Here is a 288,358-nt window from a genome sequence, read left to right as displayed (position 1 = left end):
TTCTAAAACATACTGCTGTACCACCAGACCTGTAAGTGGAAAGTGTTTTCCTGTGGTTAGGGAAGCAATCAAAATCAATACCTGGGAAAATGTCCCTCAATGTCTCCGTATCAACCTCATCTCTCTTTGTTTCCTGGAATGCTAAAACGTCAAAGTTTTTGATATATTCAACGAAGTCGTCATGTTGCAGCCGATTTTTCAGTCCGCACACATTTATACTCAATATTTTAACACACTGTCCACCCTCGGCATCCTATTTGTTCGCCTCCATTTCTACTCCTTGTCGGTTTGGAGCATCACGCAGGCCAACACCCGTTGCCTGAATACCATCGGCTGGTTCATCCGTCTTCGCTATCTTAACGCCACAGTTTTGTACGTTATCAAACGTGAATTTCCTGCCGTCGACATACAACACGTCTCCATTAAGGGACGCCCGCCTCCCATCCGCTTTAGCCTTTTTCAAGTATGGGAAAAGTATTTTGTATGTGCGTATGTATGTATGTATATACCATTTTTAAATTTAAGCGCCCTTTTCAGATTTAATCCGTTCAAAGGCGCTTTTACAATATTTATAACAAAATTACAATCGAAAAAAGATTGGTCTTGAGCATCGTCCGCCTGTCATTTACGATTTTAGGGAATTGTTCGTGAACTTGGTACCTCGTGTCCTTCAGTTTTCTGGTATTGCTCTTTACTTTGGACTTGTCCTTTCGAGAGCAGAACTTCACCGCAATATTTATTGTAAGAATGGAAATAGATGAACGTCTGACTGGTTAAATATGAAGATAAGAAGAGAAATAAATGAATTGCGTCATAGAACGCACATGCGTTGCTACCTTAAGAATTACGGAACTTGAGTGATTTAGAGGAGACACCGTTTGAGGAACCGTTCACTGAACGCCCGAAAAGACCCAATAAACAGTGCAAACTACGTAGTTGTAACATAAAATAATGGGCAAAAGGACCGGACAAAAATTTCCAACTTGCCGTGCTGTGGGATAAGTTTAGTTGTAGCGCCTGCATGGCGCCTTGGGTACACATGTGATTAAATCAGGTTTACATGTTTTACGTATGAGAAATATGTGATGTTCTGGCTCCCTCAGAATATTGATGGAATGATACTGTTACGAGCATTGTTTCGAGCATGCAATTTACAATCTTTTTTCTAAAAAGATATATACAAAATGTATAGTTGACGTACATGTATGTCACAACCCCTAAATAGCAGTCTAAGCTATGGTAGTGCGATCTATGTGGCAAATCATATGGAAGTAGGCAAGGAATTCATCACCGGGTGTCTACAAAACTAAGACCTAAGACCTACAAAACTAAGACCTACAAAACTAGAATCTCCACCTACAAAACTAAGACCTACAAAAATATTATGGTTCCGAGGGTAGGCAATCCTTTTACTAGACTTGTGTGCACGCAGTCGGTCTGTCATCATAGGTTAATATAGAGTGTAAGTTTTGTAGGTGGAGGGTCGTAGTTTTGTAGACACCCCTTCATCACCACATCATCGCGGCACCATGGCAAGAAGGTCGAGAATATGTCACAAAATGCCACAGAGGATCAGGGCGAAGAAACCCAAATAATGAGGATTATGTTGATGGTCACATCTACATCCAGCGCCACAAGTGCCCGGTCTGTGACAGATCGTTTACCAACAAGACAAACATGGATTCCCAAATACTACGAAACAGCGGGTGAGTTATTTTATTTCATATTGATATAAAAATGCTGCTCTAAAGGAAGACGTATCAGGAATTAGATATTTCATCATTCAGACGTGGTATTAAATTCATATCACCGCAACTCCCCTAGGTCAGCCTAAAACTACTTGCTAAATATCAATTGCTTGATCACTGTCTGTTTCTTCTTTTGTAGGACATCCGATGCCAGTAGGAGCAATGAGTATGTGTGCAATGTCTGCGGAAACGAGCTCATCTCTAAACGTAATTAATCTGAGTGACCAATAAATGAGCATGGCCTTCATCAGGACCGTTTGTACTCGTGTAAAGGTTGCCAAAATACATTTAAATGAGAAGCAGCCTGATAAACTACCACAAGAGGATATGTTCCCAGTATGTTGGATTCTGTACCCATTTCCATGTCTTTCATAAAACATGATTTGGATATTCTGCCTTGATCTTTTGTATGAAACCTACCAAATTTTCTGGCAAATACCTCGTAGAGAGCCGTTGCCCGTTTGCCAAAATTTAAGGGTTATTTAGAGTGTTTACAATAAAGATACGTTTCACACAATTCCGGCAAACAGCACTTCAAGGAATTTGATATTTCTGCACGCAATAAAATCGGCAACCATCCATAAAGTTCTGCATGATCAATGATAATGCATTCTTCGTTACTTTTCAAAAGCGACAATTTTGCTCATACGTTGGTTGACAGGGGATGGTAGTGTCAATGTAATCATTTATTGCATCAGCCTGGGAAAACCAAAAGCCTCCCTGCGCGATTTCGAGATATTTTAGTGGTCGATCGATCCGGTCAACGTATTGAAAACGTAGCTACAACCCAACCTTGCGTCAGGAATTGGCGGAGGCGCAATGAATTAGGATGAGGCTGTTGTTGCATATCATTGTCCTTGGATTACATAGATCTTAGATCCCGAGACATTTGTGCGCTGGTATTTGAGATTCATTGATGCGATAACGGATTTTAAGTAAAGGCTGTGCTCCTCTGGCTGCAGCATTAGGTATAGATCGAGAAGCCTTCCCTTCTTTTCTGTTGGCCTCGACCTCATTCCTTTCAATCATAGATGTGATTTCTTTACATAAAACAAATAGCAATTTCAAAAAAATAATCCGTCTTTGCTCTGTAAACATGTTACCCCGATCAGAAAAAAAACTGCATGGACATCACTTGAAAGAACCTGTTAACTGTTTTAGGCATTTACTCGGAGAATAAATGCAAAAGATTCACAGGTTGCCTGATCATACCTCGGATATCATTGTTCTTGTCTGAAGTGGACCATGCAAGATATTCGTGCAGTTTACTAGATTGTTCCTAGTTGTGTCGACATGACCGGCCTCCATCACTTCGTGCTCAAGTCTTTTCTTTGTCGTGCAAATATAGAACGACCTGGAACATTGGAACTAAATGAATATCAACTTGCCTTATAAATCTTAATTGAAATCTTCTTGACTGAAACAATTTTAAACAACATCCTTTCTAATATTGTTTACCATATGGAACTATAGATATGAGAGCAGTACTGTGGTGGAAAGCTGGCAAAGTACGTGAAATGCTTCTTTTTTTTCTTCCTTTCTATATTGTAATTGATAATGCATCCAATAATTATGGTTAAATTTGGACTTTAAAAATCTGGCATTACCTGTCTGGCCTTAATTACAAAAAAGTGAAAACAGATCATATCATATTCCTTGGCATAAATTAAAATAGGAGTGCGGGAACAGGGTTTTTTTAGCAGGAGGAAAGCGAGAACATTTTGCGCCGTCGTATTCCGATTTGGCTGGTTAGTGGTGAAATCTGCTTTTAATTTTGCAAATTTTAAAACAGCCGTACCCCAAAACTGTGGGGTTATTTTCGAAACCAATCCACCAGCCTTCATAGTACCCTAGGACAGGTCTGTGGTAGAAATTACAACTAGATCTGTTGACCCCCCACCTTGCCACCATTTGCATGATTCTGCATGGTGGTATCATGGACTGACACTTAATCTCGTGTGGATCTGCGTCTGGTTGCTTATGGCAAAAAGGATATCCCTTGGTGCTACGCATTGTCCTCGTGGGTCGTAAAAGAGGTTTTCAGCATCCAGGTGACACTAAGCGTATATTGTATATAGCAACCGTGTTCAACAAATGAATATAACTTCGTCTAATTCGTTCGGCGACGGGAACGGGATGGCTCCTCCTTAGCGTCATACCAATTACGAAACTTACAGTTCGCACTTTTGTTTATCGCAGAAGTCCTCTACCAAAGTTAGTTTGAGATGAGACTGAGGCACACGAACAAAACTTTCGCGATAAACCCAAGATTGCGGCATGCCAGCGCTATAGTATTTTGTACGCATATTGACCAGCATGGTGATTCTGTACCGTACAAGCTATTCGCCTCTTTGATGACATCGTTCCATAGTGTCCTGTCGTAGCTAACTCTTGAGCGGTGGTACTTTCTTTCGGGTAGCTTATATACAGCAGTGATTTCGTCCCGAGGGCAGTCATTTCTTCTAATAGTTGAACGACGTAATACCACGGAAGGGAGTCGTTAACGTCTGTTTGGAATTTCTTTCCAGGGAAAAGACACTTGATCGATCTCGAACGCTGTTAAAGCTGGGGAGTCAGTTGTTCTTCTCCCACTACCATCTATCTGCGCTCACAAAATTCTTGTGATTATCATATTGTATATCTAAACATCAAGTCGAGTTTTACAACTGGAAGGATCTTGCCTACTATTGTCCCAACGGCATGTATTTCATTTCACCATGTTCTATCCATCTCTTTAATTCATCGCTCTTATCCGACGTGTGTTTTTTCCAAGCACAACTTTTTCAAAGTGCTTTATTAGGGCCTTGTTACTCTAACATTCAAAAGCCCTACGGAATTATGTCAAGTTACCTGTGATGTAGACTTTTTTCTAACGGCAAAAACCATGCTTGGGAGCTTTGTTTAGTCAAAGGCTGTGTTGCATCCTGTTAACATGAAGACAGATGAAATTTTCTGCTGTTCCGAGCTCTATTCCGGTGTCCGACACTTGAATGAAGAAGTGAGATCCTTACACTTCAGAATCTACCTTTACACTGAATACTTCAAATCGAGATTCCTATTTGATGCGAAGCGTGGGCGTGAGTGGGCGAGATTCGGAGAGACCAGGCCCTCTTCCGTTCAGGACCACCAAGGGGTTACAATCGTACAATTGCTCATCGGTAAAGATTACAGCAAATTACTTATTACTTAGAACGGAAGTTATCCGCCTACACAAGAGGCAGCAGAAGGAAAGTCCAAAGCATTCTTTACGATGTGCCGCCAAGCCTAGCAACACAATTGATAGAATATGTCTTTCATTGCTATGGCAATATACAATTTCTCTCCACCCACGAACCATAATAACTTAAATTCCTCAATCCAACACAAACTTCCTTGATCTGACCGATCCAATTGGGCTCTATTTACAATGTATTAAACTCAAGCGTAATGCCCGGAAAATCTTATTCTCAAGGATCCCGGAAGTAAATGCTTTACTGTTCATTTATAAAACACAGACTTGATACCAATTAATCAAATATCGAAATTTCAAACTGAATCTAAAACTAATATCATAAAGTCCAAATCGTCAGCCACAGGCAGACTGTCCAATTTGCAATTGTGTTTGGCTAAATGTCTTTCCCCCGACGCTCCACATACGGAATTATTAACAAAACTAAATCATTGACAACTATATTTTCCTTTATTTTGTATTTCGGTCATTCCATCCACGTAACACGTTCGCATGCACCGATTGCTATTTCAGTCACTCTACATTCAAAGATGTAATCAGCCACAGGGTTGGGCAACATCCTCATCCAGACACTTATCCACTTTGTGAGAAAACTGGGCTACCATGCCGGAAACAACATCGTTTCAGTAGATTTTCAATAGAGGGTGACGAAATAGACTGCTGCCTTCTTTTGATTCCGAACGATGTCGAGGAGTTGTCTGATCAGATGTTGCAGTTTTCAGCAAGAAAATGTGCATATATCATCAATGGGAGATCAGTGTAATTTCTTGCTTGAACAAGCCCTTAAAGCGATGACCTGGTCTACTTTGAAAAGACTTGACCGCAGGGGGGGGGGGAAATCAGCCTATTTGTCCATAACGACCTTTTTTCATCATAGAGCAACAAAAGTTGTTTTCCTCCCTTTTAGGTTCCATTCGTCAAAGCCACTCCTCCCGTTTTAACTTGAATTCATTTCCTCGTGTTCGACCTGTTTTTTATTCAACTGTAGTTCTCTTTCCCTAAGTCATTGTCTCGGTTTTCTGCATGAAATCAATAGTCTGCCCAAGACTACTGATTGTCTTTCGGCGTTTTGCTGGCTCCGGTGGTTTAGGCTCCTCATCGACATCACTTTCTCATGCAAAGAATGGGAGGATTGCTACATGTATGAATCACTTCATGCAATAGAGATAACCCTTTCCAGAGTGCATCACCTGTCTGCAAAATGAAAGTAATTAGTTGTATACACGGACTATCCTTTCACTTTAGTATGTGGCAATGGCCAGCTTTAATGCATCAGCGAAAAGGACGATTTTGACTCCAAGTATACATGTAGTGCAAAATAAGAAAAAAACTACATGCCTACACAAACATTACATACTATCCTTTCACTTTTTAGTATTGTTGGCCATCCACAGCTCGTGCTTCAGCGAGTAGAGGAAGATTTTGACTTTAATTAGTTTTGCTGCCTGTCATGCCTGTATATTCATGTAGTGTCGTCAAGTTTCAATTCTGACGTTTGCTATAACTTAGCCATAACACTTGTTTCACTCACCTTAGTGTTTTGCTGGGGTTTCCATAGCTTTCGTCCTTATTTTCTTTTCCCTCGCCCCGTCGTCTGTTTTTTTCGCTTTGTTCATTTGTTGTCTGTGTTGCCTCTTAGTAAACGCAATTTCGCTTGAGTAGAGTTTTTTGTTGTATTATTTTGTCGATCTTATATGAAATGAGGAGGATGGTTATTGTATAATTGATCTTTAATAATACACACACTAAGAGTTGACTACATTGGGTGATTTCTAAGTCAGTTTTAAGATGTAGTTTAAACACCACATCTTACACTCAAAAACCATTGATTAAACCATGAAATCATGCTTAGTGTGAGTGTTACAATAGGTGTTAGTCTTAATCCCGTTTCAAAATAGGTTTTAAACTAATTAAGGACAGGTGTAATCTCTGGTAAAACTAACATAAAACTAAAACCAAGATAAAAACACTGATAATAAGAAACATGTGCTTTTTTAGTGTTTTGCTAAGAGATTTAAGGTTCGTTGTGGTTGTTGCCTTTTTCGATGTTGCCTCGTGCAGAATTTCCTCGGTTGACGCCGCTGCCCGTCATACATGGGTAGGTCTCCTCCGCTGTCGATTACCATCATCATTCAAAACTCCAGCTCCAACTTCTTGGAAGGGAACCAGGCAGACATGAACTACTGAAAAGAAAGAAACGAGAGGGCAAAAGGCGCAAGGCCATTACTGGCAGTGGAAAATTCCATGACAAATTAAAGGCTGGACCGGAACCAGCACGGGACGCTTTTGTCTATAGGATAAACAAGGGAACTCTCGAAGCAGACATAGAGGAATACATGTCAGAACTGAATATCGAAGTACGCGCGGTCAAAAAGCTTTCGCACGGTGATGCAGCCTTTTGCTCGTTCCGAGTGACGGTTGGGAAGTCAGACTTTCCAAAACTAATAAATGTGGACACGTGGCCGGAAGGAGTGATGGTAAGAAAATATATCGTCCCGTCTCGAGATCGCGCCAGGAAAGAACCTGTTGAATGAATAAGAGCCCACTAGCGAACTACCTCATCCTTACCGGTTTCCTTTTCCTAATCGTGGCACAGTCATTTGGCAATAGACTTCCACTTTCCATTACCAGCTACAATTCGCAGGGTCTGGGTACTGGGAGAGTTGAATACTTGACACTCCTTTCGGACAAATACGATTTCATATTTGTGCAAGAACACTGGCTACATGAGTGCGATCTTTTGGATGTGTTGTCCAGTAGATTTCCCAAATGCAATGTCCATGCGGTAGCTGGCATGGAGCCAGGCGTTTCAACGAGAGGCAGGCCTTATGGTGGCACTGCCATCCTCTGGAAAACAAGTATCAGGCATGTAATTTCGCCAGTTACCTTCAAAACTAACCGTTAAATTACAATGCTCAATGCATATTTTTAAAAAAGGTTTAGTTGTGACATGATATTATCATCTCAATGATAACATAATCGTCGTCTTGAATTTCTGACTTCACTGTAAGTGAAGTTACCTGAGCGATTTGACTGTAAACTGTCCATTTATTTGTCACAGTGTTCTGGCGGCAAGTTGAGCTTTTACCAGGATGTTCTTGGAGTTCATGAGTTCATCAACGCAGTTTTGAATTTTTTATATGCCTCTAAGACTAATTAAACATAAGCAAAGAAAATACAGGGAGAGGGGACCAGCACGTCACCTGACATAATCGTTTATCCAGTTTGGAAATCGTCGATCCAATTTGGAGGTCGCCTTTCACGTTTCGATCGGCGGGTTTTGTTGGTTCTTGCGCATTGTTTCCTGCTGCTGCAGGAAATGGCACGTTCTTTTCTGGGCTGGCAGGTGTTTGAGGTACGACCACACCCAACTCAGGTACGTTAGGCCTGCTCTGCTCTGTCTTGTTGTGGGAGTGCATATTAGGTTCGTATGCATCGAATCTGTTGTTGTCTGCTGGAAGATCGAAGGTTACATGGCTTGGCCTTGGAAGGCTCCCGTTCCGGCGTAATCTACCATTGATGCTGCAGGTGATGGCATAATTATGACCTAGGTTTTGGGCCAATACCAACAATGACCAACCTGGTGACCAAGTGCGCTTGGCCTCGTCGGGATAGAAAATCGGCTGTTGCAGGGACAGTTCTGGTAGCTCCTTACCGTCCTGATTGTACCAAGCTGTGGTTTCTGTTTTGTGACTGCTGCCTACTTTTGATTTCGGCCTCTGTTTCTTTTGATCGGATATGAGTTGGCAGACTGTTGGATATTTTCCTTTTGAACATCACCACGGCTGCCGAAGGCAATTTCGGGCCTTAGAGCGTTGTGTGGTGCGCCAGTAGTGATGTTTTCAAATTCGCAATTTTCTCAATCATTTTCTCAGCGAAATTTATCTTGTTTTCAATGAAGCCATGCGACTTGGATTGTTTGGGGAGCTGGTCTCGTGGTTTATGCCGAGTTTGATGACCATTGTTTGGTAACGTCCGCCAATGACGGGTCCACCGTTGTCTGAGATTATGGTGTTTGGGATACCAAACGTTGCAAACATTTTCTCATTCACGATTATTGTTGCTTTGCTTGAAGTGTCTTTCATTTCCTCGACAAATGGAAACTTGGAGTAATAATCGGATATTACTGGGTAAGCCTTGTTAGCGTAATGTACGTAGTCCGTCCCAATCGTGTGCATTGGTATATTCGGGACATTTGGTATAATCGGATCAAGCGGTTCCTTTGATTGTGCCGCCTGATGTGTTTAACACGGAATGCAGTATTTTGCAATGTTCTCAATGTCACGATGTATTCCTGGCCAGTACTTGGCGCTTCGAGCTCGTTGTTGGCCTATGGTGATGCCTTGGTGGCTTTAATGGATTGCTTTGAGATAGTTTGATCGAAGTGCGTCGGGGATTACGATTTGTGGTCCCTTTAGGATTAGGCTATCCTCTGTCGCGTCTTAAGGTTCGGCGCTATATCCTTTTGCCAGGCGGGGAATCCACGGACGATAAGTGGTCAAAGCGGCACTCATTTTTCATCTTTTTCGGTTTCCTTTTTGAGGGTGATCAGTTTAGATTCACTAAACTGTACCAGGCAGACTTTCACGTTTAAAATTATCTCTGGATCTGGTTTCGTTTTCGGAAGGCGAGACAAGCTGTCAGGTAGTATCATTTCGCACCCTGGTACGTATGTTATGTCGTAATCGTGTCTCTGCAGGCGCAATAGCATCTTTTTTATCGTGCGTGTGCAGCTGTCTGATTTTTTTAGCAGATCATTTCAAGCGGGCGGTGATCTGATACAATCATGAATTATTTTCCGGACACGTAGAGGCCTGCGTCGACCTGAATGACTGTCTGTAATTTTGGGTTAAAATAACTGAGTGCCCGGTTGCAGTTTTGCAGATCTGATGATGCGGATTGCTGTTCGTGATTCCATTGGAAATCAACGTCATTTTGCAATTGTATTCTGAGTGGTGCGGTTAACTCACTGAGTTTTGGTAGCTATGTATGTTACCATACCAAGGAAAGACTAGTGTCTTGACACTGATTGGGGTCGCTAGCTCGTTAATTGCTTGTACCTTTCCAGGGCCTACACCATCTCGGCCGTATAAGTTTCCGCAAAACGGCGTGATTTCGGGTTGATTTTACGTAATTGAAAATTAGTCTTTTTTTTCACGCGCACGTAGCATCAGCTTGTGAAGGTTCCTATCGTGTTCCTCCTCAGTCGTCCCATATATGATAATATCATCAGCGATAGATACTACTCCTTCTAATCCCTCCAGGATCTCATCCATCCTACGCTGGAACAGGTACTGCGAGATGCTTCGACCGAATGGCAGACGGCGAAAACAGTGGCGCCCAAAGGGCTATTGAACGTTGTTAACGCCGCTTGGCTTTCCTCATCCAGTTCAGTTGACCAATATCCTGATTTTGCGTAGAGTTTGCTGAAGAATTTCGCGCCGGCGAAATGATATGTACAGTTCTTCGAGGGTCGACGTTTGATGCATGCGTCGCTTCGATCAGATGTCTGTTTAAATCTTTGGGGTCGAGACATATCCTGAGCGATCCTCTGGCTTGTAAGCGATACTGGATCTCCAATCTGTGGCTTCATTGATGGGCTTGATGACTTCCATTTGAATCATACGCTTTAATTCGGCAAGAGGTTCACGTAGCGTGAATGACTGACTAGCAGTCCTTTTTTTGACGTAATCTTGTGTTTACCTGATTTTTCCCAGGTCCACGAAGCAGTCGGGGTATAGTTCACGGAGTACTTTCGAAGAGTGAATTTTCGGATATGCTGTGTCCTGGGCACTAACTTTACTTCACAGTTGAGTTGAACTAATCCGTGTGAGACGCATGTTGGTAGACCGATCTCGAAAATAACGAGACCACTGGTGTCCGCTATTAAAAAGGTTGTGTCCTTTCTGTGCCTTGATATCGGCATGGCATTGTGATAGTGCCATACTGGGGAATTTCGGTACTATTGTATGCAATTAGCTTAATGTTCGATGGCGTAGTGTTAATAGGTTTTCCCTCGCGATTAACTTTCTCTGGGTACATATTATTCTATGTCCTCAGCGGCATCACGTTTCCTTGCGCGTCGGTGATGGCTTTTCCGCGAAGTTTTACATGTTTTCCGGGATGTGGTTGAATGACCATCAATATCGGCCATTGAAAAGATCACTACTTTTCCATCCGAAATAAAGTTGTTCATGTAACTTTGACTGTTCATATAATCCTGCCATGACTTCTGATGACACCATGTTGTATTCCTTGGTCGATCTTATACTAACTAAGGAGGCTGATTATTGTATTAGTTTATCTTGGATTCATGTAGTACACACACTCAGAGTTTACTACTTTGTATATTATTAGCTGGATCTGAACTCGAGATGGCTGATTAATGCCAAGTGATGCTTAAAGTTCATTGTGCTTATAGCAGATGGCGCTGCGTATGCTTGATAACACAAGATTGTTCTCGCTCATTTAGCTCGAGTTCTGGTAGAATGGGGTATTTGTAGCCCCGGTTTATTTGTAGCCCCTGCATTGTTTGATGCATGGGGATATCAGTCAAAATCATAGGCAGGGGCTACAATTAAACCGGGGCTACTATTACCCCATTCTACCTTATTTAAATCTAGGCAACGGATAGGATTTTTTAAAAGGGGAACACATGGTATTATTAATACGGTCCCTGTTAAATGTGTTATTTCATCACGTGCTAACTTAAAAGTGCTCCGTGAATTAAGATTATGTTGAAGGTGACAGGACTTTTTATTGAATAAACATGTACCCATTACCCCAGTGTACAACGCGAAAGCGAGACATTCTCTACTGACACCATATGATGCATTTGGAGTCAGAGCGCCCAGAGATCAGTAATAAAATATTGGGACGAAATCATTGGCCTCCGCACTGTATCGGTTAGGCTTTCACTTAAAATACAGTAATGCAAATATAATTGACAAACTATTGGTAGTTGTATCTGTAAAAATTATTAACACCAACTCTAATTTCTTTGGCTTTATATATCGTCAAGTTGGTCTCTAAATACATTTGAAGGACCATTGGCATAATCAAGGGCATGCAATATTACCCAGCTGTCGGCTGCCAAGTCACCTCCTATTCAACATTAAGTACTTTAGTAGTTTCCATCAACAAGTTGCACAAAAAAGTGAAAATTCAAAATCTGGCTGAATTATCGCTCTTTCCGAAGTTGACTCCGATATGACCTGAGTTAGCTCTCCATGCATTTCCATGTGGAACGATAAAGTGTGGATAATCCGCCAGTCATTTTATTTCGCCAGTCACCAGTCGTTTCTTAAAAACTTATAAATTCGGCACAAAAGTGCCAAATCCTGTATGATTGAAGGTAAAATCAAATACTTTTATAACTTAACCATGTTTAATAGTGATTGTGACGTATTTGGCAGCATAACATGTATGATTGGTGAATATACTGATAATGCGAGGTAAAACCGAAAGGAATTTCGGAGTTGAGAAGTTTGCTATGTAAGGAACACATATATATAGAGGTGTCCGCTAAGAGAGGTTCTACGGTACCAAGTTTATTACCTATACTTACCAAAAACTTTAACATTCTTCGAATATGCTTTATGCAATATGCCTAATAGACTACCGCATAATTTAAAAAAATTACTGGTGACTGACGAAATAAAATGACTGGCGGAATATTCCCAATCGGAACGATGCACTAGTAAGGCGTTTCCTGAGTTAGGATCTACCCTTTTACGTCCTGGCGCTGATATAGATTTTTCCGAAGTCATGCTGATGGCGCTTGATTACCTCGCAACTGCGACGATAAATGGAAATGACGTTGCGTCTTTATAGCGGGGTGACACGAACTCGGATCTCAGCGTGCACTCACGCGTTTTTCTACTATCTAGGAGCTAAAATTGGAAAATAATCAAACACGTTTAGAAAAATAGCCTGCTGATGAACCAGAGGAAGAAAAAACATATTGCAATAAAAAACCGCCTACTACTTTAAACGTATTTAGTTTGTCAATTTTCGATGCTTTGACTTAATACTTATTCAAATTTGATATTCCACCATCAATATCTATAGAATTTTATATTCGAGATCACTGTGGCGACCGGAACTCGCACATCCCATGATTGAAAGCTACTTAGATTCCTACTTTACGATCACTATTAGCCAATCAGGCTTCTTTATCCTTTAATAACCTGTGAACCTTTCTGCCTGTTTTCTAAGTGATAAATATATTTTAGTTGACTTTATGGAACCACGGCGTTTGCATCATTCTATACTTTACAACTCATTTGTGACACTGCGCACAATCACAAATTAAAGGCATTTTGAGAAATTCAAGCTGGTATTATAAAATCTACCTGATGATAAACCGTTAGCATCCAACAGCGGATGAAAGTACTTGACTACTTCAACGGCTAAGGGCACATGAGGGGTTCTTCCTCCCACTGGCCAGCTAACACCTATCAAGGACGTGAGCTGCCCGCCCTGGCTACACGTGAGAAGCAGCGGTACCTTGTAGATCGGGATATAACTGCCCCTAATGGCCGTCTCGGGGGTGGGCCATGCTCAGGGTATGACAGTTGGAGGGGTCTTTACCCCGTGGGAAATACCGCCCGCTTTAGATTGGCAGCCCCAGGCCAGTTAGGTTTTCCCCGGCCCATCTCGAGCAGTGACTGAGCCATCACTGTTCACATGGACGTAAAACCACCGGCTTGCGACATAAAGCGCAACGAAAAGAGTGCAGCCTCCGACCTCATGATGCAACATTTCATCAACTGGACAGACTACAGAGGCAACAACCTCAGCGTGATGAAGATTGGTGACAGGAGTTGGCGCGACAGTACTGGTGACTGCAACCACAGTCTTGTCAGGGCATGGCTAGAGGAGGAAGGCTTCACGACCATCATTGCCACAGACGGCTCCGTGAGGGGCACTACCACTGCCTGGGCTGGATCTGTCTGGAGGGACAATAAGCTACACTTCGAGTGGTCCACTGCCAGGGCGGGACGTTCCAGCAGCTATCGATCGGAGTGTGAGGCATTCGGTGACGCTCTCGTATGGCTGAAGCGCAACTCTACTCCTGGTGAGAAGGTTGCGACCCTCACTGACTCCCTGAGCCTGGTCAGCCGCGTGGAAAAGGGCCAAGTACAAGTCGAATGGAAGGACTGCCTGGATAACATCTCTGCTGCGATTACGGTAACCTACATTCCAGGTCACGCTGGAATTAAGTATAACGAGAGGACCGACAAGCTCGCAGGGATGGCAGAAACCTTCGGCGAACTAACGCGGACACCGGCGGACGTCATCGCCACCGTGGAATCGCTCCTCATTGAGGAAGAGATAGCTGAAGCCACCACCTACTGGTCGACGGAGCGACTCGTCGAGAGAGGATTGACGTATGGAGACGGACGGAGGAGACACGAAAGAGGACGGGACAAGTGGTTATTTAACCAACGTGAGCTAGGCGTCCTAACCGCAGGAACTTTGAGAGGCATCATAGAGGGAGGAGGGCCCGAGCAGCAGCCAGCGCCGTTACTCCTCTGTTTGCGGAAACAGAAACAGAAACAGAAACAGATAAACCGAAGAAATTAGAGTACTATGTTGGCGTTGGTATACAGTGCGCTGCGGAGGTCAGTGGCTCATGAATCGTGTTCAGACTTTTTCGTCCGGATATTTTATATGCTGATCTAACTGAACGCTTTCACATGACGTGCAACCCACGTTTTCTGCAGAGAATTCCACGCTTTCGATTCGTACACTGTGGGTAATGGGTATAATTCAGTAGAAGATCCAAATGCACATCACGAACATTCCTGAAAGCTCGGCTTCGGCCGTATTTGGGAATGTATATTTGACCCGTCAGCTTTAAATAAAGCTGATACACGTGCTGTTGCAAATCTAGATAGTTTGAAACGTTATCCATGAGACATCGTCCGGCCAGTTCAAATTTGAATCGTTTCTATTCACAACATACTGATTTTGTATTGATTAAGGACATACACTGTTCCTAATCATTGTGATCCTTATTTTTGCCTTTCGATTTTCCCCTTGAAATCTATCACTACAGGTCTTATTATTTTTCATAGCCTGGCTAAATTTGTATGCAGTTCTTCTGTTTCCCGTCAGGTTTATTTGGTATAAATCGCTAGTTATTTTGAGAAAAGGTATTTTGTCCGTTTGTCCGTTTATTTCGTGGATATTTTGGATGATGTCCGTTTACTCGATAACTGCTTTTAAAATCAAATAAAAAGGTTTTCAAGGTATTTGACATGAATAAATATTACCATTTGTCGAGTAGGATTGTCGTTGGACGTTGACTGTTGAACAGTTATGCGGGAATGACGAAAATATGCTCACATTGTTGAGAGTATATTCACTTCATGGATTAGAACCTTCCCTTTGAGAATATCGAATTGTAAAATAGAACGTGATTGACAAACCTAGTTTTTTTCGCCAAAATTCATGTGTGAGCGTTTTATGTGTTTATTGCAATTTATTTCTTATTTTTGAGGATTATTTCGACGTGGTCTTATAGAGTATTGCGTCATTGATTTCCATGAGTGCGGTACCGCCTTCTAAGTTTTCAGGCGGTAAATTTGAATCGAAGGGCTGAAAGTTGAACATTGAAACTACGGTAGCATTTTGGTCCGTAAGATTGCTTTTATTTTTAATGACAACTATACCTTCGTCATCCCCATGTGTTAGATTATGTATCCAATCTTTTGCAAGAGAAGATCAAGTTCGTAACTAAAGGTGTTTTTGTTGACAATTTTCATGTTGAAATCTCGCTGTCTACATTTTTCTGGTTCGTCCACCATTTTGTATCTCATGTGACTTCGAGCTTTTTCATGGGTTAGTTCAATACCTGGCAAGTGGCAATTGGCATTGGCAATGTGCCAAAAGAATATCAAGCTATACAACAGTACCTAAGTTTCAGTGGCCTGTGGTCTAACCAATCTAATTGTGAACCTGAGGCCGATAGCCTTGTGAATTATATTATTGGCAACTCAGCACCGTCCCTAACATTGTGACTATATCAGTGTCATCGCAACACTCTCCTTGACTTTGTAACTCTGTCAATAACGATGAAACACCACCCTGATATTGTGACTCTGACAATGCCGCTTTACCACGACTGTCACCAATGACTTTCTGTCGCTATATACCGTCTCAACACTTTCCCAAATATTGTGATTACAAATGTAATCCGGCCCTATCAATGATGTATCAACACTTTCCCTAATTACTGCCTCTTAATGACGAAGAGTAATATTCTACCAGACTGCCCCTATACATGTATATATTTATTACAGCAGCGCCATCTCTCATCTCCAGCCCGGGTCTATCACTGATCACTGGCAACACAATTATGCACTGTCCAAATCTTGACACTCTGTCACTGGCATTTTCGGAAAGTTTCCTGCTATCTAACTCTACTGGTACCACTGGCACTTCCACAGATATCCGAGTTACAGGCCCAATCATTGTGACCCTTTTCTTCACTCGCATCTCAAAACCTGTTCGGATTTGGCTGTCCTAATGGCATATTTTACTTCTACAGTATCAAAATACTGTACAAGCTATCGCGCTGTGTACAAACCTTTGGAGTCCTGTTGTCGAGATTACTGCCCATAAGTCCGAAGGTCCATAAGTCCGAAGGTTCACAAGTCCGAAGGTTCACAAGTCCGAAGGTCCCCATTCCGAAGGTCCACTAGTCCGAAGGTGCCCAATTCCGAAGGTCCATAAGTCCGAAGGTCCATAAGTCCGAAAACAAAATTTGAAATTGATGATTTTTGGCCTATTAAACCAAAAATCTTCTATGTATTAACACTTTCAGCACCAAGGCTTTTTCAGGGTTTTCCGTGGGGGGGGGGGGGGGGGGGGCAGCGTTCTCCCGATTTTACCCCTTAATGAAAATAATCCAGCATCGCCAGTATATCTTTTCCGTGGCATTCTTGTTACGATGGTAGCGGAAGTCATTGAAAATTAAAACTTTTGAGTCCTTCTTCAGCCCTCTTGTCACGTCCGCCATTGTAAAAAATGACTACCTGCACAGAAAATCGCGTGATGCTGGCATGGGTCAGGGTGATTCGCAGAATCGGGTTTCCACGTAGGCTCTATTTGATGATTTCGCCTATTATTGATGCTACATAGACTAAGAATAACATACACGCGCTTTAAAATGGGATTTCGGACTTATGGACCTTCGGACTTGGGAACCTTCGGACTTGTGGACCATTTTACATTACTTTCGGACTTATGGTCTTTCGGACTTACGGACCTTCGGAACCGTGGACCTTCGGAATTTTTGGTCGTTTTCAAAATGGGATTTTTCCTTTGTGGTCTTATGGACCTTCGGACTTATGGACCTTCGGACTTGTGAACCTTCGGACTTGTGGACCATTTTACATTACTTTCGGACTTATGGTCTTTCGGACCTACGGACCTTCGGAACTGTGGACCTTCGAAATTTTGGGTCGTTTTCAAAATGGGATGTTTCCTTTGTGGTCTTATGGACCTTCGGACTTGTGAACCTTCGGACTTGTGAACCTTCGGACTTATGGGCAGTCACCGTTGTCGAAGAGTCTGAATTGTCTTGTTGTCAAAGTTTTTGATGTACCAGTGTCAAGGCTATCAATGTTGACTCGATATCTAGTACTGTCCATGTTGTCATAATGTCTAGGCTAAAAATGGCCTGGTGTCGGCATGCAGGGCTGTCAACAGCGTGTCACTGCATCCTCTATATTCAGGAGTCAATGCGCTCCCCACTTCTGGTGGACCTCTTATACCCCTGGACGCATCTTAACATAAAAGCTCTGTGATTAATTAATGACAATTCACATAAATATCGACGACGCCTCTCGCTATCCCATGTCATTTTATCATTAGCATATGATGATGAAAACATAAAATTTCAATTTTGCTTCTGTGGTAATCATATGAACAGCAATCCAAGCCACCTCCTGTGGGTTGAATTCTCGCTCTTGACCTTTGGTTATAATTACTGTGTTGGTTTCCCCAATACGACAATTGCACTAACATACATGTATTTCAAAACACATTACCACATTTCTTACCAAATATTTACCATTTGCTGCATGACTATTGTGAACTAACTTCAACAAAAACTTTTCATCAGGATTAAATGACAGCCACGTGGATTTGTGTATATAGAGGTACTATTTTAAGCAGGTGGCAAAATACAATTAGCGACAAAGAATTCATTTTTATATTTTCGTGTCAGGTATCTTTATTTCTATCTACCAGAAGACCTGTTCTCAATCTAAAACTTATTTGATAGGTCACAAAAATGTTTTTGTCATGTAGAAACAGTAGTGACACGTAACGGCCAGCTAGACAGGTCAGGCATACTACGTCAGCCCAGATTCTGGCAGTGACGCGGCATGTGACATAGGGGTGTGTACAGGGTGTATGGTGCAGCCATTTGAATTGCTAATCACGTAGATCCCGGATGTAGAGGTTTGTGCCACTGTTTATTATGTATTAAAAGCGCTGCTGTGTGAGGTTTTGATAACCTAGGTGTGCAGGCTGTTGATGGTGTCTCGATGTCTGTCATGTTGAAGTTGTCATGATCAATCCGGGACCGGGTCGTTCTACATACACTCTATACGCAGTGAACCAGTGATGGTAGAAGATTTTTCCCTGAACAAATTGTCAGTCCCTTTATATTCTGACGGATTATGGTGTATTTTTCTGTAGCGGCCATGACCGTCAATAGCTAAGAGATTTAAAGCGTATGACAGAATTTAGCGATATTCTATTCTGGGTCATTTCAACCTTCTAGACCGGCTTCATTCTGTTGCCCATGCGTACCACTCCCATGTCTGAGACAATACGTCTATTTTAATAGACGTCTTGTCTCAGTTATTATTGCACTAATAGGTCCCAACAACTACAACGTTATTTTGAAGGATGCATGCCAATTATAAGGTCAATCCAGAAGTATTAAGGTAGCAGGAAGGGTTGGGCGTTTGTGGTTTCTGAGTCTGAGGGGGTTGGTGTCTGTTGACTGTGCTTTAAGAGAGACTAGGCATGGCGCCAGTCTCTCTTAAAGCACAGTCAACAGGCATTTGGTCTCAGTATTTGGGTTTTGATTGCCATGACTGTACCCCTGTAAAAGTCAGAGGAGGAGAAGTTTGGAATGATGAAAGCATTGAAGAAGAAGAAATGTTATTATTGAGGAAAGCAAAATTTATTATGAGACTAGAAGGCAGTGTCCTGACTTGATTATTTTGAAAATGGCGGTCTGAACACATTAAAAGGTGGAACATGACATTTTATCGACTTTGAAGTGTTCCGCAGTTAAAGGGAGACTATAGGCAGCAGCTAGGTAGGCAAGATAAAGTCATACAAATTTGCCAATAGGGGTCAGTCATATCTCTAGGCATGGCGCCAGTCTCTCTTAAAGCACAGTCAAGAGGCATTTGGTCTTAGTATTTGGGTAAGTACAGAATCAAGGCAGCTCAGAGAGCAATGATTGAACGATGCTGTGGACAAGTCCAAGGATACTGCATCAGTCACGACCAACTTCTCATCAGAAAGCGTCACCACCAGCATATTCAATGTTCAGTTCCAACCTGTACCAGTCCAATGCACGCCTGTCATGGTCAGCAGTGGTCAGCTTAGCGCGATATGGAACATTCTTCCGAAACTCAAGCGAGGGAAGTCTGCTCATTAGCCTATCTCGCGCACTGCTCCTTCTTGTCAAACATCGTAGTGAAATCGTGGTACAGTGGGGCGTCCTCGAGGATTGCAGCTGGTCGGACAGACGTGAGGTGGAATGTGGGCGGCTGCACTTCTTCGTTGATGTGCGATGGCAGATAGCACAGTTGTTGCGTTGCATGACAGCTGAAAGTGAATGTGATATCATAGAACTGAGGCGTTTGCAATGAGACTATAGGTGAAGTAGAAGCAAGGAGTGAAATGGGCCATCTTCCAGTGACTAATATACAGAGTAAGGGCACTGGGTGTTGTTAGATTCAGCATTGAATTTATTCCTCATACAAGCGTGAATAGTGTGGACATACAGTGAGAGGTGAGAGACCCCTATTGACTACTTCTTGTAACTTTATCTTGGATATTATATTAGTATTGAACTTCTAGCCATGGAATATGAAGAAATTGAAGTTGTAGGCATGGAATATGAAAAATTATTCAACGGTGAAAGACATTATTCCATGAGGCTTTGCCGTGATCGCAAAGGACGCGACGCGATTGGTTCACATGCTAATGAGGTATGAATGATAATGATAATTACCTCTATAATGCTACTTGGATAGCGACTGTGTCGTTGATTGCAACAGTGGTCTATGTCAATGTGTGCCTGTAATGTCAATGAAGAATGATGAGATGATGACGATAGTGCAATTATTAAATATTGGCAAGAGATCATACTACAACATAGGTCTTGTTTTTGACAGATGACTGTGCGACATTCCCATTGGGTCTTGTTAGAGTCAGCGCTGCATGTATTCCTTGCACAAGCTTGAATAGTTGTGACGGACTTTGAGGGGTGAGAGACCCCTATCGGCTACTTCGGCTAACTTTATCTTGCCTACCTAGCTGCTAGCAATAGTGCCCCTTTATCAAGACTGAAACCCACTGTGCGGGGCTAAGAAATTACCTTTATAATCCTAGTTGGATAACCACTGTGTAGATGATTTGAAGAGTGCTCTGTGGATGTGTGCCTGTAATGTCAATGAAAGTATGATGAGGTGATGACGATAGTGGAATGACGAAATATTGGAAAGAGATCTATTCCTAGAAGAACATATGTCCTGTTTTGACTAGGTGGCGCATTTTAGAATCAGCAGTGAGCACTGTGTGTAACATGGTGGAGGCAGCGGAGATAATAACTGTGTCGAAAGTATTGTTATAGGGCCTTCCCTAGGCCCATGGGGTTAAATTTACAATCCACGATTGAAAAGACGTAGTTTGATCGCATTCAACTATAAATCCATTGAACAGTTGTGTTCCTTTAGTCAACCGATGACCTTTTGTTGGGCCATGATCGGGGATTGTAAACTGTAAATGTATTATGGACTGGGAGACGGGGGAAACACAAGTGAAATAGACCAAAACAAGTGATTTTGGGGCTTGGTTTAGACGCATGCCCCACATGCGCCATGCGGGATTATACGGTTCATGTGAACTTGTTGACATCTACATGATCTAGTGCTGTTATTGGTCATGGTACATGGTAGGCCTAATCATCATGGCTATATGTTTCAGGAAAAGCTCGGAGTAAAATGAACTGCCGATGAATAATGATGTTGTTCATGTTTACCATGTTTACTAGTACATAGCCATAGGGTATGCACTGGCCAGTGCAATTTCTGCACGTCGTCATGGTCATGTACGTGATACCGTAACCTTGCATATTTTGTTTTTTGAATGCGCATGCTTTTTGGGCAAAATCACTTGTACCAACACTAATGAATAATGTCTTCTTATCCCTATGACTCCATACACAGTGAGGGCATTGTCCCATTCCCATCAAATGGTAACTTATTGTACCGTATTAGGGTGGAAGTTGGGGAGCAGATACCTACCGTTGCACGCCTGTCATAATCAGTAGTGATGAGCTTTGCGCGATATGGAACATTCTTCAGAAACTCAAGCGAGGGAAGTCTGCTCATTAGCATATCTCGCGCACTGCTCCTTCTTGTCAAACATCGTAGTGAAATCGTAATGGAAAACGTCTGGCTTTGCGCCAGACGTTGAGACTAATAAGTGAAGAACTAATAGGTAAAGAACTTCTACTTGCGCGAGACTGCTCTGATAAAATTATCATTGCAGAGACTACGGTGACGTACACATATATTTTTTACAATCAAAAATGCCCTCAAAAGACGACATGGAATGATTATTTTATTGATATTTCCTACTATATACCTTCCAATTATCACTTTATACAAATAGATCGGCGTTAGGTCGCATGCTTTTCTTTCCTGGTGACACTATAAAGCAAAATAGTTGCAACCCCGTAAATGCGCTATAAGTCCAATAATAAGTGACGGTGACCCGTTATAAATGTTTCGCCAGCTTCGCTTTTTTTGCCGCTACGCGGCGCGTTGGGCCCTTGCGTCAAGAAGTAGTGTGGTATGCACGCCTAGGGAAAGGGCGCTACTTCAACACATTTTGACATCGGTTGCAAACTGTACCTGTGTGGTAATTTTGCTATAGATTGATATTGACAATTCCCTGTCAAAGCTTCGTTTGCAATGTACATGTAGTAATTTATAATATAGATCTACATGTAACAGGTAACAAGAAAAGAAAAGAAAAGTAAATGATTCGGGTGCATGCGATAGTCGAGCACGCATCTCTTAAATGATATCACCGTTCGTAAAAAAAGAAATTTGTTACTGCCTCAACCAGTTGACGGCCATTTCCTTCAGTTCATATAATGGTTGTAAGAAATCACGTGCGTTGTATCTGATAGTCATGACCTGTTGACCTCGGTCATTTGAAGAGTTTTGATTCGGTGACAGAAAGCCATCGGAGAGTTTGGTTTCCACCACGCCCATTGGCTTATCATCCTGCTATTAAACAATGGTTCCCGCAATTTCAGACAGGTAGTGCTATTTGACCGACGGACGATGAGGTGCGGGAATTTTCGATGATTGCCGAACCTCTTGATCTATGAGAGACTATGCTTTTGTTTATAACGAGCACGATGGTAAAAGAAAGTGTTGGCGGGGACGTTTTTTTAATCACAGTTATTATCCTTGAAGCGGAAACAAACCAATACGCATGTTGTACCCGACCCCTATTATAAGCATTTACCAAAATTGTGATTTAAGTGAGATCCGAGATAGAAATAAAAGTTTCAGTTATTTGCACTACAAGGACACCAATACTGAGACAGTCATTTAAGCAACAATAATGGGATAACAGATCAGTAATTATATAGGACCATAGAATCCCGAGCCCTAACTATTGGGGCAAACTTGACTCTCGTGTTCATTACCAAATCGTGTGCAGTACAAAACATTCTCTCCCCAAAAAAATCTGGAACAGCAGCCCTAGTTGCCTCAGCACCGATAGTGGCGCTCCTCAATTCCGAAGTTGAATTATGATAATGAGCCTTTCCCAATTCGTACAGTTCAAAATGAAAGGAGGATGACGAAGTGGCAGCCCTGGGAATCTACATATCTACCTGCACTCAAGTTGTCAAAGTGTTGTTTCTAGGCTGGCAATTAAGTTGTCTCGAAATGGAAAAGTAGTTCGATCATGTATCCTTGCAGATTGCTATTATTATGAGTAATCATTTGGGGGATTATTATTATTTGATAGGGGGGATCGGTGGCAGAGTGTTTAGAGCGCCGGGCTTACGACTAGAATGTCGTATAGGCTCGATACTCGGAAGTATCAACACTGTTTCATCTTTTTGTTTTTGCGCAAGGCACTTTAACCCTGCTTGCTTCTCTCCACCCCGAAGTAAATGGGTACAAGGAGTAAATGTGTACCAGGCTTGCCTAGGAAGTTAACCTGCGATCGACCAGCATCCTATCAAGTGGGAGTAATACTATTAGTCGCTTGATGCCACGGAAACTGGCACATGAGCCGTTCGCGGCTCGGGCAATAGCCAAGCCGACTTTAATTTGTCATTTGATTTGCAAATCACCATAAAATTGAAACCTCTAGTCGACTAGAAGATCGAATTCATTCAAAATACTTTACCGCGAAAAACTTTTCTCGAGCAGCTCCGCTAGTTGCGAAGTTGCATTATGATTTATATGATGAGCCGGTTAAATAGTCTGTGTGCGGACGACCCTGCTATACTTGTGACGCGCACAATGGGCTACAGTATATAGTACAAGAGAATTTTAGAATACAACAATAGAAATATGAAAGCTTTATCCCGCGCATCTCGACATATGGGCTTACTGGACTTTGCGCAATATTTCGCCAAAAAAGTATTCTACGCAACGGTCCCTAGGTGACTTTTCCTATTCATAATACACAGCCTGTCCATCCTAGATCGTGGTTACATGGGGAGTAATCGTTGTAAAATCAGGCCAAACGCAAAGACAGTTAACCCGGGTACCACTATGTTTACGATGCGAACAAGCCGTGTAAGTCATTATCAGCATTTTGTTCATTGAACATTTGCGGGTACAGCGTCACAGGGAGCAGCATTGAACGGTAAACAGGTTCACATCATATTCAGACAACGGCTTGTAACGGCCATACAGGAAATGATTCGTATCAAAAACCGACGATCAAAACTATTCGCTTGCTGAGAGTATACATTACGCGCATACATTACATTCAGACATTTGAGCTTCCAAGCTTTGAGAAATAACAGGTCATGTGCGAATTCGGCATGTAATTTTGGTGATTTACGTGAGTACATTTTCAACCCCGAAAAGTGTGAAGTGAAGTTATGCTTTTATTTAGTAAAAATTGGTAGGCATGTCCAACAAGACATGTGTCTCAGCTGCCTGGGTGGATGTGGGTCATCACTCACTGGTGACTGACACCATGTATCGAACTTGACGTAGGCCTACCGGGGTAAAACATAATGGTCGCTCCCCCATTTCGCTCGTTTCGTTTCGTTGCGCAAAGTCCAGTAAGCCCGACATATGTGCCATACCCAACTCTGTGGCATTGCTATATCTGTGGTCATATTTCTGCCAGTTTCCACAACAGTTCCAGCAACAGCGCATGTCTGTCACTCTGTCTTTCCTATTATAATAAACCAGGCATATAAAAGCCATCTTGCAAAGTTTAGCTCAGAATAAGGACCCATATGAATCTAACAACCTTGTTGATGGGCACGCAATTGATTTTCATTGATGACCGTGATGACAAATGTCATGTATGTGAAAAAGATTTTAGGGACATGAGGACAAAATACCCCCCCACACACACACACACGCGCACGCACACCCGCACCCACACAACTCAGTTCCGATTCTAGATGCGGGCCCCACGGTTAGAAGGCATGAAATGTTACCACTTGGCCATCGTACGTCTAAAACAAGAATTTGGGCATTTCATACTGACTGGGTGTCCCAAAATGGAATTCACAGAGCGGTGCAACAGAACGAAATGTGTCTTTTTCAATATATCCGGTGATTAAAAGCTAGTCTGGCGAGGTGGCGCGTGATCATTAACCGACTCTACGATTATTCCGTCAATGCGTGATTGTTTGGTCGCATCCTATATGTATATGGGTGCGCGACATTCTTTAATTGAGTGTTTCCGTTTTTGAGAATTTCCACTCAGTGTTGGGGAAGGTTGAAAGATATATTGACGTCATGAGTTTCAACTCCTATTGAAGAGTCATGGTCTCTTTAACCGTCTATTGAATAGAAAAGGTGAAATATGGGAAACAACCACAGAGGTTGATTAACGCGAATCGATTCAAGTACAAAAACTAAGGAGGGGGAATGCGCTGATACTTTGATTAGATATGTAAGTCAATAATTACCGCCTTCATGGGGCCCCAGAAAGTAAAACCTTTGTGATGCTAAATACGTCAACAAAAATCTTATACAATTTTATACTTTGATATCAAGGAGTTCATAACTGCGAGGTTGCACGATAGTGCCTATCATTATCCATGATTTGTGATTAACGGGTCGTCGGTTTCATTCCATGCCGAAGGCTTCCTGTCAGGGAAACTGTTAATCCTAACGTTGTGACTTACTCTCCTCTTTGGAAATAAATTACCACGCAATAAGCGAATCATTCGAGTAAATGCTGCATTCGTCGCTCTCCGCTTGGAGCTCACATCAGCGAAAAAGGAGGTGGAATCACTCATGACCCGTTCAAACTCAACCTATTATAGGCAGAGCCTTTTGAATATTTATTTGAATAATACTCTGATTAGGCGTGTCAGCATTAGAATTACGTACGAAAATGGCGAACTCAACTTTTCTCCATGGGTAAACTTGGATATACGCCAGGAATAAATAAAGGAAATTTTCCATGCTGTGATTAATCAGAATACATGTATTTCAATAAATCTATTGAAAGACTCTGGATTTATCAAGTATATGCGGTAATTACCGATAAACAGTTGGAATTATCTTCTGGCATCGGATGAGTTATTTGTATTTCAAATGAGGGTAAAAAAGTGCGATAAAGATAAAGTCATCGATTTATGCATTTGTTTCCTTCCCATTGGTTCGCGACAAAAGTTATATCCCCTGCCTTTACTCTTTCAGATTTGCGAGGTAAGCAGTCGCCATGAAAGACCTTGATGAAGACCTCATCGTTACTTTTCGATCACTAGAAGTCGATTGTCTTTGTGGTGGAAGGCGGTATATAGCCATGAACATCCTCTGAGTAATGAGAACCAGTGACAAATATGGATAAGCTCACTAGAAAGATATGTAAAACTTTGCAAATAACAATCGTTATCCGATTGAAAATTGAATTTCATCAAGTATCAGTTTTTCATCAAATATAATCAGTAAGAAGTATATTGTGGCATCTGCTTGTTGTATAAGCATGATATTGTTGTGGTCATTTAATGAATAGACCAACACAGCAAATCTTGATATAAACATTTGATTCATCCAATCAGTCGACTAATAAAACTTACACTCTCTGAATCACCTATTTCAGGGAAAAAAGGTAAGCAATCGCAATGAAGACCCCGTAGTTACTTTTTGATAGCAGTAGGATGATTGTCATTGTGGTGGAAAGCAGTTACCAAAACCATCATCGAAGGGATACGAACAAAACTGACGGAATATGGATATGCTCACTAGAAGATCACTCAAACCTGTATATCACAGATACACCCAGCAAGGGTTATTCGATTGAAAAATAACATTCATCAAGTAAATCCAGTATTCAGCAATGATCAGTAGGAAAAACTTCTGGCATCAGAATAGTTTCATAAGCATGATTTGGAAGTGGGCACTCAAATGCGAGTAATATTTTGCTCTTAAGTCACTGATTAATCCATTTCTTTCATTCCAACTAGTTGGTGGCAAAGCTTTATATTCCTTGCATTTATTCTTTCAGGATGAAGTGGTAAGCAATGGCCATGAATGAACTTGATGAAGACCTTGTCGTTACCTCTCGATAGCAGTCTGTCAATTGTCATTGTGGAAGGCTGACCATCATCAAAGTCATGAGAACAACTGCAGAATATACATACGGGAAACTCCCACTTACATATTCTTCGTCGTTAATCAGGCCCGAAATTTTCCAGAGCCAGGAGTATGCGTTTTATAATAGAATAGCAAAACTTTACGCAGCAGCAACCGGTATTGACAAAATACTGGTTACTGTCGTGTTAGTTCTGAATTACTAAATGCTGATGTTATGTTTAATGGGTTTTATGCAGACCACAACATTTCAAACCAAGTGGATATCAAAAGTGTTCTTTTTGTTTTGCTCGTCGATCGCCTGCCAATGTGCGCTTAAATGTAGGCCTATATGTGTTGTAGGGATGGATTTATTCCGACCATGACGATCATGAGCCCAAAGACGCAGGCGTATTCTTTGGAACAGAACGTTAGTTATTTAGGTGAATACTGGCTAGCGCAACTCGAATTGCTTAGGTCTCACTAGCCAGTGGGTACGATGTCCGTTTTGTCCTCCCTTCCCAAAAAATATAGTTCTTCAGACGCATAAGGTTTCCATGGATAGGTATGGGCCAGTCCTGATCGAAATAATATGTACTTTAACGTCAAGATCATAGTTTCCGTGTACAGAGGATGCTCCGGTGATTTTATGAGGCCATTCTGTGAGTTTGGGACCAAGTCACCGCCTTCTGTTGGGCCTCATACGCGATGATGCGTCCAAGCCTCAGGGCGCAGAGGTTTGTCATCATATAGCCTAGCAAGAAAAAGCTGTGATGGGGTACACCTTTTGCAATGAACCTCCAAAGTATATATAATTGGCTATCGTATGGAGGTCAGCTCATGTGCCCGAAAAATCTCCTTTGCATAGTATTATGAGCCCGCTTTATGGTCCCTAGTATCGGGCAAATTTAGTGACCGTTTGTGGGAACTGTGTGGCGCCCACTATTAGCCACAAAACCAATTACTAGCCTCGAATGTGCATAGAAACCTACCCAAAAATGTGTAGGTTCTTGAATCTAATGTCAACAATTTGTTCTCCGGGTCGATCTGGGAAATGCCATGCGTCTCGTGGCAGGGGCAGGTCTGACGTCACGCCCGGAGGGGTCCACCGCACGGACCAGTCCTTGCTGGCGGTTTTAGCAGGCCAACTGCTCAAGTCAATGCACTAGACAAAACCGTGTCTCCGTGTTCCTACATTGGGCATAATCTACGAAAGCTTACCACGTCAAGTCACAATAGGTATGATGTAAAACGTCGTCGGTTTTCGGGAGGAGAAGGAGTCACAGGCGAAGTTTATGTCATAGACCGGATATCCCGCATAGGCCAAAATACCCTATCACACACCTCGCTATTCTACTAACGTTACCTACTCCTGCCTCATGGCCAAAAAAACTTAGAAAATTTCACGCCTTGAAAACAACGAGGTGAAAAGGACGAGGTAAGTGGGAGTTCCCTGTATGCTCATGGGAAATATCTGCAATAAACAATGAAGATAGCAATGGTTATTCGATTGAAAACTGTACGAAGAATATCTTTTGACACCCGAATGTGTATCAGCGTGATATGGAAGTTGACTTCAAATAAGAGTAACATTTTGCAGTTAAAAAAGTCTTCGATATATGCATTAATTGTTTCCTTTCAATTAGATCGATACATACATTACAGCTCCTGCATTTACACTTTCAGGACAAAATGGTAAGCAATCGCTATGATCACCTTGATGGACACCTTGATCATTGTTCCTTCTCGATAACAGTTGGTCAAGTGACAATGAGGTGGAAGGTCTTCACCATGATTATTATCAACGTGATGAGATCAGATGGAATAGGGACGTGCTGACTAAAAAACCAACAGTGGCATCCTGTAAAACAAGGTTTAGTGATTAATAAAAACAACCCAACACAGTGATCGAGGTAGGAGATATAAATCATCTTCTGAAAACCGATATATCGGATGCTCATGAATTAACCAGTTGAAATTTATTGAGGACCAATTACTCGCAACTCCTGATCTTTTATACTATAACTTGGCCTGCCTTTTAACATAAGATTACTGGTATCAGCAAATATGGATATATACTTGGTATTAAGCGTAGATTAATCTATGCTTGCTATTATCATTGAAAATTGGAAAGTTCCCTCATAATAATTTTGGTATTGTCTGTATGTGTGATGATAAAGTTTCAAGATTCAACACCTTACCTTTTGGCTCAAGGTAGGGGAGTCTATATAACACCGCAGCTTCCGTCGGCCGTCGTCCGTCGTCAGTCGTCAGTCGTCGTCGTCTGTATCCTGTATCAAAAACAGTGGCACGTTTTTTAACCACTAGGGCTATGAACTTGAAACTTTGTGCACATAACCCTCAATGTCAGGTGACCTCCGACAGTGAATTTCGGTCCGATTTGAGTCTTGACTTGGCACCAGAGGGCCAGAAGTGGAAACCTGAAAAGTGTGATATCTCTCTTATGAGTGACTTGTTTTCGATAAAAATGGTAGGTTCTCCTAGCAAGGAGACATCACATATCGTACAGGTTTTTGATTTGACCTTATTTTCAAGGTCATGGAGGTCAAACGGTAAAAATTGGCTGTTTGAGTGTAACTATGGCACGTTTCTTAACAACTAAAGCTATTAACTTGAAATTTGGTGCACATGTCTCCCTCACACGTAACCTCCCACACGGAATTTTGATCCTATCTTATTTTCGACTTGGCCACCAGGAGGCCAAAACCAAAAAAGGTAAAAAGTGTAATATCTCGCTTATTAGTGACATGTTTTCGATGATTTTTTTATGGTAGGTACTCCGAGCAATGATACATAACATGTCATACCGACTTTGTTTTGACCTATATACTATACTTGTATCATGTTTCTAAACCAGGATGAATTCCTAACCGCCAAATATCTTTACGGTGAGCACAATGGCCCCTGGTTGTTTTTACTAAAGTACACAATGCATCCGAGGTAAAACATTAATACATGTTGTTTTTTAATGCATTTTCGGGAGAAAAAAATTATTTGTTTCTTCTTTTCACAATACGTCCTGAAATATCAGGCCACTAATTGTTAGACATGGCCTTAGATTTACAGTAACGAATCAATACATTTTTTACCAAAAATTGTCTATTTTGAAGTAGAGCTCTTATTGGCGCTTTTGTGTGGCCTGTCTATGGAGAGACTTTGGAATACTCAAATCCACTATTAACATGTCTGAATGTGTCAAGTATTGATTAGGCCATTCAAAATGAATTTTTAGATTTACGTTACCGCCCGCCCCGGTTTTTACCTCCGTCCCAATATTTTTTTGTTTTTTGCTAAATTAAAAAAAAACACGTTTTTTTGTATTAGTTCGGTCTTGAAGCCCATTGGAAACCTTTTTTATGGCCCTACATAGGGATAGCTTCGGTACAGTGCTTATATGACCATTTACTAGCCAAAATATCCAACTCCCGTTAGATGTAGTACGCAATAGTATACCGACGCCGCATTGCGGGAATAGACTAGAGTGGAAGGTTCTTTCATCTTTTTCGAACTGAGGAGGACACGGATGCCGCGAATTTGCGTTTCAGTCAATTAGTATAGTCCTAAGCTTCAAAATGATATCTTTGACAAAGAGATTAGAACAATATGAACTGAGTTATGAACTTGGAAAGATAGCGTACTGGGACCAACGATCGGGTAGAGTTGCCGCGTACACACGTGGCAGACGACTGAGCGGCCTCGTTTTTGGCGGGAAAACTATTGTAGGCAACCTTCAACAATTTCATGCGGTCACTGCGATAATTCCTGTCTACAGGGATGCTTTGAATATTTAATAAAGTTGCCAGCCTCTGAACACACGTACGGCGCGCACGTTCAATAAAAAAATCAACGGTCTTTGAAGTTATTATTAATATTGCAAGCAAGCGCCACCTGTCAGACGCTAGAGTCATTAAATGTTGAAAACTCACATAAATTATAGCATCTGTGGTTAGTGATGCAAGCGGGACCATGGCATTGTGTTGAAGTAGACTAGTTTCGATTTCGATTTGTGACATTTGTGTACCGGAGCAGTATTCCTGGACAACATGGGATTCATTGTTGTTCAGGTAACGAGTGGCGTAACTACAGTGAAGGCCTGGTTTGGGATAAACGTTCCGGGCAAAATAACTTTTAGTTGACACTGCCATAGCAGTCAGCTTTAAACTCAAAATGACAGCTATGTAATTTCTCGTGTTTGTAGTTGCCATCATCATTGGCTCATAGTTCAAATTAATAATAAAGATAGTCTGTTTAGCATATCTTTATTTTGTCCATTTTATACATGTACATGAAATTTCAAAATTTCAAAATGTCAAAAAGTAAAAAACAAATTCCCCTCCCCACCAAATTTTTCAGATCTGACTGACGTAAATCTAAAAATTAATTTTGAATGGCCTTATTAGCATATAGCATACGAGATATTAGGCAATAATTGGGTGGATGTCATTCAAGACGTGTATACATGCTTCCCGAAATTGGTGGCTTGCATTGGAACTAACTTTTTTCCCCTTGTCCGTCATTAAAGGCATTCAAGTGTGTTGGTCAACCATGACTATCTCCTTTTTCCCTCCACCATAAGACCTAGTTTCCCCTTATGACATCACTATTTCGGACACTCAGCGCCCCATTTCTGGAAAGGTGTATAATTTGTGTTTGTTAGGTGTAATAATTATCCATGCAAATTGCGCATGGTATTATACTAGTACCAGAGTCTTTCTATACAATATATAAAAAGACTCTGCTAGTACTCAGGGTCTCTTTTAATCACCTCTTCGTATGATTTGCTAAGCGGAGAACTACATAGGGCCTCACTAGATGCATTGCCTTTGTAAAAAAAAGCAGAGAAACAATGCCATGAACGAATCTAGCTAAAAGCAAGAGATAATCGCACCAGAATATTTTGGCGAGCATGACCTATTCGCTATATTTGCACGCAATTTTCTTTCTGCTACACAATAATTTTTTTATGGTCAATATTACTAGATAGATTTTTTTACAAAGTGTCCAGCTGAAGGTCTAGTACATTGTATCATAACAATGGGCCTACATTTGACGATGGCTTGTGCTTTTACTTCAATTTTGTACAGAAAGACCTAGTTTAGATAAAGTCATTTGCTAGTCTTTTATTCATATCACCCAATAATTTTGCAGATAAAACCCGCAGGTTGCAAAACAAGATGAACTGATCAGTTTACAGGATTTCCGTTTTTGCTTACTATGTCGGGGGGGGGGGGGGGGGGGGGGATAATGCCCGAAGGGATGGATCAGAGTTTTAAGTAGGAATATATTTGAGGGTATGCCGAGGGTATAGGCTGCAGGGTAGATTGATCAAATTTTGAATCTCATCGTCAGAAAGAATGTGTCCGTTGAGCAAAATGTTTGAAATTAACACTAGTCAATTAAAACGAGTAAAATTTACAAAAATGCCTCTTTCACCAAGTTTGAACCATCTCTGTCAACATTTCACTGACTTTTTTCGAGAATAATTCCGACTTTTGTCCCATGTTTGGTAGCCATTGATAGCTTGAGCCAACACCAAATAAAACACTCAACATGCTCAATGCCTCATCACACTGAGAAGAGACTTGCATGTTCAAATCAGCAGAGTCCTTTGTATTTCATGCTCTTTTGACCATCATTGGCTTTAATTGGGTACATCCATTTAATTGGGTTCATCCATTTTCAAAGCACTTGGGTCAACATGTACCAACGACCCTGCTGTGATCTGCTATAATCCACTTCCGCGAATTAAAGAGTATTTTAGCTCCTGCGCTGTGGCCGGAGTTGCGGATTCTGGAGGTCTCGGACTGGAAGTCTGTGAGGTAATTGATGGATATCCTGCGTCAGTCTGATGAGCTTTTGGAGTTTATAGTGGCACGGATGGCAATGACTGCGTGATGCTGCAGAAAATTGCTATCTTTATTGTTACCAAAACCTGGCACTTTCAAGAGATGTTTGCGGTTCCTCTGGTACTGGAATCCTCCTGGTTTAGATCGGACATAATAAGATCCGGATTAGTCCGCTCTCCTTGTGAATCTCTCACCCTTGTCATATCCTTGTTGTCGCTCTGAATGCAGACATTATTACCTTGGACCAAATGTGTCAAAAGTTTGGACGATTTGTCCACCGATATCCTTGAATTTTGACGGAGTTCTCAGATAGGCATTTCTGAACTATCTTGATGTCTAGTACTTGTGGCTCAAGCAGGGCCTTCAGATGTGGGAAGCGTTGAGCGCGTGCACTTAAACAAATTTTGCTGCGCTTAACAGCCGAGCACAGAGTCCATAGGAGTATTCCACCAATTTAATAAGTTCATGTAAAAGTCAGTATGATCCCTGTGAGATGTTCTTAACAGATGCTTTGAACGCTTCGCCTGGCCATTGCTAGAATGGAAGTAAGGGCTGCTCGTAGTGTTTAAAGTTCCAAGCACTACAGAAATCCTTGAATTATTTAGACCGGGGTGGCGGTCCGGGATCGGTTACTACCACATGGTTGGTGTACCAAATCTGGCTAAGCGAGATTCACCTTCTTCACAGTTGTCTTACCGGACGTATTGTCCAGTCTATAAAGATATTTTCGAAGTACTCAGCCCGCACCTATTGCTGAAATCAGCAGAGTAATAGTAAGTTGTATCATCGAATCACTTTGGCGGAGGTGCCGATGGCGGAGGACGCCGATGCCTTTCCACCAGTTTCCAAAATAGGCCGTGGTCAAGTTCAACAGCAGAGCTCAGACTGTTGTAAAATTCATTCTCAACAATATATTCTTCATTAAATTTCTAAGTTCTGCACGAAATATGCACTTTTCCGCTTGTACCTCACACATGTTATACGTTCGGTTGAGTTCGGGTCGCCCGATAAACCAGCTTTGAGCCACTCGTGCCTAGCGAGTAGCATGTTTTCGTGAAGAGATTTAAGATTGTCATTCCATTGAGGACGGGAATTCCTTTTTGGAATTGTCAGTTCGGTGGCTTTGCTCATAGCGCGGGTTGTATTGTCGGAAAGATAGTCCACTTCATTTGGAGTGGGGCCCGAACACGAGTTACTGACAGGGATAGGAAACCAATTCGTTCTTTTCAGCAATTAAAGGACTCAAGACACGTAACTCTTTAACAGGATGTCGCATTGGGGGTTATTTCACGACTCATCTACGCATTTAGGTACCCCAATAATCGCTATTTCACCGGTGGAGCCGTAAAATACGCAAATTTCGAATGGATAATCCACGTACTCCATAATAGATGCTTGCAGGATATTTAGAGCTTGGCAAGTATGCCATGAAGAAAAAAAACTGGGCTCTGTGAAGCAAGGGTAAGGCTCACTTCCGCAACACGATCGCTGTCCAGATTGCACGCGGATGATGGCTGCAAGACATTTTTTCAACATGGAATAAGTTCCGATCCATCCTTTATTATACTGCGCCTGCATTATTTGTCACTTATGAGAAGTTCATGTGCCTGCTGAAGATTGATGGCAACAATTTTTTTTCTGTCCTTTGAAAACAATACCATTATCGACAAGCAGTTTGTCGCTAAATGAAAAGTATGGTAATGTGTTGCCTTCGGTGCGATTTCCCTGTCATGGTCGGACCATCCCGCCACGTACTCTACTTCTGTAGAATGCGATCATCAGCAGTAGCTTGCATTAGTTCCTCCAGTTTATTGTCGCTAATCGGAAGAACTGTGAGATCATCACAGTCATTTGATCGCTGATCTGGGTTTACATCTGCTGGATTGAGAAGCCGCGCGTAAAAGAGTGTCAGCCAGTTACAGTGCCTTTCCTGTTTTGAATACCACGTCAAACTGATATATCTTTTATCCAAGGAGTAAGCGTTGCAGCTTCGCCGGTGCTGCGGCGAGTGTGTTTCTTGTAATAGCTACCACAACGGCATGTGGTCTGTTTCTATTATTACGTCGCTTCGTAAATATAATTGTGAAACATGGAAGAGGTAAAGACGACCGCCATCAGTTCCTTTTCGATTTTCGCATATCGTGTTTCTGCGCCCGACATTGCTCTTTATGCAAAAGCGACTAACTTCCCGTGTTGTAAGCAAGCAGCTTCAATGCCACTTTTCGATGAATCGCAGGTTAGGGTCAGCTCTTCTTTGACGCTATAAAAAAGTCTATGAGCGAGTGTCGCTGGTTATCAAAATTTGGACATGAGAGGAGAAAGCGGGGTGCACTTACGGGGACGTCCATTGGACAGAATGAGGTTGATTCAATACCTGGCACTTTGAAAAATCAAGAGCATTCCAGTTGCGAATTGTAAATGGGAAATAACTTGTATATAGGCTGTTTGTCCGGCAAGTAAATTATGTTAATTTTTGTCGGTGTACGCGTGTTATGATGTTGTCTAATTGGCGGTAAATTCTGATATGAGATCCTTGAGATATGTTTGAGCAAGCCCCGTCAAGATATTGTAGAACATCGGAAGGCGCGCGGTGGAATATTCTGCCAACTTCTTATGAATGTCTTGTATAGGGTTTGTTTGTGTATGTGTTTTGTATTTGATGTTTTGGAGTATTCCCATATCTGCGTTTGCTGTCGACACGATAGACTGAATAGTCTGAGGTAATGAAAGTCTATCTGAGATGTTCATGGGTAAGAACTTTTTTATTTCGACGTTCTCGAGGTGACAGTGGATTACCGAGGGTATGATTCGTCTGATCATCACCATGTATATACTGTATTCATCGCATTGTATGTTATAGCCCATTTGGTATACCCCCAATGCGAATAGTTTATGTCCTTTTGTATTTCTGGTGTGCACCCTGGTATAGATCTGTCAGATGTGACGTCGGCAAAAAGTCTCGTTCTACCATTTGTGTCTTCCGAAACATCAGTTACGTATACCAGGAACATGAGGGGGCTGAGGAATGCAACCGGCGTTGACTTGTAGCCACTCGGATGCTATCACATCAATTACTACCCTTTGCTGTCTGTTTTGGAGGTAGCTTGTAAACCAGGATGAGAATTTTCCCCGAATGCTATATTGGTGAAGTTTCGACACGATTCCCTTACGAGAAGTTTTGTCAAAAGCCTTGGCTATATCGCAAAAGAGAATTTGGTGTTCGATTTCAAGGAGCTGCAGAGTGATTTGCAAGGAACTTTGATTTGTTCTTTGAGATGGAGCGGATGTGATTGTATACATGGTTGTGGACTATTTTCTAAATAGTTTTCCGACGCTGAGATCGAGAAGAGATATTGATTCTATACTTTAGATTTTGTCGCGCCCGTCGGCTTTCTTGAATACCGGGATAATATTTGCTTTTTTCGATGGATCTTGGAATTTGTTTTCATCTGTAGGGACCGCTTGAATGGTATAATAAGGTTAGGGAGGTGTATATTCAATTCGTTGACGTTACGGATATGGACAAAATGTGCGTTTAGGATGTTGGCTTTGGCTGTAGGGTCGTTAATGGAAGAGCGGTTGACGTTCAGGGATGGATTTTTGCTTCCCTTATATACCTGAACCGCAGACACTTCTGTCTAGTTTCCACCAATCCTTGTCGTTCTTACCATTCTTCAATTTGCCAGTTACTGATGATAGGTGGGTGCTTCGCCTTTTAGATTAATGATGTGATATGGTTTTGCTGTTTTTTGAAGGTGTCCGAGTTATGAGCTCCGATTTCTTTTGTATTCCCCAAAAAGCTTGTTTCTTTTAGCTCTTTCGAGTTTGATTTCCGCCGTGATCCAATTTTCGTCGTTTGAGGAAAATGTGATCGTTTGAGGGGGGGGGGGGGGGGCCCTTTGCTAGTTTCTAGTAGGATGGATGTGATCGGAGTCTTTTACCACTGTGTTTGAGGTTGGCTGTGTTTAGCTAGTCGTGCCAGTCAATGTGGACAATTTGTGTCTCAGGTCGTTCCAGGTTGCTCTGCTCATTTGACTGCGAATTTTGGGAATTGTTTTCAATATATGATAACTTCGTTGGGACAATTGTTGCTTATTATCCCTGGGGAAGGACCTTTACCTCCGAGTAAACGTCCGGTTGTCCTACAATATCAAGAGTATTGGGTCAATTAGGGATACGCTGTGGGAGGTTTGGTGAGTTATTTGTTGTTTATGTTGATTGAGAAAAGCTTGGGGCCGGTGTAAAAGGAATGGACGTCCTAGGAGTGCAGGACCCCGTACAATAGCTGTGTATTGTCAACGAATGTGGTTAATGGTTTGGTTAGGGTTAGCTACATAATCTTCAACAAATGAACTCGGCGACGTTATTCACTTTAGCAAAAGGACCGCACTTTGAATCCGGGGGGACTTGCATTTCTTTTACACCGGTGTTTAGTTCGATGTCGCCAGAAAGGAGTATAAGTTTGGCAAGGTCGATTAGTAGTGGAGATGCGTTTGTATTGGCATAGCCTGCAGTTACATTCGCGAGGAATTCCGTTTGTGAGTAGTCTGGTTGTCTGCTAGTTCAACGCAATGGACATTTTGGAAAAATGGTCAAAGGAGAAATTGTAAAAACGTGAGCGTGAACAGGAGGTCAGCTATTGAGTGAGTTTTTAGTTTTTATCATTGGGGTTTGATGAGTGATAATTGGTGTAGGATATTGAAGTCGTTGGAAAGATGTTTGTCGGTTTAGCTCCGGTGCATGTGAGTGGTTGGTGTGGTACGAAAGAGAACGGATACAAAGAAATAGAGGAGAGAAGTCGGAGCATGATCTTAAATGATATAAGTCGGTTGGCAGGTCGTGACTAATCGATCATGTCGGTTTGGTGAAATGGATTGTTTACGTAGTGGGGGATGAGTAGTAAAATTGACTGTAATGAAAGCTAAGGGTTGAATGACGGTCAGTGTGTAAAGTTGTGGTGAGTTTTGCAAGAAGAAGAATTAATATTTTCCGTTTTGGATGAGGTTTCACAGAGATAGATGATGATACATTTTGAGGAAAAAGAATCGTTCAGAGACTGTGCCACGATTCATGGTAACACTAATTGTGGTATAAATGACATGTTGTTGCATTGTGAACATAACCTACGTTGAATTGGCCGTATGCATGAGTGTCTTTATGAAAACATTTCATCTTAAATGGGAAGTGAGTTGGAAGAGAATCATTTTTCAAAATATAGGTAAACACAATAGGAAATATTGTATTCTGTGTTCTATCGATCATATGAGACAAGGGTGTTGGTATCTTTAGAAATGATGTGGAATGGTATTGATTCGTCTAATTGCGCAGACACATCATACTAACATGACTAATTTCGCAGACGAGTATTGTTGGTGACAGCATAATAGAATATTCGCTAGTTGGATGCCAATTTCTTAGAATTGGTACATGTACGTACTATCATAAGAGTCATTGCAGTAAATTTTATACAGTTTACAAGAAAGGCATATGCGGCGGTGGGCAGAAAATGCATGCTGATCTCGGTCTTCAAGCAGAGGATTTTTTTAAGAGAGTCAATAGAATTGCGTTTATAAATGTTAGGGCTCTAAGGGACTATCTTAGCAGTTGCTTTGTGCCCACTATGTTAATCAGTATTCTTACAATGATAGTCACAATTACGTGTGGATCATCTCAGATAGTCATTTGCAGGTGTGAATAGACTCACTCTGTATTTTCGAGGATGATAACGACCGGGCGATCGAAAATGACACTACAGTATTTGTCTTATAATTTCTAATACTCCCTAAAATTCTAATGATCCCATCGTTTTGACAGTTAGTCTGTAGTTTTATTACTTTCAATATCGGGACATGGTGTGTCAAGATGCAATACAATGTTCTAACAGTATAGTTTGGAGCGATCCCCTTATCGATGCTATTTATATTTAGTGGCCAGTCATGTTGTTTATAATGTTGTATAACCATGGGCAATTAGTTCCCTTCAAACCACAAAACAGCTGCTGAGGTGGTCCCTTAAGATACGAACCTAAATTCTATTGAGCCTTCAGAAAATCCCCGGTCTGCAGACCGAAATCAGCATGCATTTTCTGCCCACCGGTATATGCGGTCAACATGAGCATAACCAGTACACTGTACGTGTGATCAAGACATTTGGCTACCTATGCAATAGCTTAAAACCACAATTTAAGGGGAAAAAAGCAGGAAGCTCTATGATAAAACATATTCAAATTTTAAATTTTTGGGTGGTTATATAGTAGACCAGGCAGAGCTTGTGTTGTGCGTGTTGCATTGATGACACCACTTACATAAATGTCTTGGGATGAGAAAAAAAAGTAAACCCGGGTTTACATTCCTTCTTTCGAGGTCCTAGAAATAAAACACTGCGTACTGCATGCACAGTGATATGATGAAAAGCAAACCCCCCACTGAATTGCACTGATCATGATTGCAAGGCCTCCTTCGAATGAGTCTAAGTGATAAAATCCATTGGGAATTAATCGTTTTTGATAATCTATTTTAACGTTTTGGAAAAAGAACCACCGTGAAAACAAGACACGACTGGGAGGTCAATCACAGATCCACATAGAATAAGAGAACACTGCGGCTCATTGAGAAATGAAGTGATTGTACTTGTAGGAAGAAAGACACTCGGAACTTGTGTTGTTCGTCCTTTCTTCATTACTTTGCCCGGCGGCAAACTTCTTTACCCAAAAAACAATACATGTATTACAATTAATGGACTTGTAATATTTTTACCAACAAGTTTTCACAGTAGAGAGAATACCATGAAAGAGGTGTGGCCTAGGGAATCAGAACATTATTCATACCAAAAGCGCGCGAAACTACGTATCGATTATACGCGCGCGCCCGGCCCGGTGGGGTCGGGTAGGTTGGCGGATGCGGGTGTACTGCTCGGGCGAAAACTTCTTTTGTCTCGGTGCTGGCGGAGATGGTATTTCAGACGGTCTTCTTGTTTGTCCTTGGTTGTCCCTTTGGTCTTTCAGTCATGGACTCGTTCCTAGCTGGGAACGGGCTGTCGGTGGTGTCTCCTTGAGGGGGCGATTGCAGTGATCAAGGACGGGGAGTAATTGGGGAATCAGAATCTGTGTATGCCGGCACAGGGATTATGGCATCGAGGTCTATCCGTCGTTTGTCCGGTGCTTGGTACCGTCGCACTTTTCTATTAGGATTGTCCTGTCGACTGTTTGTGTATGTTTAAGCTGCCCCTCTTTCTTCAGCCATCTGTAGGTGTAGAACAGTTCATCAGAAAAGCGAGTGAGGTCCTCCTCACAAAGATAGGATGAGATTGTTTGCATTTATAGCGCATGAATTGCCTGCAAACCGATATAAATTGATTCCATTATGTACAGTCCTACCAGATAGGAAATGTCCACCTTTTTGGCTCACCGTAGGGGAGTCTTTACAATACCGCAGTGTCCGTCGTCCGTCGTCGTCTGTCGTCGTCGTCGTCCGTCGTCGTCGTCGTCGTATCCTGTTTCAAAAACAGTGGCACGTTTCTTAACCGCTAAGCCTATGAACTTGTAACTTTGTACACAGGACTCCCTTGGTCAGATGACCTGTGACACTAAATTTCGGTCCGATCTGATTCTTAATTTGGCCACCAGGGGGCCGAATGTAGATATCTAAAAAGTGTGATATCTCGCTTATTAATGACTTGTTTGGAATGAAATTTTTGTGGTAGGTACTCATAGCAAGGATACATCATATATCGTACGGGTTTTTAATTTGACCTACTTTTCAAGGTCACAGAGGTCAAATGGCGTAAATTGGCTGTTTCAGTGTAACTATGGCACGTTTTTCAACCTCCACAGCTATGAACTTGAAACTTAGTACATATAACCCCCTATACCAGATAACCTCTGGTGCTGAATTTCGGTCGGATCTGATACTCAACTTGGCCACCAGGGGGCCGAATGTGGATACCTAAAAAGTGTGATAATTCGCTTATCAATAACTTGTTTTCAATAAAACTTTCGTGGTGGGTACTCATAGCAAGGATACATCATATATCTTACGGGTTTTTAATTTGACCTACTTTTCAAGGTTGCAGAGGTCAAATGGCATAAATTGGCTGTTTCAGTGTAACTATGGCACGTTTCTCAACCGCCACAGCTATGAACTTGAAACTTGGTACATATAACCCCCTATATCAGATAACCTCTTGTGCTGAATATCGGTCCGATCTGATTCTCAATTTGGCCACCAGGGGGTCGAATGTGGATATCTAAAAAGTGTGATATCTCGCTTATTGATGACTTGTTTTCGATAAAACTTTTGTGCTAGGTACTCATAGCAAGGATACATCATATATCATATGGGTTTTTAATTTGACCTACTTGTCGAGGTCACAGAGGTCACAAAGCAGACACAGATATGGCCGAAATTGCATGTTTTGTGTTTTTCGTGTTGTGGCAATCCAAAGGTCGTGAGTTCAAACCCCGGTCAGGGACGGCCAAAAATTTTTTTTTATTTTATTATTTTTTATCTTTTCCCTTTTGTCTTTTCTGACTTGTATCTTACATTTTCTTGATTTTTGGCTCACCGTAGGGGAGTCTTATGTAATACCGCAGTGTCCGTCGTCCGTCGTCGTATCCTATTTAAAAAACAGTGGCACGTTTCTTAACCGCTAGGGCTATGAACTTAAAACTTTGTACACAGCACCCCCTAGGTCAGGTAACCTCTGACACTGAATTTCGGTCCGATCTGATTCTCAACTTGGCCACCAGGGGGCCAAATGTCGATATCTAAAAAGTGTGATATCTCGCTTATTAATGACTTGTTTTCGATGAAACTTGTGTTGTAGGTACTCATAGCAAATATACATCTTATATCATACGGGTTTTTAATTTGACCTACTTTTCAAGTTCACAGAGGTCATATGGCGTAAATTGGCCGTTAGAGTGTAAACTATGGCACGTTTCTTAACCACTAAAGCTATGAACTTGAAACTTGGTACATATAACCCCCTATATCACATAGCCTCTGGTGCTGAATTTCAGTTTGATCTGATTCTCAACTTTGCCACCAGGGGGCCAAAAGTGGATATCTAAAAAGTGTGATATCTCGCTTATAAGTGACTTGTTTTCGATAAAATTTTTATGGTAGGTACTCTTAGGAAGAATACATCACATGTCGTACGGGTTTTCAATTTGACCTACTTTTCAAGGTCACAGAGGTCATATGGCGTAAATTGGCCGTTGGAGTGTAAACTATGGCACGTTTCTTAACCAGTAAAGCTATGAACTTGAAACTTGGTGCATATAACCCCCTACATCAGATAACCTTTGATGCCGAATTTTGGCCTGATCTGATTCTTTATTCGGCCACCAGGGGGCCATAATGGAAAAAGGAAGAAGTGCAATATCTTGCTTATTTGAGTGAATTGTTTTCGATAAAATTTTTATGGCAGGGACTTCTAGCAAGGATACACCACATGTCCTACGATTTTTGGATTTGACCTCCTTTTCTAGGTCACAGAGGTCAAATGGCGTAAATTGGCCATTAGAGTGTAACTATGGCACGTTTCTTAACTGCTGAAGCTATGAACTTGAAAGTTGGTACATGTAACCCCCTACATCAGATAATCTCTGACACCGAATTTTGGCCTCATCTGATTCTTGATTTGGCCACCAGGGGGTCAAAACTGAAAAAGTAGGACGTGCAATATCTTGCTTATTAATGACTTTTTTTCGATGAATTTTTTATTGCAGGGACTCTTAGCAATCACACGATATTGATCTTGTTGATGTCATAGACAATTATTGGTTGGATCATAAACTTATATATACTGCCCTGTCTTATTACTTGACATCAATACACATCTAAAAAAAGTCTTCATGCCTGATTGTGTTCACCATATTCACCTCTAAACTAAGCATGATCCTGCCTACTAAAAGATGTATACGGTGAGCACAATGGCCCCTGGCCGTTTCATTAAAAAATATCACAGAGATAAGATAAGATATTTGAATGCGGTTTTCAGCCCTGTGGGAGTATGGTATATTTAGTTGGTCATATATATATGTTGTACTTAATCTCAATTTAATTATAATATCTTTCAATATCTTTGATAAAGACCCCCAATCCTTCATGAACGAGCTCGTGTTGACCAAGGGTCGTGCAATTATACAGTGAAATTAATCAATATCAGATGTCCTATCGTGAACATGACTATGTATTTGATGGGTTTCTATGAACACTTCCTACATTCGTGTGCTCATTCCAAATTCAAATCCGGTTGAATCATTGACATGTTAGGTTTGTTTGAGAATCAGTTGCAACAGAAAGCCCTTGAACAGCCCTCTGCATATCACTACTGTAATGGACGGAGAGCTGAAATAGTTTGTCACACATCTCCTCCGTCAGTTCAGATCGGATGACCTCGAAACTTTTCTGAAAGTCGTGGTTGATATGGAGATGGTCCTCGCCGGGTTAAATGGGTAAACTTTGCAGCGATCTCGGAGAAATAGCATTTGTTGTTCTTTCTATATATGGGCATACTCATTAACATAAGGGGCCATTTCAGCAGGTCTGATTTGCATATGGGGTCATCTATTAAATCAAAAGTGTGGGATCATACAAAAATAAGCCGGGAAAGTATTGGGGCCACTATGTGTTTAAAGCATTCATCCATCTCCGCAATTTTCCCCCTTTATTTTGGTCGTGCTCTTTCACCTTACGTTGTTAATCGCTCTTAATTTTTCGAAGTACCGTATGGGAATTCATCACGAGATACACGTCACATAATAACAAAACCGCCTCACCCGACCCAAGCACTGGGCGCAATGTAGCGCGCAGCTCCCTTTATGAATACCCGGGGCAAAAATAAAATATGATATAAAATCCCGATTAACATTTCTTTACTGCAATAAAAACAGGCTATCCACTGCAGATTAACAAGTAAGTGAGTGTTCCGGAACGAGTGGAGTCCGTGCGGAGGGTTTCGAAAAAACCTTAGGCGAACTACTTCCTCCGTGTGGTGCTGCCACCCGCTAGGCTCGCGGCATTTGTTTTACTAAGTTCGTAACTTCAGTCATTGCCTCTTCACCATTCGCGAAATAGTTCGTAAAAATGGAGTGGATTTTCCGGTCACAACCCCTCAGACCAATCAACCCATATCACCCAGATTGTCCCAATCATCAAAATCAAGACAACATCACAGCCATATCATTTCATTTCACCCAAATTACCCCAACCCCACAGTCAGCCAACACCCTAAAACAACCCGTGCCACGGGTATTATGCTAGTCATTGTAACAGAACCATCAATCAATTGTGTTGAATTCATAAATACCCTGACTGAGACCATAAGGGGAGTTCTCAAATGTCACCATCAAGCTAGCTGACACTAAACAATTACTTGCAGCGAGCTAAAATTAATCTTCAAAATGAATAATTTAGCAGGAATTTTCAAATGAAAGCAAAAAAGCTTAGTTGCATTATAGTTCACCGATACATTGTGAAAAATAACGAAAATAAACGAAGATAGATAAAAAAGTCTTCGGATTTTTTTAAAATTGCCTGCTCCATAATGAAGATACAGGATTAGCTGGGTTAAAATACAACGAATACATGAGCAGCTTATAATATACTAATGCCTGTGGAAAACCGCATTCAATTATCTTATTCTGTCTCTGTTATATTTTAAAAACCTGAGGACATTTTACTTTCTGGTAGGACTGCACATTTTTGCTGGGCAGGATGATTTATCTTTCCCCGTATGGATTTAACCACAATTGCTACATTAGGAATCCTGACCTGGTGGGTGCGATTTCTTTTTCTTGCAATCAGATTGCTCTGCTTCATTTCATTTTAAAAACCGCTATTTGGTGGCTTAAAATGAAGTTTCCCTTTTTTCACAAAGTGTATCATTCTGTTCCTCCTTTTTGCTGTGGCATGATTTCCTTGGATGTCCTATATAGCACCCTGCTTAGAAATCTCGTGAATCTGTTTCTTTTCATTGAGAGCTAATTCGCGTTCCTCAAAGGAATCTTGCGGACGTTGTCCTTTAGTGGTTCCCGTTTCCCATCGGTTACGCAGTAACTGGTCCTTTAGGTCAACATAATCGCATGCATTTGCTTTCTTGCGCAAATCAGATAGAAATGCCTGGAATGGTTCCCCATCAGGCTGTTGAGTTTTCAAGTTGGATTTATGCCTTTCCAATATTGTTCGAGGGTTGCAAAGTTCGCAAAATTGTTAACTTTCAGAATCGCGGGGTCTTCCCTCAGCAGCAGCAGCGTTCATGATCAGCTGCAAGCTGAGATTTTTCTGCTACAAGATTTGGGACGCGTTTGTAAAAACGTGAAAGCACGTTCACGTTCTATCCCCTCTGGGCGAATCATGAATATTTCGTATCTGCACTTCTTGTCAGAGAGCCGACCGACTTATTATATATGACGTCAATACCCGATGATGTCGCCGATCCTGTGATATTTGTCCGAAACATCAGACCCAGCGAGAGCAGGTTTGGTGCGTTATGCAAGTAAGCATTAAGAAAGGCTGTGACAACTCTCCCAATCTCTCAACTAACACTTTACCATACACAGCCTAAACTAGCAAAATTGAAAGCAACCGTTCAATTGGTATGATGTCTCCAAAACATTTATGAATATGCCGGCTTCTCACAAAAGAACACTAGAATGAAAACATTTTTTAAAGCAACACTTTTTTCAACTTCACTTTAATATGGCAGGCGGTATTTGCACCACGCCACCACGGGCACCACGCCACCACCACGCCACCACGCGAACAGGCGGAGCGATCATAATGACGATATCAAAATAGCGGTCGATTCATTGGATCATGGTTTCTTGGAACAATTATAGATGGCGTTGGCTGCTATCCTAGCTTCTCTGATGCCCGTTCTTGGGATTATTGGAATAAAGGCGTACGCCAACTACGGAAATACGTACTGAATTACCGTTGAGTAACTAGACCTACACCAACTGACGACTGACCTGCAAAAACCATACGAGTACGAGTGGGTTATATAGTCTCCCTTTAAAGGGGTGGCCGTTCGTTTGGGTGGGATGGGTGGGGGGGGGGGGGGGGGGTTAGATTTATCACTCACTCGAACACGTGTGCATAGTTTCAACATACTGTTGTGTGAGAGACCCTTATTGGCGACTTTGTGTAACTTTATCTTGCCTACCTAGCTGTTGCCTATAGTTTCCCATTAAAGGGGGACTATGTAGGAGCAGGGGGTCAAATTGGCCAACTTTAGCTGACTTATAAACAGAGTAAGGGCATTAGGTCTTATTTGATTCATCACTGAATGTATCCCTGTTACAGGCGTGACTAGGTTAGGACAAACTGTGAGAGGTGAGAGACTCACTGGCTACTTTGTGTAACTTTATGTTGCCTACCAAGATGCTGCCTATAGTGCCCCTTTAATGGACATGTCTCGAATCTTATGCATTCTTTAGGGAAGGTGAATCACTAGGCTTCCCAAGCCAACAAGCTTGGGAATTCTTCTTCTTATCTTCAATATTGTGATCATTATTATACATTGTATATTATTATTATAATCGACCTCCCCGCCTGACCTTTGAAGACCTTTGTTCAATGGACACCAAAGCCTAAGTTGCATTCTGTCATCTGTAGCTGTGACTAATGACACATCTACAAAATAAGTCAGTTTGATGAGAAAGTAAAGGTTTCAAACCAAAACAGGTGCCCTCTGTAATGGAACTCTTGTAAAATAAACAATCCGTCGTTGTTGAAATCTCTCATGACAAACGGTTGGACACGGATGTATAGCGGCTTAATAATAGCCCTGCTTTTTGCGAATGCCATTAACAAGTAATAAAAACTCGTAAATCCCGTCAGGCAACAACGCAGTATACCAACATGCCATCTATAATTGGTAGGTGTAACCACAACTCTCAAGCGTCTGTGGTCTGATGGTCTGTTTTGATATCGTCATTATGATCGCTCCGCCTGTTCGCGTGGTGGCGTGGTGATCGCGTGGTGCCCGTGGTGGCGTGGTGCAAATACCGCCTGCCCTTTAATATGAGGTTCTGTCATCAACAGGCACTCCCGGTACAAAGGCCAAAATCACACTCTAAATTTAAAAAACAGCCAAAATAACCGGCAAACCATGCAGCCTACCAACGAATGGCCTTCAATTTCAAAGGAGATGCTATTTTCTTCTCCAATGCCAAGCATGGAACATCGCCTCGCAGTCACGATATTACACGTTACAGCGTATATGGCAAGCCGTATGTCTAATAATTTTTAAAAAACGTAGTTTATGGAAGAAAACCTACTTTTATGGAAGAAAACCACAATTTATTCAGTGAAACTAGGTTTGTATGGAAAAAGCATTGGTTTATGATAAAAACCATGAGGAAACCAGCCCTGTAAAAATTATCTCCTAACCATCCCCCACCAACTAATGGAAAATGCCTTAGATGACGGGGGATGGATATTTGATGAGGGGAGAGTTTCTGAGGAATAGTTTATTGACTTTAGCTCTCAGCTTATCTTTGCCAGGTAACCTCCTGCTGAGTTGCCCGACCAAAGGCTGAGGTCAACATATGTTGTTACATAACCGATCTTGCTATCACATCCTGGTTGCCTTGTAGTTGACCAAATTACATGTACTTCTAATTTTGCCTCATCAGCCCGAGTGTTATCACTGGTTACGCTGGCCATTAGGTAGATAAGGTAAATATGCCGATCATCACTGTGTGTAGTATCAGCGGGGTGCTTGAAGTTGGAGGGCGACTAAATATTTTACAGGGCTGGTTTCCTCATGCCATGTTTTCTTGATCAAAACCCAATTGTTTTTTTACAAGAGAACTATGTTTAAAAATAATTATACCTATGCTTCTTCAATACGTAGAAGGAAAATTGGTTTTGTGGAATAAAACCATGTTATGTCTTCATCAAAACCTAGTTTTTATTGAAAAAGACCAGGTTATTTCTTATAAAATCTAGTTTCCAATCCATGTGCTAGAAACCCAATCTTGACACTAGAGGCGCTGATTACGTTCCTTACAACGCATCGTCTTTTTACCTCGATTCCACAGCGGAACACGCATGATTCATCTGGGGGAGATGTTGAGTGGGAGATGAGGAGCTTTCATTACTCCACATGCGCAGTGAACCCGTCGGAGTTCATCCCGTGCATGCTGTCGACCAGCTGTGCAGATCGGATGTCAGTCAGTTTAGCGCTACAAAACGAAAGTAAGTTTTAGTTTTCATGTTTGCTGCGTGATTTGAACGTGATTTGCTAGTGTTTACACATAATATGCATGGAAACACGCCACTGCTCCGAATCAAGAAAAGATCACTGCATTTCTACTGTAAGCAATGCAAGCTGCGTGTATGTACAAGCATCGAAGATGGATAGCAGGATACATGCGTGATGCACTGCAGTAGATTTTAGGCCTATACAGTGTGTATCGGTGACATTTCTCCTTTGGGTGAAACGTGATTGAATTATTGGATGGACAAAGTGACGCTGACAGCTTGTTGAGTTTATGCAAGCTTTTTCTTCCATATATTCATGATTTATGATTGATGGTCATACTCATAAGTGTCCAGTTAAAAGTGTAATAATGCATTAATGATTATTATGTAGGCCCACCAGCAGTCGCAACAGAACATCATTACTGACAATAGACATGATATGCCTTAGTGCATGTCAGTTGTCACAGAGAGTAGGCCTATGTCGATATGAGATGACATGTGTGGGATTCCAGATGCATGGCATGTACCACAGAGGGTTAGGAACCATTACTCAAATAATGTTTTCACAGCAATGAATAAATGATGTCACTGCTATTGATGCTAACAATGGCTAAAGAGACAGGCCTATGAACTTGCCATTCTCAATACGTGACCCATCACTGCAAAATGGGTCGCATGTCGCACAGAAGATGAGCCTAAAATGACACCAGGACATATTATTAATACAAGAAATTGATACACTCAGATTTCACAAAAGGCAGACAATAGTGAAATGAACAACCAGTCTTTCTCAACTTGTCAAGCTCGAAGTGAAGTGCGACTCGTTTTGCTGTTAGTGGGTCACAAATGGTTTTGTGTTAAAAAACTCTTTAATATTTTCTGATCTTTTTTGCAGTGTCCGATAGTTCTGACCTAGGTGATTTTGGGAGTAACCTGAAAAAGGCTATTGCGAGTGTGAGTGACTGTTATTTGCCACACCTACAACCCCCAAAAAAGAAGCCAAAGAGGAATCCTGCAAGAAGCGGGCCACCAAGAACATCTGCATCCATTGCCCCATATTTTCTTCTACCTGGACCAGTTGTTCAATCTTTTAAAGCCAGCTTATGTCTTCTCAACTTTTATGTTTATCTTGCATGCCAGCACTAATTAGTACACCATTGTTCGTAAAAGTTATCAATTAAAGTTAAAATGTAGAAATGTAGAAAATAATTGCTATTTATGATAAGGGTCGCTGCATGTACAGTAGAACCTCTCTATTAAGGACACCTTCGGGACTGGCAAGTGCTATCCTTAATAGAGAGGTGTCCTGATTAGAGAGGTCAAATTGAATAGAAACTACCAATTTGGGACCAAAAATAGTGTCCTTAATAGAGAGGTTGTCCTTAATAGAGAGGTGTCCACTAAGGGAGGTTCCACTGTATTAACAATTGTTTTGTAATTTTAGGTTCCATCCCAGCAGGTACATGTACAAGTAGCCAGACCGAGGCCAATAGCCAGACCATGACTGAGACTGCCACATTGAAATAATGAGGTAATTGTTCCCTCATGTTTGTGGGGGTGTACTGTTCAATTCATTTAGCTTGAACGACGAAACGTGTGTTCTTTGATGCCATGACAACATGACTTGTCACAGCAAAAATCATTGCAATTTTATTTACTTCTTTCTAAGCTCCTTAAAATGCGGCCATCTTTGCAGACATTTTGTCAACATCTGATGAAGAGACAAGACCACAATTGATTTTTTAAGCCTTTTAGCAGTTAAATTGTCAATGTTTGACCGCGACGCATCAAATACTGCGTGGGGTTGTGAATCTGAAATTTAGATTATGTTATTCCGGACAGTCGGGCAAGTAAATGGTGAAAAAAATAAACTGGTAGTTGACCACGGAAATTTTTTGATAATCGACAAATTAGACAGACTTTGATATTTCCACTCTTTTCAGCCAACTGGCAGAAAAAACTCAAAACACGCCCCCTATTACCCAATTAGCAAAATTTGAAATTAATTTTTTCATCAAATAATTTCTTTATATCTGTAGACTTGCCACAGCAAATATTTTTTTAATACCTCTCCAAATATGTACTTGAGAGTTAAAAACATGCACTCGTCTAATTGATAGGCCGCGACCCTCCAACCTATGAATATTCATTAGTGGTCTTGTCTCAATGAAGGTAGATTTCAGGGGTTAACATTTTGAGAATTTTTTCAAACTAATGTAGATGACATCCCACAACTCTCCAACAAAGGAAAGTGATATCTGGACATTTTTGGAGAAATGAGAGACATTTCAAAGAGTGGTACAACTGTGCCAAAAGCGACGAAAGAGGACAAAATCGACAAAAAGTCATGATTTTGCAGCCAACAGCACCAAATTCAAAGACCAGCCCTGGCCAGAATGAGCAAGCTGTGGAGCTGAAAATTTGGGATGTGATTTAGGAATATCTTTGCTGCTTAGGGCACAACTTTCAGAATCAAGGCCGAAGTAGTGTCAAAGAAATTACAAAATGAATGGCAACACAACAAGACTTGTAAAAATGAAACCGAACTTAGATCGGGGCGAGGTTGACTCATATTTTGGTCAAATTAAGTTTTTTTCTCATTATTTTAGCTTGTTTTGACCTTAAATCATCAGCAATACAATATTCTAAATGAATTAGAGTGATTTGAGCACATTCAAATTTTTCACTAAATTGACCCAAAATGTAGTGTAAATGGAGACAAGACCACAATTGAGTTTTTAAGCCTTTTAGCAGTTAAATTGTCAATGTTTGACCGCGACGCATCAAATACTGCGTGGGGTTGTGAATCTGAAATTTAGATTATGGACAGTCGGGCAAGTAAATGGTGAAAAATAAACTGGTAGTTGACCACGGAAATTTTTTGATAATCAACAAATTAGACAGACTTTGATATTTCCACTCTTTCCAGCCAACTGGCAGAAAAAACTCAAAACCCGCCCCCTATTACCCAATTAGCAAAATTCGAAATTAATTTTTTCATCAAATAATTTCTTTATATCTGTAGACTTGCCACAGCAAATATTTTTTCAATACCTCTCCAAATATGTACTTGAGAGTTAAAAACATGCACTCGTCTAATTGATAGGCCTCGACCCTCCAACCTATGAATATTCATTAGTGGTCTTGTCTCTGAATGCAGAAACTATGCTAAAAAAATTTAACAGGCTGGCTGGCTGGAAACTTAAGCAATATTCCCCTGATTTGTGACCTGTGGGAAAAGGGTTGTAGGCCCTACTTTGATGCCAAAACTTTCAGGGCTGATGACCTGGCTCGAGACTTCTCATCCCTCAAATAATTGTGGTTAATTTTTCGCTAAATTTTCTGATTTCAGTCATCACACTCACAGTCTAGGTCCTGAACACCAGCAGCGCATCTGGTAGTGGTCTGTAAGTAAGTATTTGTTCTCATCAGACCTGGAACTGTCAGTCAACTTGTCAGACAGAGGCAACAATCAACTTCAGCTTATATTATGGCACTAGACCCGAGTTGAAATCCACATTGCCATGCACTTGACTTAACCAAAAGTTCTCCATGTACAATTACCAGTATCTTTACTTTCATGGCCACTTTTTTTAAACTGCTTGTGGGATTAATCTTGGCATTAATTGTATTTCATTGTTTTTTTCAGTTATTTCGACCTCGGTCATCAATACCAGCAGCCTCTGGTAGTCGACTTGGGTCATCGCACCAGCAGCCTCTGGCAGTCAACTTGGCCTTGGGTTATCAACACCAGCAGCCTCTGGTAGTCATCATAGGTCATCAACGACAGCAGCCTCTGGTAGTCGACTTGGGTCATCGCACCAGCAGCCTCTGGTAGTCAACATGGGTCATCAACACCAGCAGCCTCTGGCAGTCAACTTGGCCTTGGGTTATCAACACCAGCAGCCGCTGGTAGTCAACATGGGTCATCAACACCAGCAGCCTCTGGCAGTCAACATGGGTCATCAACACCAGCAGCCTCTGGCAGTCAACTTGGCCTTGGGTTATCAACACCAGCAGCCTCTGGTAGTCAACTTGGATCATCAACACCAGCAGTCTCTCGCAGTCGACTTGTAAGTGAATACTAGTATTTCTATAACCTTCTGTCCGCTTGTTAGGCAGAAGCAACAAACATGCGGCTGAGCTTCTCCTGTAGGATCCACGTTGCCATGTACTCATCGACCATCTACAATGATGGACTTCGATGTTGCACTTCACTTTGTTTTATAGTAAAGCAGTTGTGTGTTTTAGTTTGATGTTAGTGAGTAGTTTTCATAGGGACAAGAACATTAAACAGGCTCATTGCAAGTACAGTAGAACCTCAATTATATCAAAATTATAATCACACCCTTGGGACTGACTAAACTTCTACATGTTTCCAGCCTACCACTCAAAATATCCCTGGACTGCAGCCGAGTTCACCAACCGCCACTGCTACTGAAGTGCTGCATGCATCGAATGCATCCACTATGAGTGTGAGTGTGAGTGTAAGTATTCGACCCTGTTTTTTTCTGCATTGGTATTCTTAGTCATGCCCGACGTTCGTCACAGTTGATGACTTCTGTGCTCTAAGTTAAGTTTTGAAGGACAACAAAGGTATTCATTCTGACACAAGCAAGTCTTCGTCATTGTTCATGATGAGAGATTATAACTTTTGACACTTTACAAACCTTCAACATTATTTATATGTAGTTACAATTCGAGTTCAGTGCTGGACCAATTGCCCACTTCAACATGGTTAGCTTCATTCTGCTCGAGGCCTTTTTAAAAGGCAGTTCAAATTAAAGGAACAGTGCTTTCATCCAGAGGTTGATCATTCTTCAAGACGAATGGAATTTAACATTGATTCGGCATTGAGCACTTGGAGGTGATTTTTCTCCAGGGAGTAATCCCGCTCCAAGGCAGAATGTGCGGTGGCGTGACTCGGACTTTGGCTAGAGCTCAAGGTGGAGTCCACGCAGGCTGTTCATGTTTGTCACTTGGTGGGGTCTTTCAGGTATATACAACAGATACAAGGAACCTTTGTTTTAAGTCTTTTTGAAGGATCAATCCTGTGTTCTTCCCAGAATCAAACCTGGGCCCTATTGCGGGATAACCAGCAGTGTTGACCACCAGGCTATCACACAGGGCTGTCATATGCTATCTTTTCATTTTATCTGTCTTTGCTTTAGGGGCCAATGTCTATGTCTGATGAGAGTAAAGATGATCACGAGGATGCCGTTATCCTGAATAATGAGGTAGGCCTTTTGTGCATGTCGGACATATCCCCTTGTACATAATGTTGGCAAGCACATTTTCTGTGGGAGTGGTAGGTGCCCTTTGATTTTTGTCTCCGATCTGAAAAGCTATTTTGGTTATAGAAATAAAGCACAAAGTCATATCACTGCATCAGTTTAATGATCACGTTGCAGTCTCAAGTGAAAGAAATGGATAACGTGTATTGCCTCTACAACTCCACCAGGCAACTTTAAATTACCAGTCAATTTGCCTTGCTCATAGATTGTTTCCTAGTACGCTGTCACTCTGTGGTACACTTGTTGAAATAGTTGAATGAAGATGTACCCTATATTGCTTTACTAACTTCTTGATTAACGCATTTCATTTCAGCCGCTGCCCGACAGTAATTTGAGGAATCTGCTTGCAGTTCAAGATTTGGAATTTTTGCAGAGCCTCGCTTCTGATCAAGGAAGGGTAAGCATGCACTCTCGGGGTGGCCACACAACCAATCTCGGGCTGTACATGCCTATCCCGGTTTTGGCAAGCCAAGGATGCTTATAACTGTCTCCACGGCAGGTCTACGATTGTAGTCAAAAGCCCTCATTTTCAGTAGCTTGTCCAGCAAAAGCCCATGGAATTGCTTTAAAAAGCCATCTTCTGTTGCAACAACCTTTACTTAAGTGCACCATTGGCACCCACAAGAACCCTGAAATGCTCTAAAATTCAGGTATCATCCTGCTAATAAGAGTGTGGATGGAAGGTGCCCATGCCTTGGCGAGAAAAGCAGCTTTAAATCTCCGTGGAAACGGATGTGCCTACCCCTTCTTGCACTACAGGGTGGATCAATAAAAAGGTAATCCTGAAACAAAAAGCTTTTTATGTGATAATTATTAATGGCATGAATCTTACAAGTAAGATAAAGAAGGAGCCAGGCCCTTTCCATTGATGTCTTCATATTCATATCACCCATGTACCCACGGATAACTGCAGTTCCAATCTTTTCATGTTATGTTATGCTGGGGTATCCATGGTCTTCCGGAATTACCCTTGCTACGGTTTCCGCTCATACCGTGTTCACAGTCCTTTTTGTCGTTGGCCCAGATAGCCTTTTTTTGGCGGTTTGTCTATCCGAAAAGTTTTCTCCGAAGGCTGCTCATGTTGCCTCCAAACTTCATGTTTGAAGGAACGTTTCCACCATGAATACGTGCTGCTCGATTGTCAACTGAACCATCTTGTACTTTCTGTTTTTCGGAATGTCCCTAGGCAATGATCACCACAGCAACCAAGGAGATTAAACACATGATGACAAAACCATATGACTGAGGGCCCACAGTCATTGTGGCTGATCAATCAAGCATTGAGAGATGTCATTTGTTTGGAAGTTCATGTCTCAAACCTGCTCAAACCTAGGCGATTTCGAAAAATTAGATTTCTGCAAGTCATTTTCAAGACAATGATGTGCAGTCATCCATGGAAGACATCAATGGAAAGGGCCTTGCTCCTCCTTTACAATACATGTAATGAAATATCAATGGCATTTACTTATCATATAAAAGCTGTTTATTTTAAGATTACCTTTTTGGCTCACTGTAGGGGAGTCTATACAACATTGCAGTGTCCGTCTTCGTTGTCTGTATCCTGTTTAAAAAACAGTGGCACGTTTCGTAACCGCTAGAGCAATGAACTTGAAACTTTGTACACAGGACCCCCAGGTTAGGTGACCTCTGACAATGAATTTCGGTCGGATCAGATTCTTGACTTGGTCACCAGGGGGCCAGAAGTGGAAACCTAAAAAGTGTGATATCTCTCTTAGTGACTCATATTTGATAAAATTATTATGGTAGGTTCCCCTAGTAAGGGTTCATCACATATCATCCTGGTTGGCTCACCGTAAGGGGAGTCTATACGATAGCGCTGTGTCCGTCGTCGTCGTCGTCGTCGTCGTCGTCGTCGTCGTCGTCGTCGTCGTCGTCGTCGTATCCTAACAGTGGCACGTTTCTTAACTGCTAGGGCTATGAACTTGAAACTTTGTACACAGAATGCCCTAGGTCAGCTGACCTCTGACACTGATTTTCGGTCCGATCTAATTCTCTGTTTGGCCACCAGGGGGCCAAATGTCGATATCTAAAAAGTGTGATATCTCGCTTATTAGTGACTTGTTTTCGATAAAACTTTTGTTGTAGGTACTCATAGCAAATATACATTTTATATTATACGGGTTTTTAATTTGACCTTGTTTTCAAGGTCACAGAGGTCATATGGCGTAAATTGGCCATTAGAGTGTAAACTATGGCACGTTTCTTAACCACTAAAGCTATGAACTTGAAACTTGGTACATATAACCCCCTATATCACATAGCCTCTGGTGCTGAATTTTGGTTTGATCTGATTCTCCACTTTGCCACCAGGGGGCCAAAAGTGGATATCTAAAAAGTGTGATATCTCGCTTATAAGTGACTTGTTTTCGATAAAATTTTTATGGTAGGTACTCTTAGGAAGAATACATCACATATCTTACGGGTTTTCAATTTGACCTACTTTTCAAGGTCACAGAGGTCATATGGCGTAAATTGGCCGTTAGAGTGTAAACTATGGCACGTTTCTTAACCACTAAAGCTATGAACTTGAAACTTGGTACATATAACCCCCTATATCACATAGCCTCTGGTGCTGAATTTCAGTTTGATCTGATTCTCAACTTTGCCACCAGGGGGCCAAAAGTGGATATCTAAAAAGTGTGATATCTCGCTTATAAGTGACTTGTTTTCGATAAAATTTTTATGGTAGGTACTCTTAGGAAGAATACATCACGTGTCTTACGGGTTTTCAATTTGACCTACTTTTCAAGGTCACAGAGGTCATATGGCGTAAATTGGCCGTTAGAGTGTAAACTATGGCACGTTTCTTAACCAGTAAAGCTATGAACTTGAAACTTGGTGCATATAACCCCCTACATCAGATAACCTTTGATGCCGAATTTTGGCCTGATCTGATTCTTTATTCGGCCACCAGGGGGCCATAATGGAAAAAGGAAGAAGTTCAATATCTTGCTTATTTGAGTGAATTGTTTTCGATAAAATTTTTATGGCAGGGACTTCTAGCAAGGATACACCACATGTCCTACGATTTTTGGATTTGACCTCCTTTTCTAGGTCACAGAGGTCAAATGGCGTAAATTGGCCATTAGAGTGTAACTATGGCACGTTTCTTAACTGCTGAAGCTATGAACTTGAAAGTTGGTACATGTAACCCCCTACATCAGATAATCTCTGACACCGAATTTTGGCCTGATCTGATTCTTGATTTGGCCACCAGGGAGTCAAAACTGAAAAAGTAGGACATGCAATATCTCGCTTATTAATGACTTTTTTTCGATGAATTTTTTATTGCAGGGACTCTTAGCAATCACACGATATTGATCTTGTTGATGTCATAGACAATTATTGGTTGGATCATAAACTTATATATACTGCCCTGTCTTATTACTTGACATCAATACACATCTAAAAAAAGTCTTCATGCCTGATTGTGTTCACCATATTCACCTCTAAACTAAGCATGATCCTGCCTACTAAAAGATGTATACGGTGAGCACAATGGCCCCTGGCCGTTTCATTTTTGATTTGACTTAATTTTTAAGGTCGCAGAGGTCAAGTGGCGTAAATTGTCCGTTTAAGTGTAACTATGGCACGTTTCTTAACCGATAAAGCTATGAACTTGAAATTTGGTACACATGACTCCCTACATCATGTAACCTCTGACAAGGAATTTCGGTCTGATCTTATTTTCAAGGTCACACAGGTCAAACGGTGTGAATTGGCCATTGGAGTGTAACTATGGCATGTTTCTTAACCAAGAAAGCTATGAATTTGAAATTTGGTACACATGACTCCCTATGTCATGTTCCCTCTGACAACGAATTTCTGTTCGATCTGATTCTTGACTTGGCCACCAGGGGGCCAGAAGTGAAAACCTAAAAAGTGTGATTTCTCTCTTATGAGTGACTAGTTTTCGATAAAATTTTGCTTGGTTGGTTCTCCTAGCACGGGTACATCACATATCATACAGGTGTTTGATTTGACCTAATTTTCAAGGTCACAGAGGTCAAATGGCGTAAATTGGTCATTTGAGTGCAACTATGGCATGTTTCTTAACCAATAAAGCTATGAACTTGAAATTTGGTGCACATGACTCCCTTTATCATATAACCGCAGACACCGAATTTCAATCTGATCTAATTCTCGACTTGGCCACCAGGAGGCCAAAACTGAAAAAGGTAAAAAGTGCATTATCTCGCTTATTAGTGACTTGTTTTCAATGATAATTTTATGGTAGGTACTCCAAGCAACGATACATCACATGTCATACCAACTTTGGTTTGACCTATATACTATACATGTAGAATATTTCTTAACCAGGATGAATTCCAAACCACCGAATATCTATACGGTGCGCACAATGGCCCCTGGCCATTTCATTTTCATTTTTGATCCACCGTGTACATATTTGGGACTATACTACTCGACATTTAATTGCTTACGTTACAGAACAATTTATAATATATTTTAGGAATCAGATAGAAGACAAGCGCAGTTGAATATGAGGATGGCTCGAACACAAAGGAGGAGGAGAGCAGCTGCTCAAGAAGAGAGGAAAGAGGTACATGATTTTCATTCTTTTTGAAAGCAAGGCAATGTATCCATTGTTTGCCAACTGATGAGATATCTGCTTGACACCAGTTTTCGCCTAACAAATTGTGTTCAGCCTTAGTATCGGAAGTATTTAGAGGCTTCAGTGGTCAAACTTTGTGCCATTACACTTACAGTAGTCAGTAATGATGGCTAATGGTACTTTGCGGAACGGAACGGAACGGAACAGACCTCGCCCCTAGGTCGTTTCCTAGAAGCCCTGAAACTTACCCAAAATATCAAAATCGGACCTTGTCTGAGATGCTATCATACCTTAGTACAGTTAGCTTTCCATATTAAAGCTTTTTGGTGGATTTTGAGCGATAATCTATACATGTTCCGTTCCGTTAGAAGCGCACCTCTTCTCGTTTAAGTGATGACACAACACTGTGACAATGCGTTCGACTACCTTTCATTCTCCGTCACTCCATCCTCAGCCTATTGTGCTGCCATAGTAGGACCAGATCGTTCATATGTATGTTTCGTTCTGTTCCGCAAAGTACCACTATCCTGCTGGGTTCCGCAAAGTACCACTATCCTGCTGGATATTGGTACTTTGCGGAACGGAACGGAACATCTGTATTACTGGTGACGTCTGGAGAGTATTTTGGTCTATCTCCTCTGAAACCACTGAAGGAATTGGCCATGTTGAGGGTTATTCATGGGTATTGGATGTCCCGAAGACGATCCGCTATATCTCGAAACCAAATTTTTATCGGCCGAATATGCTGTTTTTTGTGATTTTTGCCTATGAATGGGCCAACTTTATTATCGGCACGTGCTGCCACCTGTGAGGATAATGTGTAAGTTACTTGACCTGCCAGGCAGCTTCAGAGCGGACTTCAGCAGTTTAGAAACATAACACACTTAAACGAGAAGAGGTGCGCTTCTGAGGAGTAATAATCGTGTTCCGTTCCGTTCCGCAAAGTACCAATATCCAGCAGGATAATGGTACATTGCGGAACGGAACGGAACGTGTATAGATTATCGCACGAAATCCACCAAAAAGCTTTAATATGGAAAGCTAACAGTACTAAGGTATGATAGCATCTCAGACAAGGTCCGATTTTGATATTTTGGGTAAGTTTCAGGGCTTCTAGGAAACGACCTAGGGGCGAGGTCTGTTCCGTTCCGTTCCGTTCCGCAAAGTACCATTAGCCGTAATGATAGACAGACAAATCTTTATGGTTGTCTTTTTCCAAAGAGAAAATGATATAGTTAGATTTGCAAAAGTTCGACTGTGTTGATAAATCATTTTGCTTGCTTACTAAGTCCCAGCTATCTCCTATAGGTTCAGTTACGAAAGCTCAAGGACGTTGGTAAATGAACCTGAAGAAGGGATATTGATTTCATTTCGTAGTAATCGGCCATTGAGACGACGGTTCCGTCACTAATGATGTACATGTATTGGTAAGTGAAAATGTCTCTATCACTACCTGTATCATTCACCCTGCTAATACTTGGGTCACATTGCATTTTTTCGGAAACTGGCTGGCTGAAGAAGTTCAAAGTAATACCTCAAAAAGTATTATTCTTTTCATCTTTTCAATGACAACAATGAATGCCAGACATATTCATGCAGTTATCAACTGAATTTACTTTCAATCTTGATTTCAGCTCCTGTTTATTTTGTTGAAGGATCCAGCTCATCACCTGCTGTGAAGTTATTTCTTGCTGGGAAAGAACTTCCAAGTTTTGAAGATAGCCTTACTGATGTCAGTATATCCTCTAATACGTCATTGATGGTGAAGGATGTTGCAGTCGATGATGTGGTAAGTTGAGAGTAAGAAATATCTGAACTCCAGTCCATAGTGCTATTTCTGAATGTACATCTAGCATATACCCAACCTTGACAAATGTACTGTGAAAAAACATCTTTTTAAATTTCAAACTAACAATAGTTAAGATTTCAAACTAACAGATGTTTAAACATAAATTTTTTATGTGTACAAATAGACATGCATAACTTATATGAGTGCAAACGTCCTGGTGAATAGCTTGAGATTAAATGGCTAACCATTCATTTCGTTCAGAGTTTTTGATGATTAACTTGAGCAGATCCAGTTTCATCTGTTTTGTAGTAGTAATTCATATATACATGCACATGTTGTATGCAGCAGGTCACCATGATATAGAAATAAAATCTGATTCAAGCAACATTTTGATTGATTTATGGGGATCTAGTTGGTGTTTGTCAGAATTGAGATCATGGAATTCATGTGAGTTAACCAAAAAAAGAGTGTTGGAGCGTGGATGGTCTTTGAGACCCCTGGTATATGAGTATGAAGCAACACAGTTACAGCGAGATACATATCGATGTAGATTACTTACCTTAGGGTGAATTTGGGGATTTCGATTTCTATTTCGGATCACATTCAGTGTGTATTGTAATCATATAACTTCAAAAACATGCGTCTTTTTAGGATGTGGAAGAAGATGACAGCTCAGATGAAGAAGAGGTGGCAGCTGATAGTGTACATGAACCAACCGAGAATGAGAAACATGCCAGGTGTGGCAATGACTGGTATGTTCTCTGGTCCTTCTTGTTTTTGGGATCCATTCACATCGCAAGTTGAGTGGTTTTCTAGGCCAAAAACCATCAGGAGCATGTGATCTGATTAATCTTAAAACACACGGGTTGGTTTTGTGTTTATCATCTACAAAACAACAATAACTAGAATTGTCAGTTGAGTCTTGCCAGACTCTGGAGTCTCCGGCTTTGGGCTAATGGTACTTTGCGGAACGGAACGGAACGGAACAGACCTCGCCCCTAGGTCGTTTCCTAGAAGTCCTGAAACTTACCCAAAATATCAAAATCGGACCTTGTCTGAGATGCTATCATACCTTAGTACTGTTAGCTTTCCATATTAAAGCTTTTTGGTGGATTTCGAGCGATAATCTATACATGTTCCGTTCCGTTCCGCAAAGTACCAATATCCTGCTGGATATTGGTACTTTGCGGAACGCTGGATATTGGTACTTTGCGGAACGGAACGGAACACGATTATTACTCCTCAGAAGCGCACCTCTTCTCGTTTAAGTGATGACACAACACTGTGACAATGCGTTCGACTACCTTTCATTCTCCGTCACTCCATCCTCAGCCTATTGTGCTGCCATAGTAGGACCAGATCGTCCATAATGTATGTTTCGTTCTGTTCCGCAAAGTACCACTATCCTGCTGGATATTGGTACTTTGCGGAACGGAACGGAACATGTATAGATTATCGCACGAAATCCACCAAAAAGCTTTAATATGGAAAGCTAACTGTACTAAGGTATGATAGCATCTCAGACAAGGTCCGATTTTGATATTTTGGGTAAGTTTCAGGGCTTCTAGGAAACGACCTAAGGGCGAGGTCTGTTCCGTTCCGTTCCGCAAAGTACCATTAGCCCCGGCTTTGATGGGGGGGGGGGTGCCATTATTAGGAACGTGAGAAATTTGCATGAAACTTGGAAGATAGCGAAGAAGAATGACATGAACGACGTGAATGCCGTGTATGAAACACACGCGGAATCCTTGTGCCGTTCAATTCTTTACATATATTGCTCAGTGTATTTCCAAACGCATCTTCCACCGGGGACGATGTTGATCAAGGAATTCCCGGGGTATCAACACCCTGCCATCTGACGGTGGCCAGCAGTATTAGGCTATGATTTTCAGCTTTGATTTGTGGCGAAACAACTGATCAAATAGCGGTATCAAAATATGAGCTGATCGAATTTCAATCCTAGGCGCAGAAATATTACAATACGCGACAATCGGAAGCAAGGGGAAGAACACTTTCAGAATAATTTCCTTTATTGATATTGCTGTAAGCGGCGAGTTCCGTGAGGTTTGTTCTATGCCGTTTCACATGCATACCTCTGTGTATTTTCATATGGGACATGACCCTGGAACCCAGACTGTATGTTCAGTTCGCTGACAAGGTTGAATCTAGCTACCATTTGCAGTGCATTCCATCATGTACGTGCATACACCACGTCCACCTGTGACGAGAGTGTGCCGGAATAATTTTCTGGGGAGAAGAATCCCTACTTATATAGAAGTCTCCAGCTCAAAGCCGGAGACTAATTATAGTCCATTCACATTGTTATGTCCGCATCGCTTTGGGGTCTTGAAGTGACGTGACTGATGTTGCTATTGCGAAACAAAGGGATTAATGTGACGACACAACTAATTTAGCCTGGCGCAGTGTCATGAATTCCCCTCTTTAAACGTGCAAATATTCGATATTCTGGATTTCCCAATTTGTGATCCCCATGTCTGGATTACTTTCCTGGAATAGGCAGATCAACTTCTTGATATTTTTGCTAAGCCATTTTGCACTTTTGGAGTAAAAGCATTTACTGGCTTATTCATCCCACCCAATGTTTTACCTTGTGTGATTCAAGATCTGTTTTTTCACTCTTTCAGATTTTGCTGATCTTCGAAAATGATCAATGGAGCTCAAGATTTTCATGGGAGCTGGACAAGAGAGAAGGATCTTTGTCCGCAGGGATTCAATTCTAAGTCTCATGGACTATCACAGGAAGGATCGGGACTTGGTTTTTCATCGTATTGTAGTGGTGATAGTGGGAGAGGAGGTAGCTGAAGATCTAGATGGTGTCACCAGAGAGATGTTTACAATTTTTTTTCGGAAAGTTTTTTCGGAGTTTTTTATAAGGAGAAATGAAAAGGTTCCCATTATGAACCATGAATGAATGGTGTGGGAGAGATAAAATGTTCCTTTTAGGCAGAAATATTTCTCATGCTGTAGTCTTGATGGGATACTTTTCCCCTTCGATTTTTTAAGACTCTCTAAGTGCCACGTTATTTCAACTGCAGGTGCCTGACACCATGTACATCGAGTTTTTTTAAGGTATGTACCTGAGAATGACGAGAGTTTTCTCAGGAATATTCTGGAAGAACCAGAATTGTTGAAGGAAATGAAGCATGTTTCCAGGTGCATTACAATTTTGACACCATACAAGTCAACTGTAGGGTTAGACCAACTCCTGCCAACTTGAAAGACTTGATTGTCAGTGTTGCCAGAGTGTAACTTTTCTATTCAAAGATGAGGACGCTTACCCAGTTGAGGTTGGGTATAAAGTATACCTATGGGATGGGATCACCACAGAGATTTGGCTTAGTTCTTTCAAACTTTGAAGCCAATGGCAACACAAAATTGCTGCCAAAGTTATAATAGAGTATTCGAGGATGCGAGGACCTAATGATCCTATTCCTCAAGATGATGATGATGAAACTTTGAAAGTATTCCTCGAAATGGAATTACGTGTTTATGGTTATTTTGAGCAATATGTTGCTGCATTGAATGCAAAGGAACTTGTCCGGTTGTTAGTATTTTGGACCTCTTCTGATTGCCTTACAGAGGAGTTGAAGATTGCTTTCAACTCTCTTAATTGCCCTCACCGAAAGGCAGTGCACTGAAAATGACTGCATCACACTGCTTTTGACTGAAACCCCCACTGCATATGACTGTCTTAGGCATATCATTTTTTCTTAATGTTTTAATAACACTGATTTTGACTGAAAGACCACTGCAAAGCACTGCCACTTGCATATCATTATGAACGACGTATTTCAAAAACACTGCTTATGACTGAAAGACCACTGATTTCCACTTCTCCAACTCTGATCGAAACCCGTGGCATTTTCAACATGACTGAAAACCACTGCTTTATGACTGGTGAGATTAAGACTTGATGGCAGTGTAAAGCAGTGGTAATTGCAGTCAAATTCAGTGTTAAATATCACCCATAATGCAACCTGAGACAGGAAGCTAGTAAGTTTGAATTTGATAGTCAAACATTCAAGAAATCATGGTAGCTCTTCATATTTCTCGATATTTACCCGAATTTCAATATGAGAAGAGGGGAGTTTTAGTCAGTTTGAATTGGAACACATAAGGAGCCAAATGAATGCAAAAAGGGTAATTTAGACAGACACTGAAGTTGTATTTTCAGCAAATCAAGAAGGCTGTAGGCCCTATAGGTGTTGTAATGCATGCATACACTGCAAGATATCTGCATATATCTTCATGCATCTACTGTAGGCCCTATAGGTGTTAATTGTAATGTATGCATACACTGCAAATTATCTGCATGGGAGCTCAATACACATCAATCAGTAGATCCTATTATTCTACAGGCCGCGTGCAGTTACTTTATTTGGACGTCAATTTGATCTAGCTTCAATCCCTGACATCACTGACAGTAGCTATGTGCCATGTGTCGTTTCAATTGTCTAGTAACCCCATCTGATCACTGTCATTATGACAAAGTTTGCAATGACGTAGGTCAAGGACTTGAATTTGTCATCTTTTTACTGTGTCACGTCATCATGCAATGGCGATGTCCTCTATTTGTGCAGATGACGTCATCACTGCCATATTTGACGCAAACAGGACAGCAAAAGTAACAGTTCGCTAGAAGTTTTTGCTTTTTCGAACAATTTCTTTGGTTGTCATCAGCACAGGGGGGTCACGTCCCCCAAACCTCTCTCGGCATCCGTGCCTGCATGCCATTAAATAAATTATTCATATTAACACTGAAAATGACTGCTCCCTCCAAGAGGTTTTGGAAATGGCAGTCAAAATCAGTGGTGTTTCAGTGTGGATTCAGTGTGCTGCGAAATATTTAAATTAACACTGAACCCCACTGCCAGCCCTGTGCATGATGCATAGTGGGGAGTCATTTTCAGTGTCAAAAGCAGTGGAAATCAGTCAGCCTAAATATTTAAATGAGCACTGCTTTTGACTGCCTTACCACTGATTTTGACTGTCTTACCACTGCTTATGACTCCCTGACCTCTATTTTTGATTGCTGTATAACTGTATGCTTTGGTATTGCGTGACTGAAAAACACTCCCTATGACTGCTTTCCACTGATTTCAACACTGCCATAAAAATGTGAGGTAACACTGCAACCTGACTGAATCCTGACTGATATCACACTGCTTTTCGGTGAGGGTGGTTCGAACTTCCACCCATTACGCACACATGTGGCTGTATTTTACATCTTAGTATGTACTACCTGAGTTTTGAACAACTGCAGAGAAATCTGAATCTTTACACCATGCGATCTGACTCGGAAAGGTTTGACTCTGTGTAATAAATGAAATCTTTGATTCAGACCATCATTATCTCCCCGTTTTTCAATAATAGATATCAAGGATACATCGCATGCTATACAAGGTTTTCATTTGACCTATTTTTCAAGGTCACAGAGTTCAAATGGCGTAAATTGGTAATTTGGCTTTAATTATGTCACATTTCTTAACTGCAGTGACCATTGATCCCACATTTCGTAAAACCCTATGAGTACATTGTCAAGTCATCCTATGGCCGAGAGTTTGGTTCCATTTCATTCATCAATTTGCCAACAGGTGGCTAAATTCAGAAAAAATGTAGAAATGTGATTACCTGCCACCAATTCGATACCATGGGTACATCTAACCTCCATAAGGTATGTGTCACATGGGTTTTTCATTTGACCTACTTTTCAAGGTCACAGAGGTTAAAGGTAACCTACAGCAAAACTCTTATAAAAAGCCGGAGTTTTAAACGGCCCGGTTGAAACTTAAGGCGAGAATAAGCTTCCATTGATTAATGTTAGCAGTTTCGAGTTCCCCATAGGTAGGTGATTATGTAGACAATGAGCTGCATAGGAAGCAATCACTGATTTAGTTATTTTTACCACGTTCTGCTATAGTCTAAATAAAGACTTGTGCCACGACTTGATCTCTAAAAATGGCATAAAATGTTGATTTGGCTATATACTATATAGCACATTTCTTAACCAATATGCATTGTCCACTAAATCATACCAATACCTATATATTTTGCTAATGTGAATCCGGTTGGTTTAATGGTCTTTCTCAGGTAATTGTGGAAGCCTTGGGGATGAATGAAGGTTTAGGTCTTGAAGAAAAATTGTGTTTTCATGACCCAGTGTTATACTTTGAAGTACAATGTAGGCATAGCTATTTTTTTACTAAATATCTATAATTTTGCTCTCTTTGTCTCAATAACTTCTCCAAATTCTTGAATGAAGTCATTTTCTTTATAATAGCAAAGATCTGTTTTGTTTATGGCACTTTCATCCCTACCTGTACATCTTATCTGCTATTGGTTACTGTTCATTGTTAATTACAGGTACGTGTAGCAAATGTTGAGTTTAGTCTCGTTATTTTTTTTTTTGTCTCAGGCTATTCTCTTCATAATTTCTTTTAGCATTTTATGTACTCACTGCTGTGGATCAAAGTTTATTGGTCCTGTACATGTACACTGTTTATCACTAATACATGTAGAGTATGTTTAGTTTTAGTCTAGCTGTTTAGTTAAAGTCAAAGGTTTTAATAGTTTTCTATCATTTATATCAACTGCTGCGAACCAAGTCCATATGTAGCTCTCATAGACAAATAGTCTATACTTAGCTCACACATGGTCTATCATTGGACATTGTACAATCATTTGAGGTTTTGAAGACATTTTGCATTTAAAATACCTTGGTCTCATTGCAATTCCATTTTCAGAAGAATCATTTTTGTAAACTCTTCTAAAAAATTGTTTGAGGTATAGATGATGTATATTATCTGGCTAGGTGCAGTCCCTCACCGAAAAGCAGTGTGATGTCAGTCAGGATTCAGTCAGGTTGCAGTGTTACTAATATGTTGGAAATTCAGGGTGGACTAGCTCAATAATATTCAGTAAAGACTTGAATACGGAAATCCCTTCTAAATGATATATTATCAAGTCCAGGTGTTGATACATTCACAGATCACAAAACTGGGATCCAATTCTGGTATAAGTCTTCCCCGGTTGGAGTGCCAGTCCTGAATGTCGGATATACAGCATTTGATTTAACATGAAAACTACTAATTACTGATTGCATAACATTAATCAAGCTAATTTGGCAATCATGTTAGCTTCCCAAACTTAACTTAGGTAAGCTAAATACTACACATACAAATAATCCAGGGGTAGGTCCAGGCCTGCTCTGGCTATGACAAAAGTTAAGATGAAAACACGCCTCTACCAATAGAAAGAAATATATATATATGTAAAGCCAACTAAATACATATGCATGAACATGAAATTTGTAGAACAAAAAGATAATGAGTGAGACTTTGTTTCCTGGAACAATTTTGACCATGCCCTTACCTGACTTAATGGTCCACAAATAAGTAGGTATTGTCTTACTGCTATATCAGTGGATTTCCCAAGAGCAATGACACAAAGAAGTGTTATGATTGAGATTGGGATTAGACTTGTGTCTAAACCTGCCCTGGAATAGGCTAAAAGTTGTGTAGTAGAAGAAGTCATCTTTAGGGAAATTGAATTCGGCTTTTTCTGAAAAGTCCACCATAGAATTACCTTACATTTTTATGGCAGTGTTGAAATCAGTGGAAAGCAGTCATAGGGAGTGTTTTTCAGTCACGCGTTACCAAAGCATACAGTCAAAATCAGTGGTAAGGCAGTCAAAAGCAGTGCTCATTTAAATATTTCGGCTGACTGATTTCCACTGTTTTTGACACTGAAAATGACTCCCCACTATGCACCATGCATAGGGCCGGCAGTGGGGTTCGGTGTTAATTTAAATATTTCGCAGCACACTGAATCCACACTGAAACACCACTGATTTTGACTGCCATTTCCAAAACCTCCAGGAGGGAGCAATCATTTTCAGTGTTAATATGAATAATTTATTCATTGGCATGCAGGCACAGATGCCGAGAGAGGTTTGGGGGACGTGGTGATGACAACCAAGAAATTGTGCGAAAAAGCGAAAATTTCTAGCCAACTGTTACTTTTGCTGTCCTATTTTAGATGATATGTTTGCGTCCAATATGGCAGTGATGACGTCATATGCAATAGAGGACATCGCCATTGCATGATGATGTGCCACAGTAAAAAAAACCATTTAAATGACAAATTTACGTCCTTGACCTACGTCATTGCAAACTTTGTCATTGAAGCAATAATGACAGTGGTCAGATGGGGTACTAGACAATTGAAACCACACATTGCACTTTAACTAGTGTCAGTGATGTCTGGGATTGAAGATCAAATTGACATCTAAATAAAGAAACTGCACGCGGCCTCTAGAATAATGGTCTAACAGACTGATTGATGTGTATTGATGCCCACAACATCAGCTGTTGACTGCAGCTCCCATGCATATATCTTGCAGTGCATGCATACATTTCAGCACCTACAGCCTTCTTGATTTGCTGAAAATACAACTTCAGCATCTGTCTAGATTACCCTTTTTGCATTCATTTGGTTCCTTATGTGTTCCAATTCAAACTGACTAAAACTGCCCTCTTTTAGTATTGAAATTCGGGTAAATATCGAGAAATATGAAGAGCTACCATGATTTCTTGAATGTTTTACTTTCAAATTCAAACTTACTAGCTTCCTGTCTCAGGTTGCATTATGGGTGATATTTAACACTGACTTTGTCTGCAATTACCACTGCTTTACTATACACTGCCATGAAGTCTTAATCTCAACAGTCATAAAGCAGTGGTTTTCAGTCATGTTGAAAATGCCACGGGTTTCGATCAGAGTTGGAGAAGTGAAAATCAATTGTCTTTCAGTCATCATAGGCAGTGTTTTTGGAATATGTCGTTCATAATGATATGCAGGTGGCAGTGCTTTGCAGTGGTCTTTCAGTCAAAATCAGTGGTTTTAAGACATTAAGAAAAAATTACATGCCTAAGACAGTCATATGCAGAGGGGGTTTCAGTCGAAAGCAGTGTGCCGTCATATTCAGTGCACTGCCGTTCGGTGGGGGGTTGCTCAATCAGTGTTAGAGACCAATGCCAAGTTGGCTGAACTTGGTGTTATTCCATTTAAAATAGCTGTGTTAGAACTTGAATGTAAACAAAGTGCTAAATTAGCTACTGGGCTAAGACACATGGACAAATAACCTTGAATTTTGTTCCACGCAAAATTCTCACTGAGCTATGTGCTAAAAAGTTGTCTGTAGTGCGTTTCATACACAACTCAACAACTTTTTTCACCAGCCTGGCATAATTATTAGCCACTGCCTCCGCCCAGGGATCTTATAACCTTCACGGAAATGTGTCTGAAGTGCAGTCCGAATATGATATGCAGTCCTGACCTGATTGTTGTGCATGTATTTTGAGTTGCTCTGTTGGTGGGGATGACTTGTGGATCTTGAAAGGATCATATTTTTATTGTAGAGTACATTGACCTGGAACTTTTTTGTATCACTCATCGGCTGTACATGCAAGTTCCAGTTGGAGAGAAGACTTTGAGATGGAACTTTGACATGTAAATGTTATGTATGAAACTATCGGACAAAGTTTGGTGAATAATTTACCTGCATATATGTATATGAAGGATAAAGGTTGTGTGTACTGTACGGTTTTTGGCTCAAGGTAGGGTATTAATGTAGTTGTCTGTATCCTGTTTCAAAAAGAGTGGTGCACGTTTCTTAATGGCTAGGGCTATGGACTTGAAACTTTGTACTCCCAGGTCAGGTGACCTTCGACACTGAATTTTGGTCCAATCTGATTCTTCACTTGACCACCAGGGGGCAAAAAGTATTATATCTCGCTTATAAGTGACTCGTTTTTGGAAAAAAATTTAATGATAGTGTTGTGACTAAGTCATCCTAGCAGTAAGAAGACTAGCCACTTTCAAACTGATCCAATATGAAGGTCCTGCTAAAACGGGGCAGGAAACACTTAACTATCTAGCGTTTATAACCAGAAACAATTGATCTCCATATACTATCTTTATTCATAATTCAGACTTCAAACTTCTATTTACAATCAGGTATTTCGTCATCATAATCATCACACAACTCAGTTCTTATATTTACAACCTCAAACTTCTGTCACACCTGTGACTTGCGCACTATAAACCTCGGACTAAACCTCAACAGGATATTCATTCTCTCAGAATATTTTCTATGTCCACAACCTTGGACTCTAATTAAATGATGAGTGAACAAGTGTACTCCCAGAGAAGTTTGTCTCACACAGAAAGGCAGCGCTAAAACATGCAATTCTAAGCAGAAAAAAACAGGTTGGTGCAGCTCTGTAACATACACTTTCCAAGAGCAATAGATGAGTTCAGCGCTATAACATAAACTCGGAAGAGTGGTTGAATGCAGCGCAGGGCATGAATATCACACTTAAAGAGAACTAAAACCGCCAAGCCAGTTCGTATGACCTCGTTTTCATTTCCCGTGTATCGGGTGATCAGAACGAGGCATGAATAAAGAAAGGCAGCGCTATAACATACACTTTCCAAGAGCGATAGATGAGTTCAGCGCCTTAACATTAAATCTGAAGAGAGGTTGAGTGCACAGCTCGAGGCTTGCCACACTGAAGAATCTAGCAGAAAACCCCAGTTTATATACTTACCCTGAGGAGTAGGAACACAATGAATTCAATACTAAAGGAGTGAACATCCCAAGTAGTCCCAGCCCAAAATATAGCCCCGTTACATAATTTAGATCACTACACGATAGGCTAAGACACATGACACTAGAACAATACAAACTTCCCCCCAGTAACGAATGTGTGAAATCCCCAACCAGTAAACAATGCCAACACAAGCCTTATCACTATCTGGAAAACAAAGGATTATCTTAACGACCCAGGCCTGTCTGCTGCACAGCCTTAAAGGGACCATAGGAAATAATGATAAAGAACTAAACCTTAAAATCCATAATCCCCACAATAGGTTCTCCTAGCAAGGATACATCACATATCATACAGGTTTTTGATAAATGACCTAATCTTAATGTAACAGATGTCAAATGGCGTAAATTTGCTGTTTGAGTGTAACTATGGCACGTTTCTTAACCTGTAAAGCTATGAACTTGAAATTTGGTACAAACACCTCCTACATCATAATTATAACTTCTGACACCGAATTTCGGTTTGATCTGATTCTCAACTAGGTCACCTGGGGACAAAGGTTAAAAAGTGCAATATCGCGCTTTAATATTATGCCGTGGTCACACTGGGGTTTTAACACGAATTGAATTCGAATTAAAACGTTGATACGTATTGGGGCGTCACACTCAATTCGGTTCATACCGATCTCAATCCGCTTTAACCAACACGGTTCTTAAACCGAATTGAATGCGAATCAGCTAATCCGAATCAACGAAACCGTATTGAGATTTCAAGTGTGACGCGCTTGATACGAATTAAGGTTTTCGATCGCACTGCGCATGCGCCCGGCGCATGGAATGTGACCTTTGACCGCGGGAACTCGTGCTCCGAACTAGTTAACTGATGTATTTAAATGATCTCATTAACTCAAATCGTTTTTCGTTATGCCATAGAATAGGGAAAAATCAACTCCCTTGCACGTGACTTGCATTTCCATTTCCTGGCAAGGTATGTTGCCGCCGGTTCGTTGGTCAAAGGTACGCTGGTCAGCAACATCGTCGCGGCGGGGTTTTCCCCGGTTTTGGCCTCGTTTTCGAGGGCGAGGCCGGGATTCTCCGCTAATAGCGACGGTGGTGTTGACTCGCTGAGGACATTCCTCTTTGACCCGAACTTTGGCAATAGGCATGGCCGGGAGATGGAAATGGTCAAGCACCTTACGCGATTTTAACTTGTTAATAATGACTGTGTGATACTGTGATATTATATACTTATATGTTTTGTACTCGTAAATTTTATTCTCCCATATGGGAGGTTAATAAATAATAATAATAATAATAATAGATGGCGCGTCGTTAGTATGCATTGAGTGTGGCGCGTTTTAAACCAATTTGAATGGGTATTCGGGCCAGTGTGACGCGACCGTTCTGAAACTGGATTAATCAATTCGTATTCCGGAGAGCGCTCTACGGAATTCGGTTTCAATTCGCATCCAGTGTGAAAACTTGGTCAACACCTCCTGCAAAGACAGGTCTTATTTGTTCCATCACAAACACTTTATCATCAAGCCAGTGTTGTATCCAAGAAAGTTATTGGCTACCGACTTGTTTTCTGGCAGAACAGCATTTCAGCCTGGCCACTCTGTTTGTCCTTGTCATAAACTGTAGGGGCTGACGTTTGACTGAGAGACCATGGATACTTGCTGGTCTCCTTGGAACAATATATTACGTAATACGCAGCGTCACAGCAGTTCAGTTTTTTACGTTAGTTCATGTAGGTTCTGTCGTATGAAGATGACAACTCTGAAACAAATCAATCATAGTTCAAATGGTACAGAGGAGATCCTGATTTGGAGGAACAGTTTATGATGGTCAAGTTCATTCCAGCTGCCAACAGCAAGAAATCTATTTCACTACCAAGAGTTATACTAGGCAAACAAGATTTAGAGACAAGACGCATTGTCTTGATATGATGGGCCATTAGACCTTTTTAACGAAAAAAAAAGAAAAAAAGTACATGTTATACCTTAAAGGCCTACCGGTATGTTTGCTAACTATTTGGAATTTGTAATTGAATCTGAACATTTCAAATTGTGTATAATACATTTACATACTATATTTAAATTTAAACATTGCTGTTGTGTTGACCAATGAACAACTACTATAAATACCTAATAAGTTTCAGCAAATTTGTATTCATTTAACATGCCCTTCACTACAGCCTGGTATATACCGGTGTGAAAGCGATCAAAGTCCCCCTTGAACCATAGTCCGCTTTCTATTGTAACAGCAGATTAAGGCGTTGTGTTCTATTTTTCCGAGTATACGACTAACCCTAACCATAACCGTTGACAATACCATGTTTTGTTTGGGGGACAACTAACCTTAGGACTGCTATCGCTGGTACATCAGGTAAATGCATTTCTATTTTCCTGGACCACCAGTCGATCGGAATACCCTGTTAATCAAAAGTAAATGTGCACCTTATCAACCTAAATACTTTAATACCTTGCGAATAAGAACCAGCGGCCATTTTTGTCTGGGCAGATCCACCAATGTCATAATGCATACGACAGCCGCCCTTGCCATTCATGTGCATATAGGCGAGACCACGCCTAGCACCAGTTATTGCGTGACACAATCTGTGGTTTCTTCTGTGATGCAATGAGACATGTTAGTTACTGAAATGCTGAAATGGTTATGTGGACCAGGATGAGAATAAAAGGAAGGGTAATTCTGGGATTGTCTGTCTGCACTATGGCTGAACATCCTAGAAGACGCAGGCGCTACACTCTGCGCGAAAAAGTAAAGCTTCTCGCTGACTTCCATGCCGGTAATGAAACCGTGGGAGCGTTTGCCATCACAAACCGTTTGCCAAAATCTACAATGATGAAATGGTTAATGAGTGAGGATGACATTCATCATCATAGAGCATCGTCAAAAGCCAAGGGTTCAGAATTAGCGTGGAGAGAACGTGGCACTGGTAAGTCTAGGGAACCATGGCAAAGCCCCCTGAACATTAAGGGTACAGCTAAAGTGAAGGGAAACTGAAGGATGCATTTTTGCATGGAATGTGGCAAAGAACAAATTTAGTGATTTGCTGACAGAGTAAAATGAACTGTTATCTTTTAGGCCTATACGAAGAGATGGAGGCAGACCTAGCTGATTGGCTCGATGAGAGGCGTGCCCTGGGAATGGCGATATCACATCACAACATCAAAGATGCATCGAGGGAACTGTATCAACAGTGGTGGGTTGGATTGGCTATTGCAGAACAGACCCGTATATTGAACGATTACCCACGGAAATCTCACTTTACAGCATCAAATGGCTGGTTATCAGGGTTTAAGAAAAGGTACAGCATCTCCCTTAGAAGGAAGACCAAGGACAGCCGACAGGTGCCAGATAATGCTGACGCCCTAGTAGCTGCATTTAGGGAAAGCGTGCATGAACAGCATGAACATTATGAAGATTATCAAGTGGCAAATGTAGACGAGGTTTTCACCCTTTTTGACAACCATGGCAGTTATACCTACAACCGAACAGGGGCAACGCAGATTGATATCAAATCTTCGTGGGGCAATCCTAGGCTGGGATGTACCGTCACTTTAGCAGTCACAATGGCAGGGGGAAAATTACCCCCGCACATCACCTTCAGACGTCCAACTGCAGCCGCATGGCAAGAGCTTCAAGACAATCTGCCTGAAGATGTAGTCGTGGCACAATCACCAACGGGGTGGATGAGAGCAAATGTTATGTTAGATTACCTCGGAGAGGTGTTCATCCCCTTCATGCATCAGGACCAGGACGACCAGGAAGACGGGTATCTACCTTTCCTTCTCATATGGGATCGCTGCCGTGTGCATCTTACAGAAGAAGTTGCCCTTCTCATCATTGAGAATGGCGGTGTTATTGAGTTTATTCCACCAGGTTGTACCCCCATTGCGCAGCCCTTGGATGTTTCTGTCATCCACAGCTTCAAAGTCCGTCTTCGGCTGCTATGGAGATTGTGGAAACAGGAACACACGACGCCGGATGGAAATTGTCCAAGGATTTCAATTTTAGAAGTGACACGCCTTGTCCGAGACGCATGGCAGGAAGTACCCGAACAGGTGGTGCAAAATTCATTTCATGCTGCTGGTATTGGGCGTGGGGTTCCACTGGTTGGGGCAGAAGATCTCGAACAACCTGCTGGGGACGTCGATGAGGGACTAGAATTTTTTAACCTGCCAGAGGAAGACCTCGTCGAGGACCCTGATGAATAACAGGACCTGCAGGCTTCTTGAAGCCGTCTCATGCCATTACCTTTTTTGGGCTACCCTGTAGAAGTGTTCATTTTGCCATTAAATGACCACATCAAATCTTGTTTCTTGCAGGCATCCGCAAAACTTGCTTTTTTCTTAGAGGTTAAAATGCATTCAAAATTCCTTCACCGACGTCAACCTGCCGAGCATAAAATTGAAACAGTGTGTAACCATCTTTCCCATTATGGTATACTAAGGGTTAACATGGTGGGATTTGACCACAAGTCAACGACATCGATAAAGAATTCCCCTTTATGTCAATTCCCGAAGCCTATTCATGTAGTCAAATCAAGCACGCCTACTCACATGTCGTGGGCGGGACAAGTTAGGCCTCACTGGTGGCCAGGATCGGTTCTTATTCGCAAGGAATTAAAGTATTTCCAAAATTCTACTGTGGTTCAACTCTAGCTTTATGATATATCCATGCCCCTAGAACACCAGACTTGTCAAAGAGTCCATGATGATGCAACGACTGCGCACTTTTTCACCGGTCGGTCTCAATATCAAGGATCCTACCTATCCTATCCTAAATTGCAGTGTGCTCATATTTAATCAATGTTCTCTAAATGGAATAAGATCTAAAAGTGAAAAGTAAGAAGTTGCTTCGTCCTTAAATAAATGCCTGTTTTTCAGTTACTTTTCTTCCAGTGAATATTCAAAATGACTTTTTTCGAGTAAATTATCTAGTGCCATGTGTCAAAAATAAATCTACGCCTATTTCTTGAACATTTTCCTCCTCTGTTGAATGGAAAGTGATATGGCTGAGCGATCCATCATCATTTTCAGCATTGTGCACTAGTTAGCCGAATGTCGTGAAAATGTTAAAATTAATTAAGACGAAACACTTTTGATTCTTGAAGGATCATAATTTATTAAAGACTACTGGACTTATACTGTTTGTACAACTGCTTTTACTTCATGTACGATATATTTACAAAATGATGAGTAAAACATTGGCCAAACCACACACTTGAATAAGAACATGTACCTTGAATAGTAAAAATGACATAGTTTTGTGAATAGACTTTCTCAATGAATATCTAGAGGGATGATATATTTATTTGAAAAAAGACCACTTCTCAATTGCAAGAAAAAGGAGTACTTTTTTTAAATTCCATTTTTCCGATCCGAAATATTTTGTTTGAGAAAAGACCAGTCTTAATACTACAGAAACAAGATAATTTTTTATAGATAATTTCATTTTTCAAAAACCTTTTTTTTTCGTGAAAAGACTTTCCTTGATCAATGTAGAGAAAAGAATAAATTTTAGCTAATGTCATTTTTCAAATCCCATTTTTTTTTGTGAAAAGACTTTTCTTACAATAAAGTTACAGCAGTAATTTTCTGTAAAATTTCATTTTTAACCCCCCCCCCCCCTTTCGTTTCGCGAAACAGAAAAACAGAGACAGGAGCAATTTCAAGAAAATGTTCAAATCCCAATTTTTTTTTCGGGAAAAGACTTTTTCATCACTATAGGACGGGAGCAGTTATGAAAATTAAATTTTTCAAATCCCGGGGTTTTTTTCGTGAAAAGGCTTTTTCATCACTATAAGAGACGGGAGCGATTTTAAGAAAATTAAATTTTTCAAATCACAATATTTTTTTCGTGAAAAGACTTTTCCTCAAATATATTTTCAGACATGAGGTCTTTAAAAAATGTCTTTTACAATTGTACCAAGATTCAAATCATTACCTCTAACAGTCAAAGTTCAAGATGCATGAATTAATCCTGGCCGGTCAAGGAGTGCGAGCTGTGATTGGCTTAAATTAAATGGTCCATGGACCATGTGCTCACGTTTGTGTTCAAACAGGTTTAGCTTACAGCACTGTTTAGGACATTGGTATAAAGCAGTGTGTATTTTTTTTGTCATGCTTTCAATGAATAGGACTTCATTTGATTTTCAAGATGGCCACCTGGCAGCCATACTTACTGTCTTAACAGACCAAGATTTAGGGTATGAATAGAGGGTCCCTAGATGGTTTAGAACCTTCTAGCTCAAATAGAAACAAAACATGCTACCATTCGGTGATTTAGCTAGCTTTGACCTCTGTGACCTTGAAAAGTAGGTCAAATAAGAAACCCATTAGTTACATGATTCCCCCTTGCTAGAAGTGTCTGCCATAAAAATCTCGTGAAAATTATAACTTTTGACGTTTTGCCCCCTGGTGGCCAAACCGTTTACCATAAAAGATCGCAGTTCGGTCTATGAGTCAGGGCCACCAAGTGATACTTTTGTGCCAAGTTAGGGATCAGTAGCTAAAGCAGTTACAAAACGTGCCGGCATTGTAAAATGCCACAGGTAAAAACTGACCTCTGCGACCTAGAAAAGTAGGTCAAATAAAATAAGAAAACCAAACGAGTGTGTTTTTTGAGCTGAAATATCACGCGAGTGGTTGTCTTGTCTATGCAGCTGGCCTGATACAGATTTCAACAATTGATACATACATGTTCGCCTCATAAGTGAATTGTACATTCTTATGTAACGGCTGCCTAACAAACAATATACTGTGTCTACTCTATTAAGCCGGTTAAGTTCCGGTAGGCCTATCACACGTCATGTAGGCTTTTTCCACAGGTACTGTTCAACAGGCTTAATAGCGTCTCCACAGTATGTACCAGTAACTCTTGACAGATAACAAAATACTGTAACATGCCTACTGCTACAGATATTGGATCACTCTGCCAGGTACTCCTTATAGATATATACACGATAATGTGACAGAGCGATAAACCAAGTACTGTTCATATAATTGATGAATGTACTTATTACTTTATCATACTCACAGATGTCAGAGCGCCACCCCCCCCCCCCCCCCCAAACACACACGCACTCCACGTATTTAAGGGGTGCAGTGCTCGTACTATCGTCATATGAATTTTGATCCCCTTGCTCCGTGAGCCAAAAAAGTAGTTCTGAGAAAGCACAACATTTATTGGAGCAGATCATCCTCCATTTCTGTATCATGGCCTGATTATGCAGCTGGCCTGATACAGATTTCAACAATTGATACGTACATGTTTGCCTCATAAGTGAATTGTTCATTCCTATATAACGGCTGCCTAACAAATAATATACTGTGTCTACTCTATTAAGCCGGTTAAGTTCCGGTAGGCCTATCACACGTCATGTAGGCTTTTTCCACAGGTACTGTTCAACAGGCTTAATAGCGTCTCCACTATGGCAAGCCGTTTGCTTCAAAAAGTCGAGATGATTTTTTTCAAGTCGAGATTTTTTTTTCAAGTCAAGAAAAAATATTTCAAGTCAAGAAATTTCTTCAAAAAGTTGAGATTAGTATTTTCAAGTTCACACATTTTTTTTCAATTCTACAAGTTTGTTTTTTTTTAAGTCGACTTTTTAAATATATATACATATTTTTTTTTTAAGTAAAAAAAAAAGTTTTTTTCATTAATTTTTTTATATACAACTTATCAGTTGATTATTTTTCTAATTCTTTTAAATTTTTTTTCAAGTCGATAAAAATTTATTGTAAATGACAAATTTCCTATTCAACAAAAAAAAACACATTCGAGACAGAAAAAATAAGTCGAACATTATGACGTCATCACTTTTCGTGTACAGTATGTAGACTCGTCCCCAACCGTTCTCTTGCTGACTTCGCATTCTAATGCCCACATATATACATAGCAGGGGACCAGTCTATACAGTATGCAAGATAGCGGGAGGCGATGTTGTTGACATTGCCGAGTGTCTGCGTCAGTGTCCCGCTATGGTCCGGCGATCTGAAAGGGCCAGACAATCATTAGATCAAAACAAACTAGAGAACTGTTCCAGGCTACTAGATGACATTCTAGGAATTCTGAGTGCGCTGTATATACGTGCATGCGATCACTTCGGTGCCGGTGTAACATCTGTGGTTGTTCCCCATGTGTCAGTGTTTCCAAACAATAGGCAGCTAGAGAGACCACGACTTTTCAATAGGGGGGATACACAGAAAAACTTGTCAATCTATTTTTGAGCGTTCCCAAACAATGAGGGGAAACACTCAAAAACAGAAACACTCCAAAACATTACACCGGTTCCGTTTTGGCAGAAGATTTTGCGGAGGTCTTGGTGCCTATGCACAGCACTAACGATCAGGTATTGCACGCGATAGAGGGTTTGCAGAATAACACGACACACGGGCCTGATCGCGGCTGGCCAGGTGTTGAATTAGGCGGCGCGCGCAATGTACACAAAAACTGATGACGTCATAATGTTCGACTTTATTTTTGTAGCGCTCGACTGATTATTTTCTCGAGTATGAAATTTTTACTCGAGTATGAAATTTTTACTTTCGGCACTATTTCGGTATTTATTATGTATCATTATTATATTTTACAAACACTATTTTAATTTTTATAATCATTTTTTTTCTCGCAGTGAAATTTTTATTAATTGATTTAACTTCAATAAGTTAAATGAGAAGAAAAATAAATATCTCGACTTGAAAAAAAAAATTTATTTCAAATTTTTTTTCTTGACTTGAAAAAAATCATTTCGACTAGAAAAAAAATCATTTCGACTTTTTGAAGCAAACGGCTTGCCATACTCCACAGTATGTACCAGTAACTCTTGACAGATAACAAAATACTGTAACATGCCTACTGCTACAGATATTGGATCACTCTGCCAGGTACTCCTTATATACACTGTTATGTAATTGATGAATGTACTTATTACTTATCATACTCACATATGTCAGAGCCCCCCCCCCCCCGCCAAACACACACGCACTCCACCAATTTAAGTGTCGGACAGTGCTCGTACTAGTAGTCTATAATGACCTCCTTTTCTTATGAATTTTGATCGCCTTGCTCAGGTACTTTTTGGTTAAAAAAATCACCTTTTCAACCCATATATTTTCTCTCATTTTCATGATTTTTCATACTGAACGGAAAACAAGAGACCGGTTGTTCAAAGCAAATTTTGTCACTAACGCTGACGTAAACTTAACTTGGTGTTAAGTCTAAAGGTTTAACTGAAGGAGATACATGTATGGCCAAACTAAGTTGACACCAGCATTAGTGGCAAAACTTGTTTTGAACAACCGGGCCAAGGCCAAATAAGTCAAGTTTTCACACATTTTGATGAAAAATCACCCCTTTTAACGAGTTACAAGAAATCTTTCTGAAAAAGGACCCCTTTTTGCCCTTTTCTTTGACACCCTAGATTTGACCACGGACTAACCCCCGTTCCCCTATGGAAAACTGGATCACACACGCAGCCCCCTAATCTATCTCGGGGGGGGGGGGGGGGGGGGGGGGTGGTGTCAGAGTCACTTATCATATAACAAAGGCACTGTTCTTTGACCTAATGTACTGTAATCTTGGATACAAGGTACTTTCTAAATACACAAAGATAGGAATGGGAATTGATAGTAACCCCTCATACCGAGTTAAGTTGGCTTAGTTCTGTTCAGCATTTTACAAGACAAAAGTGCATTGATTGATCACTGACTGACCAATGTACGGGTCTTTGCTTATTATCACAAACTACATTTTACATAAGCATCCCATCATAGATTCTATTATTTCCAATGGTAGATCCACTGATGGCCCATGGGCCATCCATTGATAGTAGTTCTGTCATAGGACAGTTGGTCTCATAAAAATTAATGTAAGCAGCAAAGTACAAGAATGTATAAACCGTGTCTTTATACATTCTTTGTAAAAAGTATTCAGACCTTTTGAAATTAATAATGAATAATAATAGTTTACAGGTTCTAACCTAATTTCTTTGATGGCCTGTTAAAACAAATTACAGCATATTCCATACATGGATCTATAATCCTAGATACGACTATGTCATGAGTTCAATCCATGGATCTATCATGGGGATTTTCCATTAGCCATCCATGTATGGAATGTTCATGATCAATCACCATCAGCCATGTCTGCTAGCTGTGGACAGGAACTTTTTTCTGTATAGCTGGAAGTGATTTGTCTGTAAACAACTTAGACAATCATTTAACAATAGATGCAATAGGTTAACAAGATTATTTCAATTTAGAGGCCAAGACAAATCTTATGCAATGTACTTATGATGAGAGTTTCAAGAGACACTTCAGCATTTCATGATGTGCAACAGTAATTTAGCCCGAAATTAAATGGAACAAACAAGATGAAGATGAAGAAGATACTAGCATTCCAAGATGGCAAAACTTTGAACTTTGCAGTCCACATGAGTACAAAGAGGCTAAGACACATCTCATGTACCCATCAATCAGCATCTTAAACCCCCCTCAAGCTTTACCCAAAAAAAATAATTAAAATTTGATGCAAAGGCGGAAAAGCGCTCGTCTCAGTATTAACCACCACTTTCAACAAGCATCCCAGGTTTTTAGTTGAAGATTCACATCATTGTGAAACTGTAAACAAATTCAATGAACTATCATAATGATCTTCTGCTGCCTGGTGTAGTGGTGGTGAATCTCTAAAGCAACCTGGTGGAGACTTTGTTGGAGGTTTTGTTATGTGATGCCAGTCTTGGATATCCCATCGCTGATCTCAAAACATCCCATATCATTGAGTTGCTGAAGCCTATGCACTGCTTTCCATTGCCTCAAAAAGTTAAAGTTTGACTTTTTTGTTTGTTGCTGCTTTGCTTACTGCTTGACCATGCTGCATGCTCTGTTGAAATCTTTACTAACATCATCCTAGGGACGTCATGCTTGACTCTGTGTTATAAATCAAATCAAGGTGTTTTGACTGAAAAATAGTCTTTGCACTTCTCTTTTGATATTCATTCATTCAATATTTACAGTTTGCGTTTTGTTGGCTCAAGTTTGTGGTCTGCTGGTCTGCTGATGAGTCCCAGAATGACTGCATGGGCCCAATAACACTTATTGGGACGAAACTCAAGGGATTGATGACAAGAGCTCAACTAAAAGCTGCAATCTTATGTACTTGTCAAGCTGAGCAAAATGTGATCAGATAGGATAATTTTGGACAAACTACTTGCAGCGTCTTAATTAGTGTAGCTCATAAAATCCCTCGAGTCCAGGCCTTGAAGCCTTGTCACTCAAAACTTTCCTGCAGCTGGAAGCTGTGAATGATGATTCAAGATCATATTGAAAGATGGAGGCATGGCAATGAGTTTATAGTTTTTAAAAATTGACAGGTTACCATGGCAACGCATTCTTAATTCTGTGATGATGGGATCTGCCAAGAATACGGTCAGGTCTGTCAAGCTACCGTCACCAGTCAAATAATCATGGAAAAGAAATTATGTAAGGCATACTTCTGACTATAAATGGCCCTACATCAACTAGAAACAGTACACAGACATGGCATATACTATTTACACACACTCTGACAGCCTACACAGTATACAATGTAAAATGTACATGATGGATTTCACTGTTCACTCTGGATTCAGGCCCATCTCATCGGCCAAGCACATGTTGACCTGAAAGACTTAAAGAGATCTTGTCGTGACCCAAGTCTTTATTTTTGCGTGGCTGATGGGTAGTTAGAATAACTAAATTGGAGATCCTCTTACGCAGTTCATTGAATGGAGCAGGTAATGTTATGCAATGTTAGCCAAATAAACAGCTCACATCAGCAACTACCTAGAGGACCTTGAAACTACTAATATCTAACCAAGGAAGCTTATTCCCGCCATAGGTTTTAACCGGGCCGTTCAAAACTCCCCATTTTTATAAGCATTTCTTGATAGGTTCCCTTTAAGAGGTTTGAATTGAATAATTCCACTTTAACCCATCCCAGCCATGATTCTAACACAACTTGACATTTTGATAGAAAGAAAGAAATATACACGAATGTACGACAATTCTGTCGCTGTACGAACAACCACAATGTTAGTTCATTGGCACTTACTTAGGGGTGGTCCATAATTTTTAACATTTTCACAAGTGCACAAAACGTACTCTTTTGGGCAACCCCCCTCCCCTAAAGTGTACAATCCCGAATGAAAAATGTTGATGGCCGAATGACCCACGTTCCAAAATACACAAGCAAGGGGGTTCTAGTTGTGTTTCCTGGTTGCATTTTGAACTTGGTCAGTCATTGCCCGTCAACATTGTTTTCAAAATAATATAAACAAGATATTGTTCATATTCATTGCTGGGTCGGCTGTGAATAGTCGTATCACTCTTGTTAATTAACAAAAATAGCGCATCAAAGTCACCACGCGCGGCCATTGTCTTGTTGAATAGGAAGCAAGCAGAGCTAACCGTGTGAGCAGCGCGCGAAATTTAAATGCGTCCCGCGATTCGTACAATACAGATGATCAACATTTTATTAATTTCTTAAAGAAAGTGTACATTGGTGTTTTGACCCCCTCCCTCCCCCGTACGTATTGTACGCTTGTGAAAATGTTGAAAATTATGGACCACCCCTTATTAGCCAGGGTGGTTTGGTCATTTATGAAAGAGAGGAAGATGTCTCCTCACTATCTATTTGATCGTACCTGTCTTTCAACTCTCTGGCCACAGTCCTAGTCAAACAAGCACCCTTCTCTGTCAATCTAAACCCCCACAGAACAACACTCGTCACATGAACTTCATCCAGCCGTGGTACTTGCTTTTTGCTGATGTTGTTGTACCATGGCCGGCAAACTCCATTCCAAGACCCATGGAACCAATGAATCTTGATCGTGTCCTCATTGATATCAATCACCTTGGCGATCCATGGTCTACCCTCCTTTTCCACGGTGTATATTGCCGCCAGATCACCAATCTCAATTTTTGTTCGATCTACCTCTTGAATTGCCGGCATTTGTCCTTGATTACCAATGATCACCTTAAACAAATAAAACTGTGAATAAATTCATTATAAACTACAGTAGAAATTGATTATCAAGAATCATTAATAAATCCAGCAGTGGTGAGCATTACCCAGTTTACAGCATGTGACAAGGGTATAAGGACATCGAAATAGTAGTCTGTTTATCTTGCATGAATTACGCAGAGATGATGAGGAATCCCCCACCTTGCAGTGGAATAGGATAGCAAAATCTCACTATTGCAACCAACTCGAACAAAATGATTGAAGCTGATGAATTTAACTTCAGACCAGAGGGACTCATTCGAATAAGGGCTATTAGCCCAAAGATTCAACCCTGCAGCTGGAATAAGATAAGCCTTGTTTTTAAGTTTTTGCTGTCTTTTGTTCTCTTACTCTCTGATCATCTTTTATTTTGTTCATTCAAAAATTTAACTTACCGCTGGGCATTGTTGTGTGAGGCCGGATCTGATCTCCAACAGATGCTGCGGTACGTCTGTCATATCTTCATCAATTTCCCAAAAGCCGATCGTTTGGCTGATTTTGGGCAGCGGCCATTCCTTGTCATTGACCTGCAAGTGCAATACCAAATTCCACTTAAGTGATTATCTTGTCTGGGAAAAAGCAGTTGTGTTGGAGAAAAGTTTGGTTGATGATGTTGTGAAATCTTTGTCATGGTACAGTGGTAGCAGGTTCATCTTTGTTATTTCAAACTTGTCATAGATCACCACCGTACATGTAATTTCTGGGGCAGCTCTGCATTTTTGACAAGTTTAGCCAAATGGGTAATTTACCAGGATTTTTTCTGACTTTGATGTTTGACTCAACAGTAAAAGCATTTGAAAAGTTTGAGCCAAGTTGCATCAGATTTGAGCCAACCAGGTTTGAGTTTAGTTTTGGCGACAATGGCGAGTGGCAGCGCTGTTAAGTTCTTGGAAAAATTAATTGTTTCGATGAGTAAAGTTGCCTTTAGATAGCACTATCATTCATGAGTGCTGAGTAAAGGCCCCGACCAGGTTCGGAATCGGCAAGCCTTCTTTGTGAAGGAATGCACAAATGTTGTTATATTTCTTGACAAACATGACTGGTGTCTCCACTCACCCAATCATCCTACCTGTAACCCTCCTCTTTATTTCATTTTGTGTACCGGGTCCTGTACACAAAATCATGCAGTTCGAATAATTCCATGGCATAATATTCACAACAACCTGCAGCTTGCCGTGACAACAGCCTTTTTATCATTCAATCTGAGAGTGGCTCCTCTATTCTTCTCACCCACAAATCAATGCACTGTACATATGATTCAATTTTTAAAGTGCTTCTTTTTCTTTGATAATAGAAGTTACTGGATACCACCAGTCTTTATAAAGGCTTGGGGTTGTTTAATGTTAAGCAAATTTTTCCTTTTCCTTTTAGTCTAGACACTTTCGAATTTTGATATTGGAAAGCATTGTTATCAAGTACATGCACAACTAACAGCCTGCTTATGATGCAGTTACCTCAGGTTTATTTAAAATCCATTTAAAATGATAGCACTGTGATCGAGCAAGTTAAAAGCTTTACCACAGTGACGATATTTTTAGCTTACGTTAGGATTTTCCAGTGCTAGGAAGTAGCGGTCCCACCACTGGTGATCTCGGGACACCAGTCTTGGCCCGAGAGCCTTGACGCCTTTGCGGACCTCGTCCAGCTCCATCCACTCGGTGCTGGGTTCAACCACTGCTGGTTCGTCAGCTAAATCTGGGAAGCCTGAAATTTCAAGACAGAGATTAGGCAAGTTAAATTCAAATGAAATCTGAGTTCAATTGTCTCTTTTGATACTGCCCACATTGCAAGAGATGATTTTTCCATCCTCAGAAAGCACTAGATCCTAAAAAAACAATGTTATATAATATGTCAAGTTAAAGTAAACAGTAATTTAACCTATCTATTCAGGTACACAGTGGCTCTTCCCTTTATGAGCCGACACCTCTCTGCTATACTGAGGACACCTTCTCTATTTAAGGACACTGCCTTTGGTCCCAAATTGGTCCTTTCCATTCAATTTGACCTCTGTATGTGAGGAGCCTCATGGCCTAGTGGTCAACACTGCTGGCCACCATGCAATAGGGCCCGGGTTCGATCCCAGGGACAACCCGGGTTCTTATTTCTGGATGAACTAGCCTGGCTTTCAGGAACTAAAATTCCTGGCTCTTCACAGTCCTTCGAATGAGACTTTAAACTGAGGTTCCTTGGTATCTGGTGTCTATGCCGGGGCAAGCTAAGTGAGGAACATGAGTAGCTTACGTGGACTCTATCTCTCTCGGCACGGAAGTATATCCCTGGCCACGCCAAAGTCTGACCACTAGGCCAATAAACCCAATTGGCGCATAACCACAGTGGCAGCGCAAGATACGTTCATCCCGCCTTGGAGGAGGATTGCTCCTAGGAGAATGACCCCTCCAAGTGCCAAAGAGAGAACGCAGAAGAAGAAGAAGAAGACCTCTGTATTCAGTATCATTTCTCAAACAAAGGACAGCAGTTGACTGTGGTCAGCCCAAGGGTGTCCTTAGAGAGAGAAGTACTTATGGAATCGAAACCTGGACCTCCAAGGGCCTGGACTCGGCTGAAATATAAACATGGAAAGTACCGGCAGGTCTCTTTCAACCTCCATTTTGTTGACGGTATGTCTTTATCAGGGCAATATACCAATGGGCAAAGTAATTTAAACACTTGAGTAGAATCGCGCTAAAAGGCATCTCACGTTTGAAGTGTCTTGGTCTCGGCTTAGCTAAAAAGTAGTAGTAGTACGTGTCGTTTGCGTAGTCAGTTAATCACCAATGACAAATTTACATGTATATCTTTACCTCAAGGCATGTCATGCCTGGTCCCTCAGGGCTCCACGGGTCATCAGCCCACAGGCGATAGCGCATCCTTGCCTGCCCATCTACTTTCCTGAATTGGAACTGGTGTGGCTTGGATTGGCAAGAATGGAATTATGTGGTCACGCCAGTTGAACACACTTTGTACATTATGTACTTCAATCTTAGGCGAGAATGTGTCTTTGTCCGTTAGTCTATCCATGAATTCTGAAACCATAATGTTAAGAGGAAACCTAAGACTAAGTGACTTCATTATGCCAATGTAAGCAAATACCATAATATGTCAGTTTGCATCCTCAATCGTGTCAGAACAAATTGCCCAAATAATGTCGCCCGCTCTTGACTCAATATTCTAAAAGGCCTTGGTCACAGGATATCGATGTTTCTAATGGAAAATGCCTTACGCCTCATTTTGATTTTAGTGGTCCTTGGTATCGCAACCAAGGAAGTAGAAAAAATGTGTCCGCCATCTTGTTTCCCCAGTCTAAATGTTTGAGGAGCGTTGCCACAATTAGTTAGCAAGAGAAATAAACAATTGCGGACTGTTTCCCAATTACTTTTGGGCACTACAATCTCTATGCCTCTGGTTTTGGTCTGCATTTTTGGTCGACCCGAGCGATCTTGATAGGACAACCAATTCCTCAATTCTAAAATCAGTGAAACATCAAGTCAAACTTACCATCCAGAGTATTGATATTGCCGCAGGAAGAAATGGCTGTATTGATACATCTGCAAGAAGACATTGCAACTAATAACAATTTTACCAGGATTGGTGTAGATATGATCCACATGTTTTGAATATTTCACCCATTTAACTAAGACCATAATGTTTTACCATGATGTATTTGCATGGTAATGTACACATCCGACATTTGACATAGGACATGTAGGAACACATTTTCAACAATGAGTGAATGGTCTTTTGCCAGGAAACGATCTCTTTACCTGAACATCTGATCAACATCCTCATGCGTATGACCAACTGGTAAGAAGTTCAGAGATACCTGAAAACAAGTATTTATAAGAGAACAGTTTTACTTTTCCACATTAAAAATGCAATGCACACCTTTTGCTTTTATATTAAATAATTTCGCTCGAAATTAACTACCGTTTGTAGGTCGGAAATAGTATGTTGTAATTAGAACTGATACTATTACTAGGCATGTCCCTATGTCCATTGAGTTCCTTGTCCTCTGGTCATCACATAGGGCAAAAAAAGATAGTATTGAATGAACTGATGTGTCTTTTCGGTATCCACATGAGGAAGCTTACCTCTTCAAAAACATCTATATGCACAAGGAAGAACAAGAATGAAAGAATGTAGCGATTCTTGTTCTCCCTCCAACAATTGTCCATTTGTAGATGGAGTTTGGGTTTAAAGATGCGGTGGTGCATTAGCAGCACATCAAGCAGGATGGAAATGGTCAAATTGGAGTCGTGAGGATACTCATTGACATCAACGTAAACTATTGCGATGACGGAATCTGTGTCCTCGGAAAGACCTGGAGTGTAGATTGAATCAATTTATCTAATATTTCAATTAAAAAATGACCTTTTGGGTGAAGAATGGGTGTTTTTATTGAAACGAAGCAACTTCTTACTTTTCACTTTTAGATCTTACTCCATTTCTAATACTGCCATCACAAAGTGGAGAACTCTACCATAAATGTCCATTCCATGAGAATCTGAATAGGATAAGAGCACTTCTGAAGGAAAGTTTTCCAGTAACTCCGAAGACTCTTCTTCATTTATAGGATTTCTAGTGATTGTAATTCTTCTGATGTTTTCTGGATCAGAATGATCCCAATCAACCCCATGCTGTTCAAACCAGGCATCATCCCCCTCATCACCATCAACATTGGGATGTAAAATATTTTGTATAGCGGTTGATTAAAATTCTCAATGCGCTGGATAATTATACCTCTGAACCAAAGCTGTAAAGGGGTCGATTGTGTTCAGTTCTGATACGGTGATTATTGTTGGCATTAATCCAACGTCGTAGTTCATTATCAATGATAGGAATGAAAGTGTAATGTAGACAAAACATGAGTTTCATTTGTGACATTAAGAATTTCATGTTCATCCATGTAGTAAAACAGTTTGTAAAATATGTTAATTACTTTGGTAAAAACATCCCTCCAAAGTCTTTCCACTCGTTGGTTATGGACAGAGGCACCAATCAACACACTGCCTCTGTTTGCACCCATCTTTCGATTTTGGAATTCTGTAGCATGGACATATTCTCCACCACCATCGATACGAATGTGACTGGGCTGTCCATACCTCTGATTCCATTGATGAATACACGCAGACACGTTCGGGCTGTGTTTTCAGGCAAAACCCTTATGAACGGAACCAGACACCGTGAAAAACCATCAATTGCACTATTGATCACCAATCGTCACCTGTGAAAAGTAAAAAATGACAACAATTTATGTTGAATTGAAGGGACATAAACAGCATTGCCGAAACATAAGAAGAGTGCTGCTCCCTTCTATCCTACCATGTAATGGCAATTTATCATTTATGCCAGGGATAAATACCTCAAATTGAATCATGGGATACAATACACATACAAAAGGGCCTGACTCAATTGCAACAAGATAAATTTGCAGGGGACTTTTTATATTCTAAATTTAATTCTTAAGCTACCTACTGGCTAGCTTCTGTAAGTGTAACCCAGAAATATTTTGCCAGATTTTTGCCTGCAGTTTACTGCAACACTTGACAGTTTATGCGTATATACATTGCGCACGATGCACAATGCATAATGTATGAATTAATTTCCATTTTGTGATTGTTAATTTCAAGACGAGGTTGGTCCACAGAGACCTCAAAGTTATAACGCCTGCCAAAACTATCTGGGTTGCAGTCTATGGGGGGGGGGGGGGGGTCTGGCTTGATTAAAAGGCCTGGACCTGGAAGAAAGATGAAAGAGTTAATGCATTGGCCACCCGTTGCAGGCAACTGATTATGATAAGTCCTTCAATGAGACATTCATAAAACCGAGGTTCATTGAATTGTTATGAACAGCTGGCTATCCCCAAAGCTACCGCACGGACTGTCTGTCCTGCATATCCTGATAGTGAATTTCGGTCCGGTCTGATTCTTGACTTGGCCACCAGGGGGCCAGAAGTGGAAACCTAAAAAGTGTGATATCTCTCTAATATTATGAGTGACTCGTTTTCAATAAAAAAATTATGGTAGGTTCTCCTAGCAAGGATGCATATTCCAAGCAGTGATACATCATGACTTTGGTTTGACCTATATACTATACATGTAGCATGTTTCCAGGATGCATTCCTTACCACCAAATATCTATACGGTGAGTACAACGGCCCTCGGCCGTTTCATGGTTTATTCGTCGCACCGATTCTTCACCAGTTCCTCTCTGCTTAATACACTCAACCTTTTGCGACGTGTTAGAACTTGAAAATGGTTCATGTGGCGGTCGACTCTCTGGCGACTTCACATTCCGAGCAACTTTCTCCTGGCAATTGAAGCCAGAGTAAAGCCAATACCCAGAAGATGCTCCAATTGTTCTTTTGTAACAGAATATTCCGGGTGTCCCTTTCTTTCTCGACTTTCAAGTTGACATATTGCAAGAGGTATGTCTGGAAGTCTGTGAGGTAATTGGCGGATGTCCTGCGTCAGTCTGAGGAGCTGGTGGTTTATAGTGGCACGGATGACTGCGTGACCCTGCGGAGAATTGCTATCGTTATTGTAACTATAACCTGGCACTTTTTTGAAGAGATGGTTGCGGTTCTTCTGTTATTGGAATCTTCCTGGTTTGGCTTGGACATAATTAGATCTGGATTGGTCCGCTCTCCTTGTGAATATCTCACCCTTGTCATATCCTTTATCGGTCGGAATGCGAACATTATCACCTTGGACCAAATGTGTCAAAAGTTTCGATGATTTGTTCATGGATATCTTTGAATTTCGACGGAGTTCAGATTGGCATTTTTGGACTATGGGGTTCAAGCAGGGCCTTCAGCTTTGGGAAGCGTTGAGTGCATCACGTGCACCGAGACAAATTTCGTTGCGCTTGATCATCAGAGCCAAACGCAGAGTCCATAGGAGTATTCCGCCAATTTAACAATGCAAGTTCATGTAAAATTCACTATGATCGCTGTGAGATGTCCTTAAGAGCCGCTTTGAACAGCTCCGCCTGGCCATTGCTAGAATGGAAGTAAGGGCTGCTCGTTGTGTTTAAAGTCTACGAAGTCCTTGAATTATTTAGACCGGTGTGATGTACCGAATCTGACCAAGTGAGATTCAGCTTCTTCTTAATTGTCTTACCTGACGTATTGTCTAGTCTATAAAGATATTTCGAAGTACTCTGCCCATTTCTTGCTGAAATCAGCAGAGCTATGGTAAATTGTATCATCGAAGCACAGTGCCGATGGTAGAGGACGCCGATGTCTTTTCACCAGTTTCCAGAATTTAAAAGCAGAGCTCAGACTGTTGTAAAATTCATTCTCAACAATTCTTCATTAAATTTCTAAGTCCTGCACGAAATATGCGCTGTGCCACTTATACTCTACACATTCGGTTGAGTTCGGTTCACTCGATTTACCAGCTTTTAGCCACTCGTGCCTACGAGGCGCATGTTTTCGTGGTGAGATTTAAGATTGTCATTCCAGTGAGGACGGTGTCGTTTACGGGAGTTCCTTTGTGGAATGGTCAGTTCAGCGGCTTTGCTCATAGCGCGGGTTGTATTGTCGGAAAGAAAGTCCACTTCATTTGGGGTGGAGCCCGAACACGAGTTACTAACGGGGATACGAAACCGATTCGTTCTTTTCAGCAATAAAAAGGACTCAAGACACCCAGCTCTTTGACAGTCACGACTAATTTACGCATTTATTAGGTCCCCATGATTGCTATTTTACCGGTGGAGCCGTAAAATTCGCAAATTTTGAAAAGATAATCCACGTACTCCACGAAGATGCTTGCAGGATAATACGAGCTTGGCAAGTATGCCATAAAGAAAAACACTGGAATCTGCGAACGAAGGATAAGGCTCACTCCTACAACACGATCGCTGTTGAGATTAAGCACGGGGATGATAGCTGCGAGGCATATTTTCCACATGAAAAAAGTTCCGATCCATCCGTTGTCACTTAAAAGAAGTTCATTCGTGGCGACACCAAATGAAACGTTATCATCGCTAATAGACTGCAGAAGGTTAAGCGAGACTGGATATAACCAGTGTTGACAAATACCGATGAGGTCGATTTAACTTGCGCGCAAGAGATTATCAACGTAGGGAACTCCGGCCATCACACCGCGTGCGTTCCAGCAGGGGATGCGGAATCCTTTTCCTATACAAAAGGTCTTTGACATCATTATTTAACGAAGAAACTAATCAACCCATTCGCGACATAGCACGCCCTCAGGCCAGGAGTATACTCGAGAAGCGCATCTTTATCCTCGAAGTCCACGATACTTTTTTGCCGATTGAGCTCCCTTGAATTTGCTTTTGATCAGTCGAACTGTACGTGCCGTGATCGCGTGGTCCGTAAGGAATTGAACGATTGATTCGGAAGTTGTGTGGGGCGAGATATCTAAATCCAACGAAAAGAGGTGCTCTCCTCCGACTTGGTTAGCGTACCACACCAACGTATCCACAAGCTCCAGAAAAAAAGTGGGACATTCTGAGAATGCTTATGCGTTTCGGGTCGTGAGCTCGTATTACTAGTACTCCTGATGATAATTGTCTCGAAGTTCCTTGGTGGTTCGCCAGGAGGAATCGACTCATGCTGCGGTGATGAAGTTTTAGCGGCTATGGCAGCAGCAGCATACGTCTCGGATGACAGTTTCATTGTGGTGATGTCGCGTTCGACTGCACCGACCCTTGAGCGAAGCGCAGTTGTTTCTTTGTGAGCAGCAGAAAGTTCAGAGTTGTCTCTGTCCGACTGTCGCGGCAGCTTACGTCTCAGACGTACCCAAGGCACAGACTGCATAATTTAACCATTGTTTAGATATCATTGTTCATTGACATCCAGGATAGAATGTCACGAGCACGGCGGTTTGTGGCGTCACAGCCAATATGGCCACCGTGTGGTTGCTTCATGCAGTCCTGTTGAAGTTTGATGGCAACCATTTTTTTCTGTCCTCTGAAAACGATGCCATTATCGACAAGCAGTTCGTCGCGAAACGAAACGAAACGTACGGTAAGATGGACGGTTAAACATCTTTCCGTACGTTCAGGATGAGGTGACCTATATAATGACCTATATAATAACATTTAGTTACACAGATGTCCTGTAGATGGCTCTACTAGTACCTTGCGGGTGGTTACAGGTTTATAAGGTTTCTAATGCCTCCTTGAGTAATATCCCCCCGCCTGGCTCGGATTAGGACTTGGGTTTTGGTTAGGGGTAGCACTACATATATTTTATAGAAAGGATTGGTGAATATCATGCAGGCAATGTCCATGGCCGGCAGCTGCTCCCCGCTAACTACAGTGGAGCGATGGACTATCAATCCGAAGGCTCCCAGTTCGAGTCCCGCTCAGGATGTTTGTTACTTCTTGTTAGTTATAACTTAGAGTTTTAGCAACCTCATTCTGAGCGTACGGAAAGATGCCCTTCCGTGTTACCTTCGGTGCGATTTCCCCGACATTGTCGAACCATCCCGCCACGTACTAAACTTCTGTAGAATGCGATCATCAGTAGTTGTTGTCGCTAATTGGACTAAAAAACTGTGAGGTCATCAGAGTCACTTGATCGCTGATCTAGGTTTACATCTGCTGGTTTGAGAAGCAGCGCGTTAAAGAGTGTCGGCCATTTGCTGTGCCTTTCCTTTTTTGGATACCATAACAAACTGATATATCTTTTATCCAAGGAGTAAGCGTTGCAGCCTCGCCTGTGCTGCGGCAAGTGTGTTTTCTTGTAATAGCTACCACAACGGCATGTGGTCTGTTTCTATTATTACGTCTTTCTTTCCATAAATATAATTGTGAAACATGGAAGAGGTAAAGACGACCGCCATCAGCTCCTTTTCGATTTCTGCGCCCGACATTGCTCTAGATACAACAGCGACTGACTTCCCGTGTTGAAAGCAAGCTTCAATGCCACTTTTCCGCATCACAGTCACGATATTAAACTACCGTAATGTCCAACATCGAGGTGGTAGAGCTACTGCGTATATCTAAAACTTGACTCTACCGTCACCTGATGAGTGGTCTGATCTACTGTCATTCGGGCACAGTTTTACCTTTTGTCTAAGTTTCGGGAGCGAATAATAATTACGCCGCTTGGTTGTTCTATACATAGTATTCTTTTCAACTTACCTTTATGTTAGACTATCCCTTCATTATTTTTTTGCCTACTTCTCAGTTCTTTCTGACTTCTATGAAGAATGCGAATGTGTTTTTTTTATAGTACTTAACCCTAAATCTAAATGGGTGCAAATTGTCACTGAATTGTTTGAATGGGTTGCAGCTACTTCTCCTTAAAGATCGACTAGTTCTTTTTTGTTTGATAGTGTTAGCGTATGGTAATGGAATGTTGGCAAAGTGCAAATCAGGACATTAATATCGATATGCATTGATTTTTTTTCTATTATGGTGTTTACACTCGTTATATCTCTGCATCTTTACTTTACTTTCAGTTCAAGAAGGTAAGCAATCCCGATTAATAACATTCTTGATGATGAAAGATCCCGCCCATGACCATTGTCAAGGTAATGAAGGCTAGAACAACTAAATGAGTATGGACCTGCTCACCTGAAAAGGCATTACTTAATCGCAGATAGAAAATTGTCACGGATGGTATGACAGTCATGTTAGTAAAGTGATGGAGATGACGTACTGTTGATCATTAAAACATCATTTTATTGACATTACGCTGGAATGCCGTCATTAAAAAGACGAGACATATTATCTCATCTATATGCCTGTGCTTCCCCTGCTTCGTTAGCAAACTATCATTTTTGAAAATGAAATGAGGAAAAGTAGCATTATCTGTTACCTTTAGTAACAAAACTCCTGACGGAACTTTTCCCGCCCAACGAGTGCAAGCCGTCGTCCGCCCGATAGTTCGAGTGTCGTCGTCATGGGTAAACGAGTGCCGAAATGATGACGTCTTTATTATCAGCCTATTACAAAAATCCAGACAGCGGGATCCGCCGCACTGAGGTGATTTCTGCACCGAGGGCTCAAACAGGTCCTGTCGAGATTAAAATCGAAAATTAAAAGCGTGATGTTTCAATCATAATTTTTTTTCTGCCATTCTATGTGAAATTTGATGACTTTTGCTGCATGTTTGTTGGGAGGTGACTGGGCAGCTTGCAGCTTGGTAATACTACCCTAATAACTACGTTGATCCTTTGGCAAAGCAATGATGAATACTGAAGGAATATGGATGTGCTGGCTACACTAGCAATGGTTGCAGGGTAACACAAATACATGAAGTACTACCGTAACTTAGTCAACGAGATAGTTTCCTGTAGGAATCTTCTGGCACGTGATACATCTGGTGTGGCCAAAAAAACGTCCCCGACTCTCCGGGTTGACCAACTTATACGTATTCAATATCGGTCACATGCTTAGATATGGATGATATCAATAATTGATTCTTGACAATATATGTGTATGACCTTAACATGCATCTTATGACTCTTGCCTTTACAAATGATGTCTTAAACTAAAATGAAATGGCCAGGGCCATTGTGCTCACCTCATGTGGAGGAAAGATGGATAAAGAGCATGGTATTGTGTCATGTAGTGTTAGGTTTGATGTAGGTCCAAGCAATTACAATTTCCCCAAAATGGCCTATTTACAGTACATTCGACCTCTGTGACCTTGAAAAGTAGGTCAAATCAAAGAAGACCCGGGTGACACATTGAATGGTTGTTAGAATTAGATGTACCTATGATATAAAATTGGTGCCAATCGGGCAGGTCATTACTAGGAATAATGGCATTTTGATGAATTTAGGATTTGGCCCCCTCCCTGGAGGCCAAACGGCAAATCAGATCGCACCAAACTTCGGTACCTGAGATCACCTGACCAAGGGGTACATGTGTACTTAATTTGTGATCAATAGTCATTGCAGTTAAGAAACGTGCCATAGTTACGGCCTGACGGCGAATTTACGTCATTTGACCTCTGTGACCTTGACAAGAAGGTCAAATTGAAAACCTGTGTGACATGGTTAGATGTACCCATGATATCAAATTGGTGGCAATCGGGCAAGAAGTTAAGGAATAATCACATTTTTAAGGTTTTTGGATTTTGCCCCCTGGTGGTCAAGTGGTGAATCATATTGGACCAAACTTTGGTCCCTGAGATCACCTGACTAAGGGGTAAATGTGTACCAAATTTGGTATCAATAGTCATTGCAGTTTAGAAACGTGCCATCGTTACATCCTAACGGCCAATTTACACCATTTGACCTCTGTGACCTTGAAAAGGAGGTCAAATCAACAACCCGGAGGATATATGATGCACCTTTGCTAGAAGTACCTACCATATTTTTTTCAAAATTTCCCGACTACTATTAAGGGAGATATTGCACATTTTCACTTTTAACGTTTGGCCCCCTGGTGGCCAAACCATGAAACGAATCGGACCGAAACTTGGTCTCCAAGGTGTCATTACATAAGGGTACATGTGTACCAAGTTTCAACTCAATAGCTCTAACAGTTACGAAACGTGCCCTGCTAACGGACGACGGACGACGACGACGACGACGACGACGACGGACGACGGACGCCACGGTATGGGATAAGCTCACCTCTGCTAAGAGGTGAGCTAAAAAGGCACAAGCCGAATTTGCTATACTGTACAACTCTCACGAAAATTTGTCACGACTGTACCTGGCAATCTCGTTCATTTCCTGAAGCTTGATCGAGTGGATAAAGCTACTTAATATAAGTGCATGGGAATAAGCACAATGACTCTCTACAATGTTCCGAAGTCTAATCAGTTTCAACAGGTCCAGTCCAATACTATTGGTATCGCCTATCTTAAAGATAAAATGATATGTAAAAGAATGGCGTCGTGACTGTCCTGCATCGATTTACCTGAAATGACTGTCGATCTAATTCTGCGGCATAAAGAAGCACTTTATTTTTGATACCAATGATGAGGCTCGAGCAGTTGAAAGTGATTAAAATTCATCAATATTGAGCATAACATAGGGGAATCAAAGTTCAGTTGTGAAAATATTTGATTCGGTAGATTTGCACTTCTGGACATAAAACCGAAAAAATAGGCTGCATTACCATTTTTCTTTAAAATCATCCACGCCTCCTTGTAATGACTTTATTGGACAAAACATTATTGGATATTTCAAAATTAGGGTCAAATTTTCATAGAATATTTTAATAGTGTTTCGCAGAAAAAGTTCGAAAATGATTTTGTTTATTGTTATGTAGTTTGAATTTGCACTTTACTTACTCTGAATCAAGGCTTTATAAAGTGCACCGTGCGATAGGTTGAGCCACGCAATTCACTTGCAGTACGGTTTCTTCCGTTTTTAGAGTAAATGAAAGTCATGTCCCTTCTGTGCTGTTGTCTGCATTTAAATCAAAGCTAGAAAAATACAAAGAACGGTATAAGATTGGACAGGTGAACCGTAAGTAAATTGTCAAGTGAGTTAATCATTTTCGCGCTTTTGAAAAAAAGTCGTGCTTTCCCATGGCGCTAAAAAACGCCTCGACGTGAATTTCATAACCTGTTCCAACTGGAGTCGGTACTCTTGAAATGAACGTTTTTGAGGTTTCGAAAGAGGTTTTTTTTCATTCAAAACAAATATGCTCCCCGTTTCCCCGAAGAACCTCGACGAGTGCATATTCGTGTTGACTGAGACTGAAAAAAAGTTTTTCTAAAGCTCATAAAAACTAATACGTTGCTTGCTCTCACTGTTCAGCGGGACTGTTATTCTTGCAATCAGCAGAATGTTGGTCATCTGATATCATGAATTATGTATTGAAGCTGTTTCTGCCAAACTTCTGATGTGCCTTGAATCTGATAATTTCCCCTACGCGGTTTTGGAATTGAAATGTTGACTATTATTCCGTCAAAAGCTCTCAATACCGGGCCGTTTTTAAGGAAAGTTTTCGATTTTCGCTTCAATTGTAAAAAGTTGTAATTTAGGTCTTAGGTGAAACCCCCCATAAATATATGTTTTCTAGAGGGGATTGACAGCCTTGTCGATCGGTGTTGATGCAAATTCACACTCCTGCAATATCGGGTGATCAATCATCAATTTTGATCGATTAGTTTTGTGTTTGTCCTTCATTTACGCCTGTCTATCGTTCCGGACCCTTGAAAGAGTCTCCTGAACTCCAAACACATGCTCATATTTGCATAGCTCATATTTACAAAACAGACAACTCGATCAAAATTGCCCTGTTGACATGCAATGACGTAATGCAACACAGCACTTCCTGGCTTAGCGCACAAATCAAACAGTGGCGCCATCTGCACATTGCCGGTCAAGTCAGAGATCACTCGGCAACATGAGACAAGACCACAATTGATTTTTTAAGCCTTTTAGCAGTTAAATTGTCAATGTTTGACCGCGACGCATCAAAGAACGCGTGGTGTTGTGAATCTGAAATTTAGATTATGTTATTCCGGACAGTCGGGCAAGTAAATGGTGAAAAATAAAATGGTGATTGACCACGGAAATTTTTTTTTAATCGACAAATTAGACAGACTTTGATATTTCCACTCTTTTCAGCCAACTGGCAGAAAAAACTCAAAACACGCCCCCTATTACCCAATTAGCAAAATTCGAAATTAATTTTTTCATCAAATAATTTCTTTATATCTGTAGACCTGCCACAACAAATATTTTTTCAATACCTCTCCAAATATGTACTTGAGAGTAAAAAACATGCACTCGTCTAATAGATAGGCCTGGACCCTCCAACCTATGAATATTCATTAGTGGTCTTGTCTCACATGCCCTATCGCATAAAGGAAACCTTCAAGAAACGCTTATGAAAATGGAGAGTTTTTGAATTGAAATGCTAGCAGTTTCGAGTTCCCCTCAGATAGTTGATTAATTTGGCTCGGTAACATTGCAAAACGTTGCATTACATTACTGACACCGGTCAATGGAGTGCATTAAGACATGTCAGAGGTAACCACCAATTTAGTCCTTTTTACTACGTTCAGCTAGCCGCACGACCGGATCTCTTCAACAATAACAGCTTATGCCTACCTTATAACATGTATAAGGATTCATACCATAGTGACCGAATTCGCTGTCGGTGGTATAATGGTTTGTCAAATAGCAAACGACTACATTGTATTGTGGTCGGTTGTAATCAAGAGGTCAACCCACCAAGCCCGGAAACGTGACTGGACGGTTGAATTAAAAACAAAACGACCCAAAAAACGTCAGACCCCAAACCCTGAAATGATCATGGTCATGACCTGTCAAATATTCCATGGATTTATGCCCTGGGTGAGGTTTTTTCTGCCCTGCAAGTATTAGGCTCAAGAGTTATGTTCGGAATAATATATGCCAGTTGATTTCTGGAAAATAACTTAAGATTAAGTACCATTCCTCGTCGTTATTTAGTGGCCGCGTTGTCGAAAAGCTATGTCACACAACACTGATAAAGGTTACGCACTCGAAATGAACGTCAAGCCATTTATTCATTTTTAACTCGCAAATCAGCTTTTTGACCACAACGGGTTAATCTAAGCCCCCGAACCACATTAAGTAAGCAACTTAGACTGAAATATTTTCAACACACCAAATTCTCAAGTTAAGAAGAACTACTAGTATTATATTTCAAATGTAAAATAATACCATTCAACTGTTATGGTGAAACCAGGCATTGATTTCAAAATGAAACCGCGAGCTGATTGGTTTAATTCAGGTACGTAAACTTAAAAATGTGTAAGTGGGACAGGTAATCCGTGTAATATAATGTTTGACACATTTTTTTAACATGTTATCTCGAAATAATCAGTCGTTTGACAGTATTATAATCTCATTATAATCATGATAGGAACGAATTTTCATATAGCGTTACAACCATATATACGCAATGAAAGTTGCTAACATCTTCATGATGTAGACGTTTATTTACACTATATACATATTAAACGATCAATTTCGGTTCGCTCGAACCCTCATCAGAATTTTGCGTCAGCAGATCTAGACTATCTGATGTTCACATTTAGTGAGCAAACCTTAAAACGAACGAATTTTAATTTGGTGCTCAATGCATTTCATTAATACACATGATCCAAACTAAACCATCGTTTCATGAGTACAGCCCATCGATTTGCTGGGACACCGTGGTCGCTGTCTCCATAAGAGACGAACGTCATTAGAAATACGGCTCAGCTCAAGACGAACCCGTAGGGAACAAACAAGAGACGTTGGTACAAGTCAGTCAAAACGTCAATCGACCTCGTCACTAAGTACGTCTTAATGAACGAACAATAAAAACTAAATTGATCGTTTCGACAGGATACGGTTCGAACGTTTTTATAGTGTCTGGATCATTGTTCGAATTTGTTGAACATGACTTAACTGGGAAAGAAAGGACAGCTGCTCGTACTAAATCAACATTGTCTCGCATTAATACTTTTTGGGGATCGTCCCCCATTTCGGCGGTGACTGAAGCTGTGGAGGTAGGTTAAAAGTGGCCTTTCAAAGTGTGTTCAAGTTCGAAGATAGTAATTCATGGTTCTTGATTTCGACCAAATTGATAGCGAAGGCCATGCCAGTTGGATCGATCAGTTACAAATGGTTCTGATGAAATAACAATGTGCATCAATGCAAGTAAACCTATGACACTCTTATGCTCTGGCTGGATAAAAAGTGAGATCATGATTCATCGTGTGGCGGGAGCAGACATTCGTCGTGTAGAGCCTATTTATGCAAAATACTCAGTGAATGTGACAATCACGGCTAGTGGTCAAGTTACGTCATCTCAAATATGTCATGATATTTCGAATTCTCGACAGAACTCAGCTGATTGTTCTTTTGGTCTTGTGCTTATAGCCATCATCATCTCTTGCAGGGGGCTCTTTTTGACCGCTATTCAATTCAAACCTATGCCGTGTACGTAATGGAAACTTCCAAAACTGTTACTATTCTATTTGATAGCGGCTCCCTTGTCTCTATGATGAACGCCGATTATGCTCAGGAATAAGATTTAGTCTCCAATGATGTCGTTATAACTATCAGCCAAGTCGGCGGTCAAGAAGCATCTCATATACAACAAAGTGGCTGCTGTTTCCTTTGGACAGTCGATGATCGTTTGTGTCAGTGAAGTCCACAGTTCAGTACTTTGAGTTCAATTGTAGCAAAATTTTTGAAAGGGCAATGAGTTGAACACTATATGGAACTGCAAAAATGGTATCTCAACAGAAAACGGAGAGCAATGATTTAGGTACAATAAAGATGATCGTCACATCACAATATCATTTAGTGGTAAATCGAAAGATCCTGATTCGGTAGACATGACCACAATTACTGATTGCTTGAAGTTCAATGTTCAATAGAGACTTTTGCGAAATTGGTTTTAAGATGTGACAAATAACGACACATCACAGAGCACAATGACCACAATTACTGATTGCTTGGAGTTCAATGTTCAATAGAGACACGTTTATAGTCTCAGAATCGCTTAACGACGCAAATACGGTCTAAAGGCCTTCATACAGGTAACCGGAAAAACGCCGACCGACCGACCGACCGACCGACCTACTCGCCGACTCTGACAACCTCACTTACGGCATCCCATTCGCGCCTCATAGCCCGGTAACCGGAAAAACGCCGACCGACCGACCGACTGACCTGCCAACCTACCGTCATAGTGCAGTATCCCTTTCGCTTCTCTATAGCACATGTATCTGTGTAGTGCCCAGCGCAATGGACGTGATGGAGTCCGACGTGTCTGACAGCAGCATCTCCAGTCAATTATACCGGGAAAACGAGTTCACACAGTAAGGAACTGACAACGATACTCTAAAGATATGCTTTGTCTACATGGTCGGTGGATATAAAAACATGATTTGGGCCTAATCTATGCACTGTAGTTTTTCTACTCGAGTGTCTCGACCGATGCAATGCATGAACTGCAACGCACAACATGCATTTGTTGTCATTTGACCAGCGCACGTGCGCTTGTTTACAATTTCATTTCACATGACCTGCTATCGTGGATTGGATATATCACATTGACTTATGAGACCTGTGACTCAACTACGAAACTCCTTGGGTTGGTAGGTCGGAAGGTCGGTCGGTCAGTCGGTTGGTCGGTCGGTCGGCGTTTTTCCGGTTACCCTTCATACACTACATGACAAAAGTAGAAATCAGCTGCTACAAAGTCACCTTCGACAAAAGACATTCTGGTGACATTTCACAGAAGTCGAAATTTCTCAACACACTGATAGACATGTGGACGTCCAAAACGCACCTGCAACATATGTTTCCAGGTGACACTCGACAATAGTCAATAATGTAGCACACATTTGCTACAAAATGATCCGACAGGCCACAGAAATCACCATTTGCCACAAATATTTTTGTGACTTTCCACAGTTGTTGACTGGTCACTACACATTCATGACATTCCACGTCAACAATGACCAAAACTCTTCTACACCGACGTCACACTTCATAACCATGGCAGACACCGATCGGTATGTCTGTCTCTCATTTATCATCATTCGGTGAAGACGAACCAGACGAATGCGATTTTCTTGATTGCGTCATCTGCTGTTAACATAAACAACGGCGGGTATTAAAACAGTACAAGCACTCAAGTTTAATCAACATGAATGACATTTCACACTTTGCCACAGAATCTTTGCCTGTAGCCTGTGTGAGGCAAAGGGAAATGGGTCCACGTGCGATTTGCTCTGTCCTCATTCGAATTTAAACGACCAACATGGATTCATAAGTAGTGGATGAATTACGTTAAAATCACAGGGTTTACATCCAATTTTCTTGTATTGTCTTCCAAGCAAATAATATTAAACTGGATAGTAAAATTTTGTTCATTTATTTCTTGGGTAAACGTGTATTGAAATTGGTCGGGGCATATTTACCAACATTACCAATGTGAACCTTACCGGTGACGTCCAATTCAGTAGCGATTTCGGCTATCTTTTTCCTCTTTTCGTTCCTATCGTGGTACAGAGAGGACTTGACGTTGAAAAGACATTCTTGCGCCCCCCAAAGTTCACAAAATCTTGATGTTTTTTCTAAATCCCACCTAGCCATCTTCCTGTCCAATGAGCAACAGGTCTCCAAAAATTGAACAAGTTCAATTCAGCTGTCCACAAGTTTCCACAGGCTTTCCACAGGGGTAAACATGCCCACAAAGGTCACCGAGTGAATACACACTGAATGACTTTTGTAAAAGATGACTCAAGAGTTTGAAGTGGGAGCGGCCACCTGAAACACGTTCACAATAGTCGTAATCATCTACACACCTATTGACTTTTGTGGTTAACGTTATACAACTTTCAACAAGGCGGGACATATGGATACTTCGTAACAAAAGTTCCAATCGTATACACATTGCAAAAAAATCTTTTTGGGAAACAAGCCACAAAATGACTTTTGTCATGCAGTGTATGGAGGCCTTTAGATCAAAGTTCAACAGAGACTCGGTTTACTATATATGTGGGTCCTAAATAGCATCATTAGAAGGAAGAACACAAAGACAATGTCCCATTCTCAATACCGAAACTACAACGAGGTTTATTCAACTTAACACAGACGTCGCCACCAACGTAAGGCGCGAATTACAAAGAGTGAATACACAGCAAATCCCCCCTTGCTAAATTTTGAGTTGTACACGATCAAAATACCAGAAAAGAATCAAATTATCCATAACTGAACATTATTATGAACCTGACAACTACTGTATTTATGAATCAATTCAACAACTGAGACGCAAAAAAAAAATTGCAGTCCAGATACCTCTATTAGCCAGCGTGTACATTCTGTGTACATTTTATAAACATAGGTTGGTGAAAAAAGTACACCAAGGGTGCTTTAATTCCCACCAAATTTTATATGTATTATGAAGAGGCTTTTATCAAAATAATTGTAAAAATTCAAAACATTCCAATACCGATTGCCTGAGAAAAATTTATTTGTGTACAGGATTGCCATCAAATCGTCACTTGCAGACTGGGCCTATTAGAATACAGGTTCTAAACTTGCCACTGACACAATATTTCCCTAAATTAATTATCAAAAAGTATATCCCTGTTATGGCCTGGCTCTGTAGATTAAGAATCCACCAAAGATTGAAGAATAAATCCACTTTCACCCATCACAGTCATGTATTTACCACAGCTTCACAGTTCAGTACGGACTATGTGTCAGTGCCACACTTCTGCCTGTGGATGAATACATGTCTCTGCCCTAGTAGAGAGCCAGTTTTGACCCCAGGTCAGAATTTCTGCCTAGATTCCCCTAGATGTTCACAACAGTCTGCAAAAGAAAGTTTTAAATAATATTGACTTTTAAAGAAATTTGAGGAGTTCATCTACTCAAAGCTATATCTGAATGTGCCACCTTTTAATTCTGAAGCTAAACCAAACTCAAGAGCTAATAATGTTGTCAAATATGACTTAATACTATGGAGCACTGTTTGTTTTATACAAGGACTATACAGGTAATCAGAAATAACAATATATTGGCACATGTCATCATTGGCTCTGGTGCCCAACTCCGCAAGGGTCTGCACTTATACTCTGTAAATGCGTGGAAATCTGACAAATATGTCGATTCATTAAAAAGAGAGAAAAAATGCTCAAATGCTTTGTTATGAATCCACCTCAACAGATAGTAGATGTTAAATTGGTCATATTCTCAATGAGGCGATATCGTGCCGGTACAGCCTTGTCCTTGAAGAGTGATCTGATGCATCAGTGCCTCAATCAGAGATTGCGAAGAGAACTGACAGGACCCAGGTCTTGCAGGATACTGCAACCAGTAGAAGAGTCTGAAATAAAATGACTAATTCTGACTGCATGTAAGGCCCTACATCAACTGATAGTACAGTTCATAGGCATGAAGTATATCACATACAACACTATGGATAGGCCTACAACACAGTACATATCAGTCTCGATTTTTGGATTTCTGTTCAATAGCAAGGAATGAGTAATGCAACTCTGCTAAGGGTTAAAATGTATGATAATTCATTTAAAACTGATTCAAAAACATACAAAAGAAGTGTAAACAATGTGAAGGGTCGAGAAAATAAGACAAAATCTGTCTACATTTAAGTCTCCCGCAAGAATGCTGCCATGTTTCCAATAGTACTAGAGAACCAATGTTGGCCCCAGGTCAAATGTTCTGAACACATCCCAAGCGTCTTCCATTATCTCGCTGAAAGTATTGGGAGGAAAACCTGAATATCAACCTGATACTCAGGGGCGAGAAAATAAAAGACCGCAAAGGGGGGGGTGGGGTGGGCAAAAGGATCCTCCGATCCCCACAGCCCAAAGTTCCAAAAGACAACGTAAGCTAATAAAATTGGGGCCGAGGCGACCAACATGGCACCCAACGGCCATACGCTCAATCCCCGTAGAATACGGGGCAAAAGCTTCTGCCCAGAGATCCTAGAAAGCGAAATACGAAGTGGTCTCTCCTTGGCCCGGGAGCTCAATTTATACTACGCTCGACAATAGAAGACGCTTATGGTGTGAACACATCCCAAGCGTCTTCCATTATCTCGCTGAAAGTATTGGGAGGAAAACCTGAATATCAACCTGATATGGATTCCCGAAAACATTCCATATCACCATTCCAGCTTTTTCCCCCAATACCCCATCACCCCATCACCCATCACCCCACAACACCCAAAACCATGAACAGCAAATGGATGTCCACAGGCAAAGCTCATGGTATCATGGGATGGCAGGAACGACAACTTACATAGACTGAAGAAGAAACTTTTATAATATCCGCTTTAATTACAGAAAATATAAACCTTCAACCCATTTGACAAGAGTTTATCAATTACAAACGCTACCTCGGTTGTCTATGCAAAGCCGTGGTTTTGTAGGCTCGACAGTAAGCGGCATGATGATGGATGGTAATTGACACTCGCCCACCCGACCAACTAATTCCATTGCCCCCGTTTTAACACGCTGCTGAAGTTGCGAGGCTATAAACTCCCCAAACTGCTGACAACTGTTGGAATTCGGGTAGTATCGAGAAGGCGGGGTATCCGAGTCAAACGATTCACCTTTAAAGTTGCCCTTAAATGGCCTGAAAAAATCATCCACATTAACACCGTCTGTTAGCCATGATAATACTTGGCTAGAAACAGGACAAGTATCAGAAACATGGCCAATGACTTCCCGCCATTGATCTAAATTTTGATGAACTTGACCTGCTACAAAATGATCAGGGTTTCGTAGTGGCAGCTCGTTCAAATCAAAACATACACCGTCATTTATAACGCTTTCAAAATCCGGGCATTGGTGGGTGGAAAGCCGAGGTTCACGCCCATCCAGAGTTGTCCACTGCGGCGACAGATGCTTGGATGCTACTGCTCTCTGCGGATCAAACGGAATCTGGAATTCCCAATCCTGGATTTCGTAACCCAAAATGTCCATACCCTAAAACAAAGAGAGCAGTAGCTTAAAAAAGTCGCAGCAGACAAATCCGACGGACGCGAAGCCCGGCCCCCCACCCACGTGAAGATGTAAATCTCCACTAGAGCAGAATGCTCCGGGAGGGGACCTACTTCGTTTTTGCCATCTTCGATGCCTCTTTCATTTTATCGCAATCACGATAAAAATGATCTGGTGAGTTACAAAAATAACATTGATAATTATTTGGAGGAGAGGAATCCGTTCCCCTACCCCTGCCGCGCCGGGCACCTCTTGACGCCCCACCCCTATAGGAAATCAAAGAGCGGATTCCAACGGACCAACAACTCAAGCTTACACATTGCACCCCTACGGGCTTGCTGGTACCCACGGACCAACAATTTAAGCTTTACACATTGCACCCCTACGGGCTTGTTGATACCCACGGACCAACAATTTAAGCTTTACACATTGCACCCCTACGGGCTTGTTGATACCCACGGACCAACAATTTAAGCTTTACACATTGCACCCCTACGGGCTTGTTGATACCCACGGACCAACAATTTAAGCAGAGACAAACAGAACATATAAAACATAGACATAAACGAGAAATACGGGAAAAGACGAACACCAAATCCAAGAGAAGCAAGATCCGAAAGCACAGAAGCATAGTAGAGGCCAGAGCACGTAGGCCACAAAGCGGAGACTACACAGTAGGCGTAGCCGAAATACGGACAAAGGAAATCGAGAGCACAAAAGCGGCAGAAATTCTACTTACACCGAAGAATACCAAAGGAATAAAGCCCGGTCCGAGTGCGACGAAAGCGAAATACGAAGTGGTCTCTCCTTGGCCCGGGAGCTCAATTTATACTACGCTCGACAATAGAAGACGCTTATGGTGTGCTGTTTTCAGATTCCCCTAGATGTCCACATTACTGTGCAAAAGGAATTTTTGAATTATATTGAATTGTAAAATTTTTATTCGAGTTCATCTTCTTGCTATGTCCGGCCTCAAATTCTATGTTGAAGTGATGTGGGCGTGGCAAATTCTTAAATACCGAACATGTAATATTTCTGTTAAAAATTATTAAATCCTACCAAGCACTGTTAGTTTGAAATAAAGGATATATACATCATTATAGGGAAGATCAGTGGCGTAGTGGTTAGAGCACCGGTCTCATAATCAGGAGGTCGTTGGTCGATTCTCAGAAGGGTCACTGCTGTTTCGTCTTTGTGTCTTTAAGCAAGGCACTTAACCCTACTTGCTTCTCTCCACCCAGGAGTAAATGTGTACCTAGCTGGCAGAGTTGGCACGCTATGAATGTTAGTCCTGAGCGCTGTATAGCTGTAGCTCGGACCTGTAATACTCCCAGAGAGTAGAGCTTGAACTAAGAATGTACAGGCCAATAGCTAGGAGTAGTGTGAAGCACTTTGAGCGACTGAAACCAGTTGGATTTAGTGCTATATAAGTCTCATAATTATTTATTATTAGAAAGAAAGAGTTTTTGAGTTCATATGGTCAATGTTGGATGTCCCAGGGCCAGGTTTCTAAGTTTGGGCAGTTACCATGACAACGGATTATAGAAATTGTCTCAAGAACACTGAGTCTGAATTTTCAAAGTCACATTTCCAGATTACTTCAGATTCACACTTGCCTACCTATCAAGTTTGAACTTCACATGGCCAGCAAAGAGCATGTGTGGCCAATTCAAAGTGCACCCCTTTGACCCTGAGAAACCGTATTTACCGTACTCGCATTCTAAACTTGAAAGACCAAAGGACACATGTGTACCACATGTTTGTTTTTCATTTGGATAAGACTTTTGTTATGGCTAAAATATTTGTTTATCTCAGCAACTCATCAGTACAAAGAAGCACAATGATGAACCATCCCAATATCCTCAAGCTTCAACTAGGTATGCTCGGGGGGGGGGGGGTCACTTTACATGTGGACTCCACAGAGTAAACTTCAACTCAAGATGCCTAAGCTCAGCAAAAAGCCAAGTCGTGGATTTCAAGTTGGTCACTCTTACCACTCGCCCTACAGCAGGACAATGCCTCCAGAGAAAATCGATGGTAGCTGGTCTCGTTTCAGTCATGAGGATTACAACAATGTTGTGCGGGAGCGATCGGATGGGATAATCTATGCACCGACGGTCGAGAACACGGTCAGCCCACTGAAGATACTTCGCCGGAGGGGACAGGATGCTGCAAAGGACAATACGGATGTAAAACTAACTGAGGATATTAACATCATTGCCAGCAAATTTAAAATTCTTGAAATGCTGAATGGGTGTGCAGAACTCCATTTTAACTTTATTGGTCACTGTGACATTCCAAAGTTTTAGATAGAACATGACATCAAGAAGGGTGCTAGTGCTCGCTGAACACTGAGGTGTGCAAATTGTAATTTTGCTTGTGGGAAGCATTATTCTAAACTCTATAATGAAATAGAGAAGCAAGGCCATGGTGCAAAGCAGGGTGAAATAAATGTTGCATTGGCACTGGCTTCTCAGGAAATTGGTAGCCAATCAAAGACTAGGACATTACTGTCAATAGCAAATGTTCCACCAATGTCGAAATCAAGTTTACAAAACACTGTCAACAGGGTTGGAATGGAAACTGTTGAACTGAATAAGGATGACTTGAAGAGACAACAGGATTATCTAAAAGAGGTGAAAAGAATGAGATGTGATCAATCAGGAGTCAGTGTTCAAATGGATACAGTCTACAATAGTGTTACTATTGCCAGACGAAGTAGGCCCGGTCAAACCGCAACTCAAGCGGTGGGATTAGTTCGTGAAAATGAGACACCGTCCCACAAAATCATTGCAGTAGGCTTTTAGAAAGAGGGTTCCAACCAAAGTGTGGCACAGATGAAGCACATGATGGATGCAAGGCGAATCTTCCAGATTATCAAGTTCTCAGGGAATATGACATTGGAAATATGGTTGGCTTAGAGTTGGCAGCTAATCACTTACTTGTTCATTGCTGTAAAACCGACGGCGACGGTAGATGTAGTGCCGGCATGGAGGATGCTTTCAGCACCTTTCTTGGGAAGGCCTTAAAAGTAGAAAGGATGTCAGATACATATCATTTGGGTCAAGCCCAATTTCGAAAAGGCATGAGAGCCCAATTTTCAAAGGGAATGTTTGCTGGTATGAAGGCACCTGATGCAGCAGAGGCGAAGAAATGTCTCTCCAGTGACATTGCAATCCGTGCATCCACAATTTTCGATACCCTGTTTAAAAAGTATCATGGGGACACTGACCAAATTGGTGAAAACTTAGCCACAATAGTGGACAATCTGATCGCTTGTTCCGACGGTGACTGCAGCCAGTGTTCAATCGAAACAACCGTATGCAATGGCAAAGGTTCTTGTTGGAGTGCATGCAAACTAGGCAACTTGGAGTTGTCAGCCAAGGACCTCAACATGAGTGATGCTGACAAGCTTCTAGTGAGAAGCATACTGGAGATGAAGTTGATCAAAACATGTCTAAATGAAATGGTCCAGGGACCATGAGCTCACCTGTGTCAAAGGGAAGGCTATGGGGTCAGTGATTCTGACATTGATAAAGCTGTATATATCATTTTATGGTCAGACCAGCAATTGTCAATGACCCCTGTATGATCCACATGATGTTCATTTGTAAATACAAGGTCTAATTTGGTGTGGTAATCAGTTGTTTCTTCAGTGACTGTTTGCTTCATGTTATATTCCTGGAGAAAGAATTTTTCAAGTTTGGCATTGAAATGTTCACCTCCCACTATTGAATTCATGTTGAAGTCGCCAAGAATAACATATGTTTCAGTCGGCTGGTATGATCGGAGGCAGGTGGTGTTGGCCTCCTATTGGCCAAACTGTGAATTGTATTACGCCAAGATTCGGTCTCTGAGTAGGGGTCACCCAGGGGTACATTTGTACCAAGTTTGAGATCTCTGGCTGAAGTGGTTACGAAACGTGCCACCACCGACTAACGGTGTTACTGCCGACAAACTTTGACCTCTGTGAGCTTCAAAAGTAGGTAAAATCAAAAACCTGGAGGATATTCGATGTCCCATTGGTAGAAGTACCTACCATATTTTTTTCAAATTTTTCAGACCGGTGATACGGGAGAAAACACAATTTTTCCATTTTTGACCTCTGGCCCCCTGGTGGCAAAACCTTGTATCATATGAGGCCCCGATTCGGTCTCTGAGTAGCGGTCACCTAGGGGTACATGTGTACGGAGTTAGAGTTCAAAAGCTTGAGCAGTTACAAAATGTGCAACCCATGTCTAACGACGACGACGACAACGACCGACGGACACTGCGTGATGCTAAAGGCTCACAGGTGAGCCAAAATATATGACATGCGACAAACACACAGGCCTGTGAGAGTGCCAATCGGCAATTGAATTTGATTGCCCCAAAAAACGTGACTCACCTTAAAAACTAGCGCAGTCGTGTTCATGCAGCAATCCACACCATGAACAATACACGGGGAAAGTCCATTCCACTGAAGCTCAAGAGACTTGGTGCCCGAATTTCAGCAGCAGCAATGAATTGTCTGAAAGAAATGGACAATAGGAAATGGTACTATAAGAAATGGGAAAGCGAGCTAAAAACTAGGATTAGATGACGAGTTGTGAGGACAATCCGAATGCGTGCTTTCTATCAAGCCAAGAGAAGGGGGCAGTTAAAGACATGGATTACCATAAGGACAGGCTAGAACTGGAGGAGGAGGGTGGATTAAAGGAGAGAGCTAAGAGACTAGCAAGAGATTACAACCACCAGTTTCGACAACACACAGCAATTTCATCCAGCTCAGAAACAATTTAATATATCACTAGCTTCACTTTATACTCACTATTATACTACATGTAGTTTGACCTCGCATTTACCTCAAAACAAGCAGTCTTTTTTATCTAAGTGCCCAAAGCATTTCTTTTCAGCCAGGCAAGTCTTCCTCTGGTTGTTAATACCCCTCGCTTCTAAACTCAAGTGGTCAACATTGACACACAGCGCATTCATTGTGGCATTTGTGAGAGACATCAAGTCCAAAAGGCAAGGGGCCACCATAGTAAGCAATATAAGCAAGCCTATGGCATGTATGGGCCCTGTTTTTTTTGCTGCACCCGTTCCGTGTCTCCCCATAACTACGACTATACCCAGTCCATACACAGACTGTTATACACTATTCGACTTCAGACCAGGTTCGCTGTTCTGGTTTATTTTCAGTTTTAAGGTCTGAATCCATGATTGCGGCTGAAAGGGTTAATATGTACAATAATGCCATAAATATTGGTTCAACTACAAGAAAAAGGAATGAAAAGGACGTGCAGAATAGAGAAATAAAATGTGCGTGCAAGCATGGCAAGTGTCAAATTTTTCATACCTGGTCAACCATTTTGACTACTAGGCCGGAGCCCTCTATTAAAACCTGTGTACATTAAGTCTACATTGTTGTTCATAAGTTTTGGTAAAAAAAGTACACCTTGGACCAATCAATCTGCACAAAATTTTATATGTGTCAAGAACAACCCTTTGCCAAAAGCATAATAAGTTTAAAAATATTCCAATACAGATTGCCAGAGAAAAAATGATTTCCGTACACCATATCCATCAAAACGTCACTGACGCATTGATATGGCCCTGTCAAAATACAAGTTCTAAACTGACCAGTGAGACCACATTTTCTTAAATATATCATCAAAAAGCATATTTCTGTGATGGCCTGACTCTGTAGATTAAGAATCAACCACAGATTGAGAATTAATTCCACTTTGGTCCATCCCAGCCATGTATTTACCACAAATTGACATTTTGATAAGCTCTATGTGACTGCCACACTTCAGGTCGTGGATGAATACATGTCTCTGCCCTTAACACAGCATCATATTTCTTCAAAAAAACATTGTCTAAAATTTTACCAATGATGCTGCTAAGTGATATACCTCTATAATTGTCAGATAAACTCAAGGATTTACGATTATTCTTCGGTATAGGTATCACCCTCGTCTTAGAAAAACTAGTTGGACAATATCCATGCGAGACCATTGAGCTTAGAAGCAAGGATAACATATTTTGATTTATGACCTCCATGAATAAAATGATCTGACTGAATGTGAGGGGAACTATCCTTCTTCTCCCTCTTAGAAGCTTCCAGATACCCAGGCTCACATCCTCAACGCTAACCCGGTGGTTTTTATTACACCGACCCTCACAACACTTTAACAGGATGTTTTCACTCATCGACTCCTTTAAATTATTCATATCAACATTATAATAAGGCACGGAATTATACAAAATTTCACTTCATAAATATCCTCCTTACCCTCGATCCACTGAACTCAGCATTAATTACACCACCAGAACCTTTGATCTTTTTGACATGTTTCCAAAATTCTTTATTGTTTTTACCCCTTAGAGAATTAGCCAATTTTTCAGCAGCAACTCTATCTTGTTCCCTTTTGATCCGTCTCACGGCCAAGTGATACACAGCTCTGGAGTGCCGGTGAAATCTCAGTTCTAGTTAAACACACTTTCCGAAACATTTAAATGATCAGTTAGTGGTCTTTCACCCGTTATTTTACTCTCAAAAGTGTATTCAGCATTACAGGTATTGGGTACCTGTCCACAGACCAGGCTCTCCCTTTCAATGAAATCAAGTAAGGCCCGAGTATGAGCCGAGTCAGCTCTGCTAAAGTCAGTATTCCAGTCCCCTCCAATAATTATATTAGTAGCTTGATTACTTTCAAGAATGGCTGTGATTTCTTGCGACACCCCGTTAAAATCTCCAATATTCTGCTGACCACTGTTGGTCGGCATATAAACATTTACCAAAAGAATTTCAATCTGATCAGGATGAAGACTCAAGTTTTTGACCTGAGCAGCACACACTCGTTTGGATTCCCACTGCACAGGTTTTACAACAGCGCCTGAACTCGCGTTCCAGGCGATTGCGACACCCCCATGTGGTCTGCAAACCAACAAAGATTCCTTATCCATACCAGAAACACCATGAATGTTAATGTTATGTCCTAAGTCAGCGCTCAGTTTATTGAGCTGCTCAACATATTGCCAGTGTTCTGGAAAAAGAATAAAGTCACTATATGCGGTCATGTCCTCCTTTCTACAGGGCCCTAGTCTGTTACCATTGTATGTTGTGATATTCAACAGGCTCATGATTGACAACCAGGTGAAGAGCAGTTTAACGTTCACAAAAGTACCGTAACTAGCCATCACTGATTACTACTGTCGTTATCCTCCGAGCTGCGATCGCGGGGTATTGAATTTTCTAATGCGCACACCCTCTGGCCAAAGCTCTCATCAAACAGCCTGCCAAACTGTGACTTTGACACAGTTAATCGAAAGGATCTGAACTGGGCTTCCTCATGAGACACAATCCCAAGCTTGCGAATCTCAAAATTCTTATTTTTGAGATGACTCTCAAGGTCCTCAGTAAGAGTTGAATGATCGACTCAAAGAAGAACAAATCTCTGTCCGGCTCCGGGGCACCCTTGAAACCACAGCTACCAGATTTGCCGGTGATCACCTTTTGACTCGTGTTTTCACGTCTACGCAACCATTTCTGTTCATAACTGGGAACTTTAAAACCATCATCGGAGTCAGCATCCGAACCACTGCAATTGCCAAGGGAGTGATCCCTTAACCTCAAGACACTTGGAAGTGAGGGGTTGGTACGCCGACATCCACGCCATCCTCTGCCACCTCTTCCCCTGCTATTGTATTCATGTCCCATATCGACTCACACTCTTGATGCCGCCTGGAGTTTTCGATCATCTAGCAGCAGCAGAAGATCTTTGTCTAAGATGTGACAAACTTGGCCAGCTCGAATCCACCTCTTTTGATTGTGAATAGGTCAAAAATTTCTGAGACAACTTGGACTGCCAGCCTTGGCTCTTAAGACTTCGAAACATCAACAACGTATGTGTTACGAAGTCCTGTATGGATTGTTCTGGGTGGAAATCGTCCTTGTTGTCCAAAAATGTCGCTTATACTGCATAACCTGCCATCGCAGGAGCATGTGTACCACCAAAATAATTGTTGAGGAGCTGGTACTCTTTAGGCACTGCATCCAATTCATCATCTTTGAACTACAGAAACCTCGTCATCAGATTCCGATGTTGCCTCCTGATGTAAATCTGATTATACATCGCATTGATGTCAACTTGGAAGCTACTTCTCCTCAAGTCCATGAACCTTATCAAGTCACCAAGCAGCGAATTCATGCTTTCTGCTCCTGCATAAACATGGTCATTAAAGCAGGTATATCCTCATGGCGTGTGGCAGCGTCCCACACGATCCTCATTTTTCCAGGTTTTGCTGGGTGATACACATGGTGAAAGGGCACGTATTGTACAGGCACATTGGTCGCTATCTCATCAGCATAGCCATTCTCTCTGTATTTTCTGAAGAGTTCACAATTGCCATCGTATTCTGTCAGTTTTTCTTTCACCAATCTTCTTTTCTTCAGCTTTGTCCTGATTCCCTCAAGTCTTTTTAGCGCCAGCTCTCTTTTGCTGGGGATGTCAGTTAGAATCTCATTCGCATCACATCTTTTGCTGAGGTTGGCTTGTCGAAATGATACTTGGTCCCAACTCGATCAAGTTCAGCTAATCTAGCTCATGAGCATCTCGCTGATCTCCTGTTCTTTTACAGAGACATGATTACATTCAGTGGGACTTCAAAGCAGTGTCCAGTCCCATGGGAAACTTACAGCGATGGGCTGGTCCGGTCACGGTCCTTCTCTCCATTCAAGTTGCTTGTAGGCAGATGGGATGTTGCCTTCAATCAACACCTTCAGCTTTCCAACTGGAGTGTCTGCGACCGATAGATATCTGAGATGCTCGTAATTTGACCATGTTTACTTGGTTGGCAAATGTTTATTCCCAATGGGCAATTTCTCCCATGAGAAAAGTTCTGCAATCTCAAACCAGCTGTTGCCATCTAATCCTGAAATGCTGAGGCGGAACGTAGTGATTTCGCCTGCACTCACTCCGTTCAATGTCTTCAACTCAACTCGCTTATTATCCTGTTTGACTGACAGTTCTTGCAAAACGTCTTCTTCGCAAAGACAGACGCTGGAGTAGGAGTCCATCCCTGTCAAGGTTTTCATCTCTTTTCCAGTGATTAGAGACCTGATAATGACTGGAAAGGCAAGGAAGTACACCCTGTTATCTGCTTCTCTCAGCAGAAATTGCTGTTGATTGTCATGGAGCTGGTCGGGCTGCCGCCCTTTTCTTAATCGTCATAATCAAAAATTAGAAGGGTATGGTGTTTCGATGTTGACCTGCATCCTGTCATCGTACATTCCCTCGGTGAAGGGCCTTTCTTGGCTGAGTTTTTGTGACTGATTTTTTCATCAGCATTTAGACAGTTGCAACACAGCCCTTATCCTTTGACTTTTCCTGCCTCTGTTTCCATGGAAGTTTCCGGATGGTAGAACACTATCAAATACAGTGCTCCGGACCGTCACTGCATGCGCATTGAATGCACCTTAATTAGTCGCATCAGCAGTCTTTGTCTTCGATATGAAGTACGCCTTCAAAGCTGGTGGTTTGTCTCGCTCCATGCTTCACGCTGCAAATTTAGTATCATTCACTTCTCGCAAGAGTCTCTTGACAAAATCAAAGGCATCGGCGAAACTGACTTTCTTCGACTCTTCACGGATCGAAGCGGTCTCTCTCAGCCAAGCACGACGATCCTGCATCGGCAACTTGGCAACGGCGTCCAAAAAGGAGTCTGATGATCCAATCTCTTCTATTTGTTAATGCTACGGAGAGACAGACACGTGGTTTCCAACAACTCGGTGTACCTTCTCATTTCATGCCTGTCACCATAGTTAATGTCGTCCTGTGAATTCAGCTTTTTTTAAAATTCCATCGTCATCAGATGCGGTTGCCCGAAGTTTAACCAAATGTCGTGCTTAGCCTCTGGTCTGAAAAAAGCATGTCATATTTCGCAATGGCATTGCTGGCCCTTCCATGGCAATGTTTTCGTAGAAGCTGGAACAGTTCCCCTGGGTCACATGTTCTTGTCTCAACATTCTGCTAAAACGCCATCATAATCCTGGCATGATCAAGGGGTCTCCATCGAAACCCTTTATCTCTGACTTTGGCAGCTCAAGGCCCGCTGAAGAGCCTCCAGGTGGACAACGAATGGCTAAAGATGGGATGACCTTGACCAGGATTATGATGCCCCTCGCTTTAATACTGAGGAGTGACTGGAAGGCTCTGAACATGTGAATTGAACCGTCTCTCTCTCCCAAATGTCCTTGACCTAAATTCTGATGACCTTGGCTCGAGTGATGAATGACGGCTGGAGCACTCTGACATAATACATTTCTTGGTCTAGAATGAACATGACCCTGAATATCATGGCGATGGTGGTTAACTAGGTCTTGTGTATGGACACCACGGTTCACCCACTGTAGCTTGACATGCTTGAGCTTCCAATGTATGAAACTGTGACTGAAACTGGTTTTGCAACGTTATTCAGCGTGGATTTGATTGAAAAGCAACCCTTTCATCAGTGCCTTGCAGTAAGATGAAATCTCGCATCATCCCTTGGGTATGCATGGACCAGTCCCGTTGAACTTCACCAACAGACGTGGCAGCCCTTGTTTCACATCAATGTCAGCTGATTTGGTGGATCTCTGCACGACTTCTGGACTTTCTTTCGTAAGCTTACCGCTCATAAGTTCACCAGTGCAGGGATGCAACGGGTTTGGTTTCTCGCCCTTATCTGGTTGAACATATCTGTTTTCGGCGACAATTGGACCGAATTGAATATGATTTTACACCCCAAAATCTTCATCTGCCCATTCTCTCAAGGAAGTGACCATTGACAAGCCTGGCTTACCAAACACCGACTTTTTTACCCTGAATGGAGAGCCGAACTCATTAATATGTATTGTCGTTGAAGAGCTCATTACCATTCAATGGCAAAGCGGTCAACAACACTACTGGAGTTATAGCGAATGACCTTAGCAATGTACCCAATGCAATTATTACGCTTACTTTAAATAACACACACGGGTATATTCCTGTCCGTCGATTTTTGACAAGAACAACAGTTTAGTAAAAGAAATTGAATCGAGAGCATGAAATCAGCCATTGTTAATTATGCGCATATTAATTCAAATATGACGTCACAGCGCTAATGTTGGCTAATGTGTTGTAAAGTCTCTGGCTCGCAAAACAAAGTAGAATATTTTACCTGTTTGGCAATTCAAGCCGGTGTAGAAGTTTAAAATGTCCTAGGATAAACTGTCCGGGAACAAAGGATTCTATTATGCGCTGAGCTATTGACGGTCATTGCCTCTATAGAACCATATGCCATAATCTGTCAGAATACAATAGGCCCGGACACTTTTTCTAGGGGGGACACTTTTTACTTTTACACCGGGCTAGGTAATTCAAGCCGGGCTTGCCAAATTGGGTTGATACAAGGCAATGATGCCTGTTCGGCGAGCGGCTTCTGTCAACTGTTCTTCTTCTGGATCGTCTTCAGAGTATCACTGCACAGCGCACATCTCTGCTCTCAAGTCTACCAATCGGCGCCGCATCTTCATGCTAATGTGGATCTCCTTTCGAGCTATTTCGGCTTGAATCCTAGCCTCCTGTATCTGTTGCTCAGCAATCTGTTTAGTTTTCACCATTTCAGCTTCTAAAACTTCCTCTGTCTGAACCTAGACGTCTTGGTGGTGGATGATCGACAGCTGCTGCTTGTCACTCGGTAGCTTGGTTGACTGGCATTGTAGGAGAACAAGTGCTTCTGCTGCTTTATGGACCAACTAGGACAAAACATACCCAGTATCAAGACAGAAGCCATGAGTGCCCAAGATACTTCATCGGTGATCATGCGGTTCTGCGTCTGGAGAAGTAATCGACCAACTTCCGTCTAGTCAATTTTCAGGAAACGTTCTGTACTAATACTTTGGCAAAGGTTCTGATTTACTGAATACCTTGGAAGGTGTCCTGTTGCGATCACACGAAAAACCGATTGCGCTCATGGGTCATGTTTGAACGATGCATTATCAGGTGCCAGTCGATCCTGTCCGCAAATAAGCACAAACTCATAGATTCCTAACTTGTTAAAGTTGTCCTGCTGACTAGACATCTTTATAATGATGTTAAACATATTATATGCTCAACTAGCATTGTACCCGTGGCGCAGGCAGGTTCAAATGGGCTATACCTTGAATAGATTGAATTGCAATGAAAATATAATGCAATATCAAAGGAGCAATATCGAAGAGACAGATTAAACCAACCATTTGTCCACAGACTCGGACCCTGTGGCGTGCTGTATGCGTGCATATAAAAGTAAATCAATTGGTCCGAATGAGATGATGAGGCAATGTGAATATACCTCGTTCCTTAGTCAGCAATATGCCCCTTTTTATACGGAGATGAAGGAGAACCCAGATAGGCCTTTACATGTCGGCCTCAAAATGGCTCGGACCAATTGCACTATCACTACTAAAACTTTAAAATGCGTGCTCCTCCTACATGTAGCATGATCTCGGGCAAGGCACTTAGTCGACAGGCAAGCTAGAAGTTCAGCACCGTGAGCAGGTCCTTGATAAGGCCATGCCAAGTTCAGAGTGCCTCTTCAGATACATCAAGTTTTGAAAGCTGTGGTGAGCACATAAACATACCATTGTAACCTTAATTTGAAAATCCCTTCATAATCAAGGGCTAGCTCTGGCTAATACAGTACAAATATACGATAGACCATCAATTTGACCCCAGCTTCTTACTGCGGGAAAACCCAAGTCCAGCAACCAAAAGTATCAAAATACATTTTTGTTTACATTTGAACTGCACACATGTGTTTGTTTACAATTTCTTTCCCGCGAAATCTCGAAGATCAGGTGACCTACAATCGTGGATTGAAAATAACATTAACCTTGGTTCAGCAGGTCAACACGTGTACAGGCATCCCCCTACAGCCAGCCGTTCAACAGGTAGTGTTAGCCACCCCACAGGGAGTGCAGGTTATTCATTAATCCCCTGCATAACTGAACAGCAATGGCTTGGCTTCCGTGAGTGATAAGGAGAATTGACCGTGTCCGATTAAAAATCCCTCATTACTGCTCCGCTGAAGTAAATTTCCGAAAATAAACATGACGTTGCATCAGGATAACATATCACCTGCAAACGTGCAAAATTTCGAGACGAAACACGACCCCCAAATGGCACTTTAGCGAGCCGCCTTATAGTATTATGATATAGATTGTAGGGACCTTTTCAACAGCTTTTGCCAGTACTCTTGGATCGGACCTCACTACAGAATGTCACGATGAAAGACAGTATTATCGGGCCGATGCTACAACCAAGCGTTGTTTTCACGTGGACGACATATGTGGTTCCCAAACACAATCAAAGCAGTCATAGTAATATAGGCGGGAGAGATGGATGACCCCCTCGACAGAAAATTTCAAAATTGAGAGACTGATGTACAACCAACCATTGAAAGATGAATCGGACAACGAATGGAAGCCTGAGCCATAACCAGGGGGTAATGTGGGACCAGAAAAATTACGATAATTCATGCAGTGACCGTGACCCCCCCCCCCCCCCCCCGGCCTGATGCGCATTCTGATCTTCTACTGAATATATTCATTACCCCCTGGCCAGTTCACGAATAAAAGCGAGGCATTCTCTGCAGACACCGTGTGAGAGCGACCAGAGATCAGTACAGAGAAGATTCGGACGACAAAGTTGCAGCACGATTCGACCACTGGGCTCCGCACTGTACTGGAATGGCTTTCATGTAAAGCATTGTAATGCAAAGATAAATTGTTCGAACTGTTTGTATCTTTGAAAATAATTAACGCCAACATATCACATTCATTTCTTCGGTTTATCATTAGGATAAGACACATCCTCGGCGAAAGCTATCGTCTCGCAAGGAGTGATTGGACAATCTTACACTATAGATAACCGTGTGGCATGCAAATAGTTTCCTTATTCACCCGAGATCTCCTCAAATATAAAAAAAATACCGAAAAACCTTTCAAAACGCGGAGAAAAGAAGCGCATAGATTTAAGATCTTGGTGCGAAAACTTCCCTTTTTTCCTTTTTTTCTTCAAAATGCCCATTTCCTTACAAGAAATGGCCATTTTGTTAGTTCATACTTACCTATGGAACACTTTTGCATGTTACTCCATTTGGGCTCAAACACAAGAGTATCCCTTTAATTTTCTAAAGGGAGAACTGAGTTAACAGCTCGGCCGCCAGGCGGCGCCCTGACCGATCCCGCGAGATCGCGCCGATCTCATGCCGCCATATTTAGTCTTTACTCTTGAGCGTTAATAAAGAGTATGTCCCGTTTGTGGGGACGGCGGGAGGGCCGTGTTCCATAGGTAAGTATGAACTAACAAAATGGCCATTTCTTGTAAGGAAATGGGCATTTTGTGTCATTCAAACTTACCTATGGAACACTTTTGCATCGAATCCCAGCAACCTATTGGAGGTGGGAAACGAGGACTGACCTAAGGCTGAGCTGTTGTTCCATCCAGGAGGCACCACCGGCATATTAGCTAAGGAGGACCGCCAGGGGAAAGAAATGGGGAGAACCGGAGGACCGGTATTTTGATCTCGGTATTACAATCATATTATAGAGAGTAATAGACCCATTCTCCGGAAAGCGCTAGAATTGCGTAATAAAACCATCTTCTTTCCGGCAACAGAGCTTAGAGCAAGTAAGGCATGTTGAAGGGTGTAGAATGAGTTATTGCTAAACAACAATAAGAAATTGCGTCCTTTCTAGTCTACTAGGGGTTGCCTGGATGTTGAAGATAGGGCATATCAAAAATGGCGCAAGATGCGCGTTTGACTCTTCAATCGGGCTTCCCCCCCTTTTTTTGATCTAGCCAGGATCAAACAACATGCCCCGCAGACACAATCGGGCCGATTGTGTGCATGCCATCTACGAGGGAAGAAACGTCTCGTAGGTAGAAACGAGAGAATGTGGAGTGATTACTCCAACATGCAGCGGAAACGACTTCTTGAAGAGCAACTCCTCGGTAGTTAGCCCAGGAGGTGGCTAGTGCTCTAACTTCGTGCGCTGAGATGTTAGCTAGCGCACGAAGATCAGAGGAAGTCTTCAAGGTGTTGTAGGAAAGACGAATAGTCTCCACAATCCACCTTGAAAAAGTGGCGGCCACTATCTCTCGTTTATTTCCCTCCTTATAGGACAAAAACAAACGCTCTCTCCCCTGGCGGATACCGGGAGGTTTTGTCCTATTTATGTAGAACTTTAGGGCCCTGACGGGACATAAAGTTCTGTCAGGAAGATCATAAGAGATCGATCCTGACAGAGAGGGAATAGTAACCGGGGGCCGAGAGGCGGCCGGTCCCTGGTTCTTCGCCAGAAATCCTGGTATAAAAGCCAGGATAACCTCCCCTCCCTCTCTAAAAGCCAGCTTCTTAAAAGAAAGTGCATGGAGCTCTGATCTCCGTTGGGCGGTAGCCAAGGCTACTAGAAAGACCGTTTTGAGTGTCAGATATTTCATGGATGAAATAGACATGGGTTCAAAAGGATGCCTCATGAGCACCTTAAGGACAACAGAAAGGTCCCATTTAGGGGTGTTGTGAACCGGTCTAGGACGCTCTAATAACATTCCTCTGAAAAGAGGGGTTATTTGGTCCTCCCAACGAAGATCCCAGGTGCTTAAAACATGGAGGGTAGAAGCGATGGCGGACTTGTACCCTTTTATAGCCGTGACAGATAGTTGTCTTTCCGTGAATAATTTAATAAGGAAATCAACTAATCTGTATATAGAGGGAGATATCGGATTAACTCCGTTCTCCCTGCACCAGGAAGTGAAGGTAGACCACTTTCCTTGATACACATCAAGGGTAGACCCCCTTTGAGGTGCGGACATGCGCTTGACAGCGATGTCCGAAAAGCCTCTCTGGTGGAGATGCAACTGGATAAGTTCCAGGCGTGAAACTTGAAAAATCCAGGGTTCTGGTGGTAGCATCTCCCCAGGGGGTGCCACAGGAGGTGCTTCCAAGTAGGAAGACTCCTGGGGTGATCTATCAGGAGCTCCAGCAAGGCTGGGAACCAGGCCTGATTTGGCCAGCAAGGTGCGATGAGAGTTATTCTCACCGGATGGCTGGTCAAGATCTTGTTCAGGACTGGTTGGATGAGAGGGAGGGGTGGAAACGCATATGCGTTCAGCCCGACCCAAGAGGCTGTAAGGCTGTCGACTTCCAGGGCCTCTTCGTCCGGAAGTGGAGAGTAATAGATGGGAAGGCGATTGTTCAGCCTGGTGGCGAACAGATCTACCTTCGGAGATTGCCAAAGGCGACAAAGGTCGTCTACAATCTCCTGATGGAGTGTCCACTCTGTCTGAACTAGCTTGTTCTGACGGGACAGGTCGTCGGCAAGGATGTTGCGATTGCCCGGTATGTGTCTGGCACATATCGATACTCCAAGGTCGGCACAAAGATGGTAAAGCTCCCAAGTTAGCTGGCAAAGAATGCCGGACTTTGTGCCTCCCTGTCTCCTGACATATGCTACTACTGTAGAATTGTCGGAGAACAGGGTTACTCTCCGATTCTTCAGGCGAAGGGAAAGAGCCCTCACGGCAAGAAGGACAGCCTTCATTTCCAATATATTTATTGGAAGAATGGTCTCCTCCCTTGTCCATAGACCTCTTATGGACATGTCCCCGTTGTTCAGATGTGCTCCCCACCCTAGTAGGGAAGCATCTGTGAACAGGGACACTTCTGGGGGCGGTGGAGCAAGATCTACACCGCTTTGGAGACGAGTCTCCGACTCCCAGAAGTTCCAGACGTTCTTGAGTAGGTATTGAGGTATCGATACCAACTTGTCTAATGGGTCCCTGTGGGGTTTCCATAGAGACATTAGAAACATCTGGATGGGACGCATATATAGACGGCCAAGGGGGATTTGGTCTGCTGCCGAATTCAGAAGTCCCAAAAGGCTCAAGCATCGCCTTGCGGGAGCTTGAGTCCTTCCTCTGAATTCTGCGACGAGATGAAGAATTTTCTTTATCCTGTCTAGGGGGGGGGGGGGGGAGCATTTTCCCTATGGCCGTAAGGAATCGAACTCCAACGTAAACGAAGTCTTGGGATGGTATGAATTCTGACTTTGTTTCGTTTATAATCCAACCTGCGGAAACTACTTTTTGCTTTAGAACCTGAAGTTGTTGCAGTAGTAGTTCCCGCGATTTGCAACGGAGTAGCCAATCGTCTAGGTAGTGATGGAGCTTGAACCCCATCACGTGAAAGGGAGCGACGAAGGCTGTGACTATCATCGTAAAAATTAGGGGTGCCGATGCCAGACCGAACGGCAGGGCCCTGAATTGATACGTCTTTCCTTCGTAATGGAATCGAAGGAAGTGTTGATAATCTGGATGGATCGGTACATGTAAGTACGCATCCATTAAATCCATCGATACCGTCCAATCGTTGGGCTGTATCGCCGTTGCTATAGACCTGGTGGTTTCCATCTTGAAATGAGGAACATTCAAGAAGGTGTTTAACCTGGAAAGGTCTATGATCAGCCTCCATGTCCCTGCTTTCTTGGGAACCAAGAAAACGTGGCTGTAAAAGCCGGGGGAGCATGGATCTTGAAGGACCTGGATAGCTTGCTTCTCCAGTAATGTCGCGACCTCTGCTTGGAGGGCAGAGGCCTTGACTGGGTCCTTCGGTGGCTGAACTGGGGTTGGATATATGGAAGTCGGGGGGGTACGGTTGAAATGTAGTTTCACTCCGTACCTCAACATGTTTGGGACTGGGGACCCCTTTGGGCACCAATCGTCCCAAATGTCTGCAAATTTTTGCAGACGGCCCCCGACTACCGGAGTCGGCTCCTTTTTGCGTCCGGGAGGAGAAAGGAGGGGGGAGTCACCTCTTCCGGCCAGCACCCCTTGGGCGAAAGGAGTGCTTAGTCGGACGGATCCACCCTGGTTAGAGGAAGTATTTTTCCTCTTTCCAGTCCGGCGACCCTCCGCTTCCCGTCGGAAGGATCCAGCAGGAGCAGGCTGACTAGGCGGGGTAGGCCAAGGCAGGACCTGCCTGGCGTACGGGATTGAACCCGATGCCTGCTGGGGCCTCTCTATCTTTCTAGCGTTAGGTAGAGAGGTCTTGGCCCTCTGTGTTGCAGTGGGGGCATATAATTTGTCCCAATCTTTCTGTGCTTGAGCCGCCTCTTGTACAGAATCTGCGAACAGGAAAGAACCGTCCATAGGAGCGGTTCTTAAGGCCCCTTCCAGCTGGAGGGATCTGATGACATTGAGAGAGCCCAGTGCGGCGTCTCTACGGAGTAGGACGCTATTTGCTGCGGTCTTGGCGGACAGCGCAATAGCGTGCCTAATCGAATGTGACAAGGATGTCACAATCGATTTTGTGTCATCAGATAGTGACTCATTATCTTTTAGGGATCTGGCTAGGGCCAGGTTAGTGTGCTCTGCGTAGGAGAGCACCGCTAACGTGTTTTTGGCCAGACCCTCTTGTGCTCTAAGGTCTCGGTAAGCCGAGGAGGAGGTCACCCTAGGCACGAGTTGGTCCAGCTGTACATCGTCCTTTAATATGGAAGTCGATGCTGCAGCTGGACAGCCGGCCGAGCTGACTCGATAATAGTCAGCGCGGTACTGCCTAACGGGAGGAAGTTGTGCCGTGAACAACTTCCCCGGTTTACACCAAGCTTCCGGTCCGACTGCCGGAAGGACAGGGATGGAAGTACGTTGGTGGGCGCCTTGTGAGTCTCTGATTGTACGCTCCAAAAGTTCAGAGACTGCTACCACCGACGGGGAGGGAGGAAGGAATTCAAGTGCCCGAGTGGAGCCTTGAGAAACCTGTGGATTGGGATCCACTTCCTGTCCCCAGAGTGAAAAGGTCGGTGTTGACAAGGCTGGCAGTTCCGGCGGGGTAGGGCACAGATCCTGCGGGAGGTACGCTCTGATCAAGGATCTGAGTGTCCTCATATCCGACAGGATACTGGCCTCCTCTGGTGACAGCTCCTCCTGATTGGGGGAGCGGTAGCCTGGCTGAGAACTCTCGTTCTCAGAAAATTCCTCTAAAATAGGGGAGTCGGATGGTGGGTATCCGATGGGACCAGGCGCACCAGAGGAACCGGAACCCTGCTCCAGATGGCTGAGTCTATCAGAAAGACCTGCTACCATCTGGATGAGCTGGGACAGTTGCTGTCCCGACTCGGGTTCCGGACCCGACGTGCGGCTTCTCTCAACGACTGGCGGTTGAGGCGAGGGTGAGCGCATAAGCGAACCCTGGAAGCCGTATGTGCGGGCGAATGGGTCTTCCGGAAGCGGAAGATGCCCATATTCTGAACCAGAGTTCAGATGTCCTCTCTGCGTAGCTCGTTCCATGGGAACGACGCCTCTGCTACGAGGAGGGGGTGGCACTTCCGGTTGGTTCCACCCAAGAGGTTGGCCAACGTAGGAAGGTGCCTGCATTTCCGGTAGGACGAAGTCCGAAACCGGAAATGCCCGTAACTCCTTCGCCGGTATGGAGCTACCGGAAGCCCTTTTAGAAGGAGGTACGGAGGGCGGAAACGCTGTTACCGAAGACGCATGGCGTTTCGGAGGTGGCGTTATAAGGTCCGGCCCTACTCTACTGTGTCCGTGAGGACTGGGGTTATTTCGCAGTAAAGACTGAGAAAAACCCCCAGTAGAGTCTTCGGTTACTGAAAAACGGGAACCCGCGTCAGTAACCGGAACTGCAATCGGCGGACCGGAAGCAGGGTGCTCCCGCGGGTACAAAGGGCTTGTACTCGGGGGAGCGGACGACAGGGGAACCGGAAGGTTCCCTGAGGTCCGGGGTATATTAAACCCTTGGAGACTTATTGGATGTAAGTCTCCCTTGGGACCACAGACATTAATAATGTCAGATCCCGCATCCTTCGCAGCCGCGGCCGGAACCGGAACTCGGCTGACGGAAGGGGTGGTGGCGGGAGGTTTGCTAGACCTCCGGGTTATATGCCCGGAAACGGAACCGGAAGAGGGTTTAGGCGTCTTCACGGCCCGTTTCCCGCCACCAGACGCATTCCTTTGTGGTGAGACAAAGGATGCCGTCGGAGGGGTACGCCATATAAAAAATGGTACCAATGACAATAAAAACACTGGGAACCCCAAGTAGGCCAGAAAGGACGCAATAATTAATGGAAAGGAAAACATGCCTACTTGAATTAAACACTATTGCAATGGATCTGAGTCTTGTTCATTACAATAGAGCGGAGAATAGCCTACTTAACTCTACCCTACCAAAGATCAAAATAATGGAGCCGGGTCGACTAAGCTAGCTGAGAAAATGTCTATAATTAAATAGACTGGACAATACTAATGCCAAGATTAGTTTGGCGGTCTACTCCGTAGGTGAATGAACCCAAAAATCGTCTAGACTTGGCTGGTTGAATTTGGTTTTAAATCGAATTCACGGCAGCTTTGAAAAAACGATGTGCTTCGTAGAAGCACAAGAGTAAAGACTGAATATGGCGGCATGAGATCGGCGCGATCTCGCGGGATCGGTCAGGGCGCCGCCTGGCGGCCGAGCTGTTAACTCAGTTCTCCCTTTAGAAAATTAAAGGGATACTCTTGTGTTTGAGCCCAAATGGAGTAACATGCAAAAGTGTTCCATAGGTAAGTTTGAATGACACAAAATGAGAACTGAGACAGTCGGGAGAACCATATAAGAAAATGAATTATTGTAATCGACACCATACGATTACGTGGGCTGAGGACTAAGTTTCTTGTCTTTCAAACGTTGCTCATACCAAAGCAGATAGGAAGGCGACATACACAATGGGGGCTCAAGAGTTAATTCGGTAGCAAGTAGTAATGTAGTACCGTGGTTCACAAAATATACCGGTATGGCAGGGAAAGACAGAAAACTCAGCCTCGGAACCCACGTGAAGACAAAGCTTCACTAAGGCAGGTGCCCCGGAAAAGAAGCTGCGCTACCGTAAATTGTTTTGGGCTGCAATTTAGTATCCACCGCATCTTTATTCCTTATTCTGGCCCAGGCGAAAAATCGTCTTTGTCTGAAAAGAGAAAGTGAGGCAATAAATCATACCGCGAGACCTATTAGTCAAATATCTATTTAATAATTGGATAAGCCGCAAATGTCAGGTCCAACTTTAGCCTGATTAAGATTATGCAATGAACTTTTGGCCATTTATTGACTTCATGTGGTAAACGACAAACTGAGGTATCACTTCCAATACAATGGCATCGTTTCGCTCCCAAACGCCACCGAAACGATTTCTATAAGCAAATGAGAGCGTAATAATACACTGGTTCGATTTACTTGCACGATACATTCCCCGGAGAGGAAACACACACACAACCACATACAAAAATTAACAGCGCAGGGCTTACATAGAGTTCGCCAAGAAATTGTCGGAAACGCGATCGGGGAAACCAGCTCGTACACACATTTATTAAGAACGAAAAATAATCGAGCTTGACTGGAGCCGTCACATTTATACCCCAGCATGCTCGCAAGGTAACCGCCAGCAAAGCTCGCAACGGATTTTTCCATATGTATACCCCAGCATGCTACTATTGCTGGTAACAAATGCTCACAAGCAGGGTTTAAGCCAGGATTATTTCCGGGGGGAGGGGGGAGGCAGGTTGTCAAAAAATCCCGCTCTCGAACTTCGACTTCGACGTTCCTTGCGAGACACGGGGGGAGCGACGATATTTTCAATAATATTCAGCCAAAAACACGCGATTTACCGGCATTTCAGAGTTGAAAATGGTGCGCTGAGACAAGGTTGGAGGATCCAGACCTATCAGTTAGGTGCGATTGTGTTTTTATCTGTCAAGTGCATATTAGGAGAGGTATTGAAAATATATTCGGTGTGGCAAGTCTAAAAGACCCACTTGGAACAATAATGAGGAGCTTTTAGGGCAGAAGGCTGTCATTCTTTTCCGGAGTTAATATGCTGGTTAACATAAACATGAAGTTACCGTAAGTTAGATTTATTTTTGGCGTGCGTTTCGTTTCATCTTTATAAAAAAAACAAAAGTATTCTTGTAACCAATCGTCACATATTGCTTACTTTTGTAATGTCCCATTATTGGTATGTCAACATTTGGTGCCAAATGTGTCCGTTTTCGGCTTCAGGTCTAAGATGAAATCACCAAATCAAAACCTCCGACATGTCAGAGCTTTCATTGACCAATGTGTTATTGTGTATTTGCATTTGAATTTTTGGTTTATCGAACAAACAGTCTTAATGCAAGATGAATGGAATTTTAAGCAAAAACTCACCACATCGATATTGCATATTTTGTGTGTTAAATCATTTCTATATGGTAAATTAAGTATTGCGTTTTGACTCTTAAATTACCAATGGCATTGTTAGGGTAATTTTACCAATTTTTTTACTGCCAGTCACCTTTAATTATTACAGTTTCTAGTAGTTTCCACCACCCAACAGCATATAAAATTCATGATTTAAAAGCTGACTGAAACGCTATTCCAATGTTTTAACTGTACGCGAGTTACCCAGAGCCCGGAGATCCTCCACATATGGAGAAATGCATGAATATATGCACTGCCTGGAGCAATGCATCAAAACAGAAATTTTTTTCCTTGTTGCTATAGAGTCTTTACTAGGAATATAGCCCAAATCAGCCACGATGGTGGACGACTTTAATAATACAAAGGGTACATTCAACGTCTTTTCTTAACATCGCTTCGAAAAATTAGAACATCGGGAGAGAAAATGCGTCATTTGTAAGGCTTCGGACTCTCATTTCTCGGCAAACAACACTGCATTTCAGAGAGCGGGAAAGCAAATTCCCACGCGAGGAATTCATTGACCCTTTGAGGGTAGAGATTAACAAAAATCATGTCTTTCTTACTTCTAATACTAAAAGCCAAATTTTAAAAAGACAAAAAATGTTCAAAAGTATGGTTTGCTAATAATGAAACAAGGGAAGTACAAACATATTGAGGTAAAAAGCCGCTCACTCTATTTAAGTTTTAACTTTAATAGCGTGCCTAATCACTAGTCGGGAGGCCATGACAATGTCATTAAAATAACATGACATTGTCATGGCCTCCCGAGGAGTTTACGTTACAACTTCTGTATTCTCTCTTTCAGATAAATGAGGTAAGCAGATCAGAGGCGCAAATGATATCATTAACTCTCTTCAGTGTGTCATCATTGTAATCATTGAAGGCACAAAACTGATGACATTATAAGAGTGATGGGGGAATATCGATTTTTAGAACTGTATAAGCATTACAGTTTTTTACAGAAAAAGTGAACGGCCGTTTTATAATAACATTATGTTCAAAGTGATAAAATATCATCAAAAGCAAGTATAGAATCTATCATTGGTAAAAGTATAGCCCAATCTTACTGAATGTCGGAAAGAAGCATATTTTGTCACCCGATAAGAAGAATGTAGCATGACCTTTTTATTATATAGATTAGGCATTCTGACTAAACACATGAATATCGCTAAAACGGAGATTTCATTATGCATTAACTAGTCGCGTACCTGGCCAAAAAGCTAACGTGACATACAACTTCTATATTCTTTCTTTCAGTTCCAGGTAAGCAAAGGCGTCATCAGAAGTATCAGCCAGTCGATTGTCGTTGTCATGTTCGAAGGCAGGTGGCGGAGCACTATGTATGAGAGTGATGGGCAGAGCCTGCTCAAATAATACTAGCCAAGTATTGCAGATACCAAGTGCTGGCTGTTGTCAACGATATATTCTCATAGGAACAATTATCTGATATGAAGCTGACAGCACTGACTTGGTGATGGTAGCTTGACATCATTGTAGAATTGTTTGCCACTTGACTGAGCCATATATGACGTTTTCACGCTGCAATCTCAAACCGGTTTAAAGTGCCATTATACACCAATTTAAGACCTCAAAACGGTCTGACCTGCTCCCACTGTAAAATTTTCGAACCACTTTCCAACTAGTTCCGACTACGCAAACCGCTTCGTAATGTGTTTCTCGTGAACCGCTTTGACTCAAACCGTTCTGAGATTGCAATGTGAACTTCACTTAACATCTCTTTTAACGAAACCGACGTCAGTTCACGAGTGTGCAGGTGAGTTTTAATGACGTGGTTCCGCTTATTCGGGATCTCATTTTTTCAATATTCGATTTGGTCGATAGTCGTGTTAGTGAACGGCCGTTTTACATATGTTCAAGGTGTTATTATAATTTACAATACGCTGTGACAAGTATGGCTTCACTAAAATCTCTTATGCGAACCTGGAACTGGCCGACTTCATTTCATTGCCATGTCATTCTGTTGATGACAATGTTTATCTTAGATGACGCGGTAGCAACTAGTGAATGGCGCGAGGTCTCCAAAACCGTTGTGAAGTCAAACCGAAATCCCCAATTCGCATTTCGAAATTCGGTTCGAATAGTGGTTTAGGTGTGAACACGGCATTCATTCTTGTAACGTTCTGCCAACTCCCACATGTGTGCCATCTTCCACATATTTGTCTGACACAAACACGCCAACTCAGAAAGTTGGTAGTGGAAGTGCCGCTTCTCAAGACACTCTTCAAAGCATAGTTCAGGTTATGGAAATATTGGAGATCTCAGCTGACTGAAAGCAATTATTACTCTTCCGCAGGTGTCAAATTGCCAAACTGGGCGGGTTTTTTTCATGTAGTTATGCGCTGAACGTGGCCTTGACGTCGGCCGCTATTTCTGATGTGAAGGTGATTTTCCAATTTGAGGATGAACGAATAGAGATCAGTGCATCAGTCGGAGGTCTATGAAAAAATAAACACTGATATTACCTAGCATGTACAGCGGATAAACTACCAATACAAGCGATATTTTAAAAGCGCACGCAAGTGGCATAACCCAGCCAATTAACGTACTAAATATATGAACAAAGCGGCCCAATTTTGACTAGTTGGGGAATAGATTTCCGAAAATACCGGTGTAACTACGGCCGCCGCAATATGGCATGAATGATTTGTCAAGTGCGATAAGAAACAATTAGCCAAATTATATTGTAAAGCGCAACTTAAGAAGTCATCCTGGGCTGCATTCATTTATTAGATGTAACCATATTTCTAAGCTTGGTGTCTGGACGATATTCAGTAATAGTATTATAAATATTTTTGTCGATGCAGTTTTTGAGTGTTCGTATCGAAGAAAAACATGCCGTCATGAAAACCAATGAGAGCGGAAGTGTCTGATTCACTGCACTGCCCAATCTTCCGAGGAATAAAATAGTGAGAATGAAAACTTTAGAAACTTTAACATCCACAGAGGATGTTATTTCTAAAATTCTACCTAAACTTCAGAGGTTGATTCACTGCATGGCTTCTTTTTGCTCCTATGATCCGGGTAATGTCGAGGAACTTTATTGTTTCAATTCCACTGTGTTTCGTTGCATTTTACCAATCATCGAGATCTCGAGTCATGTATCAAATAAATGAAGAGACAACCTTGACCTTGAGGCACAACACTTGGTGTTATATCTGCACGATTTTGTTAATCCATCCACTTGATCTCGTAGACAAGATCCAATTGTTCATCGTCATCTATGTAGGGTGATGTATGGAGATAAGTGACCTCCCTTTTATGATAGATGCGACGGCGTCAGACTGTGGTTGTGTCTCTTAATCCATAAATGCGTAGATAAAAGGGCGTTCGTCGACTATCGTCTCTTCTTCCGTAGGAATATTTTGCAGCCCATATGGCGTATATACACGTTGTATAACCATTTGCAGGGCCATGCGATGTTTTGTGAGATATGAATAATGTCCTCAGACTCGCACAGTTTCTGCAGTTAGTCCGCTTCGGCTAGATATGTCGATGCATTGCCTGAAATTATGCGTTCCGACAAGGAGCGCCTGTCGGCAAACTTGCCAAATGCTTATAAAATGTTTTTTTTACAAGTTATAAGTGCGGCGCGTGTCACCGCAGAGGTTAAGAGACATACATGTGTAAGCTTTATTTTCGGCGTCCGAATTTTCCTTCAGATCATACACGGCTCCGGTAAAATCCACTCCGGTGGTTATGAATGGAAGCGCGTTTAGTAACTTGTTGGCTTGAAGTGGCGCTGGGGTCGGAGCGTCAAACAGTTTACCACTGACTAACCCTCTTGCTTTTGACGCATTTATGTAAATTAGACTTGCCAGTTTGGCAAAGTTTTGGTATCCGGAAACAATTGCGAATATCGGTAATCGTTGATTGAATGAAGACCAGCATGAGCTAGCCAGGCCTAAGTTTCAATCATAAGAAGAACAGTGAAAGTATCCTGCGTCGGGCAAGAGTCAGCATCCAATCAACCACATGAAACCTTCCTGTACCTCTTTATCAAATCGAGTATAGACTAAACTTAAACTATCAAAACCAGCATTACTTGCCTTGGTTGGACCAATGTTATGTTATCCACTAATTAATACAAAAATTTTTAAAATGATCACAACAAGTCTCAGTAATGCATTTGATATGAACATTCATCAAGAGAGGTTGTGAGCTTGTCGTCATCGTCGTCGCCGTTAGCAAGGCACGCGTTGTAGCTACTGGATTTATCAACTTGAAACTTTGTGCATATGTTCCACTATAAAATGACACCTTGCAGACTAAATTTCGGTCCGATTCGATGCCCGAAAACACAACAATTGCTATCTCCCTAAGGGCCAGATCATCTCTAAATTATTATCATAGGTTCATATAATGACGGTACATGACATTTTATTACACATGTTCACTTTTCAAATTCACAGGGGTTGACTAGCGTAAATTGGCCGATGGTGGCACGTTCCGTAACTACTGGAGCTATTGACATGGAAGTTGGTTATATATTATATCAAATATATATATGTAGCCCTAGCTATTATTAAACCTCGCAGGCTGAATTTCGGTCTGGTTGCCAGGTAGCTAAAATTGTATAATCAGTATTTTCTATCATATCTAATAAATCGCCTGTGAGGGAGGTGAGCACAATGGCCTTGGTCATTTCATCTAAACGCAACCCCAGTGCATTGAGTCGCAATAAATATATCGTCCGATATATAAATTGGTGCAATCAGTAACACCAGTTCAGTTGAGATTGATAAACAAATACCAACAAGTACCAAACCAAGTCTTATTTCATAAAACATAAAAGATCGGTAGAGTAGCAAAGTCGTAAAAAGATGAATCTCTCGGGATCAGTAACAGCAAACTATAAAATGTATACATAGATCCTTTGAAGGACCTCCACGTGTACAGATTTTAAACCCACAATGGACACACCAACTCCCACCCTCCAGAGGGCTTAGTGAGATCTCGGGAAGTTGCCAATACAAGCAGGTAATCAGTGATCAAGTTCCCGTTTTGCGAGTTGTCACCAATTCGCATCGGGAGTGGTCGCCAATTCAGGCGAAAACCCCCTCGGAACTCAACGATTCGACTATGTCATGGAGATGCCACGGCGTCCAACACTCAGTCGAATGTACAGCTTTTTATGAATTAAGAAATGTGCGATATCATGCTAGGTCATTATACCGATTGTTAAAGTGTTTGGCTATATAGGTTTCCTTTAAGGATCTCGTAAAAAAATTGACATTTAGCGACTAGTCACTCTTGCTGCCTAAAGCCGAAGCCGGGTATGAGCTTCCAATTATAACTTTTAGCACTTTTGAGTTCCCCTCAGGTAGTTGATTAGAATCTAGGTAAAAAAGCAATGGAAAAAAGCCTGTTGCCTTTATTACTTGTTGCCTTTTTCAACGGGCTTTTTTTCCTTGTCATTTTTCCGTTGCTTTTTTTACCGTACACCAGTTGATTATGTAGCCAATGAGCTGCATGAGAAGTAATCCCCAATTAAGTTTTTTTTTACCACATTCAGTTAGTCTTAATAAAGATTTCTGTCACGACTGGATCACTTTAATCCCCAAAAGCGACCGAACGGGTTTTTTCTAACACATAAGAAGGCGGACAAGCTTTTTGTACCACCTTATCGTATAGATCCTTATTGACGAACATACATGTACACGTTGAGGCGTTTCCCCTGAGCTTCCTGCTCTTAATTAAAGAACACCACTCTGGTAGTACAATTGCTGAACTAAACAATGAGCTGCTGCTTCCATTTTGAACCAACCGGATGAGCACGTAAATTGCAATATTTTACACTGTACGGCTGACAACACCTTTTTCCATGATTAATAAAAAAAATGGAACAATCAGTTTGTGCCAACTTTCCCGAAGTCACCTGCTCATCATTTTCCGGAACGATTCCAATCTCTATCACTGCAGCTTAAACTCACGATGTCGGGAACATTTTCATTCTCAAGTACTGCTATTTAACTCACATACACCCGTACATATAGACGTTGTTATGACACGATCAATGGAGAGTGAAAGTATTATTGATCAACCGATAAGACAGTGAATAAGATGGTAGGAGCACAAATCCCCCCGGCCAGCCCGCCTCTGAAAGACTCGATCAAACCACTCTTGACTCCCAAGTTTTTCGTGCCTGATTATGTGCATGGCCATTCATGACCAGAAATATCAGAGGGTTGTAATGCTTTTTCAACAGAATTTTACCATATATTTGTAAAGGTGACGGCAAATTATAATCGACTGCACACCTTTTTGTGGATAACCATAGTATTCAAATTAAATGTGCAAAATGAGTCGGAAAATAATAAAGCCGATTTTTGTGAATGCTGTTAATGATGGAAAACTAGTAAGCTTGTAACTGTCTTTGTCGGATCGCAACAAGTTTTTTTAAGTCGACCTGGAAGAAAATGTTCTGTCAATTTCAAAGACGTGGTTCAGCTCTCAGAAATGAAAAGCCATCTGTATTACCAGAATTTTTATTTAATCAGGGGTTTTCAAGTTCTCGTGCAGCATGTGGTGAAAATGAGCCATATAATAATTAAACGGAGTATTCACGCATGCAATATCAGGAAATGGATTTTTCGTTTACAGCGTCGTCATTGACCTCCATTGGTTTGCGCTAATTTCAGTTGTTCATTCTCAAATTAGTGGATAACTGTAAGATTCGAAAATCCTCTTCAGAAATAGCAGAAGTCCACGACCATAACGACTTGTAGTTGGCGAAGTAAGATATGCGATCGATCAGATGTGGCCCACACTTTTAGTGAATTAATTTAAGGATAATAAAACGTGTTAGGAATGGGCGGTCAGTGAATCGCGGTGGTACAACCAAGGTGATATGGAAGTCACTTGATATTCATATCACTGCAATTTTGCAGATTGCTGATGACGTCTAAACAATTAAATTGAATGGTAAAATTAAGATATAGTTCTAACGCCAAAGACAGTCTACGTGTTCGTTCAGTTTATAGTGCACCAAAGCGTCTGATGAAACGTTGAAGCCTTGCACTGGATATGCAGCAAAGAATAGCAAACCACGTTGATCCAATCAGAATCGTAATATTCATTAATTCAGAACAGTAAAAACAAAATAAGTCTAGCTGACATTGTCATCGTAAGTAATTTTTGTAATCAAATGTGCGTGACTTCTGATGCTGAAAAAGGAAAATTAATTAATACTGGGTTATCGGACCGTACATGAAATATTTAATCATATTTACACCCTAATTCTAAAATAGTTGCTTCTATCATCACAAGCTTCAATTTCAATCAACAATCTCATGTCAAATCGTTTAATATAAATATCGAATATCTGTTTTCAGGTGGATCCTGGAAGAATCCGACGCGAGAGATTGCGGGAAGGTAAGAACATGAATGGGGATCGAATGGGATGAATACACCGCAGAATTTGATACTACGTTGCAAGTACAAATGCCTACTTTGTCTTCTTGGTATTGCCCGCGCGTGAATGGAATACGGTTTTCAGCATGAAATCCCATGTCTAGGTAAACGTTGAAAGCTAGGGGATGTGGAGCTTCACCTGGGCCCGGTAAAACACTGATAGGGTTAACATATAGGTCGACAAGAATACGTATATTGGCGACCGATCAAAATCCGTTGTCGGACGAATTGTACTCTACCGCTAAGTATGTGAAGTTACAGCTAGCTGATTTAAGTCCAGTTGTACGGTGTCCCATAGAGGACATGCGTTTATTTTCAATAGAATAGAAAATTTTTCTTTTTACAATGCGTTTTTTTTCTCTCGAATTACAACCGCCGTCGGATTTATTTCTCACCGCCGAAAAAATAATTTCCACCGCCGGGTAAAAAATAATAATTCCCACCACCGCCAAAGAAAATAATATCGACCGCGGTGGAAATTAATATCGACCGCGGTGGAAATTAATATCGACCGCGGTGGAAATTAATATCGACCGCGGTGGAAATTAATATCGACCGCGGTGGAAATTAATATCGACCGCGGTGGAAATTAATATCGACCGCGGTGGAAATTAATATCGACCACGGTGGTGAAAATTAATATCGACCGCGGTGGAAATTAATATCGACCGCGGTGGAAATTAATATCGACCGCGGTGAAAATTAATATCGACCGCGGTGGAAATTAATATCGACCGCGGTGGAAATTAATATCGACCGCGGTGGAAATTAATATCGACCGCGGTGAAAATTAATATCGACCGCGGTGGAAATTAATATCGACCGCGGTGGAAATTAATATCGACCGCGGTGAAAATTAATATCCACCGCGGTGGAAATTAATATCGACCGCGGTGGAAATTAATATCGACCGCGGTGGAAATTAATATCCACCGCGGTGGAAATTAATATCGACCGCGGTGAAAATTAATATCGACCGCGGTGGAAATTAATATCGACCGCGGTGAAAATTAATATCCACCGCGGTATACGGCGGTTGTAATTCGAGAGAAAAAAACGCATTGTAAAAAGAAAAATTTTTTATTATATTGAAAATAAACGCATGTCCTCTATGGGACACTGTACAGTTGGCTGTCGCGTTTGGGCGTAATTAATTCTCGGTTGATTATTCCACAATGCATCAGGTTATTTCACTTCCTGTCTTAACAAGATGTTATTATTTTGACATTATCCTCGTCTCAAGTCATTGTGCGTATCCACAAATTCCTAACCCATGGTTGGATTGTAGTTACGTTTTCAACGCTAACTGGGGTGATCTAACATCCAAAAATCACGAGATCTCGCAGGGAGGCGGAAGTTTCAATATACCAGGATGATTTGTTATCAACACTTTGGGTCCTTCAGCACGAACGACTTAAATTTTGGATTTCTTTCTAGGTCTGCGTTTTATAACCGAACATGATTTTTTCTCAGTAACCATATTGTAACAAAATTGTGTGCGTTTAAAAAAATCCATTTGAATGCTGGCACATTTAGTAGACGAAGCTAACTGAGTTTTACATTTTATACTGAGTCAAGCTATTTCTCGACAATTCGGGTGAAATGTTCGGGTTTTTTTCTTGTGTCCATCTACTAAATGTACATAGCACACATGAGAAGTTTTCAGAAACAAAATATGGTCTATTCAGCACGCCACCACACTGACCCCCCCCCCTCATGCAGCGTTGATTCAGCCTTGTTTTAAGAAAAATGCCCAATCATGATCATATGTGGCTAAAACCACATCACATAATCGTTTACTGAATATTCATAGATGAATACTATTATTTCAGTCCGTGATGAAAAAATAGCCAACGATGAAACCAGGTTAAAGTGTATCGAAAAGCAACTTCCTGGCGAAGAATCGAAGAAAACCGACATTAAGAAGAGGCTTGACGAAGCTAATACGCTTTCCATTCACCTTCGAGCGCGTAAAGATGGTCGAAAAGGGCAGCCAACCCAAATAGACGATGATATAGAACAAAACCGTATCAAGCTAAAAGGACTTCAAGAGGAGCTAAAAAGACAGTCCGATACGGTTACCAAGATATCGGATGAAAGAAAAAGAATAAGGAAGCGTTTGGTGAGTGTACAACATTGGTAGAGGTCTGTATTTTTCAGGAATGCTACTCTGCTCTCGGGAAAGCAATTTCCAAGATTGCCGAAAATTCCAAATTGAGACAAGACCACCATTGAATATTCATAGGTTTGGAGGATGCAGACTTATCAATTAGACGCGAGTAAGATTTAAACTGTCAAGTGCATATTTGGAGAGGTATTGAAAAGATATTTTGTGTTGCAAGTCTGCAGATATAAAGAGATTATTTGTTGAAAAAATTAATTTTGAATTTTGCTAACTTGGCAATAGGGGGCGAGTTTCGAGATTTTTCTGCCAGTTGGCTGAAAAGAGTTGAAATATCAACGTCTGTCCAATTTGTCGATTATCAAAAAAATTTCGTGGTCAACTAACAGCTTACTTTTCACCATTTACCTGCCAGACTGTCCGGAATATCATATCAAAATTTCAGATTCACAACCCCACGCAATATTTGATGCGTCGCGGTCAAACATTGACAATTTAAATGCTAAAAGGCTTAAAACATCAATGGTCGTCTTGTCTCAATTACCCGGCAGCCTGCTCTCGAAAGTGCTGTTTGGGCTGGGATCATGGCTGCCTCACAAAAAAAAATTCCGTCAATTTTTTTTTATTAACTGTGTCCGTCTGGTAGCATCGCGAGCATGACAATCATACGCACTAAATTTCGAAGGACATTACGTCGCGTGTTGTGCCATCCTGCCTAGAAAAACGCTCAGTCTCCGCGGTGCCCTCTGTCGGACGTTGGGCACTTTAGCGAGTCACGGCGCATGCATGTAAAAAGCTGGTAAGGAAAATTCGTTTGTTAATGAATCCATTCGTCTCGAAAGTGCAAAAAACGCAACGATTATGGATTCAATTATCCGAGTATGTCCAGCCACACAGCGGGTAACTCTGTGATGCACGCGAAAAATCAAACCATGCTTGTTTTTTAAAATTTGTCTGCTATATCCAAGGACAAACGGGCGGCACTTTTTCCTTTATGTGTGATGCAAATCATCCTTGAAGATAAATCTTATTACCTGATGAAAACAACAATATTTCATTGGAGGACTCCAACAACACAATATATTTTCCAGCCTTATTAAATAACGTTATCCTTTCATCGGACATGCAAGCTTGACAAGCGGGAAGGCCCGCCAGATTCTTGACAATCATGGAGTTGATTCTCCAGCGGGGTGTTTGTTTTGCTATTTATTAAATAACGTTATCCTTTCATCGGACATGCAAGCTTGACAAGCGGGAAGGCCCGCCAGATTCTTGACAATCATGGAGTTGATTCTCCAGCGGGGTGTTTGTTTTGCTATTTATTAAGGTTAGCTTTTTGTTCAGTTTGTATGTATTTGAGACGATTCTGATTTACCGGTTTTTTATAATTATGCATGATGTACATGCAAGCATCACCTAGCATGGATCTAGCTGGGGGTGCTCACCATTGATCGTGAGGCAAGGTACGTAGCTCAATGACGCTGAGCAACATTGCTCAACTGGCCGTGAGCGGCTGGCGAGATTTTTTTCTACAGGATGGCAGCTACGATGACGTCACAAATCTCCGAAAAATCTCTCTTGAAAAAAAAATCGTCGCCCAGGGTGGGATTCGAGCGGGTGATTACGGCGTGGTAGGCAAACGCTCTACGCATCACTGGGCTAGCCCCCTTCAATCGATTTTTTTCTCTAAATAAAATACACATATACTTTTAATAGTACGCACATATAGTGCTAACCCTACCCCTAATCCTACCCCCAGCTATAACCCTTACCGTAACCTTCCCGGGGAGGGGGACCCAAATCTTTTGCTATGATAATTACTAGTTACTGTATAATGCCTATGGTGTTTTGACTCAACTTAATGAGCGTGGACAAAAACTGTAAGTCAGAAGGACCCGGGAGAAGGACCAGTCAGGTGCCACCTGACTTTGATATTTGAAATGTGAAAGATTATATTATTTGCTCAAAACTTAAATGTGTTTTTACATAACTTCAGCCTATAAATATTGCCGCACTCGTACGAAACTTATCAAGAGGAAAGTAATGACAAGTAAAAGTATCCCCGACCTTTGACTTGTCTTTTAATATTTCCGATGAAATAAAAAGGACACAAACACAGACCTTAAAAACTTCCTTATCAGGCTAACTCAGTGTAGTCAACAGTGTTGGGATTCGGACAGTGTCAGCAAATCACTGTGCGCTATGGTTACCGAAGCGGCTAGCAGACGACACCAAATAAATTGAAAGCACATGCAGATCAGATTCAACCGCAGGTATTTTCTGTACTATGGCACTCGACGTAGATTTGCTGGTTGATATTTCTAGATGATAGCTTAAAAACACCTGTTAATAGGTTTTTATTGATGAAGCTTTCCTGAATGAGTAGATAAATCGGTGTTTTGAAGCTCTGAGCCAAATTAATGGCACAATTGTTGGGGATTATTGCACGGGCTATGTTGTGAAGCATGTACATCAAAATAGGAAGATGTGATAACAAGCACTTGGCTCTAAGTATTTCATAACGTGACTGAAAAAGTTAGTTATAGCTGACATACTGTCCGCTATGGTTACATGTGGACAGTTTCATGGTGTTTATGGTGTAACCATAGCAGACAGTCACATAGGTGCACAAACATAACCGGAGCGGACAATCTGTCGTATATTTTTGCATTTTAAGGTGCCGGATTATGTTACCAAAATAGGCGGGGCATCGTGACTTAAACATTCAATTACCAGGTATCACGAAGTTTCGACTCCACCAAATAGCTAGATGTATGTTTGATAAGTAAGAATCACAAAAGATTTTAAAAGATGCCTCTTAATTTGGCTACTAATACAAATGTATTGCTGACGAAATTCAACTTCCTACTGTCCTTTTCTGGAACATTGCATTCGGAAGTTGACAGTTGCATTCACATCGGATACACTTTGGCTTTCACGTAACACTCAGTGTTAGTAACAGAGACTTTTTTTCAATTTTCAAAAGGTAACTTGAAAAAAAACCGAAAATTCGAAATTTGCGCGTTTAGACGACTAATTAGCAATTAATTTATTAAACGTGACCTAAATTGCAAAAGTTCTCTGTTACGAGATTCAGAGAGTTATTCTTCGTTGATTCCAAGTGTTAATTGGTGTATCGGACAACGGAGCTCGGCGTGATTAGCCTGTTTGTGTTGAAAATACCGATGTTATCGTATCAGTAATGGTCCAAATTAAACGCAATTTAGAAAAAAAAATTAGCTTTTATCATACGCAAAATTCCTTCAGTATTCCAGATTTCTTCATTACCGGCATATGCTCTTGACCAGTGTGGTGATTCGGACAGTGTCAGCAAATCACTGTGCGCTATGGTATGTCGGTAATCCATCATGGCTGGGAGCAATTCAATTTTAAAGTCGACATTGTCCGCAAATTTGGCTAAGATGACCCGGCACCATAAGTTACTTTATAGTATCCTTTGAGCAAAGCACTTGTAATCACATCTTCCTATTCTGGTGTACATGCTTATCGCACTTTGTACCATTAATTTGGCATAGTGCTACAAAAACACCAATTTATCTACTCATTCAGAACAGCTTCATCAATAAGAACCTATTAACAGGTGTGTTTAAGCTATCATCCAGAAATGCCAACCAGCAAATCCACGTGGAGTGCCATAGAACAGAAAATACTTGCGGTTGAATCTGCATGCGCTTTCAATTTATTTGGTGTCGTCTGCTAGCCGCATCGGTAACCATAGCGCACAGTGATTTGCTGACACTGTCCGAATCCCCACACTGGTCAAGAGCATGTGCATGGATATTGAAACTACACATTGCTCATGCATAATACATAATGCAGGCCTATAGGCAAATCTACTTGCAAACAAGAAATCTTCAAGACCTGATGGATACGGCATTGGCTTGTAAATCATGTTGCCATGGTTCGATTCCGACAACGCAACTTTAAAAAATGTTATTTCTAATGTTTTTTGGCGATTTAATGTCTTAGTATCAATCATAACAAATACATGTATTTCTAATGTTTTTTTGCGATTATATGTCTTAGTATCAATCATAAAAAATACAAAAAACATCAGAAATAACATTTTTTAAAGTTGCGTTGTCGGAATCGAACCATGGCAACATGATATACATGGAAGGAAAATCTTACAAATATATCTTCGGGATAAGAAAGACAAATGTCGTCCATGCCGGGGTTTGTCAATCTAGGAACCTATGACAGCAAAGTCAAGTGCCCTTTGGGCAGGTGCGTCGGGATCCATGCGAAGAACATGGCACAGAATCGACCATCTTTGCTTTGCAACCTTGGCAGAGAGAATCATTGTTGCACAGTTCGTACAGTGCCTTGTTGCTGATGAGGCTTTTCGGCCAGCAGTGACATGTGATGGTGCGAAGGTGTCTGCGGTGGCAAGCATCCAGCGTATCTAGCATGGCTTTAGGTATTTATACGGCCCCAGCTATTGCAGTTGTAGAGTATGATGGATACGCAATTGGCTTTGTAGAGGTGGAGTCTTGTCTTCAGTGGGATCTTAGTTCATTGTTCCACAGTTTCCGCAGTGTATGGAATACAGTAATGCCTTGTATGCAGCGGGATGTGGTTTTTGCTGTGCCACACAGTAAGGAGCCCAGAGTCTTGTTCCTGCGCCAGCTCTCATTGTCGCGGAGAATCTTCCCGTGTGGATCTTGTTCAGTGGGTTCCGCAAGGTATAGATGGCTGAACTCCGTCTTTGTCTCGATCATGAACAGGCTGTTGTATTTCAGTCTCTCTGCTGCTACTGACTTGAGTTGGTGCAGGGTTCCTTTTCTTCGTCCAGGAACTCAACATCATCTGCAATCTCCATTTCGAGTGGCATACCCAGACTGGAGACCGGAGGGTTAGGTCTGGTGAAACTTCCTCCGATGAGAGAGCAGCAGCAGCAAGGTTGCAGGTGAAAAGGACAGGTGATAGGCTGACGTCTTGAGGGGAGCCGATTGTGGTCTCGAATGAGTCAAACAGCACGTTATCTATCCGGACCCTTAGCTTTGTCGTTGCAGCCTGCTAGTACCAGGACATCTAGGACGCGTTTTCGTCTGATGGTGTCGAAAGATCATGACATGTCGATGCCCATCTTATGGAAGTCCCATTTCCTTGTCATCACCACTAATGTCAGCATGCGTTGGGCCCATACGATGTCTACTCAGCTCCTGCCTCTTTTGAAACCACTCTAGTAGGGTCCGGTGATGAAGCAGTCGACCTTGTCTCTGATGTGACGCAGCGTCTGTGATGATAGACAGGATCTTACGTATGCTGTTTAGTAGGGCAATTGGCTGGTTAGCTGGTGGTCCGGGGGGGGGCTTTTTTGGCTTTGGCAGTGAGATAAGTTTGCCTTATCCTAGTGTCGTGATTGAAATGTGGTGTTCAAAGGATGAATTGATGGTCTTGGCCAGAGGGTTAGAGACGATGTTCTTCGAGTTTTTGGATAGCTCACTGTTAATACCGTCTGGGCCGGCAGCACGATTGTTTTGAAGAGCAATGATTGCAGCCTTGACTTCCTTCTAGATAGAATAGAATGGAAAACTAACGTCCATTATATTCTTGCCAATTTCTTACCAATTAATTTCTTACCAATATTAATCATTGTAAGATCTCGTAAGATTTTAATTAATAATTACTTTCTTGGCAATTTTTTTCTTATAATTTCTTGCAAAGAAAAATATTAATCGCTGTTTTTTTTTACCTGGTAAAGGAACTAGATAACTAAACTATTTTACCTGCTCCAACTCGGCTTGACTGTTCTTGAAGTTTCTGCTGCTGGAAAACTCCATAAAACGGTAGCTGAAAACCTCCTCAACTTGAGCTTGGGCAGCCTGATACCATTAGGCTCCGCGTGGTGGCGCTGAGGCTGCTGCTGCCGGGGTCCTTCTAAACGACCCTTGCCCATTTTTTGGGGAAAATACGAATCTTCGGCTAGGAATAACTTGTAGTGTTTTAACGATGCAAAAACAATTCTTACAGTTGGTTTTTCATATAGGTTGTCTGTTTCAGTCATAAATTTCACAAATTTGATTGTTAGTATGGACAAGCAGATTTAATTCAATAAAATATTGTCAGATTGACATTTGCGCGTCTAAGAAAATCATGTTTGTTTAGATATATGTTCATGATATCATATTTAGTGGCGCCTGCCTTTGCACACACGGCATTGATGTTATTGGCCGCATGTGAGTTGCTTCCACGGAAGGCAAGCTTACCGCTCATTCTTAGCAAAGGATTAGTGCTCCTTGCTATAACAATAATAAATTTTAAGAAGCGATTTCCGACAGGCAACGCAGAATCTTTCTATTTTTCCAGGGGTAAAGTTCCAGATTACACAACCATATTGTGCCATTGCGAAAGACTTGAATAACTTATATTTTGTTGCTGAATAGCAATGACCAAATTGAGCAACCAAAATATTTACTCACAAATATAAAACATTAATGGCGTTGTCAAGGTTTCTGACGTCATCATCTTCACCAATAATGTGACCAAGATGAGTGGCCCATAGTATTACATTAATCACTTGATCCGCCCATACAAATGGGGGGGGGGGATACACAAGTTGACTTTTTGTGGGATTAAAAATGACCTGACATTCAACTGAGAATGCCGAACATATCTGTAAGAGCTTACGCGTCACATGCCTAGTCGGGGACAATATGACTACATCATCGGCGTATGCAAGTACTCCCATGAACAGATTTCCTATATAGCAACCGTAACCGGAATATTTTAGGCTTGAAAATAATTCGTCAGTGTAAATACAAAAAAGTATAGGAGAAAGGACGCCCCCTTGCTTAACACCATTTTGCACTCCAAAATTTCTACTCATGTGACCATTCCATGTTACATTAACTGTTTGGTCTGTATACAGGATAGCAAGGAACCCAGCTACGATCGGACAACAACCTTTTTAGCTCACCTCTTAGCAGAGGTGAGCTTATCCCATACCGTGGCGTCCGTCGTCCGTCGTCGTCGTCGTCGTCGTCGTCGTCGTCGTCCTTCGTCCGTTAGCAGGGCACGTTTCGTAACTGTTAGAGCTATTGAGTTGAAACTTAGTACACATGTACCCTTATGTAATGACACCTTGGAGACCAAGTTTCGGTCCGATTCGTTTCATGGTTTGGCCACCAGGGGGCCAAACGTTAAAAGTGAACATATGCAATATCTCCCTTAATAGTAGTCGGGAAATTTTGAAAAAAATATGGTAGGTACTTCTAGCAAAGGTGCATCATATATCCTCCGGGTTTTTGATTTGACCTCCTTTTCAAGGTCACAGAGGTCAAAGTTTGCTGATTCACTGAACAGTAGCATGTTTCCTATCTATTTTAGCTAGAAGGTTTTAAACCAGTGTGGACATGTATCTGGGGATTCTCTATTCCACCCCTAAAATTTCGGCCGTTCGGACATCAAATATGGCCGCCAGGCAACCATCTTGAAAAATAAACACAGTACTATTACTCCGAAACTAATGATCGGATTGCAACCAAATTTGATCTGGATGTATATCTATGTACTCTCTACTAAATCCTTGATTTTTTATCAAATGTGATAGCCAATATGGGTGCCAGGCGGGCATCTCGAAAAATTCTTAGTTTGGCCACCCGGGGGCCAAATTTATTGTCCAAAGTTAAAATGTTTGATTGCTCGTTTAATAGCGGTCTGATTTTCATAACATTTTTATGGTAGGTACTCCTAGCAAGGATACATTTCATAAATGTGGGTTTTTGATTTGACCTACTTCTCAAGGTCACAGAGGTCAAAGTTTTCCTATGGCACCGCCATTTTACAATGACGGCACGTTAGAGGTGAGCACAATGGCCCTGGCCATTTCATTTTAGTAATAACTTGAATAATTTAATATAATTCACTCTGTCAAATGCCTTACTAGCATCTTGAAACATGGAATAAACACCAGTCCCTTTGTTTCTATAGTATTAAATCGTCTCCTTAATAACAAAAGTGCATTGAGTAGTGGACATTTACTTCTTAAACCCGAATTGTAAGTCACAAGATGAGAAAATATTTTCGTTTTTTGACATAAAAATGTTATCTAACACCTTCCTAAAATACTGCTGAGAGTAATCCCTCTATTATTGTCAGAGTCTTTCAGCGATTTTCTTTTTATCTTTCGGAATAGGAAATATTGTCGATTCTTTAAAACCCTGAGGTACATATGTATGGGTTAACATAGCTGTGAATACTTTCGCTAGACATTCTTTGAACTTGTCACTACTATGGATTAAATGGTCCGTATAGATCTTATGGTTACCTCCATGTTTACCCTTGTTAAGTAGTCCAGTTGCCTTATGGATTTCACCTACAGTGACCACATGATCATCATGTCCACACGTGACATGATGGTGTTGATTAACTATTTGCGATTCAATGTCATCGAGGAGGGCCGTCATATCCTCTTCACGATATGATACACTCGAAAATAATGTGTCGTATTTCTCAGCAAATATATTAGCAATATCACCCTTCTCTGTCTTACCGTCTACAATATTTGCATAACTCGATGTTTTACCTTTCAATTTATTTACCCTTGACCAAAAAGACCGACTATCTGATTCAAGAAGACATTCAGCTAAACATTTAACTGGTGAGCCAACGAGAAACAATATTAACATTTCAAATTTTAAAACGGCTCGTAACTGGTAAGCTAATGAGAACATTAAATTCAAAACTCATTATTTTTGGCTTTAACTTAAACTGAATACTCGACTAATGCTAGAATGACACTTAAAATGCTACACGAGCATAGCACCACCCAACAAAATAAGGTGCGGTTGGTTAGGGTGAAAAATAAACTGTGCTACCCCGGCCGGCAAGCTGTACAAACAGAGTGAAAACTATGCTACTGACCCGGAACTCATTTCTCCGGCAGACCACTCCAACTTCATCGGTTGGAATGCACAAAGTCTAAGTGCAACAGGTTCACCAGTGCAGTGCACGGACCGGCGTGCATTCACTGCAGCCATGCAACACAACCGCGTGGCTAACTTGGAAGGGGCTCAATTCTGAACTTCTCTGGCTTGTCAAAAGGAATTTCCACTTCTCAAACTGCTTCAACGGTTTACTAAAATCTTCACTCCAACTAGTTTCTTCACCTCGATCACGTTACGTTCTTGTACTTGTTGTCCGTATTTGCGTCATAGAATACTCATAAACCCGGAGCTCTAAAATTGTATGACCGCCAACCTTGAGCCTCGTTTTCGCCTCCGACCTTGAGCCTCAATTTCGCCACAACAACTTTTACCGTATAACAGGGACTTATTCAACCGGCACCTCTTATATCATGTACATACTTAGTCTTACATGAACGTAAAAGGGAGCAAAGGCAACCAAATTGAATCCACTTGGCATCCACCCTAGCCAGGTGTGAGGCCCCATTCCCTCCCTGTCTGCGCTGGATGCTTGTCTCTTGCATGGATTATTTTGATAAACCTTATACCCAGGCCAATTTTTTAGTTTCGCCTCTCTAATACATGTATAGGATGAAGAGACAAAGAAGGACGAAGCCCTTTGTACCTACCTTAGTGCTTCCATTGATGACGACCAATATCAACAGCTAGATTTTGATGAGGCGTTCACTAGCGTGTTTGGGCTGGAGACAAAAACTACCAGAACGATCACTGACCTTTGGAATATCTTAAAGAGGTAGGCTAAAAGCACGAGATAAATGTAAGAAAATAGCTATTTAAGTTTTCTTGGACATCGTATGGTCTGACAAAAATTGAAGCAGGGACATGCAGTCAAAGTCATCATTTCAATAGTCATCACTGTATATTCATTTTTACACTTGAGAGGCGAGGTCAACATTTCCACCATTTGATTTTGCATGTTGTCAAAAAGCGCATCAATTAATCCTGGCAATTATAGCGCAAAATATAAATTACATATACCTTGGAATGTTTTAAACTCCAAAGTTGGAGTGATGACTCATCCAGGCACCCTCGGCATAGTTCCATTATTCGTGGCATTGTGCACTATGTGAACCTATCATTTTTGTGTCCAAGAGCAAATGATAAGGTGACCTGCGCATGCATGGTTTTAATAGCGGTGACATCTGACAATACCTGCATCAGTTTTCACATTACAGGTACTTTTATTTTTTCAGAAGTGGTAAAATAGCGATTGCCGATTACGAACACCTAAGGGCGTGGCTGATATATTTTAGTGATATATTTGATGAGAGCCACATGATAGATGAAATAAACGAAACAGCAGATGCCATTTTGGACGCATACGGTAGGTGAATCCCAAAAAGAGACAAACTCCTCCTACGGGCAATAGGTTTGTTTTCATTCACTTGTTTATAATTAAGGAGTGTCGATCTCATCAACACAAACAGCAATAGTGAAGAAGTTTAGTTTTATCGTTTTTTCGAACTTGTTTTTACAATTTTTTTGGAGGGTTACTGTAGCAGGGATAAAACGTCGGCTGGTTTGACGTGTTAACTACAGTAGAACCTCCCGTAGTGGCCACCTCTCTATTAAGGACACCCTCTCTATTAAGGACGCTACTTTTGGTCCCAAATTGTGTGTTTCCATTCAATTTGACCTCTCTAATCAGGACACCTCTCTATTAAGGACAGCACTTGTTAGTCCCGAGGGTGTCTTTAATAGAGAGGTTCTACTGTATATGTATTGCAGGCAATACCCAGTGATGTGCCCTGGTCGCGCTTTTTTTTCCAAACGAAATATACATTGCAATTGTTATCATAATATTCATAGTTCCCCTAGCTCTTCTACTATAAAGAGGGTGCCGCGCGTATAATCGTTTCGTAAATTGACTCAGAATAAGGATCTCAGCTGTATACTGCTATAGTATGGACAAATTTTCTATGGTTGGCAGCTGCCGCAGTGGCTACATGGGTAGAGCAGTTTGTTTAGCATCCCGAAGATCACTGGATCGAATCTCGCCTTACGCACTTTTTTCATGCAGTTAACTTTTTGGTAGAAATCGTTATTAGTCCAAATGGAAATTATGCTTGGACCAAGGATGTGTCGTTTGGGAAAAAAAATGTTGCGCCTCTGTCGTTGAAGAGTAGATTGCTTACATGACGTATTCAGTCCAGCACGCACCCTTTGATGGCATTACCATGGAGGTCCATTTCCGTGTCACATAGACTTCACTTGATAAACATGAAATGAATTTTAAATGATTTGAATTTTTTTTTATTTGTGCTTTGATTGACCAATGATGAATTCCGTTCATGAATATTTGACGTATGGCGAAATTTTAAAATATGCTGCTGCTTTGATTTTTTTTAACTTGACATGACTTTTATGATATTTATTACAGACAAAAAGGAGAAGCGAAGCTTTTCGGATTATCAAAAGAGAAATAACGTTGTCCTCGGTAGAGGTGGTTTCGGCACAGTTCACTTGTACCAACATAACATGGAGGAGGAACAGATCGCGGTCAAGGAAATAACTTTCCAACCAAATGAAACAACCAAGGTTAGTTCAACGTAAGATAATCACTTTGAGCCATAGTGCGATTAGGATTAAGTGTAAAGGGAGTGCAAGTGTATTCTGTCGTTAAAAAGAGAAACATACATTCGTATTTAGAATTGACCTCTACATTTTACTTTGCATTGACCTACTTTGAGTAAAGTCGCTTGTAACTTTCTTCCACTTCATGAACATCCAGGAAGCGGCTTCTTTATTGCGTGACTGAATCGTTGCAATGTTTTTGATAACGAATTTACAAAACAGTTTTGGTGAGGCAAGCTAGACCCTTTGAGATGAACTTTGGAGGTTTGCACACATAACTCGTCTGCCATCACGGCCATTGTTTCTCCCAATAGAAAAGCTAGGTAGTTTAAAACTAAATACAATTCAGAAAAGGCTCGCGTTATGGCTTAGACATTTTATTAAGGGAAGCTTTTCACTAATCAATACGATGCATGGACCAACGACCATGACCACGAGTTCACCTTAATTACTTCCCTGTAACTTTGGCTGAATTGTAACTGAAATAAAAATACTCTGACAATGTTAGTTCTAACAAGCCGAGTCGAGAGAACAGCGAGCCATTGGCAAGATTGAAACTGAGGAAAAAAGAAGACGATTGAGAAATGTTGGCCATGTTCAGCCGAAACGGCCAAGGAAGTACTGGCTGCATCCAATTCAACATGTACAATGGAACAAACCGAGGAGATTCAAGATCTTAAAGATCTTGTGATTGTTTCAAGGCTTACTTTAGACTGACATAACAAAATACAATGTCGTTTTGCAGATTTCATTAATGCCGGTGTCACCTCTAAAATGGTCATTCCTAAAAAAAAGAATATCAATATGGTGTTTAGCCTTTCCCCAAAAGTGAGAGAAAACAGTCTGAAACGAAACCAGTCGATAACTTCACGTTCACGTGTAAGTGCTATGTTCTTGTGATAAAATGTCCAGAAACAGACAATCTAAGCTTTTTTATTATCTGATCATGATCCAGAAGTATTAAGGTAGCAGGAAGGGGTGGGCGTTTGTGGTTTCTAAGTGTAAGGGGGTATAGGGGTGTCTGTTGACTGTGCTTTAAGAGAGACTAGGCATGGTGCCAGTCAGGGTCACGCATCTCAGAAACATATATCAATCCGTCACTGTATACATGGGTCGAAAACGGCGCACCGGGGCAATTATGTGAAGACTTGCCAGATGGCCGAGAATCAGGCAAGCTTTCTAGCTAGCTGAGCTGGCCTGTCCTGGGAGAGGAAAAGGTTACTCAGCAAAGTTTGAAAAACTGTGTTGTTGGAGTTTTTCAACGAAATATAATTGTGTCCATCTGGTAATCACGCTTTCCAAGTATGATTTGCATCACATGCAGCGAAAAATGCTCCACCTGTTAGTTCTGTGGATATAGCGAACAGATTCAAAAATGTGCTTTGACTTTATGCGTGCATCACCGAGTATCTCGCCGAATTATTTACTTCAAAATAAATTGCATGTCTTACTGTCCATGCTACCAGTTCGACACAGGCAGGTGAATGATTTTAGTGAATTTACCAAGGAGCAAACTTGTTGTTTTTTTTTCTGCTAACAGGCTGGCCTTGTTTCATCTATTACTAATATATTACAAACATTAAACATGCAAACATTTTCGAGGCGATTTTAGCATGATAGGAAAATCGATGGGTGTCCGAATTTTTACCTTGCTGAGACCGAGCGTTGACAGATGACAGATTGATAGATAACCTGCTAAAACTGTAACTGTTACTTCGATTTGGTAAGGTAGGCTGATTATGGTTTTTAAACCCTAGATTGTTTACTGGGGCCATGTAGTCAGCTTCATTCGACTATGGTGGCACATGACGAAGATTTCTCACTATTTTCGAGATTTGAAAAGAAGTGGTGATAGATCGGTATCAGTTATATTTTCACCCTGCAATATTTTTAGTCAATAATGATAATATCTCCATATTGTATCCTATATAACAAATACACATAACTATCCGCGGAACCAACTCTCATGACACTTATTTATTTTTCCGATTAATTATGCAAGGAAGGGTAAAATAAAACCTCTTAGGGGTTAAGCAGACAACCAGAAGTATGGAAAAAGCTCTTGGGTGGAATCTTTGGGGTATCCTCGGGGACAACCTTAGTAGGTCATGTAAAGGGTGGACTGTGCAAGGAACCTGCCTTCTACAAGTTGTTTAACTGTTGGGTGACTTTCCATTAATTTCATTTGAAAATTGAGGGCTTTATACCTCGTGTTCTGACCAAAAAATATTTTTTTGGGGGAGGGGCTGGAGGCATCCCGTATTGCCCTACTCATGGAGATCATGATAGGTTAAAATATCCTTTTTTATGATTAATTGCGGCTTTGCAGTGTCAGTCATGAAAATAAAAGCACGCTAAGAGGCATATACATGTCTCATAACGAATTGTTTAGCAGCTCGCATTACCGTTAAAATAACAGTTATATTATAGCCTGCTCCGTATTGTCCCGTACTGTCCTGTTTTGCCCCGTAGGAACTTATTGCTCCACTAAAACCTTTATTTCCCCACACCTGACAGATATATCTGGGTATGGGAGAAACACTGTCCCAATTTCTTATGCAAATGCATCAATAAAATAATCATCTGTTGTGTTAAGCACGTTTTGCACTCAGTTGAATTTTTTCCTGTTAAGTGTCCCGTAGTCGATCCATGTACCATACAATGAGGACAATCGTAGTCCACCAGAGGGAGTTGAATGTATTTTGACTGCGACAACAACTGACCTCAGTTTTCACTACATTGGCCCTGGTTTTCGGTTCGATCCCAATGTTTCATCAATAGATTTGAATTTTTTATATTTAGTTTATAAACCAGAAAAGCAGAAATTCATGTATATTAAATTAGATATTTACATAATTTTACAAAATCAACAAAGTTCCCGGGGCGAAATTAGCTTTTCCAGCCTGGTAAAACCACGCGCCTCCCTGCGAGATCTCGCGATATTTGGGTGGTCGACCATCGCTCCGGTCAAACGTAGCTACAATCCAACCTTGCATCAGGAATTGGCGGAGGCGCAATGTCTTGGGGCGAGGCTGGAGCTTTTACTCATGTAAACAATAATGGCAGAAACACAGGCGAGCCTTGCACCATCGTTCATATCAGAATTGAACAAAGCCTTTGCATCACGATGTCACATTGACCACGTTTGAACAACATTGCGCGATATGTCGTGAGTTGAACATTTTACTGGAGTGCTGACTACACACCACTGTCGTATTTATAGAGTTGATAATTTAAAATTGGAAAAGGATTTAGCGAACTGTATGTGTATTATGAAATTGTTTACATTTGCAATCTTATGGGTTTCAAAAAGAAGCCACTATATAAGCGCTCAATCGAACTTGACCAGTAGGAAGTTTCTATGTAGCGACTCAGCCGGGAATCAAACCCACAACCTCTTGATCATAAGACCGACGCTCTGCCACCTGCGCCTGTAAGAGTACTACCAGGGTATACGGTGCAGCAAATCTTAATTGCTAATCAAGTAGTTCCCGGATGGAATGGTTGACTTATGATGGCAACTGAGAGCTCACGAAATTTAATTTTGTCACATATGTGGTCATGGTCGCATGTTTCTGCGATAGAAATCGTTAGTTAATTATTATACACAAATTTCATTTTGCAGGAAGATGAAGCCTTTTTGGTTGAGGTGAAAATAATGCGGGAGCTCAGTCGATTCAACCATCCGAATATCATTCGATATTTCTTTGAGCATATTGATGTGGATTCCGGCACGTTTTACATTGGAATGGAATATATGACCGGGGTAAGATCCAATTATTGCAAACAATGGAATTAGTTGCGTGCCCAATATATAGTCGACAGTCTCTGGTCCGTTTTGAACAGTGCCACATTCCCGAACCAACATACGAGTCTGGGTAGCTCATTTATTTGAACGCAATAGTCAGCCTGGTGTGATGTGTTTTACTAAATAATGATCTTCTAAATGTCAAAACACGTTGCGGATGAATTCAGCAACTACCATATACTTAACGATTGATTGATTGTTTGATAGGGATCTTTGGCGCGGAAGATAAAAGGAAGCCCTCTTCCTAAAGATAACCTAAGAACCTACACGCATCAGATACTCTGTGGCGTTAAGTTCCTCCATGAGAAGCACATAGCCCATCGGGATATCAAACGTAAGTAGGCCAAAACATGATCAGGTTGATGATATTTGAATCAGATCATTCAATCTCCTTGACGTACCTTTAAATTCCTTAATCCGTACACATGACCTATGGAGTTCCACGGTTTTAGAAGTACGAATCTTTAAACTCATTGCATACCCCATCAGTTTTACTTGTAAATGATTTGAACATGTCAAATTCATGGATTGCAGCTACAACCACTATACTCGCCAGAAAAAGACACCGAGTATTTGAAAAAAAATGATTTAATGAAAATTTGATGAAAACGATTCATTCTATATGTTTGTGTGACCATGTCCACTCGGAACTTTGAGTGGATTCTCTTAATAATCGACTCGGCTTGAACTTCAGTGCAAATCCGCCATTGGTGACGTCATTGGCGCCAAAACTATATCTTTTGAGCTCGATTCGAAAAACTTTTTCGAAAAGACTATTCAAACTTTAATATCAGCTGCACACATTATTTATCAACTTACTGAGCTACATGATATATGCGGTATATATCTTATCTCAATATAAACAGAAAACAACGCACAAAACGAAATGTAACACCATTTGAAGGAAAACTTTTTGGGCCATTCGCTCTGCCAGCTGCGCGACCTCGTCACAATCACCGTGTGCGTTTTAAATATGGCGGTATTTTTTAGAGGGAATACGTCGCCAAAACCCGTCCCCAGTAGTCCCTCCACTGAATTAGATTGCTTGATGTACATATTTTGAGTGTTGCTATTATGTTCACAGTTGACTGTGCTTTAAGAGAGATTAGGCATGATACCAGTCTCTCTTAACTCTTTACATGCGCTAGCCGCCGCTGGTCGGCGCAAAGAACTTACGCTGTTCTCCCAGGAGCCGCCATTACTCGGCTCCATTCAAACAGTGCGAAACTCCGGCAAGCCGACTACAAGCTACTCCAACTTTAATGTATCGTAATTTCTTATTGGCTGGCTCCATGGTGACCCTATTTGAATGGCCAATAAGAGATAAGCTTCTATTTTCTATTCAGGTCACTCCGTTCTAATTTAGTATTCATGAAGCATGAATATTAACGATGTATTGGCGGGATTCCCCAGGAAGTTGACCTCGTCGGCCATTTTTAAACGTTTCTTTAATCTTTTTTTGATTGACGTGCCGCATTGTTCGGGACCAGCTGGGTTTATTTATGATAGATTTATTTGATTCGAGCTCCGGATCAGAATTTGAAGGTTTTGCAGATTCAGATATCAATGTTTCGGTAGGAAGTGATGATAGTGACTGGGGCTTAGATTTTTATTATAAACATTTTGTGTTTACGGCGATTTGTAGAAATTTTTTTCTCTCCAAGTTTGCAGGCCTTGTTCTCGGTTACTTTTCGTTATAATTCAAAATAAATTACATGAGTTTATGCGGAATTTAATTCTTAGTTACTCCCCAAAATTTTAGTCCTGTACTATGAACAGCAACGGAGATAATATCACTTATGTAAACACTACCTGAAATACGGCCGCGTCAGTGACGCGCTCCCGGGAAACTATATCAGAATAATGACGCTGTGTATTCAGGACTTTGACGCTATGACGCACGCGGGTCTAGCGTATGTAAAGAGTTAAAGCACAGTCAACAGACATGTGGTTTCAGTATTAGGTCTTTCATTGCAGCAATGCAAAAATGAAACCAATTTTGGTTAGGTCCGTCATTTGTTATGACCAAGTAGCTTTTAGAGTGACTCAACCACTCTCTTGATTACAGCAGCCGCCTCAGCGCCACCTCGCGGGGCCTAATGGTACTAGACTCAGTAGCTTTGCGCGATATGCACCATTCTGAGAAAACTCAATGAGGAAGTATGCTCATTAGCATAATCTATTCTTAGCTCCAGCTCGAGGTAATCGTGCGCAGTGTTTCTTCGGCCCAGATATATTGTGGTGGAAAACGTCTAATACAAAGAACGTCTGGCTTGCGTCAGACTAATAAGAGAAGGTCTGGCTGCGCGAGACTACTATGATAAAAAATGACCATTGCAGAGACTCTGTGACGTAGGCATATACTTTTTACAATTAAAAATGCTCTCAAAAGACGATAAGGAATGATTATTTACATGTATTAACATTTCCTGAACTATATACCTTCTAATTATCACTTTACATAAATAGGTCGCATACTTTCCTTTCCTCGTGACAATATACAGCAAAATAGTTACAACCCCATAACATAATCGCGCTATAAGTCCATAATGAGATCACGGTGACCCGTTATAAATGTTTCGCCAGCTTCGCTATTTTGTCGCTACGCGGCGCGTTGGGTCCTTGCATCAAGTTCCAGTGGTGCAAGGCGGTGAGAATTGTTATCAAATGGACAAAGTCATAGTTTTCAACAGGTTCACAATGCCGGTGTCCCAGTGGAAAATGTCCCCAGTTGAAATTGTCCCCGGATACTAACAGCTAGAGTGAAAGTCCGGGGGTCTCCAAGTACTAGGTATGAAAGTCCGTCGGACATTGACCTCTAGTTGTTATATATATATATATATACTAGCATTGTACCCGTGGCGCAGGCAGGTTCAAATGGGCTCTACCTTGAATAGATTGAATTGCAATGAAAATCTAATGCAATATCAAAGAAGCCATATCGAAGAGACAAATTAAACCAACCATATGTCCACAGACTCGGACCTAGCTGTGGCGTGTTGTATGCGTGCATATAAAAGTATATCAGTTGGTCCGATAGAGATGATGAGGCAATGCCTCGTTCCTTATTCAGCAATATGCACCTTTTTATACGAAGAAGAAGGAGTTCCCAGATAGGCCTTCACATGTCGGCCTCCAAATGGCTCGAACCAATTGCACTATCACTACTATAACTTTAAAATGCGTGCTCCTCCTACATGTAGCCAGGTCTCGGGCTAGGCACTTACTCGACAGGCAAGCTTAGACGTCCAGCACCGTGAGCAGCTCCTTGATAAGGCCATTTCAGGTTCAGCGCGCCTCTTCAGATCAAGTATTGAAAGCTGTGGTGAGCACATAAACAGACCATGGTAACCTTCATTTTAAAAATCCCTTCATAATCAAGGGCTAGCTCTGGCTAACACAGCACCCATAAGCAATCGACCACCAATTTGACCCCAGCTCCTTACTGCGGGAAAACCCAAGTCCAGCAACCGAAAGTACCAAAAATACATTTTTGTTTACATTTGAACTGCACACATACGTTTGTTTACAATTTCTTTCCCCGGGAAATCTCGAACATCAGGTGAACTGCAATCGTGGATTGAAAATAACATTAACCTTAGTTCAGCAGGTCAACAGGTACAGGCTGTTCCAATCATCCCCCTACAGCCGGCTTGTGGTATTCGACTCGATGACTCGACGACGCGATGGCTCGATGACGCGATCGTTGCTATGGATTTTGCTAAAATACGGAATCCCATGATCCTGGTCTCCGGGCTACCGCTGCAACAGCAGAGGTTTTAGCTCGGCCTTCCAATACCCAGCTACGGTATGTAGAAGGATGTGCCCCCTCCCCCCCCCCCAGCCATGGTCACTGAAGATTGGTCCCCGCGATTGATTTTGATATTTAAAGGACTCGCGGAAGTTTCATAGCATGCAAAATGACCGAAGATTTAATTGACAAACAAGCTTCTAGTGGCCAATGTCAGATGTCATGTGGTAGTCTGTCAACAATCGGAATTTCGCATATGTGCAGTTTTTTAGACTCAGTCACTCAGTCCCTCTTCCGCCCCTTGACATCTGCCCCCCCCCCCAATACATCAGCCCCTATACATGCTTTCCGAAATTGGTGGCTTGCATTGGAACTAACTTTTTCCCCCTTGTCCGTCATTAAAGGCATTCAAGTGTGTTGGTCAACCATGACTATCTCCTTTGTCCCTCCACCACAGGCCTAGTTTCCCCTTATGACATCACTATTTCGGACACTCGGCGCCCCATTTCTGGAAAGGTGTATAGGACATTTAGGGCCAAATTCATAAAGGGCGTTTAGCTTAAAACAGCGTTTAACTACTGAATGGAGAGATTCAGGTCCTTCATATAAATTTTCACAGAATATGAATAGGCCCTGAAACTGATTAAGGAGAAGTTACACACGTCTAACCCTTAAACGCCCTTTATGAATTCGGCCCATAATATTGCCGTGCTGAACGGATATCCAGAGCCAACCTTGTCTCCAGGAACTCGCGTGTCATTTTAACATTGGAATTTCTGCTCGTAAAGAACCTGGGTAGGAGGTTGATCTGAACCAGCTATATTTAGGTGTATTTAGCTGTATTGACGGTAAGCTTGCATAGCAACATGGCGCATGGTTTTATCAAAAATGCGAACTTGTAGGAAACGAAAAATGGTCGGATTAGATACGGTGAAAACAGCTGGAAAGGGGTTGGTAATGATCGGTTCTTTTTTATTTTCCTCCACTTATGATTCTATGTATAAATTACAGTCCAGGCAGTGATATTCTTTAAAAAGATTCCAACTTGATCGCGTCATCGAGTCATCGCGTCGTCGAGTCATCGAGTCGAATACCACAAGCCCTACAGCCAGCTGTTCAACAGGTAATGTTAGCCACCCCACAGGGAGTGCAGGTAATTGATTAAGCCTCTGCATAACTAAACAGCTATGACTTGGCTTCTGTGAGTGGTAAGGAGAATTGACAGTGTCCGATTAAAAATCCCTCATTACTGCTCCGCTGAAGTAAATTTCCGAAAATAAACATAACATTGCATCAGGATAACATATCACCTGCAAACGTGCAAAATTTCTAGACGAAACACAACCCCCACTTTATCGAGCCGCCTTATAGTATTATGATATAGATATAATCATCTTTGTTCATGTAAATTAAATTACATTACAATGTGCAAAAGTGCAAGTGCAACAAAAGTACAACAAGTGATGACAAAGAAATGAAAGACCCTCCCAATCCCTACATATAAGGCATAGACATTTACACAGGGTTACCCGGCACAGAGTACCCCAAGAATTACATTCATATTATCGATATCTATCCCCGAAAGTTAGTCTCTATACATTAAAAAATCTCTGATAACAGCAGCAGTTTACTGCAGTCTATAAAACTCAGCCTTTAAAGGTACCTTGAAAGTTAGAGGAACGTGGTTCCTGGGTATATCTAACTCACTAGCCAAGTGTGAGAGTGTATTTGATACATTGGAGCCACTGCCATTCAAAGAAAGCGTACTCGCAAGATTAACATAGATATTGGAATTGTTTACAGTGTAACAATGTTTTTATTGAACAGGTATCTAATATTAGTGGCAAAAGGGCACAATGGGTCCGAGGGTGAAGTCTACATAATTTCCGCACCGCTTTTCTCCATGCTGTGTATAATACGCCTACCACTTTATTATTTAAATCCCACAGGACTGTACCATAGAGTGACGTGCAATATGAGTAATGAAATGGCCAGGGCCATTGTGCTCACCTCTTGTGAAGGGAAGATGGATGAAGCATTAGCATGGTTTTAAATGTAAGAAAGAAATGAAGTAATGTTTTACAATGAAATTACATGAGGGATAAAATAATGCGAAAGTTGAATTTAATTGAGGTGACTACAGGTATGACAAAGCAGAGTAGACAATTTTGTGATCTGACCAGTAATCGTCTATTATATCGACCAAGTCAATAGTGGCAGATGGAGTAGGATTGGTGAATACAAGGTCCAATTTGGACTGATAGCTGGTGGTGTTTTTGGACACGTTTTGTCTGAAGTTATATGCTTGAAACATAAAGGTTTCTAACTTTGCATGCTTAGGAATAGGATAATTATGTTGTTTGCTTTGTGTCTAGTACAAGAAACAACCATCATCTGAAATTCCTAGGGCTCTGTAGAGGTTAATTAATCCTGCATTTGCCTAGGCTTAGACTATGACATCCCACTTAGCAGCATTTCAAGGCACCCTTAGGGGAGAGTCCACTATTAACATTTGGGGCCCTGCTGACCAAACTGAGAATCAGAAAAAGACTGCAGTTTAGTCTAAGAGTATAGGGGTACATTCGTACCAAGTTAGGGATCTGTAGCTATTAAGCAGTGACAAAACGTGCCGTCATTGTAAAATGGCGGTGCCATAGGAAAACTTTGACCTCTGTGACCTTGAGAAGTAGGTCAAATCAAAAACCCACATTTATGAAATGTATCCTTGCTAGGAGTACCTACCATAAAAATGTTATGAAAATCAGACCACTATTAAACGAGCAATCAAACATTTTAACTATGGACATTAAATTTGGCCCCCGGGTGGCCAAACTAAGAATTTTTCAAGATGCCCGCCCGGCACCCATATTGGCTATCACATTTGATAAAAAATCAAGGATTTAGTAGTGAGTACATAGATATACATCCAGATCAAATTTGGTTGCAATCTGATCATTAGTTTCGGAGTAATAGTACTGTGTTTATTTTTCAAGATGGCTGCCTGGCGGCCATATTTGATGTCCGAACGGCCGAAATTTTAGGGGTGGAATAGAGAATCCCCAGATACATGTCCACACTGGTTTAAAACCTTCTAGCTAAAATAGATAGGAAACATGCTACTGTTCAGTGAATCAGCAAACTTTGACCTCTGTGACCTTGAAAAGGAGGTCAAATCAAAAACCCGGAGGATATATGATGCACCTTTGCTAGAAGTACCTACCATATTTTTTTCAAAATTTCCCGACTACTATTAAGGGAGATATTGCATATTTTCACTTTTAACGTTTGGCCCCCTGGTGGCCAAACCATGAAACGAATCAGACCGAAACTTGGTCTCCAAGGTGTCATTACATAAGGGTACATGTGTACCAAGTTTCAACTCAATAGCTCTAACAGTTACGAAACATGCTCTGCTAACGGACGACGGATGACGACGACGACGACGACGACGGACGCCACGGTATGGGATAAGCTCACCTCTGCTAAGAGGTGAGCTAAAAAAGTTTGATTTTCGTTTCAAAATTGCAAAAATAAAACTTACCCGCCTATTGAAATATGGTACTGTTTTATGTATGTCTTGATTATTTACCCTCAGTCCAATTAAGTTTCCTAAATGGAGAGCAGTAGCTTCAGCAGTTACAGGAATACCCTGAAAAGTGATAACTATTGGTATAAGATTTCCACCACCTGGTTACAGACAGAAATATAACAACAGACATTTCGCGGAATTGTATTCGATGCAATAATCATTTGAGTATAGTATAGCAACTTGTAATTGTGTGTTCAGCGAGAATTTTGTGGGACATAATAAAATGATATCGTCTGCATAAGCAAAAGCTCCCATGAAAGTGATGCCAACATAACATCCAAAACCTGAACCTTTAGACCTCATAAGTAATTCGTCCAGATATATTGAGAAAAGGAAAGGTGACAATATACCTCCTTGTTTAACACCGTTTGAAAGATTGAAATAATTGGAATTGTTATTTTCCCATCTAATTCGCATTTTCTGCTTCATGTAAAGGTAGGCAATTATCCTGGCCATAGTTGGACAAATTTTCTTCTTTAAAATCAACTTATTGTCCACTGAACAGGGACTTAAGTCCAATGTGGACACTGATTCCTTAGAAGTTAAAGTCACTTTTTTCTGTGTGTGATATAGAAAGAAGAAGTGAACAAAATAACATATTTTCAATTTGACTGAGTGATTTATTTCGATAATGATTTACATCACGCCGTCTGGGAGGACTGGCTCGCCTAGTCACTTGATAATCGTGAGTCTCCGCATCCTCAGCATCATCTCTCCCCGAGGCATTGTCTTCAACTGGTTCGCCGATCCTCGAAACAACCCGATACCAGAGTATTCCTTTGTCACGCTGAAATAGGAAGACTCAGATAATATGCGGTATCCGATTCGTCAATGAACAGACACATGTAACTGAGCATGTTTTACTCCATGAAGTCATCACTACTAACTCTAATTATAATATAGACGGTCCTCAATTTTAATGTGATATATTGGAAATAATGTGAAGAGTACGTCTTAGAGACCACCATTCCAAGTGTCCAATGAACTTCTATTCCTAGCTACGAGAGTCCGATGGACATTGAATCCCGCGTTTAATATCCGGGGACATTAAATCCTAGGTATCAAGGTCCAAAGGACTCCTATTCCTAGAGTTAAAGGTCCGGACGATTGAACTCAGAAGATTTTAACCACTCTGTTGGCTGAGATTCCGATTTTTTCCAAATCTAATTCATTAAAAAGGAGAACCTGGATAACTCAATCACATGCACTATAAAGTAAAACGCCTACCTTGTAATTTTTAGCGGCAACACGCCAAAGAACTCGCTTCTGGTTTGCTCTTGCTTTAGCGGGGTATTTTCAAAACGACAAATACCGAAAAACCTCCGCTGGAGAACTGATGTTTCTCGACCGTGTTGCGCGTGTCCTCTCCATTTCGAATGGCAGAGCATTGGCTAGGCTGAGCATTTCATAGCCACTTTTGATAGTACTTACGCAATAAAAATTGTTATTAAGATGATGAAATTGAAAAAAAGAGAGTCAATCATTGTATTGAGATACTAACCATTGTATTATACTACAGTAATTAAAAAAGAAAATCGCCACGGCGCATTCGATCCACAAGACTCTCAACCATGAACCAGGCACTGTTCCACTGCGCCATGAGAGCCGAGGGAAAATAACTCGATTTTTAGCCTACCTATTCCTACAATCAAAGACCATGTCACATTACGCGACTATTTATCTATACTATAATGCGCGTTGTGGCCGCTAAATAGGAGGCGATTTTTGTTTCAAAATTGGGCCTCGGAAATGCGTCGAATTCTTGCAACTTTTGGCTTCGTAGGTGTGGATCATAAGTAAGAGTGTCACTGAGGGTGTCATACGTCGAATATCTTCGTGGTTTTGGAATAAATAACAACTTTTCAGAGAGCACGTCGACTGGAGAGCTCCGCTCATTCTCAAAAGCATACACAAACTTCACGCATATTCTCCCTGCCACATCAATATTAGCTTCCAGCACGTATGTAGAGTGCGTTCGATTACTTGTCTAGGACATGTCCGACCTCGATCTGGGGCTCCCAAGACATGAGTCACTAAACGAACGCATGTGAGGTTTCTGTAGGGTAAAGTGTCATGGCGTAGCCGGGCGCTTCATGGTCGCCGTCTATGGTCTTCTTTTGTAACTAAACGTCTGTCCTGGTCTCCTGCATTGTCCTGGTTGTCCTAAATGGACATGATGGAGGCGAACCGCAAAAGGGCGATGGTGGCCATGTCTATAGCCCTTTTCCGGGGAAACACCCAAATAATACAGAATAGGTTTGTCAGTGAGAGCCTTGAGACAGCAGGCCTATTGTTAGAGAGACACCTCCCTGAAGAAAGACGTGCCAAAGTCCCAAGGACTGAGAACTATGCTGAGGTGACGGTCCCACTTCAGTCTCTAGATGATTTCCGATCGCATTTTCGGCTCTCCAGGACGACATTTGAGGTCTTATTGGGGGAACTACAACCGTGTCCAGAGATGGCCCTGGGACAACATGGGTTTGGTCGTCCTCCAGTTGAACTCGGCAAGCAAGCCTTGGTGTTCCTCTGGTACCTTGGGTCACCCGACTCGTTTAGATCAATTTATGATCGCTTCGGGATTTCGAGGTCAACAACACACTGCATCTGTCGCAGAGTTTGCAAAGCCGTTGTGAACAACCTCATTAAGAAACTAATATCCTGGCCAAGTCACGAGAACAGAGTGAACATTTCTGAAGGATTCGAAAAGTACAGTCACTTTCCAGGGGCCATTGGGGCAATAGATGGGTGTCACATAAAAATCAAAGCCCCCACGAAGAATCCCAATTCATATGTAAACCGTAAGAAATTCCACTCGGTTGTGCTACAGGGTGTCTGTGACGATGCCCTGGCCTTCACCCTCGTCTATACTGGCTGGCCAGGGTGCACACATGATGCCCGTGTTTTCAATAACTCCTCAGTGTTCCAAGAGGCTGCAGCCAAGTTTGAAACGGATGAATTCCTCCTGGGAGACTCGGCGTACCCGATACAACCATGGCTTATGACCCCATATAAGGATTATGGGAACATCACAAGGGATCAAAAGAGGTACAACAAGAGACATAACTCTGCTAGGGTCATCATTGAGAGAGCTTTTTGACAACTCAAAGGACGATTCAGAAGGCTAAGGGATTTTGATTGTTCCGACTTCGAACTGTTGTGCCACTCTATTTTGGCGGCATGTGTCATGCACAACCTTTGTCTGAAGAACAATGACGATACACTAGAAGAACTTCAATTAGATGAAGAGAATGCCGCTATGCCTAGGCCACACCACCACAGGACCAGCGGAATTGAAAAACGTAGGGAACTAGAAATGCTGTTGGCCAGGAGAGACTAAATGTGACTACTGATTGGGATGCATCTCACAAGTGTTTTATGTGAAAAAAGACAGAACTTCTCCAATGCATGAAATGGAAAAACACAATTTCCAAAAGACGCAAACAAGAAGTGGATTCGCCTGACATTTAAAAAGCCTCAAAAGCGATTTTTCGAATTAAACACTCTAAGACTTTTACAAGCTCCCACCATGCCCACAGCAACCCTATAGTCCCTCTTCAAAAAGAAATGCATGCAACAGTTCTGTCTTTTCTGAGATAAGTTCAATTTTGAGATGTTCCCAGTACAAGTTATCCAATGACGGACACGAACACTGTTCTGCAACAAAATCGAAGTAACAAAATATATTCTATATATTTTATATTATAAATGTATTGTTGAGAACAATCAACAATTAAAAGTTGTATAAAAATAAACATGTACCAGGAGGTCCCATAGGAAAGAACCTGCTGACAGAGGCATCACCGGAAATCCAATCAATTTTTGGGCCTTTCCTTCCTTACGTCAGGGAGGAATGACACAGTGCCCATCAATGATGCCTGTGAGACGAAGTTATCTATTTACACTCCAGGTTCTTTTCTCTTGGACTTTTCACTTGTTGTAAATGTACAATATCATGATATGTAAAAAAATACATCATCGATCCGCTAACAATAATTCAATTGATTGAACTGTCAATTTATAAACTAAATTTTGCTAAAACATCCTTGTTTCAATTGCTACAGCAAACAATACACTCTGGGCGGATCGTATAGGCCTAAATCGATTCCGAAGATGAATTTATCGCCCGTAACCTTCAGCTTCTTCGCCATCGACGCCATGTTGCTGCAATGCATTGTGGGACACTTGCCCAAGTAACCCCATCAGCGAGGAGGGTTAGAAGGGCATGTCCTAGACATGTCCAACACCACTTTTCGAACGATGATGGACCAGGTCCGACTACTGACTTCCGGCAAACTACCACACTTGGACATGTCCTAGACAAGTAATCGAACGCACTCGTAGTGCTATACAACCTGGTCCATGGTGCAGGGTATTAGCAGGGAGATTAATGATTAGCCTGTTCTATTTTAGTTCTATTCGAGAAACACTGACCGGAGTGATAAGGCAAATTCTGCAGGGTGGCCTACCGGAACATGCAGTCAGGGTATCAATAAACAGTTATGCCAGGATGGACAAAATATATGTACAGTGGCCAGCGCTTGCTCTTTGATTTATTCTTTACTGATTGATGTTGTCAGTTTGAATTGCGTTCTGCATCTCTCCATGCGCCTGGCTTTGGTCCGACAGTGGCATTGGGTACGGGAGTGGGTTAAGGAATTGAACCCGAGGCGGAGGACCTTGGTTGAGTTACCAAGACACTCGAGGGTGGAGCTAAAATACAGTCCAAACCCGAGCCGACAGGCGAGGGTTTGGACGAAATTTTAGCTCCACCCGAGAGTGTCTTGGTAACTCAACCAAGGTCCGAAGCCGAGGGTTCAATTTCTATTCTAAAATACCTCAAACTTAAAAAGATAGGCAACGAAAATAACTTGAATACGTGCGAATTTGGCAAATTCCATCCATCGTCGGCCCGGCCGGAGCGCCGGTAGCGCCGTTGTTTACATTATGTTAGCGCGCATAGGAAGTCCGCATCGGCTCGCTCAAGTGATGCTAAAATCCGCGCAAATGGGCTATTTGGAGCGTTTTTCTCGGCAAATATGTGTAGTGCTCATTAAAAAACTTAGGGTGGTTGATGCTTCCTTGACTGATTTGTGTTTGAAGCAGTGTTTTGAGAGCCTCAAACTTCTGAAGTGAGGTGAAATTCCTTTGACGTGACGTGTGCATGGTTTCCACATTTTAGTGCAACCCGAGGGAACTTTGGTAGAGCATCTTGGTTGCGTGTCCAAAACACTCCACTCTCAGAACGAGGCTTATGCATTTTCCATTTAAAAGTTGACTTTACGGTACCAAGGTATTTTAGAATAGGTGATATGCCTAATATGTGAGGCCCTTATTTGGAACAGGACCTGCTGTCACTGGTCTCAATGCATTGTGCAAAATAGCGTACTCCAATCAATCTATTGGGGGTTGCATGTAGATAGCAGCAATAAGTCCCTAAATGCAGTTCATTTCGTGTTTAACCTTTAATAAAACTTCAGTAACGTTAGAAATTTAATGTAGTTCCATCATCGTGCCCATTTAACTAATGTATATTACATTTCAACTTTGCCCGCTCCATGGGTATATGCTAGTATAAGGAATGGACATTCTATGCGTGGGACTTTATGCGTTGTTACTGCTGTAAAAGCGATCAATGTCCCTAGTGGCTAAAGTCCGCATGTCCCTATATAGGACCAGGGATAGATGTACGGTAAAGACTATTATCCCCAGGGGTCAGGAGGACCCCACTCGCTAGGGAGCAAGGTCCTCCGGACCTTGCTACCAGGGGGACTTTATCGCTTTCACACCGGCATGAATCACGATGCAGGCTTATATTCCAAAGAAAACCACAATTTGAAGTCATGGAGGTCACGTTGTGCTCTCTCTGTACAATAGCTCGAAATAAAACCCAAATCATTGCCCCAAAAATATACATCCAAGCTGCCTTAAATCTACAGATAAACAATGTGCATTTTTACCGGAACGATTAGTGCAATATTCAAACGAGTTGATGTCATTCACGCAACATGATAAGATTGAAGACAACGCGGATTATATATATTCAGCATGCTTTCGGTAGTTGTGGTGGATTATTTGTTATTCTTTTGACTTCGTGTTTTATTGCTCTTTGGGTGATTCTACCCCCTTTTTGATCAGATCCCTCCATGACTCCATTGTAATTAAACTTATTGTCTGGCCTATTCAATACTCACCTTGATGCTAAGGATTCGAAGAGCAAAGAACCTTTCGACATTTTCGACTGGCTACCTCCTAAAAATAATCTATTTGCTTCTAGATATTTTGATTTTGTGGGCTATAATGCCATCATCAATCAAATTGATTGTTCCATATCCATATATACATCTCCGTAGATCAGACCGGTGTAAAAGAAAAAGTCCCCCCCGGAATCTATAATTAAGTCCGGTCCTTTTGTTAAAGTGAATAGAGTCGCCGAGTTCCTTTGTTGAAGATTATGTATCTTACCCTAACCAAACCATTTACCACATTCGTTGACAAAACACAGCTATTGTATGGGGTCCTGCATTCCTAGGACGTCCATTCCTTTTACACCAGTGTTCTCGCCGCTGTTTGCTGAACAAATGACAGTTTAAACTGTCGCAATTTCCATTCTCCGGTTTAAAACGGTTCCCGATCAAAGTTGTATTTGCTGAGTGTAAAACAGTACATTTAGTGCGTGACTTGTTTCTGTTGTTCTTATAATTATTTAGTATTATTCAATGTAATAACCGATGTGTTATCAGACATATTGATCAATTAAATTTAATCAAAATGACAATGTGTGATGGCAAAACTGCCATTCAAATTCAATTTTTTCGAGCCAAGGGAAGAAAGATCATTTACATAAAATAACGTTTCCATTTGATTTTCTTTTTGGACTAATATTGCATGAATTTTGATGCCTCATCAGAGTTGAAGAAAAAAAAGGGTTAAAGGTTGTCACTGAAATATTGTTTCAAATATTGGACTACAATATATATCGAAGGTTTTGACCGATTCTTCAGCAAATACACAAACTTACTTGGTGCACAGTTTCGTTTTCTGTTGAGTGTGTATTTATTGTTCTTTTATTTAGTTTTTCGTCTTAAAGGGGTTTAGTTGATTTTCGCAATCGAATTCGGCTTTCATGCGGAGTAGCCTGTGTAGAAGTTAGAAATGTTCTAGAGTATATATTCAAGAGAATGTCAGGGCAAAAGAACTCTATTATGCACTTACGATATTGACTGTCATGGCATCAAAATTTGGCAGCAAACAATAAGAACAGATACATTTCCAGGGGGACTTTTTCCACTTCTACACCGTGTACCGGTATTAAAGATCTGACGATATAGATTTGTTATATAGATGACACCACCATTTGTATATTCATGAAGTTGGATCATAGGAACCTGTGATCAATATGAAGCATCTATTTCGTCTGTGGATATTTCATTAGGGCTTCTAAACACTCTTTGGGGTATGTCTTGAGATAAATCCAAATCGAAAAGTACAAATGATCAATTTTTATGCTTCAAGGTGGCAGTTTATGAGATGACGCGTTTTTTCGCTGAAATTAGCAGCAATTTTCACAATTTGCCCCACTTTACTCTGAATCCAGGGAGGGTGATGACATCTTACTTTCTGTTTGTGAATACCCCAAACGAAGAACTACTTGTATAGATATGTTGGTAAAGAAGAGCGATTTGTGCTCAATAGAAACGTCACGGGTTGAAAAAGTAATGTTCAATTGGTGACTGTCCACAAGTACGAAGGCCCACAATACCACAAAGGAAAAATCTTCTTTGAAAACGACCCATAATGCCGAAGGTCCACAGTTCCGAAGGTTCGTAAGTTCGAAAGACCATAAGTCCGAAAGTAATGAAAAAGGGTCCACAACTCCGAAGGTCCAAAAGTCCGAAATCCCATTTTAAACGCGTGTACATGTATGTTATTGTTAGTAACCCGTCTATGTCACATCAATATTCCAACGCGGAAACATGAAATACAGCCTAAGTGAAAATCTGATTCTGCAAATCACACTGACCCAGCATCACGCGATTTTCTGTGCAGGTAGTCATTTTTTAGCACGGCGTGCGTGACAAGAGGGCGGAGGAAGGGCTCAGAAATGATAATTTTCAATGATTTCCATTACCATCGTAACAAGAATGCCACGGAAAAGATACTGGCGATGCTGGAGGGGCCCATATCGAGCGGTACTGCAAACCAACTCATTCGATTTAGAGACACCCAATCCTGAAATTGAAATACTATTAAATATTACTTGTAAGTGATTTATTTAGGCGTAATTGTAATCTCCTATTTGAATATTGAATGGGCGAGAAACTCTGTAATACCGCCTTTAAGTTGAAGGAGCACTGTAGTCCTCCACAATCAAGTGCGCTGAAATTATCAGCGTAGGGAGCCACACATCCAGGGATGATTGCAACGAGGTGTTAGACTGGTATTTTGCTGTTCCAACCCTGATCTGGTTCACGTGCATTGCCCTCTGTTCACCAACCCACCGTTAGCTCCCTATAGTTTAGTAAACAAACTCCACTGAATCGATCACTGCCCCTTTAAATTGGACATTTCAACAAAGGGACTCATCTTTTTAGGAATCCGAACGCCAACATCATCCTGAAGAAGACCTAATAAGAAGTAGTAAGGAATGACCCTTCCAAGCCAAACAAGCGCATTTATGATGAAAAGTTGACAATCATGGCCATTCAAGATCCAGGAGCAATTCCAGAATTCGAGGCAGTACGGACGTCGCTGTTCCGTGTTAGGTCAGAGATGGTACCACCAGTTCCACATGATAACGATGAAGTCTTCATGAAATAGGAATGGAGAAGGACGTGGAACAGCGAACGATTCTTGAGCCATATTGACAACAAGTGGGGAATTCTGATTTATGCGACCGATGGTAATTGCCGTAAGCTGCAGATATGTCGCACTATCTATTTAGATGGGACATTTAAGAGTTGTCCGCAGCCGTACACGCAACTTGTGACCATTCACGGAATGTACCATGGCAGGGTGCTTCCATTGGTTTGATGCTTTGTAATGGGGAAGACAATCGGCAAGAACAGACAAGTGCTTCCCAGCACGTAAGACGGAAAGTATGCGAGGTGGTACACCACCGCCTAGCCCCGCAGTTGGTTATTACTGATTTCGAGAACGGTCTACTTCTCGCCTTTGAAACGGAATTTCGCGTTGCACAGTTATAAGCATGTTATTTCCACTTATGCCAGGGTCTTTGGCGTAGAATACAGAATCTTGGATGGCTGTTCAGTACCGTCGGATGGAGAGATTAAAGATGAGTAGCCGGAAAGGCTGGAAGGATGGAAACTTCCCACCAGCATTGTGGAACGTCTTCAATCCAGACAGCGACACACGCACAAATAATCACATGGAAGACACGTGCATTATTATTGTAAAACGTTGTCTTTTAACTTGTAAAGGAGAACGATAAGAGCAAGGAAACCTAAGTCCATGTACCTGGACAGACAAAATTCATATTCTTCCTTTTTTTTCCTGGGTTTCACAATAAATGGAACAAAAAGATCGGAAGGGCGCATCCAACCCTCTGGTACTTCATTCGCAAGATGAAAGACGAGCAAGCCGTCATGGAATCAGCAGCCGATGCCGCCTATAACGGTGAGGATCCCCCAGCTAGATTGGAGATTCACATAAGGCGCCTGAAGGCCAAGTACAATGCCGATGGTGTACGTTACATCCATCAGTACTGGAATGCAATTGTCTATGTAGTGAAAGAGTTCGCTGTCTAAAGTCGGTAATGACGTTCCGCTAGATGCGCAAAATACCAATGAAAGGGTGTTCAACTTGAGATGACCTGGGAATTCCCTTCGGTCCGCTTGGTTTGCGTGAAAAACCGCTACGCACATATTGATTTTTTCTTTTTCTTTTTAACCAGGGAGGTTTTGAAATTTCTTGGCACACCGAAAACGGATGTGGAAATATGTGCACAAGGTCAGCCAAGAGTCAATTCATACTACCACATTGCGCCTGGCGTGCGCATAAATCTCTTGTGTTATTTTCTTGCGCCGCTGTTCCCCAACAAACCATTTTATGTGCGGACCCATGCGCAATTGACAAGTATTAATTGTCCCTATAAGATGTCTATATGCGTAATTCGTTGATGCATGATTAGAAACACACGTACAGTTCATAGTTAACGTTTATTTTGGATTTCGGTTACTGCGACAGTAATTGTGATTTGTTTAAACAAGTGAATAATTAAATAACAAACATACATGTATCATTTCAATATCTAGCCTAGGTACGTGTTGTGTTACTTTTTTCTACAGTTTCAGCCGCCATCCTATGCATTATTTGGCACTACTATTGAACCTTTAATACATGTAAGATTTTTTCACTGGTTTAATAGTCCAAAGATCATCAGTTTCAAAATTTTGTTTTCGGACTTCTGGACCTTCGGACTTATAGACCTTTGGACTTATAGACCTTCAGAATTGTGGACATTCGGACGAAAGGACCTTCGGACTTATGGGCGGTAATCGTTCAATTGTCTCCGTAAAGGGGAATGGGGGCTCCATATGTACCATGCTTGAAAGTAACCAGTCCTTCTATCACAAATTCGGATATGTTTTATGACATCTGATTGTATCATCGCAGTACCTTATTATTTCCTTAGCTCACAACATCCTTCTCGGCTCGAACGACCGTATTAAATTGATGGACTTTGGAATCGCCAAAGAGCTTAGTACCAGTCTCTTGTCCCATGGAGCAACAACGGCTGGAGCAGGTACAAATAACTACCTATCACCGGAAGCAGCGACTGGTTACCGCATCGACGAAAAAACAAAGGGATATGGTCTCAAGACTGATATATGGTAAGACTCAAAAATATATACTTCGTTTAATAGCTCTCCCGAGGGGAGCTAACGATACCGTGGTGTCCGTCGTCCGTCCTTTGTAGTTTTCGTCATCCTTCCCCACGTCGTAACCGTTGGGATGGATGGACGACTTTATGGTCTCACGCTGTCGTCTAGAAAATCCGTTATGTTACATGTAAACTAAGAGTTATAGTTAGAACGACCAAATGCTGTTGTTGGTATATCCGATTATAGCACATCACTTATCACGTGGGTTTTCGACTTAACCTGCCTTTAAAGGGACAATATAGGAAGCAGCTAGGCAGGCAAGATAAAGTTACACAAATTCGCCAATAGGGGTCTCTCACATCTCACAGTAAGTCGAAATGATTCACGCTTATACAAGGAATATGTTAATTGCTGAATCTGACACGACCCAGGTCCCTTGCAGTGAATATTAGTCACTTGAAGATGGCCAAATTAGCCCCTCTGCTCCTGCCCATAGTCCCCCTTTAAAGGTCACAGAGATCAAAGTCCATCCAATTGCTTCATAGATAGCATAATTTTAGCTCAGTCGGGTCACATTCAAATTCTGGTGCCGGTTTTTCGGGGGTATAAATGGCCTCCTTGGAAATTCTTATTAAAAAATCAGCGTCGATCGCAGTACACGCGGGTCATTGTCGAGTAGGGCTGCCATATGTGCAGTCAGAATGTAGTTCTTGTGGTGTCATGAATTAAAGCTTTTTCTGCCGAACAATCTAATGAACGTTGAGCCTGATAACATATCAAATAACATACAAAATCCTTCTTATTTTGAGCATTCGAGTTTTTATGGCTTTACTACAGAACGAGGCTTCTGTCTGTAACGAAAGATTTTGGCAAGTGTGACCGACTTTTTTGGTTTATGTAGGTCGAAAGACATAAAATCATATGAAAGGTTCATATAGCAAGACATCTTCACTTTGTGACCTTTAAATAATGCATGTCATCAATTTATCTGAAAAAACCAATCACGGCGCTCTAGAAGCATTTTGACCTTGATGTTATCTTAGGTAACAGAGGCCACTCTCTAAAATGCAACCACTGGTGGCATGTTTTGTCATTATTTGTTGTCGACTTTTCCAAGTTCAGGGTTTTCACACATAATCATTAGGCATCTCTAAATGCTAACAAAAAAATAGGTCAACGTGACCGACCTTTCAAGTGTTAACTGCATTAACTGTATGTTCTTTGAATATGCCATCTGATCAAGCTAAACATATCGGTTGACGATTTTGACCTTGACCTAATTTCCATGGTCAACGGGTCGATCTCTCTGTAACCATATCGGTAGCCATATTCCTGTTATTGACGACAGTTGAGCCATCGCCCATTTGTTTTTGTTATATTTTTTTGGATCGTTCTCTGATACTGAATATGCACCAGCATGCATAGTTACGTACTCTGATTAAAATTAACACAATATTTTTTGGACCAGGCATTTGAGATGTCCGCAATTACATTATTTGAGCATATTTTTGTTTGTCCGCCTATTTTGAAATTCAAAGGGGGCAGGTTTTTTTTGGAATAACCCGATATACAAATCGGCAGCTTTTCAATTGATATTGTCAATTTTCCGAATGAAATTAAAGTTGTGTTTAATGCACAGCCTGTGTGCGCCCCAAAGAAATCACCGTGACTATTATCAAGCATGGATTATGTTTGCTATTATGCAATTGATATTGTCATGTGATCAAAGTCCATCTAATGTGCGTTTCGTATTCTTGTTTATCTGGAGTTTAATCATACTATAAAAAATTGTTTTCTTGTTGGATGCACATGGAATTGACCCATACGACCATCGTGTGGAGACCGGGTGACATTTCGCTATTCCTCGTCTGAGTTCTGTTCATGACGACCAGGAATTATAAGCGGGTTTCGAAACGATTAAGAAGAGCAACGACGAAGTAAGAAGAGTGTAGTTCATTAATAATGGTTCTTTTTCCAAAGTTTTCAAGAGTTTTTTTCTTGCAACTAATTAAGTATGAAAGCCGATTAGCGAGTGTTGCGTTATCAAATTCGTCCAGTGTAGGACTTGATATCAACACCATAAAACTTCGTCGTTCGTCGTTCGAAAGCGTTGCAAACGCTAAAGTTAGGTACTGAATATTGCGTTTGTGATTGGCGGACAGAAAGACTTAATGCTGTTGGGCCGTCAGCACGGCACGTGGTGGTTTAAATTGATCACACTGGGTGCGGGTTACAAGAATTTGTCTGAATCTTTTGTCTAATTATTAAATGGGGTAAACAATAAGGCAAAAATCGCCCCTCGAGACTCATCAATTAAACTATGACATGGAAATACAGTATGTACAACGGCGTCAATTTAGCTTTGCCGCCACGTGGTCAAAAGTACAGCATATAAACATGTGGCCAACCCGCTACCAAATTGAGAGTTTATTCATGAAATCAACAAGATCATGCGCAGATTTGCGTTTTTTTGCGAAACTCTGTTTACAGAAAAACTATCCAGCGAAATCTAGGAGCAACTCGTAAATCTAGCTACGGCGGATATGACTTTGACATGAGGCACCAGAAAATGGCGGCGATAGCCAGAAGTAGCGACAACAGGAATCCTTGCCTAACTGCTATTTCAATTTCCTTAGCCCCTCAAATTCAACAGCCACTCATAATTCTGGTATGTCTATTATGCCATGTCTATTCTGGGGTGGCTGTAACAGTTTAGCGGTCCAATACAAAACATAACATTTTGTGGATAAAATTGAGATGGGCTCTGAAAATCAGCATCGCTAACTTCTTCTAACTGGTGACAGACACCATTGTGGGATGTGTCGAGAAATTTCATTTAATCGCAAAGGGACACAACTCTCTCTTAGCGGTATGGCAATAAGATAGATGTTATTGTATGTGGAAGAAGTCACTTGATAATACAAGTATATTATATATCTCATCCATAGGAGCACTGGATGTGTTGTGTTGGAAATGACTACGGGAAAACGTCCATGGAATGGGTATGATCCTAAAACGGTAATATATCCTATTGGGATGGGTAATACCCCTCCTATTGCTGACGATGTTCCTAGTGATGTGAAAGCTTTCCTCGCTCTGACCTTCATCGTCGACCCAGCCAAACGTCCCACAGCAGAAGACCTTCTCAAAGATAAGTTGCGTAAGTTACTGTATAATGTTAAAACTAAGGTTGTCTCATGCCAAGCACAAGCCTGATGGTATGATTAGGTAAAGTGGCAACGTGAACCAAATTAGTGCCAGAAAGAAAGAGTAGGGATTATTATTGCATCGTTCCCTTTTAAGATTTATATTCTTAAACAACGAGCTGTAATGTACTGGTTTTAGATGCTTATGAAAGACTGTGCTATAGTTAGGGATCTACTTAATTTTTGTGAAAGGGCAAACGTATGCAAATACTTATATATATTCTCTATTTTTCTAATGTTAATTGATCACGTAGATGGGCAGTCGGTCGCCTTTAATTTCATCAAATTAGCCCGATTAACACATTTTGTTTGCGGGGAATTTTTAGCATGGGTTTGTCATAAAACAATTCAGGCAGAAGTAATTCAATAAGTTCAACGGTTAATGAATAAGAGCAAACTAAATTACAAAAAGCCCCCTATATTCAAAACAAGAACCAAGTGCTAGTCTATCTAACCAGTAGCTAGTTGAAGTTCTTATTAAATCTATATTTGGGTTCTGGCCAAAACGGGTGGTCGAGGACTTGATATACGACTTCACATGCCTCGATCTTGGTTATTCTTGTACTAATGGGCGGGATTTGGGGCCGAAATCGTCTCCTGTGATTGACATTATTATATTTGTCTTGGAACTGTAGATCACTATTTTTGTACATAGGGCAATGTAGGGTCCGTGGCTGATAAACTTCCATTTACAGAGAGTAAGACAGACCACATTACGTACTAAATAAACGATTCCTGCCAAAAAATCCCAGATGTCTGGTTGTCTGACTTCTTTTGCAGGCGAGGACTAGCCAGTCTTCATCAGATGCTCACCTTTGATAGGTCTGTTCAGCGTAGGCTTGTCGTGAACATGAAGGTATTAACTAAGACCTTGCTGGACGTCTCTGATATACACCCTTGTCTTACTCTCTGATGCATCATTTTTTTTCTTGTCAAGAATGGTTTCATTGATTTCCTCGATACTGAAAACATATGATTAGACACCTTGATTGACTAATTTGGATGATTTTGGACAAAAGTCATTGTTTCCCTATATTTGGCTACTAATGAGCATAAATTAGCATATTTGACCCCTTTCCCCTATTTGGATTCATTGACATTTTTAGTATGGTGTTTAGGGGGTTATTCCTGAATGAATAAAGGTAGAATCGTTTCTTTTGCAATTTGTGGTGGGTCAAGCCCTAAAATGAGCTAGATTGACTGGCCTACACAAGCTTCCAGCGGAATTGCCGGCTGTTTACTGATATCACAACACACCCGCCGTTCGATGATAAATGTGTACCATCCGTGTCTCAAAACCACATTTCAAATGAACACAGTGAATACCAACTGCTGTTTAGTTACTCAAGAAGTCATATTGTTCTTTTCTGAGCATTTATCTACTTTTTATCGATCCCGGGCCGAAGGCGGGGAAGATGCTTGCTGCTTACAAAAATTGTCGTGTAATATCAAAATATTCGTGTAATATCAAAAAATTCCGCACATGCGTCCCATGCTTTTGAAATTTCAGCCAATGATTAAGAGCACGTTTTAGATACGGCGATTGTTTTCAATAGTGACTGAGTTTCAAGGAATGATGTAGAAGCCGTTTTCCTTGGGCGGATCAGATTTGTCTGCCTCTCCCCGCAAATACAATCGATTTATTCCAGTGTCAGTAAGGGGAGGAGAATACAACTGACTCTGGATCTTCGAGGATTGGGGATATTGGGGTTCTGTGACCTATAATGGTCCGTTTAGATTTTTATAATGCCAACACTAGACACTTTTGTCTGAGTACATGCTTTCAGAAAAAAACGATTTTGAAATATTTCAACAGTGTAAGTGTCCATGTCAAAAATCCAGATACGATTCTTTTTAAAAGATTCTTAGTGAAGATCGTATTCGTTACTGTGTACATGAACATGTACATGGGTTACAAGATTCTTGTAAGATTATTTGGTTCAGATTTTTTCAAGATTCTTGAAGAATGTACATGACTTGTACATGTGTAAAAATTTAATAACATATCAATAAATACTTTTGTAAGACTCTATTTGAGATTTGCAACCAGGTGAACGAAGGTATACAATCGTTCCTTGCAAACGATGATTAAGAAAGCCAGCTATCATCAACACTTCCTTTGTGATGTTTTGTTTGAAATAAAGTAATACACGCCATTTTGGCCACGGCAATCACGGCAAATCTACATTTAAAAAGTTGTTCAACTTAAAACGGTAGTATTTTCATTTCCGCCCACCCCCCTGTCTGACTACGATGCATATTGGCTAATACCGTTTCCCTTTAAATCGGTCAATGAGTTGTAATTGGTCGGAATTATTCTATCCCGTGGTATATTTTGGACGCCTTGGTGTAAATTCTTCTTGATTTTGTTACAGAAAGGAATTAATCAAAAATAAAAATTATTGGCCACCTGTGGTTATTCAGTGCGCCACGATGGTTTTTCCCTCTGTGCATGCTCAGTCAGCAGACCTGGTGGAAGAGAGGGTGCAGTCATTTACCGTTATATTCACACACGAGGTTTCAGCCATTTCAACTGCTGGAAACCCGGCTGGACCATGCCGAAAGCAAAAGCAAAGAGATATGCCCCAGTGAGTCCTTCCTGAGCAACCCGAGCATAATATACTTACAGTGCGGACGCAGTGGACCGGCCTCGTCCCTCACCCTATCAACCACTGCAACCAGTGGAGAGCTTTCTGGAGGTTATGTATGGATCATGCGCTGGGCTAATGAATCATTATATTTCATTGTGTACTCTATAGTAACTCATTGAATTGAGATTCACAATAGATGAGCCAGTGACAGTTAGATATTTACTACACACTTTACACATACAACATAGTATACACGTTAGGTTGCTTCGAATTTCATCCAAATTTTACAAATCAAAAGTTCTCCAAAGCTTAAAATGAGTCGTTTTGGATACCCGAGACCGCTAGGCGACGCCGATCGAAACAGTGGAAAAGGAGAAAAGAACCAGAATGATCATGTCAAGAAGTTCTATTTTGCGTATTTTGATAAAATACGCTAATTATACCTATTTTAATAAAATACGCTAAATGTAACTTCTTGACATAATTCGAATTCTTTCCTTTCCTTCTTTCAGATAAGCTGTTATGTGCTGTTTTTACATTTTCTAAATTAGATTTTTCTTGAGTAAATAAATGGTCTGCACTGCACTGTATTGTCGTGAATTCCCAAAGCCTGGCCATGTTCACTGTCGCTCATTTATCGACTTTCACTCACTGATGAGAGTACCAGACATAACATCTCACGCTTGGCCATTTTGCATTTGATGAAAGGCTTACTGGACTTTGCGCAAAGAAAGCAACGCAACGCAACAAGCGCAATGGGGAGCGACCATTATATTTGACCGCTTCAGGTTCTGTTCCTAGTATAAATTAAACCAGGGGCTAACACGGCCACAGAATACCTCCAGTTGACAGTGTAGTGCTTCTGTTATGGTTTATCTTGAGATGTACTCTTTGGTGTGGTCCATCTGCCACGCTGGCGCCAGCTATCCATCCCCATGTCGCAAGATAATAGTCCCAGTGATTTGCACTTTAGCCCCTCTAGCGGCAAATGTATGCTTAGTAAGATGCTGGCGCCTCTTATCGATCCCCATGAACCAGGCGAAATTGATATTCCAAACTACCCTTATGTCAAATGCTAGTCCCTTTAACTGCCGGTGATTTGCACTGGTAGCGCCCTCTATGGCCAAGGCAAATAATATGCTCGGTTAGATGCTGGCGTCACCTATCCATCCCCATGAACTTGGCTACATTCATATTCCAAACTGTACCTAATGTGACAAAATAATAGTCCCTTTAACTGGCAGTGAATCACCTGCAACTAAAAATGTATGCCTTCGCTAAGTTGACTGCCAATCCATATTATAAAACCGAATGTGTTTTGTGTCATGGCTTGTATGTGCTCGACTTATGTGTGCTGCTTTACCCAAGCTTGCGTTTGGCCTTCTTTTGCAATGATAACTTCCTATGTAACCACGACCCTAGGATGACCAGGCTTTGTATTGTCTAAGGAAAATAAAAATACCTAGGGACCGTTACGTTGGTTGCTTTCTTTGCGCAAAGTCCAGTAGGCCACTGTGGATAGTCTTCATATTTCACCATATTTAGGTAAACGTTGTATATTTCGCACTCGACGCGGATTTTGCAGCACTGACGAAGGGTGGTAACTTTTAAATATAACTGCCCTGCGATGGTTGGGATTTCCCATATTTATTATGTTACCGATATCGACTGCTGACCCTCTGTATACTCTGTTTTGACGTGGCCCTGAAGCCACTGTTAACAAATATTAAAGTATTTTCTTTTCAATTGTCCATCAAATGTAGACTTTCAGCATGCTTTACACAGTTGCCTCAACATTACAACATTCACGCTGAAATCTCCGTTCCCAAATTGAAAATTATTTCGTTATCAAATTAATATCTGATTCCATCATACGGATTATCCACTTGATTTTGTAAAGTATTTATGAGTGAATCGTGCTTCTCCATTATTTAAACCATAGAAAAATACAAACTGGTATGATGTTCACTTGCTTTGCATTTCAGTCGCTGGTATCACTTCAGACCGCAGTGGAAAAGCTGGCACCTCTTCAGCCGACCGTGGAAATGCAGGTACATATCTTCTCAGCCAACAGTGAATAATGCATGCAGGGCCCGGTTTTTCAAAGATTCTTAAGTTTTTGTCATAACTTAATATTCTGGCTTAGCCAAGTCAAAAACTTTGCAATGTACCTCGTGTCAAATTTCACCATATAATGTTTTAGCTGTTTTTGGCAAATGACTACGTCACTTTCTCATAAATCGGTAAGGTTTTCGATTGACTGATTTGGATGATTTTGGACAAAAGTCATTGTTTCCCTATATTTGGCTACTAATTAGCATAAATTAGCATATTTGACCCCTTTCCCCTATTTGGATTCATTGAGATTTTTAGTATGGTGTTTAGGGGGATATTCCTGAATAAATACAGGTGGAATCGTTTCTTTTGCAATTTGTGGTGGGTCAAGCCCTAAAATGAGCTAGATTGACTAGCCTATTATGCAGAAATTTAAAAAAGAACTCACCTCTGATGCTTGGCAATGAAGGTCGAAGATGGGCCGCGTTTAACATTACAGAGATGAAATATAAGTAATGAGGAGTGTTTCTTTTTTAGCATAAATCGGTTAAAGGGTAACTCGTTTCAAAATCTCACCATATAATGTTTAAGCTGTTTTTGACAAATGACTACGTCCCTTTCTCATAAGTCGGTAAGGTTTTTGAATCGAAATGCACATTTTCTAGAAATTGATGATTTTAATCCCGCAAGGACGGCTCGCTTCGATGCCGTTGAAATCGTGCTACGCCGACGACGTTTTCGTTGACGACGTCACAACATGAACATTTTCGCGGTCGCAGTGGTTTACATTGCCGCGGAAAAAAAAATCTCATTCATTTATTCACAACTGCCATTGACCATTGACATTCCATCCTGACCTTACACAATATATACATGATAAGAACTGAAGATTATGGAGAAGAAGAAGAAAAGGGTTGTCGGGTGGCGTTGTGCTGCGATGTTTTGCGGCAACACCAGCAAAACTGAAGGTGTTGGGGTTTTCCGCCGGCCTGACCCTATCAAAGAACCGGGCCGTCATCATGAAGTTCGAGTCAAGAGGTCACAAGCCGGTGGTTCATCTTCTCCTGATGCTCCGCCGGAACACAACTTCGAGAACCAACTCCAAATTCGTCTGCCCTTGGGGGTCTTCCAGCACATTTGGAAAACATCTCGAGGTAACGAAGTAAGGGAAGGGACGGCCGGCCCCTCCCCCCAAGTCCACAGCCCTAGTCATTTCATCATAAATTTCCTAAGTCCAACCAGGAAATTCCATCGCTGACGTCATAATAATGGTATTCCTAAAACTATTTTTAGACCTCATTTAATATTCATTAGATTTTCCTGAGCGTACGCGAACTACTGCGGATATAGCTTCTTCCTAGAGCGAATAGGGAAATATTCGACGATCTGACTTGTTCATGTTGTGATGTCATGAGGTCACATGACATAGTGCGGGTTTTTCAAAACGTCTTCGGCAGTTGGCCAGTCGGACGCAATTAAAACAGCTATTTTATAATACATCTAATCAATGAAATGGCCAGGGCCATTGTGCTCACCTCATGTGGAGGAAAGATGGATAAAGAGCATGGTCTTGTGTCATGTAGTGTTAGGTTTGATGTAGGTCCAAGCAATTACAATTTCCCCAAAATGGCCAATTTACAGTACATTCGACCTCTGTGACCTTGAAAAGTAGGTCAAATCAAAGAAGACCCGGGTGACACATTGAATGGTTGTTAGAATTAGATGTACCTATGATATAAAATTGGTGCCAATCGGGCAAGTCATTACTAGGAATAATGGCATTTTGAAGAATTTAGGATTTGGCCCCCTTCCTGGAGGCCAAACGGCAAATCAGATCGCACCAAACTTCGGTACCTGAGATCACCTGACCAAGGGGTACATGTGTACTTAATTTGTGATCAATAGTCATTGCAGTTAAGAAACGTGCCATTGTTACGGCCTGACGGCGAATTTACGCCATTTGACCTCTGTGACCTTGACAAGAAGGTCAAATTAAAAACCTGTGTGACATATACTGTATGGTGGTTAGATGTACCCATGATATCAAATTGGTGGCAATCGGGCAAGAAGTTAAGGAATAATCACATTTTTAAGGTTTTTGGATTTTGCCCCCTGGTGGTCAAGTGGTGAATCATATTGGACCAAACTTCGGTCCCTGAGATCAGCTGACTAAGGGGTAAATGTGTACCAAATTTGGTATCAATAGTCATTGCAGTTTAGAAACGTGCCATCGTTACATCCTAACGGCCAATTTACACCATTTGACCTCTGTGACCTTGAAAAGGAGGTCAAATCAAAAACCCGGAGGATATATGATGCACCTTTGCTAGAAGTACCTACCATATTTTTTTCAAAATTTCCCGACTACTATTGAGGGAGATATTGCATATTTTCACTTTTAACGTTTGGCCCCCTGGTGGCCAAACCATGAAACGAATCGGACCGAAACTTGGTCTCCCAGGTGTCATTACATAAGGGTACATGTGTACCAAGTTTCAACTCAATAGCTCTAACAGTTACGAAACGTGCCCTGCTAACGGACGACGGACGACGACGACGACGCCGACGACGACGACGACGACGACGACGACGACGACGACGACGACGACGACGACGACGACGGACGACGGACGCCACGGTATGGGATAAGCTCACCTCTGCTAAGAGGTGAGCTAAAAATGGAAAATTTGAGCTTTACATTTGCGATCAACAATTAAAAACGGACGTATTTCCGCAAAGTTGAAAATCACATCATAGTATCACTTTAAGTCCAAATAGAGTCGAGGGGTCACGTTTTGCCAATGATCAACCAACCGCCGTGGAGAAATAGTTTTTTAAAACGCGAGGCATTTTTTTCTTTCTTTTATAAACTTTATGGATTTTTGAAAAGCGATATACATGTACTCGTTAATACTATGTTCTTTACATCCTCGCGCTTGTTCGTATGAACGCGGATTATTTTATTTTCAACTAGATGACCCAATTCAGAAGAAGATGGACAGTAAAAGTATAGGCTAATTAGTTGATAACATGTATTGAATGACAAAAATCTTCAAAATCAAAAATTATAACCAACATGTGCGACGTGTAGCTGCATCAATTACAGCAGAATTCACTTCAATAGGATATAATGGGTTTCAAGAAAAGTATATCGCACTGATTTTTTGGAGGGTTTCTTTTCTGCGAGTTGCGAGTTGGATTTGCGAGTTGTGAGTTACATTTGCGAGTTGCGAGTTACATTTGCGAGTTGCGAGTTGGATTTGCGAGTTGCGAGTTGGATTTGCGAGTTAAAAATGCCAGATGCCTTCTTTCAATTCCAGTGTCATTAAATGGGTCTAAAAATGTCAAACTAGCCCAAATCGCAAAAGAAAACCCCCGGGTAAATCTTTTCTGCGAGTTGCCAGCTGAAATTGGCAAAGCATGGCCAAATGCCCTTGTATTTAGTCATGTATGGCCACACTGATAGGCAGCCTCATAGCAGAGATGCCCTCTCTCATTTCAAGTGTCATTTATCGGGTCTAGAAATGGCTAACTAGCCCAACTCGCAGAAAAGAAAACACCCTGGGGTAATTCTTTTCTGCGAGTTGCCAGTTGAAATTGGCAATTTATGGTAAATTCTCTTGAATTTGGCTATGTTTGGCCACACTGATAGGCTGCCTCATATCAGAGATGCCCTCTCTCATTTCAAGTGTCATTTATTGGGTCTAGAAATGGCTAACTAGCCCAACTCGCAGAAAAGAAAACACCCTGGGGTAATTCTTTTCTGCGAGTTGCCAGTTGAAATTGGCAATTTATGGTAAATTCTCTTGAATTTGGCTATGTTTGGCCACACTGATAGGCTGCCTCATATCAGAGATGCCCTCTCTCATTTCAAGTGTCATTTATTGGGTCTAGAAATGGCTAACTAGCCCAACTCGCAGAAAAGAAAACACCCTGGGGTAATTCTTTTCTGCGAGTTGCCAGTTGAAATTGGCAATTTATGGTAAATTCTCTTGAATTTGGCTATGTTTGGCCACACTGATAGGCTGCCTCATATCAGAGATGCCCTCTCTCATTTCAAGTGTCATTTATTGGGTCTAAAAATGGCTAACTAGCCCAACTCGCAGAAAAGAAAACACCCTGGGTAATTCTTTTCTGCGAGTTGCCAGTTGAAATTGGCAATTTATGGTAAATTCTCTTGAATTTGGCTATGTTTGGCCACACTGATAGGCTGCCTCATATCAGAGATGCCCTCTCTCATTTCAAGTGTCATTTATTGGGTCTAGAAATGGCTAACTAGCCCAACTCGCAGAAAAGAAAACACTATGGGGTAATTCTTTTCTGCGAGTTGCCAGTTGAAATTGGCAATTTATGGTAAATTCTCTTGAATTTGGCTATGTTTGGCCACACTGATAGGCTGCCTCATATCAGAGATGCCCTCTCTCATTTCAAGTGTCATTTATTGGGTCTAGAAATGGCTAACTAGCCCAACTCGCAGAAAAGAAAACCCCCAGGGTAATTCTTTTCTGCGAGTTGCCAGCTGAAATTGGCAAAGCATGGCCAAATGCCCTTGTATTTAGTCATGTATGGCCACACTGATAGGCGAGTTACCCCAGGGTGTTTTCTTTTCAGCGAGTTGGACTAGTTAGCCATTTCTAGACCCGATAAATGACACTTGAAATGAGAGAGGGCATCTCTGCTATGAGGCTGCCTATCAGTGTGGCCATACATGACTAAATACAAGGGCATTTGGCCATGCTTTGCCAATTTCAGCTGGCAACTCGCAGAAAAGAATTACCCTGGGGGTTTTCTTTTCTGCGAGTTAAACTAGCGCAACATTTCTAGACCCAATAAATGACACTTGAAATGAGAGAGGCCATCTCTGATATGAGGCAGCCTATCAGTGTGGCCAAACATGGCCAAATTCAAGAGAATTTACCATAAATTGCCAATTTCAGCAGGCAACTCGCAGAAAAGAATTACCCCGGGGGTTTTCTTTTCTGCGAGTTAAACTAGCGCAACATTTCTAGACCCAATAAATGACACTGGAAATAACAGAAAGCATCTCTGATATGAGGCAGCCTATCAGTGTGGCCAAACATAGCCAAATTCAAGAGAATTTACCATAAATTGCCAATTTCAACTGGCAACTCGCAGAAAAGAATTACCCAGGGTGTTTTCTTTTCTGCGAGTTGGGCTAGTTAGCCATTTCTAGACCCAATAACTGACACTTGAAATGAGAGAGGGCATCTCTGATATGAGGCAGCCTATCAGTGTGGCCAAACATAGCCAAATTCAAGAGAATTTACCATAAATTGCCAATTTCAACTGGCAACTCGCAGAAAAGAATTACCCAGGGTGTTTTCTTTTCTGCGAGTTGGGCTAGTTAGCCATTTCTAGACCCAATAAATGACACTTGAAATGAGAGAGGGCATCTCTGATATGAGGCAGCCTATCAGTGTGGCCAAACATAGCCAAATTCAAGAGAATTTACCATAAATTGCCAATTTCAACTGGCAACTCGCAGAAAAGAATTACCCAGGGTGTTTTCTTTTCTGCGAGTTGGGCTAGTTAGCAATTTCTAGACCCAATAAATGACACTTGAAATGAGAGAGGGCATCTCTGATAGTGATATGAGGCAGCCTATCAGTGTGGCCAAACATAGCCAAATTCAAGAGAATTTACCATAAATTGCCAATTTCAACTGGCAACTCGCAGAAAAGAATTACCCAGGGTGTTTTCTTTTCTGCGAGTTGGGCTAGTTAGCCATTTCTAGACCCAATAAATGACACTTGAAATGAGAGAGGGCATCTCTGATATGAGGCAGCCTATCAGTGTGGCCAAACATAGCCAAATTCAAGAGAATTTACCATAAATTGCCAATTTCAACTGGCAACTCGCAGAAAAGAATTACCCAGGGTGTTTTCTTTTCTGCGAGTTGGGCTAGTTAGCCATTTCTAGACCCAATAAATGACACTTGAAATGAGAGAGGCCATCTCTGATATGAGGCAGCCTATCAGTGTGGCCAAACATGGCCAAATTCAAGAGAATTTACCATAAATTGCCAATTTCAACTGGCAACTCGCAGAAAAGAATTACCCCAGGGTGTTTTCTTTTCTGCGAGTTGGGCTAGTTAGCCATTTCTAGACCCAATAAATGACACTTGAAATGAGAGAGGGCATCTCTGATATGAGGCATCCTACCAGTGTGGCCAAACATGACCAAATTCAAGAGATTTTACCATGATTTGGCAATTTCAGCCAGGCAACTCGCAGAAAAGAATAACCATGGGGGTTTTCTTTTCTGCAAGTTGGGCTAGTTCAACATTTTTTGGCCATTGATTACCAGTCGTTCATTACCAGTGTCATTGATTGGGTCTAGGAATGTCTAACTTAGTTGCCTGCTGAAATTAGCAAATTGTGGTAAATCCAACTCGCAACTCGCAGATGTAACTCGCAACTCGCAAATGTAACTCGCAACTTGCAACTCGCATGAAAGTCGCACTCGATTTTTCGGGACTTGTACAAAACATATTTTTTGAGCTGCCCACAATAATCACAATAATTATCATATATTGTTTGTGGATATTCTCTTATTTATTGTTTGTGGTGTATCCTGCGCGGAATCATTCCCACGTAGTTCAGTCAATTCTGAACCGATTTGACTACAATTTTCGGTCAAATGACCAAGAAAACCTTGACGTTTCAACTCAGGTCGGAAAAAATGTACTGACTAAGGCCTTGTGTGTCATAATGACTTGGAAAGTGAATCTGATAGCGGTGATGATAGCTGACGATGCGCGCACTCTGTTTGTTTGACTAATGGTAGAGGTCGTTACAGGGTGACCCAGAATGAATAGGGCAACATTACAAGAAAATGGGAGGGGTGGTTCTATCAACTTTAGACCAAAGCAGGGCCAAAGGGCAGCAACGTCATCCAAGCTTGTTATGATATTACCTATTACTCGTTATACTAACCATACTAACCATATACCTTATATAGCTTACTAATCATCACGTGACCTGTATCTTTATATATCTTAGTTACTTTAATAAACTGGCTTATACCTGTCGACCGTTGTGCGTGTTGCATCTATGCCTGAGCAAGAAACAGAACATGGTGTCAGAAGTGGTCACTCTTCGACGATCAAAACGTTCTTAGGGTGGACTATCAGTATTAATGGACTATGTCATCCGATGACGAGACAGAGGAGGAAAACACGGGCCCACAAATACTCATGGCAGAACGTCCGAATCTCAAGCCGCCGGCACCTCTTGCTCTAACGGGGAATATTTCGGCGAATTGGAGGCGATGGAAGCAGAAATTTACGATATTTCTAACGTCATCACGGATAACGGAGGAACCTATCAAGGTCGCTCTTCTTCTCCACTCAATCGGAGATGAAGGACTGGAAGTTTTCAATTCATTTGGATTACCTGATGATGTCGAATACGCCCCGCTTATTCAAAAATTCGAGGAATATTGCACGCCTCAGAAGAATGTAACATTTGAACGCCATAGATTCAATTCAAGGATACAGCAGGAAGGCGAGTCCTTTGACTGTTTCCTCACGGATATAAAAATAAAAGCCAAGGACTGTGAATTTGACACTCCAAGAGACTCCTTAATAAAGGATCGCATTGTATTTGGCATACGAATGGATCGCACGAGGGAACGTCTGCTTAGGGAGAAGGAACTCACCCTCACCAAGGCGATAGATATATGCCGGGCAGCTGAGTTAACCAAGGAACAGATGAGTTCGCTGTCTAACGGACAGCGGCGTGATGAACAGACTGACAAAACAGTAAATGCAGTAGGCCGACAAGGATACAACAAAGCCGCCTCGGGTTATCATAACCAATCAACGTATAAAGGCAGCGGACCCAAGTGCGGGAATTGCGGGACTTTTCATCAACCATGGCAATGTCCTGCCTATGGCAAACAATGCAAGGGTTGCAAAAGGCTAAATCACTTCATCCGCTGCTGCAGGTCAACCAATAAACAAGTCCACAGCGTAGAGGAGGAGGACGATGATGGTACGTACGAGTCTTTGTTCATTGGCAGCATCAATCAGTTAAAGGGAACAGACGAGTCTGATCAACAATGGCTAACGAAACTGAAGATGGGTCAGCGGCAGGTTTTCGTGAATTTGAAGATAGATACGGGAGCACAGGCCAACGTGCTGCCGTATGACCTATTCAAGCGGATCTGTAACAAACGAGATCTCATAAAAACGAAAATACGGTTAACCACTTACGACGGAACACCGCTACCGGTGGCAGGGAGTTGCAGGATTCGATGCATATACAAGGATAACACGTTTTACGAGGATTTCGTAGTAGTGGACAAACGCAGTGATCCGGTCCTAGGGCTTCGCACGTCTGTCAAGATGAATTTGCTTCAACGTACTGATGCGCTTAATAGGCCTACGTCCGATAGTGAATGCATACTCGGCGAATATAAGGATATATTCGAAGGTCTTGGTTGTCTAGATGTGCCAGAGCATCATATTGAAATTGATCCATCAGTGAAACCAGTGATTCATGCGCCGAGGAAATTTCCCATTGCAATGCAGGATAGATTCAAAACTCAACTTGATCGATTGGTTGGTATGAATGTGCTCAAAAAAGTGGATGAGCCCACTGATTGGGTAAATTCAATTGTGTTAGTTGAAAAATCAGATAAATCGCTACGTATTTGTTTAGATCCGAAAGATTTAAACACTGCTGTGAAACGGGAGCATTTTCCATTGATCACATTGGATGAGATTAGCACTAAACTCGCTGGGGCGAAGTATTTTACTGTTCTTGACGCGTCCAATGGATTCTGGCAACAAAAGTTGGATACGGAAAGTTCTATGCTCACAACATTCAACACATGTTTTGGGAGGTATCGCTTTCTCCGTCTTCCGTTCGGAATCTCCTCGAGTGCTGAAGTGTTCAATAAAGCAGTGACGCAGATTCTGGAAAATTTGGAGGGAGTCATCAGCTACATCGACGATTTGTTAGTCTGGGGACGCACGAAAGAGGAACACGACGAGCGACTTAGGAAAGTATTGGATCGCCTACGGGAGAAGGGGTTAAAGCTCAATAGACGCAAATGCAGAGTTGGACTCTCAGAGGTTGTTTACATAGGAGGATTACTAAGCGCAGATGGGGTCAAACCGGACCCGCAGAAAGTACAAGCAATCGTGGATATGCCTCAACCAGATTGCAAGGCCGCATTACGCAGATTTCTAGGACTAGTAACATACTTTGGAAAGTATTTGCCGAACTTGTCAGACATTACGTCACCGCTCAGGCAGCTTCTTCCAGAAGATGCTGAGTGGGCTTGGCTGAAACAGCAGTCCGATGCTGTAGCGCAATTAAAAACAATGTTGACAACAGCACCAACGCTGAAATTCTATGATGTAACAAAACCAGTGACATTGACAGTTGATGCATCTCAGAAAGGACTAGGTGGCGCCATTTTGCAAGATGGGGCACCGATAGCTTATGCATCAAGGGCATTAACGCCAACCGAACAGCGTTATGCCCAGATTGAAAAAGAAACATTAGTAGTTGTGTTTGGGTGCGAGCGTTTCCACCAATTCTTATATGCGCGGAATTTTGACGTCGAATCAGATCACAAACCACTTGAGTCAATTCTTAAGAAACAACTTGGGCAGGCACCGCCCAGAATTCAGAGATTTCTACTGAGGTTGCAAAAGTACACTTTCAACTAGCGTTTTGTGCCTGGTAAGGAAATGTATGTAGCTGACGCGTTAAGTCGAGCATACTTGGAGGACTCAGATCATGATAATGAACTCTCACAGGAAGTCCAATTACAAGTTCATGCGCTAGTGTCTAGCTTACCAATAACCGCAGGAAAAGCTGATGAGCTAAAACGTGAAATACAAACTGACTCTGAATTGCAGACATTGTATAAAACTATAGAATCAGGTTGGCCGGAAAATTGTTCTGAAGTTCCAGATGTCGTGAAACCATAGTGGAACTGTCGCGATGAACAATACATTACTGAAGGATACATATTCAAAGGACACAAAATTGTGATTCCGCCATCAATGCGCAAAGACATGCTGCAAAAAGTGCATGAGGGACATCTAGGAATAGAAATGTGTCGAAGACGTGCGCGGGAGGTCATATATTGGCCAGGACTAAATAGTCAAATCGCTGAAATGGTCTCAAAATGCACAACATGTCAGAAACATTGCAATAAACAGCAAAAGGAACCGCTCATGTCGCATCCCATACCGCAAAGGCCGTGGCAAAACATATCTAGTGATCTATGTGTGGTCTATGGGAAGGACTACTTAGTGATAGTTGATGCGTACTCAGGCTATTTCGAGATAGCACTGCTTGAGGACACTACAAGTGAAACCATAATCAAACATTGTAAATCTATATTTGCGCGCCATGGAATACCTGACGAATTCTTCACAGACAATGGTTCTAATCTAGTTAGCCGGAACTTTCAAGCTTTCGCAAAAGCATGGGAATTTAAGCTGGTGACATCATCACCAAGATTCCCACAATCAAATGGACTAGTTGAAAAAGCTGTGCAGACCGTCAAGAAAATTCTCAAGAGAAGCTTCTCCACAGGAGAAGACCCGTATCTAGGACTTTTAGCATACAGGAGTACACCACGTGAAGCAGACATGGCATCGCCTGCCAAGTTGCTTATGGGTAGAAACCTGCGCACGAGGTTGCCAACGGCAACTTCACAACTCCTACCAGTGGATGCAGTCAAAGTTCAGCAGCAGATACAAACGCAACGGGATACGGCAAAGGCATTCTTTGATGGGAAGTCTAGAGCACTCAAACCCCTAAACCCCGGCGATAATGTTATCATAACCTCTCCGGATAAACAGGGATCCCCAGGAATTGTGGAACAGCAGACATCTGATCCGAGATCATATCTGGTCAGAACAAGGAATAACACTTTGCGAGGTAACCGTAGACACCTCCACCAGGTGCCCAGGGGCAGTATCCAGGATAATGACCTGGAACAGGAAATTGAAGATGTAGACTCTGACGCAACAATCTCTAATGAAAGACTAGAATCTCGTGAGAATGAACTCCTCATAAACACTACGCCTGACACCCCGCAGTTAGTTACAACAAGGTCAGGTCGTCTAGTCAGACCACCGGATAGATATGGTCATTAGTTCAACTTATGCTAAAGTTACTCAACTCAACAGATGTGAATAAACTGATTAATTAGATCAGACCAGCCTCTAATCTCTTGTGTTTAGGTTTCGGAAAATGCGTGTGGTTCTCATATAACTTTTAAATGTTTATGTTTTATTATTAGCGTGACCTTAGTTCAGTTCATAGTTATTTTCATTCAGACATAACAAGGTGATTTACTTGCAGACTATTTGGATTAATCTTTATTCAGCGTCTCGTGCGATATGAGTTTTTGATGTTTGTAACTGACTCTTGGATTTGCAGTTAACTATTTTGTGTTGCTTTGCTTCCTCTCCGTAAGGGGGATGTTATGATATTACCTATTACTCGTTATACTAACCATTCTAACCATATACCTTATATAGCTTACTAATCATCACGTGACCTGTATCTTTATATATCTTAGTTACTTTAATAAACTGGCTTATACCTGTCGACCGTTGTGCGTGTTGCATCTATGCCTGAGCAAGAAACAGAACAAAGCTAGACAGCAATAAGAGAGAATAAATTATCATTACCTTTTATGTCATTCAAGAATCATGCATTTATGTGAAAATTGTAAAACAATCCTTTTATACACATTTTAATTACAATTTTAGTGTATTTTGGTCCAGGAGCCCAGGGTTCAACATCCTGAAACTCAGGCCAACACTCGGCCCTATCGACCGAGCTTATGCCCTGAAAAAAAGCTTCCAGCGGAATTGCCGGCTGTTTACTGATATCACAACACACCCGCCGTTCGATGATAAATGTGTACCATCCGTGTCTCAAAACCACATTTCAAATGAACACAGTGAATACCAACTGCTGTTTAGTTACTCAAGAAGTCATATTGTTCTTTTGTGGGCATTTATCTACTTTTTATCGAAGGCGAGAGAGTTTGCTTGCTCCTTACAAAATTGTCTATTAGATCGTGTAAGATCAAGAAATTCCGCACGTGCGTCCCATGCTTTTGAAATTTCAGCCAACGCGTTTTAGAGACGGCGATTGTTTTCAATAGTAACTGAGTTTCTCGGAATGATGTAGGAGCCATTTTCCTTGCGCGGAGCAGATTTGTCCGCCTCTTCCCGCGAATACAATCGATTTATTCCAGTGTCAGTAACTTGTGCGAGAGGGGAGGAGGATACAACTGACTCTGGATTTTCGAGGATTGGGGATATTGGGGTTCTGTAACCTAAAATGGTCCGTTTAGATTTTTGTAATGCCAACACTAGACACTTTTGTCTGAGTACATGCTTTCAGAAAAGAACGATTTTGAAATATTTCAACAGTGTAAGTGTCCATGTCAAAAATCCAGATACGATTCTTTTTAAAAGATTCTTAGTGAAGATCGTATTCGTTTCTGTGTACGTGAACATGTACATGGGTTACAAGATTCTTGTAAGATTATTTAGTTCAGATTTTTTCAAGATTCTTGAAGAATGTACATGACTTGTACATGTGTAAAAATGAATAACGTATCAATGAAGACTTCTGTAAGACTCTATTTGAGATTTGCAACCAGGTGAACGTAGGTACATGCAATCATTCCTTGCAAATGATAATTAAGAAAGCCAGCTGTCATCAATACTTGCTTTATGATGTTTTGTTTGAAATTAAGTGATACACGCCATTTTGATCACGGCAAATATACATTAAAAAAGTTGTTCAACTTAAAACGATAGCATTTTCATTTCAGTTGTTGGCGGTGGAAGTCGTTATTTACATCCTGTTTCTTCTTTCGGTGGCTTGGAAACTGCAGGTACATCTTACTCAATGCAACACCTAAAACGGCGTAGGTCAAAAAGTGATACTTCTGATGTTGTTACCAAAATGAGGAAAAAGTCTCTGAGTCTCCATAGGACTGTCTTTTGTGAGAAAGTAGACAAAATGGACACTAGAGGACATAATTATATGCCCGTTCAACGACATTATACACAGGCGAAATTGTCGATTATCAAATCTATATAAAACAATTACATGCGAGATGATCTGTATGTTTTTATTTTACTGAGTTTTGAAGACTGCTATGCTATAGACTATACTAAAATATGCACATTGATCGCTTGTTCATTTGCTATTGTTGCATGTGCGGACAAAATTATGCTGAGATTTGCAACCAGGTGAACGAAGGTACATGTAATCATTCCTTGCAAATGATAATTAAGAAAGCCAGCTATTATCAATACTTGCTTTATGATGTTTTGTTTGAAATTAAGTGATACACGCCATTTTGATCACGGCAAATATACATTAAAAAAGTTGTTCAACTTGAAACGATAGCATTTTCATTTCAGTTGTTGGCGGTGGAAGTCGTTATTTACATCCTGTTTCTTCTTTCGGTGGCTTGGAAACTGCAGGTACATCTTACTCAATGCAACACCGAAAACGGCGTAGGTCAAAAAGTGATACTTCTGATGTTGTTACCAAAATGAGGAAAAAGTCTCTGAGTCTCCATAGGACTGTCTTTTGTGAGAAAGTAGACAAAATGGACACTAGAGGACATAATTATATGCCCGTTCAACGAATTTATACACAGGCAAAATTGTCGATTATTAAATCTATATAAAACAATTACATGCGAGATAATCTGTATGTTTTTATTTTACTGAGTTTTGAAGACTGCTATACTATAAGACTATACTAAAATATGCACATTGATCGCTTATTCATTTGCTATTTTTGCATGTGCGGACAAAATTATGCAGAGATTTGCAACCAGGTGAACGAAGGTACCTGCAATCATTCCTTGCAAATGATAATTTAGAAAGCCAGCTATCATCAACACTTGCTTTATGATGTTTTGTTTGAAATAAAGTGATACACGCCATTTTGGCCACGGCAAATATACATTAAAAAGGTGTTCAACTTAAAACGATATCATTTTCATTTCAGCTCTTAACCATGGAAGTAATCATTCAAATTATTATTATTATTATTCAGATGACTTGGAAACTGCAGGTACATCTTGGGACTACATGCAACGCCCAAAACGTCGTAGGTCAAGTAGTGATACTTCTGATGTTGTTACCAAGAAGAGAAAAGTCCCCGAGTCACCATAGGACTGTCTATTGTGAGAAAGTAGACGAAATGGACACATGCAAAGGACGTATATGCCCGTTCAATGACATTTTACACAGGCGAAATTGTCGATTATCAAATCTATATCAAAAAATATATGCGAGATAATCTGTAATTTTTATTTTGCGGAGTTTGTTAAATACTAAAATATGCACATTGATCGCTTCTTAATTTGCTAATTGTTGTGATGGACCCATCAGGGCTGTATTAATTAGGATTAATTTTTGTTGAGGAATGTTGATCCATGGGGTGAGAGTGAAATTAGGCAGACCACATCTGGACGATGTAGACTTATGGCACTACAAGCCACGCAAGCCCCGCCGAAGGCAATTCTGAAAACTATCATAACCTACATATACAATGGGTAGGTGAGCCAGGTATCTGTTTGTCAACAATCATTGTAGAATCTGCTTTGAAAAATAATGAGGCATTTGATAGAACAGGTCACTTATCATAATCATTAATAGATACATTATATATAATCGATGAAAAAACGGTTCCTATGAAGTGGCCCATTAATATGTATGTAAAGATTGAAAGTCGCACCGTTTTCATGATAGACTGTATAATTTGGTCCGAGGACCCGGTGTAATGTTTTTGAGTGTTTCTGTTTTTGAGTGTTTCCCCTCATTGTTTGGGAACGCTCAAAAATAGATTGACGAGTTTTTCTGTGTATCCCCCCTATTGAAAAGTCATGGTCTCTCTAGCTGCCTATTGTTTGGAAACACTGACACATGGGAAACAACCACAGATGTTACACCGGTACTAGCTTTTGGTTTGTACTGTGTCTTTGTCAAGTATGAGCAAAAAAGTGAAAAATCCAAGTTTGATACATGCAATGAAAATTGTATACCCTCGATTGAAAATCACAGAAAAACACAGCGATCAGAGTTAATAAGGTTTAAACGTAGACAAGGGCAACAAGGTGTGACATGATTTAACTACAGAGTAAACACCAGTAGGCTGCACAGAGGAAATGACGCACTATGATATGTTATTTTGTTTTTAGTTCACCTCTCTCATGCTTGTTGTTTGTTTTATTTAATGCGTCGCATTGCATGTATTAACTTGGACTTTTCACTTTTTTGCCCATACTTGATAAAGTCACAGTACGTGCTAAAAGCTAGTACCTGGTCCTCGCAAACACAATGGCGCCGATTCTGAAATGATACTGCATTTTTTACACACACTTTTCAATTAAGCTCTACATGAATAATATGAAGTCTATTGATTTGCAACTTTTTGTTCTTCTAGATAATATCAACGGCCACACGAGGGCAACTTTTCAATGATTTCCGTTAGATAGCATTTGATGTATTGTACTTTAAAAAGCGAGACGTAGTGGGTTTTTTAGACCACCTGATATAATTTAGGAACGTGCGACTAATTTTGTTCTACTGGTATTATATGCGGCGCGAAGACATTGGAATAGGTCGAAATTGGCCGAAGAGGGAAATCAGAATATGCGAAGGTAGCGAGACACTAATGGCTGAGAGGAGCCATTGAATTGTGACACTGCCCACCAGTGTATAAATAAAATTCTAAAATACCTTGGTACCGTAAAGTCAACTTTAAATGGAAAATGCATAAGCCTCGTTCTGAGAGCGGAGTGTTTTGGACACGCAACCAAGATGCTCTACCAAAGTTCCCTCGGGTTGCACTAAAATGTGGAACCATGCACACGTCACGTCAATGGAATTTCAGCTCACTTCAGAAGTTTGAGGCTCTCAAAACACTGCTTCAAACACAAATCAGTCAAGGAAGCATCAACCACCCTAAGTTTTTTAATGAGCACTACACATGCCGAGAAAAACGCTCCAAATAGCCCATTTGCGCGGATTTTAGCATCACTTGAGCGAGCCGATGCGGACTTCCTATGCGCGCTGTACAAAATGTACATGTCTCATTTTCTGTAACGTTGCCGTAACATAATGTAAACAATGGCGCTACCGGCTCTCCGGCCGGGCCGGCGATGGATGGAATTTGCCAAATTCGCACATATTCAAGTTATTTTCGTGGCCTATCTTTTTAAGTTTGAGGTATTTTAGAATAGAAATTGAACCCTCGGCTTCGGACCTTGGTTGAGTTACCAAGACACTCTCGGGTGGAGCTAAAATTTCGTCCAAACCCTCGCCTGTCGGCTCGGGTTTGGACTGTATTTTAGCTCCACCTTCGAGTGTCTTGGTAACTCAACCAAGGTCCTCCGCCTCGGGTTCAATTCCTTAAATCAAGGCTTTTTCTGATCTCCCGCAACGGCGACTTTCCAAGATATTGATGCTTGTCAATGCGTGACTTGTGTTGCCTGTTGCATTCTACAAAACTGTAGTACTAAGTATATTGATACACATGAACCAGTGCCTCGTATGGTAAACGCTTTCTGAACACTAGACACGTGTAATATTTCAATGCACATCACATAAACCAGTGCATTAATTATATTGAATCGAATTTGTCCTTTGTACTCGAGAAACATGTAGTAGTAGTTTGATACACGTGAATCAGTATATACTGTATTGTCGATTGTAATCTAGAAATTAGTTTTAGTTTGAAACACGTGAACCAGTGCATTTTATTGCCTTTTGTACTCTAGACTATTTTAGTAGTTTGATACACGTGAGCTAATGTTTGAATTGTATTTTGTACAAAAAAGATGGGACATGATCATAGAGGGCAGATGACCCATTGTGGCCAGAAAAAAATCTTATTTTTAAAGTGTTTTTTTTCTCTAAGGTAAAGCATAAGCATTGACAAACCATGCAGCTCGGCAAATTATTAAGTTAGCGTTTGAAAATGCGAGATGATACTCAAATGTTCGCACATGATTAAAAGTGTCTGATGATTGTATGCATTACAATTCACGGACTGGATACTATAGTCACAAAAGGAGTATAGCATACAAGGTTCGCATCTTGTTGGTATATTTTCAAGGCCATTTTTGATAGCACATTGTATTTACTGGGGGGAAATCAGTGCGGATGCGGCTCTGTTGGAAGCCGAAATACTACACGGCTTTATGTGCTTCTGCTGGCCCTATAAACTGACCCTGTTCATGATCGAGCTATATTTTTAGTAACGCGAAGATATTCGCAGAAGTTTGCAAAATTGATGGAAGCTTATTTGTGCTAATTAATGTATTCTTGTTATTGCATTGTATAAGACTCATTTATAAGCTCTGTATTGGGTAACAAAATCATGTCGATGCATACTAGCCAACATCCGAATCTATATAGCAAAAATGTCCTATATAGATTTTTCATAGATTCTATATAGATTTTTCACAGATAATTTTGCCTGGATATGCTTGTTTACCATATCCACTATAGCTTTTTCATAGATTCTATATAGATTTTTCATAGTTAATTTGGCCTGGGTATGCTTGTTTACCATATCCACTATAGCTTTTTCATAGATTCTATATAGATTTTTCACAGATAATTTTGCCTGGGTATGCTTGTTTGCCATATCCACTATAGCTTTTTCATAGATTCTATATAGATTTTTCACAGATAATTTTGCCTGGATATGCTTGTTTACCATATCCACTATAGCTTTTTCATAGCTTCTATATAGATTTTTCACAGATAATTTTGCCTGGATATGCTTGTTTACCATATCCACTATAGCTTTTTCATAGATTCTATATAGATTTTTCATAGTTAATTTGGCCTGGGTATGCTTGTTTACCATATCCACTATAGCTTTTTCATAGATTCTATATAGATTTTTCATAGTTAATTTGGCCTGGGTATGCTTGTTTACCATATCCACTATGGATTTTTTATAGATTCTATATAGATTTCTAATGGATTCTATATAGATGTTTCAGATAATTTTGCCTGGGTATGCTTGTTTGCCATATCCACTATAGCTTTTTCATAGATTCTATATAGATTTTCACAGATAATTTTGCCTGGGTATGCTTGGCCTTATAATGGACAAAGTGCGTAGATAATTGTTTAGTTTCTCAAGAAACTTGTAATAGAAATTTCCTTTCGTACTCCTTAAAGGTCCAGTGCGTGAAATGTAGCCTGTCTGTACTATATAACTTGCAAATACTCATGCTGGTATTGTATTCTGGTATTATATTTCTTTTTGTACTCTAGAAAATGATGTGATTTATTATCTGTTGATGCTGTGGGCCAGTGCGTGCAACGTGGTTTGATTTTCTAGAAGTCGTAATATCTTGATGCACAGTCATGGGGCGAATGCATGAATTACTCTATAGTTCGATGCAAGATGGTCAGAAATATTGCATATGGCTGTTACATCATGCCCCAGCGTTTTAGTCTATTCACCACAACCGCTCCAGAAAAAGGCCCGATGTTACAGCGTATGAGAAATTTTACTTCACACAATTTGTACAGGGGTTTCGTTTCATTAAAGAAAGTTATTAAGGGTTGGCCGTAGGTACCGCCATTTTGGCTAGAACTTGAAATCCTTCAACGATAGAACTCTTTCAAAACGTAGTGAATACTAATAGGCGGGAGTCTGTACTTTTTTTCCAGAGAGCGGCCTCCCACGTTTTAAATGAGCATTCAATTCTTTTAGAAAGAGTTAATTGCTTTAACATTAGGAGGTGTAGCCAAAATGGCGGTAGCTCCAGATGCGCTGTTGCAGGCAGCGTCATCATGTCCGGTCTGGTCTCACTTAGTAGATACACTCGATCACTTTCACAATGTCGATATATGTATTGAGATTCAAATTGGGTGGACAAGTCACGAAGGTGGTCATTGAGACATATTATTGGCGTATGTGTCGAGCTCCTTAGAGGCAGGTTTCACAAGCAATACGAACTACGAACTACGAAGGTTGGTCGTATCATCAAATACAGCGCCAATTCATTCACACGACACTCGTAAATCGTCGTGTGTACAATTAGTCTTACGGGGAATCGGGAAAAACTTTCCTAAAGAATAATATGGAAACCTACCTTATAACTTATGGAGCTGTTAGATCAGTCAAACTAGAGTTTACATGGAGCAGTTAGTTCAGTTAAACTAGAGTGTCTATTTCATGTTATACTCCAGAAACTTGTTATATTATGTACGTGCATACTTGTATGAACCAAATGACTAAATCATATCTTTTTCGACTCTCGAAACCTGCAATTTACCCAGATTGTGAGGACTGTACCTGATTAGCTACTCGAGAACCTTGTAAAAAACTTCATGACTCAGGACCAAATAACGAGTCGGTGAGAAATACTTCGAAAATCGAGTGTTTGTGTGCGTGACTTATGTGCTTTTGAACAACCTGGCCCTGGTCTACTGGCGTCAATACCAGCTGACAGGGCCAATAATTAACTTTATAATGAACCACAGTTTACAGTGTAAACGCACCATGTGCCAATGAAGCCTCGTTTTGAATTCAGCAGTTATGGTTCGGCAACCACGACCGCTTGGGTATAAGGTGCAAAATATGGCAGCAGTCAAGAAACACTTACAACCAGTTTTTTGGTATTTAATTTGAGATGTTTTAGAATAGAAATTGATACCTCACTGTCGGTATTGATCGTCTCACATAAACCGCCTAGGTGGCGCTAAATTGTTGGCCAACACCTCGACTACGCCTCGGGTTCGGTGAGACAACCAATGCAATACCTCCAGTTTGGTGTCAGTTCCATAACTTGTCTCCCTTGTCTCCTATTGCATCAATCTCGTCGTGGTTTTTCAAAATGGAAAATGAAAAAAAAAAATCATTTGACCACATTATGCATGTTCAATTAAACCTTTATTTTGAGCATTCATGGATGATGAATCCATTTTAGCACGGCACCCAACGGTTGGGGTTGGGGAAGACATGGATCTAGAGCACTGGATTCGCCACTTGCCTTCCAGCTATTTTTTTTGGGGGGGGGAGGAGGCAAACCAAACGTAGAACGACGTGTTAGAGGGTAACAACTGGGACACAATATTTGGTGCATGCGTATTTGTACTCTGTTTTCTTGCATGAACTGAGAGTTGCTAAATAAACAGATAACCTAGATTTTAGGTGACATAAGTCCTGCTCGAAGGTATATTCAGTGTCGATTGTTGATTAGCTTGGTTGTCAATCATATACATGTAGTTTGAAAAGCGCCGAAACAAGCTAAATTGATCATAATTAGCTGATTATTTCAGTCCACACCCGATCACGCGAGAGTCAAAGCCAATTGTTTGGTCAATTGGCACATTTGTCCATGTTCAAACTCAAAGACAAAATTAATAGAAAAGACGAACCGCAAATGCAGTCCGAATCAGCTCATATATTATTTCATAAGTGATAAAGTTGATTAGAGGAGACAAACAAGTAAAACGACTTTTCGGTTACAAGATCAGCCATTTTCCTGAAAATTTGTGAAAACAAAACAAAATACATGGTGCATAACGAAACATCTTGATCCAAAACAAAATGACTCATGATTAATCAATTCTAGCATGTTATAGCTGTACAACACAGCCGTACTGGCTTAAACAAAGAATGTATTCATCCTCAGGTTGGTAAAATAAGAAAACCCACAGAGAGACCGGTCCGAGTCGCCGGATCAGCATAAAGGTTCCAGACCGCAGGCCGTAACATCATTTGTTTCTATGTTTTGTCTACCGGATCAGTGCACATGAGGTATATGATAAATTTGTTGCCGATTAACAGGATAAAATCCAGAAAACTGACCAAGCTTGTTTAAAGTCAGTTATGATTTCGGTCCTCGACCGCTAACTCCCTCCACATGGACATTTCTGACCCTTTCTGTTTTGCTTGTATGTCACCTCGAACAAAAAGGCTAACATTTATCACACAGGGGTACACATCATAAGTCAACAGTGATCTAAAATCGGCCCCTGAATTCAATCAAGAATATAGAAATATTTTTCTAATGCCTTCGGGACAGGCGAGTTAAATGTTATATCTTTGCTTTCATGCTTATTCCTGCTAGCTTGACTGATTTCCCACTTATAAAGCGTGCCCCTGTGGTATATCAATGTTATATAACCAGTCGGCTACCTTGCCCACTTAAATTATAGTAGGCAAGGTAGATTCCTGAATTTCTGTCCTTGGTTGCCCAAATGGTGAGATTATTCAGACTGTCATCCCAATACTGTCTACTCCCTTTAGTTTAGAATAGTCTATAATACTGTCTACTCCCTTTAGTGTAGAATGCCGTGGCCAACATGGACAATGTATTTTTTACTCTGCTGAGCGCAACAGAGTGATAACGCTGTCAGCTGGCTGCAGCTTCATGCACTGTTCCTCCCGTGCTTCCAGAAAAGAGCTACATTGTATATTATGAAGCGCCAAACAATGTAAGAACATCAGTAGGCCTACTTGTGATTTTTGCTCGCAAGTAATAATGAAGGAAGTTATCTTTATATCACCTCAACGATTGTTGTATGCTGGTGGTGTAAAATAAAGTGAAACATGCCATATTGGCCGCGGCAATCAATTGTAAAAAAGTAGCAGTTGAAAATATCACAAAGAAGCAAAATGACACATACGGTGATTCTCTGTACACGCTTTTGATTGGACGAAATAGGTCGTTTGCTGCATATCATTATATTTAGAACATGGTATTATATTGAATGAATGCTACAATGTTGGTGGTGCATATCTATAACAAAAAGTAGAATACGAAGGTGGTGGTAAATCATAAATAGAAAAAAAGAATAAAGTATATTATTCGCATTTCAGTGTTGTAGTGAGTCATTTGCGTGAGAGAGTTGCAGCAACCAGCACACTGTCAACAGACAAATGTTCGTGCTTTTTTATTTTTCCAATCAGCCAACATTTCTGAAAAAAATATCCACGACTTTTATTTTTTTGTTGATTTTGAAATTTCGATCAGTTTTTCGAATCTAAAACTTTTTTCGCGATTTTTATTTTCGCGAATATAGGCTGTTTGCAAATTCTGCGAAAAAAAACCCTGTGTAAATTAAGGGGTTTACAGTACGGATGGATCACATGAGTATAACGGCGATCTGATGTGATCGCTACGACTGGTACTTGTATGTTTCTATTTCCCTGATCGTTCTTGTCGGCTGAAGTGCATCAAGACTTCTTCCCGAACCCCCCACGATGACGTGCCCCAGTACAACGCGATTTGCGAACAGCTAAAAAACGGTCACCCAGGTCACTGAAGTTCATGGCATTTTTTGTCTGGTCATCAGAAGGGCTGGACTCGCCTGCAGGAGGAGGGGGTTATGACGAGAGCGGAGAAATGACAATGTCCGGAAATAGATCATCCGACAATCGAAAGTATATAATTTTTACGAAGTTTTCTCACCCAGGCAAAAAAGGTTCCTTCACTTTTTTCATTTTTATAATTACTTCGCCGGTTGGTCGGTGTTCTAGCCAACATCTTCCGGTATTACCCTACAGCTGGCAGAAAGCATGATTGATTGATCAAAACTCACCCCGTACCCAATGCAGCCAGCGGCAAGTTTTTTGGGCGCAGCTATAATTGACCTCCCATACAATAAGGCGATGTGAGGACTGTATCTATAACGTACTAAAATGTCACAAACTTACCACAGCCTGGTTTCTTCAATTCTCTACGAGTCCACTTGCTGTCGATCCTGGCTTGGCGAGCTCCACATTTACGATACGATTGAATAGATCCTTCCAGAATCCATTCACGTGGTTTAGAATAATACGAATATACACGATTCCGAATACGACAACATATGTACACGAACAAAGTTCACAAAGATCTCATCGGCCTCCAAATAAATCAATGAATAAAATGTTACTCACGTTCTCCGTATTGGAATCACGGCCGTTAGCTAGGTAATTTTTACTTGTGGAGAAATCCCTCGGTCTTGTTACTATGAATAGCCTGCCGACCACCGCGCCAACGGCGGGTTGAGTAACCAAAGTGGCTTGGTATATAATAAGGAATACGACCAGGAGACCCGGGCTCGCGATTTTCAAAGTTGGTCAAGCAAATCTCCTGCTACACCATCGACGAGCCGTGTAGTTGGTTCCACATTGTAGCATACACCACCAAGATGAGAAATTACCATATAATTTTCCCTTTTCATCATTCTGTTTACGTTTATAAAGACTTGCTAGTTTCTATTCTTGGTTCATAAGAGTCCCTCGATATGGGTTCTTCGTTACCATGTACGAATTCTTGGCATATGAACCGATCTTACCTGTTTTAAACTGATTTTCCGGCGAAATATCGAAGAAACTCGCACGGGATTTGGCGCATCAGCAAATTTCTCCGCCAGTTGACGAAGTACCCAAAAAATTGATTACGCAGTAACCATTCCTGGCACATGACCTAATTATTATTTACTTCCAATTTGGGTCCCTCCCTTTTATTATCATAATCGACGCGTTCAAAGTTGGTCAAGGGAAATTACTTCATAAATCATGCAAATTACCACGAAGGCGTCATGTTTGCAGATCAACCAATCAGATCGGAGATTCCACAGGAGTCATGTGATCAAATAAATTGTTAAGGCACATTGTTGTCTAACGGCCGTGGAATAGAACGATCTAAATAATCGCGGGTGGGAGGCCTCCCTTCATGAGCCACGGCGGGAGAAAATAGTGACGGCAAACACTGCACAAAAACGTCCGTTTATGCTCCCTACAAAACGATGTCTCTACACGACGTCAATATCTCCAGAATATACGATATCCACTCTTTCCGCTCATCCAATACTAGCCTCCTCCCTATCCACAACGATCTGCCAAAATGCCATATTCAAAAGTCCGAAAAAAAGTAGAAATTAGAGAAATCCATCCTCGTCGTTATCGTCTCTCCTCCTAAATTATGTGACCTTTTCCCCGTCAGCCGCAACCGGCTGATCGGTCTTCGCGGCGGGGTCCTGCGCCCCAACAGCCAGAGCCGAGAGGTCCGACTTCAATCTGCATTGGTGGGCATGTACTAGGCCTATAATATGTAAAGAGCAAGCTCTAGTCAACTCCCACAACTGTTTGACACGGGGGAGCCCCCCAAATCCCGTCCTTCTGACATATTTAGCCAGTACATTGGGGATGAGACCCCCAAAGCCCCAACCCCGTTCTCTGAAAGTGACAGGTTTTAGTCAGTACATTGGGGGGAAATTCCTTGGAGACGCTGAACAATAAGGCCCCATAAGAAATAGTCCCCGCCCCGGTAGCTGTCTCATATCTGCGGACAGAAGCAGCTCTTTGTGGTGAAATAATAATTGAATTTTCCACCTGCTAGCCTAGATATTTGTGTATGTTTCTTCAGCAGTTAGTTAATAACGAATTTTTGTAGCTGATATATTCTTAATTGTTTTAACGCGTTTTTTTTATTCGTTTGGCGCCAAAATCAAGAATGGCAAATTTATTATCTTGACACTGGAGGCGCTGATGTCGTTCCGGAACGGTAGATGCTAAATCGGATAGCCAGGCGGTACGGGAACTCCTGCACTCTGACCACGTGACCTACATCATTACTTCACAGTTCTGGCACTGGGTCGAGTTTGGCAGTTACTAGAAATCACGTGACTGGATCTGGATTTAGTAGTGATAAAACTGACTTTTTTGAAGTTACGTAAATCGAGAAGAAGAGGACGTTTTCTTTGTCTGCAATGAAATGTCACAACTGTCTCCGCCGACGTTGTCCTGTATGTCCTAGCAGACGATTTTGAAATACATGATGTCCCACACCCGCACTTCAGTGGCGCCGGTGTGAATAAATCTACTTGCGTGAATGGTCAATGGCTCATTACCAGCTATTGCGGGCCTAGCCAATCAAGCCAATTAGTGCACCTGCTCAATTGGTCCTTGCAAGCCTAATGGAAAATGCATAGGAAATATCAATAAAGCTGGCTTTTTGGGCGGGGTGTTAAAATAATCCCAACTCCCGACTTCTGACATAATTCTATATATGTCTAGGTATTTACTGGCAAAATTTGGAGTGATTTGGATGAAAATTCGATGTGTCCATCTATAGGTTGAAAATTTTGGTAAATCTGTAATGCTTCACTCGTAGCCCGTAGTGTAAATTCCTGAGAAAGTGGGTTTTGGGGGCTTTTCTAGCTGCACTAGCTCCGAAACTATACATTTGATACAAACTCCCGACTTCAGACGTGGTTGATATAACTCTTAGGATTATATTCCCAAGATTTCAGCTTTATTGGAGAAAAATTCATAGTGTCCATAGGGGGGTTGAAAATTGGAGGATTTTCAATTTTTTTCCCAACAAATATGCGAAAAATATTACTTTCCACCTAGAATTAATCAAAATTTCGCAAACTATCATAAAGTACTTCCTTGTAACAATCATTTGTGAAGCTTTCAAAACTTTTGGCTGATTTGTTGGACCCTAAATCAGCAAAAACCAAACATTTTAGTGTTTGTATGCACCAATGCACAGGAGGCTAATTGCCAGATTAATTCACACCTTTCCAATCTCAAACAATAGGAATGATGGAGTCTCCCTCTATTCAAAACAGAGTGTGCTAGGCCCGCAATAGCTGGTAATGTCATGACGTCATGAAATAATTGCGTCACGAGGAAGGAAACAATGGGAATCATGGTAACTGTGGTTGCGGTGCGTCGTGAAAGCAGGATCGGCAAGCGCGGCCCGTATGGAATGCGACAAACTGTACCGGAACCAGAATTGTCATGGGTCTGCACAAATTTTTTCAGATTCGATGGACATGATGGATATATGAAATTTGTTTACACTTTATACATACGTAACCATTACACTCACTACGTTGTGCGAGTTACTATAGAAATGCACCCAAAAACACTTCTCGTTACAAGCGTCAGGCGACCAAACACATTGATATAAAGACTACTAGGTCTACAGGGAATCTCATACGCCCTAGTGAGTCGATCGGGAACCAATCTATCAATGGTCTGCCCGTGGCTTCTAATGCGCATGCGTGAACCGAGTAAGCCGAGTTATCCGAGTTAACTGTTTTATATGAGAATGCCAACACTTGGATTGAACTCGGGATCAAGTGATGTCATCGAATCGAACTCGTGTTACGTGACGTCACCAGATTCGCTAAGGAGATTTTCAAACAAATCAGAAAATCGGAGCATAAAAACGCTTCAAAGTCATCGAAATGATCCGAAAAGTCTTTTGCGACGTACACTAGATGGGATTGTGTTTGGTGGTATAGGGGTGATAGATTTGGTTTATTTAGCTGTTTTGGAGAACACTCGCAATACTGTTTGTAAAATGTGAACAGAAAGAAAGAAACCAGAACATGAGTGATATCAATATGGTCACCAGACTGTGAGTCTGGTGACCATAATTAGAGGGGATACTGGGGATGGCGCGGTAGGGGACAGCTTAAAGTTGGGAGTGGAAAAAAGCATTGATCATCTCAAGAGTTGAACCCATAAGCTCCTGAATACGATCCCAATGCTCGAACCTCTGATCTCCCCTCCGGTGTCCCCAACCCTCCCCTACTGCACTCACATGACAAACCACTAAAGTCAATATTCTCTTTGATATCAGAAGATCAGTGGCAAAGTGGTTAATCCAAATGGCTCACAATCAGGAAACCATGGGTTTGACTCTCAAACGGATCACCGCAGTTATGTCTTTGTGTCCTTGAGCGAGACACTCAACCCTCGTCGTTCAAATGGAACCAAGGCTCTGTCTACCTTTTACCTTTGCCAGAGCCAGCATAAGACTCCACCAAGTGAGAAACATTCATTTCAATAAACCAAACTGGCACCAAACCGTAGTGGCATGTAAAAATACTTATCCTGGGTTGGAGGAGAATACTCCCTGGAGAAGAAGGCCTTAAAGTCCCCTGCTAAAGGAGAGTTGTATTCCGAGCTGTCCCTGGAGGACCACACCTCCAAATGCAAACACCTGACAAAGTAGAATTTTCTCGAAGAAAGATGCTCACCCTGCCTTTGAGGAAAATACTCCCTGGAGGAGAATACTAGGCAGCCGGCAGTGAAAGGGTTACCAATAAAGCAATGATGAACGCCAACAAGACTTTCAACAAAATAGAAACCAGACAGAAAACCAACCAACAGAAAACAGACTTCGAACAAAAAAACGTTTTATTTGATTCATTTCTAAAAACATCCCCATCCACATCTTTTTAACTAAGTATCTTTCAAACTTTTACTGAGGCAGGTTTGCGCAACACTCAGTCTAATTCAACACGTTTTATTTTCGTTCCCTCCGGGTGCACTGGTTTCCTCCTACAAAACAAATTGCCCAAATACCGTTTCAGTGTGGGTTTAAATAAACAAATGCAACGATTCCAGTCTATTCAGACATTTCGTACAATTGGTACTTTTTCAATGAATGACTTTACAAATTTGGTCAACCAGGTTAAATACTATTGCGAACAGAGAATGTAGTTTACGCTACGTCTTAACAAAAGTCAGCCGCGATACCCCAACGTGTTCAGGTTTGTTGTTGTTTATATGCGATTTCATTGGTTGAGGTTTGTGGGGGGCGTGGCTTCCTAGAAATTTAGTGCCAAATACCGTTTCAGAGCAAATGAGCAGTCTTATTAAAGGGACAACCTGGGAATTACCTGGCCAGGAGGATAATGTGCCAGCTTGACACCATGCGTCACCACTGGTAGTATTACACTGATGCCGTTCTCTGATTTTCACCAGTGTTGGAAGGCAGTTCTGGGCATGGCTTGCGAATTTCAAACAGGCCTAAATTTACACCCCGTTCTTGTGCATTTGTTATTGGACTTCAATGACTTTTTAATTATCCTGTTTGGAGAAATCACGCTCCTGCTGGAAGCCATTTTTGTAATGAAAAAACCAACATATCTCATACCCAAGTTGTCCCTTTAACATGTTTAAGGACATAGTTTGTCAGCGCCCGTGTTCTCCATTTAACTTTGAACATCGATGTCAATCAAGTGATGCATGCAACCGGACAGTCATAACGATTTCCACCTTTTTGGCAACGCATATAGTCACGGCAGACACTTTTCTCCATAAAACTCTTCAGCAGAATTCCAACCAATCAGACCCGACCTAACTCATTTCTGAATTACTTCAGCCAATCACACAAGTCCTCACAAAATTGATAACTGTCTCACTTGTCCACGTTTGAATAGTCTTCTAACAAGTTTCCTAAATGGTCGTTATGTGATTTGAATGTCTTTTTTCGATTGCCACCTTTTCGTTTTCGTTTCTGTACTGGAGCCTGAAACAGAGGAAGACATTATCAGTAATGGAAGGGGTGGGTTAAAGAGACGACTTGGACCTGGTAATCACCTGGCCAGGAGGATAATACCTCTGTCTGCCACCATGTGCCACCACTGGTAGTATCGTACTGAAGCTGATCTCTTATAATGATTTTTGCGGACGGACACCACCTGGTTAGACTGTGCACTCCAACTAAGTGATGGTAGCGAGCACGAGAGAAGGACACTCAAATCATAACACCAGCTTTGGCGGTGGATCTATAGGAGGCAGCCCCTCCCACTGGCCGGCTGTGGAAAGGCTTACTACCTCCCACAGCGCATAGAAACCAGTGACATCACCTACAAAATAGAACAGTGAGCAGTGACGGACACTCTGACCATAACACCAGCTTTGGCTGTGGATCAATAGGAGGCAGCCCCTCCCACTGGCCGGCTGTGGAAAGGCTAACTACCTCCCACAGCGCATAGAAACCAGTGAGATCAACTACAAAATAGAACTGTCAAGTTGCGAGAGTGAGCAGTGAGTGTGGGTGTACATTTTCATCAATGACTGTGGGTGACACAAATTTCTCGGAACAGCCTTGCGGCATACACATCATTACATAACAATACATTAGGGCTGTTCCATCAGTTATACACCACCCATTGAAGCTACCGCAACCTTTGCCACAGGATGCAGTTCATACCTTGGAACAGCCTTGCGGCATACACATACCATTACATAACAATACATCAGGGCTGTTCCATCAGTTATGCACCACCCATTGGAACTTACTGCAGTTTTTGCTCCGACGTCTTGCATGGTAGTGATTCCCCGCTGGTCCAGGTACTCATCTATCTTATTTTCATCTACCCCATCTACGGACACGCCTCGCCATAATTTTATAAATTCTGAATAAAAAGCAGAACATTTTGAAAGGGCATTGTAGTCTTGTAGTGAAAGGCCTACACTGTTGTCTTCATTGTATTTTATAGTGCCACAAGTAAAACTTCTCAAATGAAACGGCCAGGGGCCATTGTGCTCACCGTAAGTATTTTTAGTAGACAGTTACAGAAAGTGCTACAGTATGACAATGGTGAATATATTTTTAACTTTGACCTCAGTGACCCCGACAGGTAGGTCATATGCAAACCAGGGTGATATGTGATGTAGACACATCCACCTGACCATAACAATTTCATCACTCGTTACACTACAGCAATCGGCAAAAAACGATTTCCAAAATGGCCGCCTGATTAAATCTATGGCACCAAATAAATCAAAAAATGAAGAAAATGTAAGATAGAACTCAGAAAAGAAAAAAGGAAAAGATGAAAAATAAAAATATTTTTGGCTGTCCTTGACCGGGGTTTGAACTCACGACCTTTGGATTGCCACAATACGAGGAAAAACCCACAAAACATGCAATTTCGGCCATATTTGAGTTCCGATCTGGCTGAAACTTGGCATACAAATAGTGGCTTCTTAGATGCATCATTACACAAAATTAAAACTCTTTACATTGAACAACGACAAAACGTACCAAGAACGGTAAAGTTTTCAACTTTGACCTCTGTGAACTTGAAAGGTGGGTCAAATCAAAAACCCGTAAGATATTTGATGTATCCTTGCTCGGAGTACCTACCATGAAACTTTTATCAAAAACAAATCAGTAATAAGCGAGAAATCACACTTTTTGAGTTTTGAGTTTGGGCCCCCTGGTGGCCAAGTCAATAATCAGACCGAACCAAAATTCAGTGTAAAAGGTCAACTGACCTAGGGGGTCATTTGTTCAAAGTTTCAAGTTCATTACTGTTGCGGTTGAGAAACGTGCCATAGTTACACTCAAACGACAAATTTACGCCATTTGACCTCTGCGACCTTAAAAAGTAGGTCAAATCCAAAAAATTGTGCAACATCTGAGGTAACCTTGCTAGGGGTCCCTGCCATAAAAATTTCATCAAAAACAATTTGCTAATAAGCAGGCTATTGCACTTCTTACTTTTTCTGTTTTGGCCCCCTGGTGGCAAAGTCAAGAATCAGATCAGGCTGAAATTCAGCACCAGAGGTTATATGATATAGGGGGTTATATGTACCAAGTTTCAAGCTCATAGCTTTGGTGGTTGAGAAACGAAACTAGATGACAACCTCTACTGTAGTTGGAAAAAACAAGCAAACAAACTGTACTTGATATCAGACTCATAGTACTTTGAAAACCCAAAGCTTTCCTATGCAAATGAGAACCACTGAGCAATTAGAGTGTCCTTACCCTCGTCAACTGTGAAGTCAAAGCTCTTATCGTTGTAGAAGAGGATTTCTTTTTTATCGGCGGGTCGCATGATTTTGGTGATTTGGCTGCCCAATTGCTGTAGAAAGTAAGATTGAACAGGCTTTCAATTCATGAGAAATTGTGATAGAAAGTAAGACTGAACAGGCTTTCAATTCATTAGAAATTGTGATAGAAAGTAAGACTGAACAGGCTTTCAATTCATGACAAATTGTGGTAGAAAGTAAGATTGAACAGGCTTTCAATTCATGAGTAATTGTGGAAAAAAGTAAGATTGAACAGGCTTTCAATTCATGAGCAATTGGGGTAGAAAGTAAGATTGAACAGGCTTTCAATTCATGAGAAATTGTGGTAGAAAGTAATATTATGACAAATTGTGGTAGAAAGTAAGATTGAACAGGCTTTCAATTCATGAGTAATTGTGGTAGAAAGTAAGATTGAACAGGCTTTCAATTCATGAGAAATTGTGGTAGAAAGTAAGACTGAACAGAATTCAGACAGATTTATCGAAGCGCAAGATCAAGTGAAGTTTAGACAATCCAAAGTAGAACCTCTCTATTAAGGACACCCTCAGGACTGACAAGTAGAGAAGTGTCAAGATTAGAGAGGTCAAATTGAATGGAAACTCCCAATTTGGCACCAAAGCTAGTGTCCTTGATAGAGAGGTGTCCTGATTAGAGAGGTCAAATTGAATGGAAACAACCAATTTGGGACCAAAGCTAGTGTCCTTAATAGAGAGTTCTTCAGATTAGAGAGGTCAAATGGAATGGAAACAACCAATTTGGGACCAAAGCTAGTGTCCTTAATAGAGAGTTCTTCAGATTAGAGGTCAAATTGAATGGAAACAATCAATTTAGGACCAAAGTGTGCTGAGCCAGGAATGTTAGTTCTGTTGGAGAATCTTCTAGTATCCCTCTAAAGTATTTGCATTGTAGTTGTGCTGCATAAAGTTAGATGGCAGCACAATCTAGTTCTTCTCATTCTCTCCTTTATTCCAACTTACGTAATTCAAGGCCTTCTCAGGGCTTGACCCCTATCGCTCAATGCCAGTCCATTTATACCTTATGCCAAGAGCTGCTATCATACATTTCAAACCACTATATTTGCAGTTCTTCCTTCCTTTACCCCACCACGGCCACACATGACCAGTCCCATCGGTCACAGTTCCTTGAGAAGGGGATGAAACCCGGGCCTTATTGCGGGGTAGGAAGCAGTGTTGACCACACCGTTCCTTGAGAAGGGGATCAAACCCGGGCCTTATTGCAGGGTAGGAAGCAGTGTTGACCACACAGTTCCTTGAGAAGGGGATCAAACCCGGGCCTTATTGCAGGGTAGAAAGCAGTGTTGACCACACAGTTTCTTGAGAAGGGGATCAAACCCGGGCCTTATTGCAGGGTAGGAAGCAGTGTTGACCACACAGTTCCTTGAGAAGGGGATCAAACCCGGGCCTTATTGCAGGGTAGGAAGCAGTGTTGACCACAAAGTTCCTTGAGAAGGGGATCAAACCCGGGCCTTATTGCAGAGTAGGAAGCAGTGTTGACAACACAGTTCCTTGAGAAGGGGATCAAACCCGGGCCTTATTGCAGGGTAGGAAGCAGTGTTGACCACACAGTTCCTTGAGAAGGGGATCAAACCCGGACCTTATTGCAGGGTAGGAAGCAGTGTTGACCACACAGTTCCTTGAGAAGGGGATCAAACCCGGGCCTTATTGCAGGGTAGGAAGCAGTGTTGACCACACAGTTCCTTGAGAAGGGGATCAAACCCGGGCCTTATTGCGGGGTAGGAAGCAGTGTTGACCACACAGTTCCTTGAGAAGGGGATCAAACCCGGGCCTTATTGCGGGGTAGGAAGCAGTGTTGACCACACAGTTCCTTGAGAAGGGGATCAAACCCAGGCCTTATTGCGGGGTAGGAAGCAGTGTTGACCACACAGTTCCTTGAGAAGGGGATCAAACCCAGGCCTTATTGCAGGGTAGGAAGCAGTGTTGACCACACAGTTCCTTGAGAAGGGGATCAAACCCAGGCCTTATTGCAGGGTAGGAAGCAGTGTTGACCACAAAGTTCCTTGAGAAGGGGATCAAACCCGGGCCTTATTGCAGGGTAGGAAGCAGTGTTGACCACACAGTTCCTTGAGAAGGGGATCAAACCCAGGCCTTATTGGAGGGTAGGAAGCAGTGTTGACCACACAGTTTCTTGAGATGGGGATCAAACCCGGGCCTTATAGCAGGGTAGGAAGCAGTGTTGACCACACAGTTCCTTCAGAAGGGGATCAAACCCGGGCCTTATTGCAGGGTAGGAAGCAGTGTTGACCACACAGTTTCTTGAGATGGGGATCAAACCCGGGCCTTATTGCAGGGTAGGAAGCAGTGTTGACCACACAGTTCCTTGAGAAGGGGATCAAACCCGGGCCTTATTGCAGGGTAGGAAGCAGTGTTGACCACACAGTTTCTTGAGATGGGGATCAAACCCGGGCCTTATAGCAGGGTACGAAGCAGTGTTGACCACACAGTTCCTTAAGAAGGGGATCAAACCCGGATCTATTGCAGGGTAGTAAGCAGTGTTGACCACACAGTTCCTTGAGAAGGGGATCAAACCCGGGCCTTATTGCAGGGTAGGAAGCAGTGTTGACCACACAGTTCCTTGAGAAGGGGATCAAACCCGGGCCTTATTGCGGGGTAGGAAGCAGTGTTGACCACACAGTTCCTTGAGAAGGGGATCAAACCCGGGCCTTATTGCGGGGTAGGAAGCAGTGTTGACCACACAGTTCCTTGAGAAGGGGATTAAACCCAGGCCTTATTGCGGGGTAGGAAGCAGTGTTGACCACACAGTTCCTTGAGAAGGGGATCAAACCCGGGCCTTAGTGCGGGGTAGGAAGCAGTGTTGACCACACAGTTCCTTGAGAAGGGGATCAAACCCGGGCCTTATTGCAGGGTAGGAAGCAGTGTTGACCACACAGTTTCTTGAGATGGGGATCAAACCCGGGCCTTATAGCAGGGTAGGAAGCAGTGTTGACCACACAGTTCCTTCAGAAGGGGATCAAACCCGGATCTATTGCAGGGTAGTAAGCAGTGTTGACCACACAGTTCCTTGAGAAGGGGATCAAACCCGGGCCTTATTGCAGGGTAGGAAGCAGTGTTGACCACACAGTTCCTTGAGAAGGGGATCAAACCCGGATCTATTGCAGGGTAGGAAGCAGTGTTGACCACACAGTTCCTTGAGAAGGGGATCAAACCCGGGCCTTATTCCAGGGTAGGAAGCAGTGTTGACCACACAGTTCCTTGAGAAGGGGATCAAACCAGGGCCTTATTGCGGAGTAGGAAGCAGTGTTGACCACACAGTTCCTTGAGAAGGGGATCAAACCTGGGCCTTATTGCAGGGTAGGAAGCAGTGTTGACCACACAGTTCCTTGAGAAGGGGATCAAACCAGGGCCTTATTGCGGAGTAGGAAGCAGTGTTGACCACACTGTTCCTTGAGAAGGGGATCAAACCCGGGCCTTATTGCAGGGTAGGAAGCAGTGTTGACCACACAGTTCCTTGATAAGGGGATCAAACCCGGGCCTTATTGCAGGGTAGGAAGCCGTGTTGACCACACAGTTCCTTGAGAAGGGGATCAAACCCGGGCCTTATTGCAGGGTAGGAAGCCGTGTTGACCACACAGTTCCTTGAGAAGGGGATCAAACCCGGGTCTTATTGCAGGGTAGGAAGCCATGTTGACCACACAGTTCCTTGAGAAGGGGATCAAACCCGGGCCTTATTGCAGGGTAGGAAACAGTGTTGACCACACAGTTCCTTGAGAAGGGGATCAAACCCGGGCCTTATTGCAGGGTAGGAAGCCGTGTTGACCACACTGTTCCTTGAGAAGGGGATCAAACCCGGGCCTTATTGCAGGGTAGGAAGCAGTGTTGACCACACAGTTCCTTGAGAAGGGGATCAAACCCGGGCCTTATTGCAGGGTAGGAAGCAGTGTTGACCACACAGTTCCTTGAGAAGGGGATCAAACCCGGGCCTTATTGCAGGGTAGGAAGCCGTGTTGACCACACTTTTCCTTGAGAAGGGGATCAAACCCGGGCCTTATTGCAGGGTAGGAAGCAGTGTTGACCACACAGTTCCTTGAGAAGAGGATCAAACCCGGGCCTTATTGCAGGGTAGGAAGCAGTGTTGACCACACAGTTCCTTGAGAAGGGGATCAAACCCGGGCCTTATTGCAGGGTAGGAAGCAGTGTTGACCACACTGTTCCTTGAGAAGGGGATCAAACCTGGGCCTTATTTCAGGGGCTCCACCAATTATTGCCTCCTTCATATTCAGGATGAACAAACATACATTTTAACTTGTTGGTGTATAGCGATACAAAAACATACCCGAGTGTTATGAAGTACTCTGAATAACTGAGAACATGATCAATGGAATCTTCACTTGGGTGTATAGCACGGTATGCTTGAACTCCGTGATTTAATAGAGCATTCGAATTAAGGTTGGTGGCATTCGGGTGCAGCATGAGCCTGTAGAGAAGTTTGCAAAAAAAAACTGAATTTGTAATATTGCAATGGACATCAATGGAAGATGCTAGGTTGGTGTCTATTGCAGCATAAACTTGTTAGAGAGTTTCTTAACCCTATAACACCTGGAGGCGCCCGGTGACAACCGCCGTCGATCTCACTGGAGAAAAAAACATGATTTCCAGGTAAAATAAAGTCGGGGCCAAGGGGAATAAGCCCTTGCGCTGGCTCTAGGTGTTATAGCGTTAAAGAGGACACTCGTGTCAGCTCGGCGCCTACCTGAATAACTCGCCCACATTTCGGCACAGCCTCTTCGACGTCGTCCATCAAAACACCGCCCAATCCTTTCAGGTCATTTCGCTCCAGCAATCGCATTAACCCCCTCCGGTCTCGGATGTTATACTTCGGGCGGAAGACAAACTTATTGTCATCCACGACGTTGATCTTGGGATTGTTGACGAGGGCCTACAAGGGTTATGAGACATTAGAGAGGTTCAGATTTTGATCAGCAAACAAGGTGGCACTTTATATTCCAGGTCCCTGTCTGACTTTATCAAGACTTCGAAGTACAGTAGAACCTCTCTATTAAGGACACTAACGGAACTGACAAGTGATGTCCTTAATAGAGAGGTATCCTGATTGTTGACGAGGGCCTACAAGGGTTACGAGACATTAGAGAGGTTCAGATTTTGATAAGCAAACAAGGTGGCACTTTCTATTCCAGGTCCCTGTCTGACTTTTTCAAGACTACGAAGTACAGTAGAACCTCTCTATTAAGGACACCAACGGGACTGACAAGTGATGTCCTAAATAGAGAGGTGTCCTGATTGTTGACGAGGGCCTACAAGGGTTACGAGACATTCGAGAGGTTCATATTTTGATCAGCAAACGAGGTGGCACTTTACATTCCAGGTCCCTATCTGACCTTTTCACGACACCGGTGTACAGTAGAACCTCTCTATTAAGGACACCAACGGGACTGACAAGTGATGTCCTTAATAGAGAGGTGTCCTGATTAGAGAGGTCAATTTGAATGGAAACAACCAATTTGGGACCAAAACTAGTGTCCTTAATACTAATAGAGAGGTTGTCCTTAATAGAGAGGTTATCCTTAATAGAGAGGTTATCTTTAATAGAGAGGTGTCCGCTAAGGGAGGTTCCACTGTAATAGCTTCAGTTTTTTCCTGGTGAAAAGAGATTCACCATGCGCATGCACAGTGGTAAGTGGAGCCAAAACTCTTCCATTATGTTGCTGAAAATTTTGGAACGTAATGATGATAGATACATAATCTGATTGATGCTAAGTGAGATATCGATATCAACGCTAATTAACCATTTATTCTTCCAAATATTGCAAAATGACAACTTGGACATGTTCTCAAAATATCAACATTTTTTGAAAATTTTCTTGATGACATGGAAGACAATGTCAGTCTGAGTACTGAACCAAGATTTGGGGTGAAAACATCAAAGTCTAGTTGATTGAGAGGAAATATCGTTTTCGTGGTGTTTTGAAGAATTACTGCCAAACCAGTATTGATATAAACATTTCGCTTTAACATCTATCAGATCATGTATCTATCATCAATATCCCGCATTTTCAGCGTTATATCACGCACAGTTTGCGGATGCAGATCACTTTAAAAATACCTTGTACCCAGGTCTTACAGGCTTTTCAGTCCTATACTACATTCATGCTCATGGATGGTCATCTGGCCCAGAATCATATTTTGGGTGCTGGATTCGAAAGGCTCTTGATACCAGTATGGGGCCATCCATTAAGTACAGTAGAACCTCTCTATTAAGGACACCTTCGGGACTGGCAAGTGCTGGCCTTAATAGAGAGGTGTCCTGATCAGAGAGGTCAAATTGAATAGAAACTACCAAATTGGGACCAAAACTAGTGTCCTTAATAGAGAGGTGTCCGCTAAGGGAGGTTCCACTGTATGTACGCATCAAACTTGGGATTTTGAGACCCCTCCCCTTGTACACACAATTTGGACAAAATTTACAGCTGTACGCATTTTCCCCAAAATTCCTAAACCGTCTCCCCGCTCAGTACGTACATACTCAATGGATGGCCCGTATCCTCATGAGATGCAGAAGATGACCCAAGGGAGGGGTGGTGTGCAGGGTGAGGGTGACCTTACATTGGTTGGTCTCAACAAGAATTTCATCAAATATCAGTATATTGGTCTTGCCCTGATGGTACCAGGGATAAAGTGAGTTTGGAGGAGGGTGAACAGTGGGAGGAAACAACCTACCTCGGTCAATAGCCATATTTCATCAAATATCAGTATATTGGTCTTGTCCTGATGGTACCGGAGATAAAGTGAGTTTTGAGGAGGGTGAACAGTGGGAGGAAACCTACCTCGGTCGATAGCCATATTTCATCAAATATCAGTATATTGGTCTTACCCTGATGGTACCAGGGATAAAGTGAGTTTGGAGGAGGGTGAAGAGTGGGAGGAAACCTACCTCGGTCGATAGCCATATTTCATCAAATATCAGTATAATGGTCTTGCCCTGATGGTACCAGGGATAAAGTGAGTTTTGAGGAGGGTGAACAGTGGGAGGAAATAACCTACCTCGGTTGACAGCCATATTTCATCAAATATCAGTATATTGGTCTTACCCTGATGGTACCAGGGATAAAGTGAGTTTGGAGGAGGGTGAACAGTGGGAGGAAACTTACCTCGGTCGATAGCCATATTTCATCAAATATCAGTATAATGGTCTTGCCCTGATGGTACCAGGGATAAAGTGAGTTTGGAGGAGGGTGAACAGTGGGAGGAAACAACCTACCTCGGTCCATAGCCATATTTCATCAAATATCAGTATAATGGTCTTGCCCTGATGGTACCAGGGATAAAGTGAGTTTGGAGGAGGGTGAACAGTGGGAGGAAACAACCTACCTCGGTCAATAGCCATATTTCATCAAATATCAGTATATTGGTCTTGTCCTGATGGTACCGGAGATAAAGTGAGTTTTGAGGAGGGTGAACAGTGGGAGGAAATAACCTACCTCGGTTGATAGCCATATTTCATCAAATATCAGTATATTGGTCTTACCCTGATGGTACCAGGGATAAAGTGAGTTTGGAGGAGGGTGAACAGTGAGAGGAAACAACCTACCTCGGTCGATAGCCATATTTCATCAAATATCAGTATAATGGTCTTGCCCTGATGGTACCAGGGATAAAGTGAGTTTGGAGGAGGGTGAAGAGTGGGAGGAAACCTACCTCGGTCGATAGCCATATTTCATCAAATATCAGTATAATGGTCTTACCCTGATGGTACCAGGGATAAAGTGAGTTTGGAGGAGGGTGAACAGTGGGAGGAAACAACCTACCTCGGTCCATAGCCATATTTCATCAAATATCAGTATATTGGTCTTGCCCTGATGGTACCAGGGATAAAGTGAGTTTGGAGGAGGGTGAACAGTGGGAGGAAACAACCTACCTCGGTCCATAGCCATATTTCATCAAATATCAGTATATTGGTCTTGTCCTGATGGTACCAGGGATAAAGTGAGTTTGGAGGAGGGTGAACAGTGGGAGGAAACTTACCTCGGTCGATAGCCATATTTCATCAAATATCAGTATATTGGTCTTGTCCTGATGGTACCAGGGATAAAGTGAGTTTGGAGGAGGGTGAACAGTGGGAGGAAACTTACCTCGGTCGATAGCCATATTTCATCAAATATCAGTATATTGGTCTTGCCCTGATGGTACCAGGGATAAAGTGAGTTTGGAGGAGGGTGAACAGTGGGAGGAAACTTACCTCGGTCGATAGCCATATTTCATCAAATATCAGTATATTGGTCTTGTCCTGATGGTACCAGGGATAAATCAATCAACAATCAACAATGTCTTATAGAGCGCCAAACTCCAGGTAAACCTGCTCAAGGCGCTACCTCCCCACCAAGAAATGCTTCCTCGAACAGCCAGGATTTTAGGAGTCGTTTAAAAGCAAGCAGCGCGTCCGCCCCCTGATGTGCTCCGATAAAGTGAGTTTGGAGGAGGGTGAACAGTGGGAGGAAACAACCTACCTCGGTCGATAGCCATATTTTATCAAATATCAGTATATTGGTCTTGCCCTGATGGTACCAGGGATAAAGTGAGTTTGGAGGAGGGTGAACAGTGGGAGGAAACAACCTACCTCGGTCGATAGCCATATTTCATCAAATATCAGTATATTGGTCTTGCCCTGATGGTACCGGGGATAAAGTGAGTTTGGAGGAGGGTGAACAGTGGGAGGAAACGACCTACCTCGGTCCATAGCCATATTTCATCAAATATCAGTATATTGGTCTTGCCCTGATGGTACCGGGGATAAAGTGAGTTTGGAGGAGGGTGAACAGTGGGAGGAAACAACCTACCTCGGTCAATAGCCATATTTCATCAAATATCAGTATATTGGTCTTGCCCTGATGGTACCAGGGATAAAGTGAGTTTGGAGGAGGGTGAACAGTGGGAGGAAACAACCTACCTCGGTCGATAGCCATTGTTTATGCCGTGCTCCGACATCAAGTTGATTTGTTTCGTCAAGAATGTCATCAATTGATAATGGATAAGTGTCTCCCTGTTGATGCCGTTGCTGAAATATTAAAAGCGGACGATACACGAGTTTGACAATGCAATCTCTAGGAACGTTTCAATAAGTTAGGAATGAATCACTGAGAAAAACAACTCATATCGGGTAGGCCTATGTTTCATCAGTGTCGACGCTGGCGTCATCAGGGCAAACTCTGCTGATTCAAAATCCTGAATTCCCGGCATTGAGTGCCAAGTCAGGTTCCAAGTCGTCTGGTATTCCTGAATTCCGATAATTCTGGTAATGTTTGACACAGCACTATAACATTCCTCGCACAAGCGTGAATAGTTTTGATGTACGATGAGATTGGAGGGACACCTATTAAGGACTTTGTGTAGCTTTTTCTAACCTACCTAGCTGCTGCTGATTGATTTCTTTAAAGGACAACTTCTATTTTCCGATGGAGAGGAAAATGAGATATTCTTCAAAAATCGAGTTAATTTTATGATTGAAGAAGTCACCTGAAGTTCTATTGGCCTATATGAGCCTATCAGATGGGGATTTCTTTTTCATTGTGAGCAAATTCGAACATGAGAGGGGCAGAAACAGGGTGAGTGCAGCCCAAAATCGCATCACAATATCCAATTTGATGGAATCCAATATCCCTTCTTCTATCCTTCCCCTTCCAGGGCGTTTGCTCTGCACTTGGAGGTGATTTTCTCCACGGAGTATTCCTCCTCCAAGGCAGGATAAGCGTTTATGCGTGCCAGTATGGTTAGGTGCCAGTTGGGTTTATTGGTCTAGTGACTACGACTTCGGCAAGGCCTAGTGACTCCAGACTTCGGCCGGAGGGAGTGTCACAACTGCCTTCGTCCAGCAATGTGTAAAACTAAAACCCTCGGTGAAAAAGTGTAAATCAGCAAGGGAAATGTCATTGTTGGGTCTTCTGATGATTTCGGCACAATTTTAAAGACATTTTCTGGAGTCAAAGTGTAAAATGGCCCTAACTAAGTGTAAACAGGCCTGTGTGTGAGATTTCCCCCAAATGTGTAAGGTTAGGCAGCCCTGTAGAGTCCACGCAAGCTACTCATGTTTCTCACTTGGTGGAGTCTGTAACCTGCCCTGGCATAGACACCAGATTCAAGGAACCTCGGTTTTACATCTCATTCAAAGGACTGTGGAGAGCCGGTAATTTTCGTTCCTTGAAAGCCACACCGGTTCATCCAGAAATACACTCCTGGGTTCTCGCCGGGATCGACCGGGGCCTTTTGAGTGGTAGTCGGAGTTCACCACTCAGCTATAAGGCTCCTTTATTCAAATTTGCACATACTTGATTATTTTACTTAAGCGGCAAAACACTTTTCGGTACTTTTGTCCTGGTGGAAAAAACAGTCAACGAAACCAAGTGATTAGTATTCTTATCTTACCTTCATATATTTAACTATTTTTGCCAATATTCCAAACTTAAACTGTGAACTTCCTTGCATTGCCTTGTAGTTAAAATCGGCTGAAATGAATAAAACAGTAAACTCACTGAAAGGCTCAACTCATAAACATTTTTAGCTGCAATTAGACCAAAACTAAAACAGCCACTCAAAAACTTTTCTGTTTTCGGCCAACGAGCAAAGCTATGAAAATCATTAGGCTTAAACTTTCATGCAAACTTGGCCTTCAAAATTCTTTCACAGCCTTCGAGTCTGTTTGAATCTTGATGTTCTGGTTGAACTGGTTAACACTTGGACGCGGCCATCATACTGACCATTATGCCCTCGGTCTTTTGGCCAAAGGAGGGAAGTCCACGCCAGCTACTCATGTTTCTCACTTGGTGGGGACTTTTACTTGCCCTGGCGTAAATACCAGATACTAGGAGCTTTGGCTTCAAGGAATTGATACTGAACTGGAGGTATTGGTTGTCTCACCGAAACCGCGAGGGTGGAGCTAAAATGTAGACCAAAACCATAGCCAATATTTAAGCTCCATCCGAGCGGTTTTTGTGAGACAATCAATACCGACAGTGAGGTATCAATTTCTATTCTAAAACATATCAAATGAAATATCAAATGATAAAGGCTACATTATCCATTATGATAACGAAATATTCTCACTCGGGTGTTTTGTCAAGTCTTATTCGAATGACTGTGAAGAGTCAGGAATATTAGTTCCTTAAATCTACAACGGTTCATCGAGAACACAAATCCTGGGTTCCGAATCTGGGCCGAATTTCGTGGTAACCCGCAGTACTTTTATCAACCACTAGGCTATGAGGCTTTCAAACAGGTGTCTGCGATGGATCTGCCAAGTGTTCTGGCCAAGGATAATCTCTAATGAAGCTCTCCGATCCGTCAGCTGACGCAGATCTAGAGTTCTAACGTTGCCGACGTAATCGGATGCTGCAGACTTTGATGGCTTAGACATGTCCTCTGGATGAATCCAAGCAGCATACCAAAGACTGCCCTGCATTTGAGCCCCCCAGGGAAAGAACAAACGAGGCTGGCCCAAAGTCAAATGGAGTAGGACTATGTCAGTGGAGCTGAAACTGATGGGGCTGACCTGGGACGAGGCACAACGGGCAGCAAGAGACTGAAAAGGCTGGAGGTTGTCTTGTGGCCTTATGTGCCACGAGGGACGAAGAGCCTCAAGTAAGTATGAGGCTGTCAAGGGTAGGTGCTTACCAGGAGGACTATGTCAAAGGAGCTGAAACTGATGGGGCTGACATGGGACGAGGCACAACGGGCAGCAAGAGACTGAAAAGGCTGGAGGTTGTGTTGTGGCCTTATGTGCCAATAGGGACGAAGAGCCCTAAGTAAGTATGAGGCTGTCAAGGGTAGGGTGCTTACCTTTAGGTTTTGGCGCTGGCCGTGCCTTCTTCGTGCTGCGATCATTTTCAGTTCTTTTCTGGGCCTTTCTCTTTTCGACTGATGGTTGTGCTAGCGCCCTCTTTTTGAAAGCTTCTCTCTCCTTCAGCAATGCTGGATCCATCTAGAAAAAGAATGTGGTGAAATCAAAAGATAAGACGAACATTGGGTTGACAGTTGTGGCCAGGAACCCCAACTTGCCCAAAATTATTATCGAGATCTGAATACGCTTCAGATCGGATGACATATCAAAAACAACAGATTACAACTGAGATGTTTCAATACCAGTTCCCATGCCAAAGACTCAATAAACGGTTTGCGCAAATAAATTTCTGTGAAAAGTGCTTTTCAAAATGGCAGAAATTTATTATTTATTATTTTTCAAACTTACACTGTCTGTGAATCACAGGCAGTGTAAGTTTACCATGTGTTTTACAGTTTATCTAGTACTGACGTACCGGTGCAAGAAATAGCCGCCGGCTTCATTTGACATTTCATTGTTTTAATGCAGCTATCAAGTTTATGCCCGGACCCCCCTCCTCAGGCACTCGACGTTAACTCGCCAGTCCAGCAAATCCCTGAGGTTGGGAACCAGTCATAGATTCACCTGTCTCATGGAAATCACCAGGAGCGGATTCACCTCCTGTCATAACAATTCACCTTTGGGACTCACTTTTCTCTGAAAAGCGAGTGGAGACTCACCCCAAACTAGTCAAGCCTATACTTTTCCTAAGACAATGTAAACAGGGTCGAAAACGTCAATATAATGGCCGAATATTGTAATTTGATGCAAATTAAAAAGTGCTGAAACAATATAAGATTAAGAATGCAAAGCTTAATATCATCAAGTTTAAGGCCAAAATAGTTTGACCTCTCAGTCTCAGGTGAAAATAGGTGGATTTTGTTGACAATTAATATTGATCATCAAGTTTTAGGCCAAAAAAGTTTGACCTCTCTCAGGTGAAAATAGTTGGATTTTGTTGACAATTAATATTGATCATCAAGTTTTAGGCCAAAATAGTTTGACCTCTCTCAGGTGAAAATAGTTGGATTTTGTTGACAGTTAATATCATCAAGTTTTAGGCCAAAATAGTTGAACCTCTCTCACGTGAAAATAGTTGGATTTTGTTGACAATTAGGCCTTATATCATCAAGTTTTAGGCCAAAATTGTTTGACATCTCTCGGGTGAAAATAGTTGGATTTTGTTGACAATTAATATTGATCATCAACCAGATGGTCATTATCGTGATGATGTTGCAGATGATTTGTTGCTTGGTGAAAACGAATTGTCAGACTCCGATAATGATGATGATAACTTAAATTTTGACGACAACTTGGAATTGTAAAACAGTTGTAGTGCAAAGTAGTGAATAAGTAAATGTTGTTAATGGCATCGGTTATGTAAGTGTTAGTTACTTTACCCCCCAAGTTAAACTTTTGGGCAAAAATCTCACATCCCCTCCCTGATTCAAATGCCACTTTTTTTAGGGTTTACCCTGTAAAAAGCTTGTAACGACATTCATTTTCCATGAAAAGCACGGGTCCACCTAATGTGCGTCCAGAACTCTGTTTGCGCGTCCGGAGCGCGTCCGGAAGAGAAAGTGCGCGTCCGGAACAATTTCCTATGTAAATATGAACCTATTGTTGCATTCGATGGCTTAAATAGCATTTTAATTCCATGTAGAGAAAATAAAATTGAAAAAAATCTTTTTGGTGACTTGTATTTTACAATTTTCAGCGAGGTGGTTAATTACTAATGCCATACTCATATCCTAACTTCCTTACGCGCCTTCTCCTGTTGTGGTCGTCTAAGTCGGTATGAGTTTGTCTTTGCGTGCCGTGGGATAAGGGGCAATAGCAATTATTGTGAAGCCAATTTGCGCTTTTAGGGGGGAGGGGAGGGGATCGAGGGGGGCGGGGGAAGGGGGTCAACAAAATTCATTCCATGTGCTGAGACACCAGATACCAGTCTAATCCATTACAACACGGCTACTATCGAAATTCTGCAACTGCAACAACAATTTGTTGAGGAGAAACGTCAGTAAACTGGGATTTGATGGCTGTGTAACACCCAAATCACCCCGCTGAAAATTGTAAAATACAAAGTCACCAAGGAGATTTTTTCCAATTTTATTTTCTCTACATGGAATTAAAATGCTATTTAAGCCATCTAATGCAACATTAGGTTCATATTTACATAGGAAATTGTTCCGGACGCGCACTTTCTCTTCCGGACGCGCTCCGGACGCACAAATTGTTCCGGACGCGCATTAGGTAGACCGAAAAGCACTGGCCAGTGATGGTGTGTCTTGGATGGACTTTCTGCATGTCGGATTTCAAGCTATTAAAACTTTCTGAGTACTTGATGAAAGTGATCATAGTCAATAGGTATCAATGCCGACATGTGCAGTAGGCTCAAGTTGTCATTATTAGCCCATTCATGCTTCTCAAAAGGAATGTAGGCCCTGCACAACCCATCTGGGCCTAAAATGCATATTATAATGACCTATTATGGACTTAGAAAATTTTAGACCAGCACCAGTTAACTAAGTACTCACTGTATATTCGGCATAAGTCATTAGTAGTGTATACCTTTATACCTTTATGAATACAATTAAACAATTTTCAGTAGAATCTGACCAATAATAACGACAAAACTAGCGGAAGTGCGGAGGAAATTTTATAAACAAATCCAACTCCGAAAAAACCGGATGCACTTGTGCACCATCTGTCGGCTTTCACTGCGAGCGCCTCCCAGAATTTTTTATGAACTAAAAAACAAGATGGAAGCCAAACTTTGACAGGTACAAATTTTTCGGTTTCTTTTGTAATATTTTACCTTCTAGAGAACGAAATTTTGGAGAATAACCATATGAAGAGAAAGAGTATATGTTTTTTCATCAAAAGATTTCGCCAGAAATTAAATGTTTTGGGCGTATCTAAGGAAAATTGAGATGGCATTCAAAGAAAAACAAAAAAAGTTACAAAAAAGTCATTTCGCATTCATTTACAGTTAAATCACACACCAGTCATCATGTCAAACTCTCAATCACACAGAGTTATTGATTAAGTTTGAAAAAATGTCGAAGCCTAGATGTCTCAATTAGTCAATAAGTGAATGTAGGCCTATCGGGGCCTATGGCCTAACTACAGAATAGCGATAGCCGGACAGTAGCTCTGACAGTACATTATGACGATGTAGGCCTACACTCTGTTCCTCTGTACATTATGTACACCATTCCTATCATTTAGAACAGAGTGTCCCGGCTATTCTGCAGTTGCTCCGGGCCTATCCCTGTTTTATTTTTTGATCGACTGAAATTAAGGCCTAGCTAGGCTACGCCGGTTGTTAAAAATTCTGAATTTGTAATTAAATTTAACCTGTTAACTGCGTAATTAAGACACCATATGACGTCTTGGCCTAAAGACCGTGCATTGCGTAAGACGTTGTATGGCGTCCTATTTTTGTGATTCACCTAAGCCCAAGCAACACTCAGAAATTCGATGGGGAATCCCCTTAGAATGTCAGCGCAGTGTAGTTTGGTTTCAGAACACTACTGGCACCAGTTTTTGAGCTGAATCATGGCTTCTGAGCTTTTGAGCTGAATCATGGTTTTTGAGCTTTTGAGCTGAATCATGGTTTTTGAGCTTTTGAGCTGAATCATGGTTTTTGAGCTTTTGAGCTGAATCATGGCTTTTGAGCTTTTGAGCTGAATCATGGTTTTTGAGCTTTTGAGCTGAATCATGGCTTTTGAGCTTTTGAGCTGAATCATGGCTTTTGAGCTTTTGAGCTGAATCATGGCTACAGCATGCAAGAGGAAGCGGCTGTGAGATGAGGATGTGTAATCTAATTAATTACGCAATATGACGGGGTTGACAAATAAAAAACTACGCTGCTTACAGGGCAGAGACCTGTATTCATCCGCGACCGGAAGTGTGGCACAGTCACATAGAGCTTATCAAAATGTCAAGTTGTGGTAAATACATGGCTGGGATGGACCAAAGTGGAATTAATTCTCAATCTGTGGTTGATTCTAAATCTACAGAGTCAGGCCATCACAGAAATATGCTTTTTGATAATATATTTAAGAAAATGTGGTCTCACTGGTCAGTTTAGAACTTGTACTTTGACAGGGCCATATCAATGCACCAGTGACGTTTTGATGGACATGGTGTACGGAAATCTTTTTTTCTCAGGCAATCGGTATTGGAATTTTTTTAAACTTTATTATGCTATTGGCAAAGGGTTCTTCTTGACATGTATAAAATTTTGTGCAGATTGATTGGTCCAAGGTGTACTTTTTTTACCAAAACATATGCACAACAATGTACATGTAATGTACACAAGGTTTAATAGAGGACTCTGGCCTAGTAGTCAAAATGGTTGACCAAGTATGAAAAATTTGACACTTGCACGCACATTTTATCTTATTTTCTCTATTCTGCACGTCCTTTCCAGTCCTTTTTCTTGTAGTTGAACCAATATTTATGGCATTATTGTACATATTAACCCTTTTCAGCAGCAATCATGGATTCAGACCTTAAAAGTTAAAATAAACCGGAACAGCGAAGCTGATCTGAAGTCGAATTGTGTAAACTGTATATTATGGACTGGGTATAGTCGTCGTTATGGGGAGACACGGTTTAAACTACCTTGGGACAGGTGCAGCAAAAAGCACAGGGCCCATAGGCTTGCTTATATTGCATATTATGGTGGCCCCTTGCCTTTTGGACTTGATGTCTCTCACAGATGCCACAATGCGCTGTGTGTCAATGTTGACCACTTGAGTTTAGAAGCTAGGGGTATTAACAACCAGAGGAAGACTTGCCTGGCTGAAAAGAAATGCTTTGGGCACTTAGATAAAAAAGACTGCTTGTTTTGAGGTAAATAGTATAATAGTGGGTATAAAGTGAAGCTAGTGATATCTTAAATTGTTTCTGAGCTGGATGAAATTGCTGTGTATTGTCGAAAGTGGTGGTTGTAATCTCTTGCTAGTCTCTTAGCTCTCTCCTTTAATCCACCCTCCTCCTCCCCCCCCTCTAGTTCTAGCCTGTCCTTATGGTAGTCAATGTCTTTAACTACCCCCCTTCTCTTTGCTTGATAGAATGCACGCGTTCGAATTGTCCTTACAACTCGTCGTCTAATCCTAGTTTTCAGCTCGCTTTCCCATTTCTTATAGTACCACTTCCTATTGTCCATTTCTTTCAGACAATTCATTGCTGCTGCTGAAACTCGGGCACCAAGTCTCTTGAGCTTCAGTGGAATGGACTTTCCCCGTGTATTGTTCATGGTGTGGATTGCTGCATGAACACGACTGCGATAGTTTTTAAGGTGAGTCACGTTTTTTGGCGCAATCAAATTCAATTGCCGATTGGCACTCTCACAGGCCTGTGTATTTGTCGCATGACGTATCTTTTTTAGACATGTTTTACTCAACTTCATCTCCAGTATGCTTCTCACAAGAAGCTTGTCAGCATCACTCATGTTGAGGTCCTTGGCTGACAACTCCAAGTTGCTTAGTTTGCATGCACTCCACCAAGAACCTTGGCCATCGCATACGGTTGTTTCGATTGAACACTGGCTGCAGTCACCGTCGAAACAAGCGATCAGATTGTCCACTATTGTGGCTAAGTTTTCACCAATTTGGTCAGTGTCCCCATGATACTTTTTAAACAGGGTATCGAAAATTGTGGATGCACGGATTGCAATATCACTGGAGAGACATTTCTTCGCCTCTGCTGCATCAGGTGCCTTCATACCAACAAACATTCCCTTTGAAAATTGGGCTCTCATGCCTTTACGAAATTGGGCTTGGCCCAAATGATATGTATCCGACATTCTTTCTACTTTTAAGGCCTTCCCAAGAAAGGTGCTGAAAGCATCCTCCATGCCAGCACTACATTTACCGTCACCGTCGGTTGTACAGCAATGAACAAGTAAGTGATTAGCTGCCAACTCTAACCCAACCATATTACCAATGTCATATTCCCTGAGAACTTGATAATCTGGAAGATTCGCCTTGCATCCATCATGTGCTTCATCTGTGCCACACTTTGGTTGGAACCCTCTTCCTAAAAGCCATGCCCCCTTATAACACAGTTTGTCAAGTATACCTACTGCAATGATTTTGTGGGACGGTGTCTCATTTTCACGAACTAATCCCACCGCTTGAGTCGCGGCTTGACCGGGCCTACTTCGTCTGGCAATAGTAAAACTATTATATACTGTGTCCATTTGAACACTGACACCTGATTGATCACATCTCATTCTTTTCACCTCTTTTAGATAATTCTGTTGTCTCTTCAAGTCATCCTTGTTGAGTTCAACAGTTTCCATCCCAACCCTATTGACATTGTTTTGTAAACTTGATTTTGACATTGGTGGAACATTTGCGATTGACAGTAATGTCCTAGTCTTTGATTGACTACCAATTTCCTGAGAAGCCAGTGCCAATGCAACATTTATTTCAGCCTGCTTTGCACCACGACCTTGCTTCTCTATTTCATTATAAAGTTTAAAATAATGCTTCCCACAAGCAAAATTACAATTTGCACACCTCAGTGCCCAGCGAGCACTAGCACCCTTCTTGATGTCATGTTCTATCTCAAACTTTGGAATGTCACAATGACCAATAAAGTTGAAATGGAGCTCTGAACACCCATTCAGCATTTCAAGAATTTTAAATTTGCTGGCAACAATATTAGTATCTTCAGTTGGTATAACATACGTATTGTCCTTTGCAGCATCCTGTCCCCGGCGAAGTATCTTCAGTGGGCTGACTGTGTTCTCGACCGTCGGTGCATAGATTATGCCATCCGAACGCTCACGCACAACATTGTCATAATCATCATTACTGAAACGCGACCAGCTACCATTGGTTTTCTCTGGAGGCATTGTCCTGCTGTAGGGCGAGTGGTAAGAGTGACCAACTTGAAATCCACGGCTTGGCTTTTTGCTTAGCTTAGGCATCTTGAGTTGAAGTTTACTCTGTGGAGTCCACATGTAAAGTGACCCCCAGAGCATACCTAGTTGACACTTGAGGATATTGGGATGGTTCATCATCATTGTGCTTCTCTGAATTGATGAGCTGCTAAGATAAACAAATACCTTAGCCATAACAGAAGTCATATCCTAATGAAAAACAAACATGTGATACACATGTGTCCTTTGATCTTTCAAGTTGAGAATGTGAGTAAATGAGGTTTCTCGGGGTCAAAGGGGTTCACTTTGAATTGGCCACACAAGCTCTTTGCTGGTCATATGAAGTTTAAACTTGATAGGTAGGCAAGTGTGAATCTGAAGTAATCTGGAATTGTGACTTTTTGAAAATTCAGACTCAGTGTTGTAGAGATTCTACAATTTCTATATTCCGTTGTCATGGTAACTGCCCAAACTTAGAAACCTGGCCCTGGGACATCCAGCAATGACCATATGAACTCAAAAACTCTTATTTCTAATAATGTATATATCCTTTATTTCAAACTAACAGTGCTTAGAGGGATTTAATAATTTTTAACAGAAATATTACATGTTGGGTATTTAAGAATTTGCCACGCCCACATCACTTCAACATAGAATTTGATGCCGGACATAGCAAGAAGATGAACTCGAATAAAAATTTCACTATTCAATATAATTCAAAAATTCCTTTTGCACAGTAATGTGAACATCTAGGGGAATCTGAAAACAGCAGAACATTTGACCTGGGGCCAACACTGGCTCTCTACTAGGGCAGAGACCTGTATTCATCCGCGACCGGAAGTGTGGCACAGTCACATAGAGCTTATCAAAATGTCAAGTTGTGGTAAATACATGGCTGGGATGGACCAAAGTGGAATTAATTCTCAATCTGTGGTTGATTCTAAATCTACAGAGTCAGGCCATCACAGAAATATGCTTTTTGATAATATATTTAAGAAAATGTGGTCTCACTGGTCAGTTTAGAACTTGTACTTTGACAGGGCCATATCAATGCACCAGTGACGTTTTGATGGACATGGTGTACGGAAATCTTTTTTTCTCAGGCAATCGGTATTGGAATTTTTTTAAACTTTATTATGCTATTGGCAAAGGGTTCTTCTTGACATGTATAAAATTTTGTGCAGATTGATTGGTCCAAGGTGTACTTTTTTTACCAAAACATATGCACAACAATGTACATGTAATGTACACAAGGTTTAATAGAGGACTCTGGCCTACAGGTTAAAATTTTAAAATGTCTAATTCCGGAAATACGTACTAAATATAAATTTCGACATTGCCGTTGTGAAGACTGATATACAGATATTATGAATACCAAGTTTAAACAAATTTGTACTCATAATACTAGGGCAGAGACGTGTATTCATCCACAAACGGAAGTGTGCACAGTTACATAGAGCTTATTAAAATGTCAAGTTGTGGTAAACACATGGCTGGGATGGACCAAAGTGGAATTAATTCTCAATCTGTGGTTGATTCTTAATCTACAGAATCTAATCACAGAAATATGCTTTTTGATAATATATTTAAGAAAATGTGGTCTCACTGGTCAGTTTAAAACTTGTATTTTGACAGCGCCATATCAATGCGTCAGTGACGTTTTGATGGATATGGTGTATGGAAATCATTTTTTCGCAGGCAATCGGTATTGGATTGTTTTGAAACTTTATTATACTATAGCAAAGGGTTCTTCTTGACACATATAAAATTTTGTGCAGATTGATTGGTCCAAGGTGTACTTTTTTTACCAAAACTTATGAACAGCAATGTACACGTAATGTACACAGTTTTTAATAGAGGGCTCTGGCCATAACTGCAGTACAGCATTGTGTGATTAGTGGATTTCTATTTAACTGGACCACAGGTGAACACGTAACCTTTTAAAATTATAGTTGATGAGATGTGATTAACATGATTGTACATAATTGTAGGCTAATTGAATATGATTGTTCCTTCAGAATCTCTAGGACACTGCTGACGTGAGCATGCAACTGTGATGACCTGACACTTGTGCCGTCCTTAACAAACAAAGCAAAAGCCAAGTCCTGGAACGCCGTTGTCATCAACATGGCAGACTCCAGGGATGTTACAGGTGGGCCTGGACCACCAGAGCAATCCCAGAATAGATCAAAAGAGAAGAAGCGAAGACATGGGCATTCCAGTGGTTCCAGAGTTAACGTCAAAGACGGTGAAAGTGGGTATTCGGAAAATCGAGGAAAAACGGAGCGGGTGAAATCAAAGGAGGCGGGGAGTGAGCCGATTTCAAAGTGCGTGAAAGCGGTGGATTCAGTCGGTAGTGGTGAGAAGAAAGGTCGGACTCGGAGGAATCCTGAGGAGGAGGTGCCAAGGAATGGGGCGGGTGACTGCACGAGTGGTGATCAGGATGTGGACAATGCCCGCGACGAAACGACTCAGGAACGCGAGAGACTCGGTCGGGAAGCGGAGGCGGACCGACGCACGAATATATCCGCGCAGGGAGAGATTGAACAGCAGAACAGCGCGGATCGTAAGGGTGGCAATAATCAGACGAATACGGAACACGGGAAAAATAAGTCTGAGCCGGACTCGGAAAATATTGGCAAAGAGCGTCCTGTAAGCGGACAGACTGCGGCGAGAAATCAGAAAGAAAAGTTAGTCAAGGAACACACGAGGAGTTATTCTGATGGCGGGGCGGTGTTTGTGAGCCCGCGTCGTCAGCGCAGCGATTCCAACGGACAGCATAGCGATCAGGGCATTTATGATAATGAGCATGCCGAGGTTGTGTTATCGCGATCGCGGTCGCTGAAGTACGATCGTCAGGGAAGCCGCGCCGATTTTCCACCGCGGTTACTGGTGGTTTCGAGTAAGATAAAGAACATTATGTCCCTACAGAATGCCCTACTGCCTCAAGTGACGTTTTTGCAATATAAGTTCGAGACATCGACTTTTGATGGTTTGATAGGTAGGTTAGGCACCAAAAACTCATGACAGTAGAACCTCACTACTAAGGACACCCTCGGGACTGACAAGTGCTGTCCTTAATAGAATTGTCCTGATTAGAGAGGTCAAATTGAATGGAAACAACCAATTTGGGACCAAAACTAGTGTCCTTAATAGAGAGGTTGTCCTTAATAGGGAGGTGTCCGCTAAGGGAGGTTCTACTGTAATTTGAAGTAAAATCAAGAACATTATGTCTCTACAGAATGCCCTACTGCCTCAAGTGACGTTTTTGCAATATAAGTTCGAGACATCGTCATGGTTAGAGATAGCTCTAGCGTGTATGACTATGAGAGGGAAGTGTCATGGTTGGAATTAGCAATAGCATGAAAAGGAAGGGTAATGATGGTTGAGAATAGCGCACCACTATAGGTGTCAGAAGGACTCGAGATGGTTCCACTCCATCGCCTCGAGATAACAGTCTCAGAAGGACTTATTGAGAGTCAGAAGGATGAGGATTTGGGGGGGAGGGGGCTAAATTGGTCTATCTTCACCAATTCACCTGACTCGAAATACCCACTTCCTGGGGACGAGATTGAGCCGAATCCTTCCGAGAACACTTCGGAAGACATGGCGGGAGGTTTAAATCAACATAGAATCAATAGTTTGGTTTACTTTTTGATGAGTAGATGGAAACACTGAGATAACGTTCAGAAACGTTATTGGCAATTTAGCGACCTATTTTCAGTAACGTTTTAAAACGTTATTGGCAGTGAAAGAGTAAACGTTCTTGATTTATTATGATAAAAACACGTTCTGCAAAAACAAATATACAGACATGAGGCAATGAAATAAATATGGTATTGCAGATGAACATTACCAACAAATCAAAGAGAAATCGAAAGGAAAGTACAGTGGACACCTCTCTATTAAGGACACTAGTTTTGGTCCCGAATTGGCTGTTTCCATTCAATTTGACCTCTCTAATCAGGACACCTCTTTATTAAGGACAGTACTTTTCAGTCCCAAGGGTGTTCTTAATAGAGAGGTTCTACTCTAATCATACCTAAGAGTGCGATTTTCATGTTATAAAGGAAAACAGGACTGACGTCTGCGAATGATTCTAAAAATGGCGTTAACCCAACCAAAATACGTAACGGAAATAACCACAAAGACGGCAACATGATGATGTATCAAAGGAAATGACGTCATACAAAACAGCAGGAAAAAGAATCCCCAAAATGTACAAAGTATTCAAAACACATGTTAACCTCAGCTCTCTTCTCTTTCAGGTTTAATAGGCCAATTCCTGCTCAATAAGAAGTTTCACAGTGTTGCCTTAGTTCTCCATGGCCCGGTGGGCGTGATACAGTTGTGTGGGAAAGAGGAAAAGGTAGGTCATTCGGGACTTTCCTGCTACTTACTATGAGCAGGTCATGAGGCACCAGGCTGAACCAGGGGGCCAGACAACCGCGCTGGGGTTAGCGGCCTGTGGCAAAAACCCATAAAATTTCTCTTTTTGTTTTTTAACCCTTTAGCTCCTGCGTCTCCCTGAAGTCTCGAGGGTGTCCTTAATAGAGAGGTTCTACTGTAAGTCCATTTCAGCCGCTGATTCCTCCTTTAGGGCTAACTAATGCATATTGTCAATTCCAAAAGGTAGCGCGTTTCTTTTGGGCAATATTTTGACATCAGAAACCTTCAGCAAAGACCCTGCCAGTGATAACCAGTCCACTGGGTAGCCAGCTTGGTCTGACAACATTGAAAATGATGTGGCTAAAAAATGTTCAGCAACGACCCTGCACTGACCTGACCTTAACAATGAACTGGTTGAGTGGCTACCATCGCCAGTGATAACCAGTCCACTGGGTAGCCAGCTTGGTCTGACAACATTGAAAATGATGCAGCTAAAAAAGGTTCAGCAACGACCCTGCACTGACCTGACCTTAACAGTGAACTGGTTCAGTGGCTACCATCGCCAGTGATAACCAGTCCACTGGGTAGCCAGCTTGGTCTGACAACATTGAAAATGATGCAGCTAAAAAAGGTTCAGTAATGACCCTGCACTGACCTGACCTTAACAATGAACTGGCTCAGTGGCTACCACCGCCAGTGATAACCAGTCCACTGGGTAGCCAGCTTGGTCTGACAACATTGAAAAGGATGTGGCTAAAAAAGGTTCAGCAACAACCCTGCACTGACCTGACCTTAACGGTGAACTGGTTCAGTGGCTACCACCGCCAGTGATAACTAGTCCACTCGGTAGCCAGCTTGGTCTGACAACATTGAAAATGATGCGGCTAAAAAAGGTTCTGTAACGACCCTGCACTGACCTAACCTTAAAAGTGAACTGGCTCAGAGGCTACCACCGCCAGTGATAACCAGTCCACTGGGTAGCCAGCTTGGCCTGACAACATTGAAAATGATGTGGCTAAAAAAGGTTCAGCAACAACCCTGCACTGACCTGACCTTAACAATGAACTGGTTCAGTGGCTACCACCGCCAGTGATAACCAGTCCATTGGGTAGCCAGCTTGGCCTGACAACATTGAAAATGATGCGGCTAAAAAAAGTTCTACACTTCCGTCTTCCATGTACAATTTTGAATCTCTAAATTTACAGCCACTCAATAAAGATACCGTCCTTGACCACGCAGGTATTCGTGGCTTCTTCTCCAAACTCTTCAGTCTCCATGGCAATAAGGAGGCAGCGAACCTCCGCCTCGACTTCTTGGCATGTAACGCCGCTCAGGGACAAGATGGCGGACAGGGCATCGTCAAGGAGCTGGAGGCTCTGCTGGGGGTAAGTAACCATGCAGGTACTTAAGAACCGCTCTATTAACCTCTTGAATCCAAGAACTTGAAAATCCCGGGGTCCCAGGGTGGTCACGTGGTTGCGAAATTGGGTCTGACTTTCACGATGTATAGCGCCCGCATACAACCGCCAAAGTCCGGTACCGAGGCGCCATCTACCCAGGCATGCTCTAACTGACCCTACTGTACATCAAACACGCTGAAACAAGCAATAAGCTAGCGTCCCAGCTCAAGGGAATAAAATATCACTGAGACCGACCTGTCGGTCGTTGGGAAAAAACGTTATTTCAAAATGAGTGACTGGTTGGTCACCGGGATTCAAGAGGTTAAGGACAACCTTGGGTCTGAGAGTCGAAGTGCTTTATAGTGAGGTGAAGGCCTAATGTCCCAGCACTAGGGATGAAGATGACTAAGGAAGGTATAGAGAGGTGACCTGATCACAGAGGTGAAATTGAGTGAAAATGACCAATTTGGGACCAAAATCAGTGTCTTAGAGAGGGTGTCCTAATTACAGAGGTGTCCACTTAGAGATGTTCCATTGTGTTTCAATTACCGGAAGTTCACTACTGTAAACGGGGCAATTAACATCCCCTGGGCCCAAATGAGGGGGTGAGGGTCCCCATATACCTTTATTTGCATTTTCGTGTTTAAGCGTATCAACCTCCATGAAAGTTGTTTCTTGGGGTCTATGTGATCATGATTTGTCCTTTAAACCCTTTGATAAGTCAGTAGAACAATGGGAATTTAGACCAAGGTCCAAACGGACTTTGTTTAAAGACAATGAAAGACAATAGACCATGTATTGGGCTAGGCCTGAATTCCGGTCATCCTAAACAGCGTCCACCAGGTTTAAAGTCGGGTATCAAGTCATCAAAATAAAATTTAGAAGCCATAAATGGAATAAGTACACCATAGAACACATTTCCTGACAATTTCATGACATTTGGGTGTAAAATAAGGGAGATGTTGTCTAAAATCACAAGGCCCCTGTAGTATAGGGAAGCCCTATCATTTCCTCCAAGTCAAATCCAACAAGGCCACCGACTGGGTGACCAGTGAACACTGGTACATTTTAGGCAACAACTCGTTAATCTAGCACACAAATGTCATGAAACGATCAGAAAATGTGGAAAATGTCCTGCTCATTTCGTTTATGAATATTTGATTTTATCTTGATGGCTTTAAATATGCTTTTAAACCTGGTGGACGCTGTTTAGTATGACCCCTGAATTCTATTATTAACTGCGAGGTCAGGGGCTGAATAACGTAATGTCTGAAAAAAATGTCAGGTTTTTCAGGTCTTCATTGTCGACTTTTCTTCCTCAGGTGTCGGTTGGTTTGTCTCGAGACATTGTCGGAGCGGAGCTGGTCAAAGACCCGTCCTCAAAAAGGTGAGAACATGAATAGTAAATTGAAGCATACAGTAGAACCTCCCTTAGTGGACACCTCTCTATTAAGGACAACCTCTCTATTATGGACACTAGTTTTGGTCCCAAATTGGTTGTTGCCATTCAATTTGACCTCTCTAACCAGGACACCTCGCTATTAAGATCAGCACTTGTCAGTCCTGAGGGTGTCCTTAATAGAGAGGTTCTACTGCAGTAGAACCTCTCTTAGTGGACACCTCGCTATTACGGACAACCTGCTTGGTGTAATTCTAAAAATCCACGGAACTAAATCTTATGGACTTTTTTCCAGTACGGTTGGGGAGCTCTACTTCCGTCTTGAGTGTCTCCGTGGATGGAGTGGACATTACCAGCAGTCAATGGCCGGCTTTGAGAAGATCAGAACCGTTGGGAAAGGTGGGTAAATCAGGCTCTTAATACGCCGGTCACTCACTGCACAACTGGATACTTCAAAACTGAAAGTATATTAATTGGTCACAGAGTTGCAATATCATTTGTTAAGTGTGTATTTGTGAAGATTCTAGCTCCCCGAGTTCAATCAATTAAGCATCTTTGAGTTTTGGAAGCCATGGCTTTCAATTACCCATTACTTGACTTACCATACTTTCAACCACATTGTGACCTAGGTCATCACCAGTGCGATCACCATACATTCTGCCACATTGCGACCGAGGTCATCATCAGTGCGATCACCATACATTCTGCCACATTGCGATCACCATACATTCTGCCACATTGTGACCGAGGTCATCATCAGTGCGATCACCAAACATTCTGCCACATCGCAACCTAGGTCGTCATCAGTGCGATCACCATACATTCTGCCACATTGCGACCTAGGTCGTCATCAGTGTGATCACCATACATTCTGCCACATTGTGACCTAGGTTGTCATCAGTGCGATCACCATACATTCTGCTACATTGTGACCTAGGTCGTCATCAGTGCGATCACCATACATTCTGCCACATTGCGACCTAGGTCATCATCAGTGTGATCACCATACATTCTGCCACATTGCGACCTAGGTCGTCATCAGTGCGATCACCAAACATTCTGCCACATCGCAACCTAGGTTGTCATCAGTGTGATCACCATACATTCTGCCACATTGCGACCTAGGTTGTCATCAGTGCGATCACCATACATTCTGCCACATTGCGACCTTGGTCGTCATCAGTGTGATCACCATACATTCTGCCACATTGCGACCTAGGTCGTCATCAGTGCGATCACCATACATTCTGCCACATTGCGACGTAACTCTTTTGATAATTATTCATTCCCTGAATGAATGGCAGTGCCAGTGGAATAATTTCTGTTGCAATTTGTTTCCGGTTAAGGTCCAAAATGAGCTAGCTTGACTAGACTACTGTATGTTACTGTCCACCTACATGTATGTGGAATCTTTTACTTGTCCTGGCTAAGACACTCAGGTACAACTTTTTGTCTCATCTGACAGACCCTCATTAATTAATAATAAAAACATCTGCCTTGTTAGGAAATTCTTAACACCTGCCTCAACAAAAACTACGCAGTTTTCCCACCTACTGATAGATGGCGTGCAGGTGATCGTTTCGATGGCGGTTTCGAGGAATCGAACTCTTCTCCGTTTCAAGCTGCAGTCTTTTCAAAACAGGTCATTGGAAAGTTTGAAAATTATGAAAAATATATTCGGCAGTTAAAGGGTTAAGGTGCTTTTGCTTGTTTTCGAGTGTCTCAACAACTCTGGCCCTGATTATCTTGGCTCCTTCATTGATATTTTTTTTATCAGCCTAGGCGGCAACTTCATTCTGCAAGTGGCCTACTGCTGTCGTAACCAAGAAGCAGGTCAGTTAATTTTGGAGCCAGGCTTTTTTCTTGTGCTGCTCCAAAACTTTGGAATGGCCTCCCGCGTCCTATACGGGAAAATGGCAGCATTGCGGTCTTCAAGAACAGCCTTAAAGGGAAGCTATGGGAATAAATTGATGCAGCAAAATCAAATATTTTTTTAAACAAATACATACCAAGTTACAAGACAAACAAATACTCTACACCAAGGATATGATGAATATTCCTAGATAGTGCAGAAAATTGCATTTAATAAGCAGTTTGCGGGGGTAGCCATGTTTGTTCAAATCTCCCGGGCGAATGACGTCATGGATGCAGTGGAGTTTTTTCATCAAGGCGAGTACTACTCGTTTGCACTAAGTTTCCAGACCTTTTTCTGCCCTGGTACCTTGGCTCAAACGCATAGGGAACTAGACCTGCTCGTTCTTCTGCTGATGCACGGTTGTAATCGAAGGATTCATCACCGGACGTCGACGAAGAACCCGAAGAAATCGAAGAACTGTCATCTGTCATTCCAAGCATTCGCCATTGTTCGAACAGCTGATTGTCACAATGGCTGCATCAATGACGTCATTGGCTCTCCGTATGGAGGAGAGAGCAGATTAAAATCCACCAAGATGGCGGCATACTTGATTCAAAAATAAGCAATTAAAATCATCCATTTCACTCATTAATGTTTGTTTATTTATAAAACCAAGAGCCACAGTTGTTTTTAAGAATACGCAGTTTACGTAGATGTTGAGGTTGTAACTGTTGGTCGAATTGGGAATCATTCCCATAGCTTCCCTTTAAAACCTTCCTCTTACATGTAACTGTTGGTCGAATGGGGATCATTCCCATAGCTTCCCTTTAAAACCTTCCTCTTTCATGTAACTGTTGGTCGAATGGGGATCATTCCCATAGCTTCCCTTTAAAACCTTCCTCTTTCATGTAACTGTTGGTCGAATGGGGATCATTCCCATAGCTTCCCTTTAAAACCTTCCTCTTTCATGTAACTGTTGGTCGAATGGGGAATCATTCCCATAGCTTCCCTTTAAAACCTTCCTCTTTCATGTAACTGTTGGTCGAATAGGGAATCATTCCCATAGCTTCCCTTTAAAACCTTCCTCTTTCATGTAACTGTTGGTCGAATGGGGAATCATTCCCATAGCTTCCCTTTAAAACCTTCCTCTTTCATCGCTACAGGCATTAGACTTATTCTATTAACTTATTGTACAAAAAAGTAAGTAAGTAAGTAATTGTAACGTGTCATTGATCACTTCAGGTAGATTTTGGCACTATAAATACGTTTAGTTATTATTAATTGTCAATTTCTTCTAGGGGCATATGGCGCGGCCGTCCTCTACCGGAAACGTGACGATGACTCCCTGGTCATACTCAAAGAAATCAACATGCATGACTTGAATGCAGCAGAGAGACAACTAGCTCTTAACGAGGTGAGGGTCGTAAAAAAATGTACAGCGATGTCCCAGGCATTGTCTTCTGTCTATTTCATGAAAAAAATGGCGCTGGAGATTTAATGCGGAAAATTCAGCAATTGAACATGTTGAACAAAATGTTAATATTAAAGGCCTAGGTTCGTAAAAAAAGTGAAATTTGAATATGAATTTGAAAAATTTCCAGTTGCGTCAATGTGGGCTTATTGAAAATTTCCGCATTGCCATTGCGAGACTGATATACAAATACTATAAATACCAAGTTTCAACAAATTTGCATGCATAATAACTGCACTCCGGCATTGTGTATCACTGCATTTCTATTTTCTTAGACCACCAGTAATTACGAACGGCGTACACCTTTAAGTCAAAAATATCTAAAACTACTCACTTTGCTGCGGCCGTCAGAGTGGCGCAGTGGAATCAACAGCGCCTGTCACCTCTGACGTCCCAGGTTCAATTCCCATTCCGTACGGGTACACTCAGAAACAGAGAGGGTGACTCTCTTCAATAGCGTAGGTTTCCTCCTACTTACATGAAAACATTACCCAATATTGTTTATAATAGATCTGATAGTGTCCTAGTTGATGCTCACCTCTCAACTCAATATTTTACTTACTTTGTGAGAATCAGTCAAAGTGTGAAAAAGACCCATTTTCAGCCAAATATTGAAAAATGTCAAATTTGTGCTTATTTCATTTTAACCATTTTGTTACTTATTTTCGCATGCAGTGGAACCTCGCTAAGCAGACACCTCTCCATTAAGGACAACCTCTCTATATAGGACACTACTTTTGGTCAAGAATTGGTTGTGAGCATTCAATTTGACCTAGCATTCAATTTGACCTCTCTAATCAGGACATCTCTCTAATAAGGACAGCACTTGTCAGTCCCGAGGGTGTCCTCAATAGCGAGGTTCTACTGTACTTTAGGCAAGGTGTGCAATTTCTGATATAATAGAGAGGGTGTCCTTTGTGGAGAGGTTCTACTGTACTTTAGGCAAGGTGTGCAATTTCTGATATAATAGAGAGGGTGTCCTCAATAGAGAGGTTCTACTGTACTTTAGGCAAGGTGTGCAATTTCTGATTTAATAGAGAGGGTGTCCTTTACAGAGAGGTGTCCGCTAAGGGAGGTTCTACTGTACTTACATGTATTTTCAGATACTTCAGGCAAGTCGTCTGATTTTTGACACGATCTCGTCTTTTCAGGTGAAAGTTCTCGCCGTCTTAGACCACCCGAATATCATCAGTTATTACGATAGTTTTGAAGAAGACGGCGTCCTGATGATTGAAATGGAGTATGCAAATGGAGGGTAAGTTACAGTTGAACCACTCTATTCAGGACACCCATGGGACTGACAAATGTTATCCCTAATAAAGAGGTGTCCTGATAAGATAGGTCAAATCGAATGGAAACAACCAATTTGGAACCAAAACTAGTGTCCTTAATAGAGCGGTTGTCCTTAATGGAGAGGTTGTCCTTAATAGAGAGGTTGTCCTTAATAGAGAGGTTGTCCTTAATAGAGAGGTGTCCTGATTAGAGAGGTCAAATTGAATGGAAACAACCAATTTGGGACCAAAACTAGTGTCCTTAATAGAGAGGTTGTCCTTAATAAAAGACGGCGTCCTAATGATTGAAATGGAGAATGCAAATGGAGGGTAAGTTACAGTAGAACCACTCTATTAAGGACACCACTGGGACTGACAAGTGCTGTACTATGGCAATGGCAATATTACCAAGCTGTCGGCTGCCCAGTCACTTTTCACTTTTCACTTTAGAGTAAAACAGTAAAACCTCCCAATTTTAAAAGGACACCATTGGGACTGACAAATGTTATCCTTAATAGAGAGGTGTCCTGATTAGAGAGGTCAAATTAAATCGAAACAACCAATTTGGAACCAGAACTAGTGTCCTTAATAGAGAGGTGTCCTTAATAGAAGACGGCGTCCTGATGATTGAAATGGAGTATGCAAATGGAGGGTAAGTTACTGTAGAACCTCTCTATTGAGGACACCCATGGGACTAACAAGTGCTGTCCTATGGCAATGGCAATATTACCAAGCTGTCGGCTGCCCAGTCATTTTTCACTTTAGTTACAGTAGAACCTCTCAATTTTAAAGGACACCATTGGGACTGACAAATGTTATCCTTAATAGAGAGGTGTCCTGATAAGAGAGGTCAAATTAAATCGAAACAACCAATTTGGAACCAGAACTAGTGTCCTTAATAGAGAGGTTGTCCTTAATAGAGAGGTTGTCCTTAATAGAGAGGTGTCCGCTAAGGGAGGTTCCACTGTATTTGTACATCAGTCTACACAACGGCAGTGTTGAAATTTATATTCAGTATGTATTTACGCAATTAAAGTTTTCAAATTCAATTACAAATTCAAATTCTTTTACGAACCGCGTAGGCCTTTAATCGTCGACAAAGTCAACTCGCATCTCGTTCCAAAATTGTTTACAGATTGACTTGTCATGAAAACCCTGAACTTATTTTTTTCTAAAGATTATCTTTCGCCTTTGTGTCCTTGAGCAAGGCACTTTACCTCACTTGCTTCTCTTCACCCAGGAGTAGATGGGTACCTAGCTGGCAGAGATGGCCCACTATGAATGTTAGTCTAGAGTGCTGTAAAGCTGCAGCTCGGACCTGTGATACTCCCAGAGAGTCGAGCTTGAAACAAAAATGTTCAGGCCGATAGCTAGGGGTAATAATGTGAAGCGCTTTGAGCGACTGAAACCAGTTAGATTAAGCGCTATATAAGTCTCATGATTATTATCATTATTATTCTCTATGTTCTGTAAAAAATATAAAGTGCTCTGAGACTGTTAGGGATAATAATGTGAAGCGCTTTGAGCGACTGAAACCAGTTAGATTTAGCGCTATATAAGTCTCATGATTAATATCATTATCATTAATATATCTATGTTCTGTAGATAATATAAAGTGCTTTGAGGCTGTTCTGCATTATAAAGCGCTATGCTCATGTAAAAAGTTGCAATTTTTTATTTTCCTCGATTCCTTTTTCCAGGACGCTAGCTCAATACCTCTCTCATAGGGACGCTCCACTGGACGAGAAGGAAATACTAGAAATCTTCCAACAGATGGTGGCAGCCATTCGTCACATTCACGAACATAACATACTACACAGGTAGTCTCTGCAAAGTTTTCTATATATCAAATTTAGAGAAGTCGAATTTTATATAAAATTTATATAAATTTTACTCGCCAAATTTTGCCAGTGTATCTGTGATCTATTTTAGTATTTGTGGCCCACCACAGCAAAATGAGTCGCATGTCGCTTCGAGCTTGACAGGTTGAGACGGACTGGTTGTTCATTTCACTATTGTCTGCCTTATGTGAAATCGATTTCTTCTATAATAGTAGTACGTCCACAACATGGAAAACCCCGGGGATACTCCGAACCAGAAAAAGCCCGGAGAAGACACGGTGAGGACTTCCACTACATGGAAGCAGTTATTGAACACGGCGACAGATGGCATGGTCTATATGAAATTCCTGTAGAACTCTCCGATTTTTTGTTATTGTTGGAGTCGCGATTGACCGACACAAAATGCGCAGTGGTAACCACGCCGCCTGTCGCCGAGTGTAGAAACTTACTAACGCCGGCGTTTTTGTGATTACACTACATAAAACGCCGTGCTTAAATTAGCCCCCATTTAGCCCTGAATCCATCGCCGTGACAAGAAAACACCGGCGTTTTCTAGCACTGGCGTTTTCCAGGGGAAAATTAACAGGTGTAAGCGCAAAAACTCCGGACCAACACTGGCGTTTTATGTAGTGGACACGACTCTTATGTGTCATTTTAGGCTCATCTTCTGTGAGACATGCGACCCATTTTGCCGTGGTGGGCCACATTTAGTGTCCTCCCTGACTGTTTTGAATGTGTCGGACCAACAAGGTTAAGACAGTGCCACCTAACTGGGCATTTTTGCCAGCGTAATACACCAGAAAAACACCAATCTCCCTATCGGCGGTCGAGTGTTGTCCCTTCTTCTTCCTCTTCAGCATTCACTCTGCCCTTGGAGGTGATTTTCTCCAGGGAGTATTCCTCCTCCGAGGCAGGATGAGCGTTTATGTGTGCCACTATGGTTATGCACCAATTGAGTTATTTGTCTAGTGAATCGACTTCGGCCACAGGTAGAGTCCACGCAAGCTACTCATGTTTCTCACTTGGTGGGGTATTTAACCTGCCCTGGCATAGACATCAGATACAAGAAACCTTGGTTTAACATCTCATTCGATGGACTGTGAAGAACCAGGAATTTACGTTCCTCGAAAGCCATGCCGGTTCATCCTGAAATACAATCCTGGGCTCTCCCCAGGATTAAACCCAGGCCCTTTTGCTCTTGCGTCTCTGCTGCAGGTGCATGCATGGCCAAAGCCCACACAGTTTGTATTAGATGCTTTTAGGCCTAAGGGATTGATAGACGTAGATTTTCCAGAGCGTACGCGAACTACTGCAGATATAGCTTCTTCCTAGAGCAAATAGAAAAATATTCGACGGTCTGACTTGTTCATGTTGTGACGTCATGAGGTCACGTGACTTAGTGTGGGTTTTTCAAAACGTCTTCGGCAGTTGGCCAGTCTGACGCAATTAAAACAGCGATTTTATAATAAATCTAATCAAAAATGGAAAATTTGAGCTTTGCATTTGTGATCAACAATTAAAGACGGACGTATTTCCGCAAAGTTGAAAATCACATCATAGTATCACTTTAAGCCTTTTAGCAGTAAAATTGTCAATGTTTGACCGCGACGCATCAAATACTGCGTGAGGTTGTGAATCTGAAATTTGGATATGATATTCCGGACAGTCAGGCAAGTAAATGGTGAAAAGTAAACTGATAGTTGACCACGGACATTTTTTGATAATCGGACAAATTGGACAGACATTGTTTCCACTCTTTTATTTCCTTCTTTTCAGGAAAGTTGTTGATTTCGTTAGTGTCGGTCTGCATTTTATTGAGTAACTTCTCCTACTAAAAAAAATGATTTTGATAATTTCTCCAGGGATATGAAAACGGCCAACATCTTCCTGACAAAAGAGGGCGTTGTTAAAGTCGGCGACTTTGGAATCTCAAAGATAATGTCAACTGCTGATAAAGGAGCGAATACAGTGCTGGGAACGCCTTATTATATCAGCCCCGAAATGGTGAGTTTCTAAAGTGCTCATTGTGAGCTTTCCAATGAATGGTCATGTCAGTAGGTTTAGAAATGGTACCATAAGAAAGGGCTCATTGAGGGCTTTCGAATGAATGGTCATGTCAATAGGTTTACAATGGTACCATAAGAAAGTGCTCATTGTGAGCTTTCCAATGAATGGTCATGTCAATAGGTTTAGAAATGGTACCATCAGAAGGTGCTTATGGAGAGGTTTCCAAAGAATGGTCATGTCAGTAGGTTTACAATGGTACCATAAGAAAGGGCTCATTGTGAGCTTTCCAATGAATGGTCATGTCAATAGGTTTACAATGGTACCGTAAGAAAGGGCTCATTGTGAGCTTTCCAGTGAATGGTCATGCCAATAGGTTTACAATTGTAACAATGGTACCATAAGAAAGGTCTCATTGGGAGCTTTCCAATGAATGGTCATGTCAATAGGTTTAGAAATGGTACCATCAGCAAGTGCTCATTGAGAGCATTCCAAGGAATGGTCATCTCAGTAGGTTAACAAATGGTACCATCAGAAAGTGCTCATTGAGAGCATTCGAATCAATGGTCATGTCAACTGGTTTACAAATGGTACTGCAAAAAAGTGTTCATTGAAAGCTTTCCAAAGAATGGTCATGTCAATAGGTTTACAAATGGTACCATAAAGGGCTCGCTGAGAGCTTTCCTGTGAATGGTTATGTCAAATGGTACCATCAGAAAGTGCTCATTGAGAGCTTTCCAAATAATGGCGATGTCGACAGGTTATCTAATGGTACCATAAGAAAGTCCTCATTGAGAGCTTTCTAAGGAATGGTCTTGTCAGTAGGTTTACTAATGGTACCATCAGAAAGTGCTAATAGAGAGCTCTCCATTCAACTCAAAAGACAGTCATGTCTTCAAGAGAAATGTTTGGTGAAAAATGAAAAAAAAACTTGTCTTTACAATTGTCATTTTCTTGATATTTTTTGCGATGTGTGGTATACGATTTAAAAAAACTTCACTCGTGGCTGATCCTTGTCATCCAGATCACACTCGATGATCCTCTGCAGCCTGAAAGCATGTGACCTGCCATCTCGAGCTTTCAGGCTGGAGAAAATCATGTCGTGCAACCTGGTGACTCGGATCAGGTAGTTTTGTTATTATTTTGTTCTATTACAGTGCGAAGGCAAGGAATACAATGACAAATCGGACATCTGGGCACTCGGCTGCATTCTGTAGGAAATGGCTTGTTTACAGAAGACGTTCGAGGGGTCAAATCTGCCCGCCTTGGTCAATAAAATTATGAAGGTAAGAAATTTAAAGGGGTCCACTGTTCATATTTACTGGTGGTTCAGGAAAATAGCATTCCGCGAAGATGACGTCATTGCAGCTGCTGCCCTCTATTTCCCCATCGCTGAATTACAGGCAATGTCGGACAAACATGCGGTTTCGTAATCGATTCAGTCTTTCTAACTAGGGCAGTTAGATTCAATCTGGCACATGTCTGAGTGTTGGAAAAACTACATAATTGTTCTGAATATTTCTCTCTCTGACTCTATGGTATCATTCATGCTAAAAACAATGCAGGGTCAAAGATAATTGACTTTGAAATAAGCTCAAATGCGTAGAAATAAGTGTCGATGTCCGACTGTCACGTGACTAAAACATCATCAATATCTTATGCAAATGACCTTGTGAGATATAAATAGTAACTTCGCGGGATGCTATTTGCTGAAACTAGGTACAGGTATTTTAGTTCCTCCAGACAATACCAGATGTCCCCAGCTACTCAAATGTGTTTCATATGGTTTCTCTGGCCTGGGGTGTCCTAATTGAATAAATTGTTCAACTGCGAGGGTGAGGTGGGGTCTGCCACACCTCATTTTAGGTAAAAAATTTTGGAAATCGGCCAAAATTACCACTCCCACTTTTTAGAAAATAATCCCAATATGCTCCTACTTATCATTGCTGTTTTATGGAAACCAGGGGTAACGACGTAGGTTTGAAGAATTTCGATGAGTGTATCACAATTATTTTTGTGAGATTTCGGTGATGAAAATGCTCAAATCCTTGGCACTGAAGGAGTTCAATTATTTTCATTCACCTTCCAGGGCCAGTTTGCCCCAGTGAAAGGAAACTATTCAGAAGATTTCAAGAACCTGATAAAGGACATGTTAGAACGTGAGCCTGAATACCGACCGTCTGCCAATGAACTCATGTATCGACGGTTGCCAGAGGTAGGGATGATATTTATTTACAAATACAGTGGAACCTCCCTTAGCGGACACCTCTCTATTAAGGACAACCTCTCTATTAAGGACAACCTCTCTATTAACTCTTTCAGTGCCAAGGACGTACATGTACGTCCTAAATATTAAGGTATTTTAGTTCCTCCAGACGACACCAGATGTCCCCAGCTACTCAAATGTGGTTCATATTGTTTCTCTGGCCTGGGGCGTCCAAATTGAATAATTTTTTCGACTGAGAGGGTGGGGTGGGGTTTGCCACCCCTCATTTTAGGTGAAAAATGGTGAAAATCGGCCAAAAATACCACTCCCTCAAAAAAATTTAGAACATAATCCTAGTGTGCCCCTACTTATTACTGCTGTTTTATTGAAACAGGAGGTAAAGACAAAGGTTTTGAAGAATTTTGATGAGTGTATCTCAATTATTTTTGTGAGATTTTGGGTAGTGACAATGCCCAAAAATGCCCAAATCCTGGGCACTGAAAGAGTTAAGGACAGCCTCTCTATTAAGGACAACCTCTATATTAAGGACAACCTCTCTATTAAGGACAACCTCTCTATTTAGGACAACATCTCTATTAAGGACACCCTCTCTATTAAGGACAGCCTCTCTATTAAGGACAGCCTCTCTATTAAGGACAACCTCTCTGTTAAGGACAACCTCTCATCGATCAAGTTTTGAATTAAAATCCGAAGTTTTTGTTTTGAAATTTTGATCAAATTTGACAATATGATATGTCATTATCTAACTCGTACGCCCTACTCTGAGAGCCAAGATTTCAGGTTTTTTACAGGACGGATAGGCAGAGTAGTATATAGAGGGACCCTTACTGCCTTAGCTTCTTAGGGATTTAGGCCTAGCCTAGGCCTTGGAGTAATAAACTATAGGAATCTCTTTTTATTTAGAAAATGTCTACGACTCCTCAACAAAGGAAGATTTATAAGTTCCCTATGGTGAAGGATGTAGCGCTTCTAAAAGAGATTGTAGCCATCAACCCTTTCTGTGAACCGTCAAAGTGGAAAGAAGTGCTTCAGAACTTTAATTTTTATTTCACCGGGGAGGGACAAGAAAAAAAGGATGCAACTGAAAGAGGCATTGTCGATCGATTTGCTGTTCTCCTCACAAAATTCAAGAAGGATGAACTTACATCTGTCAGAGTGTAAGTATTTTCAGGCATGCATTAAACTTATGCATTTCATGAATAGTTGTGCCGACTCGACTATCCCAAAAAAACAATGTTTCTTTAAGCCTATCTAAATATCTACACTGGCTGTCCAAAATGTTACTTAATCTTAGTTTGTAAAGGTCATTGATCTGTCAGTACGATTCCAATACATAAATGTCTTTCTTCTTGAGGTGGTGGTTGGCTAATGAGAACATTGCGCAACATCTCTGCGTGGTGATTGGCTGATTGTCATTTAGGGCCTCTAGTGGTCTTGAAGTCTTCATAGTGTAACCAGAGATATTTTTCTTCAGGAAACTGTCCAGGAGGAGGAAGCAGGTGAAAACCTGATATTAGTCATAATCAGGTAGGCTACTACTCTTCTTTTTGAAGGTGGCACATTTGTCATTTTACTACACCTGCACTTCGAATTTGATTGAGAATTTGGTAACTAACTTGAGAGGAGAAGACTTTTTTGGGACCAGAGGAGTGATAGATTCCCCTGCATTTTGATTGAATATTTGGTAACTAACTTGAGAGAAGAAGACTTTTTTGGGACCAGAGGAGTGATAGATTCCCCTGCATTTTGATTAAATATTTGGTAACTAACTTGAGAGGAGAAGACTTTTTTGGGACCAGAGGAGTGATAGATTCCCCTGCATTTTGATTGAATATTTGGTAACTAACTTGAGAGAAGAAGACTTTTTTGGGACCAGAGGAGTGATAGATTCCCCTGCATTTTGGAACTTTTGTTTTCTATTCCTTGACATATTACCTACACTGTATTTTTTGAAATGTTGGGAAATATGTTATATCTGCATTGCCAAGTCTGCAATCTCTAGAATTTGGAAACAATTGTATTTGAGCCGAATTTGTACTCTTTTTAGGACTACACATTTTTCCTGAAGTGAACACTTCTGAAAATGTCTGAAGATCTAGTCAAGGTCACCGTTTCATTTTCTCTCTTAAATTTCACATCACAATATGTCCACTATCATCACTACATTTGAACATTGTAAGAGTACAATAGAATGAGGCTAGGGGTGAAACGAATTCCTGATTGAACATCTCTTGAGCAATTTCTTTGTCATTGTAGAGGCAGGCTGCATCTGAAAGACCTCGTCCCCAATCACGACCTCGCATCCGACTTCAACTTCATCGAAGTCGAAGATCAAGAAGTGATACCAGAATTGAAGCACCATTACAAGTAAGTTAAACTATGGTTATGCAATTATCAGGCCAGAAAGCTGTTCTGCCCCACCATGGCAAAAGAAGTAACTGACAATCTAGGTCAATCTAGGTCAAACTGAGCTAAGCTTACCAGGCTTATCAGGGAGGTTTGTCATTACATTCAAAAGCACAGGTTGTTTATGTTTTTCCTCATTTTCTCGAAAAGTAATAAATGTCAGTTACTAGTACTTCCTTTGGCCATGGTGGGGCAGTGTTGTTCATGACTACACTGCAGCAAGAATATCAGGAATGTCAAGTGTTGGTGTAGTGATGGTGTTACCATGGTGAAGGTAGGTGTAGCACCAACACCTTACACTTTCTCAACTCCATGACTTCACCTCACCCATTCTATACTGCTTTATGAGTTCAGTACTTATAAGATTACAACAATCCTTGCAAAATGATGATCACAGATTTTGGCGGCTTCAAACCATGAACTTCATTGTTGATTTCCAATAATTTGTTGATTTTAACAATAACTTTGTTTTTGTATTTTAAGGACACGTAGTGGGCCTGAATTACCGATAGACGATTTCCTTCCCGATCTTGGTGGAGATGTTGATGCACCTGATTCTGAGGTAAGTGGGATGAGCACACCTGGTTAGAAAAACTGAGTGAAGATTTTGAAGTCAAATGAGTACTCACTGTATGCAGTAGCACTGCTGGAATTTCTATACCCTCATGTGCCACATTTCCTTGGCCTATCAGCATTGAGCAGTACTTGTAACAATGCTTTTTGCTGATCATTCTTTCTTTTAAACATATTTCAGTTGTCCACTCGGGCATCTAGACGCCAGGAAAGCTCTATCCCCACTGCTACGACTTCTGGTCAGACATCTAGATCTAGACGTCAAGCAAGCTCCCTCTTCACTGATACTAATAGTTCAACCATGGACCTTGCTGCTAGCACGCCAGCTGGAGGCGAAGTAGTGGTGAGTATAAGTGTACTGAATATGATCTGAAGTAGCACCACATGTGCAGCGGGGTTTTTTCAGCACCAGTACTATGTATCACTATCAGTCCCCAACCTGGTTACAGGCGTAAATCTCAGTTCTAGTGACCATGACTCACCAGGTTGTTTCTGATGCATAGTATTACATACAATGGATGTGCTGATGTACTTCATGTATGAGAACCTCACCTTTGCTAGTTGAGATGGCTATGGTAGGCAATAATAATATATGAGTCAATATTAACACTGTCTGTTGGTCTTGTTCTCTTCATTTAGTTGGTCCACAGGTAAGCCCATGATCTATGGACCATTTCAATTTAAACCATTTTGAAATAGATTTTAGGATGTCCTTAGGTCACATTACCAACATACTGTGTCTGTGGGTTTTAGCCGGTGCTCGGTATGTCACTTTACATAGGCCTATTACAGGTGTAGCCGATAGGGTTGACCTTTCACAGCACGTATTATATCAATTACTCACGCAAACACCTGTTGTAAATGAAAACCATGATATTACTATTACTATAAATGCAGGGACAGACAGGGAGTAAATGGCACAGATCTGTAGTGCCAAAGGCCTACATTCCCTGAAAGATTAACATAACAAAGCCCCATAGGCCTAGAAGGAATAACTATATTAGAATAACTAGGCCTAGACCCTTTAACCCCTTAATACATGGTAACACATTTCCCCCCAACAAGAAAATTTCTCCCGAAATTTAGTGAAATTAAGTGCAGCAGTGAAAATGAATGAAATGGATGAAGAGATGATGGACAACACCGGACAAAGACAAGCAGCATCAGTTTGGAATTCCGTTACAACCACAATTATTGTTAATATGGCTGAGAAGTTCCAACCCTGATTAAAGCACATATGACGTACATTTACGTGCTCTTATTAGCACATATTGTACCTAACAAACCAACATCAACAACTAGATATTCATAATCTGTACGACGTACTCTTTTTAGCACTCACAGTACTGAAATGAACAAATTGGAAATCAACAGAAGAAAATATTGAAATTCTTCTATCTCTCAAAATCAATTGGTGGTCTGGAGCGAAAAATACAATGAATTATAATTAATTCAAAGACCCACAACCCACCAAATGACCACTTACAATCTGGCTATGATAATAGTCGAATCGCAGCATCCAAGGCGATTGAATTGGCCTTGAATACTGGATCCTGTAGAATCTCACGAAGCATCGAAATTTTTAACTGCCAATCTGGAACAGACACTTGACCAGACATCACCCAATCACCAGATGTCGTCCAAGCTGGCTGACGTCTTGTACGCTGAGGACGGGCTGGTCTGACAGGCAATGGTGATGATCTGGCAGAAGACCGAGAAGAATCAGACAAGGAACTGTCATCAGTCTCATCGTCAGAACTCTCAACCACCTTCGTGTAAGGCAAAGCCGGCGTAGGCTGATCCACCTCAGATTCACCCTTATTACTCAAAGACCTGTGGGGTCTAGGAACAGGTTTCACTGTTGATGGAGAATCAACCGCCAACTCGGCTGCTGGAGAATAGGAAAGTTCCACGCCAGAGACTGGCAATAGCAGATTCCGGTGGAGAGTTTTCTTCACCCCTGAATCGGAAGATACAATGAAGACAGGAATCTCCGAATTCGGTTGCTCTAAAATCGTGAACAAGTCATCTTCCCACTTGTTCGCAAGCTTATGTTTGCCACGATCACCAAGTCTACGAACCAGAACCCTATCGCCAACCTGCAAGACAGCACCTCTCACCCTAAGGTCGTAATTGCGCTTCTGTCTAACTCGAGAAGCCTCCATCTCCTTCTGAGCCAAGGAGTAAGCACCTGCAAGACGTGAACGAAGGTCATCCACAAACTTGACCTTGGAGGTAGAAGAAGACGAAGAAAGAAGAGTCCCAAAGGTAACATCAGCAGGGAGACGGGGCTCGCGGCCAAACAATAGATAAAAGGGAGAAAATCCAGTAGAGTCATGGCAAGAGCTGTTGTAAGCATGAACCATACTAGGGACAAACTTTTTCCAATCCTTTTTACTCTGAGAAGGGAGTGTACCGAGCATATTCAACAACGTGCGGTTGAACCTTTCGCACAAACCGTTGCCCATGGGATGGTATGGAGTGGTTCGGGACTTTGAAATATTCATTATCTTACACAACTCCTGAATGACCTTGCCCTCAAAATTTCGCCCTTGATCACTATGGAGGCGTTCAGGAATTCCATAATGCACAATATAGTTATCAAACAGCACTCTGGCTGTGGTAGTCGCAGTTTGACTCCTAGTCGGTATGGCCTGAGCATACTTGGAAAAATGATCCGTTATGACTAAGATGTTCTCATAGCCATGAGAAGGTTCCAAGGACAAGAAGTCCATGCAAACTAACTGCATTGGTGCAGTTGTGGTGATGTTCACCAGAGGTGCACGCTCAGGCAAGTGAGGCGACTTCCGCCGAATACAAGAAAGACAATTATGAACGTAACGCTCGACATCTGAAGTCATACCAGGCCAATAAAACCTACGTTTAATAAAATCTGTTGTCCGATCACGACCGAGATGACCCAAATGGTCATGAAACCCTTCTATGACTTGTGAACGAAATGCAGATGGAACGATGATTTGTTGATATGGTTGGTCATTGATGATAGTATTGCGACAAAGCAAACCATCAACAAGAGACAGATTAGACCAAAAGCGACATAAACGAGATAAGTCTTTGTCCTGAACATCGGATAAAAGACTTTTGCTTGGACATTTATCAGACTCGACCCAAGAAATTAACCTACTCAAAGTTGCATCAGCTCGCTGCTCTGCTCGCAGATCAACTTTAGGCCAAGGGGAATCCTCACAATTCATAGTCAAGTCTGGTATAGAAAGACAAAGTGAATCAACAAACCCATCAACATGTGATGACTGACAAATAGCCTGAACACTCTCGGACTCAACCTTTTCCCAAGGGATTCGAGAGAGGCTATCGGCATCGACATTTGATGTTCCAGGTACGTACGAAATATCAAAATCAAAACAAGAGAGTTCAGCCAGCCAGCGATGCCCAGTGGCATCCAACTTGGCCGATGTAAGAACGTAGGTCAAAGGATTGTTATCAGTTTTCACTGAGAACCGATGACCGTATAGATAGTCATAAAATTTCTCAGTAACGGCCCATTTGAGGGCGAGAAACTCAAGCTTATACGCTGAATAATTCTTCTCAGCCTTGTTAAGACTACGGCTAGCAAAAGAAATGACACGCCGATGACCATCCTGAACCTGATATAAAATAGCTCCAAGCCCCGTAGAGGACGCATCTGTATGGAGTTCAAAAGGGAGGGAAAAGTCAGCAAAGCCAAGAACTGGAGAGTTTGATAAAATCGACTTCATGTTGTCGAAGGCCGACTGCTGCTCCTCTCCCCAATAAAAAGGAGTACAAACAGGTTTCTTGGCTCCCTTCTTGGTCTTAGTGCCAGTAGGAGGAAGAAGATCATTCAATGGACGGACTAAGGACGAAAATCCCTTGACGAAACGTCTATAATACCCCGCAAAACCAAGAAACCTTCGAACGTCCTCTGACCTCTGAGGAACAGGCCAGGAGGCAATGGCCTCAATCTTATCGTTGTCAGGCTCAATGCCAGACGCCGAAACAGAATGACCCAAATATTTAATATTCTCCATAAGAAATGAGCACTTAGAAGATTTGAGTTTCAAACCGCACTCCCTCAAACGGGTAAAAACATGCTCTAAGCGCTCCAGATGCTCCTCTATGGACCTTGAAAAGATGACGATGTCGTCCAAATAGATAAGGCATTCACGCAGATGAATATCCTGAAGGCAACGCTCCATCATACGTTGAAAAGTGCTGGGTGCATTGCACAAGCCAAATGGAAGAACATTAAATTCATAAAACCCAAGATTTCCAGCCGTGAACGCCGTCCTTTCCTTATGACTTTTATCAAGTTCACATTGCCAATATCCACAACGGAGATCAAGAGAGGTAAAATACTTGGCACCAGATAAACAATCAAGAGTCTCATCGAGACGAGGCAAGGCGTAAGAGTCCCGGATGGTACGGCGGTTAAGCTGACGAAAATCCACACATAGGCGGAGACTCTTGTCCTTTTTACGCACCAGGACCATGTTGGAAGCCCAAGGACTCTTAGAGTGCCTGATGACACCTGCCTGCAACATTTGGTCCAGATGTGACCTCACTTCATCAAACATGGAAGGTGGAATACGACGAAAACGTTGTTTAAAAGGGATTGTGTCATTTAACTCAATGCGATGGGTGACTAGATTGGACCGACCAAGATCAGTGTTTGATAAAGAAAAGACATCAGAATACTTCATCACCAAGGAACGCAAGTCAGACTGAATAGTATCTGCTGAAATGTGTGACAAGTCAATGGCTTGTAGCAACTGGTTTTGATGTTCAGTGTAAGGTGAAGCCTGGACTACACTATCATTCACCAAATTCAAAGACTGAATAATTGAAGGTTGATAATCTGAAGGAATACAAACAGAAGGATCTAATGGATCACGCTCCGACACAGACTCTCCCCGAACTAGACGACATAGGACAGTACGTCCAGGAATCGTGACAGCTTTCCTACTGTGGTTATAGACACAACAACCAACCCTTTCCTTTTTGTGTCCATCAAGACCAAGAAAGGTGGGTACAATTATAACATCACCAGGCAATCGGGCACCAGGAATAGCCTCAGCCATCACCGAAGTTTCACCAAGAAGACGACCATGGGTGCTACAGAAACCAGAGACCCTGGCCTGAGTATCTGGAGGCAAAGTGACAGGACTCAAAGTCACAACATTTCCAACAATAGCATTACGGGAAGTGACCAAAGCGGAAATCGCAAGTTTCCAGGGCTTAGGCAAGCTTAACCCAGGATCAAAATTACAAAGTGAAAGGATGTTGGTGCCAACCAAAACAGGAACCTTGAAATTGTAAGTGGTATCTGGAACGACCAGCAAAGGTATGTCAAAGTAACGATCAGAAAAAGGACGTTTCACTCTAACCTCTATGTATCCATGGTAAGGAAGTCGTGCACCATTAGCACCGCGAACTTGTAACAGGTTGTCTAAGGAATGCAAGGGAAGATCAGCGAACTGATTTTGATACGCTGAAACAGAAATTGTGCTGACCATAGAACCAGTGTCTAAAAGACAAGTGAAGATCTTGTCTTCAATAGAAATATGTGACTCGTTAGAGTTGCCAACAAGTTTTGATGGAAGTTTTTTAGCCTTACTGATAGGACCCGGAATGGGACGCCGAGTTTTGACAACAGGAGGCGGAGACCTTTTACGTGGTTTGGGACTGGTTGACTTCAAAGAAGAACGACTTTCACGCAGAGGAAAGGGACCATCAGAAACATGGCAACCAAAGGGAGGTCCCTCTACTCTGGTGCCTTCGAGTTTGTCGAAGCCTGGATTTGGGGTTTTGAAACTAGGGGTTTGGTACATTTCCTTTTATAATGGCCTTTCTCCCCACAGTTGAAGCAAGTAACATTTTGTAACCGCCTGTAAGTCAATGACTTCACCTGGGTGGCCAATTGATCCACCTTCTCTGCCAATGATGAGGACTCAGGCACTGTCACTTGCTGAGACTGAACAGAAGTGACACTAGAAGATTTAGACATAGAGACTGAAGTTGGTTGAGGTACAGAAAATTCCACTTCAAGAATACGAGCCTTTCTGACAAGTGCCTCGTAGGCATGCCCGTCATCATAGGAATGACGAAGGCCAAGGCGTACACGCTCATCTCGGATACCTGACCAGAACTTGGTCCGGAGCATGTCGGCCTTGGAATTGGAAATGTCAGATTGCTCTGACAGAGTTGTCAATATGTCTTCAAGACGACAACTCCAGGAGGCTATATTTTCCTCGGTCGACTGCCGAGCAGAATAAAACTGCTCCAATAACCTCTCACTAGGTAACACATTGCCAAACACAATGTTGAATTTAGTGAGGAGGTTTGAAATAGTGACATCCTCACCCATGTTCATAAGAACATCAGAAGCTGGAGAACGCAAGGACTGGCGAATGGCCTGCAGAACAATGAATTCCGACTCCGATCTCTGGAGGCAACGAACCTCATACCGCCATTGGTTAAAAGACACTGTATTCTTGGACTGAGTACCCGAAAATGTTGCAATTCTTGGTTTAGTTAGGTACATGGCTTGCCCAGAGGTACTAACACGAATTGGTTGCCTATCAGCAGAAGGAATCCTAGAACCCTGACCTGAAGAAAGCAACATGCCCTGATCAATGATAGGACCAGACAAAGCACTATGTCTCATTACTGAAGAAGGAATAACAGTAGATGAACTTGATAAACCAGCACCATGTTGATCTATAGTTGATGATGAGGCGCGGTGCCTGAGGAATGGACTATTAGGATCATCAACCATTGGCTCGGAATAAGTCAATTTCTTTCTAAAATTATTGGGACAAAACCCTTGAACAGCGGAAGAAGTCACAGAATGAGGTACAATATTCGAAGGAGTAGGAGTGGGCATTGATCTACCCAAATTGAAGTCAGGCGGTGGCATATTAGAATACGATGTTCTAACAGCATGAAAACCAGTTCGCTGAAGTGAAGGAGGAATCACAGTGGGAGAAACCAGAGTGACACCTAATCCTGACGTAGAATGAGTAGAGGCTGACCTGCCCAAGTCAGCGTGTGCTGTGGAAAACATTGGACTAGACACGGACCTACTTAAATCCGGTGAAGGGGAAAACATGGAACCATGTGAAGATTGGCTGGGGCGACCAGAACCAATCACACCAGGATTTGGTGAAGTCTTATCAAATTGAACCCTCCGTGGGTCTTGCCTATGGCCAAAAACACAGCCCTCCTCCAATGAGGGATAGGCTGAAGTCTCAAGAGGAGTACTGAATTGAGTATGTGCTATTGAATTATCCTGGTTGCTGTAAGAGAAGGAGGGATCCTTTGCTATTTCAAGGCACAGTTTTTGCTTCATTTTAGGACTCAGGCCTCTCAATTGGCTGATCAAACCTTGAACCTCAGACTCATCTATGGATTCTATGTCCACACAGGTGGAGTCCTCCATTTTTAACGACATGACGGACAGATGACGACGAACAATGTAGGTTGAAGAACAGAATCCTAATGTAGGATGTACTAAAATATGTCAATTAACGGACTTTTAATGTATAATATGACGGACTGTTGTTTTAGTATAATAATAATATGAGATATAGAATTCTCCCTTATTTTATCTCATATATACATGATGGACTGACACTGACTGCAAATGACTGAAAAATATGACAGACAAACAACAAGCATATGACTAATGGAGGATTAACCACATAATTTTGAATGAATGAATAATGCAAACAATAATAAATGGATGATTAATCGAAAAATGAATGAATTGAAAATGAATGAATGGGTGAAATGAAATGCAAAATAAAGCCTATATGAAATAAACACACCCCGTAACCAGTAATTTATTTTCCCCAGACTCTGATACCAGAGCACAAGAATTAACTAGAGTTTAACCTGAACTCAAAGTGAAAACCAGAATTCAAAACCAGAATTCCTAACTAAAAGAGTTGATGGTCAAATGTGTTGCCCAAGGACGTAAACACCAAAATACCGATCACAGGTAGTGCATCATCCACAAAAGAGCAATACAAATAAAATAAAATACCAAGTAATGAAATCAGATTACATACATGTAAGGTAATTCTAAATACATTTTACAGGCAGTGATTTGTAACTGAATAAAATGCACAGAATAAGATGTACATGTTTCACATGCTACCAGAACTGTTCACACTAACAAAATCAAAACACAACAGTCACAGAGCCAGTTGATCACAATAATTATTCAATCCAAAATGAAGCGAAAGTATTCCATTACGACGCGAAAGTATTCTAGCGCAACGCGAAAACGTACAGAATAGGGTTAAACAAACAGCGCTGAAGGATCCAGAATGAAATTTTAATCGTATACGAATTATCTCACAGCCGTCGACGTAGTGGCCATCTCGATGTCAGCTTGGAGTGGTTTCTTACAGGTGGTATGGGGCGTGTCAGCTTGGGTGCGTGAGATCTCGGTGGAACCTCCAAATGTAGCCGATAGGGTTGACCTTTCACAGCACGTATTATATCAATTACTCACGCAAACACCTGTTGTAAATGAAAACCATGATATTACTATTACTATAAATGCAGGGACAGACAGGGAGTAAATGGCACAGATCTGTAGTGCCAAAGGCCTACATTCCCTGAAAGATTAACATAACAAAGCCCCATAGGCCTAGAAGGAATAACTATATTAGAATAACTAGGCCTAGACCCTTTAACCCCTTAATACATGGTAACACAGGTAAAACAGGTCTTTTGTACAGGCGACCCGAAACCGGCTAAAACCCGCAGACACAGTATCTATGTATCATTGTATGATACATGTATTGTGTATATCCTGATTCCTGATGATAATCTCTGAAGCATGCAGTATCTTCAACATGTTCAAGTTAAATAATTCTATCCGATCATTCTATGACACTGACAGGATGCTATGATTCATTTTCTTCCTGGCAGACTTTGCACAGTAGCAAATAAATTTGGCATAAATCTCTGTTTCAGCTGGAGATGAGAGATTTTGCCGGTGGCCCAGAGATAGAGATGGATGACACTGTTGTGATAGCTGAACAGGTATGGAATTGAGAATACCTCATTTTTTGGCCCACCTGTGAGCCTTTACAAGGACACACTATAAATAATATCGTCCGTCAACGTTTATAGGCATGGGTGGCATGTTTCGTTTCCGCTGAAGCAATTGAAGTGAAACTTGGTACACATACACATTCCTTGGTGACCGCTACTCAGACACGGAAAATGACCTCATATGATTCACCTTCTGGCCACCAGGGGCCAAAGGTCCAGGAAGTACCTGTTGGTGTTTTTATTCTGGCCAATTTGTCACTGAGAAAGCATGCAGGTCAGCTTTAAAGGATGTGCTTGAGGTGATCTTGATGAGACAATTTGTAAGATGACTGTTATTGTTTCGTTTACTCAGACAGAGTGAACTGAACACTAAAAGTTGAATAATGTTTAACATTTCTCTGATGAGACGTGTTTCTTGCCTTGCAGCACCATCCAAGAACAGCAACAGAAAACATTCGTGTTATTCAAGATATGGAATATATGGAAAGTATGATTGTACATGGTGAAAAGGTAAGATGCAAATCCATGATTATCAGCTATTACCCCTCTATACCCAAAATGCTCTACCAGCTATTGTTGTCGGAGCGTTGTGGCATTGTTAATGAGGAAGGTTCCTTTAAAAGTGGGATTGGTCTGATATTCAGTATGGTGACAAATCAGAAAATTGTTTCTAAGGGACTTCAGGCAAGCAATGTACTCCGCAGAGATTCAGCCCGTAGAGAGGGGGGGGGGGTCTCTCTGCCTCCAATATCTGCATTAGACAAGAACGTTGGCGATTAGACCTAATTGAATTGGTCGAAATATGCGAGCGATTATTTTCCAGTGTTGTTTCATTTCTATTATTCCACACAGTTTCTTGACCCTATGAAATGTTCAATTTCAGGCCAATTGAAGAAGGGTTGCTCGCCTAAACCTCCAGATTGCACGCACTGAAAGGAGGGCAAGGAGAAGAACTACGTCAGGTTAGTAATGCTAATTTGCCATTCTGCCTAACTCCTCACATTATTCTGACTAACTCCTCACATCATTCTGCCTAACTCCTCACATCATTCTGCCTAACTCCTCACATAATTCTGCCTAACTCCTCACATAATTCTTCGTCTGCTTACTCCTCACTACGTTCTGACAGGACCAATCGCTGAGCCCGTCCAATCTTGGCGCTGAATTGTTTGCGACCAATCAGAAGACGCTGACTGAGACTTCAAAAGCACGATAATAACAATCAAAGAGAAAACGGGGTCAGACTTCAAAAGAATTTTGCCGCCGCTCGGTTTGATCATGGTTTGATTGGCAGGTCATGGTACATTGTAACAGATATCGTGATATGATTGGCTGGTCCAGTGTGACTCCTCAGAATCTCAACCAACGCTCCTCCAAATGTGTACACGTTGAAAATGCTATCGACCGCTTGCTTATGTGAAGGTTAGAAGAGGACGCGACCAATGCAAGCCTGAAATCAGTAAAGATGGAATCTGGAAATCAGGAATCAATTATTTAGAATTTCACATGCACTTGAACTTAAAACTGGTGTACTTCACACCGTTTGATAGGTATCGACAGCTGGTTCGGCCAAGTTTAGCCCCCTGTTTGATCCAGTTGACTGGCTTGGTGAAGTCCTTGTTGGAGAACGACATGGATTTGTCACTGAGAAACAATTTTTTGGGGTCCTTCAGATATTGCATTATATTCAGAGAAGTGATTAACCAACTTTTCATTTGACCTCTTGTCCTCACTCCACAGTTAGCACCTGGATCAGGAAGAGTATTGATTTAAATCTCAAGAGTTGACTGTGTTTTCTTGTGCTTCAGCTGACAGAAAAGAGGCTTGCAGAACTGGGCCCAGAACCAGATGAGGAGGGATGTATCCAGGTGAAATTTGTGTGCCCTGAAACGAATTTAACGAGGCAATTCCGGGAAACGGATACTGTCCTGGTATGTGACAACTTTCTCTCTCGTCTCTCAGAACCCAGCCGTGTTGCTTCTTGATAGCGGATAAAAAAGAGGTGGAACTTACCACTAGTGTCATTCAATAACTTTGTTGCCAAAAACTTCATTTGTGTGTGTTTGTGGTGTGCATAGCCCTGAATGAATGAATTGATATCATGAATGAGAAAATGGATGAGATATTTCAATTTGTATTTCCTCACCAGAAGGCCTGACTATCTCAGCGTCAACCATATTGGTAAAATCCTGTTTGAAACGGGAACTTTCACCTGGGTCTACAGAAATGCACAGTCATCATCACTTGCAGCACTGTGTGTTCTGCGTCTGCCTCGCCATTTATGGGTATATTTTCTCTTTTCAGAGCTTGTTCTATTTTGTTGAGGGAACGAGCAAGGTTCAGGGCTGTGAACTTATGTTAGCTTGCGAAAAGCTGAAGCGGGATCAGCTCTCCCTGAAGGAGGTTGGGAGAACATCAAACACCATACTGCACATAAAAGATGATGATGATCTCCAATTGTCTTCAGTAAGTTTATTTCATTTGTTGATCTCGGTCTCTTTATGTATGATGTCTATAAAAAAGCCCTCTGTATGCATTCTTGGCACAGATGTTGATTTAGGGTAAGTCGGGATTGGCAGAGAACTACCCTTGGCCTAGTGAATAAAAGCCCAAGCCTAAGCTTACCTACACTCCTTTAAGCAGTGGCTACATTCAAACGCCAGTCTTTTCTTATTCCGCCACTGCTAGTTTTCATTGATTTCCCGGTCGCTGGACCAGTCTCAGCCTGGTTCCACTTGCCACCGTCAGATGCAACCACTACATGGTAGTATCTTTGTGACAGTTGCCTCAACCATGATCAATGTTGAACCAGGTTGTGGAGGATTGAAAGAACAGAATCACTTGCATACTTCTTTCCTAAAGAGCCACCTGGCAATGAACTCATTGAAAGCAGCATACTCACCTGATGAGTAATAGAGCCCTATATAAATACCCCGTGTTAGTAATCTATTTTTAAAGCTGATCCATTCTTCTACTTCTAGGATGTCATTCTACTTATTCTAGGATCTGGAATCTTTGGATGATGAGGAAATGGACAAAAATGAAGAGGAGATTGAATCTACTGCTACTGGTTCAGTTTGCACAAAAACCTGTAAGTTTTCTTTCAATTTAATTTCAACAATTTCAGTTGCTACTGGTGTGTAGAGAATGCCGATTCTATCCCGAGTTACATGGCCATTGTAAGTCATTGGCAGTCCATTTAGCTTAATGGCATATCACAGAATCCCCAATCTCATTCAGGTCTTGTTGAGGCCACTGAAAAACCCTGATCTCTTTAAGGATGTCCTTGTCTATTGACAATTTAGAGTTGGCAATTTCTTTGATTAACTTACTCTATCACTTCAGGTCTTGGAGATCTACAAAGTGCAGCTATGGAGATAAAAACCTTCATTCGAGTTGGTGTGGAAAAGAACATGTTCATCAGCCGTGAGTCGATCTTAAACCTGATGGACTATTATAGGAGTGATGACCAACTGACTTTCCATCGAATCAATGTGACGTTCGAAGGAGAAAACATTGCAGAGGATATGGATGGCTTGTCCTGAGAGATGTTGACGTGTTTTCTCAAGGCTGCCCTCTCAAAGTATTTTGAGGGGAGTGATGCTAAGGGCCCAAAAGTGGACCATGATGTGATGGACACTGATGTTTTCTCCATCATTGGGAAAATCATCAGCCACGCTTACGTGTTGTTGGGGTACTTCCCAATGAGCCTATGCAAGGCATCATTGTGTGCCCTGTTTGACCGGAATGTGGACTCGGAGATAATCACAAGTTCTTTCTTAAAGCTCTTGCCTCCTCTTGAGAGAGACTATGAATACAACACTCAAAGATCCGATCACGCTCAAGGTGAATGCAAACAGATTGCGATGCATGTCAATATTTCCCATCGGCACTAAATAATATTTTTTTCTTTTGCCAAAAGGAAGAGTAAATGATTTTCACCAAAATGTGTTGCAACAATGGTAAGATAATAGGAGATGACATGGTGTTTAACTCCCATATTCCCTTCATAATATGGCTAAAAGTCAAATATTAGAGTTAAACACCTTGTATAATCTGCTTATATCTAATTACTCTTGTAAATCATTTTGGTTATGATCATTTACTTTTCCTTTTGACCATGTGGACAAACAAACAAAGTGATTTTTTAGTGCAAATGACACATTTAAACATGTTAAATGAGTAAAAATGGGAGGATTAACTTAAGAGAAATGCATGTATACAATGTATGGGAAAATGTACATGAAATGGAAAAATGCAGTTTTCTCAAAATTTTACCAACATATTTTTTTAATTCTTTCTGTTTTTGAAACTATATGATATTGGCTACAATGTGGTACAGGTTTCATCTCAATGCAATTTAAAAAAAAACCTAATTGAAAGTTAAGGAACACTGTGTCACTAGACTCAATAATTCATATGGGAGGGGCAGCACTACCCACTAGTCCACCCGACTGAACAACCTCGCGATTTTACTGGCTGTGAGTGGCCTTGGCTCGCTGCCAATCTGTTGTTGGGGTCACGAGACCAAACGCAGGAATACTGGTGCAGTTGTTCAGTTGGGTGGACAAGTGGTTACCCCCCCCCCCCCCTCCTGACCTAATGCAATATTCTTGTTAAACATTTTCAGAAACGTGATAGGATGTTTCAACTTGATATTGATTTATACATACAAAACTTGTATCGTTTAATACCTACTTTAAAGTCAATGGACTGGTTGTGCAATCATATCATGAACATTGTGATACAGTAGAACTCGCGTAAGTCGCCACCCTTGGGACTTAGATGTTGATGATGACTTACAGGTAGGACAAGTAAAATAACTCATCATTTTGATGGCTTACATAACTCGTCACAATGACGGCTTACATAACTCGTCACAATGATGGCTTACATAACTCGTCACAATGACGGCTTACATAACTAGTCACAATGATGGCTTACATAACTCGTCACAATGACGGCTTACATAACTCGTCACAATGATGGCTTACATAACTCGTCACAATGACGGCTTACATAACTAGTCACAATGATGGCTTACATAACTCGTCACAATGACGGCTTACATAACTCGTCACAATGACGGCTTACATAACTCGTCACAATGACGGCTTACATAACTCGTCACAATGACGGCTTACATAACTCGTCACAATGACAGCTTACATAACTCGTCACAATGACGGCTTACATAACTCGTCACAATGACGACTTACATAACTCGTCACAATGACGGCTCACATAACTCGTCACAATGATGGCTCACATAACTCGTCACAATGATGGCTTACATAACTCGTCACAATGATGGCTTACATAACTCGTCACAATGATGACTTACATAACTCGTCACAATGACGGCTTACATAACTCGTCACAATGACGGCTTACATAACTCGTCACAATGATGGCTTACATAACTCGTCACAATGACGGCTTACATAACTCGTCACAATGACGGCTTACATAACTCGTCACAATGACGGCTTACATAACTCGTCACAATGATGGCTTACATAACTCGTCACAATGATGACTTACATAACTCGTCACAATGACGGCTTACATAACTCGTCACAATGACGGCTTACATAACTCGTCACAATGACGGCTTACATAACTCGTCACAATGACGGCTTACATAACTCGTCACAATGACGGCTTACATAACTCGTCACAATGACAGCTTACATAACTCGTCACAATGACGGCTTACATAACTCGTCACAATGACGGCTTACATAACTCGTCACAATGATGGCTTACATAACTCGTCACAATGACGGCTTACATAACTCGTCACAATGACGGCTTACATAACTCGCCACAATGATGGCTTACATAACTCGTCACAATGACGGCTTACATAACTCGTCACAATGACGGCTTGCATAACTCGTCACAATGATGGCTTACATAACTCGTCACAATGACGGCTTGCATAACTCGTCACAATGATGGCTTACATAACTCGTCACAATGACGGCTTACATAACTCGTCACAATGACGGCTTGCATAACTCGTCACAATGATGGCTTACATAACTCGTCACAATGATGGCTTACATAACTCGTCACAATGATGGCTTACATAACTCGTCACAATGATGGCTTACATAACTCATCACAATGACGACTTACATAACTCGTCAGTGACGACTTGTAACTGTATCCGTACATTTTTAATACACGTGGATCGTCATTTGATCTATTGGCTGAACAAAGACGCACGTCCCGCGGTGACGAGTTACCGGTGTAATTGTACATTCATTTCTATTACAAGGGACTGTAAGATTGGTGCCGACTTTCTACATTCTTTGCTACACCATTTTGGCATGATTTTTTGGCAAAAATACCAGCATTACTTGTTCAAAAATGAGTTTTATCAAATTTCCAGGAGCGCACACTGTTCTCTGTGATTTAATGAACAAACTGCCACCATCAAAATCAACATTGACTTCGTTTTGAAGCTGCTCCAATTGCTTTTGTGCACATTTGGAAATTTTTCCAGGAAACTGAAATTCGAAAGCAATTATAACTCCCTCAAAACGAAGTTAATTTGCATTTCAAGGTTGGCAGTATGTACAGTAATGCACAAAGAACAGTGTGTGCTACCTGAAATTTGATGAAACTCACTTTTGAAGGAGTAATGCTGGTGTTTTTAACAAAAAAATCATGGCAGAATGGTGTTGCAAAGAATTGACGTAGAGCCTAACCTTAAATGACGACTTATGAATGACGAGTTGTATGCATATCTTTTAATGAAATTAACGTTAGTTAGATGAAATTTGGACTTTCTGGTGGGTGCCGACTTATGCACAGTGACGGGTTATACGATGTCGACTTATGCGAGTTCTACTGTTCATCCGGCAGACCAGGGGTCGTGACAAACCAGCATTTGATTTCGAAGAATTCAAGAAAGAATTCGTCTCCCCCTTCTGCAGTGCTCTGTCGGATGAGTTGAACACTGCCTTCTATGATGACATGAGCCCAGTTGTACAGAGCTTGCACAAACTCTTCATTGCCCCTGTCAGGGCCACAACACTGTCTGCATCACTGTCTAGTGCTTCAGTAGATGTTCACCTGAAACGACTCAATGATCATTATCACCCGGTTGATGCTGAGGCAGAGGGGAATCATGATCATGAGGCCCAGGGCGAGGCACCTTCTGACTTGGTCAAAGAGTATGATCTGTTCTCAAAGCATTTGTGCCTCATGAAAAGAAGGCATCAGAAAGAAAACGATGCAGAGACATCTTCTTGCTCCCAAAGGTTGGATAACAAAAAGAAAGAGAGGGAGAAGAATCCAAGGGCAGTACCACAATATGCTCTTAAAAAGAATAGAGGTGAACTGAGCAACCTGAAAGAGAAAAGACTGCTGAGCCCCATTGATGTTCTGACATGGATGACAAGGGATGACTTGAAGCAAGTGTACCCTAGCGTCTGGTATTTCATGTCTCTGTCTTCAATTTTTCCCATGTCAAATGCTATATCAGAAAGGGGGTTCAGTTTCATGCAGCTCGTTTGCGGAAAGCATCAGGGATCAATGAAGTCCGATACCATTGATAAACTACTGAGAATTAGATTGTTCCCATTGCCATTGACCCAGGATGCAATTTCTGAAATAATTCACATTTTTAACACTCATTTTAACAAGTCAAGATACATCCAACTTTGAAGAGCCACCCAGACAACACTCTGCTGGCTGTGCATGCTGCAATAATTGAAGTCATTGGTCAGATTTTGAAACTCGAAGAAATCGGGATTAATACTTACTGCTGTCTTTTGTATCATTTATATGTAGACTTCACTTGACTTTACATTATAATATTTCTAGACTGACTGATGGTATTGAGCTAAAGAATCGCATTAATAATTTGCTGAGGTCATACATTCAACTACTGGAATCTGAGATTCCAATCCAGCATCGTTGTATGTGACTGAAGTTGTTCTAGAAGGTCGATACTGCTGCTGCTTGAAAACAAAATTTTAAGTCATTTAGATTAGTGCAATATTTGTGTCAATTTCCAACTAAGTCCAAGTTCGTTGTATGTGAAGTTGTTCTTTATATGTGAGTGAGAAGGTCGATACTGCTGCTGTTTGAAAACAAAATTTTAAGTCATTTAGATTAGTGCAATATTTGTGTCAATTTCCAACTAAGTCCAAGTTCGTTGTATGTGAAGTTGTTCTTTATATGTGAGTGAGAAGGTCGATACTGCTGCTGCTTGAAAACAAAAATTTTAAGTCATTTAGATTAGTGCAATATTTGTGTCAATTTCCAACTAAGTCCAAGTTCGTTGTATGTGAAGTTGTTCTTTATATGTGAGTGAGAAGGTCGATACTGCTGCTGCTTGAAAACAAAATTTTAAGTCATTTAGATTAGTGCAATATTTGTGTCCATCACTCAGTCATCATTTAAATAGTATGTTGACTGTATCATGAAACTGTGCAATTCTGACTTAGTCCTCACCCACTCGATTCCTGGAATTTAAAGAAAAATAAAATGAAGTCACCGTAAAAACACATTGATTGTTGAATGATTTATTCACTTGTCTTCACTCACCGACTGGGGCTTTACCTTAGGAAAATGACACTAGGTGACACCTCAAGTCATTGTACTCTCCAGCCACCAGTGCATCATCAGGCGCGGATCCAAGAGGGGCCGCCACGACAGTCAAAAAAATTAAAGAGTCCCTAATAAAAAACCCTACTTCAGGCATTGAATTATTGGTGAACATTGTCTCTCAGATGCCTGGAAAAAGCATCTGAGAGCATCTAGTTTCCAAATTTTCCCCCCAGACCCCCGCCGTAGCTCGCGCCTTCGGCGCTCGCACTGATCGGGCTTCGCCCTCCCATGGCCTAAATAGGGTAAAAAGAACTGGGTGTATTGCTCTTCATGCAATGGAGAGGCCTGACTGTATACCCATTTCTTATGACTGTGTGGACTAACTGGTCAATGATAGAACTGGTGGTATTTGTTACATTTTACTTGAACAGTAAAACATTGTGATATACCCATTTCTTATGACTGTGTGGACTAACTGGTCAATGATAGAACTGCTGGTATTTGTTACATTTTACTTGAACAGTAAAACATTGTGATCTACCCATTTCTTATGTGTGGATTAACTGGTCAATGATAGAACTGGTGGTATTTGTTACATTTTACTTGAACAGTAAAACATTGTGATATACCCATTTCTTATGACTGTGTGGACTAACTGGTCAATGATAGAACTGCTGGTATTTGTTACATTTTACTTGAACAGTAAAACATTGTGATCTACCCATTTCTTATGTGTGGATTAACTGGTCAATGATAGAACTGGTGGTATTTGTTACATTTTACTTGAACAGTAAAACATTGTGATATACCCATTTCTTATGACTGTGTGGATTAACTGGTCAATGATAGAACTGCTGGTATTTGTTACATTTTACTTGAACAGTAAAACATTGTGATATACCCATTTCTTATGACTGTGTGGATTAACTGGTCAATGATAGAACTGGTGGTATTTGTTACATTTTACTTGAACAGTAAAACATTGTGATCTACCCATTTCTTATGTGTGGATTAACTGGTCAATGATAGAACTGCTGGTATTTGTTACAGTTTACTTGAACAGTAAAACATTGTGATCTACCCATTTCTTATGTGTGGATTAACTGGTCAATGATAGAACTGCTGGTATTTGTTACATTTTACTTGAACAGTAAAACATTGTGATATACCCATTTCTTATGACTGTGTGGACTAACTGGTCAATGATAGAACTGCTGGTATTTGTTACATTTTACTTGAACAGTAAAACATTGTGATCTACCCATTTCTTATGACTGTGTGGATTAACTGGTCAATGATAGAACTGCTGGTATTTGTTACATTTTACTTGAACAGTAAAACATTGTGATATACCCATTTCTTATGACTGTGTGGATTAACTGGTCAATGATAGAACTGCTGGTATTTGTTACATTTTACTTGAACAGTAAAACATTGTGATATACCCATTTCTTATGTGTGGATTAACTGGTCAATGATAGAACTGCTGGTATTTGTTACATTTTACTTGAACAGTAAAACATTGTGATCTACCCATTTCTTATGACTGTGTGGATTAACTGGTCAATGATAGAACTGCTGGTATTTGTTACATTTTACTTGAACAGTAAAACATTGTGCTCTACCCATTTCTTATATGTGAATTAACTGGTCAATGATAGAACTGCTGGTATTTGTTACATTTTACTTGTACAGTAAAACATTGTGATCTACCCATTTCTTATGTGTGGATTAACTGGTCAATGATAGAACTGCTGGTATTTGTTACATTTTACTTGTACAGTAAAACATTGTGATCTACCCATTTCTTATGTGTGGATTAACTGGTCAATCATAGAACTGCTGGTATTTGTTACATTTTACATGAACAGTAAAACATTGTGATCTACCCATTTCTTATGTGTGGATTAACTGGTCAATCATAGAACTGCTGGTATTTGTTACATTTTACTTGTACAGTAAAACATTGTGATCTACCCATTTCTTATGTGTGGATTAACTGGTCAATGATAGAACTGCTGGTATTTGTTACATTTTACTTGAACAGTAAAACATTGTGATCTACCCATTTCTTATGTGTGGATTAACTGGTCAATGATAGAACTGCTGGTATTTGTTACATTTTACTTGAACAGTAAAACATTGTGATATACCCATTTCTTATGTGTGGATTAACTGGTCAATGATAGAACTGCTGGTATTTGTTACATTTTACTTGAACAGTAAAACATTGTGATATACCCATTTCTTATGTGTGGATTAACTGGTCAATGATAGAACTGCTGGTATTTGTTACATTTTACTTGAACAGTAAAACATTGTGATATACCCATTTCTTATGTGTGGATTAACTGGTCAATGATAGAACTGGTGGTATTTGTTACATTTTACTTGAACAGTAAAACATTGTGATCTACCCATTTCTTATGTGTGGATTAACTGGTCAATGATAGAACTGCTGGTATTTGTTACATTTTACTTGAACAGTAAAACATTGTGATCTACCCATTTCTTATGTGTGGATTAACTGGTCAATGATAGAACTGCTGGTATTTGTTACATTTTACTTGAACAGTAAAACATTGTGATCTACCCATTTCTTATGTGTGGATTAACTGGTCAATGATAGAACTGCTGGTATTTGTTACATTTTACTTGAACAGTAAAACATTGTGATATACCCATTTCTTATGTGTGGATTAACTGGTCAATGATAGAACTGGTGGTATTTGTTACATTTTACTTGTACAGTAAAACATTGTGATCTACCCATTTCTTATGTGTGGATTAACTGGTCAATGATAGAACTGCTGGTATTTGTTACATTTTACTTGAACAGTAAAACGGGCCTACTTTGTCACTGTATTATGTCATTGCCAGGATGAATTGGGTGTTCCTTCTATACATGTGTCATAGGTATTTGACCTGAAATCTATAAATTTTATCAATGAATTTGATTAATTGATTTTTCCATCTATGGTAACCCCTATTCATTTGTAGGAAATTAAAGATTTCAGGGCAAATTTCATTAAACCAAGTACAGTTTGTCTGATGTGAGATTCTCTATGCGACCCATCACAGCAAAACCAGACGCCTGTCGTAAAATTTAGAAATAGGGTTAAATAAATACAATGCATATTCTGTAAAGCTATGGTATGCCAACATGCGCCTGGTTTTGGTGTGTCTGATCGGTCACATAGGCTTATAGAATGTGTTCTTGTACTGTGCAGCTGTGATTTGATACTGTATATGTCTGCATACCAAAGTTATACCCATTTTTGCAGTTTTTTGGGGGCATGGATCTTAGATTCACATTCGAGGCGTTTACATGTAATGAAAAAGTAGCTTTTTCATGATACATGTATTTTGATATTGCGATATTTGATGAGATTTTGAAGAAAAACTCTGATTCTGATTTTTGCTCAATAGACCTCTGTTGCGGTGTCATCCGTAATAGACCTTACTGCCAATTTTATCATTTATTTGTTTTGTGTGTGATTAACTCTCAAAAAAGATATGCATTGCACCTATAGCAACAATCTATTATGTCTAGGAGACTGGCATAAACGTCTCAGGGGTCTAACTATCAGTGGAGACTGGTGTGATTATACCGGTGGATACTGGTAGATCAATTTTTCATACATAGTACATGTATATTTGTTGTACACACTAGTAGTTCTGTACCTGATTCAATAAATGTACTTTTGTGTAACTTGTCGTTCCTTTGCCTATTTGTTTGAATACAGTACTACATATGTACACTCAGAGCCAAAGACAATAGAATAGTTAAGTGGCTTTATACATGTAGACAAGACATCATCATCATCATCATCATAGCATCGTATCACTTTTGTGATTTTGCCGGTGCATAGAAGAGTACCTTTTGTCCTACAAAATGGCATGGACAGCCCATGCATCCCGGTTCTGTGCTAGTTCTGTTGGGATGAGCTGCGAATGTCAATAATCACAACAGTGACCAACAACATTTCTCTCCGAAAGTCCATCCCAATCCTCTCAATAATAAGAAATGAAATAAGTGATTAGTAACACTGACATCTTTATTGACCAGAAAGAAATCAACATTCCTAGGTCATACCACTGATAGCCGTATAACTAACTCTACAAATGGAAGACTATAAAACTAAGACCTACAATGTAGACCTACAAAACCTGTACATTTATTCAATCAACGTGAGCATTATTTTCAATTTCACCAATGTCTTCATCATCCAAATTCTCGGCTGTATTCATAATAAGATATTGAAGTACGTTACCATATATATCAATGCCATGAGATTCTGATGCTTTGTCTTTTCCTATGAAATAATTTATTTGAACTCTTGAATGAGTGAAAAAGGGCCAAGTATATCAAAAGGAAAAAAAGGTTTTGGTATAATAGTAATAATATTTATTAACCTCCTAAAAGGAGAACGTCGAAATGAAATAAAATACTATACTATGATGGGTTACAAAATTTACAGACGGTAAAATCATGACAGATTTAATAGCCCGAATCAAGAGCATAACCAATCGGCGCTCTTCAGAATTCGCAATGTTGTACCTGTTGGTGAAAATGAGGGACTTTAGTGAGTCAGTAACCCCATCCTCTGCGACAAACACACACCACCGACGTGACGTGACTCCAAGACTTCACCTCACCCATTCTATACTGCTTTATGAGTTCAGTACTTATAAGATTACAACAATCCTTGCAAAATGATGATCACAGATTTTGGCGGCTTCAAACCATGAACTTCATTGTTGATTTCCAATAATTTGTTGATTTTAACAATAACTTTGTTTTTGTATTTTAAGGACAATGGGCGTAGTGGGCCTGAATTACCGGTAGACGATTTCCTTCCTGATCTTGGTGGAGATGTTGATGCACCTGATTCTGAGGTAAGTGGGATGAGCACACCTGGTTAGAAAAACTGAGTGAAGATTTTGAAGTCAAATGAGTACTCACTGTATGCAGTAGCACTGCTGGAATTTCTATACCCTCATGTGCCACATTTCCTTGGCCTATCAGCATTGAGCAGTACTTGTAACAATGCTTTCTGCTGATCATTCTTTCTTTTAAACATATTTCAGTTGTCCACTCGGGCATCTATCCGCCAGGAAAGCTCTATCTCTATCCCCACTGCTATGACTTCTGGTCAGACATCTAGATCTAGACGTCAAGCAAGCTCCCTCTTCACTGATACTAATAGTTCAACCATGGACCTTGCTGCTAGCACTCCAGCTGGAGGCGAAGTAGTGGTGAGTATAAGTGTACTGAATATGATCTGAAGTAGCACCACATGTGCAGCGGGGTTTTCTCCAGCACCAGTACTATGTATCACTATCAGTCCCCAACCTGGTTACAGGCGTAAATCTCAGTTCTAGTGACCATGACTCACGAGGTTGTTTCTGATGCATAGTATTACATACAATGGATGTGCTGATGTACTTCATGTATGAGAACCTCACCTTTGCTAGTTGAGATGGCTATGGTAGGCAATAATAATATATGAGTCAATATTAACACTGTCTGTTGGTCTTGTTCTCTTCATTTAGTTGGTCCACAGGTAAGCCCATGATCTATGGACCATTTCAATCTAAACCATTTTGAAATAGATTTTAGGATGTCCTTAGGTCACATTACCAACATACTGTGTGCGTGGGTTTTAGCCGGTGCTCGGTATGTCACTTTACATAGGCCTATTACAGGTAAAACAGGTCTTTTGTACAGGCGACCCGAAACCGGCTAAAACCCGCAGACACAGTATCTATGTATCATTGTATGATACATGTATTGTGTATATCCTGATTACTGATGATAATCTCTGAAGCATGCAGTATCTTCAACATGATCAAGTTAAATAATTCTATCCGATCATTCTATGACACTGACAGGATGCTATGATTCATTTTCTTCCTGGCAGACTTTGCACAGTAGCAAATAGATTTGGCATAAATCTCTATTTCAGCCGGAGATGAGAGATTTTGCCGGTGGCCCAGACATAGAGATGGATGACACTGTTGTGATAGCTGAACAGGTATGGAATTGAGAATACCTCATTTTTTGGCCAACCTGTGAGCCTTTACAATGACACACTATAAATAATGTCGTCCGTCAACGTTAGGCGTGGGTGGCATGTTTTGTTTCCGCTGAAGCAATTGAAGTGAAACTTGGTACACATACACATTCCTTGGTGACCGCTACTCAGACACGGAAAATGACCTCATATGATTCACCTTCTGGCCACCAGGGGCCAAAGGTCAAGGAAGTACCTGTTGGTGTTTTTATTCTGGCCAATTTGTCACTGAGAAAGCATGCAGGTCAGCTTTAAAGGATGTGCTTGAGGTGATCTTGATGAGACAATTTGTAAGATGACTGTTATTGTTTCGTTTACTCAGACAGAGTGAACTGAACACTAACAGTTGAATAATGTTTAACATTTCTCTGATGAGACGTGTTTCTTGCCTTGCAGCACCATCCAAGAACAGCAACAGAAAACATTCGTGTTATTCAAGATATGGAATATATGGAAAGTATGATTGTAGATGGTGAAAAGGTAAGATGCAAATCCATGATTATCAGCTATTACCCCTCTATACCCAAAATGCTCTACCAGCTATGTCGGAGCGTTGTGGCATTGTTAATGAGGAAGGTTCCTTTAAAAGTGGGATTGGTCTGATATTCAGTATGGTGACAAATCAGAAAATTGTTTCTAAGGAACTTCAGGCAAGCAATGTACTCCGCAGAGATTCAGCCCGTGGGGGGGGGGTCTCTCTGCCTCCAATATCTGCATTAGACAAGAACGTTGGCGATTAGACCTCATTGACTTGGTCGAAATATGCGAGCGATTATTTTCCAGTGTTGTTTCATTTCTATTATTCCACACAGTTTCTTGACCCTATGAAATGTTCAATTTCAGGCCAATTGAAGAAGGGTTGCTCGCCTAAACCTCCAGATTGCACGCACTGAAAGGAGGGCAAGGAGAAGAACTAAGTCAGGTTAGTAATGCTGTATGAATTTGCCATTCTGCCTAACTCCTCACATAATTCTGCCTAACTCCTCACATAATTCTGCCTAACTCCTCACATAATTCTTCGTCTGCTTACTCCTCACTACATTCTGACAGGACCAATCGCTGAGCCCGTCCAATCTTTGCGCTGAATTGTTTGCGACCAATCAGAAGACGCTGACTGAGACTTCAAAAGCACGATAATAACAATCAAAGAGAAAACGGGGTCAGACTTCAAAAGAATTTTGCCGCCGCTCGGTTTGATCATGGTTTGATTGGCAGTTCATGGTACATTGTAACAGATATCGTGATATGATTGGCTGGTCCAGTGTGACTCCTCAGAATCTCAACCAACGCTCCTCCAAATGTGTACACGTTGAAAATGCTATCGGCCGCTTGCTTATGTGAAGGTTAGAAGAGGACGCGACCAATGCAAGCCTGAAATCAGTAAAGATGGAATCTGGAAATCAGGAATCAATTATTTAGAATTTCACGTACACTTGAACTTAAAACTGGTGTACTTCACACCGTTTGATAGGTATCGACAGCTAGTTAGGCCAAATTTAGCCCCCTGTTTGATCCAGTTGACTGGCTTGGTGAAGTCCTTGTTGGAGAACTACATGGATTTGTCACTGAGAAACAATTTTTTGGGGTCCTTCAGATATTGCATTATATTCAGAGAAGTGATTAACCAACTTTTCATTTGACCTCTTGTCCTCACTCCACAGTTAGCACCTGGATCAGAAAGAGTATTGTTTGATTTAAATCTCAAGAGTTGACAGTGTTTTCTTGTGCTTCAGCTGACAGAAAAGAGGCTTGCAGAACTGGGCCCAGAACCAGATGAGAAGGGATGTATCCAGGTGAAATTTGTGTGCCCTGAAACGAATTTAATGAGGCGATTCCGGGAAACGGATACTGTCCTGGTATGTGACAACTTTCTCTCTCGTCTCTCAGAACCCAGCCATGTTGCTTCTTGATAGTGGATAAAAAAGAGGTGGAACTTACCACGAGTGTCATTCAATAACTTTGTTGCCAAAAACTTCATTTGTGTGTGTTTGTGGTGTGCACAGCCCTGAATGAATGAATTGATATCATGAATGAGAAAATGGATGAGATATTTCAATTTGTATTTCCTCACCAGAAGGCCTGACTGTCTCAGCGTCAACCATATTGGTAAAATCCTGTTTGATGTGGTAGAGAGTAGGTACAGAAACTTGAAACGGGAACTTTCACCTGGGTCTACAGAAATGCACAGTCATCATCACTTGCAGCACTGTGTGTTCTGCATCTGCCTCGCCATTTATGGGTACATTTTCTCTTTTCAGAGCTTGTTCTATTTTGTTGAGGGAACGAGCAAGGTTCAGGGCTGTGAACTTATGTTAGCTGGTGAAAAGCTGAAGCGGGATCAACTCTCCCTGAAGGAGGTTGGGAGAACATCAAATACCACACTGCACATAAAAGATGATGATGATCGCCAATTGTCTTCAGAAAGTTTTTTTCATTTGTTGATCTCAGTCTCTTTATGTATGATGTCTATAAAAAAGCCCTCTGTATGCATTCTTGGCACAGATGTTGATTTAGGGTAAGTTGGGATTGGCAGAGAACTACCCTTGGCCTAGTGAATAAAAGCCTAAGCCTAAGCTTACCTGCACTCCTTTAAGCAGTGGCTACATTCAAACGCCAGTCTTTTCTTATTCCGCCACTGCTAGTTTTCATTGATTTCCCTGTCGCTGGACCAGTCTCAGCCTGGTTCCACTGGCCACCGTTAGATGCAACCACTATATGGTAGTATCTTTGTGACAGTTGCCTCAACCATGATCAATGTTGAACCAGGTTGTGGAGGATTGAAAGAACAGAATCACTTGCATACTTCTTTCCTAAAGACCCACCTGGCAATGCACACATTGAAAGCAGCATACTCACCTGATGAGTAATAGAGCCCTATATAAATACCCCGTGTTAGTAATCTATTTTTTAAAGCTGATCCATTCTTCTACTTCTAGCATGTCATTGTTATTCTAGGATGTGGAATCTTTGGATGAGGAGGAAATGGACAAAAATGAAGAGGAGAATGAATCTACTGCTACTGGTTCAGTTTGCACAAAAACCTGTAAGTTTTCTTTCAATATAATTTCAACAGTTTCAGTTGCTACTGGTGTGTAGAGAATGTCGATTCTATCCCGAGTTACATGGCCATTGTAAGTCATTGGCAGTCCATTTAGCTTAATGGAATATCACAGAATCCCCAATCTCATTCAGGTCTTGTTGAGGCCACTGAAAAACCCTGATCTCTTTAAGGATGTCCTTGTCTATTGACAATTTAGAGTTGGCAATTTCTTTGATTAACTTACTCTATCACTTCAGGTCTTGGAGATCTACAAAGTGCAGCTATGGAGATAAAAACCTTCATTCGAGTTGGTGTGGAGAAGAACATGTTCATCAGCCGTGAGTCGATCTTAAACCTGATGGACTATTATAGGAGTGATGACCAACTGACTTTCCATCGAATCAATGTGACGTTCGAAGGAGAAAACATTGCAGAGGATATGGATGGCTTGTCCCGAGAGATATTGACGTGTTTTCTCAAGGCTGCCCTCTCAAAGTATTTTGAGGGGAGTGATGCCAAGGTCCCAAAAGTGGACCATGATGTGATGGACACTGATGTTTTCTCCATCATTGGGAAAATCATCAGCCACGCTTACGTGTTGTTGGGGTACTTCCCAATGAGCCTATGCAAGGCATCATTGTGTGCCCTGTTTGACGCGAATGTGGACTCGGAGATGATCACAAGTTCTTTCTTAAAGCTCTTGCCTCCTCTTGAGAGAGACTTTATGAATACAACACTCAAAGATCCGATCACGCTCAAGGTGAATGCAAACAGATTGCGATGCATGTCAATATTTCCCATCGGCACTAAATAATATTTTTTTCTTTTGCCAAAAGGAAGAGTAAATGATTTTCACCAAAATGTGTTGCAACAATGGTAAGATAATAGGAGATGACATGGTGTTTAACTCCAATATTCCCTTCATAATATGGCTAAAAGTCGAATATTAGAGTAAAACACCTTGTACAATCTGCTTATATCTAATTACTCTTGTAAATCATTTTGGTTATGATCATTTACTTTTCCTTTTGACCATGTGGACAAACAAACAAAGTGATTTTTTAGTGCAAATGACACATTTAAACATGTTAAATGAGTAAAAATGGGAAGATTAACTTAAGAGAAATGCATGTATACAATGTATGGGAAAATGTACATGAAATGGAAAAATGCAGTTTTTTCAAAATTTTACCAACATATTTTTTTAATTCTTTCTGTTTTTGAAACTATATGATATTGGCTACAATGTGGCACAGGTTTCATCTCAATGCAATTTTAAAAAAAACTTACTGAAAGTTCAGGAACACTGTGTCACTAGACTCAATAATTCATATGGGAGGGGCAGCACCACCCACTAGTCAACCCGACTGAACAACCTCGCGATTTTACTGGCTGTGAATGGCCCTGGCTCGCTGCCAATCTGTTGTTGGTGTCGCGAGACCAAACGCAGGAATACTGGTGCAGTTGTTCAGTTGGGTGGACAAGTGGTTACCCCCCCCCCCCCCCCGACCTAATGCAATATTCTTGTTAAACATTTTCAGAAACGTGATAGGATGTTTTAATTTGATATTGATTTATACATACAAAACTTGTATGGTTTAATACCTACTTTAAAGTCAATGGACTGGTTGTGTAATCATATCATGAACATTGTGATACAGTAGAACTCGTGTAAGTTAATACCTACTTTAAAGTCAATGGACTGGTTGTGTAATCATATCATGAACATTGTGATACAGTAGAACTCGTGTAAGTTAATACCTACTTTAAAGTCAATGGACTGGTTGTGTAATCATATCATGAACATTGTGATGCAGTAGAACTCGTGTAAGTTAATACCTACTTTAAAGTCAATGGACTGGTTGTGTAATCATATCATGAACATTGTGATACAGTAGAACTCGTGTAAGTTAATACCTACTTTAAAGTCAATGGACTGGTTGTGTAATCATATCATGAACATTGTGATACAGTAGAACTCGTGTAAGTTAATACCTACTTTAAAGTCAATGGACTGGTTGTGTAATCATATCATGAACATTGTGATGCAGTAGAACTCGTGTAAGTTAATACCTACTTTAAAGTCAATGGACTGGTTGTGTAATCATATCATGAACATTGTGATACAGTAGAACTCGTGTAAGTTAATACCTACTTTAAAGTCAATGGACTGGTTGTGTAATCATATCATGAACATTGTGATGCAGTAGAACTCGTGTAAGTTAATACCTACTTTAAAGTCAATGGACTGGTTGTGTAATCATATCATGAACATTGTGATACAGTAGAACTCGTGTAAGTTAATACCTACTTTAAAGTCAATGGACTGGTTTTGTAATCATATCAAGAACATTGTGATACAGTAGAACTCGTGTAAGTCGCCATCCTTGGGACTTAGATGTTGATGATGACTTACAGGTAGGACGAGTAAAATAACTCATCATTTTGATGGCTTACATAACTCGTCACAATGATGGCTTACATAACTCGTCACAATGATGGCTTACATAACTCGTCACAATGACGGCTTACATAACTCGTCACAATGACAGCTTACATAACTCGTCACAATGATGGCTTACATAACTCGTCACAATGATGGCTTACATAACTCGTCACAATGATGGCTTACATAACTCGTCACAATGACAGCTTACATAACTCGTCACAATGATGGCTTACATAACTCGTCACAATGACGGCTTACATAACTCGTCACAATGACGGCTTACATAACTCGTCACAATGACGACTTACATAACTCGTCACAATGATGGCTTACATAACTCGTCACAATGACGGCTTACATAACTTGTCACAATGACGGCTTACATAACTCGTCAGTGATGACTTACATAACTCGTCACAATGACGGCTTACATAACTCGTCACAATGACGACTTACATAACTCGTCACAATGATGGCTTACATAACTTGTCACAATGACGGCTTACATAACTCGTCACAATGACGACTTACATAACTCGTCACAATGATGGCTTACATAACTCGTCACAATGACGGCTTACATAACTTGTCACAATGACGGCTTACATAACTCGTCACAATGATGGCTTACATAACTCGTCACAATGACGGCTTACATAACTCGTGACAATGATGGCTTATATAACTCGTCACAATGATGGCTTACATAACTCGTCACAATGATGGCTTACATAACTCGTCACAATGATGGCTTACATAACTCGTCACAATGATGGCTTACATAACTCGTCACAATGACGGCTTACATAACTCGTCACAATGATGGCTTACATAACTCGTCACAATGATGGCTTACATAACTCGTCACAATGATGGCTTACATAACTCGTCACAATGATGGCTTACATAACTCGTCACAATGATGGCTTACATAACTCGTCACATTGACGACTTACATAACTCGTGACAATGATGGCTTACATAACTCGTCACAATGACGACTTACATAACTCGTCACAATGATGGCTTACATAACTCGTCACAATGATGGCTTACATAACTCGTCACAATGACGGCTTACATAACTCGTCACAATGACGACTTACATAACTCGTCACAATGATGGCTTACATAACTCGTCACAATGACGACTTACATAACTCGTCACAATGATGGCTTACATAACTCGTCACAATGATGGCTTACATAACTCGTCACAATGACGGCGTACATAACTCGTCACAATGATGGCTTACATAACTCGTCACAATGACGGCTTACATAACTCGTCACAATGATGGCTTACATAACTCGTCACAATGAAGGCTTACATAACTCGTCACAATGATGACTTGTAACTGTATCCGTACATTTTTAATACACGTGGATCGTCATTTGATCTGTGGGCTGATCAAAGACGCACGCCCCGCGGTGACGAGTTACCGGTGTAATTGTACATTCATTTCTATTACAAGGGACTGTAAGATTGGTGCCGACTTGTATTAAGGGTCGGCTCTACGACAATTCTTTGCTACACCATTTTGGCATGATTTTTTGGCAAAAACACCAGCATTACTTGTTCAAAAATGAGTTTTATCAAATTTCAAGGAGCGCACACTGTTCTCTGTGATTTAATGAACAAACTGCCACCATCAAAATCAACATTGACTTCGTTTTGAAGCTGCTCCAATTGCTTTTCTGCACATTTGGAAATTTTTCCAGGAAACTGAAATTCGGAAAGCAATTAGAACTCCCTCAAAAGGAAGTTAATTTGCATTTCAAGGTTGGCAGTATGTCCAGTAATGCACAAAGAACAGTGTGCGCTACCTGAAATTTGATGAAACTCACTTTTGAAGGAGTAATGCTGGTGTTTTTAACAAAAAAATCATGGCAGAATGGTGTTGCAAAGAATTGACGTAGAGCCTAACCTTAAATGACGACTTATGAATGACGAGTTGTACGCATATCTTTTAATGAAATTAACGTTAGTTAGATGAAATGACTTTCTGGTGGGTGGCGACTTATGCACAGTGACGGGTTATACGATGTCGACTTACGCGAGTTCTACTGTATACCCATTTCTTATGTGTGGACTAACTGGTCAATGATAGAACTGCTGGTATTTGTTACAGTTTACTTGTACAGTAAAACGCGCCTACTTTGTCACTGTATTATGCCATTGCCAGGATGAATTGGGTGTTCCCTTTATACACGTGTCAGAGGTATTTGACCTGAAATCTATAAATGTTATCAATGAATTTGATTAATTGATTTTTCCATCTATGGTGACCCCTATTCATTTGTAGGAAATTAAAGATTTCAGGGCAAATTTCATTAAACCAAGTACAGTTTGTCTGATGTGAGATTCTCTATGCGACCCATCACAGCAAAACCAGACGCCTGTCGTAAAATTTAGAAATAGGGTTAAATAAATACAATGCATATTCTGTAAAGCTATGGTATGCCTGCCTGCGCCTGGTTTTGGTGTGTCTGATCGGTCACATAGGCTTATAGAATGTGTTCTTGTACTGTGCAGCTGTGATTTGATACTGTATATGTCTGCATACCAAAGTTATACCCATTTTTGCAGTTTTTTGGGGGCATGGATCTTAGATTCACATTCTAGACGTTTACATGTAATGAAAAAGTAGCTTTTTCATGATTCATGTATTTTGATATTGCGATATTTGATGAGATTTTGAAGAAAAACTCTGATTCTGATTTTTGCTCAATAGACCTCTGTTGCGGTGTCATCTGTAATAGACCTTACTGCCAATTTTATCATTAATTTGTTTTGTGTGCGTTTAACTCTCAAAAAAGATATGCATTGCACCTATAGCAACAATCTATTATGTCTAGGAGACTGGCATAAAAGTCTCACGGGTCTTACTATCAGTGGAGACTGGTGTGATTATACGGGTGGATACTGGTAGATCAATTTTTCATACATAGTACATGTATATTTGTTGTACACATTAGTAGTTCTGTACCTGATTCAATAAATGTACTTTTGTGTAACCTGCCGTTCCTTTGCCTATTTGTTTGAATACAGTACTACATATGTACACTCAGAGCCAAAGACAATAGAATATTTAAGTAGCTTTATACATGTAGACAAGACATCATAATCATCATCATCATAGCATCGTATCACTTTTGTGATTTTGCCGGTGCATAGAAGAGTACCTTTTGTCCTACAAAATGGCATGGACAGCCCATGCATCCCGGTTCTGTGCTGTGGGGATGAGCTGCGAATGTCAATAATCACAGCAGTCACCAACAACATTTCTCTCCGAAAGTCCATCCCAATCCTCTCAATAATAAGAAATGAAATAAGTGATTAGTAACACTGACATCTTTATTGACCAGAAAAGAAATCAACATTCCTAGGTCATACAACTGATAGCCGTATAACTAAATCTACAAATGGAAGACTATAAAACTAAGACCTACAATGTAGACCTACAAAACCTGTACATTTATTCAATCAACGTGAGCATTATTTTCAATTTCACCAATGTCTTCATCATCCAAATTCTCGGCTGTATTCATAATAAGATATTGAAGTACGTTACCATATCTATCAATGCCATGAGATTCTGATGCTTTGACTTTTCCTATGAAATAATTAATTTGAACTCTTGAATGAGTGAAAAAGGGCCAAGTATATCAAAAGGAAAAAAAGGTTTTGGTATAATAGTAATAATATTTATTAACCTCCTAAAAGGAGAACGTCGAAATGAAATAAAATACTATACTATGATGGGTTACAAAATTTACAGACGGTAAAATTATGACAGATTTAATAGCCCGAATCAAGAGCATAACCAACCGGCGCTCTTCAGAATTCACAATGTTGTACCTGTTGGTGAAAATGAGGGACTTTAGTGAGTCAGTAACCCCATCCTCTGCGACAAACACACACCACCGACGTGACATAATGAGCGGGGTTTGCTAGAAAAAGCTACAACAGTAGGAGCTAGTCGCTTGTTCACAATGGTATTTATTAAAAGCGTGCCTTTAATACATCCAAATCCTGCTAAAAACCTCGCTAAAAGAAATGTATTTAAAAAACAAGCCGGAGACTGTTGTTCAAAAATAGAAAAAAACGACAAATTTTCCATTTATAACTACAGCGGATACCGGTTTTATATCGAGGGCCGCCAACAGCTACAATGGTGGCTCCTCTTTGGCAGACCTAAAATACGCTTAAAATGATTACTTTGAAATATATCTAAAGGTTCAAAATCTTCTCGACCATCGGCTCTTCTGATTTGGTGTCATATTCTAAGTATAATATCATACCAGTAGATTAAGGGCCTCACTGCCTATACCGGCACACCGACCCATCGGCTCTTCTGATTTGGTGTCATGTTCTAAGTATAATATCATACCAGTAGATTAAGGGCCTCACTGTCTACGCCGGCACACCGACCCATCGGCTCTTCTGATTTGGTGTCGTGTTCTAAGTATTATATCATACCAGTAGATTAAGGGTCTCACTGTCTATACCGGCACACCGACCCATCGGCTCTTCTGATTTGGTGTCGTGTTCTAAGCATAATATCATACCAGTAGATTAAGGGTCTCACTGTCTACGCCGGCACACTGACCCATCCACTCTTCTGATTTGGTGTCATGTTCTAAGTATAATATCATACCAGTAGATTAAGGGCCTCACTGTCTACACCGGCACACCGACCCATCGGCTCTTATGATTTGGTGTCGTGTTCTAAGCATAATATCATACCAGTAGATTAAGGGTCTCACTGTCTACGCCGGCACACTGACCCATCCACTCTTCTGATTTGGTGTCGTGTTCTAAGTATAATATCATACCAGTAGATTAAGGGCCTCACTGTCTACGCCGGCACACCGACCCATCGGCTCTTCTGATTTGGTGTCGTGTTCTAAGTATTATATCATACCAGTAGATTAAGGGTCTCACTGTCTATACCGGCACACCGACCCATCGGCTCTTCTGATTTGGTGTCGTGTTCTAAGCATAATATCATACCAGTAGATTAAGGGTCTCACTGTCTACGCCGGCACACTGACCCATCGGCTCTTCTGATTTGGTGTCGTGTTCTAAGTATAATATCATACCAGTAGATTAAGGGTCTCACTGTCTACGCCGGCACACCGACCCATCGGCTCTTCTGATTTGGTGTCGTGTTCTAAGTATAATATCATACCAGTAGATTAAGGGCCTCACTGTCTACACCGGCACACCGACCCATCGGCTCTTCTGATTTGGTGTCGTGTTCTAAGTATAATATCATACCAGTAGATTAACACTTAAATCGCCGAATTTCTCAGGATTTCTGAGGGGGTGGGGGGGGGAGGTGCATGTCTTCATCCCCAGACGAATTGTTTCCACGTGGGCCACCATCAAAAGCCCCATCACTATTACTAGCGTCATGCTATACAGCAGGTACATAGTCATCATCTGAAACAAAATTAGACTCTAACTCGCCCTTACTACCGGTAACACTAGGGTCATCACTTACATTACTATCGTCAGTAACGTTCATAAAAATCCTGGCAACTTTGTCTGTCGTTTTCTAAGATTTGATAGATACAATTTTTCTGTTATGATATCGTTATTTTCGTTTGTATCTCTGTGATTTGCAGATCTAGCATAGTTTACATTGCTGTTTTACTTAATTGTGTTTTGAAAACAAGAAAATCGTATTTAATTTCATCATGCTTAGGCCTCTGAAGTAGAAACAGTTTTTCGATTGCATTTAAAACAATTCATTGAATGACTGAATTCAAATTCAATTTGGTCAGAACATGTGAGTATTGTAGATAGTGGACACTATTTTTCTGTTTATTCTGAGCATGCATTTGACTAAATTAGTCATCTTCACACCTTGCTTTAACTGCCTGAATTAGGTCAGATTATAAAAGGATGTTTTGAAATTAGAAAAAAATTGACAATTCGAATTGATGACACTTCAGACAACGACTGAATTTAGTCAGAATTTCTAAATTCTTGAAGACAGTGCTCTTGTTATTTTGCATTTGACTAAATGCAGTTGGGCACTTCAGATACTTGTGAGAAATGGATGATTTAACTAGATACATGGATACCATTACTGATCATACTTGTTGAATAAATCTATGTTAACAATGAATAAAAATCTCAGTTTCTTCTTTTATTCCTTTGTTTTCTTTGTTTAAAGACTGAGAGTCGGGGTTACTCAGCAAAATGGTAATTTTAGCTGAGTAAAAGATAGTGTATTATTTTTCGTTGTTTAATTTGAGATTTTTTTTAGAGTAGAAATTGATACCTCACTGTCGGTATTGATTGTCTCACTAAAACCGCTCGGCTGGATCTGAAATGTTTGCCGAAACCTCGACTCCAGCTGCCTCGTTTTTGGTCTACATTTTAGGTTCACCCTCGCGGTTTTGGTGAGACAAGCAATAATAATATAATAATAACATTATTAACCTCCTAAAAGGAGAACATTAAAATGAAAATATAATGGTTGCAAAATGTACAGACGGTAAAACGACAGAGATTAAAAAGCCCGAACCAAGAGCTTAACCAACCGGCGCTCTTCAGAATTCGCAATGTTGTACCTGTCGGTGAAAATGAGGGACTTTAATGAGTCAGTAACTCCGTCCCCTGCGACAGACACACACCACCGACGTGACATAATGAGCGGGGTTTGCTAGAAAAAGCTACAACACTTGTTTACAATGGTACTTTTAAGTACCATTGTTTGGATCCAAATCCGGCCAAAAACCTCACTAAAAGAAATGCAATACCTTCAGTATCATCTCCTTAATCACATTTCGCCATCTATATGCAAGTAAGGTACCAATTTACTGCTGGTCTGGAATGACAAAGACGAAACAAATGATGATCTTTCAGTGATTCGAACCCAAGACATCCCGATTATGAGCCCTGTGATCTTATCACTATGCAACTGCTCTCCTTACTGACCACATTACGTACTAAATAAACGATTCCTGCCAAAAAATCCCAGACGTCTGGTTTTCTGACTACTTTTGCGGGCGAGGACTAGCCAGTCTTCATCAGATGCTCACCTTTGATAGGTCTGTTCATCATAGGCTTGTCGTGAACATGAAGGTAATAACTAAGACCTTGCCGGACGTCTCTGATATACACCCGTGTCTTACCCTCTGTAAATGGAAGTTTATCAGCCACGGACCCTATGTACAAAAATAGTGATCTACAGTACCAAGACAAATATAATAATGTCAATCACAGGAGACGATTTCGGCCCCGAATCCTGCCCATTAGTACAAGAATAACCCAGAAGTATTAAGGTAGCAGGAAGGGTTGGGCGTTTGTGGTTTCTGAGTCTGAGGGGGTTGGTGTCTGTTGACTGTGCTTTAAGAGAGACTAGGCATGGCGCCAGTCTCTCTTAAAGCACAGTCAACAGGCATTTGGTCTCAGTATTTGGGTAAGTACAGAATCAAGGCAGCTTAGAGAGCAATGATTGAACGATGCTGTGGACAAGTCCAAGGATACTGCATCAGTCACGACCAACTTCTCATCAGAAAGCGTCACCACCAGCATATTCAATGTTCAGTTCCAACCTGTACCAGTCCAATGCACGTCTGTCATGGTCAGCAGTGGTCAGCTTAGCGCGATATGGAACATTCTTCCGAAACTCAAGCGAGGGAAGTCTGCTCATTAGCATATCTCGCGCACTGCTCCTTTTTGTCAAACATCGTATAGTGAAATCGTAATGGAAAACGTCTGGCTTTGCGCCAGACATTGAGACTAATAAGTGAAGAACTAATAGGTAAAGAACTTCTACTTGCGCGAGACTGCTGTGATAAAATTATCATTGCAGAGACTCCGGTGACGTACACATATATTTTTTACAATCAAAAATGCCCTCAAAAGACGACATGGAATGATTATTTTATTGATATTTCCTACTATATACCTTCCGATTATCACTTTATACAAATAGATCGGCGTTAGGTCGCATGCTTTTCTTTCCTGGTGACACTATAAAGCAAAATAGTTGCAACCCCGTAAATGCGCTATAAGTCCAATAATAAGTGACGGTGACCCGTTATAAATGTTTTGCCAGCTTCGCTTTTTTGCCGCTACGCGGCGCGTTGGGCCCTTGCGTCCAGATCGAGACATGTGAAGTCGTATATCAAGTCCTCGACCACCCGTTTTGGCCAGAACCCAAATATAGATTTGATAAGAATTCGACCAGCTACTGGTTAGATAGACTAGCACTTGACGCAAGGGCCCAACGCGCCGCGTAGCGGCAAAAAAGCGAAGCTGGCAAAACATTTATAACGGGTCACCGTCACTTATTATTGGACTTATAGCGCATTTACGGGGTTGCAACTATTTTGCTTTATAGTGTCACCAGGAAAGAAAAGCATGCGACCTAACGCCGATCTGTTTGTATAAAGTGATAATTGGAAGGTATATAGTAGGAAATATCAATAAAATAATCATTCCATGTCGTCTTTTGAGGGCATTTTTGATTGTAAAAAATATATGTGTACGTCACCGGAGTCTCTGCAATGATAATTTTATCACAGCAGTCTCGCGCAAGTAGAAGTTCTTTACCTATTAGTTCTTCACTTATTAGTCTCAATGTCTGGCGCAAAGCCAGACGTTTTCCATTACGATTTCACTACGATGTTTGACAAGAAGGAGCAGTGCGCGAGATATGCTAATGAGCAGACTTCCCTCGCTTGAGTTTCGGAAGAATGTTCCATATCGCGCTAAGCTGACCACTGCTGACCATGACAGACGTGCATTGGACTGGTACAGGTTGGAACTGAACATTGAATATGCTGGTGGTGACGCTTTCTGATGAGAAGTTGGCCCGTCGTGACTGATGCAGAATCCTTGGACTTGTCCACAGCATCGTTCAATCATTGCTCTCTGAGCTGCCTTGATTCTGTACTTACCCAAATACTGAGACCAAATGCCTGTTGACTGTGCTTTAAGAGAGACTGGCGCCATGCCTAGTCTCTCTTAAAGCACAGTCAACAGATACCAACCCCCTCAGACTCAGAAACCACAAACGCCCAACCCTTCCTGCTACCTTAATACTTCTGGGTTCTTATTTTGAATATAGGGGACTTTTTGTAATTTAGTTTGCTCTTATACATTAACCGTTGAACTTATTAAATTACTTCTACCTGAATTGTTTTAATACAACCCTATGCTAAAAATTCCCCGCAAACAAACTGTGTTAATCGGGCTAATTTGATGAAATTAAAGGCGACCGACTGCCCATTTACGTGATCAATTAACAGTAGAAAAATAGAGAATATATATATTTGCATACGTTTGCCCTTTCACAAAAATTAAGTAGATCCCTAATTATAGCACAGTCTTTCAAAAGCATCTAAAACCAGTACATTACAGCTCGTTGTTTAAGAATATAAATTGCTATCTCACTGTCGGCATTGATGCATAATCGGCATAATCAATATTGATTGTCTCACAAAAGCGTTCCGGTGAAGCTTAATTGTTGACCAAAACCACGGCAACCTCGGTCTATTTGAAAGACTCTGGGTAAGGCAACCGACGCTTGGGTTGCTGCAAAATAGCATTTAAAAGCGGCTAAAAAAACATTTAAAACCACACTATTCGTTATTTAATTTAAGAGGTTTTATAGAGCAGAAATTGATACCTTATACTCACGGTATTTTACACGCTGGCCACCTGGCGGGAGCGTGGGGAAAACGTATATATATCAGAAGTTGGTAAGGTATCAATTTCTGTCTCGCCAAAACCACTCAATTGGTTGGTCTACATTTCTTGCTCGACC

The 288,358-nt window shown here is 41.4% G+C and overlaps 6 protein-coding genes and 4 long non-coding RNA genes across 21 annotated transcripts; 6 read left to right on the top strand and 4 right to left on the bottom strand.

The window, feature by feature from the left end:
• The first annotated feature begins 48,964 nt into the window (after window positions 1–48,964).
• Window positions 48,965–59,696, top strand: LOC135499228 (uncharacterized). Its single transcript, XM_064789889.1, has 9 exons — window positions 48,965–49,083; window positions 49,574–49,660; window positions 51,482–51,540; window positions 51,779–52,202; window positions 52,512–52,616; window positions 53,301–53,366; window positions 53,737–53,820; window positions 57,916–58,005; window positions 59,652–59,696. Exons 5-9 carry the CDS (start codon window positions 52,599–52,601, stop codon window positions 59,694–59,696), a joined length of 303 nt encoding a protein of 100 aa, XP_064645959.1. The 5' UTR covers window positions 48,965–49,083; window positions 49,574–49,660; window positions 51,482–51,540; window positions 51,779–52,202; window positions 52,512–52,598.
• Window positions 59,697–59,746: 50 nt separating this feature from the next.
• LOC135499161 (uncharacterized) lies at window positions 59,747–62,719 on the top strand. Its single transcript, XR_010449271.1, has 3 exons — window positions 59,747–59,806; window positions 60,458–60,558; window positions 62,452–62,719. It is a non-coding gene; the product is annotated as an uncharacterized LOC135499161 (long non-coding RNA).
• A 20,182-nt stretch (window positions 62,720–82,901) lies between these two features.
• On the bottom strand, window positions 82,902–88,651 carry LOC135498949 (uncharacterized). 4 transcript variants are annotated; one of them, XM_064789498.1, is made up of 8 exons: window positions 88,444–88,651; window positions 87,596–87,825; window positions 87,269–87,327; window positions 87,003–87,052; window positions 86,309–86,530; window positions 85,051–85,211; window positions 83,903–84,034; window positions 82,902–83,480 (listed from the first exon to the last, which is right to left on the bottom strand). In XM_064789498.1, the coding sequence occupies exons 6-8, from the start codon at window positions 85,156–85,158 to the stop codon at window positions 83,103–83,105; spliced, it is 618 nt and encodes a 205-aa protein (XP_064645568.1). In that variant the 5' UTR covers window positions 85,159–85,211; window positions 86,309–86,530; window positions 87,003–87,052; window positions 87,269–87,327; window positions 87,596–87,825; window positions 88,444–88,651; the 3' UTR covers window positions 82,902–83,102. The 4 variants fall into 4 exon arrangements, with proteins under 4 accessions (XP_064645568.1, XP_064645570.1, XP_064645572.1 ...); XM_064789500.1 differs by having other exon boundaries at window positions 88,607–88,645; XM_064789502.1 differs by lacking the exons at window positions 82,902–83,480; window positions 83,903–84,034; window positions 85,051–85,211 and adding an exon at window positions 86,044–86,067.
• Window positions 88,652–102,995: 14,344 nt separating this feature from the next.
• On the bottom strand, window positions 102,996–202,599 carry LOC135499110 (uncharacterized). Of its 3 annotated transcripts, XR_010449235.1 has the most exons (6): window positions 201,843–202,599; window positions 126,846–126,925; window positions 110,306–110,428; window positions 108,861–108,942; window positions 107,913–108,087; window positions 102,996–104,276 (listed from the first exon to the last, which is right to left on the bottom strand). It is a non-coding gene; the product is annotated as an uncharacterized LOC135499110 (long non-coding RNA). The 3 variants fall into 3 exon arrangements; XR_010449237.1 differs by lacking the exon at window positions 126,846–126,925; XR_010449236.1 differs by lacking the exons at window positions 110,306–110,428; window positions 126,846–126,925; window positions 201,843–202,599 and adding an exon at window positions 109,409–109,573.
• Window positions 105,689–106,699, bottom strand: LOC135499054 (uncharacterized). Its single transcript, XR_010449212.1, has 2 exons — window positions 106,658–106,699; window positions 105,689–105,903 (listed from the first exon to the last, which is right to left on the bottom strand). It is a non-coding gene; the product is annotated as an uncharacterized LOC135499054 (long non-coding RNA).
• LOC135499175 (uncharacterized) lies at window positions 128,820–193,321 on the top strand. The gene is made up of 16 exons (XM_064789842.1): window positions 128,820–128,849; window positions 128,999–129,007; window positions 129,451–129,456; window positions 135,546–135,585; window positions 137,457–137,746; window positions 147,267–147,430; window positions 147,891–148,021; window positions 149,078–149,235; window positions 152,897–153,037; window positions 153,287–153,413; window positions 171,071–171,269; window positions 174,209–174,420; window positions 179,043–179,108; window positions 191,959–192,021; window positions 192,557–192,619; window positions 193,155–193,321. The coding sequence occupies exons 1-16, from the start codon at window positions 128,820–128,822 to the stop codon at window positions 193,319–193,321; spliced, it is 1,866 nt and encodes a 621-aa protein (XP_064645912.1).
• Window positions 202,600–206,315: 3,716 nt separating the features above from the next.
• LOC135499002 (transcription initiation factor IIE subunit beta-like) lies at window positions 206,316–224,314 on the bottom strand. 3 transcript variants are annotated; one of them, XM_064789595.1, is made up of 8 exons: window positions 224,165–224,314; window positions 221,588–221,729; window positions 220,178–220,257; window positions 218,706–218,813; window positions 214,494–214,679; window positions 209,701–209,797; window positions 208,227–208,342; window positions 206,316–207,450 (listed from the first exon to the last, which is right to left on the bottom strand). In XM_064789595.1, exons 1-8 carry the CDS (start codon window positions 224,183–224,185, stop codon window positions 207,340–207,342), a joined length of 861 nt encoding a protein of 286 aa, XP_064645665.1. In that variant the 5' UTR covers window positions 224,186–224,314; the 3' UTR covers window positions 206,316–207,339. The 3 variants fall into 3 exon arrangements, with proteins under 3 accessions (XP_064645665.1, XP_064645666.1, XP_064645668.1); XM_064789596.1 differs by having other exon boundaries at window positions 224,207–224,314; XM_064789598.1 differs by lacking the exon at window positions 224,165–224,314 and adding an exon at window positions 222,064–222,496.
• Window positions 224,315–224,378: 64 nt separating this feature from the next.
• LOC135498610 (uncharacterized) lies at window positions 224,379–240,883 on the top strand. 3 transcript variants are annotated; one of them, XM_064788938.1, is made up of 9 exons: window positions 224,379–224,410; window positions 230,547–231,529; window positions 232,797–232,897; window positions 234,123–234,302; window positions 235,640–235,704; window positions 236,012–236,115; window positions 238,870–238,985; window positions 240,194–240,297; window positions 240,832–240,883. In XM_064788938.1, exons 2-9 carry the CDS (start codon window positions 230,656–230,658, stop codon window positions 240,842–240,844), a joined length of 1,557 nt encoding a protein of 518 aa, XP_064645008.1. In that variant the 5' UTR covers window positions 224,379–224,410; window positions 230,547–230,655; the 3' UTR covers window positions 240,845–240,883. The 3 variants fall into 3 exon arrangements, with proteins under 3 accessions (XP_064645008.1, XP_064645010.1, XP_064645009.1); XM_064788940.1 differs by lacking the exon at window positions 234,123–234,302; XM_064788939.1 differs by lacking the exons at window positions 238,870–238,985; window positions 240,832–240,883 and having other exon boundaries at window positions 240,194–240,261.
• LOC135499074 (uncharacterized) lies at window positions 226,796–228,730 on the top strand. The gene is made up of 3 exons (XR_010449217.1): window positions 226,796–226,938; window positions 227,462–227,543; window positions 228,351–228,730. It is a non-coding gene; the product is annotated as an uncharacterized LOC135499074 (long non-coding RNA).
• A 4,494-nt stretch (window positions 240,884–245,377) lies between the features above and the next one.
• Window positions 245,378–280,138, top strand: LOC135498613 (uncharacterized). Of its 3 annotated transcripts, XM_064788949.1 has the most exons (11): window positions 245,378–245,444; window positions 246,248–246,373; window positions 248,642–248,752; window positions 249,275–249,353; window positions 249,546–249,707; window positions 258,857–258,940; window positions 259,314–259,392; window positions 260,239–260,361; window positions 260,735–260,896; window positions 276,012–276,118; window positions 276,373–280,138. In XM_064788949.1, the coding sequence occupies exons 2-7, from the start codon at window positions 246,345–246,347 to the stop codon at window positions 259,320–259,322; spliced, it is 474 nt and encodes a 157-aa protein (XP_064645019.1). In that variant the 5' UTR covers window positions 245,378–245,444; window positions 246,248–246,344; the 3' UTR covers window positions 259,323–259,392; window positions 260,239–260,361; window positions 260,735–260,896; window positions 276,012–276,118; window positions 276,373–280,138. The 3 variants fall into 3 exon arrangements, with proteins under 3 accessions (XP_064645019.1, XP_064645018.1, XP_064645020.1); XM_064788948.1 differs by lacking the exons at window positions 245,378–245,444; window positions 246,248–246,373; window positions 248,642–248,752; ... (1 more) ...; window positions 249,546–249,707; window positions 258,857–258,940 and having other exon boundaries at window positions 259,312–259,392; XM_064788950.1 differs by lacking the exons at window positions 245,378–245,444; window positions 246,248–246,373; window positions 248,642–248,752; ... (3 more) ...; window positions 276,012–276,118; window positions 276,373–280,138 and adding exons at window positions 261,434–261,521; window positions 261,776–262,705 and having other exon boundaries at window positions 259,312–259,392.
• The last annotated feature ends 8,220 nt before the right edge of the window (window positions 280,139–288,358 follow it).

Source organism: Lineus longissimus, chromosome 14 (assembly GCF_910592395.1).
Source record: "Lineus longissimus chromosome 14, tnLinLong1.2, whole genome shotgun sequence".
In the NCBI taxonomy this organism is placed as follows: Eukaryota; Metazoa; Nemertea; class Pilidiophora; order Heteronemertea; family Lineidae; genus Lineus; species Lineus longissimus.
Note: the sequence above shows the minus strand (reverse complement) of the source record. Positions and strands in the feature narration are given on the sequence as shown.

Excerpts from the sequence above, each read along its gene's own strand:
- LOC135498613 (XM_064788948.1), top strand. The coding sequence starts at position 276,058 with ATGGACAAAAATGAAGAGGAGAATGAATCTACTGCTACTGGTTCAGTT. Across the intron at positions 276,119-276,372 it reads TTCAGTTTGCACAAAAACCT|GTCTTGGAGATCTACAAAGT; the intron begins GTAAGTTTTCTT and ends CTATCACTTCAG.
- LOC135498610 (XM_064788938.1), top strand. The coding sequence starts at position 230,656 with ATGGCAGACTCCAGGGATGTTACAGGTGGGCCTGGACCACCAGAGCAA. Across the intron at positions 235,705-236,011 it reads AAAGACCCGTCCTCAAAAAG|TACGGTTGGGGAGCTCTACT; the intron begins GTGAGAACATGA and ends ACTTTTTTCCAG. Across the intron at positions 238,986-240,193 it reads GACAACTAGCTCTTAACGAG|GTGAAAGTTCTCGCCGTCTT; the intron begins GTGAGGGTCGTA and ends TCGTCTTTTCAG.
- LOC135499228 (XM_064789889.1), top strand. Across the intron at positions 53,821-57,915 it reads TCGCTTCTGATCAAGGAAGG|GAATCAGATAGAAGACAAGC; the intron begins GTAAGCATGCAC and ends AATATATTTTAG. Across the intron at positions 58,006-59,651 it reads CTCAAGAAGAGAGGAAAGAG|CTCCTGTTTATTTTGTTGAA; the intron begins GTACATGATTTT and ends TCTTGATTTCAG.
- LOC135499175 (XM_064789842.1), top strand. The coding sequence starts at position 128,820 with ATGAAACAAGGGAAGTACAAACATATTGAG. Across the intron at positions 153,414-171,070 it reads AGCCCATCGGGATATCAAAC|CTCACAACATCCTTCTCGGC; the intron begins GTAAGTAGGCCA and ends TTATTTCCTTAG. Across the intron at positions 174,421-179,042 it reads CCTTCTCAAAGATAAGTTGC|TCGCTGGTATCACTTCAGAC; the intron begins GTAAGTTACTGT and ends TTTGCATTTCAG.
- LOC135498949 (XM_064789498.1), bottom strand. The coding sequence starts at position 85,158 with ATGGAGCTGGACGAGGTCCGCAAAGGCGTCAAGGCTCTCGGGCCAAGA. Across the intron at positions 84,035-85,050 it reads TAGCACTGGAAAATCCTAAC|GTCAATGACAAGGAATGGCC; the intron begins GTAAGCTAAAAA and ends TTGCACTTGCAG. Across the intron at positions 83,481-83,902 it reads TCACACAACAATGCCCAGCG|GTGATCATTGGTAATCAAGG; the intron begins GTAAGTTAAATT and ends TATTTGTTTAAG.
- LOC135499002 (XM_064789595.1), bottom strand. The coding sequence starts at position 224,185 with ATGACTTATGCCGAATATACA. Across the intron at positions 218,814-220,177 it reads AAATAGTTAAATATATGAAG|CAACGGCATCAACAGGGAGA; the intron begins GTAAGATAAGAA and ends TTAATATTTCAG. Across the intron at positions 207,451-208,226 it reads ACGTCGGAGCAAAAACTGCA|GCTCCAGTACAGAAACGAAA; the intron begins GTAAGTTCCAAT and ends CCTCTGTTTCAG.